This window comes from Pipistrellus hanaki, assembly GCF_964339955.1.
Source record: "Pipistrellus hanaki genome assembly, chromosome: 10".
In the NCBI taxonomy this organism is placed as follows: domain Eukaryota; kingdom Metazoa; phylum Chordata; class Mammalia; order Chiroptera; family Vespertilionidae; genus Pipistrellus; species Pipistrellus hanaki.
Genome location: NC_140512.1, coordinates 2,553,943 through 2,774,714, shown reverse-complemented (window position 1 = coordinate 2,774,714; position 220,772 = coordinate 2,553,943). Strand labels below are relative to the sequence as shown.

The window sequence follows — 220,772 nt, the reverse complement described above, 5'->3', positions numbered from 1 at the left end:
GGATCCAGCACGCAACAAGGTGGAAACACCACACCGAGCATGTCAGACGCAAAGGCCAACACAGGCCTAATCAGCAAAGCTCCAACTGTCATAGGAACGTAGGTTTATTTCAGTAGACACATGCTGGCTACAAAGGCTGAAATAAATGAGTCACCGTTAACATAAAATAATAGCACATTTAAATAAAAATATTTAACTTACCAGACCCTGAATAACTGCACAAATTAGCAGGCCTACCGCAAATAAGCCTATTTTTCTTGTTCTCCAAAAGCTAAATATTTCCTTGCTGCTAAAATATTTGCTGCTAGTATTAGTGGAGAGAAATGGTGAGCCTGCGTGTAAGGCGAGTAAGGGAAATGAGTGCAGCATGGTTAAGTAATCAGTTGCTAATAATAACAGGATGCTGTACAAATTAAGTTATAAAGTTTTATTACAGTTTCTTACATACCGTTACACTGGCTGGGCTGCAAAAGTATTCATCGGCACATGTAGCCGCGGGCCGCGGGTCTGACAGGCTAGCACTACCCAATACACTCGCGTAGAGAAAGACTAACGGAGGGTAATCGTTACGTAAGCGAAATGGCCTTCTGTCCGCTTCTCACCTCTCTCCCAGGGCCTTCTTATGGAGATGGGCAAAGCTGACCTCGATCGATCGCGAAGCCTTCGCTTCAGTGCCGGCCACAGGGTGTGGGGGCTGGCGTGGAGGCCGGCCTGTGCCACCTGCTGCTCCCTTTGCTGTTGTCTGACAATCAGGGAGAAACCACCTCGATGGCAAGCAGGGCTGTTCGTGCTGTGATTACACTCGTAGAATCTGAACGCAGATGAGCTGGGCGGTAAGGATAGTGACCCAAACATGCTCTAAAGCCACTTAGTGAATGTGGGGAAACAAGCCAGGCCGCTGACGGCCTGCGGGGGGCGTGGTGTTGAATGGGGCAGCGGAGTCAGACAGGGGCCTGCTTGCCATCGGGTTCCCGACAGGCCATTAGCCGAACGGCGGCACAGCATCTCACACACCTGAGAGCCGGGATTTACCCACGGCCGGGGGGTAGTCAGTGCGTTTTGCAGCGTTTCTCAAACAGGTTTCCCACTCCGGGCGGTTAATCTGTTTTGTGTCGAGTTTTCTAACGCAAACAAACTGTGATGGCTCTGATTAGTCCCACGGATGGCCAGCCACCGGGTCAATTCCCCTTCTCCCCTGACAGGAACCTGCTAGCACGCTGCTGCCTTCCCGCTCATTCCTACGGCATCAATAAGCGTTGTAGGTAGAGGAAGTGTATCAACCAAGGCAAAACCACAAGACAGGATGTTATCAAAGCCAACCAGGAAATCTGACATTTTCACGATGCTATGAGCAAATTTTCACTATGCTGATGGCAGAAAGAACCACAGAAATAGCAAGATTAATCAGGTAATTTTATTTAATGTTCACCATTCAGCAGCAACCAGTAGGAACATCTGAGCTAAGAGAATCTCTTGAAGTGTTTGCCATCTAGCTGCTTCAGACATACACCCACAGGATCCACTGCTCACTGCAGTTTTTTTTTTTTTTTTTTAAATGGCTTCAAGAGCAAGTAGCATGGATTTATCCTGTGCCCAAGCACGAGTCGACAATAATCTGTTAAACTACAGAGGAAGAGGAATCCAAGGAGCTTTGTTATCGTATGCAGGTCACCTTACTGAAGTGGAGGGTTTTCTTCCTTAAAGCAACAGAAGTACAGAGCTTCCTATATATATATATATTTTTTTTTTTCTCTTTTAAGGGTATGATTACAAACACAGTGTTATCAAAAGCAAAAACTAGTTCCAGAAATTTCCAACTGCAAAACTTGCAAGGTACAAAGCTAAAATTTATATGCTCCTTTTCTCAATTATGAATACCTTCACTAAACATAAATATTTTAACATATATTAATTTTTCTGACATTCAAAAAACTGGAAAGTCAATATGGCAGAATTATTGTTAAAAGCACGTATGTACAAATATTCTTTTTCATACATAAAGTATTTGGCATAATTATAACACTCATACTGCATCCACAACTTTTCGCTTTTGCTTTTTTTTTTTTTCTCCTCTTATTAAAATTAACCAGGTATGTACAAAAATACTTGAACATTTCTTATAGAAAACCTCTATAATCAGCCTCACCAGCGTACACCTGCTGGATGGGTTCATTGGGGGAATATAAAAAAGTGGTCACTGCCTTCCGGGTAAGCCAGCCACGGTTAACCCAACACGAGCTTCCCAGCAAAAGAGGGAAATATGTAACAGCGTGATTTAAAATACAGTTCATCTCTATCGTCAAGTGAGTGTTATAAACAGGCAGTAAAAGGAACAACACACACAGGTACAAAATACAACACTACACGCAAGGTGCTTGTTCGCCCTAGGGGGCCGTGCTCCCCCCTGGGTCCCAGCCGCCGGGACCCTCCCAGCCGCCCCCCCTCCCGCCCTGCAGGGCCCAGGGGCAGCCCAGGGGCAGCTCTGCTGCGGGGGGGGGGGTGGTGTAGAAATCTTCCCTTCGGTGCAGGACGGACAGGGAACGCCCTGCCTCCTCCAAGTCCTCCTGCCATTCAGGCATGCTAATACGTTTTCTCGGAGGGGCTTTTCCTTCATTTACGCCATTGATTTAATACTGTCCCGTATCGATTCCTGAACGCTCCTTAATGGGACCCATTAATTCGGGCCTGTTTACTCCACGGGCATCGGCGCTCCTCCATGACAGCTCTGGCGGCGGGAGCGATCGGTGGGGAAGCCAGGCTTGGCTTCGGTAAACATTTCTCCTGGGCTCTGCTCCTCACCCCGCACCCCCTCTCCCCCCGCCTCATCCTGGCTCTGAAAGGCACGGCACCTGGAAGGGAAGACCAGCGGACACTGCGGTGCGGGCACTCATGACCGGCCGGCCAGCTCCCGGAGCGGACCTGGGGAGCAGCCAGCTGTGGGATGGCAGAAGCCACCTCCAGGAGCAGCTGGTCTCCGGAGTGACCATCCCCGGCCCCACAGGCAGCCCCTGCCGCCTGCTGTCTGACCGGCCTCCCGTCGGCCCAGGGGCCTGCGGGCCCAGGAGCCAGGCTTCGGGCTTCCCCAGGGAGGGCAGGCCGATGGGCATCGCCCTGGCCAGCTCTCTCAGCATCAAGTATTCAGTAAAAATATGCAACATCGCCACGCGTCGTATTGCTGGACAGCACTGTGTTGGCTCTCAGGGAACCATGTACAAAAGGGGACAGAGAAAGGTACAAAAGTCTCATCGCCATTGACTGCCTCCGGCCAGCAGGGCTGACAGCTCAGCCTCCACGCGCCCCCGGGGGAGGGGCCGGGACGTTCATATTGTGCAACCAGACAGCCGGACACCGGACAGCGGGACAGCCGGACACCAGACAGCCGAACAGCGGGACAGCCGGACCCCCAGACAGCCGGACAACTGGACACCCGGACAGCCAGACGCCCAGATAGCCAGACAGCCGGATAACTGGACGCCCGGACACCCGGACCCCCGGACAGCCGGGAGCCCGGACAGCCGGACAGCCGAACAGCGGGACAGCCGGACACCCGGACAGCCGGACACTGGACCCCCGGCCCCCGGACAGCCAGCGGGCGGCGCCTCTCCGGAGGGCAGGTCCGGCCAGTAAAGTGCCTCCACCACCGTCTCCTCCTCCTCCTCCTCCTCCTCCTGTAAACGCGGGGTCCTCGCGGGCCGGGCTCAGAGCTGCGACACCTTCCGGGGCAGCGGCCGGGGCCGCGGGGGCTCGGTCCTGCGGGCGCCGCCGGGGGCGCCGGGCCGCGCGGGCAGCGGCTTGGGCGGCAGCGCGGGCGGCTCGGGCGCGGGCACCGGCACCGGCACCGGCACCGACAGGCTGTGCGGCAGCGGCCGCCGCGCCGTCCGCTCGAACACGCTGTAGGGCGGCGGCGTCCGGCTGTCCTTGCGCGCGGGCTCCTCGGCGGCGAGGCCGGGCCCGGGCCCGCACCCGGACCCGCACCCGGACCCGGACCCCGGCCCGGGCGGCGCGGGCGCCGGCGGCTCGGGCCCCGCGGTCTCGAAGCCGGAGATCTCGGAGGCGCTGCAGCGGCTGAGCGAGGAGATGCCGCTGCTGCAGCTGCCGGACAGCGCGGGCGAGTGCGACAGCAGCCCCGGCGGGTGCTCCACCGGGGAGGGCGCGGAGGGCGGCCCGGGGCCCTGCGGGCGGAGAGGGAGGGAGAGGGGGAGAGGGGGAGAGGGAGAGGGAGAGAGAGAGAGAGAGGGAGGGAGAGGGGAGAGGGAGAGGGAAAGAGAGGGAGAGAGAGAGAAGGAGAGAGAGAGAGGGAGGGAGAGGGGAGAGGGAGAGAGAGAGGGGCTCGCATGGAAGCCTCACACCCCGGAGGGCGGGGCCACACCATGGCCACACGCTGGGAGGGCGGGGCCACACGCTGGGAGGGCGGGGCCACACGCTGGGAGGGACCACACCCTGGGAGGGGCGGGGCCAAAGCCTTGAGGGGCGGGGCCACACCGTGATGGCTGGAATGCGCACCCTGAATGTGGGCGTGGAAGCCCGGACCCCAGCACCTCAGGCGGTGCTGCCTTAAAAGGAGGCCGGGGTGAGCCCAAATCTGATCTGGTCTTTGTCCTCAGAAGAGGAGAAACTTGGACCACCCCCTACGCCACGCACACAGCGCAGACCCCGTGGAGACCCAGGAAAGGGGGCTGGAAACCCCCCCACCCCGGGCAATGCCGTGACTGCCAGGCAGGAGGAGATGCTGTGGTTGGAGCCAGATTCTGGCGTTTCATCAAGAACTGGACGTTCTAGCGACCACAGCTCCGGGCCTCCTCATGGCCTGAAGCTGAGCAGGGCTGCCTCCTGCCGCGGGGTAACGTCCTTCCTTTGCCGCAGTCCCCGCCTGGCCACAAGGTTCTCCCCGCTCCCTCTCCCATTCATGCCAGCGGCTGGCCGTCCCCCTGGCACCCACGGCTCCCTCCCTGACCGGTGTCCTGAGGACGCGGTGGTCTGTGGAGCGGGCCCCGGGGGCAGGCCCCTCCGGGGAGGACCAGCAGGTGGGAGTCCCCGGAAAGGAACCTGGATGGCCTCGTCCCGCCACGGCCTTCTCCACCGGGTGCCGTGGGCCTTTGTTTGCGTTCATCCCGGAATGGCCTATACGCAGAATGTTCTAGGAGGTAGCACTGGGACACACACACTTGGTGAAACGTCCTCTCGGACCCACGTGTCCTTCGTCTCCCTTTTAAACCAGAATGGTGGGGGGACACAGACCCCCCCACTGAGCGGGGCCGGGGTGAAGCCGGGCCAGTGGAGAGTCCCAGTGCCCTGCTGGTTTCGCCCACCATCCCGCAGGAGAGCCAAGTCCCTCTGAGCAGGGTTCCTCCCTTTAGTTGCTGGGAAAAACCTGGGTTTAAGCACCGCCTGCATGCTCACCACAGGGCGAGGAGCTTAGGGCAGAGCGCCCTCTCCTGGAGCACAGGCGTCACAACACGCGTCCTGCCACTCCTCAGACCCCGCTGTGACCACGTGGCCACGGAGGTGGGAGTGAGGCCATCAGGTCTGCAGCACAGCACTAAGCACTCCGCTATTTCAACATGTCCGTCCCTTTGTTCTTTCTAAGGGCCAATCTCTGGGACTCGGTCCTATCACGGCTCTGCAAAGCCAGGTGAAAGGTGCGGGTACTGGTCTGAATGGGAGGGAGTGCGTGGTGAGGGGGAAGCCCTGGCTTTCCCTCCTGTCACCCCGAGACCACAGTCTCCCTCCAGCGGCAGAGCCGACGCAGGCCCTGGGCTTTCTCCGAACCGCTGCGGCGCGGAGACAACAAAACCAGCAAGGAGCTGAAACCGGTGTGGCTCAGTGGACAGAGCGTCGGCCTGCGGACTGAAGGGTCCCAGGTTCGATTCCGGTCAAGGGCATGTACCTTGGTTGCAGGCACATCCCCAGTGGGGGGCGTGCAAGAGGCAGCTGATGGATGTTTCTCTCTCATCGATGTTTCTAACTATCCCTCTCCCTTCCTCTCTGTGAAAACTCAATAAAATATATTAAAAACAAGAGAGCAAGGAATTGGCACTCTGTGGGAAACGGGCAATGTAAACAAAATCACGCTTCTTTGCGATCCCCTCCCTCCTTTTGGTTTCGTGGTTCAGACTCTCGGTTTCTATGAGCAGCTGCTGCATCGGACCGCTCAGGACCTGCTTCTCTCTGATGTTACCCAGACACATCTCCCCCGAGAAAGGGACAGGGAGCGTGTGGGTCCCGTCTCTCAGGTACGAAACCATTCTTTCCACTGCAGCGGCCTCGGGGCAGCAGCTCTGGGCACCACGCCCACACGGACTGGCAGGCCTTGCCCTCAGCCTGACGCCTACCCTGGGACACCTACCCTGGGACAGCTACCGTGACCTCCCCGAGGGACTGTCCGCTCAGAGATGTCAATAGCCCTGCCTACAGACCCAGGCAAATGCTGATCCTTAAAGCTTTAACACGTCGTTGCACTGCCCTGTTCTTCACTAATGTGTTCAGAAGTCTTGGTAGAAAATAGGAGAAGAGCCTGGCCAGCAAGCCTCAGTGGTTGAGCATCAGCCTACGAACCCAGAGGTCAGGGTTCAATTCCCGGTCAGGGCACAGGCCCGTGTTGCAGGCTTGATCCCCAGTGTGGGCCGTGCGGGAGGCAGCCGATCGATGATTCATCATTGATGTTTCCATCTCTCTCTCTCTTCCTCTCTGAGATCAATACAAACATTTAAAAAAAAAATAGGAGAAGAGAAAACTGGGTGTGGCCTGTCAGAGTGGACGAGGCTGATGAGAAGGCAAAAGGCCTGGATGCTATTTCCGACATCTCGATCCTGATGCTGATTCAAGGTGCTGTGGGCTTTCATGCCTTTTAAACGCAGGGCAGGCCCAGCATGTCCTAGGAGGTGACACTGGGACCATGTTTCTTTCCTAATTCGGCGTCTCTCTCCGGGCTGCACACCCTCAGGGGCGCCATTTGCGAGCGAGGCTAGTAACTGAATGCGGCTGCTCAGTGGAGGAGGCGCCCCCGGGATTGCCCAGGCCGGCTCCCTCCCCGCCCCTGGCCCTGCCCCACCTCTCTGCCTGCCCCCTGCCAATGAAGGCCCTGCTGATGGACGGGGCTCCCGGGGGGAAGGGAACCAGGGGCCCACCCCAGGCTCAGTTCAAGGAGAGACCGTACCTTCAACGGGGACCGCCCGGCAGGGGAGGGGGACACGGGCGCTGTGTGTCTCGCAGGCGAAGCTGTGAAGAGAGAGAGTGTCAATTCAGAAACACCGGGCGGCGGACTCCCACGCGTGCCCTCTGCGTGTGCGAGCCCACACGAGTGGCCCCGGGCAGGAGGACCGGGCAGGAGGACTGGGCAGGGGCCACTGGAGACTAAGGACACCTGCCCAAGATGGGCAGCGTCCGGACTGGGGGAGGAGGGAAAAGCCACACCCGTGGCAGGGCTTCCCAACAGGCCCATCACTGCTTCCATCTCCCCAAAGCCCAGCTGCTCCTCAGCCGCTTCCCGTTTCGGGTTAGGAATAGGGTTAGGGTTAGTAGGGTTAGGGTTAGGGTTAGGAATAGGGTTAGGATTAGGGTTAGTAGGGTTAGGGTTAGGGTTAGTAGGGTTAGGGTTAGGGTTAGTAGGGTTAGGGATAGGGTTAGTAGGGTTAGGGTTAGGGTTAGTAGGGTTAGGGATAGGGTTAGGGTTAGGGTTAGGGTTAGGGTTAGTAGGGTTAGGGATAGGGTTAGGGTTAGGGTTAGGAATAGGGTTAGGATTAGGGTTAGGGTTAGGGTTAGTAGGGTTAGGGTTAGGGTTAGTAGGGTTAGGGTTAGGGTTAGGGTTGGGGTTAGGGTTAGGGCTAGGGTTAGGGTTGGGGATAGGGTTAGGGTTGGGGATAGGGTTAGGGTGGGGGCCGGGAGCAGTCTGCAGACACTGCTGCTTGGGCGTGAGTGGCAGAGGGAAGCCAGGTCACCGGGCAGCGCAGACTGGCCAGGTCCAGGGGCACAGCCTCCGGCCTCTAAGCGCACCCCCTCCCCCACTGCGAACCGCAGGAAACTCTCGTCCACACCCACCAGCTCTGTCCTCAGCTGCCCGTGTCCCCCGGCTGTCACGGGACGTGGATAACACACAGGAAACCACAGAAAGGCTGAAGCAGGACAGACAGACAGACAGCCCAGACACCCCGGCCCCCACAGCGAGCACAGATGAGGACGGAGGACAGACAGGGAGGGTCAGTGCGGAAGGGAGCGGCCCGGCCACGCTGACCACAGAGGTAAGTCACCTGTGTGCGCCGGGCCCGGGGTCAGGGAGGGTCTGTCACGCTTGCTCACACCAGTGGGGAGATCGTGGGAGACCATGGGAGAGTGCACGCCCGCACCCAGAGCCAGGCTCCGCCCGGAACGTGGCGGGGGGGCTGCCAGGGGCCGGGCCTCCTCCTGGCTCGGGGTTCAGTGAGCCTCCTGTGCCCCTGCCGCTCGGGCTCAGAGCTGCTTCTTTGGAAGGCGTTCTGCACGGAGCCTGAACCAGCCCTGCCAGGGCCCTGCCCACAGGTCCCAATGGGCCTGGGACCCGAACCGCCCCAACGGACCGCGGCCCAACTGCTTTCCACGTTCCCCCCGGAGCCGCACAGCCAGGCTGGGCAGAGCACACAGCCAGCGGGGGGTGGGCCTCACCCCAGGCCCGGTGACATGGCGCACATCACCGCTGAGCCACTGGTTCCTGCTCTGCGTAGAGCACCCCCAGCCTTTCAGGCCCACCGGTGGCTACGGCAACGACAGGAAAACCTGGCAGCAGAGTTTTACTTTAAAGAGAAAGGCTGCCCGGCCCAGGTGGCCCCGTGGTTGAGCATCGGCCTATGATCCAGGAGGTAAGGGTTCAGTTCCCCGTCAGGGCACATGCCCGGGGGAGGCTCAATCCCCAGGAGGGGGCGTGCAGGAGGCAGCTGGTCAGTGATTCTCATCATCAATGCTTCTCTCTCTCTCCCCCTCTCCCTTCCTCTCTGAAATCAATAATAATAATAAAGGAAGTGTATATAAACAAATACACAAAAAGAAAGTCACTTTCCTCTTCTTAGTGAACAAAAAAGATGCTAAAATGCAGCGAATGAAACGGGTCCTCCAGAAAGGTCCACAGCGGCGATGGTACCGTGTTTCCTCTCCCCAGGAGGCCGGGCGTGTCCGTCACGTTTCAGAGTGCTCTGGGCACGTGGTACGTGTTGGAAGCCTGTGCCCAGCCCCGGGCAGGGGGGCTGGCAGCGCGGCCAGGCCCTCTCAGCGCCACCCCGTGGAGGTCACTGAACCCTGGCCCTCCTGTCACCATCCCTGTCGGGGGTTCTTGAAGTCTAACTCGGGCCTTCGAGAATGATTGAATACGGTCCTCTCCGCCAGCAGGCAGCGTGGCAGGAGGTCGCTGTCCCCGCCCGCCCGTCAGTCAGAGCAGCCGACGCCTGTCCCATCAGCTCCAGACCAGAGGGAAGGAGCAGGTGTCAGCAGAGGCCGCTGAGGGGCGGCTGGGAGGGCAGGGCCAGCGCAGAGGGCGGGGAGCGGGCTTGTCCGTCTGCAGAGCTCCGAGGGCAGCGTGGAAGGCAGAGCAGCAGGAGCTCAGCAGAGAGGGCGCCGCCCACGAGCGAGGCAGCTCCTGAGGCCCCCCCAGTACCCCCTGCCCCCCCCTTTCTCTGCGCGGCCCGAGCGGAGCAGCCGGTGAGTGGTTACTGCGGAGAGCGACTGCACACCGTATACCCACCCGTCAGCGCGGGCCGCGGAGGCACAGGGGGCGAGAGCAGCCGCCCGCCCTCTGCCAGGCTCCTGGCCTCCTTCCCACTGTCCAGGCTCCAGCTGCTAGGGGTGGGGTTCACCGCTGGAAGGGAACAACACGGCTGAGGCACTCCGCCCTCGGACCCGGGACCTCAGGAGAATCAGCTACCCAGGGTGAGAGAAACCAGCTGGATTTACACACACACTCACACACACACACACACACACACACACACACTCACACACACTCACACACACACTCATACATGCACGGACACACACTCACACACACACACATGCACACACACTCACACACACGCACTCACACACTCATACACGCACAGGACACACATTCACACACACTCACACACACACATGCACACACACTCACACACACACTCACACACACACACACACACGCGCGCGCTCTCACACACACACACTCACTCACACACACACTCATACACGCACAGACACACACACAAACACTCACTCACACACACACTCATACATGCACGGACACACACACACACTCACACACACACAAGTACACACACACAAGTACATGCACACGTGTGCACGCGCACACACACACACACGCGCAAACCTCTAAGGCTGGCGCTCTCTCGGCCTGCCCCCTCGCCGTGAGAGCTGCGGTCTAGCTAGCTGAGGCCGTGTCTGTTTGCCGCACTCAGGCACACGGAACCACAGGCTCGCACATGGCTCGGAGCCTTGGTGAGAACTACAAACCGTTTAGATGCCAGAGAGCAGATGAAGGATGCAACTACTGGACTGTTCCAAAGCTCAGTCTGTCATGGGGACTTGGCACTCAAAGGGGGGAGGCGATGATGAATGACAAGCTGAGAGTCTTGTCAGCACTGAGAAAAGGCCCCAGCTCCCTCTAGTGAGGTACATCCTACAGCGGACCTTCTTCCTCTCTCTGTGTGCCTGCCGCACGCCCCGGTGAGATGCAGGACTACGGAGCCACCCGACAGGCAGGGGGCTGGACTCACAGGGTGGTCAGCAGCGCTGTGCCGAGGGTCACAGGCCGGCCTGGGGGAGTCCCGGGGCTGGCTCCCTGTGCAGACACTGCCCCCTGGTGGTCGGGGCCAGGGTGTCGACATTTTGCCACCAGAGGTCCACGTGCATTGAATGGGATGCAGGGACCAAAGGTCTTTCCTGGGGGCCTTTTCATTTGTTCTTGTGTTTCCTTCGGTAGCAGGGGGAGGAAAAGGCCGTAGTCCTAAATTCTTCAGACACAAGTCGATATCCGGCTTGTGAGAGGAGAGCCGCGTTGGTTGTAAAGTAACTGGGGCTGCGGTCTCCCGGATGTAGGTCCCCGAGGACAGGCGGATGGTACTGTGTCCGATCCTCCAGGACAGCACAGCCCAGCGCTTCACGAGGGTGACTCCAGGGCACTTCCCGGGGAATTTCACCAGTGACTCCCGATGCTGGGCTCTGGGAGGCGGTCCCCGAGGGAAGCCAGCGGGGGCCCTGCTCCCCCGGCCCCCACCCCGGAACCCCCCCTGTGCGGCACAGACCGGCACTAACGGGCTGCGCCCTGCCATGCTGGTGTTTGTGTCCCCCGAGCGGCCTTGAGGCGGGGCACTCCATCGTGCTCTGGGTTATAACACCTAAACCAGTGTTTCCCAAACTTCTCTCATGATGAGAATCACCTGGTGGAGTTGTTAAAACACAGATTCCTGAATCCCAACTAAGAAGTGCTAAACTAGAATTTTTGAGAACATATAGGTAAAATTGCATACCTAACTTAGTGCTCTGTATATAACATCTGTGTTAGAGCACTAGTTAAGTATACAATTTTACCTATATGTTCCCAAAAATTCTAGTTTAGCACTTCTTAGTTGGGATTCAGGAATCTGTGTTTTAACAACTCCACCAGGTGATTCTCATCATGAGAGAAGTTTGGGAAACACTGATCCTAAACGGTATGAGTCACCCACACCATCGCGGCTGCGGAGCCGTGAGAGGGCCCCGGGGGCAGGGACTCCCCTGGGACGGTGCTTCCCGGGGCAGACACACAGCCTCCTGGGCATCTCCGTCTCAGGGAGGCCACCGGCCCCGGGGACTCACTGAGAAGCCACTCAGGAGAGGAGCCCCAGCCCACAGCGGGAGCACAGGCTCTGCTGTCCAATCCGGCAGAAATACAGCATTCAAAGACTGCACCGTGCCGAACCGGTGTGGCTCAGTGGATAGAGCGTCGGCCTGCGGACTGAAGGGTCCCGGGTTCGATTCCGGTCAAGGGCATGTCCCTTGGTTGTGGGCACATCCCCAGTGGGGGCCGTGCAGGAGGCAGCTGGTCAACATTTCTCTCTCATCGAAGTTTCTCGCTCTTTATATCTCTCCCTTCCTCTCAGAAAAAATCAGTAAGATATATTTAAAAAAATAAAAGGCCATACCGTGAGCCACCGTCTTGGATCCTCCCCTTCAGGGCACCTGAGTCCTGACCCTCCAGACCTGAGACCCGCCGCCCACACAGACACGGGGGGATGAGGCGACAAGGACGGACAGGCCCGCGGTCAGGGCCGACGCCGGCTGCCTACCTTTGTCTGGCGCCGACAGGTTGGGGTCGCTGCGGGGCAGGGCCCCGTCCCCGATGTGGTTGAACAGCAGCCTCTGGAAGGGACAAGGGCCTGTGGTTACGGGGCGGCAGGCGGCCCGGGGACCTTCTAGAAGGTGAGAGGGTGATCTCATTACAGAAACAGTCTTTTGTACACTTTCAGAGGCCCCGGGAACAGAGAACTGATTCTGTGTCAGGGGAGAAAGGGAAGAGCCTCAGGTTTGGACAAGGAGAACATGGCGTTTCAGAAGCCCGGCTTAGATTTTAAATAAAAACGGTGAATAACTTTTCCCAGTGAAGTGCAGGAAAAAACACACGGTAAGTGGCCGATAGGGGGCGGTGCTCTTTACAGACACACGTGCTGCCCTGGCCAGGTGCTCAGCTGGGTAGAGCGTCCTCCTGATGCGCCAAGGTGGCGGGTTCGAGCCCCAGTCAGGGCACAGACAACACTCAACCAACGACTGTATCACCAAGAGGAACAGCAAATCAATGCCTCTTTCTCTCTTCTTTTGCCTTCCTCTCTCTGAACTCAATATAAACTTATTTAAAAAAAGAAAAAACATGCCGAAACTGGTTTGGCTCAGTGGACAGAGCGTTTTCCTGCGGACTGAAGGGTCTCAGGTTCGATTCCGGTCAAGGGCATATACCTTGGTTGCGGGCACATCCCCGGTGGGGGGTGTGCAGGAGGCAGCTGGTCGATGTTTCTCTCTCATTAATGTTTCCTTTTTTTTTTTAATATAATTTATTGATTTTTCACAGAGAGGAAGAGAGAGGGATAGAGAGTTAGAAACATCGATGAGAGAGAATCATCGATCAGCTGCCTCCTGCACACCCCCTACTGGGGATGTGCCCGCAACCAAGGTACATGCCCTTGACCGGAATCGAACCTGGGACCTTTCAGTCCGCAGGCCGATGCTCTATCCACTGAGCCAAACCGGTGCCGGCTCTCGTTAATGTTTCTAACTCTCTATCCCTCTCCCTTCCTCTCTGTAAAAAAAAAAAAAAATCAATAAAAATATATATTTAAAAATAAAAAGAAAGAAAAGAAAAAAGAGAAACGCAGAGCGGATCAGGGAGGGGAAGCCATCTCGCCTCCCTCTGGGCCTTACTGCTCAGACGACAGCCCTGTGTCTCCTGAGAAAGTGGCTGGGGCAGTCCCACCGGCAGACACAGACCCGGTCCCCGGCCCCGCGGGCGGGACGCGCCGTCGAACACGGGCGTTTCTCCGGGGACACGGGGGCCATCCCAGACCCCTCCCGTCTCCTGGGGCCCCGGCCGGAGGGTACCTGCGAGGGCTCCACGGGGGTGGGGTAGATGGCGCTGCAGGGCCGCTCCCGGGGGGACAGGCAGGCGTTCTCTCGGGAATGCTTGTGTTTGTCGGACAGCAGCGGGGAGGCTGGAAGAGAGGCAGGACGGTCAGTGAGGGGCGCCACGCCTGCAGCGGGCGCCGAACACCGTGGCCGCGGCCACAGAGAGGGCCACGGAAACCACGGCTCCGGGCTGGGCGGCTCCCGCCCCCGGCTCTGACCTCTGGCGCTGGACGGGGCGGAGCTGGTCACGTTGGGGGAGGCGGAGTGGGTGGAGCTGAGGCTTGAGGTAGACGGGCTCGGCTGCAACACAGGGAAGCGGTTAGCACAGGCTGTTCGGAGGCTGCTCAACACGGACGAGTTCAAAACAAAACCACGGACGTGTTTTATCAAATTAACCAACGTAGAAAGAGGCCATTTAGACATGTAGAAAACTCTGAGGGACTCAGACTGATACGAAGGTCTGTCTGAGGTAAGCCAGAACTTGAGCCGTGGCCGGTGTGGCTCAGTTGGGTGGGGGGTCGTCCTGTCCACTAAAAGGTTGCTGGTTCGGTTCCCGGTCAGGGCACATGCCCGGGTTGTGACTCGATCCAGAATAGGGGGCGTGCAGGAGGCAACAATGTTTTGCTCTCACACTGATGTTTTGCTCGCTCTCTCTCTCTCTCTCTCTCTCTCTCTCTCTCTTCTCCTCCCTTCCCCTTTCTCTAAAAACCAACTTTAAAGAGTATGTATTAACAGAAAAAGAACTAGAGGTTTGGACGCCTGCCCAAAGCAGGCATTCGTGCCGGCAGCTGTGTGTGACGGGACCACAGGCCGGCCCGAACTGAGACAAGCAGGGCCCCGGCCACGGAAGCAGGCGAGTGCTTCTAGAGGCAGAGCACGCATGTTCCCACTTCCCCCAAAAACGTGTTAAAGCATGTATTTGGCAACATGAATGGGACCTCTTTCTCAAGGACGGTGGAGAGGAAAGTCCAGCTTACATCGTTGTTAGAAACGCCACACGAGTGGCATCTAAATAGAAATTTTTGTTGCAAGAGCTACACTAACTCTAAAATCCCTAAAAACTATTATTTTTTTTTTCTTTGGCAAAAAACACACAAACCTCTTTATTGCAGAATTTCCGGACATCCCTAAAAGGAAGGGATTTTATAACGGTCCCGTAAACAATGTATCCTCAGAGGGGAAGCCACTCAGATGCTGAGAGGCGGCTGTGCAGTGCCCGGGCCAGAGGGGCTCAGAGCTGACCGCCGCGCCCGGCTCCCCTCGCCGGTTCCCGCCTCTGAGGGGAGGGGGGCTGGACCGGCTCTGCCGGTGGGAGCCCCACACCCAGGCCTCCAGGCTGCCCTCCGGTCCCGGGCTCGCTCCAGGCTCTGCCAGCAGCACCGCCGTCGGAGGCAGGCAGGGACGGGGGCAGACACCCGGGACGGAGCAGACAGAACGGAGCCCGCACCTGCATGTTGAAGACCTCGTCGGAGCTCTCCGACTGCCCCGTGATGTTGCTGACTTCGGCGGAGGCCTGCGAGGACAGCGAGGACGAGGAGTACCGGTTGACGGCCGGGTAGCTCAGCTGGCTGGTGGGGGGCGGGCAGGGAGCGGAGGGGAGGGGAGGGAGGGGAGGAGAAAAGGCCGTTAACGCAGTCTTTGAACTGTGCTTTGTCCCATGCTGGCTTGGGGTCAAACCAAAGGGAAAAAATATCCACTCCAGACTGGCCAGTGTGGCTCAGTGATTGAGCGTCAACCCATGAACCCAGAAGCCCCCCGGTTAGATGCCCGGTCAGGGCGCATGCCCAGGTGGCGGGCTTCATCCCCAGCTGGGGGCATGCAGGAGGCAGCGGTCAATGATTCTCTGTCATCACTGATGTTTCTCTATCTTCCTCTCTCTCAAAAATCAATTAAAAAACAAATCCACCTGTTCTGGCGTTTCCTGTTTGCCTCAACCTAGCTGTATGTGTGTGTGTATTCATTCCTCACGCTGTGGATGGCTCACAGGGGCCTGGGGCTGCCCCGCGGGTTAATGACTTCATTAAGAAGAAGTGGGTTTGACAAATGGTGCAGGGAGGAGCGGACCGTTTCAGACCGCCGTGCGGGGGTGCCCACGGGTGCGAGGACGAAGCCGGAGACTCACCTGCGCCTGGGAACCACGCGGGAGCCGTCGGGGCTCATGGAGGCGGGTGCCGAGTTCCGGCACCCACGGGGGCTGCCGTTCGGGAAGTGCACGGGGCTGGCTTGTATGAAAGCAGAGAACTCCTACGAGAAACGCAGAAAGCCCTTCAGAAGGGGAGCCGTGTGAGTGAAATAACCTGTGCAATATTTCACAGCCCAAGCATGAGCCCTGGCTGGGAACTGAACCCTGACCTCCTGGTTCATAGGTTGGCACTCAACCACTGAGCCACACTAGCCAGGCTTATTCAGCTTTCTCTCACTCACTTTCCATTGTCCTAAAAGCTGGGCATGACCAAAACACAATGCAATGCCATTTTAATATCTGGGGCTCCCGGTCAGATGGTGCAGTGTGGCAGAAGCACCATCAGGTGTCACTGTTGACCACCTCCTCGACTCCCTAAAACCGACTAACGGTCGGAGAGCTGGGGCAGACACCGTGCACCTACCTGTATCCCTAGACTCGACTTCATCATGAAGAACTGGTCCACCAGCTTCTTGTGAAGGGGCCGCATGTCCTGAGGGACGAACTTCTCGTGCACGGCCAAGCCGAACTCCAGGATCTGCGCCTGGACAAACACACACAGAGTCCGCGTGGAAGAGGAGCTCCAGGGAGGGTCTGTGGGCTCCAGCACGGGCCCCACGCGGTCCGCATGCATCAGCCCGGCAGGACAGGAGCGGTCCTAATGGGCAGGCAGGGCTCAGAATCATCCTGCGAGTAGGAGACCCGTGGGGATCTGGACCGTGGTCTCTGAGTCCAAAGACTCGATGTTCCTGCCGCCCCATGTACCTCAGGCCTGTAACACCCTTATGAGGCCCCTCCTGTGCTTCCCCAGATGGGGCGGGGCTGCCCCGTTAGTGAGATAGGGTGCTGTTCCCTGAGGGATCTCTTTTCTGGGGGGCAAACCCTTTCCCACGCTACTCTTCTCTCTCCCCAGGTTCTTCTGTGCCCACCCACTGCCCCCCAGACTTTCAAAATCCATCCAGGAGGAAGGGCGCGGTGCACAGGAAGTCTAGGCTAGCTGCCATGCTGCTTGTGTTTGTGCAAAGGATCCTTCTCGCTCACTCAGTGTCACAAGCAGCCACTCCTTGTGGACACCAAGGTTTCCTGCCGCCAGGACCCCCAGAGAGAGGAACACAGCTCTCCGAGTTCCCTTTGTTCAGCTACCAACAGCGATTGATCCTCTGAGGTGAGCAGCCGCTGTCGCTGCCCCTGGCAGCCCGGCCCGGCCAGGCCTCGTCCTCACCTGCTCCAGCATCAGCTCTCGCAGCCGGGCGATCTTCTCTCCGTCCTCGGGGTGACTTAAGATGTACTCCTTGACGAAGAAGGCCTGGGAAGAGGAGGGACAGTCAGCCCCTTCAGGAGGGTGACAGAGGGAGAGGCCCTGTTGTCCTAACGCCGTGGTCTCTGTAAGGACCAGCTCTGCGGGGAGCCAGACACACCGTCCCCGCCTGGGGAGCAGCGAAGGGAGGCCTCCTGGGGGCGGCTGGTCAGGATGGAAATATACGGAACGGGCCTCCGAGGAAGCTCAGAGACCTGGTAAGTATTTTTGATAAAACAAACGAATAGCAAAGCCAAACGAATAAGCTTTATGACGCTCTATCCACTGAGCCAAACCGGTTTCGGCACACCCTCACCTCCTGATACCGGGAGACCCCGCCGTTGACGGCAGCGTCGATGACTCCGTTCAGGCACATGGTCAGCGGGTTGATGTTCTGCATCTGCCGGGTCTGACACTGGCTGATCAGTGTCTTCAGCTGCTGGTTCTTGTTCTCCAGAACCTCGATGGCATTCTCCAGGGGCGTCATCTCCACCTGAGGAGCCAAGAGCACAGACGTGCGGGGGGGCCTGAGGCACTTGGGGAGACAGAGGACAGGCCCCAGGGTCCCAGGAGCAGGGCCTGCCCCTTCTCCACCCCCTCCCATTCACACCTCTCCCAGGGCAATAGGAATAGATAAGGACTGGAAGACCAATCAGCTGTGTCAGTAAAGTCTAGAAAGTGAAGGTGATGATAATCACTGGGTGAAACTCCATTTGGATCATCAGTAATAGTTAATTATCTATGAGCACTGCAACTATCAATGCAATCTTTAAAAGAAAAAAGTCACGCGATGACTTTTAAACCTTGGCTTTCTTTTTCCTTCTGAAGGGCTAACCGTCCAGGGCACATTACTGCCCCCCGTCTAGATGCTTCTGAATGCAGAGCACGGTGGGGGCACAGGGACGCGCGTGCCAGTGCCCCGAGTGAGCTGCCAGCCCTCGGGAAGACGGATCATGGACCTGCATGGACCACACCTGCACGGGCCCCATCACCACAAGGTGCACAGGTGGACACAGCAGGGGTATGGAAACAGGATAGCCATACAGCCCCGATCTGCGTGTTGAAGGGCAGCCAAACAGAGCCATAGTGAGGTCCATGCTCCAGGCGGCATGGGACACCGAACGTGAAAACGAGGTGCGTGCCCGCAGGCTGTGCGGGGACAGCATCGGCACCGACACCGCCTCTGAAGGAATGTCTGCCAAGCGCTCAGCTGCGAAGTCCTCCCAGCTGACAACTCAGCTAAGGAAACACACCAGCGTTCCTGAAGGTCGCTTAGGTCATTCTAAACCAACACCAAAACCTCTAGAATAACCTGACGATGTCCATGAACACTGTACACTCACCAGAGGGCAACTCTGCAGAGGACAGACCTGCTAGGAAGCAGATAACCTGTACCAGGTTGGCCGGCAGAGAGCCCAGGTCCAGAGTATTTCAATCCCTTACTAACCAGTAAGAAAAAGGCAAACCGCCAAAACCGGTTTGGCTCAGTGGATAGAGCGTCGGCCTGCGGAGTGAAAGGTCCCAGGCTCGATTCCGGTCAAGGGCATGTGCCTTGGTTGCGGGCACATCCCCAGTGGGAGGTGTGCAAGAGGCAGCTGATCGATGTTTCTCTCTCATCGATGTTTCTAACTCTCTATCCCTCTCTCTTCCTCTCTGTAAAAAATCAATAAAAATATATATTTTAAAAAAAGAAGAAAAAGAAAAAAGGCAAACCACGCAACAAAAATGGGCCAAAGACTTTACAAAGTCTTTTGAAACCACCACTTTACAAAGGGAGAATCCAAATGGCCGGTAAACATATGAAAATGTGTGGGCTCCCATTTGTGATCAGAGAAGTAAAAAGTAATGCTACAGTGACATACCACTCAGCACGGCCAACATAGCAAAATGAACATGAAGACAGCAAGCGGACGTGAGAATGGGACCGACTGTCTCTCAGTTCCCGCTCTTGGAAGTTCTAACTGGTTCGGTCACTTTGGAAAACAGCCTGGAACTACATACCAAAGTCAGTGATATATTTATTGTATTTTATGATCCTGCCATGTGTGCAAGGAAACATGTCAAAATGCTCATAACTGTCTCCCAAACCCATGTGTCTATTGGATGATAAAATGCGCAAGTATAGTGTGGCAGGATCATCCAATGGAACAGTACACAGCAATGAAAACTAACGTCAGTCAGATGTAATAATAGGAACTAACATTACAGATAAAAATACCCAATCACAGAAGCAAGTTCCTACGGGATATATATACAGTACGATGCTGTTATGTAAAGTTCAAAACCAGGCAACACTAACTGGCCTGGTTTATACAGGATGCACTAGGCCAGGGAACGGGTGCCGTAAAGGGGAGGTAATGGTGAGACAGGCCATTCGGCCCCGACAAGTGGTACAGGGAAACTGATGGCTAAATTAATGGCCAGGCCGTCCACAGCAGGGACAGGCCACCGCCCCAGAGGTAATATCTAGGCCTGTATTTCAGTGCCAGACGCAGAAAAGCAGCAAAGATAAGGTAACATACCTGGAAATACCTGAGTAAGCCCCCTTTCCAAAGCCTCAGGGCACCATCCCCACAGAGCCAAAGCCACAGGCCCCCTCACTGCTGAGCTCATTGCTGACTGTTCACTGCCCCGCACCCCCCTCAGCAAAAGGAGTGTCTGTTCCTTTACTTCTTATCTCATCTCAGAGGTTTCCCCTCCCTCCTCTCCAATCTATCACCAGCGGATTTCATGTAACTTCCTTTTAAAATATATATATTTTTTATTGACTTGAGAAGAGGGAGAGAGAGAAACATCAATGATGAGAGAGAATCATTGATTGCTGTCTCCCACATGCCCTAGACCGGGCACCTGGCCCAAATGGGAACTGAACTGTGACCTCCTGGTTCATGGGTCAGTGTGCAACCACAGGGCCACACGGGCCGGGCACCACGTAACTTCCTTACACCTTCTCTTTCTATCCTGATGTGTAAAGTAAGCGGCAAAACCGCGTTCTCTGGAGCATTTCCTCAGTCCTCTGAGCTTTTGCTTCCCGCCAACTGTCGTCAGTTTGACTCAAATAAACGCACAGAAGTTCTTACCGGCGTGGATACCACCCTCAGGGAGACAGAGAGCGTCACTGGGCGTAATGCCATCCAGTGAGGTCTGTCCTTCTGGAGCCCGACTTTCGGAAACACCTTTCGGGTTTCAGAATCTTTTAGATTTCGGCGAGGTAGTAAGGAGTTCCCGTGCATGTATGCATGGAGGGCTGCTCTGTGTGCTGGTCCTGAGGACCGCCTATAGCAGGAGTGAGAGCAGGAGCGTGAACGTAGGTGGGGACCTGCCTGAGCGGGAGGAGACGGACGGCAGTGGACTGCGTTCAGGGAACACAGTGGCCCGGGAGATGGGTTCTGTTGGAGGGAACACAAGGCGCCGGTGCCAATGCCGTGGGCAGCTGCTTGGAAGGCTTGTGCTTAGTAATGCTCTTCTCAATTTCCTCTAAGCATGCTCCTTCTTATCAGAGGTGTACACGCACACCCATGAGCGTGTGCACGCCCATGTGTGCACATACATGTACTCGCGTGCGCCTGTGCGAGTGTTCACATGTATGCATATGGGTGTATGCTAAGATCCAAGAGCCACGGGACCTGCTTAAAGGCGCCAGCACTGCCCACCCACTGCCGATGGCGCATTTCTCTTATGTATGTGCATGCACACGTGTGCTGATCTATGCACGCCTGTGCAGGTGCCGGTGTGTATACAGTGTGTGATACATGCAGGGTGAGCACTGCGGGTGAGATGCACAGAACCGAGCGCTCCGGGCAGGGCGGGGAGGAGGCTCGCCGAGTCCCCAGGGCGTTGGGCGCTGGGAGCGTTTCCGTGGGCCAGGGCCGGGCCCTTTGGGAGGAAGCACCACAGCGAGCCGTGCGGACTCCGTGGGCGGCCTCTCCTCTCTCACCCCGGCAGGTCCCCGGTGAGCAGCGGCGAGAACGGGCCCCGAACATGCCTGGTCCTTACCACCTCGCGCTTGTCCACCTCGAACCAGCGGGAGATGCCCGGCAAGCTCTGCACCAGGAACAGCGAGGTCCTCTCCACCCAGAGGCTCTGCGGAACACGGGACACATTAACTCTCATGTCACAGCCATGTCCTCTCCACCCATGTCACAGCCGTGTCCTCTCCACCCAGAGGCTCTGCGGAACACGGGACACGTTAACCCCCATGTGACAGCCGTGTCCTCTCCACCCAGAGGCTCTGCGGAACACGGGACACATTAACCCCATGTCACAGCCGTGTCCTCTCCACCCATGTGACAGCCATGTCCTCTCCACCCAGAGGCTCTGCGGAGCACGGGACACGTTAACCTCATGTGACAGCCATGTCCTCTCCACCCAGAGGCTCTGCGGAACACGGGACACGTTAACCTCATGTGACAGCCATGTCCTCTCCACCCAGAGGCTCTGTGGAACACGGGACATGTTAACCCCCATGTTGCCCCTCTTCCTGGCTCCGGAGCTGTGGTTAGTGTTTGCCATTCATTGTTATCATCAGTTATGTACAGCTCGCCAACACACGGCTGCGTAACCTCCTGGAGGAGGGCGCTGGGGACCCTGCAGCGGACCTTCCTATTCTAAAGAGGAAGATGCTAAGACCCAAGAGCCACGGGACCTGCTTAAAGGCGCCTTCCAATTACCTGCCGCGCCAGCACTGCCCACCCATCGGACTCTCTGACTGCTCTGCCCACCGTGCCACGTGGCCCACGTCCATGGGAACACAGGATTTCAGAGCCCGGCCCCCTCCGGGCCACATGAAACTGCGGCTGCCTTTGGTCAGCGCTGACGCTGTCCTCCAGGGTTCTGTGCCGATGGCTCATTTCTCTTATGGAAACAAAGTCCATTCCCAGGAGGAGAACGCCCTCTGTGAGATCCCCGCACCAGCGCCAGATCCCCGCACCAGCGCCAGATCCCCGCACCAGCGCCAGATCCCCGCACCGGCGCCAGATCCCCGCACCGGCGCCAGATCCCCGCACCGGCGCCCGGCCCTCGGCAGCCAGAAACGGGGGCTCCTCCGCGGGGCCGACCTGCGCACCTTGAACTCGTTCTCCTTGTCCTTGGGGCCTTTGTGGAACGGCCGGTCGTAGCGGAACTTCCAGATGTGGTTCACCTTGTAGAAGCTCTTGATGTTGTCGGGGACGCCCTCTCTCTGCAGCACCTCCTGGCTTTCGGGCATGGGGGTCACGGCGTAGATCTGCAGGTCTGGGCACAGCGTCAAGGCGGGACCCGCTCAGCAAGCACCGCGCAGGCCTGGCCCCGCTGAGCTGCGGCCGGGAGGAGGGGGGACTATCTGCTGTTCCTCCCCTTTGGCTGGAAGTAAACTACCGTCTCCGAGAACGGGCCCAGAACTCAATCCTAACACTCATTCCCACACAACAGGTCTCGGATGAGTTTTAGGTCAGTGTTTTCTGGGAAAAGTATCAGATTAAGAAGTTTAGGGCCCACGGATGTACCGATTTTTTTTTTTTTTTTTAGAGGGGGTGAGTGGGAATAAAACGTCAAGGGCAAAGCGGGTGAATATATGTTCCAGGGACATAAGGCGGTTATTTTCATGAACTGAAGTCGCTTCCATAGGATATGTCAGGGGAAAATTATCCCAAAGGAACTCACTAAGAAGAGCTTTGAAAGCAGGGGTAAGTTCTAATAAAAGGGGAAAATTTTGTGTGGCTGGTGTGGTTCAGTGGTTGTCAACCTATGAACCAGGAGGTCACAGTCTATTTGTGATCAGGGTACATGCCTGGGTTATGGCTTCATCCCCACTAAGGGGTGTGCAGGAGGCAGCCAATAGATGATTCTCTTTCATCACTGATGCTTCCATCCCTCTCTCCCTCTTCTTTCCTCTCTCTGAAATCAGTAAAAACGTATTTTTTTTTTTTAAAAGGAAAAGAGTTCAACAGAATCTAAGAGATTCTTTTCCCCTGGCATCATGGTAACAAGCAGAACACTTCTGCTGAGGAGGAGCTGAGCTAAAATAAGATGCCAGGAGAGAGGGAGACTAAGAACACGGCAACCCAACAGGTAGGGGCGTGAGCTGCCGCCGCCCGCCGCCCGCCGCCCGCCGCCCGCCGCCCGCCGCCGAGGCTCTCCCGGCAGCGCCCTCCCGAGGCGGATACACTGCGCCTCGGCCTGGAAGATGGTCTCGTCGGGCTGGTTGGCGTGCTGCATGGCGATGGCGTGCGGGAACTCCGTCAGCATCCGCTGCTGGAACGCCTCCAGCCGCTCGTAGTCGTGCCCTCTGCACACGAACTCCTTGTTCTGCGGGCAGGTAAAGGACGGACAGAATAAACGAGCAGCCTCGCTGGCGTGGCTCAGCGGGTGAGCATCCACCTAGGAACCTGGAGGTCACAGTTCGATTCCCCATCAAGCACCTGCCTGGGTTGCAGGCTCGATCCCCATGTGGGGCGTGCAGGAGGCAGCCAATCAGTGATGCTCTCTCACTGATGTTTCTCTCTTCCCTTCCCTTCCTCTCTGAAATCAATAAAGATATATTTTAAAAAACAACTAACAACACAAGAACCATTCCCTGAGATGAGAACAGAACAGCAGACGGGTGTTGGGGGCTGGAGACTGGGGAGCCCGGTGAAGAGGGCAGAATGGCAGCACTGTCTGCAGCGGGGGCCCTGGACCGCACAGGCCCGTGCTCTCCCGAACGCCAACGCTGAGGACGGCCGCTGAGCTGGAGGCTGAGAACCGGTCCCCGCGGGAAACCACCCTGGTGACCGGGAATGGCTCGTCCACCCGGCAAACTTGGAAGCTCAGGGCGCAAAAGCCACAAGATGGGGTGCTGTCTGGGGAGGTACTCGGAGCTAGGAGTTCCACCGGAGAGTGGGGTTTGCAGAGCAAAATGTGGACAGGAGTCTCCTGCTGTGCTCACTTGTCTGAAAAGGGCGCCGGGCCAGTCACAGCTCGGCTCTGCAGGTCATGCTATCTACCGGGCGTCCCCCCCAAAACACAGACACACGTTAATAGCTGGTAACTCCATTTCAAAAATGAAGAGGATTTTAATAAACACTGCCTTCTGCTGGACATCAGAGGGAGGGTGGGGATAAAAGGGAGAGATCAGCCAAAGGACTTACGTGCACACATATGAGCCTAACCAGTGGTCAAGGACAATAGGGGGGTGTGGGCATGAGAGGGGAGATGGGGGTTTGGAATGTGGGGTTGAGGACAAATATATGATACCTTAATCAATAAAGAAATTAATAATAATAATAATAATAATAAAAACAAACACTGCCTTTCTAATTACTCAAGTGTATAGAAAGGGGGGGATATCCTATATATTACAAGTATGAAAGCAAACTAACTAGGACACGACTCACTCTTAAGAAAAACGGAAACTTCTTCCCGTAAAACCCAACCCTGAAGAACTCGGGCTCCAGGCGCTGCTGGTCCATGATCTTGTCGTACAGAGAGGCCTCCATCATCTGGGGGAGCAAGGAGACAGCGGTCAGTCCCCCCACCACCCCGCCGCTCCGCCCCGCCGCGCAGCCTGTGTCCTCTGCCCAGGGGCACCTGCTTCCGTTCCCGCTGCTCGCCGACCTGCCTAAGGCCTAGCAGGGGTCCTCAAACTTTTTAAAGTGGGGGCCAGATCACGGTCCCTCAGAGAGCTGGAGGGCCGGACTATATGAACTACTAATTCCTACTGTAACACCTCGGCTGCGCTCACTGCCCAAAACACCTGGCGGGCCGGATCAGACTCCTCTGCGGGCCACATGTGGCCGGCGGGCCGCAGTTTGAAGACCCCTGCGTGTCAGGACGTGCTCTCCCAGGGAAGGTGGTTTCTATGCACACAGGCCACCGGGAAGTGTGTTCCTCCCAGTGAAACAGAAACGGGTGTGCACCGTGAGAAGCAACCTTTCGGGGAATTCTGGTGCCAGGGCACTCGGGACATCCAGGAGGGCCACACCTGCTCAGGCTGGACGGGGATAGGCTGACCAACCAAAGCGGAGGACGCGGGGCTCCGGGGCGGAGTGTCAGCCCTTGAACCAGGAGGTCGTGGTTCGATTCTGGGCCAGGGCTCATGCCTGCGTTGTGGGCTCCATCCCCAGAGTGGGGCGTGCAGGAGGCAGCGGATGGGTGATTCTCTCTCATCGTTGATATTTCTACGTCTCTCTCCCTCTCCCTTCCTCTCTTTGAAAAGAACAAAGCACAACGCAGAGGCGGCCACAGTGCAGGGGGCAGGTGACAGCAGGCTGCGCGCTCTGGGGTGCGACGGACAGCAGTGACTGTGACCCACATGAAGCTCACGGCTCCCATCCACCTCGGAGGCACATCGAGGGGCCAGCCCGTCGGGGGAGCTCCCGGCCCGCCCGGCTTACCCGCATCTTGCTCAGGTTGCGGTAGTCGTAGTAGCTCTCGTACTGCTCGGCGATCTTCCGGCACAGCACGATGCCGCTCTCCCAGCACTGCGGGCCGATGGGCACGGTTAGGGACGGCCACGCTGCTCCTCCGCCCCGAGGCGCAGGCCCTGCCTCCCTCCCCGAGCCCCGGGTCCGCCCTGGGACCCGCCGGGAACAGCACCAAGACAGCATGTAATTGGCATGTAAGTTATTAGAAGTCTTTCCTGCCTGGCTGGCCTGGCTCAGGGGTTGAGCATCGGCCTACAACCAGGAGGTCAGGGTTCGATTCCTGATCGGGGCACCTGCCCCAGGTGCGGGCTCCATCCCCAGTGCGGGGTGTGCAGGAGGCAGCCGATGGATGATTCTCTAGCATCGCTGATGTTTCTATCTGTCCCGCTCTCCCTTCCTCGCTGACATCAATAAAAAGGTATTTTTTAAAAAAGTCTTTCCTGCCGAAACCGGTTTGGCTCAGTGGATAGAGCGTCGGCCTGCAGACTGAAGGGTCCCAGGTTCAATTCCGGTCAAGGGCATGTACCTTGGTTGCGGGCACATCCCCAGTAGGGGGTGTGCAGGAGGCAGCTGATCGATGTTTCTCTCTCATCGATGTTTCTGGCTCTCTATCCCTCTCTCTTCCTCTCTGTAAAAATCAATAAAATTTTTTTAAAAGGTAAATATAAAAATAAATAATAAATTAACAATAAAAAGTCTTTCCTGCTGTTAGGAGGACTCTGGGGCTTTAAGTGTGGAGACAGCATGTAACTAAGGTGTTGGTTGTTAAGAGTCTTTAGGAAGCTGGCAATGGCAATGCCCCCCAGGAGGAGGGGTGTCTGTGAGCGAGTGAAGGGGCGGCGGCACCAGGAGGGGGTGTCCGTGAGCGGGTGAAGGGGCAGGGGCACCAGGAGAGGGCGCCGTGAGCGGATGGAGGGGCGGCGGCCCCAGCGGCAGCCTGGGCCCTCACCTTGCCCCGGTCGAAGTTCTGGATGATGGCCAGGTGCAGGTGCTCCTTGCGCTGCCACTCGGTCTGCATGGGGTAGCTCAGGAACTCGCGCAGCGGCCGGTCCGACCACTCAAGCAGCTCGTCGTACAGCAGGAGGGTGTAGGCGGCCTCTGCAAGGCAGTGGGAGCACGGTCCGGACGGGCGGGCAGATGGGCCCGCAGCCGCCCCTCGAGGGGGCCCGTTCGTGACAAAGGGGGGACACACTATTTTCTGAATTTCATGACGCTCCAGAAAAGTGCCCAGGATGTAAGTATACATACAACGGCAGGTTAGTGAATGCTGACTTTCTCGAAGATGGAATCATCAGAGATTTGCATGTAATTGTTTGGTTCCCTAGATTCATTCATTCATTCATTCATATCCATGCTAGAGGCCCGGTGCATGAAATTCATGCATGGGGGCATGTGTGTGTGTGTGTGTGTGTTTCCCTCAGACCAGCCTGCACCTTCTCCAATCTGGGACCCCTCGAGGGATGTCTGCCAGTTTAAATGGGCAGTCAGACATCTCTCTCACAATCCAGGACTGCTGGCTCCCAATTGATTACCTGCTTGATTGCCCCTACCTGCCCTCCCCTGCTGGCCTGATCACCCACAACTGCCCTCCCCTGCTGGTCATCTTGTGGTGGCCATCTTGAGTCCACATGGGGGCAGCCATCTTTGACCACCTGGGTGTGGCCATCTTGTGTGTTGGAGTGATGATCAATTTGCTTATTACCTCTTATTATCTAGGATTCTCTTTCTCTCTCTCTCTCCCTCTTTTCTTCCCCCCTTTCTTTGTCTATAATGCCCATATGCTACTGTTATAAAAATGTTGAAAGCCTGGCCAGTATGGGAGCCTGGCCAGCATGGCTCAGTGGTTGAGCATTGACCCTTGAACCAGGAGGTCATAGTTCAATTCCCAGTCAGGAAATATGCCTGGGTTATGGGCTCCATCCCCAGTCGGGAGCGTGCAAGAAGTTGCCGATCAACAATTCTCTCTCTCTCTCTTCCTCTCCGAAATCAAGATCCAGGGGAGACACAGCTGTGTCTGGGAGGAAGTTAACTGGCGAGTCCCTGGAGGGGGGACTAGGAGCATCTTCCAAAGGCATGCTTAGGGAACAATTAGTGACAGCTCAACTCTTCCCGAGGACCTAAGCTGAAAGGTCAGGAGGCGGAAGGACAGAGTGCAGAGGGAAGCTGAGGGCAGAGAAGAAACAGGAAAAAGAGAGAAAAGAAGAAAAAAGAGAGAAAAGAGAGAAAAGAAGGGATCAGAACCCCCACAAGAGTTGGATGAGGTGTGTGTACGTATGAGAATTTGACTCAGGACAATGATCATAGGTGTCTGGTACACAGGCTTGTGAAAGCAGCTGTGGAATAGTTTCGTTTGTGAGACATACACACCTTGGAGACATGGGCAGCACAGCAGAGCAGGAGGACGATTCTGAGCGTATCAGCAAGATGTAGATTTTTTTGTTTGCTTGGGTTTTTTGAAATATTTTTTTATTAATTTCAGAAAGGGAGAGACAAAGATAGAAACATCAATGATGAGAGGGACTCATTGATCACTGCCTCCTGCATGCCCCCTACTAGGGGTTCAGCCCGAAACCCTGGCCTGTGCCCTGACCTTGAACTGTGACCTCCTAGTTCATAGGTCAATACCTTACCATCAAGCCACAACAGCTGGGCAGCAAGTAGCAGATGTTTTATTGGAATATGTTGTTTTTATTTTTCTGTATCTTTAAAAGATGATTGAAGAGGAAGAATGATCATCTCTAAAAAGTTCTAATAGATAATCTTTTCAAAAGTGTTTATAATTTTGAACAAATTGGAGCATGGGCCATCTCACTCCGTCATTTTGAGACACGTGGTGTGAGGACGCCAGTGAGACAGAAGAAGTAAGAGCACAGGAGGAAAGAGAAGATGAGTTAGGAGCAAAGACCCAGTCTTAAAGGCGGCCACAGGTTACACCAATTCAGCAGAACCCGACAGAGAAGTTCTCACATCTCACTCTCTCCAGGAACTCACAGGAACGAAGACAGAAGAGAAATGAATAAATGTTAGAGGGGAAAGACTGTTATAGGGAAAAGGACTTAGTATTTCTTATGACTTTGGGGAACATAAAAACTGCAAACAAATTAAAAAGCGTTTTTCCATCTCCAAAATATACCCAGCTAGATTTAGCCTTTGTTGAGAGAACCAGAATAGACCTGCTCTATCTCTGCAGAACTGTCCTCCGCTGCTTCCCTCGCTTCTTTTTTTATGGACCTGAAGTGAAACAAGACTACCAGCTTTTTCCCCCACAGATGTAGAAACTAGGTTGAGCATTTCTTCAAAATCTGGATATCAGCTACTTAAAAGTGACCATTTAAACTCTCAGGCAACATGATCAGCAAAGGAATCGAAATTCTCAGGACCTCTGTGGGCCATTATGGTCTGTAGATGGAATACATATTGCGACCACCACTTAAAGCGGGAAGACAAAGGGGCCTCTATGGCTGTAAACTTTCCACATGTAACTTGAGGTGATAAAACACTAACGCTGAGTAGACCAGGAAAAGTTAGGGAAGCATTTTGTAATGCCCAAAACAACCTTGGGGGGGGGGGGGGGGAGAGAATGCCAAGAAACACAGTTAAAAAGCCAGCATACAAATTAAAATGAAATACCAAAACATGCATACATAAATCCAATTTAAAATAAATTTCCCTTATTAAAAAACAGGTGGTGCTTTATCTGACACAGAGGCTGGGACACAGAGAACAAAAGACAGTCAATTCCATAAGAAATAAATGTCAATGTTAAAGCAGCAGCGCTGGAGCCCTGATTCTAAAAAGGAGAGGACTTATCGTGTCTCACACGCCCGTGTCCACCACACACCCCAGCGGAGCCACACCCGTGTCCACCACACGCCCCAGCCAGAGCCACACCCGTGTCCACACGCCCAGGCGGAGCCCGGGGAGAATTACCTGTGAAGTTCTGGGCTTTGAGGTGTAGGTCGTAAAGCTTGTGGATGTAGCGGATATACATCTCCTCCTTGTTCAGCTCCGTCTTATAGAAGTTCTGGGGGGAAAAAGTGCAAGTGTGGAGAGTTGCTCAAATACCTGCCTTCTGCTCTGCCGACATGTCGTGAAATGGAACCAAAGGACGGATTGTTGGTGTAAGTGCCTCTAACAATATGCTCCCGGAGGCCCATGGCTGCTTCATTCACACCGGCTGGGCCCAGCAGGACCGAGCGGCCGGATGCTGTCCCCACTGAGGGGCACATCCTTAGTGGCTCTGTCATTTTTTGTTAGTTTTGCTGCCCATGGACAGTCAGCCGACTCAACTAAGATAGTGAAATAGGTGACTTTAATAGCCTGTTTATTAAAGTTAACTAGTGATAGTCAAAGGCGTTTCAAGCTTCAAACAGTTGCTCACTCTAAGGAAAAGCAAGACACGTCGGCAAGGCCGAGTCCAAACAGCGCTAACGCCCCTTTTCCTCCCGCAGACCGTGTGAAGGTGGGGAGGAAGGCTGTTCGCTGTTCAGGAGTTCTGAGAGGCTCACTGGTGCTGGAGTTTAAGTGTTTCCAGTTGACGTACAAAACGTAAATGGACTGATAACAAGGTATTTTGTTTCAAGTTATTATTATGGAGACAAGCTTATGGAAAATATTTTATTTATATAAAAAAGTAGCTTGTCTTCATCAATCTCCCTGACACATTTTAATGTTATCAGAAACTCAACTGGAAGGTAACCTGGGCCCATGCTCTTGGCACTGTAAGGTACATCACCATCCTGGCTGGGTGCTCAGTGGTTAGAGCATTGTCCTTGGACTGAGGGCTCATGGGTTCAATTCCAGTCAAGGGCATGCATCTCTGTTGCAGGCTCCATCCCCGGCCCTGGCCGGTCAGGGCACATGCAAGAGGCAACCCATCGATGTCTCTCTCTCACATCCATGTTTCTCTCTACCATCCCTTCCACTTTCTCTAAAAATCAATGGGAAAAAATATCCTCCCGTGAGAATGAACAAAAAATGAATGAATGAATGAATGAATGAATGAATGAACATTATCAGCTTCCACCTTTAGTCCTTCACCGCCTGAGCAAAGGCACTTCCTGCCTGAACGTGGCAGACAGAGCACATAACGCCCCATCCGGCAGCAGCATGGCGCTCTGAGACTCCAACGCCCGCTCTCCAAAGAGGCCCTGGGACGTGACACCCCAGCTACACACCAGGACACCTGTCACTGTGGCTCCTGGTTTCGGTTGATGCCACTTGGGATGAGGAAAAAGGAAAAAGTGTGGTGATGGGGATTCAGCTGATGACCTGAAGAAGTGACAGGTTTTTCCAAGGGGAAAAGGCCACAGATTCTCCACTTTTCTGGAGCTGGAGAGGGCTTCGGCAACGGGCTGGACTAGCGAACGTGGCTCGTAATACTGAACCTGAAGCCTGAGGACCGTCTGCCCCTGCCCTCTCTGAACACCACCTCCCGGAGTCCGTTCTTCTCTGGGAGGGCTCTGCTATCCTTGAGCCACGGGCAGATAACTGAATAAAATTGTTTCCAATTTATATCATGATCCTCTCCCTTTTCTTCTCCTGTAGATCTTGGCATTCTTTTTTAAAAACATATATATTTTTTTATTTTAGAGGGGAGAGGGAGAGGAAGATAGCACCATCAATGATGAGAGAGGACCAACGATCGGCTGCCTCCTGCACGTCCCACACTGGGGATCAAGCCCACAACCCAAGCACAAGGAATCGAACTGTGACCTCCTGGACTCGACACTCAACCGTTGAGCTATGCCCGTCTGGCAGTCTTGGCATTCTCTGAACAAATAAGTAAATAACGCCATTCACAGCTCCCATTATAACTCAAATCATTTTAATTAGCAAGCGGTGTTGTAGCATCAACACACGTCTGCCATCCCCACGGCGGGTTTTTATGTGATTAAAGGATGATTTCTCTAATAGGCACCTGGTAAGAAGCGGCTTTCTTGGAGAACAAAAATAAGACTCACTCTGGGAATGAATAGTTCTTTGAAAAAAACAAAATGATCTCTCCCATCAGCAGAGGAGAATATTCGCATATGTCTGGGGAAACTGGTGACACAAAGAGCAAAATAATAATTACATTTCCCAGCATGAGTCATGACAGGGATTAGGCACTTGTACTGACAAACCCTCCGTTTAGCTCTGACAGCGTGGAGGAAGCCAGGCCTCCCCTGAGGCAGTCTGGAGCTGATCTTCCCCGAGTGGAGGGAAGTGAGCGGATGAACAGACCATATTGCCGCTAGAAAAACATCAAGAAGGTTCCGGATGGAGTATGAGCTAGAACGATTTACTTCCACGTCATAGGTTTTGCTCCTTTAATAAGAAGTATTCTTGCCCGGCCTGTGTGGCTCAGTGGTTGAGCATCAACCTATGGACCAGGGGGTCACGGTTCAATTCTGGGTCAGGGCACATGCCTGGGTTATGGGCTCAATCCCCAGTAGGGGGTGTGCAGGAGGCAGCGGATCAATGATTCTTTCTCATCATTGATGTTTCTCCCTCTCTCTCCCCTTCTCCCTTCCTCTCTGAGATCAATAAAAAAAAATAAAAAAAATGTCCTGTTGGGAGGGTAAACTATATGATCATCCTACTTATAACCCAAGCCTTAGCCATGGTGGCATCGTACATTTTATTTGCAAAGAAGCTAGAAAGTGAAAATTGAGTGTTTAACGGGAGGAGTCATTTGGTCACAGAAGAAGAGATCACTAATATTTATTACGGATGGAAATAAACTGTCTAAACAGAAGTACAAAGCCCTATTGGGACCTCCTGTTTCTAGAGAGCGACAAAGGATGACAGAGCCCGCGGAGCCACGGGGGACAGATGGCTCCCACTGGGACCTCGGGGCTCTGCCTCCAGGCCCCTGACACAGTGGGTGCGCCTGCAATGCTGGGAGCGGGCAGTTTCCTGGGATTTAGTTCAACCTGAAGCTCGCCAGGCCTCTTTTATTTCTTTTTTTAGTGATTTCAGAGAGGAAGGGAAAGGGAAAGATGGAGGGAGGGAAGGAAAGAGGGAGGTAAAAACATCAATGATGAGAGAGAATCATAGATTGGCTGCCTTCTGCATGCCCCACACTGGAAATGGAGCCAGTGCCCTGACCAGGAATCGAACCGTGACCTCCTGGTTCATGGGTGGATGCTCAACCTCTGAGCCACACTGGTGGGACTGCTAGGTCTCTTAGATACACTTCTAAACTCTTCTAAGAAACATCGAATAAAAACACTCTGTGGACTGAAACCAAACAAAACCCAGTATTTCCGTAAAACAACCAGCGCGGGCTCTGAGGAGGGGCGGGCGGGTCACTCACCAGAAGGCTCACGGTGCAGCCGATCTTTTTGCCATCCACCTCTCCCACTTTCATGCAGTCCCTGGAAAGAGAGCAGCAGTCAGCCCGGAGCCTCCTGCCCAGAAGCACACACCCCTGACCTCTCAGGGAAGGAGAGGCAGAAGGCGTGGGCACTGCAGGAACTGCCCCGGACAGCTGCCCCAGGCCGCAGGACCTCAGGGGAGGGGGACAGCCTCCTGGGCCTCCAGGTGGGCCAGCTCCCTCAGTGGGCGGGTCCTCGGGGGCGGGTGAAGGTGTGGGACTATACACCTCTCCTGTGGGCGGGAAGGGGCCGGTCACCTGGCCTTCCACCATTAGGATGAAGGCTCATTCTTGAAATAAAACAAAACACCATGCATGTAAGCGGAGCAAACTGCTTGGCCAGTTTAGATCATTTAAAAATGAAAGAGAAAACGCTGTCTGTGAGAGCAGCGAGGCTGACTAGTTCTCCAGCACCCCGTCTCCACCCTAAAATGGGTGGATCTGCTCACTGGCTCTCACGGGCGAGTCTAGATCAAAACGGAACCAAAACCCCTTCCCTAACGGGCCTCTGAGGACCCTCTCCGTCCACGGAGACGGGGAAAGAACTGCCGACCCAAACAAAACAGAAAGGAAGAGGGCCGGCCCGCGGAAACGTCTGAGCCAGCAGCTCACAGCCATGGCCTCCCTCAGGTTCACGGCTGCGGACCAGATCTTGGGGAGGCGGGATGGGGGGTGGGGTTGGGGGCGTTGAGTCCCTAACCAGGGCGTGGCCCCCCACTCACCTGTAATCCAGCAGCCTCTCCATCAGCCGCGTCACCGTGGCGATCAGCGAGACCCCGCTCTCTCTCCATGTTTCCCGCTCGATTTTCTTCAGCAGGCTGCAAGAGAGAGGACCCCGGGCACGTTCAGCGCTTATTCTCACCGGTCACCATGACGACCGTTTCACTTCCATCAGCACCCCCGACGCCTTAGCAACCACAGCCACATCTCACAAGGAGCACAGTTTGCAAACAGCGTCTTACCTAGGGTAGGGACCAAAGAGCGGAATTCTAATCCCGGAAGCATTGACAAAGCAAATGGATGTTTAGATTACGCGCGTCGTGGAATACATAAACCCATGCACACACACAGTCACCGTGTCACCCAGGCAAGCCCGGCGCCGCTCCCACCCGCTCTCCCCGCCTCTCTCTCCCGGTGCGGGCTCGCACCTCCCGCGGCGCAGCACAGCGTGGCCGGCAGACAGCACCCGAGTGCCCTTCAGGGCAGCCCCGCTGTGCTCCGGACACTGGCTCCTACCTCTCCGCGGAGTGCATCCTCCCGGAGCGGTGCTGCCGCGGCGCCGGGAAGCCCTCGCACAGACGGAGCGGCGGGCGGCGGGCCTCCCTCTCAGCGTGTGCCCACTCAGTGCACACTGCACCGCCTGGAGCGGGCAGCCCACAGCTTCCCACACTGCGTCACCGATCACAGGGGCTTTCTATGGGGTGGCCACCGTGGGCAGGTGGCAGGCCCCAGGCCATTGCCTCCCACCCTAACCTCAGGCACCTTGGGGCAGAGAGAGGCGCCACGGAAACACAACACAGTGTCACAGCAACGAGCACCCGGCTGACCCTCGGTCCCCGCGAGGGGGAAGCGGCACCAGCAGAGCCTGCAGGGCTGAGCCTGTCCCCGTGGTGACGCCAGACCCTGAGCCTGTCCCCGTGGTGACGCCAGACCCTGAGCCTGTCCCCGTGGTGACGCCAGACCCTGAGCGGGACCTGTGACGCCGCCCCCTGCCCCTCTGGGCGGAATGATCGTCGTTTCTGTCTAAAACCCCGCGTCTCTTTCATCCTGGCTTCAGAAATAACCTAGAAAACACTGCTTACAAGTACCACCTGAGCCTGCTGACTAGTGTGCTTTGTGGAAAAAGAAGCAGCAAAGAAAAAAAAGCTATTTGGGGGGTGTCTGTGGCTACGGTCTCTCCCTTCTCCCCGCTTCCAGCGACTGGCCTCCCAGTGCCCGGCCCCTGTCTTGTCTCCTCATCTGTTGCTACACCTCCCTGATCGTTTGGTTTCAGGTTTATTCTGAGCTGTTTCCTGGATTGTGATTGGGGGTGGGGGGGAGCATATGAAAGGATGAGCTTGCCCTGACTGATCCCTCAGGGAACGGTCCCCTGGTGTTACTAACATGTGTTTTCTTTACCCGGCTGGCATGCTCAGTGGTTGAGTGTCAACCTATGAACCAGGAAGTCACGGTTCGATTCCCGGTCAGGGCACAGGCCTGGGTTGTGGGCTTGATCCCCAGGGTGGGGTATAGGAGGCAGCCAATCCGTGATTCCCTCCCATCTCTCTATCTTACCCTCTCCCTTCCTCTCTGAAGTCAATAGAACATTTTTAAGTGCTTTCTTTTAAACACAAACACAGCCTCTGAAGAGCACTATTTCAGACTTCCATGCCAAAGTGGAGCTGAGCTGAGTGCTGACACGGGTGTGGCCTGCCCACCCCTGCGGGTGTGGCAGCAGCCTCTCCTGAGCGGCCCACACCTCACACCCCCGGGGCCGGAGACAAAGGGCTCAGGTAAGGGAGCTAAAAATACGGCTCCTCTCCCTTCCCACAGCCCCCGCAGCAGCCTCAGAGCCGCACAGCCTCCGCGAGCAGAGCAGAGCTCCCGCAGCACGCCTCCTCCACGGCCCAGCACCCAAGGGTGGGGGCTGAGTCTAGAACCCAACTCCTGGGCTTTGGCAGCCAGGCTGGCTCTTGGTGCCCAGGTTCCCCCTCCGACCTTACCTGACACGAGATTTGGGAAGAGGAGGCGCTTTTAAAAAAAGATTTCTATTGATTTCGGAGAGGACGGGGAGAGGGAGAGAGGGAGGGGTCCATGCTCCACCACGTGGCCGAGCACGAGGAGGCATCTCGCCTGGTCCGCAGTCAGGCCCGTGCCCCGTGCTGAGGACAGAGGCTCGTCTGAGGACAGCACCAGGGGACCTCTTCCTTCAGCAGACAGGCAGGAGACTCCACGGCCCTGCGGGAGGCTCCGTGCTCAGCGCCCTGACCTCTGAAGGAACGTTGGGGGAGGATCTGGCCCTCGTCTCCCGCGCTCTGTGTCACACAGGACAGGGCTGAGGCCATCCCTAAAACACCTGTGCCTGCGCCTGGTCTTCACCCTGGAAAAGGGCCACGCCTCGGAAGTGTGTGTAAGAGCTGATCCTGCCTGCAGACTACAACTTAGTGTGTGATCGCCAGCAAAGATCTCTTACTGCCTCACTCGGAGCAGAGTGTGATGAAGCAGGGACTGCGGGAAAAGCTGGGATGGGAGCTACGTCTTCTGGAAAACTCCCGAGGCCCCCCAAGGCAGGGAGCACCCTGTGTGTTCCCACAGCGGCCCAGCCCCAGGCAAGTCTCAATCCGGCACCATGACGCCTCAGGGCAGCCAGGGGGGGCGGTGCGTGCTTCTGATGCCCTGTTCTGATCCATCTCCTGGAGTCTCTGACCCTCAATGTCAGCATTGTTAAGAGTAATAAATCCCGATTCTTACTAATTTCAGGAAGATGCAGTATAGGTAAATAAAGGTGCTGTTGGAATTAGAGAAAGATGACTCAAAAACAATTGGGTGAGGTTGGAATTGTGTCCTGAACTCAACAACCATTGGGTGAGGTTGGGAGTGGGTCCCACCAGTCACCAAACTTTGGGTGAGCTTGGAAGTAAGTCAAGCCCCTCAACTCCCATTGGATGAGGTTAGAAGAGGGACCCATGCCTCAACAATCATTGGATGAGGTTGAAAGTAGATCCCACCCCTCACAAACCATTGGACCATCAACTACCATTGGGTGAGGTTGGGAGTGGGTCCTGCCCCTCAACAAACATTGGGTGAGGTTCAAATTGGGTCCCACCCTTCAACTACCATTGGGTGAGGTTGGGAGTGGGTTCCGCCCCTCAACAACCATTGGGTGAGGTTGGAAGTAGGTCCACAAGGCAGGGCACAAATTGATTACAGAAATACAGACCTCTCTGAGCAACCCCCACCTTTAGGCCCAGCTCTTTTGACTGGTCCCGCCTCCTCCTCACTGCTCATGCCCAATCTACCCTCAATGACACGAGCAACTGTGTCGTCCAAAAACACTCCCAGCCCCTCCCCCAGCCTTCCTCTCCTTCCCAAAAGGCACTATGTGTCTCTCTCCCAATACTCAGACTGTGGGATGGAAATCACAGCAGGTGTACAGTGAAGACCCTGGCAGACTCCCCAGGATCCTGGTGACCAAGGCCAACATCAATAGGGATCCACGGATAAATCGTGTTGGTACCACGTGCCCTGACTCTGTGCAATGAGCATGCTCCACACATGTGGTGCTCTTCCCTAAACCCCGGTCTGTGATGAGGAAAACATCAGAGAATCCAAGAGGCATCCTTCCAAATACAGAACTAGCACTGTGCAGCCAGACAGGCCCAGGGTGGCCCTGAGAGGGGACGGCTGAAAAGCTTGGAAAAGACAGACAAGACAATGAAAGCTGGGGCTCGGTGAAATGCTGCTTCCTGAGAGACAGCCCCCAAGCCCACAGGCCGAGTCTTTATTTTGTAGCAGATGCCACGAGGCAAAGTGAGGGCTTGGTGAAGATGTTCACAGCATTCTCAAGGGTTTCGATCCTACTCCATTACATGCACCTGAACAGACCTGGGTTACCTGCAGCCTATATCACTAAGGCAAGTGGGGCCACTTGTTCAGACCATGGGTTCAAGCTAAAAAAACAAAACTAAACAAAACAAAAAAATCCTCTAGCTGTTGGATATAATTGTGCTGGGAGGCTCTGCCTTCCAAGCTGGGACATGCACACGGCCAAGAGAAGACTGGGTCCTCTCATTAGTCCCGGTCTTGAACCTGTGCAAATGCTGTAGCCCCTCTCCACACAGCACCCTCCAAGCCCATCAAGGTCATTAGAAACAAGGACGACTGGGAGACAATGCACAGATGGGGCTAAAAGCAGTGCGGGGTTCTGGGTAGATCCTCCACCAGAAAAAAGGCTATAAGTGAAAGACCAGGGAAACACAAGTGTACAGTCCAGTTCAAGCAGGGCACGAGTCAGGGCACGTGGCGTTCACGTGTTAGCTGTGTCGGTGCCGGGGTTATGGAAGCTGGGAACAACAGGAGACCTGTGCTCAAGAACCTTGTACTCACTATGCAATTGTGGGGTAATTCTGGAATTATTCCAAAATAAAAAATTTTACTTTTGAAAATGTAATTAACAGCTCTGGCCAATTATGTTCAGGGTAAGCTCATCAGCCCAAGGACTAGTTTGTGGGTTCAACCCCTCAACAACCATTGGGTGAGGGTGGAAGTGGGTCCCACCTCTCAAAAACAACTGGGTGAGGTGGGAATTGGGTCCAGACCTCAACAACCATTGGATGAGGTTCAAAATGGGTCATACCTCTTCACAACCATTAGGTGAGGTTGAAAATTAGTCCCGCCCCTCAACAATCATTGGTTGTGGTTGGCTGTGGGTTCAGCCTATCCACAACCATTGGGTGAGGTTGGAAGCTGGTCACGCCCCTCAGCAACCATTGGATGATGTTGGAAGTGGGATCCACACCTCAACAAGCATTGGGTCAGGTTCAAAGTAAGTTCCTCCCCTCAACAACCATTGGGTGAGGTTGGAAGTAGGTCCACAAGGCAGGGCGCCAATTGATTACAGAAATACAGACCTCTCTGAGCAACCCTCCCCTTTAGGCCCAGCCCATTTGGCTGGTCCCGCCTCCTCCTCACTGTTCATGCCCAATCTACCCTAGAGGACCCACTTCCTGTTTCTCTTATGGAACACGTGGCCTGAGCAGTTAGCGATTAAAATAAGACGACATGTTCAATCAATGTAATCAAACCCATTATCCAGATCAGACCACGACCCCGAGCTTCTCCCACTACCCCCACCAGGCACACCCGTGTTGCCCACACTGTCTGCGGCTCTCGGCTGCCTGAGGTGACACGTGACCCCGGGCAGGACCAGCTGGGGGTGAACCGTTACTCACATACTGTTGAAGAGCTCCCGGTAGGTTTCGTCCCCTTTGCCTTCCGACATCAGGCTGTCCAACTTGTCGATGAGCTTGGCTTCCACCTGCAACACACCCAACAGTGCTCTCTCCGCTCCCCGGGGCAAGGGGCGCTTCCAGGCAGATGGAAGCAAAGTTACGTCCCCGAGAAAAAGCAGCAGTCCCATCGGCTTGTGCGGAAGTGACAAGATGGGTTGGGTTAAGAGTAGACAGAGTCCTAAGGGGCTCTGTAGATGGAGCATCAGGCCTTGAACTCCCCGCGGGGCTGCTCTGGCTGCTGCCCAAACCCCTCCCTGTCCACTCCAACCCGAACACTGCAGCCCAGCTCCAACATGGAGCCCTTTTCCAGGAGCTAAAAACACTGGCAAGGCTCATTTCTTCTCTCTCTCTCTCTTTTTTTAAATCACTGTACATATATAGAAACGTTCATTCAAATCTCTGTGTTTTCTATCTATTTTCCTTCTCCACACAGAATGAGGCGGCAGGAATCTTTGCTGAAAGCGAGAAGCTGGCCCGTCCACGGACAGATGGCAGATCCTCCGGAAATGCTCCCGTCAGGGCTCAGGAGGGAGAGAGGGGACGCATTTCCTGAAAACTGTGGTCCAGACCTCCCTGCGCTCCAGCATGGAAGCCCCGCAGGGCCTGGCTGCCCCCGGGAGGCGGGGCTGGGCACTGGCCGGCAGGAGACAGAGGCTGAAGCACCTGGCTGCCGAGGCGAAAACAGCTGGGCTGGCAGATGGGCTAGCAGATGCGGTCAGACTGGGTGCAGGCCTAAGCCCTATGGACGGTCCCTTTCAATCACAATGAATCGGGATAAAGGAAAGGGCATCAGAGGGGGTCCCCAACATGGTTTGTAAATAGCTTCTCATCCACCTATTGGCTTTCTTGAAAATAAGTGTGCACACTGATACGCTGAGAGCCCATGCTTTTGGGGACAGGGCGGTTCCACAGAGGCTCTCGGCTCGCCGGTGGAACTGACGGCGGTTTTCGTTGGGTTTGAGAAAGGCCTGACGCGAGGACAAGTCCTCCCTACCGGTGAGGGCGCACAGGCGAGGACAGCTGAGTGTGTCCAGGGGAGGACAGTGACTGTGCGAACGGGAAGGAGGCCCAGGATCTGCAGCTCGAGGGCAGAAGCAGCTGGTCTCTTACGCAATCTGGTTTTGGAATAAGACCCCGGGTCTCTGCAAAACGAGACCAGGCCTCCGAGAGCCTACGTCTCTTCCGAATAGCCTTTGCAGGAATTTCCACCGCTTTCCCTTTAAATGAATTCTCTGAGCAAAGAGCGGCAAGGACACTGTGCGTCCGATGCTCAGAGCTAAGCCGTTCCCACATACGCCACGCAGACTGCTGGGAGCGCCCTGGCTTTCAGATTCATTAACCTTCTGATTGGCCCACGCTGTGCCCAACTGAGAGCAAAGGAAGTCCCTGCCCGTCCTCAAACACAGACCTGGCAGATCACAGACTGTTTCAGCTGAAGGGTAGGAAGAGGTTTTTCAGGGCTTTCTGGGCGCTCGGGGGGGCGGCCAGGGGGCACCTAGCTGCCGGTGGCCAGTTGGGTGTTCACTCCCCCGCTCCCTGCAGTGACGGAGGTCTCCCCACGCCGAGGGCACTGCCCACCTGCTTGAAGTTGCCGCTCCGCCGCTGCTCCCAGTCCATCATGTCGTGGAAGATGGGGATCATGACGTTCCGCAGGTCGGGCTGGGGAATCAGGGTCACCTCCAGGAAGGGGCCGATCAGCGCCGGGATGAAGTGAAGTTTGTGCTCCCCTAAAGCAAAGGAATGTTGGCATCCCGGTGCATTTAGAAAACTAACGCTGTAACATTTGTTTAGAACGATTGCAAGTACAGTCATCTCAGTGATAACTGCCTCCCCAAGCAAGGAGCTATTTCCCTAAGCTCATACGCAAACAGCACGTTTCAATGTGTTGATTAATATTTCTCCATTTTTATTAAAAACGAGAGAATTCATTTTTTCAGTTAAAGAAGGCATAAGGTACAATGAAAAGCTATAGAAGTCATCAGGAATCGGTGATATTTACTACTGAACACTCACACACATTGGAACTTTTATGCTGCCGTTAAAAACCAGGTGGAAGGACGACACTGGTGAAGCTATTCCATGGAATTAACAGAAAAAGTAAGGCTCGTTACTGCACGCCCAGGTACGTCTTTCATTTAAAGACATGTGACAGAAGAGAACACTGTATCCCCAAAGGTTATCCGCCGTGTGGAGAAGGTGGGGGCACCTCCAGAAGACAGCACAGCTTCCCATGGGAGGGGGAGGGAGGGAAAGACAGGGCCATGAAGAGAGAACCCCGGACCGGCTGCCTCCTGCATGCCCCCTACTGGGGATTGAGCCTGAAACCAGCGTGCGTGCCCTGACCAGGAATGGACTGTGACCTTCTGGTTCACAGATCAACGCCCAACCCCTGAGGCACTCTGGCCGGGCTGTCGATGACGTTTTAGGACCATCAGGGAATTGTTCATATAAACCGGATGTTAGGCTAATTTACCGAATTATCGAACGTTCCACTTTCTTCTTCCCAAAGAAGCCATTTAATCTAAAACCCAGAGGGTTACAAATATCTCTGTTCGGAAGACAGCGCGCAGGAGAAACTCTGATGACGCCTGCGATGGCATCGTAGGAAGCCTGAAGGTGCCGCTGAGCTGAGCAAGGGGTTCCTGCGCCCGCGTGCACGGGTCTCCTGGCGTGGACCAGGCTGCCGGGGAAGTCACCGTGCACAGCGATGCTCCGATTGGCCCCGGAGGGCCAGCGGCCATGTTTCGACCTTCTGGTACCCAAACCACCCTACTACGGCCTTCTCACCGTGGCGTGGACCAGAGCCTAAACAGCCCGAGAGCACTGAGCACGGAGCTCCATTACCCATCCGACAGGGCTTCCCCCAATGGCTCTGCATGTCTGAGAACTATACGTGTCCGGGTCAAAAGTCACTCTGTGACATGAATGGAAGCCAAAGACGATGCTTCTATTTTCATGAACAGAAAACACACCCTGCCTGCGCCACGCTGGGCTCCGAGGAGCGCCAGAGCAGAGATCCCTGCAGGTCATCGCACGTTCGGTTCAAACAGGTTCGTCCCTTTAACCACAGGAGGAGCCACGCAGTGGTAGTGAATGGACACGGTCCACGTGCGTACTTAACATAAATGAGTAACAGACCAAGTTAAATAGGAAATATTGAAGGAGATTTTGGAACTATTGATATTTTCCAAGTATTCTTTTCTATGTAACCAAACCTGTGCCATCATCATTTGCCAGAATACCGCGCTCTGTCTGCTGTGATTGGCTAACAAAATTAGGTCTAATGGTTTCCTAGCAACTGCAGATGCCTTCACATCCTCTGATTATACTCTTCATGGTATAGGTCAATGGCTTCAATTTTTTTTTAAAGAGTAGTGATGCTCAAGTCAATTTCCATGAAGTTTCATCTACATTGGGAGTCCTAGAGATTTTGAGATGTTACAGTTGCAAATTCCAAAAGGTTCTTCACACACTGCTAAAATTGTATGTATGACTGGAGTGAGCTGGGTTATAAAATGTATCACTCCACAATAAGGAAACTCACGAAGATGAGGTGACTTTTTTCAGGCAGACACCAATTTAAAGAATTAGTCATAACCCTGACCAATGCCAACGTGTCATTACTTTGTACGGATACCTTCACTGGTTTAGACACTTGGTTTCAAACCCTGCCCTTGGTAAATGGACGGAGAACAGTACGGGCTGAGCTGTGAAAAGCCCGTGGCTTCTCTTCCCATCACTCACCCAGGTTCTGCCACATGCTGAAGATCTCGCAGCCCATCGTCACCCGCATGTCGCCGTACCTGAGACAGAAGAAAACCAGGCCTGACACAGAGCCTCCGAAACAGAGGCAGACTTGTGTCTCTAGGATACTATCTCTCCGTCTGAGTTAAAAGTCAGTCTGTGTTTAATGAAAGATTTCAACGTGCATGTCTTGATGCCTCTATTTCAAATCTTCATGTCAATCTTTAATAAAACAGATACGCCCCAGAATGTTCACTTGGGTAGTAATTTTGAATCCTGAAAGATTGAGGACCAATAAAAAGGTTACAATAAGTTCAAAATATTGAAATTCCCAGAAAAGCCCGCTGCATGTCCTCCTGGCCATCACCTCTCCTGTGTAATTTCTGGCGCGAACATCTAATCTACGAATCGTTGGAGCACCCTTTGGAAGGCGCAGCACTTTGTATGCCTCATGCTCCCGTCTGATTACACACCAGTACTTACTTTTCTAATACCTTTTTCTTTTTAGAAGGTGTGAACATCTCCAACTGCAGACACAGCTGGTTTATAAAAATGACCGCGAGGTAAAAGTAGGAATCCCAGATCTGAAACAAGAGTGAGAAATGTATGTACTATGTTGTCAGAAATATTCACAGGGGAAGTGAGATGATACGTAGATTTGCTTCTGAAGCGGTAAGTGGAGAGGGTATGGCTGATATCTGATGGCCCTGCGTTGATAACAGTAGAAGTTGGTTATGGGCACACGGGAGTTCCTTATGCTGCTCTCCCTACTTTTACATATGCTGTAAATGGTCTACACTAAAGAAACAAACTAAATAAACACTCTCTTTTACTATATTGCTTCCATGTGGTGCCACAGGTGTCAGGCTCTCTCGGGTATATTTAAATGGAATATATTTCATTTCTCTTAAAACTGTGTGTCTCTAAGGAGGCAGAGCTATGAGATGAATCGCTTTATTCCCGTGTGAATTCCTTTTTGGAACTCCTTTCAATGTAGAATTCAAAAGAATGCACACACTTCTTTGGAAATGCTGATTGCTTTAAATTCATACGGTATATAAAAATTCCCTGCCCAGACAAATCTTTTGATTCCAAGTTTTCTTATCCCCAAAACAGCATCAGAGAGTGACAAGAATAAAACTGCTGACAAAAAACTTAACCAAAAAGATATAAGGTATAATGAAAAAAAAAAAATACTTCACTACCGATACCAAGTATTTCCTTGTAAAATTAAAAAGGAAATAGGAGAAATATTAAAAAGGATTAATATCTTTCATATGTAAAGAGTTCTCACAATTAAAAAGTATGATAGAACCCCAGCAAAATAACGAATCAAGGTCCAGAATGACAATTCACAAAATATGAATTTTAGTCAACAACTGGTCAATAACAAGTAACTATTAAAAAATGCAAATTAGAGCAAAAAAAAGATTTTTACTCCTTATCAAATTGTCAAAAAAAAAGTCCTAATGTTGGTACAGATATAGATAATCAAATGGGTGGTACAACCTTTAACTCAGCAATTTCACTTATAAACATTTATTCAAAGAAATAATTGGGGACATATGCCAAGTTTTATTTTGTAAGAATGTACATAGAAATAATTTATAGGAACAAAATATTAGAAACAACCAAAGTATTAAAAAGGAGAGCTTTGATTATGAAATGTTGATAGGTTAATTATTATAAAGTCTGATATAATTATAAGGTCTGATATAAAGAAATATGCAATCATTAAAATTCCATTGGTCTTAATATATTTGTGGTGTTGTGTTTTTTTTTTTAATATTTTCTAGTTAATCAATAGGATGTTTTATTAAATATTTAATGTGAAAAACGTTATTTAAAAAATAAAGATGCCCCAAAACATAGACATCATGAAGGAGAGGCAGCACATTCCACCCACCGCTTCACCATTTCCTGTTTGCCCCTGAAAAAGTAGGTCAAGACCTCTTACTAGAGACCCAGGCACTTTACAGACACGTTAGTAAAGTTCTGCTTTAGAAAACCTTAATCTTTTTTTCCCTTCTCATTCATTGATTTATTCTAAAAAAAGGAAAACAAAAAAGTAAAGGAAGTGATGGGATTACTTTGTGTTTTCTTCATATAAACTCTATCTTAAGATATGTCTTAAAAACGTGTTCTAAGTCTCCTTAGTCATGCATGAGTGTCACAAAGAGAAGACAAGAATTAAAAATTATAGTAACAAGCCCAGCCAATGTGGCTCAGTGGTTGAGCATCGACTTCTGAACCAGGAGGTCACAGTTCGATTCCTGGTCAGGGCACATGCCTGGGTTGCAGTCGGGGGCATGCAGGAGGCAGCTAATCAATGATTCTCTCTAATCATTGATTTTTTTTCTCTCTCTCTCCCTCTCTCTTCCTCTCTGAAGTCAATAAAAAATACATTTTTAAAAAATTCTGGTAATGACACAGTACTGTTCCCTCTTAGGCACTGGGATTCCACCTGGTGGGTAAGCACCGTTAGAGCCATGACTTGCTCACACATACAATGAAAACTCTCCTACTGTTATTCACAATTAAAACACAGATGGCCCGAGGTGAGTTTGAGGTAGCCAGAACAAATTTACTTTCCGATGGTTAGGAGAAAACAAATCCACGAGGCAATGTCTCTGAGTACCAGGTGAATACTTACCTTGTAGTCAAAGTTTTCATTTAAGAAGTTCTTACGAAGCGCATCTGACAGGTAGAGAACCGTTGTGATGATCACGCTAGGGATCAAAGTAACACAGAGAAAGTTAGGAACGCCCCCCCAGTGCAGAAGAATGCTGTACAGCTAGCGGGAAAAGGAAAAGGAAAAAAGGAAGAACGAGGGCTTTGCATGTGAGACTGTGGGACAATGGCCAGGATTTTGGAGGAAAGAGCCACGTACGGAAGGATGCCCAGTCTGCCTTCTGCGAGGCTGGGATCTCGGGACCCTGATGCAGGGAGGACCGTGGAAGTAACTAACAGGTGCTTTCCCCAGGTGGGGCAAGGGTGAATAAGGTGGGGGAGGGGAGGATTCTCAGGACATCATCTATCTGTTCTATTGTTTGATGTTTAAAAAATATATTTTTATTTGCCGAGACCGGTTTGGCTCAATGGATAGAGCGTCGGCTTGGGGACTGAGGGGTCCCGGGTTCGATTCCGGTCAAGGGCATGTATGTACCTTGGTTGCGGGCATATCCCCAGTGGGGGGTGTGCAAGAGGCAGCTGATCGATGACTCTCTCTCATCGATGTTTCTAACCCTCTATCTTTCTCCCTTCCTCTCTGTACATAATCAATAAAATATATTTAAAAAAAAAAAATATATATATATATATATTTTTTTTTATTCATTTTAGAGGGAGGGAGAGAGGGACAGAAACATCAATGAGAATCACTGATCAGCTGCCTCCTATTTGGTAAAGTCCACCCATTTAAAACAAGTGGTAGTGACTTTCCTAAAAGCAGTGAGAGAAGGTAATTCAAAAGCAGAGGAAAAGGACCCCAGGACTTGGCAGCTTGGAGCTTGAGATCAAACTAAAAATGTCATGTTGTCCTCCGCTCTAACCCTGGATGATGACCTTCATGTATCCTTAATATCAAGGCTGTACTAGCCTGGCCGGGGTGGTTCAGTGGTTGAGCACTGACCTATGAACCAGGAGGTCACTGGTTTTATTCCTGATAGGAGCACATATCTAGGTTATGGGCTCAACCCCCAGTGTGGGGCGTGCAGGAGGCAGCTGATCAGTGATTCTCACCATTGACATTTCTCTCTCTCCCTCTGTCTGCCTCTCTCTAAAAAGACTATTAAAAAAAAAAAGTCTCACTTGTTAGCCACCAGGCGCATCACAGTCCAGTCCTTGGGGAACATCTCGGGCCGAATCAATATTCGGAACACGGTGAAGATCTGCAGCAGGAAGTCCTTGGGTGGGAAGGAAACAGACCATCTTACTGCAGCATTGGTTATTGCAATGCACCTGCACGTACGTACACACACACACACACACACACACACACACACAGACCCATGCTTCGCAGCTAGCAGAGTGGAAAAACACTCCTCTCTTATGTAAAAAAATTTTTCAAATACAATGGCCTGTCCAGGCATGCTGCTCAGAGCTGTCATGTCAGAGGGCAGTGCCATTTCTGGAGATGTTTTCCCACAGGCCATCTGGAAACACTGCTGTCAGACGTGGAGCCATCTGCTCCTCACACCTCGTCAGGGTGGGCCCAGGGGCCACAGCACGGCCCGCTGACACCCCGTGGAATGAAGGAGTGTAGCTGGCCTGGCTCCAAAAGACAGGGGTGCAGTCTCCCTTCGATTTCGATTCACTGACTGAACCTTAAGGAGTTTTTGTTGTAACCGTAAGGGTTGCTAGAGAAATATCTCTAACGACTGGATGGAAGGCCAAAGTTGCTGAAAATGTAAAAACAACAATCACCCCAAACACAAAAGTGTTATTTGTCAAACCCAGCAGCACATTATGTTACACATGTAAGCTGCTTGAATATAAGATTATGGTGGTCACTCAAACCATCAGAAGACAGACTCTTAAAAACTAAGAAACATGCTGTGTCCCTCTGTGTGTGTGTGTGTGTGTGTAACATACTCCGACAGCTCTGCTCAAGCTTGTAAATATTTAGACAAGAGTTTATTTCAGCTTCTTTGGCATCCACTCATACACTGAGAACAGGAGTGATTCCTGTCAAGGGCACGTACCTCCATTGTGAGCTTGATCCCCAGCCCTGGGCTGGGCACGTGAGGGAGGCAACTAATCAATATGTCTCTCTCGCATCGATGTTTCTCTTTCTGTCTCTCCTCCTCTCTTCTACCCTCTCTAAAAATTCAATGAAAAAGTATCCTCAGGTGAGGATTAACAAAAAGCAAAACAAAACAAACAAAAGGAAGATCCCGGTGAATTAAAACTTATGCACGGGGTTCATCAGGAACAGACAGTGTTTGTCTTGAAAGCGGCTGAGGAACTGCGGAGAGAAGGTGACTGAGGACCGCTAAGACCTGCTGAGACCCGGGGCTCTGTCCTGCGAGTAACAGGGAGTCCCCAAGGCTTAAAGCTGGAGTGAGGCTTAATCAGATAGGATTTTAAAAAAATATTTTCTTTGTTGATTTCAGAGAGGAAGGGAGGAGAGAGAGAAAAACATCAATAATGATGAGAGAATCATCAATCGGCTGCCTCCTGCAGGCCCCACACTGGGGATCGAGCGCACAACCTGGGCCTGTGCCCTGACCGGGAATCGAACCGTGGCCTCCTGGTTCATAGGCCGACGCTCCACCACTGAGCCACGCTGGCCTGACTGATGTGGTTCTTGAGCCAGTACACAAAAGACCAGGAAAGGTTACAATGTTTTACATAACTTCCGGAACATGTATAATCTCAAGCCTTAGAGCCCGCCCGGCAGTTCTGCATGGAAAGCCATAATCCACAGCACGCAGGACCCTGCGGCTCTCCTCCCACTCACACACCTGGGGCCAGGACGAGTGTCAGCCCGCAGGAGAGGGTGGGCGTACACGGAGCCATTCCTGACGGCGGAAGGAAGGAAAAAAGCCCTAATCACGTCTTACTTTCTGCTTTTGTTCATTTCTAAAGTAACGTCTCCGAGGAGGGAAGAATTAACAGGGACGCGCGGCAGCCTCCGGCCCCGGCCCACGCACCTCTGTGACACGGAGCCTCCCGCCACGCGCCCACGGCCTTCGGGGAGAGAAGGCAGGACTCGCTGCCCTCAGTCACTCTGAGGACCAGAGAGGCTCAGCGATGACGTCCCGACTTCCTGAGCCAACAGTGGCTCCTCCACCACCCACATCGGGCGAGGGCCAATCCCTGCAGCCCTGTCCTCCTGTTCAGCCCCACGCGTGGCCTTCTGTGGGCAGAGGCCCGACGCTGCTCACCCACTGGAATCCTACACTCAGGAGTGAAGCGAAGCGTGAGAAACAGGGGGGCTCAGGCTGGAGCGTGGACATGCCAATCCACCGGAGTCAGCCAACCCTGACGTGTCACCCATGTTTTTAGGAATGTGTGCGCCTCCCCCGGGCCCCGGGAAGGCTCCGGTCCTGTGCCGTCAGCGTGACCGTCCCCACCGGCCTGGACTCCCCCCAGGCTCAGACCTCCCCAGGATAAAGCTGCAGGTAATGTCTGGGTCCCCAGAGGAAACCTGGAGGATGGAGAGAGAGAGAAGCAACAAAAGGACGGACGGCAGGTCCTTCCTCCCACTGAGGACAATCACCGTCCACGCTTCCGGGGAACGCCATGAAGGAAGCAGCAAAGTGCCCTTGACCTCGGCAAAGATATTTGGGAACATCAATATTTTTTATTGCCTGTCAGCGCGTCGGAGGAGCGCAGCACGCTGCTGAGGCCACAGGCTGACCGAGAGAATCAGCCGCAGCTCCGCCTCCGGCGTCAGCCCCGGCAGCCGGACTCTCTCACGGGGGGATGGGACCCGCTCACACATCCCAGGGGGCTCTTATCTTCTCTGAGGGTGACGAGTCCAAGGCCACCGAACTAGGGTTAGGCCCCGGGCCCCGGTCTCCACAGCTCGGTCAGTCTGTTTCTGGCCTGTGGCGAGTTGATGACAGGTGTTTTACACGCTACGTTCTTGTCCAAGGTAAGAGTTCGTTACTTTGCGTGAGCACAGAAACGCTACAGCAAGCATGTAAGGCCTGCAGATGGCGGGCTGCATGCTGGCCTTACAGAGCCCACACGGGTGAGCAGATGCGTGGACGAAGCTGAGAAAAGGCAGCTTCAAGTTTGATGGGAAGGAGGAGAGCAATTGTTGAACAATGCCGAAGAACGAGAGACGCTAAAAAGGGACATTAAAAACACCATTACATGTCACTTACCCTGAGCTCCTCCTTTGTGCTGAAACTGTCCAGAAGCTGCTGATAGTGCCTGTCTGTCATCTGTCGTAACAGGGACAGGAGACAGGCAACAAACTCCCCCTAATTAAAACACAAACAGACAGCGTGTTTCTCAGCGAGGACACAGACGCACCAGCGACTTGCTTTGAACCACCCTAAAATAGAACATTAAAAAAAACAAACACAACCACAAACCATTATGACACAAACTCCCCCTATGGAGTCTTCCTGCTCTAAATTCACCATAATGTCACCGTCCGAATCTCTCCCCAGAGAACCATGTCCTGGTTGTACCTGAATTTCTAAATTTGGAGAGGAGTTCCTGCCTGCGGTGAGAGCGTCTCACTAGGGAAGTAACTGCGCATTTACCACATCTTCGTTCATCACACCATCCACGCTGTGAGGCAGGTGCTATAATTCTTATTTAAGGAAGAGAGAGGGCCCGGCCAGCATGGCTCAGTGGCTGAGCATCAACCTATGAGCCAGGAGGTCACGGTTCGATTCCCAGTCAGGGCACAGGCCCATGGTGTGGGCTCGGTCCCCAGTGGGGGGTGTGCAGGAGGCAGCTGATCAATGATTCTCATTATTGATGTTCCTATCTCTCTCCCTTTCCCTTCCTCTCTGAAATCAATAAAAACATATTTTTAAAAAATAAAGAAGGATGGTACATTTTGTTCTTCCACCAACTGTTCTTTGAACTTTAAAAAGCTCTCTCCGGCTGAAAAAAAACACACACAACACCCTCGTAACGGCTTCCCTTTCCAACATCCACCGCACGGGAGGCAGCTTTCACGCAGTAACACGCGTGGCCCTCGGTCCACACCCCCCATCCCGGGACTCGGACCCTCGCGGTTACAAACGCTGCTTCCTCTGCGTGTGATTCTGCCCGGCCCACGGGCACGCGGGGCCCCGGCTGAGCACAGCCCCATCTGACCGCACTCTGCTGTGTCACACCCAGGCCAGAGCCCAGATTCCCCGGCACCCCCTCCCGGCGACCTCGGCTGTGACCCGCACACGCCCTGCCCCGGCCGTTCGCCGGGCGCTCACCGTGACGTCCTGGAAGTGCAGCCGCGTGGCGGAGCCGGAGGCCTGCGGGCGGCTGGTGATCTCCAGGATGGTCCTCAGCAGGATGTCCAGCAGGCTGGCCACGATCACGTCGATCTCCTCGGGCACGGCCTTCTCCTGCAGAGAGAGGAGCCCTCGTGCCCGGGCGTCCGGCTCACCGCGCGCTCGGCTCTCGGGGGGGGGAGGGGGGAGTGTTTCCAAGCAGAGAGGGAGGCGGCGGGCAACGCCGAGCTTCACCGGCTGGACGTCCCCTGGCCACCGACGGGCGCGACCTTCTCTAGCAGAACACAGGGCGGGAGGCAGCGAGGAGCCGGCCCCCGGCACACACGCCGGCACACACGCCGGCACACACTCCAGCACACACACCGGCACACACGCCGGCACACACGCCAGCACACACGCCAGCACACACACCACACACACTCCAGCACACACGCCGGCACACACGCGGGCACACACACCACACACACGCCGGCACAGACACCAGCACACACGCCGGCACACACGCGGGCACACACACCAGCACACACACCGGCACACACACCACACACACACCAGTACACACGCCAGCACACACTCCAGCACACACACCAGCACACACACCGGCACACACACCACACACACACCAGTACACACGCCAGCACACACTCCAGCACACACACCAGCACACACACCGGCACACACGCCGGCACAGACACCAGCACACACTCCAGCACACACGCCGGCACACACGCCAGCACACACACCACACACACACCAGCACACACGCCGGCACACACTCCAGCACACACACCAGCACACACGCCGGCACACACGCCGGCACACATGCCGGCACACACACCACACACACCAGCACACACGCCGGCACACACGCCAGCACACACACCACACACACACCAGCACACACGCCGGCACACACTCCAGCACACACACCAGCACACACGCCGGCACACACGCCGGCACACATGCCGGCACACACACCACACACACCAGCACACACGCCGGCACACACGCCGGCACACACACCACACACACACCAGCACACACACCACACACACACCAGTACACACGCCAGCACACACTCCAGCACACACACCAGCGCACACACCGGCACACACGCCGGCACACACACCAGCACACACACCAGCACATACGCGGGCACACACACCACACACATGCCGGCACAGACACCAGCACACACACCGGCACACACGCCGGCACACACACCGGCACACACACCGGGACACACACCACACACACACCAGCACACACACCGGCACACACGCCGGCACACACACCGGCACACACACCGGGACACACACCACACACACACCAGCACACACACCGGCACACACGCCGGCACACACACCGGCACACACACCGGGACACACACCACACACACACCAGCACACACACCGGCACACACACCGGCACACACACCACACACACACCAGCACACACACCAGCACACACACCGGCACACACACCGGCACACACACCAGCACACACACCAGCACACACACCAGCACACACACCGGCACACACAACAGTATATACACCGGCACACACACCACACACACACCACACACACACCAGTACACACGCCAGCACACACTCCAGCACACACACCAGCACACACACCGGCACACACGCCGGCACACACACCAGCACACACACCAGCACACATGCCAGCACACACGCGGGCACACACACCACACACATGTCGGCACAGACACCAGCACACACACCGGCACACACGCCGGCACACACACCGGGACACACACCACACACACACCAGCACACACACCGGCACACACGCCGGCACACACACCGGCACACACACCGGGACACACACCACACACACACCAGCACACACACCGGCACACACACCGGCACACACACCACACACACACCAGCACACACACCAGCACACACACCGGCACACACACCGGCACACACACCACACACACACCAGCACACACACCGGCACACACAACAGTATATACACCGGCACACACACCACACACACACCGGCACACACACCGGCACACACAACAGCACACACACCGGCACACACACCACACACACACCGGCATACACACCGGCACACACGCCGGCACACACACCACACACACACACCAGCACACACGCTGGCATACACGCCGGCACACACACCACACACACGCCGGCACACACACACCAGCACACACGCCGGCTGTGCAGCAGTTGCCCGAGACCCACATGCAAAGGGGGTGAGGCCCTGGGATGGACACAGGACCGAGTCAGAGCCCAGCCGGCCGCTGACAGCGTGTGACCTTGAGCGTGTCAGCTTGCCCGTCTGCAAGCTTCGGGAACCCAGATTATTTGGGGGTACGGCCACCCCGCGAGATGGAAAAACATTCCTTCCGAGAAAAACACAAAGCCCCACCCCGCCGGAGACGGAAGGGAGGGCGTGGGGGTGGCGCCACGGGGTTCTTGGAAGACTTTGGGTCCCGGCGTTAGGCCGGGAGCCGCGGGAGGGGGCGGGACGGGGGCCACTCACCGCGCCGTTCTTCTTGCTGAGGCAGAACACGTTGCTGAGGATGCGCGCGCAGGCCACCAGGTCCTTCTGCTGCCGCAGGTGCATGTGCAGGTGGTGCAGGACCACGGGCAGCAGGATGCACCTGGAATCTGCGGGAGGAGCCGTCAGTGCCCCCTGCACGGCCCCCGTTCACCTCCCCCCCAGCATCCTCAGCAGGAGTGACAGCCCCTCCCCTCCCCCCCCCCCCCCGCATCCTCAGCAGGAGTGTGGCGTGGTGGTGGATGCACTGTGAGCACGTGTAGCTAAGAAGGTACCAGTCCTACACGTTCCTGCTCAGAGCCAGTAGCTCCTTTCCCAACCCAGGATTCCTGCCCGCAACAGGGTTTCACTTCTATTGAAATGGGGTTTTTAGCCTGAGCTGGTCTGGCTCAGTGGACAGAGCGTCGGCCTGTAGACTGAAGAATCCCGGGTTCGATTCCAGTCAAGGGCACATGCCCAGATTGCAAGCTTGACCCCCAATAGGGGGCCTGCAGGAGGCAGCTGATCCATGATTTTCTCTCATCATTGATGTTTCTCTCTCTCTCTCCTTCCTCTCTGAAATCAATAAAAATATATATTTTAAAAAGAAATAGGTGTTGTTGTTTTTTTTTAAATTGCTTGTTTTACCTATAAATATCAAAAAGACATGCTTCTCGGGCCTTTTCCACTGAGATGGATGACCTCTGGCTGCCTAGAAGGGCGGATGCAGGTGGTTTATTCCCCTCACCTCTTGGCTCCCCGGCCCCGCCCAGAACTCAGGGCGCATGGAGAAACAGACGTGTGTGTGTGTGTGTGTGTGTGTGTGTGTGTGTGCTGCCATTGATGTCCGGCCCTCCGCACGTGGCGGGAATGCTGTCTGGCTTTGGTTTATCTCTTTCTGAAAGCCTTTGGGAAACCACTCCTGGTAATTCAAACTTTATGATTATTCCTTGTCTTCTGGTCTCTTCATTCTGTAAACTCAGATCCCTCAGCTCGGGGAACGGGCCTTGAGTGATGGCTGTGAGATTTTCTTCCCTTTTACTTCTTCCTGTCCTGTGTCTGGAACTTTGCCTGTATGCACGTCACGAATCTCTCTCTCTCTCTCTCTCTCTCTTAAACTTACCTCTAATGTTCAAAGCATTACAGAGGTCCTTCTATCCCCATTGACCCTCCACCCGGCCCCCGGGCCTCTGCCACACTATTGTCTCTGTCCTGGGCTGTGCATGTATGCACACGCGTTCTCTGACTAATCCCTTCCTGCCTCCTCCCTCACCCCTCCGACATTCCTCAGTCTGTCCCATGTGTCTATGTCTCGGGATCTGTTTTGCTCATCAGTGTATTTTGGTCATTGGATTCCACATCTGAGTGAGATCGCATGGTCTTGTCTTTCCCTGGCGGGCTAAGTTTGCTCAGCAGAAAGCTCTCCGGGTCCCTCCGTGCTGTCTCAAAGGGTGAGAGGTCCCTCTTTTTGGATCTCTTAAACTATCTTCTCCTTTTTCTGACTTTTTATTTTTTTAATCTTATTTTTTGGTCCAACTTCCTGGGCTATTTCCCTACTTTACCCCCAAGTCTTCTTCTGTTAAGTTTTCCTGTTTATGCTGCGATGCATTTCCTCTCCAAGGGTCCCTTCTCCCTCCCCAGGCCAGTGTCACGGGCCTGCAAGCTGGACGGGGACGCAGGCCCTGCCTCCGAGGGGCCCACGTGCTCTAGGCCGTGCCGCCACCAGGAAGTCAGAGGAATTTTCCGCCCGGACGCTGCATTTCCCTGACGTGGTCGCTCCTGGCTGCTTCCTGGGGTGATACCTCCCGACACCACCCCTCCTCATTTCAGGCCTGCACCGCGAGTCTCTGGGAAATCAGAGCTATTTTCTTGATGTTTTGTTTTATTTTCTCCCTGAAGTATCTTCCCTCTGGCCTCTGGTTTTCACAGAGCCTGGTCACGCCTCATCGCCAGCGAGCACTCGGCTTGTGGGCGGACAGCGAGGCTTTTCTTGGGGCACGCAGGGGGACCCCCCACTTCAGAAGCTGAGACCTCTTCTCTGGTGGGTCCGTCCCCCTGGAGGAACCTGCCAGGCTGCTCCCGGGCAGCACAAGCCCACGTCTGTCAGCGACCCCACAGGCCAGGCCCGCCCATGGCTGCGGGTCCCAGTCTAACGGGGAGGCCTGTCTATCGTGGGGAGCCCCGTCCCCAAAGGAACAGCATCGGGTTCTCTGCTCCAGGCCCATCTCCCTCACTTCACCCAGGAGGTAAAGGCCGTGGGCAAACAGCTCAGAGGAATGACTCTCGGGTTGTGAGCATGGGCGTGCTCGGCCTGCGGGCGCCCACCTGGGTTGGTGTAGAGCTGGCTCTCCACGGTCTGGCCGATGCACTGCAGCTTCACCGCCTGCAGCGTGTCGTCCACGTGCAGGAGGGTGGGCAGGCTGCCCAGCGTGTCCTGCACCAGGTTGGCCACTTCCCGGATGTCGAAGAGCTTCAGCAGCTCGGAGTACACGGCGGGGAAGGAGCTCAGGAACACGGCCTTCGAGAGAGAAACGAGCGCAGGTCACCTCCCAGCATGCCCTGGGCCGCGAGCTGTGAAACATCAGGGAGGCCCGGCCGCCTGGCTCAGGGCTGAGCATCCACCTGTGAACCAGGAGGGCAGGGTTCCATTCCTGGTCAGGACACATACGTGCCCAGGTTACAGGCTCAACCCCTTGTGGGGCGTGCAGGAGGCAGCCAGTCCCTGATTCTCTCTCATCATTGACATTTCTGTCTCCCTCTCTTTCTCGTTTCCTCTCTGAAATCAATAAAAATATATTTATTTATTTGGTTGGTTGGTTAATCCTCACCCAGAGGCATTATTCCATCGATTTTTAGAGAGAGTGGAAGAGAAAGGAAAGGACAGAGAGAAACACATGGGTTGGCTGCCTCCTGCAGGAGCCTGGATCAGGGCCCGGGCGGAGGAGCAGCCTGCCACCGAGGTCCGTGCCCTTGGCCAGAATCAAACCCGGGACCCTTTGGTCTGCAGGCCGACCCTCTATCCACTGAGCCACACTGGCCAGGGCAATACATTTATTTATTTATTTAATATATTTTATTGATTTTACACGGAGAGGAATTGAGAGGGACAGAGAGCTAGGGACATCGATGAGAGAGAAACATCTACCAGCTGCCTCTTGCACACCCCCCAACGGGGATGTGCCCGCAACCAAGGTACGTGCCCTGGACCGGAATCGAACCCGGGACCCTTTGGTCTGCAGGCCGATGCTCTATCCACTGAGCCACGCTGGCCGGGGCGATACATTTACAGAGAGAGGGACGCACCTGGGACTGGGAGAGCGGCCCGACCCCCTTGCTCTCCTGCGAGAGGAAGAAGCGCACGGACAGCAGCAGCTCGCGGATGCAGCAGCGGAACTCCTCCTCATGCTGCCCGCCCGTGGCCAGCGAGAACAGGCGGCGCGACTGCACGATGTACTTGAAGATGTACTCCTGGGCCTGCAGCGGACACGGACACCGGGACCTCAGGGGCAGCCACGGGCACAGGGCGGGCAGGGAGCCGGCGCAGCAGACACGGACACCGGGACCTCAGGGGCAGCCACGGGCACAGGGCGGGCAGGGAGCCGGCGCAGGGAGCCGGCGCAGCGGACACGGACACCGGGACCTCAGGGGCAGCCACGGGCACAGGGCGGGCAGGGAGCCGGCGCAGGGAGCCGGCGCAGTGAGACCGCACGTCCCCACTCACACGCCAAGGACCGGGAGGCGCTGAGCAGCATGCACACGTGGGAGAGAGCTCCCTGCTCTGGGACTAACGAGGGAGCAGGTCTAACCATCTAACACCCCTGCGGGGCTGCCGGGGCGGGGGCCGGGGCCGGGGCCGGGGCCGGGGCCAGGGGAGGGAGGGAGGGAGGAGGATGGACTGGCCGTTACAGGACAGTCGCAGGCGGTGAGCACAGCAGCAGGAGGAGAGTCGTTAGTGCTGGCATAGCTCCGTCATGTTGTCGCAGTGTCCGGGGTCCCAGACCCATCCGGGCATCGCTCTGTACGTGATACACGTGCCTACCCACCATGCTCTACCCCTGACACCAGGATAATACTGAACATCCACTCTCATTGGACAACTTAAACAAAAAACGTTTAATACGTAAATATAAAAATTCTATAGGGGCAAAAATTGCTTTCATCCTCAGAGATTTTTAAATGAACAAGAAGAGTCTGTTTTGGAAGTAATTCTGCTTTGCTAGCGTGCACTCTCGCCACGTGGTATCTTCCTGCAAGCAGACCCCGTGATCCATTTATCATGAATAAAATGCCTGTTTTATGAAGTGTCTCCGTGTCTACTCTCCTGCACCGACATCACCCGGGCGGCACCCACCGCCGGCGTCAGGTGCCGGCCGGGCAGTCCCGGCCCACCCCGTCGAGAAGCTTGTTCTCTGGGACGTGTGTGCAGTGAGGGCTCAGCATCTCCTGGGCACCTGAGCAAGCGGTGCCAGGAGGCGGGCAGCCTTAAAGGCGGAGACCGGGCAATCCTGTCTCCCTCCCACGGTCCCTGCTAAGCCACCATTCTCTCCGAAAAGGCAAGGGGAATTGTTCTCAGGTGACGATAAAAGCAAGAGCCGGGAACAGCCAAGCTTGACCGCCTGCCCGCCTGCCCGCAGTCCTCACACTGAGCCCTCCTGCCAGCCCGCACCCCAGGGTGGAGGCGCCCGAGAGGAAGGGTTCATCCCCGGCGGGTGCCATGGGCGAGCCTGGCGGGTGCCCTCCAGTGTGCCCGGCTCTGCAGCGGCTGGCCGGGTGCCAGTTAGATCCTTGGGGCGCAGTGAGCGCCACTCCCCACCCTGTCCGAGTGGCGGGGCCGGTTCCCTGAGGCAGGGCCACGCCCGGTGCCCTGAGCGGCCTCGTCTGTCCGGGGTTACCTTCAGCACCTCCTGGATGTGCTCCTGCCGCTCCGCCTCCGTGATCCGGTCCACGTACCACTTGAGCACCTTGATGAGGTCCCTAAGGGCGGAGACCCGCAGGAGGGTGTGCTCAGGGGAGACAGACAGGAGGGTGTGCTCAGGGGAGACAGGCAGGAGGGTGTGCTCAGGGGAGACAGGCAGGAGGGTGTGCTCAGGGGAGACACGCAGGAGGGTGTGCTCAGGGGAGACACAGGAGGGTGTGCTCAGGGGAGACAGGGCAGGAGGGTGTGCTCAGGGGAGACACGCAGGAGGGTGTGCTCAGGGGAGACACAGGAGGGTGTGCTCAGGGGAGACGGGCAGGAGGGTGTGCTCAGGGGAGACAGGGCAGGAGGGTGTGCTCAGGGGAGACACCAGGAGGGTGTACTCAGGGGAGACGGGCAGGAGGTCCGCTGAGGAGCCTGCCAGGGCCGCCGCAGTGCCAGTGCCGCCGGGAGTGGCTCACCTGTACGCCAGCGCCCCCGCGAAGTGGCTCTCGATGTACGTGTCCATCACCGGCTTGAAGTGGTGGAACTTGCTGTCTTGCAGCAGATTGATGATGTGAACCTGAGAGGAAAACCGCGCTCGGGAAACCACAGGCAGGCCCGGGGGGGTTGTGAATTTTAAGAGAATTCTCTCCCTCTTAAGTGTCCATTATTTTTGAATATATTTTATTGATTTGAGGAAGGGAGAAGGATAGAGAGTTAGAAACATCAATGAGAGAAAAATATTGATCAGCTGCCTCCTGCATACCCCCTACTGGGGATGTGCCTACAACCAAGGTACATGGCCTTGACCGGATTCGAACCTGGGACCTTTCAAGTCTGCAGGCTGACGCTCTAGCCACTGAGCCAAACTGGTTAGGACTTAAGTGTCCATTTCCGAAACAACTTAGGTGAGTGGAGAGGGACAGGCGACACTGTTAAGACATCATGAACGTGAACGCAAACTCACCAGAGAATCAAACACTTTGGACCCATACTTTTGGGAGTTTTCATCTAAGATCCCAAACAAGGTGTCCAGGGTGTCTTGCAGAAACTGAGGGAGAGAAGAAGGAAGGGTTAGGGTTAGGGTTAGGGTTAGGGTTAGGGTTAGGAATAGGGTTAGGGTTAAGGTTAGGGTTAGGAATAGGGTTAGGGTTAGGGTTAGGGTTAGGGTTAGGGTTAGGGGGGTTAGGGTTAGGGTTAGGAATAGGGTTAGGGTTAGGGTTGGGATTAGGGTTAGGGTTAGGGGGGTTAGGGTTAGGGTTAGGGTTAGGGGGGTTAGGGTTAGGGTTAGGGTGGTTAGGGTTAGGGTTAGGAATAGGGTTAGGGTTAGGGTTAGGAATAGGGTTAGGGTTAGGAATAGGGTTAGGGTTAGGAATAGGGTTAGGGTTAGGGTTAGGGGGGTTAGGGTTAGGGTTAGGGTTAGGGGGGTTAGGGTTAGGGTGGTTAGGGTTAGGGTTAGGAATAGGGTTAGGGTTAGGGTTAGGAATAGGGTTAGGGTTAGGAATAGGGTTAGGGTTAGGAATAGGGTTAGGGTTAGGGTTAGGGTTAGGGTTAGGGTTAGGGGGGTTAGGGTTAGGGTTAGGGTTAGGGGGGTTAGGGTTAGGGTGGTTAGGGTTAGGGTTAGGAATAGGGTTAGGGTTAGGGTTAGGGTTAGGGTTAGGGTTAGGGGGGCTGCTCTTCCCCTCTGACCAGCCCCACCCCGAGGGCCCCAGTGGGACAGGGACCGCGTGTACCTTGACGATCTCGGAGCCGTCGATCTCCTTTAACCTCGAGAGGCAGCCGGGGATCTTGTCGGGGTGGGTTCTCCACTTCAGGAGGTCGAGCATATCGCCTTCGGACAGAACAGAAATGCCCGTCTCAGCCGGCTCGGCCCTGCTGTCCTCCGGGCACCCACAACCTCCGGGGCCGGGGACTCGCCCCCAGAGCGCTCCAGGTTTGGGAACACTGGATGGTCAGCACAGAGCTCTACCGACGCGTCTTCTGTAGGGAGCACCATGGCCCATGACTGACCAAGCCTGGGGCAGCGTGGCGTCTCTTAACCTGGGGCCAACAGGCTTCCGCCAATTTTTCCAAAATAAAGGGAGCTGCTGGTTTTAAAACATACACCTCCAGAAACACGCTGGATGGGGAGCAGCCGAAACGAAGATCAGCGGAGAGACGGAAACAGAGGCTGGCCCGCGGACTCAGGGGCGTGAGCAAAGGGCCCATGTTGACAGGGCACCTTGTGCCCGATGCCCACATCCTCTCCCGCCACCACCGCCCCTCGGTGCCTCTGAGACCAGAGCTCCAGGCACTGCGCAGGCACGGGCGTCCGAGGCGGGAGGCCTGCCTGCGAGGGCCCCTCCTCAGCACGAGGCAGGACCTGTCCATGCGGACTGCGGAGTGTGCGCCACACGTGTTACGTGGCCACGAGAAGAGCCAGGCGTGTGTACTGACTCCCCGCACCACAGGCCTGGCTTTCAGGACGGTCTGCCCACAGATCGCCTTGCTTTAGTCCTCCTCGCTTCCTAAGCATCCCTGCCCCAGAGCGGGAACCTCGACAGAGAATCTATACCCGCCTGATGGACACAAACCAGCTTTATTCCACAGCTGCCGCGGCCGAGTTCATGGGCCAGACAACCAGAGGGAGGAAGGCGGCGGGGTTCTCTCTCTCTCTCTCTCTCTCTCTCTCTAATTTTTTCAAAAAATATTTTTATTGATTTCAGACAGGAAGGAAGAGGGAGAGATGGAAACACGAGAGAGAATCTTCAATGGGCTGCCCCACGCATGACCGGGAGTAGAACCGTGACCTCCTGGTTGGTAGGTCAATGCTCAACCACTGAGCCACACTCCTTCTTTTTAAGCAGGTGGGTTTCCAGGGTTGATGGGGAGAGCTGTGCACGTGGGCTCCAACACCGGGTCATTCTGAGGCCCTGGCAGGACATGCATGGCACAGAGCCTGGGTCAGGACGGTCTCCGTGTCACTGGGCATCCCCCTGGAGGGGTGGGGCCCGTCTCCAGCATCCGAAGGGCAGGCAGGTGACCGACGATGCCCACCAGCCCCCCGCCCTGACGCAGCCCTTCGCCGGGGCGGGCGCTACCGTTCTGAGTGAGCTTGGTGGAGCAGAGGAAGGACGTGATCCAGAAGGACTCCTTCGTAGCCTTGGGGGCGGGGGTGCCAGTCCCCAGGAGCAGGCCCTTGGAGAAGGGGAGCTTGAGGTAGCGGGCCGGGTCCTGGAGGTTGGTGTTCTCCTCGCACTGCGCGGAAACAGAGGTAAGGGGGTGAGGGGGGCCTCCGGAGAACCACTGAGCACCGTGTCCAGGCCGTGCTTGTGGCCGGAGCCACTCCAAGCAGAAGCATGAGGAGACGCGGCCCTGAGGGGACATGCAGCAGAGGCGTGGAGAGGAACCAGGCTGGGGTCGGGCGGGGACCACTGGGGGGACCCCCAGCTCTGTCACGGCCCCACGAGGGGCTGTCCATGGTCCTTACCCAGGGGACAGCCTGCCCGCTCTGAGCCCTGAGGGGTCAGGAGAACAGGACACAGGAGCGAGCGCTGTGCACGGGGCCTTGCAGGGGTTCAAGGCCTCGGATGGGTCAGCACGGGGTTTGGGGGAAAATGCTCAAGTTCCTTTTTCTTTTTCTTTTTCAATACATTTTATTGATTTTTTTACAGAGAGGAAGGGAAAGGGACAGAGAGTTTGAAACATCGGTGATCGAAAAACATCGATCAGCTGCCTCCTACACACCCCCTACTGGGGATGTGTCTGAAACCAAGGTACATGCCCTTTACCAAAATCGAACCCGGGACCCGCAGGCCGACGCTCTATCCACTGAGCCAAACCGTTCAGGGCTAGGAGTATTTTTTTTCTTTTTCTTTCTTTTTTTTTAAATAAATCTTTATTGTTCAGATTATTACAATTGTTTCTCCTTTCCCCCTCCTCAAGTTCTTTCCACAGCTCCTCTGAGGTAGCTTGTAAACAACCCCTTCCTTAGAGAACGAAGGCAGGAGGAGACGGCATTGAGGGGGAATGGGACCCCCATGCCGAGGGGCTCTCTCCCGCCCAGAAACGCCGCTCACCGGCGTCAGGAGACGGCAGATCTAACACAGGCGGCCTCCTGCTCCTCCTGCAGCTCTCCCTCCAGGCCGGGGCCGTCATTCCGTGCGGGAACGCGACAGAGGAGACGGACATCTGCCCGCGGAGGGGCCCACCCTCTCTCCTGCGAGAGGACCAGGGCCTGGGCACGGGCCAGGCTGCTGGCGCACCCACGGGGCCTGCCCAGGGCGACCCCTCAAGGCGAGCCTCCCACGGACACTGCCCGTCTGTCTCCCGGCCTGGCCTTCCGCGTCCTCGGGGGCTTCCGGCGTGTTCCTCACTCCCACAGCATCGGGATGTTGGGGTTTTTAACATGTTTTTATTGATTTCAGAGAGGAAGGGAGAGGGAGGGAGAGACAGAAACATCTATGAGAGCCGGAGCCGGTTTGGCTCAGTGGATAGAGCGTCGGACTACGGACTGAAAGGTCCCGGGTTTGATTCCGGTCAAGGGCATGTACCTTAGTTGCGGGCACATCCCCAGTAGGGGGTGTGCAAGAGGCAACTGGTCGATGTTTCTCTCTCATCGATGTTTCTAGCTCCCTATCCCTCTCCCTTCCTCTCTGTAAAAAATCAATAAAATATACTTAAGAAAATAAAAAAAGAAACATCTATGAGAGAGAAGCATGAATCGGCTGCCCCCTGCATGCCCTCTCCTGGGGTCGAACCTGTAACCTGAACCTGTGCCCTGAGCGGGAATCACACGGGTGACCTCTTGGTGCAACCACTGCGCCACACCAGCGGGGCTGAGCTAGCTAATCCTAAAGCACAAAGAAACGACACTGCCCGGAGCGGACAGACGGCTGTGTCACCCCGGGGCAAACCCAGCTCCGCCCTAAGCCACTGGTGGTTCCATGTGGAGCCCGGCACGGTGGGGGCCACGGGGCCGCCTCACCGCCCCCGCCCGCCCCCCCGCCCGCCCCGCCCGCCCCACCGGCCCCCGCCCCGCTGGCCCCGCCGCCTCACCTTGTGCACTATGAGCTCGTGCGTGCCGTCCGGGAGCGTCCGGCCGTCCTCCTGCATCAGGGGGATGAAGGAGAAGCCGAACAGCTTCTTCTCGCCCTTCTCCTTCGCTGTGGAGAGACAGAGACGGGACGGCGTGTGGCTCAGGGAAGCCCCTGCTGACTCGGCGATGCCCGGGCATCAGGGGAGCTCGGTCTGCAGCAGCCCCCGCACCCCTGCCCGCCCCTTCGGCACAATTTCCATTCCTGACCAACCTGCTTCCTGGGGCTCACTGTCTGAAACGATGGATATTCTCTTTTCATTTGTGTATCACCCATTTCTTTCTGTTTTTTTAATTTAAAGGATTTTTTAAATACATTTTATTGATTTTTTTTATGGAGAGGAAGGGAGAGGGACAGAGAGCTAGAAACATCGATGAGAGAGAAATGTCGATCAGCTGCCTCCTGCACGCCCCCTACTGAGGATGTGCCTGCAACCAAGGTACATGCCCTTGTCCGGAATCGAACCTGGGACCCTTGAGTTCGAAGGCCGATGCTCTATCCACTGAGCCACGCCGGTTAGGGCTCGCCCTTTCCTTATCACAGCCCACCCCCAACGTGGGGATGCAGGCTCCACGGAGGGCAGGTGTCTTCTCTGTTGTGTTTTACTCTAAGCTTGGTGTCTCCAGGAGTGAGTGCCAAGGCCGTAGAAGGTGCTCAAGAAACACCTGTGACTGCACGTGTGAGCGAGGACACGTGAAGTGCAGTGTTTCGCTTGCTCCTCGTGGGAAGGGGTCTCCAGCCCGGCCAGTGGGCCTCGGTGGTTGAGCATCAGCCTAGGAACTAGGAGCTCACAGTCTGATTCCTGGTCAGGGCACAGGCCCTGGGGCCTGTCAGCCACGCTGGAGGTGGTGCTGCCGGCGGGCGTGGAAGCCGGGAGGAGGGCCGGGGTTCTCGGGTGCCTCACTGAGAATCACACGGCCGAGGTGCCGGGATCATGAACCACGTGTGTGGACGAGGAGACAGGTCACACGACGCGAGGTGCATGGCCCAGACCCCCCGGTTCCCGCCGCTGCCTTCCTCCAGACCCGGAGAACGCGTTCGGAGAGCCTGTGTGTTCCCTCCACTCCCTCCTGCATTTATGTATTTTAGTCTTTTACGGATTTTAGAGAGAGAAGGAAAAGGGAGTGAGAGAGACATGGATGTGTTGCTCCATCACGGATGCATTCGTTAGTTGGTTTTTGTGTGTGCCCTGACCGGGAATCTAACCCACAACCTTGGTGTATCCACACGGCGCTCTGACCAAGGAGCCGCCCCGCCAGGGCCTGGAGGCCATTCCTCCCCCCACAGGCGCACGTGGAGCCGGACACGGGGTGCGAAAGCCCAGCTCGGAGACCTGAGGGGCAGTTAGGCATGGTGACCTCGACGGTCAGACACTTCCCTCACAGCTGCCCTGCGTTTAACCCCCGAGAGGACCCTTCCCAGGGCCCCGCCGTCCTGCCTGCCCGGCTCCGGCCGCAGCACGAGGCCGACCCCGAAAATGGAGTGACCACACCGGGTTTTCCTTTCCAATCATTCAGCTCAGCGTGAACCTGGGCACTTGCCGGCATTCTTTACGAAGTGAGCAGCCGTGGTGGCAATCCCCGTCTTTGCCTCAGGGGAGCCCTGGCCCCTGACCCGTCTGCTCATCCCCTCCTGAGAGTGTCCGTTCACCCCGCCCGCTTCTCCTCCGCCTCACCGCTGCTCCTTCCTGAGCTCGGCGTGGCTCCCTCCCTCTCCCCAGACCTCGCTCCGTGGGACCATCCTGGGACACTCCTGTGCTCTCTGGACCAGTGGTTGGCAAACTCTTTAGTCCATGGAGCCAAAGATCAACAGTACAATTGGAATTTCTTTGGAGAGCCGAAAACCGACTTCTGCGCATGGGCCACAAAGTTTCCATCACCCTGCACGTGCATGCCCACGTGGTGTTTTGTGGAAGAGCCACACTCCAGGGGCCAAAGATCCCCCCCTCCACGGGACCCCCCTCCCCGGGACCCCCCCTCCACAGGCCCCCCTCCTCCACGGAACCCCCCTTCCTCCCCGGGACCCCCCTCCACACCCCAGCCGGAGGCGCACTCACTGGAGCAGTGCCGGAACTCGAAGCGGACGTGCGCGCCCCGGAACTGGTCCACGGGGATGGGCAGCTTCAGCAGCTCGGCCCAGCGCGGGCTGTTGTTGTGGTAGAGCACGAAGGAGCGGTACTCGCTGGCCGGCGGCTCCCCGGAGCCGAAGGAGACGAAGTCCTGGCGGGAACGGGAGGTCAGAGGCGGCTGGGAGGGCTGTGAGCGTGGCCGGGATCGCCCTGGGGCCGTCCGCTCTGCACACCGGGCCACGGCTGGGCTCTGCCAGGCTGGGCTCCCAGGGCCCGGGCACCGGTGGGTCTGGAGACGTGGGCGAGGCGGGCCGGGGCACGGCCAGCGTGAAGGTCGAGTCCACGGCGGAGAGCTCGCCGCCCTCCCCCCACGGGGCAGCTCGGGGGCCTGGGCTCACACAGAGCCCTTCCACAGGGAAGCCGGGCCCTCTCCCACCCTCACACCCGGCTCCCGCCTTCCTTTGGCCAAAACGCCAACACGAGGACGATAGGTGTGGTGTTCTGTGTTCGCCAATGGCCACAGGACAGTACTGTCCCCTAAGCTATGGCCAGTGAAGGGGAATGTGAAACGGCTTTCAAATACCGTCCTTACAGAACGGCGCACAGGGGGAAATGACAGACACGGTGAACTAAACACTAAACTGTACAGGCCTTTCGGCTCTTCCACGTTCCCTTCTGAACGGCCTTGTAATGACTGAGTGGACGGACCTCGCCCCGGAGGAGCCCGAGGCGCCGGCCGGAGCCGCCCGGCCCACCCCGCTCACCTTCAGGGTCTGGCCGCCGCCGTCCACCACGAGCATGGTCACCTCCACGTTCCTGGCCACACTCTTGCCGCCCTTCTCGAACTCGCCGCGCTCCACCGTGATGTACAGGTCGTTCCTCATCTCACCTGGGGGGGGGGGGGGGGAGCCGTCTCACTCTGCTCCGGGGCCATCAAGGCCTTCGGGGAGCGCCCCGTCAGGACGCGCAGCTGCCCCCCGCTCCTGTTCCACTTATTCTCCCGGGAAAGGAAGGGCCCCCCTCCTGCCCGGCTCCGCGCCCGCAGGCCGCCTCCGCAGGCCGCAGGCGCAGCCATGAGCGTGTGCCCCAGGGGGGGCCCCTGGGGGTGCGGTGCAAGGCGCTGTCTGATGCCCCCATGTCCCAGTGTTTCCCTCCTGTCATTTATGGGGTGCGGCGGCGACAAGATGACAAGAAGCCTGCCTGACACTTCAGAACACACTCGTGTACTGTAACATCTCTCTCTCTCTCTCCCTCCCTCTCTCTCTCTCCCTCCCTCCCTCCCTCCCTCCCTCTCTCTCTCTCTCTCTCTCTCTCTCCCTCCCCCCCCTCCCCTCCACGCTCTCTAAAAACCAATGGGAAAATATCCTCGGTGGGAATGAACACACAAACAAAAAGCCCATCCCTCGCACGTGGGCGCTGCAGAGGGGGGCCAGGCCCCAGGACAGCGGGCACCTCGCTGGTTAGTCGGTGTGGGAAGAGCCGGGAGTGAGCCTGACTCCACAGACGGTTCCCGTCCCGCACAGGAGCGGACCCACCGGGCAGCACGTCCCAGACAGTGACTCAGGCCCCGGAGCGTCACGTGGCTCCACAGTTTTCCAGGCACCGGCCCGGGCGGCAGTTCAGACACCGGCCCAGAGACCCAGCGGCTGCATTCCCGGTTAATGTGCTTTCTGTATCAGGTCTGCCCGTCCAGTGGGTTCCCAGGGGGTGACACATTCCCTTTTGTTAAAGAGGAAATACCAGGTATTTATAGCGCAGCAGGAAAAGGAGCGAATTACCGCCACGGAGTCACCCGTTCTGTGGGCAGCGTTTTCCGGCCCCGCGCACGGGATGAGGGCTGGGCCCGCGGCACAGGGCCAGGCCAGAGACTCCAGTGTTCTCCCGGCCTCTGGGCGATTCCCACCGGGAGGCCACAGGACGCGGCGCGCGGCGCGGTCGGTCTCCGCTCCAGGTCAGGGCCCCGCTCACAGCGCCTCTCGGCTGTGCCTGGGCCGCTCAGAGCACCTGCCCCTCACGCTGTGGTTTTGACTGTGACCGAGACAACCTGCTTTCTACACACCCCGTGGGCACCCGCAGCCTCTGCATCTGCTCTCTCCACCGTCTTCCTGGTGGAGGAGGGGCTGTGGGGCTCTGAGAAAACACTACCGCTTGGCTTCTGCTTTAAGAGTGTGGATCTCGCCTGGCTGGTGTGGCTCAGTGGACAGAGCATCGGCTTGGGGACTGAAGGGTCTCGGGTTTGATTCGGGTCAAGGGCATGTTCCCAGGTTGCGGGCTCGATTCCCAGTAGGGGGCGTGCAGGAAGCAGCTGATCGACAATTCTCTCTCATCATTGATGTTTCTATTTCTCCCTCTCCCTTCCTCCCTGAAATGAATAAAAATATCCTATATAATAAAAGCCTAATAGGCTGTGTCCAGTCATACGTTCAACCAGTCAAAGTGTAATATACTAATGACATGCTAATTGCTCAACCTCTCGCTATGACGTGCACTGACCACCAGGGGGCAGACGCTCCAATCAGTAAGTTAGCCTGCTGCTGCTGTCGTCCAGCTGATTGTGACTGAGCAAGGAGTGGGCCTAAGCCATCAGTCAGACATCCCCAAGAGCTCCCAGACTGCGAGAGGGTACAGGCTGGGCCGAGAGACCCTCCCACCCCCAAGTGCATGAATTTCGTGCAGCAGGCCTCTAGTATTTTATAAAAAAGAGTGTGAATCTCCTTTTCCCCTCATCTTAAAAAGAATTTAAGTGTAGCTGGTATATAATATTATATGGGTTATATTAGTTTCAGGTGCACAATATAGCAATTTGACATTTTTAAAACGTTACAACATGACCACCCCACTAAAAAGATCACGAACCCCCTTCTCCCCATCTCCTCCACCGAGAAACACTTTCCGGAGTGTGTTTTGGCCACACACACACACACACACACACACACACACACGTATGTCTGGTGACAAAATCCTTCAAGAAAGGTTAAATGTTGCTCAGTAACTTCTCTAAACCTACAGGGCTTCCTCTCAGCAACCTCCCGACACTTCCCGCCTGAGGGGAACATTTTCTGGACACGAGCTCCCTGTTCCCTCTGATCTCAGTCACAAAGACACATGGCCACGCCTCCCAGGACACCTATCCTCACATAATCCAAGCGTAGGCACGTTTAAAACACGGCTGCTTCCTATCACACACAGCAGGTCCCGAGTTGAGTCCTTTCGTCATTAGACTGATGAGATGCCGCAGACACGGAACCTGCTTCTACCCATTGTTCGCCTGCGGGAGAACTGGCTTCGTTATACGTGCTTTTGCCTAAAGTCGCAGAACCCACCGACAACAGTCAGCGAGGGCTTGCTGCGCCTCCTCTCCTCCGTCAGCATCGCCACCTGCACGCTTCAGCATCGGAAAACTGTCTCGAGGGTCAGACACGGACAGAACTCGCCCACGTGCCCCGTGGCTGGTGCCGCGCGAGCCGCTCACCGGGCATGATGATGTTGGAGAAGCCCAGCTTCCTGGTGATGGACACGCCATGGGAAAACACCGACGGGTACTCCCTGCGGATCTGCTCCAGGTCTCCGTGCAGCAGCTGCAGGGCCACGGCCAGGCCTGGAACAGACGAGGGCGCAGGGTCACGGGCCATTTCCGATAACGCAGACAAAACACGCACCGCCGCGTCCAGGGGAGGGACTGGAGCACTGCGCACCTGACTCCCCTGTGAGTCTGTCAACCCGTCACCCCCATAAACTCAGCAAACATTAAGGAAAGCGTGCGTACATGTGGACTGTAGGCAGCATGGGTCGGCGCGGAAACAGCATGTTAAAGGGGACGTGTTGCTGACGGAGGGAAGTTGAAAGTTCAGGGAGAGTTTTTTGAGAAACGGGGATTTCCAACAACAGAAGCCGAAGAATCAGGTGACAATTTTAATTTCACAGAACAGGTCCATCCGTCGGGTTTTACAACCCCTCTTTTTTTCTGGCCGGTAACAGAAGTCCCCAGAATAAGATTGCTAAGGGGAGACCGGGCCCCTTCATCAGAAGAAATGCTCACTACACTGAACTTTTTAACAATCCGCCTAGGTGTTTAAGACCCAACTGTCAGGGGCTGGTCTCTAATTTCCATTCACGGCCCCGTCACCAGTCGATCAGAGTGTGTAACCAGCAGCACCGTTTTTGTGACGCCGCCCAGGAAGGCAGGTGTGGGGCCCATCGCGGGGGGCTCTCAGCTCACAGGAAGTGGGGCGAACCCGCTCTGGACGCGGCGTCCTTTGAAATCCATGAGATTCTGCACTTTCACATAAAAAAAAAATGGCAAGCGCAGCACGATTTATAAGTAGCTGGCGAAATTAATTTCCGACTCGATCAGCCATTTTGCCACCAGCGAACCAAACTGCACAGACCTGGGAATAGCGACAGAAATGCCAAAAGTGGAAAAAGCTCCCAAGCTCGCTGACCACGTGGTAGGGTTCGGCGTGCTGTGCACAGAGCACAGGACACAGCGGCGTGGCCCCGTGGCAACATGACGGTGCTGTCCACAGCCGCCGAGATGCCCACGGCACCCAGGCCCACCCCTGCCCAGGTGGGGGCGGGTGGAGGAGGGAGCCCGGCCTCTGAGCCACCCGAGCGACGAGAATGGCCGGTGGGGAGGCCCTGCGTCCCTGACGGACAGCGGAGGGAGAAGAGCTGCAGCTCTTGGCCACACACCCCTGGGGCAGAATTCCCATCATGCTGAGCGGGGGCAGGGGGCAGCGGACTGTGGCACCAGGGCCACCAGGCCACCAACACCCTCAGTTCTTATCAAGCTCCCGTCGGAATCCCTGCCCGGACGGTGTGGCTCGGCGGTTGAGTGCTGCCCTGTGAACCAGAAGGTCGCGGTTCGATTCCCGGTCAGGGCACATGCCCGGGGTGCAGGCTCGGCCCCTGGCTGGGGTGCCTAACAGAAGAGGCAGCCAACCGATGTTTCTTTTTCACGTCTATGTTTCTCTCCCTCTCCCTTCTCCTCTTTCTAGAAATCAACAAAGACCTTTTTTTACATTAAAAAATAAAGCGAATACATTAGAACAGCGGTTCTCAGCCTTTCTAATGCCGCCGCCCTTTCTAATGCCGCTGGCAGGGTCGCCTAAGGACCATCGGAAAACATGGTTGTTTACATTACGATTCATAACAGCAGCAACATGACAGCTATGAAGTAGCAGCGAAAGGAATGTTATGGTTGGGGTCACACACCATGAGGAGCTGTGTGAAAGGGCAGCGGCATGAGGAAGGTTGAGAACCGCTGCCCTAGAAGCATATATGTTATCTGGGCCCATGCCTGGCCGGAGAGAACGTGGGGCTATATCCTGGCTGTGTCCACAGGGAGGCCAGCACGGGGTCTCCGGTCATGAAGCCGGACGTCTGGCCGGGGTGCCGCCGAGGGAGACAGCACCGCTGGGAGGGGACTCCACGGAGCCACTGCCAGGAGCTCGGGGCCGAGAGCCGAGGGCAGGCGCTGGGCAGGCTCAGGGAGAGACAGGAGGGGTCAGCCCTGGAGGCTGAGGGGCAGTGTGTGCCTTACACGATGGGGTGAGCAGAGGGCAGAGGAGTCACGCCTGACAGCTGAGGGCGGAGAATGTGTGTGTATGTGTGATATGCATGTATGCGTGATTTGTACATACGTGTGTATATACAACTCTTGAAGATTGTAACAATTCAGTAACATTAGATGTCTATATATATAGAATATGCATATATACACAAAAACTATTTTTAAACCCCTATATATTTATATATATGCAAAGAATGAATACATACGTATGTGTATATAAGTGCACACACACCAAAAAAACAAACAAAAAAACAGAAATCAAGAAGGATAAAACAAATATAGAAAAATGTTCGCCTTTGAGAAATCAGAAATTCTTTGTACTCTTCTTGCAACATTTCTGCAAGTCAAATTAACTAAAAACAAAGACTTTAAAAGAGCAGTTTCATAATCAGAAAATCCCAGAGGTGAGCCCGAAGGACGCACGCTGCATGCCTGGCCCATAGGTGGCACCAACAAGCACACTTCCAAGGTTAGAAAGCAGTTTCTGGAGGCGTGGACGATCCGACTCTGCAGACACAGAGCCACACGGTTCAGTCACAGCGACTCAAGGACCACATGGCACATGAGGCGAGGTTGCCCAATGCCCCCCTGCACCCTCCACACACACACACACACACACACACACACACGCACACACGCACACACACACACAGTCCATGTCTCCCAAAGCCTGCTCTCAGCTCAGCCAGCCACACCCACCGCAGGCCGTGCAGGGAGGGAAACCGCCCTCCGGGTGTGGGCTCCGACCCCCGCCTCCCTCTGCCCTGGGGGGGGGGGGGCGCGGTGCTGGCAGGACGGCCTCCACGCACATCCTCACTCACGCACAGACCAAACTCGCGCACGTGGTCCTTCCCGCTGTGAGCGACGTGTGCAGAGTACAGGAAGCGGTTTCATAACCAGGAGACCGGAGGGAGAGATTCCGAAGTCTCTCTCAGGACACGCGGAGCCGAGCCAGTGGCTCTGACACGCGGTGTTTCCTGTCACAGGGCCGGCCTCGGGCACTCGCCCTGGCTCAGCGCCCTCCGCATGCCGTCCCAGGTGACACTCACGGCCGCCAGCTGCTCCCAGAACCGCAGCCAGGGTCACCGTCGCACACAGCTTTAGTCTCAAATTCTTACCGGAGGACGTCTGGGTTTTTTAAAATACATTTGTATTGATTTCAGAGAGGAAGAGAGAGAGAGAAACATCCATGATGAGAGAGAATCGGGGATCGGCTGCCTCCTGCACGCCCCCCACTGGGGATCACGTCTACCACCTGTGCATGTGCCCTGACCTCCTTGTTCATTGGTCGGTGCTTGCCCACTGGGCCACACCGGCCAGGCAGAGCAGAGCTTAGGAAATTTGAACTTAACTGAACTTAGCATCCAAGAGGTGTGCCAACTCCGTGGTTTTCATTTTGGTCTTTCAGAGTTCCCCGGGCCACTAGCAATGACCTCCCGGCTTCCAAGCACAGCGGAGGCGGTGCTTAATGTCCCTTTGCAACTCGAACCTCAGGCCGAGAGGGAGTCCCTTTGCGCCTGGAGCGCACCGGACCACAGCTCCGAGGGGGAGGAGGGCGGCGGCCAAGCTTAGAGGAAACCGGGTGGCAGAACGTTCTTTCCAAACTCGCTTCCAGGTTCTCTCCTTCTCCTTTCTTAGCTCCGACGGCCCCAGCGCCGCAGGGGGGCGCGGAAAGCACTGCCTGGAAGCGTCTGACGGCCCCGTTCCTTTTCCACCGACAGCGCCACGTCCACAGGGAAAACCGCGCAGGCAACGCGACCCCCGCGGGGGCGGCCTGAGCACCGGCTCCCGCTTCCCGCCGCGGTCCCGTGGGCGCTGCGCCGCCCCCGTGAGTAACCCATCGGCGAGCCCCCGTCAGGAACGGCCCGCGGCGCCCGCACCCCAGGCTGACGGCGCTCGACAGCCGCCCGGAGCCCGAGGGGACCGCGTCCCGGGGACAGTTTTCAGAACGGACCGGGCGGGCTCTGACACAGGGGGACTCCCTGGGTCCGGGACCCCCGGGACCAGGTCTCTTTCCCTCTTTCCACGATGCCACCGGCTCCGAGCAGAAAAGGGACCTCCCGGGAGCGAAGCTGCCGAGGCTCGCCGGCCGCTCTCACCGGGACTCCGGCAGGAGTCAGCGGCCGGTGGACTGTGAACAGACCAAGCTCCGCCCGGCCGGCCGGCAGGGCTCAGGGGCTGGGCGTCCACCTGTGCACCAGGAGGTCCCGGTTCGAGTCCCGGTTGGGGCACATGCCCGGATGGCGGGCTCGATCCCCAGGAAGGGGGCGTGCAGGAGGCAGCAGATCCAGAATTCTCTCCTCATTGGTGGTTCTCTCTCTCTCCCTCTCCCTTCCTCTCTGAAAAACAACAATCAATAAACATGTTTAAGAAACAACAGAGTGAGCGCCCGCCCAGGAAACAGACTCTGCCCCTTCCTTCCTGGAGCTCCTGCGATCGCCATCCCGCCTCTGAGCACACGCATGACCTCAGGCTGGTCCTGCGGGGAGCCGGCCCGGCCCGCAGCACGCCCGCCTCGGGCACATCACAGGGCGTGAGGCCGCAGACACGGTCCCTCCCGCCTCCCGGGAGCCGGAGGGGAAAGCTGACCTCACCGCGCCCCGCAGCCCAGCACGCCGGCCGCCAGCTCTGGGGCGGGGCTCTGGCCGGACTGACCCCGAGTTCTTGTTTCTCTGGGGTCCGCCTGGCCCAGCAGGGCGGGCGCGGGTGCGAGAGGAAAGGGCTGAATGAAATCCTGGCTTTCCTGATGGCGGGCCAGCTGGACTGTCACACACACACCCTTCCGTCTCCGCAACACGCCTTCGGCCCAGGACAGGGCTGCATGGGATGGAGGGCCCCTCGTGGCAGAGAAAGCACACGCTGCAGTCTCCTGTGGCTTTCCTCTTGGTGTGTGTGTGTGTGTGTGCGTGTGCATGTGTATATGGGTGTTTGTGTGTTTTTGTGCATGTTTGTGTGTATATGTGTGTATGTTTGTGTGTATGTGTGTGCGTATGTATATACGTATTTGTGTGTTTGTGTGCATGTTTGTGTGCGTGCATGTGTATATACGTACGTATTTGTGTGTGTTGTGTGCATGTTTGTATGTGTGTGTGTTTGTGTGCATGTTTGTGTTTGTGTGCATGTGTGTGTGTGTGTGTGTGTGTGTGTGTGGTCTTTTGCTTCAACACTGTGTGAAGGGGGAGGGCACTAACAACATTCACCAAGCTTGTCTGCTGAGCAGGCTCAGGGCATGGCCGCCTGAGCCGCATTATGGCGCATGGTCCAGGCTACATGTGTGACTGGGACAAGGCTGTGGACCATGTGATGTAGCTTACCAGCCAGTGCCATGTGTCAGGCCCCTCTGAACGAGATGCACATGTTACCTACATGACACTGCAGCCAACATGGTTCTAAGCCACGTCTGCCCTGGGCATGTGAGTTCCCAGAAGCTGCGTTCCCGCCCTCCCAGGGCCCTCGGTGCCCCCGGCCTCTCCCCACAGGGACCGGGGGCCGTGCACTGCCATCTGGTTTCCGGGACCGGTCACACGCAGAGGCCAAGGCTGGATGCTCCTGAGCAAACGCTTCAAGCCCGAACAGAACCCTTTACAGAGAGAGCACAGAGCATGCTGCCCATCACAGCACAGATGCCGCTCGGAGGAGAGCGCTGACTGAGCGTTCTAAAGTTAGGGAGTGGACAGAGGGAAAAAGGCAGGCCATTTCCTTCCGATGCAGACATCAATGAGAGCACCTGAATGAGGGGTCTCGGGAGAGCCAGCCAGCCCCCCACACTCACCCTCCTGGGGCCCCCACACTCACCCCCTGGAGCCGGCCAGGCCCCCACTCACCCGCGTTGGAGCCGGTCAGGTTGTAGCGCGCGTTCAGCTTCTTGATGATGTTCTCGTGGATCTGGTGCCACTCACTCTCCGTGTTGCACCTGGGACATGGCTCCGTCAGCATGGGGCCGGGAGCAGGGACGCCCAGCCCAGCCCGCAGGGACACCCGGCCCGGCCCGCAGGGACGCCCGGCCCGGCCCGCAGGGATGCCCGGCCCGGCCCGCAGGGACGCCCAGCCTGCGGCTCTGCCCTCACCACCCAGCGTTGTCCTCCCGCCGCCCAGCAGCTCCCGCAGCCCCTGGCGGTGACGTCGGTCAGCACAGGCACCCCAAGACCAGGAGGTGTACGATCCTGTATGAGTGCCCCCAGGCCTCACACCCCAGCCACTGGGTGGAGAGCTCAGATTCTCACGGCCACACCCCTGGGCGGTGAGAGGACACACCTGACACCCCACCTGGTCAACCAGGGGCTCAGCTGCCAGACTTGTCCACTCCACCCCGGTCTCAGGAATGCATGCCCTCTTCCCCGGGGGCCGCTCTGAGCCCCCGCTGTGTACCTCCTCTCCCCGGGATCTGCTCTGAGCCCCTGCTGTGTACCTCCTCTCCCCGGGATCTGCTCTGAGCCCCTGCTGTGTACCTCCTCTCCCCGGGATCTGCTCTGAGCCCCTGTTGTGTACCTCCTCTCCCCGGGATCTGCTCTGAGCCCCTGTTGTGTACCTCCTCTCCCCGGGATCTGCTCTGAGCCCCTGTTGTGTACCTCCTCTCCCTGGGATCTGCTCTGAGCCCCTGCTGTGTACCTCCTCTCCCCGGGATCTGCTCTGAGCCCCTGTTGTGTACCTCCTCTCCCTGGGATCTGCTCTGAGCCCCTGTTGTGTACCTCCTCTCCCCGGGATCTGCTCTGAGCCCCTGCTGTGTACCTCCTCTCCCCGGGATCTGCTCTGAGCCCCTGTTGTGTACCTCCTCTCCCCGGGATCTGCTCTGAGCCCCTGTTGTGTACCTCCTCTCCCCGGGATCTGCTCTGAGCCCCTGTTGTGTACCTCCTCTCCCCGGGATCTGCTCTGAGCCCCTGCTGTGTACCTCCTCTCCCCGGGATCTGCTCTGAGCCCCTGTTGTGTACCTCCTCTCCCTGGGATCTGCTCTGAGCCCCTGTTGTGTACCTCCTCTCCCCGGGATCTGCTCTGAGCCCCTGTTGTGTACCTCCTCTCCCTGGGATCTGCTCTGAGCCCCTGCTGTGTACCTCCTCTCCCCGGGATCTGCTCTGAGCCCCTGTTGTGTACCTCCTCTCCCTGGGATCTGCTCTGAGCCCCTGCTGTGTACCTCCTCTCCCCGGAATCTGCTCTGAGCCCCTGCTGTGTACCTCCTCTCCCTTGGGGCTGCTCTGAGCACCCCTCTGAGTGTCAGCTCTGTGTCAGAGCCCATTGGGAGGTGCTCACAGTGAGAGATCCAAAACCAGGTGCATTTTAAAAATCAATTTCGGATGTGGAATGGCCACGGACTTTCTTACTGCCACGTTATGAGCTGAACTTGAACTGTGCCCCTCACCCCCCAAAGAAGAGATAACGGAGAGCCCTCGCCCTACTCTCTCAGAACGTGACCGTACTTGAAAACCAGAAGCCCGGTTCAGGCCCGGCAGTTGGACATCCTTCTAGCAATCCAGGACTACTGGCTCCTAACTGCTCGCCTGCCTTCCTGCCTGTCTGCCTGATCACCCCTAACTGCCTCTGCCTCGGCCCCTGCTGCCGCGGCTTTGTCCGCAAGGACGTCTGGCTGTCTGGTCTAATTAACATATCACGCTTTTATTATTACAGATGGTCTTTACAAAAGTAACCAAGGTAAAGTGAGGTCCGTAGACGGGCCCCAGCAGGTCCTGGCTCCCGGGCCCAGCCCTGCGCCCGCCCCCCGGGCAGCCTCTTACATGTACACCTTCAGGATGAGGTCGTCCTTGGTCTCCCCGGTCAGCAGGTCGGCGATGCTGAGCACCGCGCAGCCAAAGGGGCGCCGGTACTGGACGCCACAAGCATTCTTCTTCTCGCCCGCCCCCATGCGACCTGCCCGCGGGAGCAGACGTGGCCAGGGTCACGGGCCCAGCCTCACCAGGCGCACACCCCATCATCGTGTCCTTGGCCACGGGAAGGACACGGGTTTGGGGCGACAGGAGATGCCGCTGCAGCCCGGGGCCCTCCTCCGCAACCACCTCGCCCTGACCTCGAGCACGCCGCTCACTCTGGGCGCCCGGCCATGGAGGAGACCCGAGGACCGGGCCGGCCCACACCGGGACCCGAGGTCCTGCAAAGGCGCCCGGAGGCCCTGGCCCTCATGCAGAAAGTGCCTCTTCCAGGACATGTGCCTGGTTGTGGATTCGAACCCGGCTCCAGGAGACAACTGATCCACGATTCTCTCTCACATCCATGCCTCTCTCTCTCTCACTCTCTCTCCTCTTCCCTCCTCCCGTCCATTATCTAAAAAAAAAAAAAAAAAAAAAAAAAAAAAAGGAAAAAATATCCTCACTCCTTGGAAGAGGATAAAAAAAAAAAAAAAAAGATGGCCAAAACCGGTGTGGCTCAGTGAATAGTGCCTGCGGACTGAAAGGTCCCTGGTTCGATTCCGGTCCAGGGCATGTACCTTGGTTGTGGGCACATCCCCAATAGGGGGTGTGCAAGAGGCAGCTGATCGATGATTCTCTCTCATCACTGATGTTTCTAACTCTCTATCCCTCTCTCTTCCTCTCTGTAAAAAATCAATAAAATATATATTCTTTTTAAAAAGATGAATACAAAATTGTTGAATCAAATATGGTCAGGGAGCCCCATGACACAGAAACAACAAACTCCGCGAGTACCGATGGCGAGAAGAGTGTGCGGGGAGCGGGCCGCGCGGGGGCGTGGGGCGGCCAGGGGGCCAGCCCGGGTTCTGGGGTTCTGGAGCACAGCTCCAGCTCTGACGTCTCTCTGATTCAGGCAGCGGGCAAGTCCCAGGACAGAGGCCTCGGGCCTGCCTTCCCCGGGGTCCCCCGCAGCCCACCTACCGATGCGGATGATGTGCACGGTGATGTACACGTCCCTGCGAAGCTCGCCACTGCCCAGGTCCTGCCAACACAGAGCCCGTCACTGCCCCGCGCCCGGCCGGGGAGCGAGCGAGGGCCCGCACACCCTGCCCTCCCGCGGAAAACAGACAACACAGAGCTGCGCCCCACCGCAATGCCACTGTGGGCATCCCCCGGAGAGAGGAAAAACGCTAACTTCAGAAGGTACGGACACCCCCGTGCTCCCTGCGGGGCCGGCAGGAAGATCCACGCTGTGGGCGCGGCCTCGGGCGGTGAACAGGTGGGCACGGAGGGAGGAGGTCAGAGAGAGAAAAGAGGGGAATGGAGCCAGCCGCAACAACACAGCTGGGCCTGGAGCGTATGACGCTGAGTGAGACAAGTCAGAGAACACCCACACCGCACGGCCGCACGGGTGTGTGGGATCCAAACGAAGGAGAACAATTAATGAACAAAACGAGCCGAAACCGGTGTGGCTCAGTGGATAGAGCGTCGAACTGCGGACTGAAGGGTCCCAGGTTTTATTCCGGTCAAGGGCATGTGCCTTGGTTGCGGGCACATCCCCAGTGGGGGGTGTGCAGGAGGCAGCTGGTCGACATTTCTCTCTTATCGATCTTTTTAACTTTCTATCCCTCTCTCTTCCTCTCTGTTAAAAATCAATAAAATATGTTTTAAAAATAAAAATTAAAAAAAATAAACAAAACGAAGCAGAAGCAGACCCTCGGAGACAGAGAAGCTGATGGCTGCCAGTGGGGCAGGGGAAGGGAGATGGACATAAGAACACACCAATAACGAGCTCACAAGGCCACCAGCGCCCACAAACACAAAGCTTTGAAGATGTCAGAGGGCAGCATGAAGAAATGAGAGCTGTGTCTCACCATGTTGTGACTGGTGACTTTTAAAGATTTACTGGACTTTCCGTAGTACCTTTCTAAATGAGGTTAGGTGTTTATTCCCCCAAAAAATCAACAGAGATACTTTTAATGGCATTTCTGTAATGGGAGCATATAGTTTACATCCTGTTCTAAAAATATGATAGTGGCCCGGCTGGTGTGGCTCAGTGGTTGAGTGTTGACCTATGAGTCAGGAGGTCACGGTTTGATTCCTGGTCAGGGCACATGCCCGGGTTGCAAGCTCCATCCCCAGAAGGGGGCGTGCAGGAGGCAGCCGATCCATGATTCTCTCTCAGCATTGATGTTTCTCTCTCTCTCTCTCTCTCTCTCTCTCTCTTTCTCCCTTCCTCTCTGAAGTCCATACAAATACTACAGCGGACTTTCCTGAAGGCTTACTGATGTCACATGACAGTTCAAGGGAAAGCCCTCTCTCACGTCAACCTCTCCCTCACTCACTCTCACTTCGAGCCACAGCCCAGCCAACACCAGCGCTGCCAGCCCTGCGCCCGGTGAGAGTGTGACCGGCTCCAGTGCCCCCGAGGAGCACAGGGGCGAGCGGGTCCGAGGCCCGGGCATCACCCCTGGCCTTTGCGTGTGGTTCACAAAGTTTGAGCCACCCCCGGTCTCTGCTCACAGAGACCCACGCCCCCTCGTGCCACCAGCGCCGCGGGCGGGCGGCCCACTCACCACGAAGAGCGAGCAGTGCCGCTCCGGCTTGTCGGGGGCCTTGGGCAGCCCGCTCCGGTTCAGCCGCAGGAAGAAGCGCTCGCTGCAAGAGAGGAAGGAAGGTCAGCGTCTCGGAGGCTGTCTGGTCGCTCGGACAGACGGAAGGACGGACGGGGCACTTCCCCCGGGCTCCACACCCTTACGATCACCCCTGTGACATCGGCGCTTTTCTAGAAAACGGAAGCGCCCCCGAGACAGCCACTGCTGGCTTCACTTCGGACGAAACCGGCGAAGCAGCAGCCGCAGAGCCGAGAACGGGAACACACGTGCGGACAAAACCGACTTTGAATGTATGGAAGCGTGCCCCTGGATCTCACAGGACTTCATGAACCGGTGCCACCCCAGTTCCTTCCGAAAGAATTGTCATAAACTGCCGAAGCCGGTTTGGCTCAGTGGATAGAGCGTCGGCCTGCGGACTGAAAGGTCCCGGGTTCGATTCCGGTCAAGGGCATGTAACTTGGTTGTGGGCACATCCTCAATAGGGGGTGTGCAAGAGACAGCTGATCGATATTTCTCTCTCATCAATGTTTCTAGCTTTCTATCCCTCTCTGTAAAAACTCAATAAAACATATTTTTTTAAAAACTGTCATGAACTTCTGAGAGATCAGGTTTCGATGCCAGGTGCTATTATGGGGAGGAGGGTCAAACCCAGAGGTCAGGTGGCTGCTGGTAGCAGCGCGGAGGCCGGGCGTGGGGGCACCTCGGGGCGGGCGGTGAAGGTCTCCCCGCTGTCCGTGCCTGCGGCTCCCGGGAAAGGCCTGGAGCTCTTTCACCGAGAGAGAAAGCGCATCACTCTTTAAGGAGAAGCTATGCTTAGAGGAAACGCACAAACATTCATCCTGCGGTGAGTGAACCACACTTTAGAAATCACATCATTTGGTAGGTGCTGTGCTCAACTTTAAAAAACAAATGTTTAGGAGGTCTGAGGCACACACACACACACCCATTCTAGGTTTCCACTAACGATGAAAGCCTGCCCCGGACAGCCGCAGCAGTGAGCCTCGGAGCCCGGGGAAGGAGGAAAGAGCGGGTGTGCACACAGCACACGGAAATGTCCGCCAGTGCTCCGCTCCGAACGCCAATGGGAAGGTCTCCTGGTGTCGCCTGATCCAGGTGGACCAGGATGAGGTAACTACACACTGGGAATATGAGAACCACCACGTGCTGCCTTGACAAACGAGCAGACGTGGAGCTCTTCGATTTTCCCTGAACGTCCACACAAAGTGGTTCACACAGCCCGATAGCCAGTCCCTTTTCACCCGAGAGCAATCCTACAGCCCCTTTGCGTTCCCCCTAACTTCCCCACCCATCGTCCTGTCTAACTTCCCCACCCATCGTCCTGTCTAACGTTCAGGGAGCCTCCACATAGTAGGAAGCGTAGACACCACAGGGTCCTACCAGTGAGGAAGTGGGGCTGAGAGAAGAATGCGTGCCACGTCATCTGATCCACGCCTGACTGAGACCTGGGTCATCTGGTCTATGCGCACCCATGGCCCGGGTCACCTGGTCCTCACTGACCCGTGACTCAGGCCTTCTGGTCCATGACCACAGGGAACCCAGGTTGTCTGATCCACGCCCAACTGCAATCCGGGTCATCAGGTCCACGCCTGCCCAGGACCCAGGTCACCTGGTCAGCGCCCACCCGGGACCGGGCCCCGGGGCCCTGGGACGCAGTCACCTGATGGGGCGGTTCTCCCTGCTGTCGAAGAGCGAGAAGATGACCTCGAGCTCCTCGCCCAGGTTGGAGCACATGAGGCTCTTGAGCTGCACGAAGAGGTGGTGGCTGCTGGCCTGCGCCGGCGCGTCCTTCTTCCGGTGCCGGTGCTCCATCTGAGGGCACCACGAACACGGGTCAGTCAGGGGGCGGTGGGAGCTGCGGGGTGACCTGCTGTCCTGTGCGGGGCAGGTGTCCCCAGCCCACAACGGGGTCACCTCCCGACACGCTGGCCGTCAGTGGAAAACAGCCCACGTCAAAACTGCATTGATGCCCGGCCGAGTGGCTCAGTAGTTGAGCATCGACTTATGAACCAGGAGGTCAGGGTTCAATGCCCAGTCAGGGCATGTGCCCGGGTTGTAGGCTCGATCCCCAGTGTGGGGTGTGCAGGAGGCAGAACCAATCCATGGTTCTCTCTCATCATTGATGTTTCTATCTCTCCCTCTCCCTTCCTCTCTGAAATCAATAAGAAGTATATTTTTTTAAAAATGCACTGAATACATCTAACCTACCGAACACCACAGCTGAGCCTGGCCCGCCTTAAACTGCTCAGAACACGTACATGGGGCCTACAGTGGGGCCAGTATTTTGAGTTTCATCCCCAGATTAATCACATTCCTCTACTTCTCCCAGAAGCAGGAGCACAGATGGGCTGAGGGGGTGTGACCACACAAACACAAAATCCAAAAACACTGACAGCACAGAGCCCTGTGCAGAACAGGTGCTGACCCTTGAGATTGGGAGCCGCCCCCACCCAGCATCACGAGAGAGACCCCTACCGCCCACGGGTGGTCCAGGGAAGGTCAACGTTCAACCCCGGGCACAGTCTCTCCCGAATGCACATGGCTTTGGCACGTGCACACGGTCAAGTCAAAAAATCCCTAGTTGAACTTTATAAGCCGGGGACCGTCTGCAATTTTTTTTTAATTTTATTTTTTGGCTCTGGATTTGGAATCTAGTGGGATATTAAATTCCAAACTTTCTTCCAACTTCTAAAGCATGAAACTATCAAGTTGGCAAGTCATGGAGGAATCTTGTTTTTTTCATCATTCGTGTTAAAAACAAAACAAAAAAAAAACGAAGGCACTGAGCCGACTCAAGCCCGCTATCCAAAGGATCCGACTGCTTCCGGCCCACCTCCCAGGGCGAGGAGAAATGATGAGTCGTCCCTAAAAATCAGCCGAACGTACGGCTGACCGACCATTTCACGGATGGGAGCCAGCCAGTGCAGTGACGAGGGCACACCCCTCACAACTCCACGCTCTCTGGAAGGCGACTCCCTCGCACAATCCCGGCGGCGCTCTGGCAGGCCGTGGGGGGTGAGGCTCCATTCCCAGAGCACGAGCTCTCACCGGCCGTGGGCCCCGGACACAGACCGAGGGAGCCAGCCAGGTGTCTGCCGGCACCGCGCCTGCGTCCACTGTCCTCTCCGTCCTCCTACAGCCAGCCAGGCTCCCGCGGGGGCAGGACCAGCAGTGAGGAGACGGGGGACCGACCACTCACCCCACACACAGCTGGGCGTCTGCACTGTGCCAGGATGGGCCAGCGCAGAAACAGCCTCGCCGGCATGGAGCTACCTACCAGGGCACCCCATCGCCGGAGCTGCCACAGGACAGATACAAGCCCGCCGTGTGGGGAGGGAGGGGAGAACTAGACCACCTGACCCCCGGAATCTCATCAGCACAGCACCCTCCCCGGCGACCAACCGGGACGCTGAGCGGTGACGCCATCCATCCCACGGGCGACCATAATGAGAGAACGGAGACGACACTGCGGGCACGCGAGATCAGACCAGGGAAGGCCATGTGTGTCTGCCTCCGGCACCGGTGGCTGTTTGTCAGATTCGGTGTCTGACACTGCAGCCTCGGTGAGAGGAAGTGACCACATCTGGCCAGTGAGCTCTAAGTGCGAGTGATGTGTGGGGTTTCCTGACGCAGCCGGACCGTTCCCTCCCCGCTGCGGGGGAGGGCGGCAATGGCGGGGCTCTGGCAGCCACCTTGGGCTTGGAAGGACTCTTGACCATGGAGCCACGCACGGCACAGCAGGAGGACAACAGCCCGGGCCCCTTCCGGCACCAGGAACCCACCACCAAGCCCAGAACGCCTCCGGACTGGCGTATGGAGAGAGAAGGAAATGCCCAGCATGGCCAAGCCTTTCCTGTTTACGTTATTAGACAGAGCCAACCCGAGTTGCACATTTCAGCGTGGAAGGTATCCACTCTCCTGGCCACCTCGCCCGTCTAATGAGGATAAACCAACGGCGAGGGGACACGTGGAGACGGACCGAATGCTTAGCCCTCAGCAAACTTCGTCTGCCAGGGAGAGGCTTTCTACATGCGTTCCCCATGTGACGTCCATGATAACCACGGGATCCGGATCACACCCCAATGACCAGAGGAAGACATGGAGGCTCTGAGGTGAAGCAGTGAGACCAAGACCACAGAGCCGGGGCAGGGCAGAGGGGAAGCCAGGTCCAGCTGTCTGGGCCTTCCCCATGGCTCAGCCCCGAGGGCCGGACTGGGGGTGGGAGGGTTCGGGTCAGAACAGCAGCGGGGCCCCAGGAGATGCCGGCAGGAGTCTGTCGGTCGCCATGTTGGGGGCTGGGAGTGTGTGTGGGTGAGGAAGGATCGGACACCATCCGTCACAGCCGTGTCCTGACACACAGCAGATGTGCACGCACGGCTTGCAAGCATTTCTCTAGACCAGACCAGGCAAAACCACAAAGATCTACAACAGAAACACGTCTGGGTTTCCGCCCTGGTCCCGGGAGCGGAGGGCCGAGTGGGGTCACCCCATCGGTCTGGGACAGGGGAGCGTCGGAGTTCCATGCTCAGGGCACGGTCACCTCAGCGCTCACCCCCCTTCCCCGCTCCGGATTACACCGGGAACAGCCTGTTCCTGCAAAATTAAGTACAGCGAGCGCCATGGAAACCACAAGACCGGGAGCGAGCTGCGCCCACACGCCGGCACCCACCAGGCGGTAGAGCTCGGTGATGCTGATGTCCTCGGGGTCCACCATCGCGTACTCCTTCCGGGGCACCAGGTCCAGGCCCAGCTGCCTGAGAGCAGAGAGAAAAGACGTTGGGGAGAAAAGACGCTTTTTTTTAACTAATTAATCTGTTTTTAGATCTTTATTGTGGAAAGTATTACACATGTCCCTCCCCCCACCCATTCACCCCATCTAGCCAGCCCCTGCCTCCCCCACCCCAGGCCCTCACCACCCTCCTGCCAGTGTCCCCGGTGAAGCAACGATGCACCCAAGTTCGATGGCTGATCTCTTCCCACCTCTACCCCACCCCCCTTCTCTCTGAGGTTCCTCAGTCTGTCCCACGCTTCTCTGTCTCCGGATCTATTTTGCTCGTCCGCTTATTTTGCTCATTAGACTCCACAGATGAGTGAGATCACGGGACACACCCTTCTCTGACTAGCTCATCTCACTCGGCAGAATACCTACATCCCGCTCTTCCCCACAGCACCGGGACACGGCCACTGCAGCCCGCACTCACTCGTTGCCCCAGTCCAGGCGGGCGGTGATGTGGCGCTTCACGTCCTTCATGCGGTCGTGGGTCAGGTGGCCCACCAGCACCTGCCGCCGCAGGTCCAGCACCTCGTTCATGATGTGCCACAGCCGGTGGAACAGGTCGCCCTCGTTCCGCTGGGAACACACAAACGTGGCCTCAGTCGGGCCCCCAGGCTGCGCTGAGGTGGGCGGGGGGAGATGGTGGACGGATGGACAGACCCCAGAGGAGGGGGCACGTCCTATGTGCTCGCCTCTTCGGGGACAGATCCTTCCTAAGAGGCTCTGCCCTCGTGCCCGCAGCCCCCCGTGTGATGGGCCTGCTGCCCTCCCTCCCCAGGAACCCGACGTCCCCTCCCAAACTGCCCAGCACAGACGCCGCGTCTGGGCCCATGGGCCTGCCACCGCCCCCTCTGCCTCCCTGCCCCCTCCGATCCTCCTTCCTCAGCTCCGTCCGATCCGATCGGAACACCCGGCCCCACATCAGAGAGGCAGCAGGCACCGTTTCCTGGCTGGTGGCCCACACCCTCGCACCCTGACTGGGATGCGGAAAGGCCGGACCAAGAGGAAACTCAGCTTGGCTCCCCACAGACGAGGCGGCCGGCGGGTCTGGGTGTGGCCCGATGCCACCTGCGCTGTCCTCCTGTAAGCCTCCTGCTGAGTGTTCAGGAGGCACTGGCCTGAGCAGCTGGGATAGTTCCACTTCCCATGCTACTGCCCTGCGCGGTGCTGTTTTCAGTAAAATAACACTGAGTTTTACATCCTTCCCAACGCATCCTTTCACCCTCCGTGGAGACCCAGCACAGCGCCCTCGGGTCTGCCACCTCGACTTAGCTTCTCCGGATCCCAAGAAGACGTCTTCCCACGCTCTGGCCCCGGCGCCCAGAGGGACGGACAGCAGGTGCCAGACGCCAGCCCAGGCCCCCCTCGCTCAGGTGATTCTTACAACCACCCCGGCCGGGAGAGCCACCTACCACGTACAGCTGCTTCCACAGCGTGCCCCAGTCCCGCAGCGTGGAGGTCATCTCGGTGATGACGGAGTCTTCGGTGGGAACGACCATCTCAAACTGCCTGTGACGGTCCAAGAGAGAAACACAGCACGGGCAAGGTCAGGGGCAAGCGCCTCCTCCGGAGAACACAAGGGGCACACCGGCAGGAAGCCAGCTGACGCTTCCCGTTCTGCCCACGGTGGCCGGGATCAGAGGCCGAACTGGCGTGAGGAAGGCCTCGTGGGTCCCGGCGCCACGTCCCCGCGCGGCCAGCCTCGCTCCCGGATGGAGTGGAGGAGCTCGGGGAGGAAGGAGGAATGCCAGACCGAGGAGATCTGTTCCGGCCACAGCCGGACTGCAGGACAGCAGCCCTCCCCGTCTCCGGCCCCGCACCCCTCACCGGTACCCTGAGGTCGCCAGGCTCAGCTGCGCCAGGAGGTGGCTTTGCTTTCCGAGCCCCAATCCGAGGCCCCGGGGGAGAAACAGGCTCACCGATGCCCAGGACAGGAGGCGGCGGAGTCCAAACCTGCTCCGTGTTATGAGGAGCTTGACACCCAGTACCGACCCCGCTCTCACCTGGTGTCTCTATCACTTTCACGGTCTGTACACGGGCCATGGCCAGGACTGGCTGTAACGATTAGGAATGGCATGGCTCATTGTGACACTTCTTGGGGGCTTAGCCGTTAGAGATAGTGGAGCGTGCACCGAGAATGCACCTCGCGGTGATCAGGCCCACACAGCCTTCCTATCTCTTCTCCATAAAACAGACACTGTGCTGGGAGGAGTCAGCCCGCGATCCAGGAAGGCGAGGACAGCGATCCCGCGCTGGGTAGATGCATAAGGAAGAGGAGGGGGGAACCAGAAGGCTGAATTTGTTCCCTCCTCACACAATAACTTCTTTTTCTTTTTGCTTTTTTCCCCTCAAGTGTCTTTATCAGATTCTTCCCATTTTTATGCAGGCTAAAACGGTTAAGTGGCCATTAGTACTGCTTCTCAAAAGAATGCTTCAGAGTATAAACACTGAGTGGCCAGGTTATGATGATCTCTGAACGCATAATAATTTGGCCACTCAGTGTGTGTGTGTGTGTGTGTGTGTGTGTGTGTGTGTGCATAATAATCTGGCCACTCAGTGTGTGTGGTGTGTGTGTGTGTGTGTGTGTGTGTGTGTACATATATTAGAGACCTGGTGCATGAATTCGTGCAGAGTGGGGTCCGTTCAGCCAGCCTGGCGAGGGGGAGGGGATATGGGCAGTTGGCCGACCTGCCTGCTGGTCCAACTCCTGGTCGAGGGGACAATTTGCATATTAGCCTTTTATTCTATAGGATATACACTGAGTGGCCAGATTATTATGCACTCAGAGATCATAACAATCTGGCCACTTCCTGTAATGGGGCTTATTTTCATGCACAGAAGGTAGCAGCGTATCAGACACAGAACCACGTGGTCTGGAGGAGCAAGAGAGCGTGGCTTCTTAGCGTGAGGCTGACACGTGCTCTAGAGCTTGCGTCCCACGTACAACTGGCATCTGTCAAGTCCTCTCGGCAGTGAGTGCGGGCACTGAGAATTTGCCTTGACTCCTTCCCCAGCACGGCCTCACCCCACGTGCCACGCTGCTGCTGAAGTGCCAGCCCCGGGAACACTTCCCTCCCTGCTAGGGGTTTGCTAAACAGGTGATGCTGGGATTTGCCATGAGAAATAAAGTCAACCATAGCCCACGCACTGTGACATGCAGACCCTTCATCGGGTCTCTAGGTGGCATTTTCCAAAGGGGGGGCATTCGTTCTGCCCATGAAGTGGCCGCTGTGATGGACATGAGGACACTGAGCGAGAGATGACACGTGACTGGTGGGAGGTGAAGGAGGGAGCAGCCTTACGCCAGGGAAACCCATCAACCGACGTGACCTTTCACAGGTGGCCTGACCGCGCGGGGACGAAGCATGCAGAGTGGCCTCGCTGCTCACAAACTACCCTTCAGCCTAAGGACCCCCGTCCGTCCTGCAGGCCTCAGGTGGCCCGGGAAAGGGCGTATCGGCAATTCAGGCTGCAGGACGCTGATGTGTGTTTGTTCCACCAACATGTAAATCTTCAAGAAGCACAAAATTCCATTTTAGGAAAAGCAGCTGTTTCCTGTCAATCACACCCCAATCAGCATCCGAGTGGCCTGCATGAGTAGCTGCCCCTGGCGCTGCCCTCTGTTCGGTTGTCCTGAGGGGACTTTGCAGGGAGTCCATGCCGGTGGGCCCTTAGGCGGCTGGCCCCCAAGAGGGGCCAGGGGACATCCCACGCCAGGAGGGCCCTCTGGGAAATGGTCACCGGGAAGACGGGTTCAGCGAAGTGTCCAGGCTCCACTGCCGATTCCCATCACCAGTCCCAGGACCTAGGGCTCCAGTGCCAACCACGTGCTTTAGAAAACAAATTTCCATTCTGCCTCAACGTTGCCCTGGATAATGCCCATCCTGCCTGTGCCAGGGGGAGAACCCACCGCCAACCACGTCTTAAACGGAACCCATCTTTGAGTCCCTTTACCTACATGTAATCTTCCTCAGGGCTCGGGGAAGAGGGCCCTGTGTGAGACAGCGACAAACCCGGGCCAAAAGTAATAATAACGAGTAAAAGAGGGCACCTCTCGGCATGGAAACGATGGCCCACCCTCATCTGCTTGGGAGGTGGGACTCCCAGGGGCCACAGTCATTGTCTTTGCCAGGATCCCTCCTTCCCGTCCCTCGCTCAGAGTGTGGGACGGGGCTGGGGCCCTGCCCTGAGCTCGGGACAGCTGAGGGAGTCAGCGGGGGTCTGGGACAAAGGTCGCACAGAGGCCTGGCTGCACAGGTCTGCCAGGGGGGACACTGTCTGGGACCAGGTAGACACGTTAGGGTTTGCACACTGCCCAGTCCGGATGTGGGGCAGCCAGGGCAGAAGAGAGGGGAAGCTGGATGGCCCTCTGGTTCTCCGAGTGCTGAGCAGCGCCCAACCTCACCAGGCGGGGGAGCTCCGGAAGGACCAAGTATTCTGCCGACTCATCCAGTGGACGGTGGCTGCCCGGCATTTCTGAAGGGCACTCCTTAATGACAAGGGGGGGGGGGGGGGAGGGCAACGCTGAGCACCAGAATAATGATAGTTTCCAACCACTGTTTGCAGTGATTACTGCCATTACTACTAATAATCATCATCTTGCTTCAAGTAGTTAAGACATAGAGTAGAAGCATCGCCTAGTCTTTAAGTTTTATCTATATCGGGGCACTGAAATTATTCATATAGCCGAAACCAGTCTGGCTCAGTGGATAGAACGTGGGTCTGCGGACTGAAAGGTCCCAGGTTCAATTCCGGTCAAGGGCATGTACCTTGGTTGCTGGCACATCCCAAGTGGGGGTTGTGCAGGAGGCAGCTGGTCAATGTTTCTCTCTCATCGATGCTTCTAACTCTCTATCCCTCTCCCTTCCTCTCTGTAAAAAATCAGTAAAATATATTTTAAAAAAAGAAAAAAATTATTCATACACTCAGCCATATGCAGAAGGCACTTCATGGAACTGAGGCTGCACGCCCTACCTTCACAGAGAGTGTGTGTAAGAATCGTCCATTTCAGTAGCATTCCTGGAATTCCTGTGGGAAACCTCAGCCTGAGGTCTCATTTACTACACTCCCAATTGTGCTTTCATGATGCAAAAAAATTGCTAAGTTGTTCTTTTTTTTTTTTTTTTTTTTTTTTGCTTTAGGAGGAAAAATGCAGTTTCTAGGGTTGAATCTGTATCTTCCTTTTGTCATAAAATAAAAAATATTCCCAATGATGCATATTCCTTGTGACACTGACAGCTAATGTTTGGGTCCAAATCCACGGCCACTCATGTGGATCTGCTCATGTTAGCCGCTTCAATGAGCAAGTCCTCCAGTTGAATCCTGTGCTATTTTATCTGACCGATCGGGTCCTTCTGAAGAGGCCGGAAGGACGTTTTAAATGTATGGAAAATCCTAGGAGGGGATGAACTCGACTAAAACGGAACAGCCCAGAAGCCATGTTCTCTGAAGGACGGGAATGGCTCTGTGAAGCGGTCACCGGGGAAATGATATTGTCTCTGATCAGAAAGACAGACTAGGCTGCTCGCAGTCCGTGGCGAACCTAGGACATTCCTGGGGTTTGAGACATGACTCAGCATCTGCTGGTCCGACCACCACGCTTCCCTGCACAGCAGGAACCCAGCGAGACCCAGCCCCACTGCGCCCACCCTGCCCAGCACACACACACACTCACACACACACACACACTCACACACACACACACACACACTCACACACACACACACACACACACTCACACTCACACACACACACTCTCACACACACTCACACACTCACACACACACACACTCACACACACTCACACTCTCACACACACACACTCACACACACTCATACACACACTCTCACACACTCAAACACACTCACACACACACACACACTCACACACACACACACACACACACACACACACACACGGCTCCTGCCCTTTCTCCACCCACTGCCCGAGCACGATCCCTCTTTATCACAGGGCACGGGCGGGCATAGTCTTCTGTCGTTCACAAAGCCTGAGCCAGTGGTCGGCAAACTGCGGCTCTCGAGCCACATGCAGCTCTTTGGGCCCCTTGAGTGTGGCTCTTCCACAAAATACCAAAGTACCACAGTCTGGGAGAGTCTATGTTGAAGAAGTGGCATTAGAAGAAGTTTAAGTTTAAAAAACGTGGCTCTCAAAAGACATTTCAATCGTTGTCTTGTTGCTATTTGGCTCTGTGGACTAAGGAGTTTGCCGACCACTGGCCTAAGCCTTTGGTCAACACAAAGACAACACCCTCCCGATCTCCGACTAAGCAATGGTGCTGTGAGGACCCTGCGCTGGGAGCCTAACCCACGGCTTACCCTTTGTTCTTCACACAGGCATTCTTCAAGTGGACGTAGCTGGCAGGAAAGATACCCTGGAAGAGAAAACACGAAGGTTAGCGTGCTAGCCGTGTTTAAGGCCGCGGTGGTTTCCCGTCACCTGGGAACGCCCAGCCTCCCCCCAGGGCAACGTGGAATGGGGACACCACGTGGCCGCCCCGTCTGAGAGGCTGACTATCCAGTCCTCAGACCCACTCCTCTCTACTCCTCCTCAGCACACAAAGTTAAGATTCTCTGAAACAAGCATAACCAAAAAGTTAAAGCTCACTCAAAAAAAAAATACTTTATGAGACAGAAATTTTTTAAAAATTTTAAGAATCCTGCCTCGAAAGCGTGTCCTATTGAGTTTTATATAAATATGGCACGGGTTGAAAAAAAGGTTGCTTTTGGAGTTGCGGTTTGTTTGGGATGTTCTTTTTCTTCTCTCCAAAACACTGGAGTGTGTGTGTGTTTAAAAATATCCACTAAAGCGCCGACATGAGCTGGGAGACCCCGTGGGTAGTCAGGGCGCCGGGAGACCCCGATGCTAACAGCAGCAATTCATCACCCGGCGGCCACTGCGGTGGCACCGAATTACCCAGCGGGAGCCCCGCAGCCCAGAGCTTTCCTTGTAGAAACGGCAGGACCAGCCTGTCGCTCCTTTGTTCTAACTGGGAAACCGGAAGGAGCAACATTATAGAGATGAGCATCCGTTTTATTGTCCATTAAATGACAGTATCCTCGCAATGACTTTGTTGATGTATAATCAAATGACAAATCCAATTAAATATTTAGGGAAGCAAATGTCATTTGAATACATTATCACCACTGTGGATCCAAGGATCCCATAAAACTTAATAAGCCAATTCCATACATACAGCAGTAGGGAAGAGGGAAAGAGGCTTAAAAACACTTCTTTTTCCTTCAAAATTTAAACTGGCCTCCGTACAGTTAGATTAACAGAGAGATTATAATGAATAAGGTACAAGTCAGAATCTGAGATTAGAAGGATGACAGAAATAAAGCAGGAGCCAAATGAATTCTTTTCCTCAAACAAGTTCTAAACGGATAATGAAATAATGAAGCTACATTTGCATGTGAGTAGCAGATGTCCAAAAATAACTCTCAATGAGGCTGTCTTAAAAAATTAAAATTGTACATCTTTGGTCCCTCAGGCTCTCCGTTAGAATCACCTAAAGTAAATGAAATGAAGGGATTAAACCAAGTTGCATCATACAGGAGAAGGTTAAAAGGCAGAAATACTGGCAAAAGAGAAATTACACAATTTCTTATCTATAATGCTAATAAAGCCAGAATTCAATAACAACAACAAAAAGAACATGAAATATAAAAATAAAAAAAAAGAAAGAAAGAAAATACTAGAGAATGGGGAAGTATGGGTGAAAGCTGGGGAGATTAGAATAAATAAGAAAAATGTAGATATAGGTAAGGATTCGTGGCAAAATCATAAACTGGATCTGCCGGCATGGCTAAGTGGTTGAGCTTCAAACTATGAGCCAGGAGATCATGCTTTGATTCCCGGTCAGGGCACATGCCCAGGCTGCAGGCTCTTTCCCCAGGAGAGGTCAGGCAGGAGGCTTCTATCTCTCTCTCTCTCCCTTCTCCTCTAAAGTCAATAAAAATATGTTTAAAAATCATAGCTGCACTAATGAAAGGTGAAACAAAAATCTTCACTTCCGACTACAATTCCTGGAGATCTCTGCAAACAGAAAAATGCATCTCAGCTCCCGTCCGGAGTGGCGGAGAGATGGGCACTTTGCTTCCTGGTTTTCCCATGGAAACCCAGAGGAACTGCTGACACACGGCCCGATAGGCAGTCTCCCCAACCAACGCTCTACGGATCTGCAGAAAACGTAACAATAAGCACCTCGCGCTAGCATTTCTTTTGGAATATGTGCTTCCCCCTGAATTTTAATTTCGCCCTCTGCAAAACTCACACTTCAAAAAGACTTTGTTTCTTCCTAATGAGCTTAGGAAGGTCTTCGCGGGACACACCGCCAGCGTTACACCGGATTATCACCGGAGCAGCGCCGTGTAACGCTAATCCGAGTTCAAAGGAATTTCCAGTTTATGAAAATCGGTATCGCCGTGCGGCATCTCAACACGGAGCCCCAACTGCGATTCCCACCGGGTAACGAAATGAAATAAAATTTTTAAATCCCATAATTGTGGTGAGAAGTAACAGTTTTTTTACCTTGATATTTGGGTTTTTTAAGGCAAATCCTCTGTACCAGCCTGTGGAGAAATAAGCAGAGTCACATTTAAATAAACCGCTGGGGTATTCTTTATTTTTTTTAAGCAATGATTACAAGTCAATCTGCTCTTTGCTGTCTCCGGGAATCAAGGATCTGCACAAGAATGAACAGATTTCCAAATTCTCCCCGCCCGGCAGCACGGCCACCGCGGGGCCTCCGGGGAGCAGCGCTCAGCCGCAGCACGGGGCGAGCTGGCACGTCTGAGGCGCGGGCCGGGCTGGGTCTGTCTTGCAGCACCAGATGGGCGAGCCCGGACCAGGAGTCCAGCCAGTGACCTGCCGTCAGTGTGTACGGGGCCAGGGCAGTGGAGACACTTCCGTAAGGGACAGCACCGTCTCTCCTCCGTGCTGTGCCTGACACAACACAGCAAGAACTGAGAGAACAGCAAGCGTGAGGCCAGGTCTCGTCCGAGGATACGCCATCACCCCTACACCAGCTCAGCGTCCAGCCCCCACGCTCACCATCACTCCCATTCCGCAGATGGCCTGCCCTAGCCTGCCACACGCTGGCCGTTCCCCTTAAAGGGTACACACCTTCGTTATATAAAACGAGTAAGGTGATATATGTGGCTAATATGTATGGCTAATACACAGGCCCCTATCAATACAGTCGTTTCAAGGATACAAACCACTTCGTTTACTGGCAGGAAATTATTTGGCCATGCAACCAATGTTCTACTGAGCAGAACTTTTGTGATTAACTGAATTTCCAAAAAGAAATACTTGAGCTTTGTGTTTAAATATATTTGCTCCTCGTAAGTTTTTTTTTTGTCAAACTTTACATTGACCTGTATCAGAAGTATCAATAGAAACAGACAAAACGGGTCTGGCAATGACTCAGAAAGCGTGACCTCTTTCAAGGTGTCGATGACGGCAGATAGCGTCAATGTCCACGCATCACCCCCACCCAATGCCGGGCCCCAGCTAAATGGGACAGCTGTTTGGGAGAACACAATTGAACCAGTAAGGAACCCTCCAATGACAGAACGCCATCATATTGTAGATTCCTAATAAGGACAACAGGCTTGGAGGAAAATGAATGTTTTGGGATAAACTGATGGGACTTTAAAATGTGTTCTTTCTATTATAAACAACAGCCAGTCCCTTCATCCGGGGTCTTTTCAGGGACTAAAGTTGAAGGGTGCTTTGCACAACAGGAAGGGAAAGACTTGAGGACGTACTGGGTATCTTGACTTAATGTTACCTGCAGCGTGAGTTAATCATCATCATGCAAATTCATGTAATATGTTCCACTAGCATTTCAAATGCATCAAGGAACTGTAGTCCACATTTAGAGGGCTGGGGGGGCGGGGGCACGCCTGCAGCTGGAGGATGGAATTCCTCTGGGGGCGCCCTCTCCCAGGCCCTGGTCACCCCCACGGGGGAAGGATTTCTCTCCTGGGGAACCCACCCGCCCCTCAAGCGTCTAAGGCGGGCCTTCAAGGGGCCAATGGGACTACACAGGAGTCTCGGTTGCTTTCTCTTTGGGCATCCGGTGGGTATAAGGAAATGATATTAGGGAGAAATAACATCAGCTAAAAAATGCCAAACGATGCCCTGGCCATGTTGGCTCAGTGGATAGAGTATCTGCCTGAGGACTGAAAGGTCTCAGGTTTGATTCTGGCCAAAGGCATGTACCTTGGTTGCGAGCACATCCCCAGTAGAGGGTGTGCAGGAGGCAGCTAATCGACGTTTCTAACTCTCTATCCTTCTCCCTTCCTCTCTGTAAAAAAAAATCAATAAAATTAAAACACACACACACAAAATCATCATTATGATTTCTCATCTGCCGAATGCTGAATGCAAGAAGCAAGTCTGGTCAGATGGGTCACAGTGCCTCCCTGGGGAACCCAGAGGACAGAGGGGTGGGCGGGGTTTGGACTTCATGAGCGGTGGGAGCGGCCCACTTACCATCGCACTTCTCCAGGATCTGAACCGTGTCTCCGATCTCCAGCGACAGGCCGTACGGGACGGTGCCTCGAAAGCTGGCAATCACTGCAAGAAACGGGGTGCAGAGAGGAAGGTCATCGCAGGCGGGTTGGGAGCCCACTGCCCCCCGCTAAGTGTGCCTGAGCAGAGGGCCTGGCTGTGGGCAGGGCGTGCCCTGTGTGGCCAGGTCTCGTTCTATGTCACGTAGCTCTGAGGAGCTGGTCTTTAAGTTTAGACACTTTGCCAACCTCTCGGTCGAATCAGATGAGTCAGGGTGTGGAATTACTGAAGGACGGCGCCCCGCGTGTCCACCACGACGCTCCCTCCCGTCCCGGGGCCTGCCCCACGGGGACTCAGTAAAGAAAGGATCCGTGGTAAGTGAGGAGTGCACGTCTTACTTGTGGATAAACACAGTGGTGGGAGGAGAGGCCTTGTCCTCGGGCTGTGAGCTCCTCAAGAGCAGGCCCTGTGGCCACTGTGACCCCAGGATCATGCCACAGTCTCTGTGGAGTGACCAAGGGGGACCTTTGTTGGTAATGAATGGAGACCTCCCCCAGGACTAAACAGGATCACCACGCCAAGGCCCACATCCCAGCCCCACACACCAGGGCCCGCACCATCCCAGCCCCTCACACCGGGGCCGGCACCATCCCAGCCCTTCACACCGGGGCCCGCTCCATCCCAGCCCCTCACACCGGGGCCGGCACCATCCCAGCCCTTCACACCGGGGCCCGCTCCATCCCAGCCCCTCACACCGGGGCCCGCACCATCCCAGCCCCTCACCCCTGGACTAACACCATCCCGGCCCCTCACCCCTGGACTAACACCATCCCGGCCCCTCACCCCTGGACTAACACCATCCCGGCCCCTCACACCGGGCGGCACCGCATTGGGAACGGTGGGTGAGGGGCAGCTGGTGATGAATGACTGGGTTCTGGGCCTTCCGCAGGCGGGCAGGGCTGGCGGACAGGAGAGAGGAGGTGAGCGTGCTCAGCCCAGCACTGGCGACTCGGGGAGTCTCAGTGAGATGCGCACAGTGACTCTCCGAGGACACCAGCGCTCGACTCGAAAAGGAGACGACATGGGAGGAATAACAAAACCGCACCCCAGCCCAGGACAGACAGACCGCACCACACAGACACCCTGTGCGCTGAGACCCACTCCACGCACAGCGGAAGGAAACCACAGGACCTGCTGTCAGCGCAGCTCTGACAAGGCCAGCATGTGGAAGTGACGGAGCATCCTGCCTCGGCCGGGGAGACTCAAACACACACACACACACACACACACACACACACACACTGTCCCCCCGGGAGGGAGGCCCTGCCGCGGGCTGGGGTGGCAGCCCCGTGGGTCTGACAAAGACACCAACGTGCCCAGGCGACGGGCTTGTAGGTGAGTTTGAAGGCCCCCGGTGATCTGTAAACAAAATTCACCGCAGCCACCAAAACGGGGGGCAGAAACCATGACCTGGATTCCACGCGACGGTGGAAATGACCACGCAGAAACCACGTCACGTGGCACAAGCACAATTCACAGTGTCCGGTGGGCCTGCCATCCGACACGACCCAGCACCGACGTGCCAGGCCTGCGCCCACTTCGCAGATGACTCCCCGGAACTGCCAGCCCCTCTGAGAGGGGGTGACGATTTCGACATCTCATCAGCACAGTAACTTAGACCCGAAGGCTGGGTCCTCACGCTGCCCCCGAAGAGCCCACTTACTCACTGAAGCGGCTGAAATCATACCTTCACGGGCAAGTGGAGGGCGGGCGGGCACCCAGGACCCGGGACGCGCAGGGGCAGAGGGGGAGACACTGGCGGGCGTGCACAGAGGCCGTGATCAGGCCAACGCCTACCGAACCTCGTGCTGCTCGCCCAGGTCTCCGGGAAACGCGGGCCCCCGGAGGCCCCCACACCGCACCCGCCTGGACCAGGGGGCCATCTGCTCGGTGCCCCTCGCACACACGGTCTAATCGGGGGTACATCTTGCTCCCGTGAGGCTCACCTTTCCACCTCACTCCTGCCCCAACCTCCGGGCAGACAGTGGGGCCGGGTAGCAGCCCATCCAGGCCTCAGGCTCTGCCCAGGGGGGGGCCGGGCAGGGCCTCGGGGCAATAATCCCATCGTGACCAGCCCCGGGGTGTCTGTAAACCTGGCTCTCACGCTGTCAGAAATCTGTCTACCCCTTCACTCCCACTTCCTAAATTCTCTCCGGAGGCGTCCTGCTTCCCCGCAGGGGCCGTGTCTGAAGTATAATAGAAGACATTCAGGGAGGAAAAGCTGCCAGGTTATCTCGGGGATGTTAGCGGCAAGTTGAGACAAAGCTCATGCAGCCGGTGAAAACACGCATGACCGACTCCGCACGTGTCCATGACGGGTAAACTTCCAAACCCGCCCACGGGGTTCCTCAGGGCACCAGGTCCCCTGGGGACCGCGCCCCTGTCCCCCCACTTCCCCTTTCATGAAGGAAGGAAGCGGGTGCTTCCCGGGCTGCCCCCTGTCTGTGGCTCCCGGCGACCGCCGCTCCCCGGTGCTGCCCGCCGTCACGGGCACCTGGGTTCCGGTTGGCACATTGCTGCACTGTTAAAATGCTACCCCCACCCCACGCACCTCATTTTTTAATTCAAGATTCAACATGGCTGTGCTTGACAAGGGTTACAGATCTCTGTAAATATTTACCCTCTCCCCTCTTGCACAATGGAACTTGCCAAACAAATCAGATACATTTTCCAAAATACCGTCCAACACAGACGGCCGCTCTGCCCAAACCAGCCGCTCGGTCTCTCAAGATGGTAATCAGGGGCAGGCCAGCCCCTGCTGCTGTTGGTGTGAATGAGATGGTGCACTTGTTGTTATTTTTCCGAGCATCACGGGCGGTGACTCAGTCTGTCCAGGAATGCCATCCGGCCACGTGGGTGCCTGTGGGCTTACTCACAAAGCGGCGCCGCTGGCATTCCCCACATTCCGTCCACCGGGAGGGAGGAACCGTGCCCGAGGGTGGGGGGGGGGGGGGGGGACCAGATTAGAAAGACAGCGAGTTCAGGCAGCTCAGAAAGCTTTATTTTGGGGAGAGAATCTCCAGCTCCCCAAAATAACCTCCCCGTATAAGATGTGAGTGGAAGGCGTGAGGCATTCAATGTGACCCCAAAAGCAGAGCTGAGCGCGGGAACTGCTGAGCCGCCCTGCCGGCCACCCTACGGCCAGCGTGAGCGTGAGAAGACACGACTGCTGCTTCTTTAATTAGTAACGACAATTTTAGAAATTACTTTTATGTTTTCATTGATTTCAGAGAGGAAGGGAGAGAGAGAGAGAGACATATCAGTGATGAGAGAGAATCATGCACACCTCCTAATGGGTATCGAGCCTCCAACCTGGGCATGTGTCCTGACCGGGAATCGAACCGTGATCTCTGGTTCACAGGTACTCTCGGAGGGCCTGCATCAGCAACCACGTCCAGTAGAAACGGCAACCAGGAAAGCTGGGTCTGAACTCCTGACCCCTGCTCCCCCAACCCCCTGCCCCCCAGGTCTGTCTGTCCCCGCCAGAGGTCAGTGGAGGCAGCCCAGAGCAGGGCGGGACGGGGCACGCCCCTCTGTCTGGATAATCTGAACCGTCATGGGAGTCAGTTCATTGCGGCAGGCAGCAGGGTTCGTGCAGGCGGTAATGGCACCCATGGGCAGCGTGACTGTTTGCGTGGACGGGAGGAGAGACTGTTATAAGCCAATCACCAGGGTACACTCCTCCTGCGCCCCAAGGGCGGATCCACGCCATCGGCCTCACAAAACTCACCAGGAACTCTCCTCTCTCCGGGAGGCCAGCTTAGCACACCAGGCGGCCGGGAGCGCGTGATGGGTGGCGACGGGCCCGTCATTTTGGAGGGAAAGTTGCCGTTTTGTTATCCTGACGGGACCTCCGCTGCATCGGGACGGTGAGGTATTCAGGAAGGGGGTGCACAGAAATATCTACTCCGACAGAGACACCCACCGCGGTCCTACACCACCTCCAGCCACGTGGCTGGATAATGCATCAGACTGAGGCTGCTTCCCTTAACCAGCAAACCCCGAGTGCATGCTGCGGACGGCCCGGGCCGGTAGCTCAGTGGTTAGTGTGTCGGCCTGTGCACCGAAGGGCCAAAGGTTCGCTTCCTGATTCAGGGCAAGAACCTGGGTTGCAGGTTTGATCTCCACCCGCCCCACCCCCCAATCAGCGCCCTGTCAGTCACTGTTTCTCTCTCGTGCTTTAGAAAGCCGTAAAGCACGTGTCTGCTGCTTAGTGGGGACTGGAAGCCGTTTAAATGGACAGAAGGAAGCTGTGGGTAGCGATAGAGTGCTCTGCAGAATTAACGAGCGGGCATGCCGAGGGGTCATCTCTCCCCGGGGCTTCTGAGCCGACTGGACGCCGGAGGGAGCAGCGCTGGGCGAGGCCCGGGGTGACGGACGCCCGCTTCCCACAGCCACACCCCTGCATTCCGGGCTCCACGGAGAGCGGTTCCTGGCGGCGTGGAGGAGAGCTGGAGTGCCGCTCGCCGGCTGGGCGCTGCAGAAGATGGAGGGTTTTCAGTCTCCCGGGGCCGGGGCCTCAGAAACCCACACACGTGTGATCCCCTCTTCTTCCCTGAGTGACTGCCGATGAGACCTCCCGGCTCTGACACATCACACCTCTGTACAGACCCCGGGAAGACGGATGGGGAGGCAGCGCTCGCTTGCTGAAGGGCGCGCTCATTCCCAGAGCAGGAGGCCGGCCCGGGGCCCACGAGGAGGCCTGAGGGCGAGACAGGCCCTCCGTGCCTCCCGCTCCGCTGCGGTGAGTGAGCCTGACCGACCGCAGTCCCTGCCCAAGCTGAGAATGAGGAGCTCCAACAGATAAACGCCACATCCAGCTTTCCGAGAGAAATCGGAACGCCGGGCTCCGGGCCCCTTCGCATGGATAAAGCTTGGTTTGAGTGAATTAACAGCGGCCCCGAAGGGAAGACAGGTCCAGCTAGGACACGGCCCTTCCTCTGCCTGGCACCAAGCAAGCACCGGACCCCCGGACCCCGATTTACCAGGTGCGGGCACCGTGCTCCCTCATTCATGCCGCCGTCCTCACGAATGAAATGCGAGCGACTCGGGTGCGCTCTTAAGCCACCTTGTATGCAGCCCGCTCCCCGGAAAAGGAATCTCCCGTGTGTGTGTGGAGCCAAGGTAACATGGGATCAGAACGCTGCCCAGAGAACACGCAGTGACATCAGCGTGCAACAGCCATCCGTGACCCCGTGGAAACCCCCAGCGGGCCCAGCGATCCAGGTTAGGGTTCCTTCCGGGTTCCGGTCCGGGTCTTATCTCCTCACTGACCAGGTGTCTAAACAGAAAGGTCTTCCTGTCCCAGTGACACCAACGGGAAACCGCAGCACAGGCGGCCTTTGCTCTCTGCGTCCAATAACGGAACCAGGAGCCCGCACAGAGGGACGGCAAAGAGAGGCGCCCCGCGCAGCCACAGGGCAGAGCCGGGGAGCCAGCCCGCGCCGAGTGAAAACTCCATGAGTGCCACGTGACACAAACGGGAGCGAAAAATCAGGGGGAGGGGGTGATAGTGCATGGATCACACACCTTCATACAACGTTAGGTCTTCGCCTAACAGACCGTATGTGAGAGTGGCCGATCGTCTATCTGTGGGCAACGGCGAGGCAGGCAGACGCCACCTCCTGCCCAATGAGACGGGCCTTCCCACACTTCACCAAAACTGTGTGGTGAAACCTCCTTCCTGCTGAAAAAGACCCCCATCAACCATCTCATTCTTCCCTCTGAGAACCGGACCGTTTCCCATCCCATCCTTCTTCCCTCGAGAAACGGCCACAAATCAACGCCCAGCCACAAAGGCAGGGTCTCCACACAGGGGCGTGCTTGTTTGGACCCACACAGCGGGCATTGATCCCCGGAAACACCCAGGAGAGGGTCCAGGGGAGCTCACCAAGCATCGCCGCCTAAAATGCCTAAAATGTGGAAGGCACGATCCAGGTCCCTATTACAAAGGCGCCCAGAGAGCCAAGTAGGGAACGAGGTGGCGGAGAATCCCAGGAATGCTGACGGGGAAGGCAGATAAGCCTTCCTCCCAGGGCCCGGCGACGTAAAGAACAACGTGATGGAAAAGAGTGGAGTTTGCTGCCAGCCAATTACAAGCATCAGTGGGTCCAAGTGTCTGACACAACAGACCACCCGGGGCCGGGGGAGGAGAGAAGCAGCACTTGAGCGTGGCTTGCCCAGCGCCTGTGAACGCTGCTCCCATTATCACGGTCACGCTGGGCTCCCCGAGACGCGTAATCAAAGCTCAGCGGCCCCTCCTGTATTTCCCCGTCGCTCTCTTTCTAAGAACAGCAAACAGCGTGTGGCAGGCTCCGTGCTGCTGCACTGCAGCCGAGGCAGACTTTCCCAAGATCCCTGCAGGAGTTCATGAGAACAGTAACAACACCTCCTGTGCCCTCCGGGAGAGGAGGGAGCTGATCGCGGCTAGGAACACAGCCCGGAAGCGGACCTGCCACAACGCAGGCTCCCGGTGAACACTTAGAAAACCAGGGAACAAGCCAACAGTGAGCCGTAATGACCACCTGACACCAGGGGCTCCCAGGCTGAGGACCGGGGTCCTGTCTCTGCATCCATCAGACCCCAGTGTGAGAGCCTCCCTCAGAGATGGTCACTGCTCGGCCATCTTCATCAAACACCCCCCCGCATCTCCCCCAGCCACACAGGAACCCCTTCCTGTGGCAAGTTAGGAAGTTTCCAGAAGTTACCGCTCTGGGCCCACCCCGCCAGTGAGAGAAGGCCATTGTGTTCCTGCGAGCATCCTGGATGACCAAGCCCTCAGACTCGCCCCCGCCCTCCCCCTCTGAGGCACGGTCACTGCCAAGGTGACCAGGAAAAGACGAAGGATTCTATGTCCATGGCCATTTGCCAGACACTCTGAGCAGCCACATTAAAATGCATGCCTCTCAATGTGAAGTCAGGAGAACCGCAGTCCCTTCTCCACAGCACAGAAAGGAAGCGAGCTCCCGTCGACGGTCGCCTCTGAGTTGATATTCACGGCGTATGGAACGAACTGCCACTTAGCAGGAAATCGCGGCTCTGCCCGCGGAATAACAACTGTGCTTAACCAGAAAAGCTTGTCAACTGAAAACCATTAGGGCTTGTTTCTCTGCGGTGTGTAACTTGCTATTTTCTAGATTCTGGAGCTTTGATTAATCCTGGTTTAAAAAAAAAAAAAAAAAAAAAAAAAAAGAAAGAAAGAAAGAAAGAAAGAAAAAAAGAAAGAAAGAAAGAAAGGAAGGAAGGAAGAAAGCAAGCAAGCAAGCAGCCCTGGCCCATCACACCTTAAAATCTGCACAATTAGACATAAGAGACAATCACCACCAACACCCGGGCGAGCGGCCTGGACCCACCCGGCTTTGGAAGGAGCACAGCCTTCTGCGGGGGTGGCGGGGGGAGGAGAGGGGTGGACGGGGGTGCTTTGGGGCCCATTTAGCATCTGTCCAAGTCTCTACCAAGAATCCAAGTCAAGAATCAATTCATGACCAAAGGTCTATCTCACTGGTGCCCCCTTGAAACAGTGAAGAAAATTCAGACAGTTAAATAAAAATGCATTTAGAGAAATTGTATTTTGTAACAAAGGATAAAGATCAGGAGAAAAAAAAAAAAAAAGCAAAAACCAAGATAAGAGGAGAGAGTCTCCAGATTGGAAAAGAAGAAAAACAGCCTCCGAGGGAAACGGACATCTGATACTCCTGCTCCCAACCAAGATGAGATAGAGGAACTGGCCTGAAACAACCAAAAAACCCAGTAAATATACACTGAGAGGCCAGATGTTAATGATCTCTGAACGCATAGTAATCTGGCCTCTCAGTGTGTGAGTGTAAGTACACATACATACTACATTGGAGGCCCGGTGCATGAAATTGTGCGTGGGTGGAGTCCGGCCAGCCTGGCCAGAGGGAGGGGACATGGGTGGTTGGCAGGCCTGCCTGTTGGTTGAACTGCTGGTCGAACTCCTGGTGGAGAGGACAATTTGCATGTTAGCCTTTTATTATACAGAATATACACTGAGTGGCCAGATTATTATGCGTTCAGAGATCATAATAATCTGGCCACGCAGTGTATGTATTGATAGCAAGGGTTGCAAGACAGTGGATATGTGGCATACACAGGAAGGAAAGCCCTACATTTGCCCCTACTCACTGCATACACAAGAGGGGCCAGTGCATGGAGCCCCGAGGACCCCTCATGCCTCTTAGAGTTGAGAAGAGAGTTGGGAGTCTTTGGAGATCAAGGAAGCAGAGAGGTGAGAGCTACACACAATAAGAACAGCAAAGGCCTGTTGGAGTCCCCACCCCCACCCCCCGAGTAGAATGCACAAGCATCATGAAAGTACAGGTCTGGGAGAGAACCACTCGAAAGGGGTGGAAGGAGTGGTGTGTGGGACCTGCACCAAGCCCAGTCCCCCAACTGGAGTGGAAAAACTCACCACTCGCGGGAATTGGGTAGAGAATGGTTTTGCCGAAGTCATGGGTCAAAAGAAGCCCTGGACTAACCTCCGCTCAGTCCTAACATCCCGTAAGAGCAAGACCCAAAAGGTCAAACGAGGTGACCTCAGAGTGAAGATGGAGAGTGTTGACAGGAATTCAAAACGCCTGTCACCTAAAAAGGTAAAATACCAAATCTGACATTTCCCTCCAGGATTCAAGAAAGCCTCTCCTAAAAGTTTGTAAAATACTGCTCATCTTTGGACAGGCTTGATTTTGTTTGAATGTTTGAAGGGAGTCCTCCCACTGAGACAAAAGAAGAGTGAACTATTAGGTTGGCTTGGTCACAACTCAATGGCTTTATTCCTTGGTTTTAAACAAGCTACACAAAAATTAAAAAAATAAATAAATAAAAATCCTTGGTGTTTATTTGCCCAGAAACATGTTTAGTATGTTACTGAATGCATGTAAGTGCTGTAACATTCCAGAAAGAAATATTTCGGAAAGTCTGATTGGTCTTCCACACCATCCAACATCTGTTTCTGTAGAAGAGAGAAGGTAGTCAATGCTATGAATGGCCGTAAAAGTCGTTGACGCTCCTGTTAAGCAGAAGCCATGTGGTGGGATCCACTGGGCACTCGCTGAAAACGAAGAACTCTGGCTTCCAGGGCATGCGGCCTCTGTATCTCCCACTCTCACGGTGAAGCAACTGCCACTTCGGATTCTGCGCCACCTTCAGAGTCGACCCAAGGTCTCCTGCTGTCAAGACACACTGAGTGTGCCACACCCCCCAGGATCCAAACTCGATGTGACAACACACCTGGGCTGCTTTTGTTTCCTTCAGATTTCAAAGTTGACCGTTTCTGAGGATGGGATTGGACAGGTGGATCCATGAACTGTGACAACACCCTGCGCAATGGCCTCGCAGGCAGACCATCCTAAGAGGAAAATAAGGCCACTGTCCACAGTTTTTAAAGAGAAAAATAGAGTATCAGGTAGACACGCACTACTGCATTCCACAGCACGATGCTCACGCTGAGAAGTATTAGTGCAGCAAGAACAAAGAAGGTGTCCTTTTTTTAAGGTTTAGGAGGGAGGGCGGTGGGATAGCAGAATCAGCGTGGCTGGGAGTTGTCCCAAAAGGTTTCATGCGGGAGTTGGAAATTCCTCAGAGCTTCGGGGTGGGAGATCAAAATCCACCAGCGGAGCCGGTGGGACGTTTGAGCAGCAGGCTGAGTCCTAGGATGGAGGGTAAACCCAGGGGCACCATCACGAAAGGCCGTGAAGTTTCCGCATACCTATTCGTTACACTTTTTATTCTTTTATTTATTATTGTTATTTTTAATCCTCACCCGAGGACATTTTTTCCACTGATTTCCAGACAGAGTGGAAGGGAGGGAGAAACAGGGGGAGAGAGACTGAGAAAAAAACACTGATGTGAGAGAGACAATTTGATTGATTATCTCCCACACGTGCCCTGACCAGGGTCGAGGGGAGAATCTGAAACTGAGGTATGTACCTTTGACCGGGGATCGAACCTGTGACCCTTTGGTTCTTGGGCCGGCGCTCTAACCCCAGAGATAGTTAACCTTTTTAGATGGAGGGTTATCAATGGCAGGGACTGGTAGATGCTTTTAAATGACCTCCTCTGTGGAGCAGAAGAGGCCGCAGAGGGAAGAAGGAGTTAGGAAAAGACTGTGTGTGCAAGACACCTTTGGGTGGCAATTCCGGAAACAAGATATCTAAGAGTGATTGCAATTGGTTTTAGAGAAACTCTTAATAGGTCAGGAAAAGATCAGAGAAAAGAATGACATTTTCTACAAATTAAAAAATTTTAATTTACAACTGGCTGCAAGTATTTTTTCAATAAAAGCTTGAGAACACGAAGGAAAGAACATCTGAGGCTGGCTCCAATGAGAGGATGTTATTATATGAGATGATGTGATTGCGCTACTAAAAATATTCAGGCATTTTTTTTAAAGGCAAAAAAAAAAAAAAAGACTCTTACATTTTCCTAAGACTATTCCAATTTATTTCTCAAAAGACTTATTTTTAATTAAAACCTAAAAGAGATCTAACTAGATACAGGTCTATTTCAGATCTAGAAGTATTTACATATGTGGATATATAAACAACTAATTTTGTCTGTTTTAAGCTACCTTTTCACCACCAGATCCCAATACTCTTCTTCTTCTTCTTCTTTTTTTTTTTTTTATAAATATGTTTTTAATGATTTCAGAGAGCGGAAGGGATAGGAGAGATAGAAGCGTCAATGATGAGAGAGGATCATGGATCAGCTGCCTCCTGCATGCCCCCCACGGGGGATGGAGCCTGTAACCTAGGCCTGTGCCCTGACTGGGAATCGAACCGTGACCTCCTCGTTCATAGGCCGACACTCAGCCACTGAGCCACACCGGCCAGACCCCAGGCTGCTCTTAAAGGAAGTGATACAAAGACAAGCGACGTTCATCGGCAGATGAAGAACTCTCCCTCCACATCCCTTCCCCTCGGGACACATCCCTGAGCTGGTTTTCTCTGACGTCCTTTCCACGCTCACGCTGTTTCACTGACGAAGCCCCAGACCGATGCCGGCTCAGACTATTTCCCACATCTGTCCCCACATCCCATCCCAGGGCCCTCCATGACTACACAAGAGGTGGATAAAGGCGGGGGGGGGGGGGGGGGGGGCATCTGTCATAGTGTCAGCAATAAAAAAGGAAGGCTTGGGGCCACCTGCGCCCACCACGCGCCCCCTCGGCCTGTCCCCGTCGCCATTCCTGAGCTCTCCTGCGTCCTCTCAACCTTCTCCTCGGACAGGGCTGTGAGCTCAGGCCCAGAGCCACAGGATCTGCCCACCTCTAAGACGGCCCAAGTTAGATTCCAGGAACAGAACTCGTCCCATGTGTGTCCATTTCTCCTGCGGCTTCGCACCGCACCGAACTGGAAGGAGCCGGAGGCCAGTTCAACGCCCCCAGGGCTTCCTTGTCTCAGTTATTTTTCTTTCCGAGGTCTCCTGTGTAAGGAGACTCCCTTCTCCTCCCCTTCAAAGCCTGGAGCTAATAAAAGCGCAGCCCGATTCCCACTGACAGGCCATCACTCTGGGGCACCCCGGCAGGCGGGAAACTGCTAATAATAGTACCTTCTCGGACACGGCAGGACCCCGGGGCGCTGTTCACAGCCCGCCCCTCCATCAGGTTCAGGGGTTGGAGTTCAAGGGAAGGACAGGCTCGGAGCCACGGCCGGATTCGGGCGCCGCAGAGGAGCCCTGACACACGCTCGGGCGGGTAGAGCACTCTCGCTCCTCTCATGCGTGTGAGCCGGCGCCTGTGCGTCTCTTCAGGAGGATTCTCCTGTAAGAAAAGCACCCCATCCCGCTCCCCCCTGCCACCCCACCCCCAATCCTCCACAGCCCAGGCGGGACCACTGCCCGCCCCTGGGGGGCGCACTGCCCAGCAAGCAAGAGAATCATGGGCCGGCTGCCTCCTGCACGCCCCCTACTGGAGATGGAGCCCGCCACCTGGGCCTGTGCCCTGACCGGGAATCCCACTGTGACCTCCTGGCTCCTGGGTCAATGCTCTACCCCTGAGCCAAACTGGCCGGCCATCTTGAATCTTTTCTAACCTCTGGATGCATTTTTAGTCACAGCTGCCTGCCACGTGTTCGCCTCCTCACCAGCCTGGCCTTGCCCTCAGGGTGGGACCCGGACGGAGGGCTGGACGAGCTTCGGAAGAAGGGGCCTGACCCGATGGGGTGCTCCGAAATAAAGCTCCTCGGGAGGTGACCCTCGACCCCGCCCAAGAAGTGAGAGCCTCCCTCATCCTCTCAGCTGGGAAGACGGGGCTGACTCCTCCCCCGCTCCCTCCTCCGGGCACGTGTACAATCTCAGGGGCGTTCCCCTGCACCTGGCCCAGCGCCCTTACTGGAAAACGGGCGTGGAAACGGGTGCTCGGGGCCTAACCGGCTGCGTCCAACACCACGGCTCCTGGGAACGGTGACCCTTGTCTTCTCTCTCCAAGGCCCGAACACAGGCGCTTCCGGCTCCCGCTGGCAAACAGCGTGACAACAGGGTCCGTCAGCAATCCCTTCCCTCCCCGGAACCGTCACCGAGCCCCGGCACCAGACCCCTGGACTCCAGGCCTGGGCTCCCAGTCCCTCCTCTGAAACCAAGCCCGGGGCACCCCGCGTTTTTGTTTTTGAAAAGTAACGTGGTTGGAATATCACGCAAGCTCCCCAGGAAAACGTGGCTCCGTGCCCAGTAAGGGTGAGTATTTCTGCACCCACATGTGTAAATGTCACCTCAGCAGGTGAGATCAGGTTTTCCTGTCCCGTGAGTCAGGCAAAGATTTAGGTTTTAGCTACTTGGGGGTGGCAGATAAGCAAGGTGCAAACCCTATACCCAGGAGATCCGAGTCAATCCGAGGAAGACACTGCATATCCCGCTGAGTCAGTCAGGGAGCCTTTATCAATCAGCACCTGCACAGCCTGTGTGGCTCAGTGGTTGAGCATCGACCTAGGAACCAGGAAGTCACGGTTGGATTCCCGGTCAGGGCACATGCCCAGGTGGCGGGCTCCATCCCCAGTAGGGGGCGTGCAGGAGGCAGCCGGTCCATGATTCTCTCTCATCACTGACGTTTCCATCTCTCTCTCCCTTCCTCTCTGAAGTCAATAAAACTGTATTTTTAAAAAAGAAGTAAGTGGTATAACAGAATAAACTCTTGCCGTCAGAGAGAAGGAATGGCGGTGACCACTGATTTCTTAGCCTGGTTTCCTTTAACTCCTGGAGCGCTTAGCATTTTGATCCCATTATCACGTACGCCCTTGCGTCATCACCTGTTATCCTGTCTTCTCTCTTAAGCTAGGTCCTAGGGCTACTCCGTCAAGGGCAAGGATCCCAGGGACCCTTTTTCTGTATTCTCCTGGAATTCTCCCAGAATACCTCACTGTCTCCGTGAGGAAAAACTCATCCGACGTGCCGATGGGTGTGCCAAAACCCTCGGTATGGTCAGACATTCGTGGAAAGAAGCCGGAGCTGAAGGCCACGTGGGCGCACTCTGCTGGGACCGTTCCCGGGACCCCGAGGTGAGCAGCGAGCTTGAGGCCTGTGCCTCCCCCGCAAACAGCGTCCCCTGTGGCTCCTGGGCGCGGGGCAGGAAGCACTCGCGGAAGCTGACCGCGGAAGGGAACGGACGGCCTGTCAAATACTCTGAAATCAGATCCTTCGTTAACCGAGGCGGAGTCAATAAAGAAACCTGGACTGGGCAAAAATCGTTTGTTCACATTTTTGGAACTCGTTTCCATATAAAATAGGTTATTAAAATAAATAAATAAATAAATAAATAAATAAGTAAATAAATAAATAGATAGATGAGGGAAGCTTCGGACCCCTGGCACACCTCCCCCGGTCGCCCCGTTATCGGAGGCAGCGGCGCTGGCGATGATGGACGAGGCTGGGCACGCAATCCCTGGCGGCTTTCTCCCATTCTCCCAAACACGCCTTCTCATCGGGACGCTGGGTGACCATCCCCTCAGGGTTACACCTAAGCCCGAACTTGTAAGATACAGTGTGTCCGGGGTTTCACGATGGTTTGAAAATCACTTTTCTTATTTAACGTTGGAATTAAACTGGGACCCACACGACGTGTTCTGGGCTGTCTGCATATAAAACACAGGTAAGAACAAACGTGGCACAGGAATTTTATCTTATTTTTCAGGAAAAAGCACTACGTTGACTCCAGAGGGAACTGAACGTGCCGTTTCTTACAGACCGACAGGGGCACAGAACACGGGGCGGCGCTCGGGGCACCTTCTCTCCGAGAGAACCGGAACGCAGACGTGCAGGCGAGCGCGGGCGGAGGCCCTCAGACGGCTCTGGTTCTATTCGCCGAGAAGCCGGCCTGGGGGGAGGCCGGGGCCGGGAAAGAGCGAGGAGCACCAGCCCGCCGTCCAGGAGCAGCTACTGTCTGCCATGGTCAGACGCTCCAAACCCAACAGCAGGACCTTCACCGCATGGCAGTGACCTTCCGGCTCCATCTCCTCCCTCCCAGCACGGGCGACTCCATGTCCTGCTAGAAAGAAACGCAACCCACCTGGGCGCACAGGTGTGTGTTCTTTTATTTTAACTCCTTTGGGAAGTAAAAACCACCATCATCACACTTCGGGGAGGAGGGTAGCTATTCCACGCCCACGCCGTCCCCGAAAGACACGAACGGCGGCCGCTGCGTGTCCTCGGCGCCGGGCAGGGCGCAGCACGCACCACGGCTCAGGCTGACGACGCAGGAAAGGGCTCTGCCCTGCGTGTCCCGATGGATCACCGCCCACGTGAGCACACACACTGACCACCTTCTCAGAGTGTTAGTTAGGGCTCTCGGTGCATGGCGACAGCTTCATCTCTCCTCTGGCTGTTTAAGAGACGTCGGAAGAGGCTTAATGAAACCTGAGCTCTCCGGACGAACAAGCGAGTCCCTGCCTCACATTCTGCCGTTTCTCTCAGGAGCGGTGCCCCCAGCTCCAGCCTCCACCGCCGCCGCCGCCACGCTGCCAGGCTCGCTTACAGGAGACAGACCGTCTGCGATCCGCCAGCGGGACATTTCTTCCCGAAGTCAGCGCTCCTCCCTGGGGGCTGGGAGCGGTGTCTTATGAGCAGCAGCCTCGGTGTTGGGGGAGGAGCCGGGGCTGGGAGCAGGGATGAATGGCACGGGCACACGGGAACAGGGCACGGCCTGCGGGCAGGCGGCGGTGGGTGAGCAGAGAGGAGGCTGGAGAGGCTGCCAGGCGGGCAGTAAGGGCGGGAAATGCTGGCACGCAGCTCCCACCTCCTTCCCCGAAGACAGGATGGCCAGAGGGCACGCCCGCACGCTGCCTGGCACCGCCCGTCTCCGCGCCCACGGGGGGGAGTCCCGGGCACAGACATCCCGGCGCGGGTGCGGGCACAGGGCGGGGCCTCCAGGTGCGGCTCCTGCAGAGCCCGGGCCTCCGTCCCTGTCCGCCTCAGGACCTGTCAGGAGGCCTTATGTAACAGCCACCAGGCAGGAGGCGCGGTACAGCAAGCACTTCCCAAAACCACACACACACACACACACACACACACACACACACACACACGTGACTTCCTACAATCACACGTGGTACAGCAAGCACTTCCCAAAATCTCTCTCTCTCACACACACACACACATGCCACGTGACATCCTACACACTCACCACAAAAACAGCCTGCCTGTGCACACGCTGAGGGAGGCTTGGTTGGCTTGCCTTTTTTAAGGTATTTTTTTTTTTATGTTTTCTTTATTTTTAATATGTGGAGGTTTTTAATTGATTTTTTAAAGAGAGAGGATGGGAAAGGGGTGAGAGAGAATCACTGATTTGCTGCCTCCTGCGCGCCCCCTCCCGGGGATCAAGCCGGCAGCCTGGGCCTGTGCTCTGCCGGGTTATCGAACTGGGCACTCCCCAGGGGCTGGGAATAAGGATGTGGCAACGATGCAACTTCCCAAATCTGGCTGTGGGGGAAGCTGCCAGCACCCCTCCCGGTCCCGGCGGGCCAGGCCACGTGTGCAGCCAGGACACAGGTCCCGAGTAGAACCGGCCCGTCTCCGTCCCCGAGGCCGGCACCCGAGAGGAGAGGGCACAGCACTCAAAGGGGGGCCGCCCCCTGTGCCACCATCGCCCCCAGAAAAAGCCCGACACAGTGGGCGACGGCGCCTGCTGAGCCCCGGGCGAAAGGAGGAAACAGAGGAACTCGGGCTCTCAGTTCCTCATTCCGCAGACGGCAGGCAGACGGCCGCCGCCACCAGGCTGCCCGCCGCCAGGCCGCTGGCCACCAGACCGCAGACAGATTGCCAGAGGCCCCCAGCGCTGTCCGGTCTTAGCCTGACCCTCTCCGCACAGCGCGGCCGCTGCCCAGGGCCGACACTGCGTCTTGAAAGGGTCACTTGGGTCACCAGGAACATGACATGGTCTGTCCCGGATGCTCTCATAGAGCCTCCCCTCCTCCCCCTCCTCCTCCTCCTCCTCCTCCTCACACCTCTGTCCTCATCAACCCTCTATGCCAGTGGTCGGCAAACTCATTAGCCCACAGAGCCAAATATCAATAGGACGACGACGATTGAAATTTCTTTTGAGAACAAAATTTTTTTAAACTTAAACTTCTTCTAACGCCACTTCTTCAAAATAGACTCGCCCAGGCCGTGGTATTTTGTGGAAGAGCCACACTCAAGGGGCCAGAGAGCCGCCTGTGGCTCGAGAGCCGCAGTTTGCCGGCCACAGCTCTACGCGATTCTCTCCGGGCAACTCAGCTGTCCCGGGTCCCGGGCCAGCGGGTCCGCACCCCACCTTCCGCACACACGCTCACAGGAAAGGCTGGCCCTAACACTGCAGCGAAGGAAACAAGAGGGAGGCAGTCAGGTGAGCCCGCACGCTGCTCGGGAGGGCACTGGTGACGCCCCCTCTCCGACTGCTTCCTGGGGGCCAAGAGCGCCAAGCAGCCACTCTGTGCCCGCTCCAGACGCTCCTGCCCGAGCTGCTGGCCAGCCGGGCGCGGTTCCTTTTACGTGAGAAATGGGGGTATGCAGCCCGCCTTCCGGAGGGAACCCCTCACTCCCGGGACGTGTCCCCGCCAAGACCGGGCCCCAAGGCGGGGGTGCTTGATCCCAGTTTTTAAGGAACAGAACGCCCTCTGCCCATCGAATAGGAAGGCAGCGCCGTTAAGTTTGCCTTAAAGATTCTAATAAAAGTTTGAGATGAAGAAAAGATGGGTCCCCCAGGACTCTGGCTCTCACAGAAGCCTGCTTTCTCACCGCCGCGGGGAGAGCGCCATCCGGACGGCCCCGTTATCCCTACAGCAGGCGTGCGGCTCGCGGACGGGAGAGCGAAGGACAGAGCCCAGGAACGCGGAGAAACAAGCCGTGAAACACAAGCACCTCGCCCAGTGCCCGCGAGACGGTGGGTGAGCGAGCTCCCCGGGTGTGGGTGCATGGAGACGGGAAAGAGCACGCGTGTGAGCAGGTGGCTCTGAAGCAAGTGCCACCACTACATACACCATGTGTGCGTGCACGCGTGTGCATGTGTGTGTGTGTGTGTGCGTGCATGTGTATGTGTGTGTTCATGTGTGCGTAATTTGTTAGGTCGTTTTTTTAAAATATATTTTCATTTACGTCAGAGCAGAACAGAGAGGGAGAGAGAGGGATAGAAGCATCAATGATGAGAGAGAATTGTTGATCGGCTGCCTCCTGCACGCCCCACACTGGAGATTGAGCCCACAACTGGGCACGCACCTTTGACCAGAATCGAACCTGGGACTCTTCAGTCCACAGGCTGACACTACCCACTGAGCCAGACCAGCTGGGGCCAGGCCATCCTTTTGCCTCTCATGCATCATGTACTGGTTTTACTTTGTTCTTCCAGCTGACTGTGTGGCTCTCCAAGTGGGGTCACCCCTCTCCCACCTCGTGTCTCCCTATTTCCATCCTGCACAGCCAGCAGAAACGGCCACATGTGAGTGCCCACGTGAAGGTCATGAGCACTAAACATGAAAAGGTAATCCTTATTTTTCTCATCAAAATCTCCAAAACAAAGTATTCACTGCTAAAGTAAGTTGTATCTTTTTACCCTATAAATCATAAACTATATATACCTTATCATTTAAATTATACATAGTTTATAATTTAAATATATATATATATATATATATATATATGTGTGTGTGTGTGTGTGTGTGTGTGTGTGTGTGTGTGTATTTTTTTCCTTTAACTGCGAAGAGATAGATATAGATATAGGTGATATGGGTATAGCTATAGAGATAGAGATAGATGACATAGATGTAGATCACACAATTTGAAGGAGGATAAATACCAGACCCAAATCAATTCACACCAGATGTTACATCGTCCAAGAAACACTTTCACACCTAAAAAGAAGTGCAGGAGAGATTTAAATTCCTGCCACTTCCTACCACCACGTACAGCTTCGAAGACTCGCATGCCTAACAGTCCACAGACGCGTCGGCAGACGGCAGCCTCCGTGCCGCCTCTCCCGGGGACCCTGAGCCTCCGGAGCGGGACAGAGCGGGCACTGTTCGCCGCGGCACAACTGACAGCTGTGTGTCACATGCCCGCGTCCCCGGCGGTGCCGGCCCCGGAGGTCAGGGGAGGCCACCGTCCTGCTCCCCCCGGAGCCACGGCCGTGGCCTGTGGAAGCTGACGGATGACTGACCGGATTCGTGAACAGACACTGTTTTCTGTTACGGCACAGACCTTCGCCAGACGCACCGACCAGGAACACTGGCCTTCCACATCCACCACGTATAAAGCTGACCCAAAGCCCACAGTACATGCCTATAAGGAGAGAAAAGTCATAGATGCAGGGGGGGCTGGGGGTGGGGGGAGTGGAAGGGGGTGGAGGGGTCACTGGGGGTACAAGGGGACATCTGTAATACTTTCAACAGTAAAGATAGATTTTGATTAATGAATTACTAGAAATAAAAGCAATAGATGCCATTAGCTAGAAACCAGCTCGGTGGACATACAGAAAGCAGAAGGACCCCTCGCTCACACCTGTGAATGTCCTAGATGGCACTTGAGGCCATTAGTCCATGACCACTGACGTGACTGCAGGTGAGACCGCATACATTTCAAATCGCTTAAAACGCCGCCGCACAGGTTTCGTTTCCGCGGATTCACTGCACGAACCAAACAGCGATAAATGTTTGCTAAACAAGGGCTCCCCATTAGTACTTGATCTTCTTCCTTCTCTGTGATTCCAATTTCACAGCCAGGCCTTTATTTTTAGAGCCCATGAAACATGTGAACAAAAATAAACCCTGGCAATGAGACGGAGCCGTGTTGCCACCCTACACGTGCCAGCTCTCACCTCCTCCCAGCGTGCCAAAGCAGTATCAGAGTGCGGGACGCGTTTCACGCAGCGCGGGAGTGGTAACGGGGGCGCCAGTAACAAAGTGAATCAGTTAAAACTGATGTCTCCAAGGAAAAACGACACCCCCTTCTGCCCAAAGGTCAGTCCGTTGGCGATGGCTGAGATCCCTGGCCCGGCCCCAGGTCGATGTGGCATGTGCGCTGGGTTTGGATGCCCCAGGCCATCTGTTCCGTCAGGAGGAGACTGAGCAGCACGGAAAGCCGTTTGCTCTCCAGCAGCGGCCGGTGGACAGGGACCAGCCACGTGGCTCCTGAGCCCGAGAAGGGCCATCCTCCCCTCGGCGCCTCCCCAAGAGCGCTGCCTCCTCGGGATTCAGCTCAGGGCCCCCCCATTCCCACCCATCGGGAAAGTCTGCCCACGAAAAAGACAGAGATGGCCCCCCTCCCCTGAGCCCCTCTCCACACCCAAGATCCCCGTATCTAAGCGCGTGGAGTATCTGCCACAGCCGGCTCCCTCCGTGGACTCGGAGTTCAGTGAATCCAAGAACATCCCATCGTCACACCCATCCCCCAGGCCCAGCACGTGTTTGACCTCCAAAGGTCTGTCAGAGGCAAACAGGAGGTCAGACACTGCAATTAGTGAAAGCAATCTCCAGAGATGATTGATGGTAGGTAGATAGATGATAGATGGATAGATAGATAGATGATAGATAATAGATACATAGACAGATGATAGATATATAGATAGATGATAGATGATAGATGTTAGATACATACAGATGATAGATGTTAGATAAATAGATGATAGATACATAGATAGATATATGATAGATAAATAGCTAGATGGTAGGCACATAGATTGATACATAGATATATGATAGATAGATAAATAGATAGATGATAGATACATAGATACACAGATAGATGATAGATAGATACATACATAGGTAGACATCATCAAAATGCTATCTGGACTCAGGGGAACACAGATAACAGTTTCTTGTGTTTCTATTAGAACAGTTTCTATTCCAAATTCCGAGCTTTAAATTCAGACTCCAGCCCAGGGAACAAGCCAGCCCGGAGAGGGTCCTGGGAAAAGCCAATCTCCTGTCAGCACCTCGGAGGCACCGGGTCTGGGTGTGATCTGGGAGGACAGGCCGGGCACAGGTGAGAAGACTTCCACTTCGGCGGCACTTCTGAAGACGGAATCAGTGGGGCCGCCCACCCGCCCGAAGCATGTCAGCCGCTGGAACCAACGGGCCCCTACGGCCGGCAGACCGTCCCGGGGGTGGATCCAGCCGCACCCTCTGGCCCTCTGCTGCTCCTCCTGCGTGAGGAACGCCCCATCCTGTCCCTCCACCGCCTTCGGGATCCGAGGACGGGGCCCCCCACGCCACCGCTCCGTCCCCAGAGGCGCGGGATGAGCCGGAGAGGAGAGCTCGGCTGTTACACGCGGTTGCTTAGCATCCAGTGCTTTTATGTCCGAAGACAAATGGCACCAATAAAACAGCTCATCACAAAGGCGACCGGTCTGCCCCCGGAAAGCCGTGACCCACGCCGGCTCCCCGGAGCCGTCCCCTCGGCTGGGTTTGGTATTTATTGCTGTTGTGACTTTTTTACACGGCGACATCGCTCAGAGCCCTCTCCCCGGCTATTCTTTAACTCCAGCACCTCACTTTCCAGCCGAAACCTGCTTTCTCTCTGCCCTTCTCCTTCCCCTCCAACAGCCCGTCCTCCCTCTGTAACCTCCTCCCCCGCTCTCTGCCCGCTGTCCGCTTCCTCCTAAGCCCCTTGGCCAGCCCCGCCTCTGCCCTTCCTTTATTTTTTTAAAATATATTTTACTGAGTTTTTACAGAGAGGAAGAGAGAGGGATAGAGAGCTAGAAACATCCGTCAGCTGCCTCTTGCACACCCCCTACTGAGGATGTGCCCTCAACCAAGGTACATGCCCTTGACCGGAATCGAACCTGGGACCTTTCAGTCCGCAGGCCAACGCTCTATCCACTGAGCCACACCGGTTTCGGCTGCCCTTCCTTCAGATGTTAAGACTCTGAGATCTGTAGGCTCGTCCCCTCCCCCACCCAGCACGGGCTCTGAGAGTCTCCTATGCGGCAGGCCTCCCTCTGCCTGATTGGGCACCTGCCGCCCTCGGCCAGGCCGAGGTGCCTGAGGACGGGGGTGGGAGCGATGGACCCCGGCCCCTCATCGATAGCAGGTCCCGGTCCCGGGAGACGAGGGAGCTGGGGAAGGAGAGTCCTCAGTGGGAGAGGAAGGAAGAGAAGGCGAGAGACGCTGTGGGTCTGAGGGCAGGCGTGGCCTAGGGGGTCAGGGGAGGGACTCCCCAGCAGGACGCGGGGTTCAGATCCCAGCCCTGCCACGTCCCAGCCGTGGGGCTGGGGACGTACCGGCCTCGAGTGTGCGTGAGGAGCAGCTGAGTCCGGCTCTGCCACACGCCTGCCAGGTGTAACTTTCCTTCCAAGGAGAGAGATGCTCTTACTGGACGGGAGCTCACAGAGGCTGCTAAGTCCACTCAAGTCCCGTGAAACAGTGCCATGTTTTAAATGTGTGGATTATACCCCCTTTCCCCAAAATATCACGGGAAAATACCACCAGACGGCAGGTGTCAAGTCACTGGAAAGTGAAGGGAAACTTGTCCAAAGGAGACATCACCACAAATCCACCCACCCCCTTCTCCCTTCCCAGGCCCCCGGGGAAGGGCACAGTGCCGCCCCTGGCCAGGAGGGAAGCCTGGGCACTCAGGGCAGTCAGAGCGGCCGAAACCGGTCATGCTCCCTAAAACCACGGTCACTCTTGGGGGAGAGGAGACTGATGAAAAATGATCTGTATGGGATTTTTCTTAAAGTATATTTTTATTGATTTCAGAGAGGAAGGGAGAGAGAAAGAGACGGGAGAGGGGGGAGAGAGAAACATCCATGATGACAGAGAATCATTGATCGGCCGCCTCCTGCACACCCCCGACCTACTGGGGATCGAACCCGTAACCTGGGCATGTGCCCTTGACTGGAATCAAACCCAGGACCTTTCCGTCTGCAGGCCGACGCTCTACCCACTGAGCCACACCGGTCAAGGCTCTATGGCGTTTTTTTAATGATACCCCATGACTGCTCCTGCCCCATGAGAAGCCCTAAGCCACGTATGTCAAACACAAGGCCCTCGGGCCAAATCCAGCCCGCCAGGCCTTGCAATGTGGCCCGCACCGCGCTGTCATCACTGCACTCCGCTGTCAGTTTATGACATTGTCAGTTTATGACTGTTCAGTAAACCATTCGGCCCGCGATTTAGGCTGGATTTTAGATTTTGGCCCCTTCTCTGATTGAATTCGACACCCCTACCCTAAGCAATCCTCCCGCTCTGAGACCTGAGCCAGGCCCTTTGGAACCCCCGGCCATCTCCACGGGGGACCACCCCCACCAGCCTGGGCACCACCCTGCAGGGAGAGCACCCGTACACTCCCACCCCTGCTCCCACCTCTCTCCCCGCAGGGCCAGTGCTGGGGGGCTGGCCGCTTTCTCAGAACCGCAGTCCTTGGAGACCAGGGCTCAGGTGGGTCAATGCCCCTTCCGTCTCACACGGGCACCTCCACACAGCTGTGCTGCTGCCGCTGCACGTTCCAGGACAGGAACCGTGCGGGCAGCCATCACTGCAGAGGTACTTGAATACAGCGCTCGGCGGCAGCTGCCGGAAGCCACAATTGCAAGAGTTTCATCGAAAGGTGGATGGAACTTGGGGCTCAGCAAGGGCGAGTCACATATGTTATCGCCTGCTGGGAACGGCTAAAGGCATTTCCCCAAACCTGAAAAGGATGATTGCTTGCTGCCAGACAGCTCAGGGCATCTGAATCTACACGTGATTGCCTCCTGCAGCCAAACACCTGAACAGCCGAAGGCAATGCCCCAGTCTCACAGTGGACTGTAGGCCAGTGTTTCCCAAACTTCTCTCAGGATGAGAATTGTATACTTAACTAGTGCTTAGAGCACTAGTTAAGTATACAATTTTACCTATATGTTCCCAAAAAATTCTAGTTTAGCACTTCTCGGTTGGGATTCAGGAATTGTATTTTAACAACTCCACCAGGTGATTCTCATCATGAGAGAAGTTTGGGAAACACTGCTGCAGGCTAACCCTGGCCTTTGATGTGTATTATCTCCACCTTGCCTTAGGACAAATTGTGTTAATAAAAAGCAAGGGGTCCTGAGACAAGGAGAACTTGGGTTTCATCAGCCAAGCTCCACTGACCCCCAATGCCTTTCAAAATTATGTCTCGTCTCCGGAGTCTTATTTGATTTACGCACAGCCCCTTCTCCAGACTGCTGAACCCTTCTAGATGCCAGATCAGGACCATTAAATGGTGCCCAGTGTCTGGCAATAGACAGCGTGCTCGTTAACTGGCCTGCTCGCTCCATCGGCAGACATCACTGGACGAGGTTCCTCAGAGGAAGAGAAGCATCCCCTCCCCTGACTCAGACCTCCACACCCCCGGCACGTCATCACAGGCCACGTGGGGGAGACCGGCGGTTGCCATGGAAGCACCCCAACTCAAAGCGCACCTCGCCTGCGAACAAACTCAGAGAACTAGTCCCCAGGAGGAACCCCTCCCCTCCCACCAGACGGCGCCTTTTAGAATGCACAAGCGTAACCGCCGGTGTCCAGGGGAAACGCCGAGTGCCAGCCTTTGTGTGAAAGGAGGGCTGAGGAATACAGAAAGGATATAAAAAGTGTCAGGCAGGAGTCTCAAATGCTTATAATCTGGTGGGGACCAGAGGCCACAAAATAGATGGGAAATACAAGGTGATTTCACCTGGTGTGAAACCTGACATAAGCAGGAAGGGGGAGATCAGCCACTTTGAGGGATGGGAGATTCAAGACTAACTATTATGACTCAAGAAAGGGATGCAAGCATCATTTTATTTTTTTTAAAGTATGTTTTTATTGATTTCAGAGAGAAAGGGAGCGTGAGATAGAAACATCAGTGATGAGAATCATGAATCGCTGCCTCCCACACCTCCTCCTGGGGATCGATCCCACAACCTGGGCCTGTGCCCTGACAGGGAATTGAACGGGGACCTCCTGGTTCGTAGGTCGATGCTCAGCCCCTGAGCCACAGCAGCTGGGTTCAGATTCTCCCCCGGAGCTGAAAACGCGGCCGGGATCATTCCAGAGCAGGAGCAGCCACGGTCGGAAACATGCTGGAGGCCACAGGGAGGGCGTCATCCTGCTTTTTCCCAGGGAGAAACGCTCCCGCCCCACCACCCCGGAGGGTGGTCTGAAACAGGTGTCGGTTAAGTCAGAAACGACAGGATCCTGTCCTTTTCTCCTTGTTTACCAGTGTCTTCTAGACCTGGGGCTTCCAACCTCCACGCCTGCCAGCACCGAGTGTCTACTGTTAATGCGCCACCCAGTCCATGCGCTGGTCACCGCTGCTGGAAGGGATGGAGACACCGCACTCACACCCAGCTAGCTCCAGGAAAGGCTCCGCCCGCTTCTGGTGAAGGCCCTGCCCAGCTCCAAGGAAGGCTCCGCCCGCTTCTGGTGAAGGCCCTGCCCAGCTCCAAGGAAGGCTCCGCCCAGCTAGGGGCAGGCTCCACCCATCTCTAAGGAAAGCTCCGCCCAGCTAGGGGCAGGCTCCACCCATCTCTAAGGAAAGCTCCACCCATCTCTAAGGAAAGCTCCACCCATCTCTAAGGAAGACCCCTCCCTGGAGAGTGAGGGCATCTGGGCTCCAGGTGGGAAGGATCCAGATCCCAGGCACACCACAGCTCCCTGTCTCCTAGGCAGGTTTCTGATCAGCGCCATCTGGCCCAGAAGTTGCAGGGACACTCGTGGGTGGGCCCCCCGAGACCGGTATCTCAAAGTGTGAGGAGGACCCCCCCTCAGGGCGCCCGGAAGCTCAGAGGAGCAGAGCAGGCAGGGCCCCGCAGGCAATGCTGAGATGTCCAACCAGCCCTCTGGGCCACACGCACAGTGGCGCTGCGGAGGCTGGCTGCACAGAGGCTCCGCCCGGACGTCCAGGCAGGCATCCGATGGAGCCTCCAGGGGCCACACACGGGCGACATCGTCCAACCTCCCAGTGTTCAGAGTGGGAGTCACCAGTGCCCTAACCTCGCCCATGACCACTCAGGGATCACAGGGGCTGGGAGGAGCACACTTCCTGAGAGCCTGCCTAACCTTCTTAAATGCTCGTCCCCGGAAGCAGCGAGCGATGCGCCCGGCAGCAAAGGTCCCTGCGTGGGGACAGGGTGACTGCATGAGGTTCTGCCTGGGCGTCAGTGTTCACCTTGGGCTTACGAGACGGGGAGAGAGGCCGGCCCAAGAACGGGAGCGTCGCGGACGCGGGAGGAAAGGAGGGGAGGAGAACAGCACCCTGGGCCGTGTTCTGTCCATAAACGCCCTGGCAGCTTTTGGCCAAGTCCATAAGGAAGGTTTCAGGGCCATGCTCTGGCCACAGATCACTTCCGTAAAAGCCTAACAGCCACACGGACATGCTGAAGAGCTGGTTTAATGAAAATCCAATCCCACAGACATTTACTGCCTGCTTACTATGGAGGAGGCACGCCCCGGGGGCCAGTAAGCCCACGTGTGCGAGGCTCTGCCCTCAGACACTTCACCGTCTGCTCTGCCCTCAGAGACTTCACCGTCTGTGCTGGGGAAGGGAGAGAGAGACGCGGAGTGGCACGAACCGCAGTTCGGGGGGGGGGGGGGGGACGACTGTGTGTCCCTCCAAAGCTTCATGTGTGTGCTGGAGTCCCACCGCCAGCACCTCAGAGGTGGCTGCACCTGGAGAGGTGCCTTCAAGAAAGGAATCAGGGCTAAATGAGCTCCTATTGGGAGGTGGGGGGGGAGCGGGGGCGCTAACACCATCTGACCCGTGTCCTCCTTCGAAGAGGAAGAGACGCCGGGAGGTGTGTCCCCGGAGAAAGGGCCGTGGCAGGAGACAGAGAGAAGTCTGCCTGCCGAGAGAGGCCAGGGAGAACCCACCCGCCCGGCCCTGATGGCGGGCACCGGCCTGCAGAGCCGAGGAAATAGACCTCCATCGTTTTCGCCCGCCCCGTCTGTGACATTGTTATAACAGCCCAGCAGACGAATGCAGCCTCCAGGGAAGCGAGGACACCTGCCACCGGCGGGAGAGCTTTTATTTAATGGAAGGAATTGGGGGATAGGTACACGGATAGGTACTCTCTTCCTGCTGTATCCAGCTCCTCACCCCCCCCCCCCCCGCGGGGTCAGCTTCCTGTGGGGTCAGCCTCCCTGCGGGGTCAGGCTCCCTGAGGGGTCAGGCTCCCTGTGGGGTCAGCTTCCTGTGGGGTCAGGCTCCCTGCGGGGTCAGGCTCCCTGTGGGGTCAGCTCCCTGTGGGGTCAGGCTCCCTGCGGGGTCAGCTTCCTGCGGGGTCAGCTTCCTGCGGGGTCAGGCTCCCTGTGGGGTCAGCTTCCTGCGGGGTCAGGCTCCCTGTGGGGTCAGCTTCCTGTGGGTCAGGCTCCCTGCGGGGTCAGCTTCCTGCGGGGTCAGCTTCCTGCGGGGTCAGCTTCCTGTGGGGTCAGCCTCCCTGTGGGGTCAGCTTCCTATGGGGTCAGGCTCCCTGCGGGGTCAGCTTCCTGTGGGGTCAGCCTCCCTGCGGGGTCAGGCTCCCTGAGGGGTCAGGCTCCCTGCGGGGTCAGCTTCCTGTGGGGTCAGGCTCCCTGCGGGGTCAGGCTCCCTGTGGGGTCAGCTCCCTGTGGGGTCAGGCTCCCTGCGGGGTCAGCTTCCTGTGGGGTCAGGCTCCCTGTGGGGTCAGGCTCCCTGCGGGGTTAGCTCCCTGTGGGGTCAGGCTCCCTGCGGGGTCAGCTTCCTGTGGGGTCAGGCTCCCTGTGGGGTCAGGCTCCCTGCGGGGTCAGGCTCCCTGTGGGGTCAGCTTCCTGCGGGGTCAGGCTCCCTGCGGGGTCAGCTTCCTGCGGGGTCAGGCTCCCTGCGGGGTCAGGCTCCCTGCGGGGTCAGGCTCCCTGTGGGGTCAGCTTCCTGCGGGGTCAGGCTCCCTGTGGGGTCAGCTTCCTGTGGGTCAGGCTCCCTGCGGGGTCAGCTTCCTGTGGGGTCAGCTTCCTGCGGGGTCAGCTTCCTGTGGGGTCAGCCTCCCTGTAGGGTCAGCTTCCTATGGGTCAGGCTCCCTGCGGGGTCAGCCTCCCTGCGGGGTCAGGCTCCCTGTGGGGTCAGGCTCCCTGCGGGGTCAGGCTCCCTGTGGGGTCAGACTTCCTGCGGGGTCAGGCTCCCTGTGGGGTCAGCTTCCTGTGGGGTCAGCTTCCTGCGGGGTCAGGCTCCCTGCGGGGTCAGGCTCCCTGTGGGGTCAGGCTCCCTGCGGGGTCAGGCTCCCTGTGGGGTCAGCTTCCTGCGGGGTCAGGCTCCCTGCGGGGTCAGGCTCCCTGTGGGGTCAGGCTCCCTGCGGAGTCGGCTTCCTGAGGGGTCAGGCTCCCTGCGGGGTCAGGCTCCCTGCGGGGTCAGCCTCCCTGCGGGGTCAGCCTCCCTGCGGGGTCAGGCTCCCTGTGGGGTCAGGCTCCCTGTGGGGTCAGGCTCCCTGAGGGGTCAGGCTCCCTGCGGGGTCAGGCTCCCTGTGGGGTCAGCTTCCTGCGGGGTCAGGCTCCCTGCGGGGTCAGGCTCCCTGTGGGGTCAGGCTCCCTGCGGAGTCGGCTTCCTGAGGGGTCAGGCTCCCTGCGGGGTCAGGCTCCCTGCGGGGTCAGGCTCCCTACGGGGTCAGACTCCCTGTGGGGTCAGCTTCCTGTGGGGCCATCCGGGTTGGAGCCAGAGGCGGCCGCTAGGCCAGCTCCCGGCGCCCTGAGAGAAGCTGGGAGCCAGGAGGCCAGCGGCCCCAGCCCCAGGCGCTCACTCCCGAGGGCCCAGGGCCGTTACTGAGAAATATTGCTTCACTCAGCCATGCCAGCTCCGGCACTGATGTATTTATTACGCAATCGCACCATCCTGTGAATCTCATCAGGGAGAGAGAGAGAAACATCAGTGATGAGAGAGAGGTCGTTGACCGGCTGCCTCCTACACACCCGCTTCTGGGGGTCGGGCCACGGGCCAGGCTGGAAGCGGGTCTTCCTTAGGGGGTGAGGCGATGCCCAACCCAGACCCAACGAGACCCTCTTAGTGGTCACCTCTTGTGTGGACTCCTCTTACGTGGACTCCTCCGGCGGGACAGTGCTCACGGGGGACTCCCGCAGCCCTGTCCTCACCTCCCCCGTGGCGTTTCACTCCGGCCCGCAATCGAGCTGCTATTCCGCAGACCTCACCCCCCGCTGAGCTGCACAGCCTTTGAGACTGAGACAGCTCCTGCTGCTCTCCCCACTGTGTCCCCAAAGTGCCACACTAAGTTCCGACTGGGACACGACTCAACGTGTGTGTGTGTGTGTGTGTGTGTGTGTGTACCACAAAAAGTTCACCAAGGCACCCACCCATATAAGCGCACACCTGAGTAGCACACAGCTCACTCACAACGCTGCTACCCGTCCCCGTCACCTCGTAAGGTCCTGGCCCACACCCCAGGCCCTCGGCGCCCGTCACCACTAACCCGCTGTGTCTGTGAACTCGGTACACACATACACATACCAATCCATGTGGCTTATATGCCTAGATATAATAGACTTCACATATGTCCATATGACATGTGAGCCGATCAACAGGTACACGGACACGTGAGCCACAGGCTCGGAAGACGCCCCCTCCGGTCCCTGACCCAGTGCCCGCCCCTTCACAGCAGGCACCTCCCGCCACAGCCCGAGGCCCTCCCACCCCCACAAGCCCACCTTGGGGCTTTGGCAAGTGAAGGTGCCACGTGTGTTGTCCCACTTATGTGTTTCCTCACCATTTAGCGTGTGTAACGCCATGCTGTGATTTGCATTTGGTTCCCATGTTTTTGTTTAATGTGTCGCTGATGATTTTATTTCATTTTGTTTTTTATCACCTTCTCCCTTTTCCCATTGATCTGTAGAGACCGTGGAAGGGAGGGGGAGGGACGGAGAGAGAGAAGCATCAATGTGAGGCGGACACATGGATTGGTTGCCTCCTGCACACACCCAACCGGGGGATGGAGCCTGCAATCTTGGCACAGGCCCGTGGCTGGGAATCGAACCAGGGACCTTCCGTTCGCGGGCCAAGGCTCCATCCACTGAGCCACACCGGCTCTGGCCCCAATGACGTTCCTGAGTGCAGGGTCCCTAACCCGACTTTTCCTGTAAGAGCTGTGGCTTTCGTTGTGCAATTCTGGGCAGCCCGGCGAGCCTCGGGGTCACGGACGCTGACCCCTCGCAGCGGTGATGCGGCTCTTACTGCCCACAGGAAGCGAGGGCCCGAGCCCGGGGACTGGCCCCTTCCTGTCCCCGTCAATCCCGCCATCCGAACGAAGGCGCACTGCACGCCCCCGCTCCGCTCAGCGCCCTTTAACCGGTGTTCTCCCCGCATCGCAAGCAGGGCCCCTCCGCCAGTCAGGACCGGGAAGGCCTTCCTACACCGGCACCGTGTCTCCCACGGAGCCTGCACCCTGGTGTCTCCCAGGAACTCCGAGAGCGAAGGACCCGTTTCTCCGCCGGCCCCTGGGGCTTTCTTACGCTGTAGCCAATGTTCCCCGCTCCCACGGGAGGGAGTTTATGGGGATTATTAAGTCATTCACCGCCTCGATTAACAAGACGCCCTGGGCTGCTTCAGAGGAAGAGAAAGGCGGGCTGGTGACAGAGGAAGGACGGGAGGTTCCAAACCCTTAGGAGAACCCTGGGCCCCTCCACGTAACCACGTGCACCATCGAAATAAAATCCCCGTGTTGTGCAAAGATAGGGCAATAGGCAATCAGATGCTCTACATCACACACAGAAATATGGCCACCAGGCCTTCCTCCTACACCCTCCTACACCTGAGCCTTCTCTTCCTAGAATTCCCCCCCTCCACCCCCCACCCCACCCCGGCCTCCGGAGTGCAGGCTGAGATGCCAGGACCCTCCTCTTTCCTAAGTCCTAGGAGCTCACTCCGCAGGCCTCCTCCCGTGAATCAGAAGTCCTGCTGGTCAAGCAGGCCAGGGGAGAAAGCTGGGGACATCGTCAGCTCCCGCCCCCCACCCCCAGCTGCCGCCTCCCTCCCCGCTTCACATCTGCTGTCTCCACAGCAACCGAGCCCAGCTGCTGCCTGAGGACCCAGCGAGTCCACTCCCCCCGGAGCTGTGGCCCCCTCGACATCGAAATGCTGGCGCCCACAGCCGCTCGCAGACCTTCCTCTGCTCCTGAGGAGGCTGTGCGCTGACGAGAACGGGGAGGGAGGAAGCCAGGCGGTCATCCGTCCGCGTTCCGTCCCGTCAGCAGCAGGCCCTGCAGTGAGGCACCGAGACCCCAGCCAAGGAGTGATGTCACTCCCTCAGACGCAGGCGGAGAGGAGACGCAGGCACAGGACACAGGGCAGGAGGAGCAAAGTGGGGCAGGGCAGAGGCGGGGAGGGGAGGGAATGGAATGAAGGAGGAGTCCCCGGGGGTCTACAGTGCTTCCACCCCACCCACCACAGCCCTGCCCGCCTCCACGGCCCTGCCCGCCTCCACGGCCCTGCCCACCAGCCACCACAGCCCTGTGTGCCACCACAGCCCTGCCCGCCACCACGGCCCTGCCCGCCACCACAGCCCTGCCCGCCACAGCCCTGCCATCACCACAGCCCTGCCTGCCTCCACGGCCCTGCCCGCCTCCACGGCCCTGCCTGCTTCCAGGCCCTGCCCACCACGGCCCTGCCCGCCACCACGGTCCTGTCTGCCACCAGGCCAGCAGCAGGCGCGGAGCAGGAGTGTATCCCCGGCCTTCCTAGGGGAGGAAGCAGCATGCTCCCGGCTTTCAGAGGGACGGACAGACACCGGGTGCTGCTGGCTCTCGGACCCTCAGGCAGGAGGCTGGAGGCTGGAGGCTGGAGGCTGGGGCCGGCCTGAGAGCCCACAGCAGTGTCTGTGGCAACCTGTGTGCCAGATGCAAACCACAGTGTCCGAGACGCGCTCCGGAAACACGGTCCTTCCAGAAGGAAGCTCTGTGGGTGGTGACGAAAGGGGCCCCCGAGTCAGACATCCTGGGTGCAGGTCCCGGCTGCCCCTCTGAGGCTGGGGTTCGGGCAGTCACCTTCCCAAGGGCACATCTGAGCACGAGCAGCTCTCACTGACTGAATGCCGGCACTCTGCTGGGTGTTTGTATGTCATATCCTCATAGTCCGACTGCAAGGCTCACCATCACGTGTGTGGGAAGTAACAGAGCCGGGATGTGCACGGAAGTCAGCCTGGGTCCCGACCCCACACCCGCTCCCTTCTCAGACAGCAGGACCACCTGGGCTCCCCAACGTGCAGGGAGAAGGGACGGAGCAGCCCTCACAAGGGGCCAGTGGGGACGGCTGGTTGTCTTTGTAATAAAGTGCCATGATGCCAAAACTGGTTTTACTCAGTGAATAGAGCATCAGCCCGCGGACTGAAGGGTCCCAGGTTCAATTCCGGTCAAGGGCATGTACCTTGGTTGCAGGCACATCCCCAGTAGGGGGTGTGCAAAGAGGCAGCTGATCGATGATTCTCTCTCATTGATGTTTCTAACTCTCTCTTCCTCTCTGTAAAAAAATCAATATATTAAAAAAAAAAAAAAAAGTGCCATGAAGGACCCTTTGACTCAAAGTCAAAATGAAGGTCTAGAGAGCTAATCCCTTTTCCTACCCATCAGCTCTGCGGCTCAGGCAGGGAACGGCACCTGGCATTTAGCTATTAACTTGTTAACCGAGCGGGACCTATAAATACGTCAAACATAAACGCTATCAAGAACGGTAGGACGTATGAATACGTCCTTGAAATATATGTTGCGCCCTGAAAGGAATGGTATATATTTTTTGTAATCTTTTTTTCTTTTTCTTTAATATATTTTATTGATTTTCTTACAGAGAGGAAGGGAGAGAGATAGAGAGCTAGAAACATCGATGAGAGAGAAACATCGACCAGCTGTCTCTTGCACACCCCCTCCCGGGGATGTGCCTGCAACCAAGGTACATGCCCTTGGCCGGAATCGAACCTGGGACCTTTCAGTCCGCAGACCGACGCTCTACTGCTGAGCCAAACCGGCTTCGGCTGTAATCTTTATAATTGTTTGTAAAATTTATAATTTTTAATTCGATGTTTCCATTTTTTTGTTGGTATTCTTTTCTATTTGTTTGTAATTTTCTATTTTCCTTTATGCTTTTTATATAAATAAACGAAAAAAATATATATTTCATTTATTTTAATTAAGTATAAATAAATAAATAATAATATAAAACTACGTCCGCTGGGTGTGACTTACTGACACATCCTAGTGAAAGAGTACCCGTTGTACGTTGCGTAATTAAAAAGGGAACTACCCGGTTAACAGGTTAAGAAAGGGAGCCTCTTACCCCTGTGTAGATGAGAAAACAATTTTCCACGTGATTCTACCCTCTGTATTCACTATCTACTAAATCACTTTTCCAGCCCTAACTGGTGTGGCTCAGTGGATAGAGCGTCGGCCTGCAGACTGAAGGGTCCCAGGTTCAGTTCTGGTCAAGGGCATGTACCTTGGTTGCAAGCACATCCCCAGTAGGGAGTGTGCAGGAGGCAGCTGATGGATGTTTCTTTCTCATCGATGTTTCTAACTCTCTATCCCTCTCCCTTCCTCTCTGTAAAAAATCAATAAAATATATATATTTTAAAATAATGGCTTTTCCACTACCTCCCGAGGAATATTCATGGCAAATCTTACATTCTGGTTCCAGTATAGTCTTTTTAGAAAATATATATGTGCGTGTGTTTACCAGTTTTCAGCACCCGGATTGGTGCAGATAGATACAGCCTGTGCTGGGAAGGCTTAGGCAGCTGAAATATATATATATTTCAGAGAGGAACTGAGAGGGGTGAGAGAGAGAGAAACCAATGATAGAGTTATTGGTGGGCTGCCTCCTGCATGCCCCCCACTGAGGATCGAGCCCACAACCCGAGCGTGTGCCCTGCCTGGGAATTAAACCAGGACCTCCTGGTTCATGGGCCGATGCTCAACCACTGAGCCAGTCCGGCCAGGCTCCAGTTTGGTCTGGAGCTCTCTTCTTACCACGCCCTCCTCTTAGAATTCAAGGCAGACCAACTATAATAGCTCCCCTCCTCCCTAAGTCAGCTGGAACCAGGAAGGGGAATCTGCTCGGAGACTGAGGAGCGTGGCCTAAAGGCCCAGAGGGAAGAAACCCCCGGAGAGGAATCTACCTGAAGGCCCCGCAGGGCTGCCTGCTGTCAGGGCGGCCTCTGCTCTGTCCGGAGCTCATGACTCACAGCCGGGCCCAGCAGGGCGGTAGGACACCAGTTTCCGGATCGGAGAAGACGGTTCATGTGGCGTCCTGAGCCGCCGCTCTCTACACGTTCTTCTTTGGTGCGACACACCAGGAAGTGAGAAAGGGCGTGTGGACACACTTGGTCATGGACGTGTAAATGAGAAGTGAATGGACCAGAGTGTCCACCCATGACCTCCCAGCCACACTCAGGGACCCCCCCCCCCCCACACACACACACACACTCACACGGCCCCTCCATCAGCCAAGGGCCAAACCCCAGCTCCACTTCTCCTTCTTCCCGGGTAACAGAGGGCGAGCATGGCCCGGGGACAGAAGGCAACACATGCACAGCGGGCTAGCCCGTGGTCGGCAAACTCATTAGGCAACGAGCCAAGTATCAACAGGACGACGATTGAAATTCCTTTTGAGAGCCAAATTTTTTAAATTTAAACTTCTTTGAACGCCACTTCTTCAAAGTAGACTCGCCCAGGCCGTGGTCTTTTGTGGAAGAGCCACAATCAAGGGGCCAAAGAGCCGCATGTGGCTCTCGAGCCGCAGTTTGCTGACCACTGGTCTAGCCCATTGCTGGCCCCGGGACCTGGGACCCCTCATGTTCTCATTTATGCAATGAGGATACTATCACCAACCACTTGAGCTACAATAATTTACTATCAACTGCCTACCACAGTGCCCGGCCCATAGTGGGTGCCCATTAAATATTATTTTTTAAAGTAACATCTTGTCCTCTTCCTTGTTTTGAATTCAGAGAACCAGCTGAGAGTCATGAGAGCACATCATTCATGGATGGCGTCATTCCATCCTTCCCCATCGGTTCCCTTCCACCTGCCTAAGCCTTCCCAGCACAGACTGCCTCTGCGCCTATCCAGGCGCTGAAAACTGGTGAGAAACACAGCCTCCGATGGGGCCCTCATCACCAGACACGAGTGTAGCCTTCTTGCATGCAAGCCCCCCGTCCTCAGGACGCCTCACGGGGGCTCAGAGCCCTGCAGCCAGAGCCAGACCGGGCCTCCCCGGGCAAGCAGCTGCCCCAGCTCCAGAGCACCACTGAGGCTGGCATCGTGGATGAGACTGGATGCCACCCGGTCAGCGTGTGCCCGGAGCAGGGTGACTGGCTCTCTCTCGGCGCTTGTGCTATCTGCTACTTTCCAGAACATCTTTATGAATTAAATTACAGTGTGTGGGGGAAATCACACGTTCTGGAGAATGCTCTCCCCCCATTGGGTGACTCTATCGTGTCATTTAGAGTAATTACCTTGCCTCTCCAAAACCCAAACCAGCTATTTACATGAAATGCCAACGTGCATCAGTCCTGCTGCTGAAATGCAAGGTGGTCTTGTGTGTGGTGCTTCTGCTGACCTCGGGCAAAGGGCAGAAGAGGGTCTCCATGGGCGGGACCTGATAGATGGAGGTCCCTGTGGGCGGAACCGGATGGATGGGGGTCACTGAGGGCGGGACCAGATAGATGCAGGTCTGTGGGAGGGACCGGATGGATGTAGGTCCCTGTGGGCAGGACCAGATGGATGCAGGTCCCTGTGGGCGGGACCAGATAGATGCAGGTCTGTGGGAGGGACCGGATGGATGTAGGTCCCTGTGGGCAGGACCAGATGGATGCAGGTCCCTGTGGGCGGGACCAGATGGATGGAGGTCCCTGTGGGAGGGACCGGATGGATGCAGGTCTGTGGGAGGGACCGGATGGATGTAGGTCCCTGTGGGCAGGACCAGATGGATGCAGGTCCCTGTGGGCGGGACCAGATAGATGCAGGTCTGTGGGAGGGACCGGATGGATGTAGGTCCCTGTGGGCAGGACCAGATGGATGCAGGTCCCTGTGGGCGGGACCAGATGGATGGAGGTCTCTGTGGGAGTGACCGGATGGATGCAGGTCTGTGGGAGGGACCGGATGGATGAAGGTCTCTGTGGGAGGGGTCGGGTGGATGCAGGTCTCTGTGGGAGGGGTCGGGTGGATGCAGGTCTCTGTGGGAGGGACCGGATGGATGCAGGTCCCTGTGGGAGGGACTGGATGGAGGCGGGTCCCTGTGGGTGGGACCGGATGGATGCAGCCCAGGTACCTGGCACATCCTGTGAATAGCAATGGGCAGAACCCAGGTTTGGGGGCTCTGACTCTGTATTCCAGCCTCATACTATGCCATCACTAGGGAGCTGGGGGAAGGGTCATGGGACTCTCCACATGCCAGTCTGTAATTGTAACTATGTCCAGAGGAAACATGAAAAAGGCAGAGATCCCAAGCAGCGTTGTGGCTCATCCTTACGCAGCTACTACCAGCAGCGCGGGCGACAATCCTCCTTTATGAGCCGGTCCTCTCCCCGAAGGTCCTCAGAGGAGCAGCGGACGGAGGCCAGGACTCGGTCACCAGCCGCAGACCCAGCCCTCCCTCCGCCTTCGCAATGGGAGAGGAGGGCGGTGCACTGACTCACAGGCCCTGGCCCGGCGGGCAGGACAGCCAGCGTCTCAGTGTCAAGGTCGCCCGGGAGCCCTCACCCGCTGACAGGCCCAGAGAACAGCCAGACTTGGCGGCCCTGACGCCCGGGAAGGCCAGGCAAGGCTCCCGCAAGAAGTGACATCAGAGCCGGGACTGCCGGTTGAGTAGGACGTCACCTGGCAGAACGGGAAGGAAGGAGTGTCCCAGGAAGTTGGGGGGGGGGGGGGAGAGACAGCACCCCAGGGCTACAGAGCTGCAGGGAAGGCACACACGCCCGTGGGACAGAGGCAGCACTGGGTCCTGAAGGTGTGCGAGTTCCAGGTGCGGCCCTGACGCCCCCCTGCCACGCCCCGCGGATGGCCCCTCCTGCCACGCCCCGCGGATGGCCGGGATCTCTTGGCACTCTCCATTTCCTTCCAGAGACCGACGTACTTTCTCTTCCTCCCGTGCATGTGGCCTGCTAGTTAGCATACACGAGACATCCTACTTCCAACCATTTTCCCAGAAACGACGAGCCGGGGAAGCGCTGCGCTCGCATTTGCTGACCAAGCAGAGCCAGGAGATCCCTCCGGGGAAGTAAAACCCAATGTCGTCACCACCCAGCTCCACGCTGAAGCGACAGGAATCTCAGCAGCGTGCCAAGCGGTTCGGTCCTCGTTCGAGCTCCCCTTCTCAGAGCAGGTGTGTCATCTCGCGGTCATCCTGAGTCAGACTGCCTTAGCCAGCGTGGGGGGGGGGGGGGGCAGCGTGAGGAGGGTGAGCAGCACCTCCCCCCCCCCCCCCCCCCCCGCGGCGTCCCGCGCCCGGCACCGGCGGCTCTGGGTCTGCGTGGAGCAGCTCCGTCCCCCGAGGCGGGGAACCGCTGTGACACTGCAAAGCTGAGTCCACACCGGCAGTCAGCTCAGTCTCTGTGCAGGGCCTTTATCTAGGTCAAGTCATCACGTCCGGAAAACGTTACCAAAAATAAACCCATTTTAGCCAAAACCGGTTTGGCTCAGGTCTGCGGACTGGAAGGTCCCAGGTTTGATTCCGGTCAAGGGCATGTGCCTTGGTTGCGGGCACATCCCCAGTAGGGGGTGTGCAGGAGGCAGCTGATCGATGACTCTCTCTCATCGATGTTTCTAGCTCTCTATCCCTCTCCCTTCCTCTCTGTGAAAAATCAATAAAATATATTAAAAAATAATAAAAATAAATCCATTTTAGATCGGATGTAGAGCCACCGCTCCCAATGTCACGTGAGCTTGGAAGTACACAGGCTACACGAGTGGGAACCCCCACGATATGAGGAGCACGGCCCGCCCTGCCCCATGAACACGCCTCAGAACCACCAAAGAGGGGGATGCCTCCCGGACCTCGCCAGGCTCCACTGCTCCTCGGATCCATCTAGAGCGGAGATGTGTGCTGTGTGCAGGGGGAGCCCTCGGCGCTGGGCGTGGTTTCCCCACGTGACTGGCCAGTCCCTCTTCGATGACCCAGGGTGGGCAGCAGGGGCCCCGGCAGAGGAGGGCAGAGGGGGCGAGAGACTCCGCCGGACACAGGGAAACCAGCTCCTGGACACGCAGGCTGGGCCCTCACCTCCACGAGGCATGGCGGTGCCCACAGCTTTCGAAGACAAGACAGGCAGCAACCACTTTCCCATCTCATGGTCCCCGGCTCCGGAGGTGATGACTGTGCCTCGTCCCTCTTCACACTCCCGTCGCGAACACGATGCCTCTCAGTGAGTGTCTGGCCACAGGAAAGGAGTGCAATGCCAGGCGCCGTGGAAATGGGGCCGATACGCTCTTACAGCTCACTGCTCTCTGCTCCTAGCGAGCCAGACACAGTGCAGCTAGTGAGGACCAGACCCCACCACCATGCCACCCCGATGCCCCGGGAGAGGAGGGGGACCAGGCTGAGTCCGGGTGCCACGGGCCCCATGGATCGGAGCTGAAAGCCGGGTACGGGGGAGGGGAGGAGGTGCTGTGACACTCTGTCCCTGCAAAGAGAAGATGCCTTGTGGGCAGGACGTTCAGGTCCGGAGGCGAGGCCGCCTGAGACACAGGGCCTGCTCACCACGTGGGCCTGGAGGCTTCACAGATCTCGTTTCAGCCCGGCCAGTGTGGCTCAGTGGTTGAGCGTCAACCTATAAACCAGGAGGTCTGTTCCCAATCAGGGCACATATCCGGTTGTGGGCTCGATCCCCTGGGTAGCTGTGCAGAAGACAGTCAATCAATGGTTCTCTCTCATCACTGATCTCTCTCTCTCTCTCTCTCTCTCTCTCCTTCCCTCCCTCCCTCCCTCCCTCCCTCTCTTTTCCTCTCTGAAGTCAATATAAGTATATATTATATATATATATATATATATATATATATATACATATATATATATATATATATATGTATGTATAAAATATCATTTCAGAAGGAGTTCTTCACCTCTGCGTTGCGGGCTCAGGTAACAGGGGGGAAGGGGCGGGCTGGCAGTCTCCTGGCAGCATCAGAAGCCCTGGGCTGAGGAGCTCACTGTGGTCCTCAGACAGGAGCAGAGCAAGGACGGGGAGGCAGGTGCAGAAGGTCACCAGGGCAGAAGGTTACTAGCAACTGGGAAAACAAGGACCTCGCTTCCAGGTGACCTTTCCTCCCCTAGCACATCGCTGGTCATGTGGTGAGACCCTGACCTTTCACACCGCTGGTCATGGGGTGAGACCCCTGACCTTTCACACCGCTGGTCATGGGGTGAAACCCCTGACCTTTCACACCGCTGGTCCTGCGGGTGAGACCCCTGACCTTTCACACCGCTGGTCCTGCGGGTTAGACCCCCTGACCTTTCACATCGCTGGTCATGGGGTGAGACCCCTGACCTTTCACATCGCTGGTCATGGGGTGAGACCCTGACCTTTCACACCGCTGGTCATGAGGTTAGACCCTGACCTTTCACACCGCTGGTCATGGGGTGAGACCCCTGACCTATCACATCGCTGGTCATGTGGCTCGAACCCGTCCTGACCTTCCCTCCTGACATGTCACAGTCAGGCAAGTCAGAGCTCCTTCCAGGGAATCCCTCATCACACCCACCCAGGCCTCAGGCTCGGAAAAGCAGTAAAACCAGACGAGCAGCTCCAGGGCCGATTGCGGCGCTAATGACCCTGCCCTGGTGCCCACCAGTCAGTCAGTGGGGACCAGGCCCCTGAACGGACACGCCTGGAAAGCTGATGGATATTCACCTGGGGTCCCCCCGAGCCCTCCAGGCGAAGACCCTCAAAACTGGGGACCAATGGGCTTTCTCTAGGGAGCAGCCCTGCCTTTCCCCACCCTCCCCTGGCCTGTCCTTACCCCTATCCCTATCCCTATCCCCATCCCTACCCCTACCCTTATCCCTTACCCCTATCCCTATCCCTATCCCCATCCCTACCCCTACCCTTATCCCTTACCCCATTCCTGTCCCTATCCCTATCCCTATCTCTATCCCTATCCCTTACCCCATCCCTGTCCCTATCCCTATCCCTACCCCTACCCTTATCCCTTACCCCATCCCTGTCCCTATCCCTATCTCCCCTAAGTGACAAGGGCCCTTCTTTCTCCTCTATGACTTGTTTCCTGAGCCCATTTCTTCTGCGCTCACTTCCCCTACCCCTGTGACGTCCTAAGTGAACGTTCTCTCACAGCGTGAGTCTCCCCTCTGAGTTCTTTCTTCGCCAGAACTCAGCATGGTCACTGAGCTGAGGTCGGGCCTGACGACATCACTTTGATAGGATCCCTTAGCCCCTGGAAGTTAGCCCCCCAGAGCGGAGGTCATTTCTCTGTGGCTGTTCTGTCCTTGAAGAGGCTTGAGCCACACAGTTTCACAGGCAGGACAGACGACCATCCCACGATTTCTGGGAATGACAAAGGAACGGAGCTGAACCAGGAGGAGCCCGGGGCGGAAGCAGGGCATGGGGTCCTCCCAGCCTGTGGCAGCCACACGAGGATGCAACGCTAAAAACAGAACCATCAGCCGGGCAGGGGGAGATGGTACCTAGAGGCAGCCCCCAGCAGATGGCCTCCCTCCCTGAAGGGCCTACAGGAGGAAGCTAAGCAAACATTGTGCACAGACGGCAAGGCCTTTCGTTGCTGCTGTTTGGTCCATCCTCACCTGAGAATATTTATTTCTCCATTGATTTTTAGTGGGAGCGGAAGGGAGCTGGGAGACAGAGGGAAACATGGATGTGAGGGAGACACTTTGATGAGCTGCCTCCTGCATGCACGCGCCCCGGCCAGGCCCGGGAGGAGCTTGCAACTGAGGTACGTGCCCTTGACCACATTCGAACTTGGGGCCCTTCAGTCTGCAGGCCAACACTCTATCCACTGAGCCAAACCGGCTAGGGCAGGGGCATTTGCATAAATACTACAAAGATAGAGAAAAGCCCTCAGCATTGCTCCCACCTGCATTCCATGTCCTTGGTCCCCTGGTCGGAGGCAGCAGGAGACGGTCCGTGGAGAGATAGGAAAGTGAGAGGGACACTCTGGCCTCAGAGAATGACTCCTGGTTTTCACTTCCCTCCGGGCACCCCTGGCTGAGACCCGCTCCCCTCACTCGATTCATGAAGCTGGGAGGGCTTACAAATCTCCTTATAAAATGGAATGGAATGGACTACAATGGAGGAGGAAATGCGACCATATGTCACATGCTGTCAGTTCACTGCTGTTTGGGGAAACTTGGACCACAGGGGAGGCCGGGATTTGGTTTTTTAAACTGAAAAGCTCCCGCTACGAATGATGTCAACTTGACATTTTGAAAAGTGTACTAAGTGCCCTATTCAGACCATTCCTATTACTTCTCGTTCTTCCCTTCTCACAATGCTTCGGCATCATTTCAATGCTGCTTGGGCGGCGTCCCTTTATAATTCAGTCCCACGCAAAAGAAGACCAAGAGCGTAGCCTGAGCCTGGACCGCGGGACAACGCTCCCCTCCCTGCGGCCCGCAGTGGGACCGAGAGCTTGCGGGGGCGGTGAATCCTCATCCAAACCATCCAGGACCCCACCTAAGACGCAGCGGACACAGAGATGCATGCAGCGCTGGGCGTGGCGGGCTCGCCCCCGGCCCTGCGGGAACTGGCCCAGCGGAGCACAGGAGAGCTACTCCTCCTGGTTTCCAATGGCTTCACCCACTCGCGAACCTCAGGGCAGGAACTCAGAGAGGCGGGTTCCAGAAGGGAAGCATAGCGAGGCAGTTTTCCGAACCTCGTGTGTGTCACCTTATGTGTCTACTTATTTCTCAAGTTCACTTTCCTTGAGCATCATTTTGTGTTGGTTTCAGGTGTACAGCACAGTGGTTAGATGCCGGAAGCCAGCTCCAGCCTGTCATCATTGCAAGAGTTTCATCAAAAGGTTGATGGACATTGGGGACTCAACAAGGGCTGAGTCACATATGTTGTCGCCCGCTGGAATGGCTAAAGGCATTTCCCCAAACCTGAAAAGGATGCATTAAATTGGTTGTTTGCTGCCAGGCAGCTCAGGGCATCTTAATCTACATGGTATTGTTGGCCGAACATCTGAACAGCTGAAGGCAGTTCCCCATCTGACAATGTTTCTGTAGAAACCCTACCCTTGGCAGTGTGTATCTCCACCTTGCCTTAGAACAAATTGTGTTAATAAAAAGCAAGGGGTCCTGAGACAAGGAGAACTTGTTTCTTTAGCTAAGTCTTCTCTGACTCCCCAATGCCTTTCAAAATTATCTTTCATCTCTGGACTCTTACTTAAGTTACAGCCTTTCTCCAGATCGCTGAACCCTTCTTAATGCCGGAACAAGAACCCCGGCAGTTAGACAATCAGACTGATGCTCTCAGTGCCACCTGCCCACACGTAGCTATTAGAGTGTTGCTGACTACACTCCCTGTGCTGTGCTTCACACCCCGGGGCTGTTTTGTAACTACCAGGTAGTATTTCCCAGTCCCTGCGCCTTTTTAATGAGAAAATGCCTGGCTGATGACTCACTGAGGCCTGGGCCTTTCCCCGGAGAGGCGGGAATGCTCCGTGACCAGAGAATGTCCACTTCGGTAATTTTTCTCATCAGGATTCACCCTTGCTTTCTGAAAAACGTATTTCACCCTTAAAACATATATACATGAATGAACTTTAAATAAAAATACAAGTCTTATTTGCTTAGTCAATGAAGTCTTTTCTGTGTAATCTACTCTACATCCTCGGTCAATCAGTTTTGCCTTAGCTAAGACACGGTTTGCTTTAACTAAAATATAAGTATTCTGGTTGTAGTTCTTCATACTGACGCCTTTCCTTTTCAAGAAATAAGACTCCAGCTTATCGATAAAGATGGACGGGACTTTAACACCAGCATGGAAGTCAATGGTTCTTCACTGGGCAATAGGTTTTACCTTCCTCACCTTCTTCATGCCTCTGTCAACACTAGGACATTAAATTCAATCAATCATCTACCCACCCACTCATCCGTCCATCCACCCATCTGTCGGTAGTTCCACCCATCTGTCCGTAGTTACCTAGCACGGTACCATTAATATGTAGCAAGTACTTGAGAGAAGAACTATTTCTTGAGTGGAAAATAACATAAGAACAATAAATGTATTCCAAGACCCAATTATAGGCCACTTTACTTACTAAATTTTATTCCCTAAAGCAAGTTCTTATTACCTCTCTGACCTTCTTTAATCAAAAGAAAGCCATCGATCCAAGCATTCAGTATTATATCACTCAACTGACAGCGTGCTGCCCGGATGAAGCTGCATGCAGACTGAATTACAGAGCATCCAGAATAAAACTCACCATCACACACACATACACACACACACACAGAGAGAGAGAGAGAGAGAGAGAGAGAGAGAGAGAGAGAGAGAGAGAGAGAGAGGGCTTTCCCTAACTCTTTTCCAAGGGTTCTAACTACCCCTCTTTCCAAAAAAGATGGACCACTCCCAAGTCTCCAAATATAATGATACCAAACTGACACGTGTTGCTGTTTCAGTATTATCCGGAAGGCCACCTGGAAAGACTGGGGAGGGCAGCAAACAAGAAGCACCACGCCCACGCCCGTCCAGGCCCCCTAACTCCAGGCTCTGCCCGAGACCCGCCCGAAACCCCGGCCAGAAGCAGAGCACCAGCAGGAGGCGGCCACCTCGAGCCACTCGGGTTTTCCCTCGTCCTCCGCCGTCGCCACGGGTGACAGCAGCCTCTCGGGCCCGTTTCCTGTAAACTCAGTGCCCTCTCGGAAGCAGTGGCCTCAGTGTGGTGTAAACCTAAATCAAAAGGTTGCAAAATGTCCAAGCCGTGAAAATACACGGAGAGAGGAAAAACAAAAGGGGTCGGAGCGGGGTGAAGGACGCCTGTTTCCTTCCATGTCTGATGCACAGGTTTTCATTTGAAAAGTGTAGAAACCGGGAAGGACTGTGACACACAAGAAGCCACTCTCTGCTGGCGGCTGTCCCCTCTGAGCTGTCCTCCACACCTGCAGTCCGGGCCGGCTGGGAGACCTTGCACCTAAAACCACACCACACCACACACACACACACACACACACACACACACACACGCCCCACGCCCACAGACCCGGCACGCACCGGGCACACAGAGCGAGGGAGAAGGCACGTCTGCGATGCGGGGCCATGGCCCACGCGCTTGTCCCCGGGCCTGCAGCCCCCGCCAGGTGTCAGGCCCTCGGCCGGAGAATGAGGCCGGTAGGACAGGTCTCCCTCCTCAGAGTTCACCAACAGGGGAGGACACTGGCCTGACCCAGATCACTAGAGTTCAAGGTCGCCGGTTTGGCTCAGCAGACAGAGTGCTGGCCTGCAGATTGAGGGGTTGCGGGTTCGATGACCGTCAAGGGCATGTTCCTCAGGGGCAGTCCTCCCCAGCCCCGGTCAGGGTGCATTCGGGAGGCAACCCATCGCCGTGTCCCTCTCACGTGGCTGGTTCTCTCAGTCTCTCCTGCGGTCCCTGCTGCCTCCCCGGGGGACTGTCTCCTCACCCTCTTCAGGTTCCGAGACAGCTTCCTCCGTGAAACTCTACTGTGACTCAGCCATGCGTGTCACCTTCCGCCGCTGGCAGTTTACTACGTGCCAGATACACGAGCTCCAGGAGGCAGGATCCATGCCAGTGCGAAACAGCTGATGGTTTCCGTTTATTTCTGCCGCCTCCCAGTCTACGCAGCTCAGCAGCTGCTGGTTCGAGCCCCCGTGGGGTAAAGCTGGGGCCTGGGAGTGAGGGGTGGCAGGGGACCCGTGATGGAGGTCTGTTTTCCCTCCCCGGCCCCCAGCCGTGGCCCCCGCTCAGGAGCAGGCTGACATTTCAGCACCATATGGCTCCACAGGATGCAAAGGCCACGCTGCAGCCCGCCAGGCCTCCTGGCATTTGTCCGCGCGGCTGGCACGGGGCACCCGGCTCGCAGCTGCAACCTGACTCAGCTGCAACCTGACTCAACCCGGGCGGCCAGGGCGGCCAGTAGCCAGGACAGCGGCCACAGGCTGGGCAGCTCGGAGCCCCGGTGCCAGGACTCATCGTCGAACGCTCCCCGCCCGGTTTCTGGCCCAGCTGGGAAAACACACTGGGGTTCACGAGCCACGCTCTTTCCGGCCGAGCGGTTCTGGAATCCCACCCTCCGGGAATGCCACGGCTCTGGAGCCCCCGCGCCAGCTCACGACCTCCAGGAGCCCATCGGGCTGGCAGATGGAGAGGCAGAAGGTGTGAAAGGCAGACCTCATCCCAGACCCTTTCCACAGGTCTCAATGGCATCGTTAGATTTATATATATACATATTTTTTTTTCATTGACCTCAGAGAGAGAGGGAGAGGGAGAGGGAGAGGGGGAGGGGGAGGGGGAGGGGAGGGAGAGGGAGAGGGAGAGGGAGAGGGAGAGGGAGAGGGAGAGGGAGAGGGAGAGGGAGAGGGAGAGGGAGAGGGAGAGGGAGAGGGAGAGGGAGAGGGAGAGGGAGAGGGAGAGGGAGAGGGAGAGGGAGAGGGGGAGGAAGAGGGAGAGGGAGATGGAAGAGGGAGATGGAAACATCAATGATGAGAGAGAATCATGGATGGGCTGCTTCCTGCACATCCCCCACCCCTCCCCACTGGGGATCGAGCCCGCAACCTGGGCATGTGCCCTGGCCAGAAATCAAACCCTGACCTCCTGGTTCAAAGGTTGGCTCTAACCACTTAGCAACCTGGCCAGGGCCCTTCGATCTCTTTTAAGCAACACAGACCATGCACCCATGCTCGCCGACACTCCCACGCTCAACCTAAGACGATGGGTAAGTGCCTCCAGTCTCTCTCAGGAAGCCCCGGAGCATCTGACACATCCAACGGCCCGTGGCTAAGGCCTCACGTGTGTGCGTGAGCACAGGACCTGGGCCACAGATACCCGCAGCCCTCTGTGCCAGCAGGGGCGTGCCTCCCGCCCCACCGTGGGAGGGTGTGCGGCAGGTCCGCCCTCTGCGTGCGTGCCGACACCGCCACCCGCTCAGCAGGCGGGGTCCTGCTTCTCAGAGACGGAACCCCACGTAAACCCAGGTTCTCACCACAACCATCGCCCCAGCCGCGAGTGCAACGTGTTCGGGGGGTTTGGATTCAAGGAGACGCGAACCTGGGCTCTACGATTCCCAAAATGAGCGGTTTTATTCCCTGTGATGACCCCGGAGTTTTCATCCTTTGCTCAGGCCTCCGACACCCTCCAAGGAGCCATCTCCCACCAGCCACCAGCTTGCCTGTCCCCTTCCGGCGTAAAACCTGGAGGAGCCCCTGGCCATGGGCACGGAGACACCTGACGGGCGTCGGGGGCAAAGCGGACGGACAGTCCTCAGTGCATCCTAGCCGGATGCCTGTGGCGGTGGCCAGAGCTGTTTCATGCCTGAGGCACATCAAATAAATTAATTAATTAACTAATTAATTAAAAATAAAATCTGGGAGGACCACGTCGGAGGAGTCTGGCAGCAGCGGGAAGTGGAATGAGGGAGGCACCTGGGCCTGCGGGAGCCCCCGAAAGCCAGCGTCGGATGCTGCAGGCCGGATTCCAGTAGTTTAAGAGCCGGTGACAGGTCCCCACAGCACGCACGAGGCTCCCCGAGGAGCATGGATCCTGATGGGGAGGAGTCTCCGCCCGGAGCAGGCAGGAGTCTCAGCGTAATTACCTCTCCATCCCCGCCCTGTTCCCGATGGACCACTCCAGGCTCACTTCAGGGCCTTCCCCAGCCCCTCCCTCGCCCAGGGGCCACCGCACGCTGCGTATGGGGCTCCGAGGCCTGTCTCACGGAGCGCGGTGGTCCTCGCCAGGCCTGCGTCTTTTCTCGGTAAACAGGCAAGTCCGGCCGGAAGGAGAGGCTGTGGGGAAAGGCCGAGATGCCACCCGAGGGTTCTGCGGCCCGACCCGCTCCCCAGAGGAGCCCGCCCGGAAGGAGCCCGCGGGGCCGTGGAGGGGCAGGCCGGACGGGGAGCAGCCACAGGCGTGGGCCAGGGACCCCGCGCCCCGGCCCGGAGCACCACCGCTGTGCGTCTCCCACGGACGCCAGCTACCGGGCCGGCCGGGGTGCCCGCACCGACATAACATACGCCCCACGGAGGGCTGAGCGTGAATAAGGAACACTGTTTTCCCAAGCACACTCTTCCCACAAAGCACAAGCTCGCCCCTCCCTTTAGAAAAACGGCAGGAAAAATAACGGCCATTCACTGGGCCCGTCCCAGGCGGGCAGGACAATGAGGCCATTCCCCGCGGCGCCCAGCGGCTCACACTCTCTCCTCCGACAGAGCAGTGACCGGGGTCACCCAGCTGCCCCGAGGCTCCGTCCGTCCTGACACACAGGCTCCATGTTCTGATTTGCTACAGCTCCCATCAAGGGCGGCAGTCATGGCCATGATAATGGAGGCCCCGTGCCTCGCAGCAGGCCCCCCAGGACCCGTGTGGTGGTGTGACGGGGTGCAAGTCACAGAGACGGAGGGGGCTGTGTGCAGGCGATTCTTCGCGGGTGGCATTGAGGAGATTCTGTTCCGATTCAACTGCAAATGAACCAATGGGGCGCCTGCATTCCTACCAGCCCCACCACACACACCGAGTCACAGAAAACAGAAGGCTGAAGGGTACGCTGGCAGCCCGGCCGGCCTGGCTTCCTGGCTGAGCGCCGACCTAGGAACCAGGAGGTCAGGGTTCGATTCCCGGTCAGGGCACACGCCTGGTTGCGGGCTCCATTCCCAATGTGGGATGTGCCGGGGGCAGCCAGTCCATGATACACTCTCATCATGGATATTTCTATCTCTCTCTCTCCCTCCTCCTTCCTCTCTGAAATGAACAAACATATACTTAGATGTATGTATGTATGTGTGTGTGTGTGTGTGTGTGTGTGTGTATATATATATTGGGTCGGCAACTAAGTAATTGCGGATTTTAAAAAGAAAATCAAAGACAATTTTTTCATGGAACTAAATAACTTTATTCTGTAATGTATTGCCCATTTTGATCAATGACCTTTTGCCATCTTTCAGGCAGCATCATAATCCCACGTTCAAAAAACTTCTGGTTTTTATTAGCAAAAAACTGAATCAGGTACGATTTGACATCATCATCATTATTGAAATTTTTACCATTCAAGGAGTTTTGTAAAGATCGAAACAAAAAGTAATCAGATGGTGCAAGGTCAGGACTATATGGTGGATGTGGCAAAACATCCCAACCAAGCTCCATTAATTTTTGCCGAGTGACCAAAGATGTGTGTGGCCTTGCATTGTCATGATAGAATACAACACCTTTTCGATTTGTCAATTCGGGCCGCTTTTCTTCAACTGCATTGTTTAATTTCGTTAGTTGTTCAATGTAGACATCAGAATTGATCGTTCGGTTGGGTGGTAAGAGTTCAAAGTAGACAATTCCTTTGTAATCCCACCAAACTGATAACAAAACCTTCTTTTGATGAATATCAGCTTTTGATGTTGTTTGAGTTGGTTCACCTGGCCTGCTCCACGATCTTTTCCGCTTGATATTGTTGTAAACAACCAATTTTTCATTGCCAGTTATCAGTCGTTTTAAAAATGGATCATTTTCATTACGTTTCTTTAGCAAATCGCAGCTGCTAATGCGTTGCGTTAACTGTGATTCTTTCAGTTCGTGAGGAACCCATGTATCGAGTTTTTGAACATAGCCAAGTTGTTTTAAGTGATTTTCAATGCATGTATGTGATACATGAAGCTTCTCTGCAATCTCATGTGTTGTACTGTGACAGTCCGAATTGATTATTGCTTTGATTAGGGCGTCATCAACTTCAACTGGACGACCAGAGCGTTTTTCATCTTTGAGTGAAAAATCACCAGAACGAAATTTGGCAAACCAATTTTGACACTGCCGTTCTTTTAAGGCTTCGTCACCATAAACAGCACATAACTTTTTATGAGCTTGCGATGCGTTTTCCCTTTGCGGAAATAAAAAAGCAAAATATGACGAAAATGTTCCTTTTGATTTTCCATTTTTCAACGAACGCCAAACGAAAACTACAAAACAGATCAAAAAACTTTTTTTACTGATTAACAGCTGAATAGCCAACTATCAAATAACAAAATGTGTTTTACATTTGTACTACGTCTGCAAACCTAAAAATTCAACTGAAGCATATATGTGTGAAACCCGCAATTACTTAGCTGCCGACCCAATATATATATATATATATATATATATATATATATATATATATATATATATATATATATATATATATATTTTTTTTTTAATACATTGACATCCCTTCTTAATCTCAAATGCAAAGACCAAGCTGAAATACTGTTGTTCTCGGGAGCATGTGAGCTCTCTCTCCCCTGCATACGGCATCCGATTGGCTCAAATAAACTCGTATGAAAGGTCTAAAAACAGAAGAAGAACACATTGACCGTTTACACCGGCAAGCTAAAGGGTATGTCTTAAAGAGTGAAATGCGAGAACATCATGTGTGTAAACCGAGATCCCTTGAGGACACACGGAGCCCCAGTGATGTAATAAGCGCTGGACCGTATTTTCAGGCGAGATTTGCGGTCACACAGGCTCCCGGTGTCGGCGGCAGCAGTGACCCCGAGACCACGGAGCCGGGAGGCGCACGGGAAGTATCGTGTGGAGGGCGGCCCCGTGGTACCGGCGTTCTGCTTCACCCATAAGTCACAGTCACCGCCCTGACCCTGGCAGGAGGCGGCACGGTCAATGCTTGGACACGTGCCTGTCACCACAACCACACACAGGCGGCTGAGCTTTGACAGAACCCTCTTAGCAGCAGTAACAACATGTAAATCCGAGAAACAGGGCCACGTGAGCATTGCATTTAATCAAAATAAACAGGAGAGTCTAAAACCCTCAGGGGCCATTTCTTAGCAAAAACGCCGGCGAGTCAGCAGACAGCACTCAGGGCAGCCTCTCCAGGCGGCTGCAGCAGCCTGCTCTGCTGCAGACGGGCGGGCCCAGCTCCTGAGGGGAGAAGGCGCGCACCCGCGGAGCCAGAGGCCGCTGTGAAGGGACTCACACCGGCACAGTGCACAGACCTCTCCCACCCGCCGCCGACAGGTCACGGGCTGCGTGACCCTCAGCTCTGATGCCGTCCCTCGAGCGGCTTCCGCGCTTGCTGACGCGCCTGTCCGTCGGCTCGGCCGCCGGAGGGATGGTGGGCACGGCTGGACCCCTCTGGGAGCCGCCCACCCTGCAGAGCATCATCCCAGCTGGAAGATGAGTCGCCGATGCCAATACGGGACGTGGGATGTGTGCGAGGACACGCTGTCCCGGCCAAACAGCGCGATGGCCCTCCGGTTCCTGCCAGCCCCAGCCTGAGTCAGCGCGCGGGGGTTCTGGGAGGACATCATCCGAGGGGCCGGGGAGGGCCGAGCGCGGCTCGGGTTCAGGGCGCCCACCCCCGGTGGGAGGGCTGGCAGCGATCCCCACAAACCCGGGCGAGGGGACCTCAGCACCCCCCTCAGCATCATCCAGGGCGGCCAATCGCTCTGTGCTCTGGCGGGAGAGAGGAGGTACCCGTGCCAGGACCCGGCGCCGGCAGGAAGTGTAGGATGGAGAGCTACAGCCCTAACCACTGAACCACGGCCACCGTTTCCCAGCGAGGCGGCCCCACCAGGCTGTCTCCAGGCACTTGCTTTCCGAGGCACCGGTGGTGTGAATTCTGTGACAACCTCCACTTGTCGCCATGTCCCTCGGGGCTACTCTGGTGGGACTATGAGATGGCTCTCCCTTTCGTGAGGAAAGAAGGCAGCGGGCACAGAGCTCCTGCCCACTGCAGCCACGGGGTGCCCCAAACACCCACCCCTGGCCCCTGGCCATGCGGTCAGGGCACTGACCACCTTCCCCCGGGACTGTCCAATAAAAAATGACAACAGCTGAAACCGGTTTGGCTCAGTGGATAGAGCAGCCTTCGGACTGAAGGATCCCAGGTTCGATTCCGGTCAAGGGCATGTACCCTGGTTGCGGGCACATCCCCAGTGGGGAGTGTGCAAGAGGCAGCTGATCGATGATTCTCTCTCATAGATGTTTCTAACTCTCTAACCCTCTCTGTAAAAAAAAAATCAATAAAAAAAATATATTTTTTTAGAAAGTGACAACAGCCAACACGATAGCCGGTGTGAACGAATCAAAATTATACCTGTCTTTTGTCAGATCGGCAAAAAATACACTTTTCGATGTGCTGCGGAACCTTAGTCATTCGTCTGTGTGCCGCGAGAGGAGAAGGTTGAAACTCGCTGGCCGGCTACACATCAGGACAGCGGCTCCGGCTCCAGGGCGCCGAGGTGGAGACTGGCATTCACTCCTCCACCAGCTAAAGGTGGTGTCTCCCAGGAACTCTGGGGCAGAGGGAGGGTCCAGACAGCTCCTGGCATGACTCCTCCTCCCCAAACAGTAGTTTCCATGTCAATCAATCACACCACTCCTGCCAATCACACCCTGCCAACTCATCCTGCCAATCACCACTGCCGACTCATCCTGCCAATCACACCACTGCCGACTCATCCGGCAATCACATCGCTGCTGACTCATCCTACCAATCACATCTCATCCTGCCAATCACATCCCTGCTGTCTCTCTCGTCCTGCCAATCACACTGCTGCTGACTCATCCGGCCAATCACATCGCTGTTGTCTCGTCCTGCCAATCACATCGCTGCTGACTCATCCTGCCAATCACATCCCTGCTGTCTTGTCCTGCCAGCCTCCAGACCCAAGGTGCCCGGGGAACTCCGTGGTAATGACACTGCCCTCCATCCGCACTCGGCCAGGTGGTAACCCCAGCAACACGCGACTCCTGAGCACTCAAAAGAGAAGCGACACTTTCCATTGTTTAAATGGACTTAGTTTTCCAGTAAAGAGCCACCTGTGGACAGCCCCGTTCCAGCGTACGGAGCCCAGGCGCCCGGATGTGACAGGGGAGCCTGGGCTTTGGAACTCGTGGAAGCTGCCCCACCTTGTACGCGGGCCTCATCAGCCTCAGCTCCTTCCTCTCTGCCGTGGGAACCTCAATGCCAGCCTCTCAGGGCGGCGGGAGGAAGGGGCTTCGCGCTGCATCCAGCACACAGACAACCTGAAAAGCCTCCGCTCTTTCTCTCCTCTGGCCCCTGCTCCCTCACAGGTCAAAACCCTGACCGTGGCCGTACCAGGCAATCATGACATACAGATCTATACAATCTACAGATCTGAGTTTCTTAGGAGGTGACGAGAAAATAAACCACATCTTGGCTTTACACGTGGTTAAGTATACACACACACACACACACAAAGGATTAGAAACGGTATTCACTTTCTACGTTTGTTTCATTACAACTGCACTGAATTAATGAGCCAGAAAGCAAGCTCACAAAGCATGACTTTCCATGAGAGAGACCACACAGACCACAGAACGCTGATTAGATGTTACTTATAAGATGTAACATTGTTTGAAGGTTACCTATGGGAGGTAGCATTGCTTAACCGTTATTGACAAGATATAACATCCTTTAAATGTTACTTATAGAATGTAACATTGTTTAAGTGTTACCTATGGGATGTAACATTGTTTAAATGCTACTTATAGGATGTAATGTTGTTTCAATGCTACTTATAGGGTGTAACATTGTTTCAATGCTACCTACAGGATGCAGTCTTCACAGGTACGGATCTGGAGACTCCCTATCTGCCTGTGGAAGAGATGAATTATTCTCCAGCTGTGGCCAGAGCTCAATAAATGTTCGATTGATTGCAAAATAAAGTTCATGAAAGATTGCTGACATCCTTAATGCTATAACCTGGTCTTCAAGATCATAAAACACACACACACACACACACACACACACACACACACACGTGTTCTCCAAGATGCCTGATATAGTTTTACTTACAAGAAAAGGACATGCACAGCAGCCTCAACATTCTCTGGCCGTGGAACTGGGCAGGTAAGCCCAGGCGTTCATTCAAAGGAGGGCCGTGCCGCCATTCAGACACGAACTGAGAGGTTATGATGGGACGTCCACAGCACAGAAAGGAAATAAGGCTGTGAAATTATATACAGTATGTTTCTTAATTAAAAATTTACACACACACACACACACACACAGGTTTTCAAAAAATAAGAGACAGCTCTTTCCATTAGGAGGCACTGCAGCATATAACCACCCCCTCACGTTTCCGTCCTCCTGGACCTCCATGCTGGCCGGTCTGCCTGGAGGCTGGGAGTGCCATGATTTCTCCGGTGTTATTCACTATGGCCGAGCCCAGTCACGCTGGTTTCCCTTCCTTTGAAAGCAGATCACAGCCCTGTGGGCGGACAGGAGCTCAGACCTCAGCAACTCAGAGTGCTTGGTCCCCGCAGCCCGGCAACCAGGCAGGCCGCCACCACCGTGCCCTCCACACCTCCTCACAGGGCCTCTGGACACGGCCTCTCCCGCTGCAAAGCCTGTCCGGCCCCAACGCCTGTCCCCCCCAAAGCCCGTCCCCCCCAAAGCCCATCCCCCACAAAGCCTGTCCCCCCCCAAGCCTGTCCCCCACAAAGCCCGTCCCCCACAAAGCCCGTCCCCCACAAAGCCTGTCCCCCCCCAAGCCCGTCCCCACAAAGCCTGTCCCCCCCCAAGCCTGTCCCCCCCAAAGCCCGTCCCCCCCAAAGCCCGTCCCCCCCAAAGCCCGTCCCCCACAAAGCCCGTCCCCCACAAAGCCCATCCCCCACAAAGCCCGTCCCCCACAAAGCCCATCCCCCACAAAGCCTGTCCCCCACAAAGCCCGTCCCCCACAAAGCCTGTCCCCCACAAAGCCCGTCCCCCACAAAGCCCGTCCCCCACAAAGCCTGTCCCCCACAAAGCCCGTCCCCCACAAAGCCCGTCCCCCACAAAGCCTGTCCCCCACAAAGCCCGTCCCCCACAAAGCCTGTCCCCCACAAAGCCCATCCCCCACAAAGCCTCTCCCAAAGCCACAGACAAGGCTCTGCCCAGCTGGCTTGCTTCCCTGATGCGTGGACTTTTTAAGGACCACAAAGCACCCTCCTCTCGCCATGCACACCTGTGCCATCTGCTTGGAGGGCTCTCCTGGGTCCCCCCATTCCAGCCTGTGCAGTTGTGGTCCAGTCCCTTCTGGGTCACGTTTGGAGGGAAAACACCCCAGCGGCTCAGAGGACGGAGCCCCGCCTGGCTCCCGAGGGGCCCTGGCTCCAGGGACCGCTTGTGAGGAGCCGTGACGGGACGAGGAAGAAGGGCGGGGGGGGGGGGGGGGTGTCCAGATGCAGGACTAAGGCGGCGAAGATCGGGGTGCAGGCTAGGAACTGGGGCCCCTGCTGTGACGGGACGAGGAAGAAGGGCGGGGGGGGGGGTGTCCAGATGCAGGCTAAGGCGGCGAAGATCGGGGTGCAGGCTAGGAACTGGGGCCCCTGCTGTGAGGCTGGCCTGCTGTGAGGGACGTGCTGGGGGATGGGAAATGCAGACGAGGTTTTTAGAGAACTCGGATCCATCCCAATGACCGGAGACCATGCCGCCAGGGAGCACAGCACGCACACCGAGGAGGGCCTGGCGTCCGGGGGAGGAGGGGGGAGGGCAGCCTGCGGGGGGGGGGGGGGGGGGGGCAGGCCACTGTGAGGGAAGGTGCTGGGAGGACAGGAGCCTCAGCCGGCCGCAGAGGGCAGATGGAGGCCCCGGCGGTAGAGCCCACAGGACTGGGTGGGTGAGAGGGGGGTGAGAGAGGGAAGGAGGAGGAGGAAGGCAGCAGGCTCCTCCCTCAGCCTTCTGGGCCCCGGGCCATGTTTCTGGGAGCAGATGCGGGAGGAATACAGACGCCGCCAGGGGGTCAGCACCGCTGTGCGCGGGCACGTCGCACCTTCCTTTGAACCGTCCGTGCTTTTGGGGGAACCTTGGGGCTCCTAACGACATGGCCTTTGGGGCCCTGCTTTGGTCTGATTCTCCAGTCTCCGTGAGACTCAGACAATGACCTTCACGTGACCGGCTTCATCCCTCGGTGTGGACAGACGTGCAGCGCGCAGACACCCGTCACACACAGGAGGTGCACTCCTGTGGTCTCACCCTGCGGTTCAGAGAACTGTCCCTCCTCACGAGCTCAGCCGGTCACAGGCTGCCCCATAAAGGCCGCCCGCGGCTCTTCCGCCACAAATGGCCAAAGGACTTTCTTTCTTTTTTTTTTTTTCTTAATATATTTTATTGATTTTTTACAGAGAGGAAGGGAGCAGGATAGAAACATCGACCAGATGCCTCCTGCACACCTCCCACTGGGGATGTGCCACAACCAAGGTACATGCCCTTGAGCGGAATCGAACCTGGGACCTTCCAGTCCGCAGACCGACGCTCTACCACTGAGCCAAAACGAACACTTTTAATTGGCCTCCCCTCCACGGGCCTCCCCTCCCCTGGCCTTCTCGCTGGTGACAAAGGGTCGTTCTCGCTCTAAGCCGTTCGGTCCCGTTAGTGCTTGGTGGATCCCCGCCGCCTGTGACCGCGGTGAGGCTGACACGTAAGCCGAGCCCAGGAATCCGGTCCGACACGGGTCCGCTCCGGGAGCACCGTCCTGTGCTGGCGGGGACACTCACAGCTCCTCCCCACATGCCCCCTCCCCCCGGGAGGAGCGGAGAGGTGCTCACCGTGACACCCACCGCCCTCGTCACCGCCCAGTGGGGCCCACGCTCCCGCCCCCATACCAGCCTGTAACCGGCCTGCGGGGAGGGCGGGGCACAGCTAAGGCACGAACACGGAGTGAGTCCTGATCCAATCGTGAAAGAGCAGCCCGAGGCAGACGTGTGCCAGAGGCAGAGGTGGCTAACTTCCGCTCCTCCTGGCACAACCGACTGCGGCCCACAGGCCAGTCACCTTCCCCACAGCGACACAGTGAGGGTGGCAAACGCCTCCACTCTGGGCCTCCTATTCTAATCGTCCACCCTGGGCCTCCATCCTGGGCCTCCATCCTGGGCCTTCACCCTGGGCCCTCACCCTAACCCTCCACCCTAACCCTTCACCCTGGGCCCTCCACCCTGAGCCTTCACCCTGAGCCTTCACCCTGGGCCTCCATCCTGGCCTTCACCCTGGGCCCTCACCCTAACCCTCCACCCTAAACCTTCACCCTAACCCTTCACCCTGGGCCCTCCACCCTGAGCCTTCACCCTGGGCCTCCATCCTGGCCTTCACCCTGGGCCCTCACCCTAACCCTCCACCCTAAACCTTCACCCTAACCCTTCACCCTGGGCCCTCCACCCTGAGCCTTCACCCTGGGCCTCCATCCTGGCCTTCACCCTGGGCCCTCACCCTAACCCTCCACCCTAACCCTTCACCCTAACCCTTCACCCTGGGCCCTCCACCCTGAGCCTTCACCCTGGGCCTCCATCCTGGCCTTCACCCCGGCATCCCAATGGAAGGCTACTCCCCGCTCACACGGCTACTCCTCATCTGCCTGAGCTCCACCCCACAGTGTGGACTGGAGGTCGGCGTTACTACTGTGGGATAAAACGCGGTGGAAAAGGCTCCCTTTCCACTCTCATGTGAGTGTAGAAAACTGGATTAAAAACGGCAGTGTAAGCACTTGTTAAAAATGCATCTGTTTTTACGCTGCGTGTTTCGAAAGGAGAGTGTGGACCTCATTCACGCGGTGTCCAGAGGGAGGCGGAGGGCTGGCTTCCTGAATAACAAGCACCGTCTGTCCCCTGCCAGCCCCCTCCCTCCGGTCCCTGTCCCTCCTCCTGTCTGTCCCCCTGCCAGCCCCTCCCCCCAGGTCCCTGTCCCTCCTCCTGTCTGTCCCCCTGCCAGCCCCCTCCCTCCGGTCCCTGTCCCTCCTCTTGTCTGTCCCCCTTCCAGCCCCCTCCCCCGGGTCCCTGTCCCTCCTCCTGTCTGTCCCCTGCCAGCCCCCTCCCCCAGGTCCCTGTCCCTCCTCCTGTCTGTCCCCTGCCAGCCCCTCCCCCAGGTCCCTGTCCCTCCTCCACCCGCCAGCCGGGCCGGGCCGGGCGGTCACTCAGGGGATCCCCCCCCCCAGGCGGCATGTGACCCCGGGGACCGGTCACAGCCTGGACGCGGCGGAGCACGGAGAAGCAGGCACCGGACCCGGCGGACCGCACTCTCTCCCTGAATTAGCTGTGCACAGACCTCGGGACAGAGGAGGCCTCTTTTCTTTCCATCCAAAGCCTCCACCGTGCAGGCTGGGCGCGAAATCCACCTCTGAGCGCCGACATCCCCAGCCTCCGGCCGCTCCGCCCAGCCGGCCGCACGGGGACGGCCGCCCCATGGCCAGCGTGGCGAACAGAGCCCTGACCCTCACTGTCCCCCTCAGCCGACTGCGCTCACCTGAGCGGAACGGAACCTGCCCATGAACCACACACTTCTCTACTGCCTTCTCTCTCTCTTTTTTTAGTTTAAAAAAAGCCACACTAAACACAATGGAGGCGAACCTCTTCCGACGCCGTGAGCGTTGGTTTCAGACTGGGGGCTGGGGGAGTGACCACCTCACCCTCTCTCCTCTGCTCCCGCACACAGGCACACCCACGGCACACAGCGAAGGCAGGAGAACAGCCATTCCTGCCCCCTCCTCTCTCTCCAGGATGAAACCTCACACGAGCCTGCTCTCTCTCACTGTCACACCTGGGAGAGACCAAGAACGCGAGGAGCTTCACTTCAACCGTCCACAGACCCGGGGTCAGCAGACCGCTCCGTCCAGAGCCCAATGGCACCGGCACAGCGATTGCAATGTCTTTTTTAAACGTAAACTTCTTCTAACGCCACTTCTTCAGCATAGACTCGCCCAGGCCGTGGTATTTTGTGGAAGAGCCACACTCAAGGGGCCAGAGAGCCGCCTGTGGCTCGAGAGCCGCAGTGTGCCGTCCACGGCTCTAGAACATCTGAGCCAGGGGCCATGGGACACCAAAAGGCATGATCGATGCTGCAGATAACCTCGCTGGGGAAACAATGCCACCAAAGCAACAAAAACAAATTAACACACACACACACTCTCTCACACACACACTCACATACACACACACTCACACACACAGACACACACTCACACACACTCACACACACACTCACACACACAGACACACACTCACACACACTCTCTCACACACACACTCACATACACACACACTCACACACACACATACACACTCACACACACACTCACATACACACACACTCACACACACAGACACACACTCACACACACTCTCACACGCACACTCACAGGCACACACACACAGGCACACACACACACTCACACACACTCACACACACACACACACACTCACACACACACACACTCACACACACACTCTCACACAGGCACACACACACTCACACACACTCACACACACACACTCACACACATACTCACATACACACACACACACACACTCACACACACACACACTCACACACACGCCCCCGGGACGTGCTCCCAATGACCGGCCACATCTGGTTCTGGAAGCGCCTTCAGCCGGCGGGAGATTTCAGATCTAACGCGCGAAGACTGGGTTTGACTTCACATTCAAATCTCAATCCCTTTCCAGAGAAGGGGGGTCAGCAGTGCAGCCAGAACCCTCACGTGAAAAAGAAGGAGTGTGAGCTTCCTGGGCTGCAGGAATTCCCACAATGACAACATCACTGAACACAGATCCCATGTTTAAAGCAGCGTCTCTCAGGCCCTCAGAGCTACGTGGAGGGGTAGGGGCAGGCAATTACAGCTGTTTGGAAGTCTCAGCGCAGTAACGAAGCCCCTGCATGTTTGCTGGGGAGCGGGGAGCAGAGAAAAATTGGGTGAAATGGTTTACAGTGTTCACGGTTCCTATCAGACACGTGTCGGACAGTTCTCAACTACAGAAGGATCCATGCGTGGATAAACTTCCCTTCCGCCCAGTGGCCTAGAGCCGTGGTCCGCAAACTAGGGCTCTGGAGCCACGTGCGGCTCTTGGCCCCTTGAGTGCGGCTCTTCCACAGAATACAGTGCGGGCGCGCACTGCAGGGCGCTGGAGGCCTCGTGGCCCGCGCGCAGATGTCGGTTGTGGGCTGGGCCAGTCTGTTCTGAAGAAGTGGTTCTAACGCCCAGCCACACTCCTGGGGCCAAAGAGCCGCAGGTGGCTCGGGAGCCGCAGTTTGCCGACCACCGGCCTAGAGCGACAGTCCCAGTGTCTCAGTTAAGAGTTGTTCTTGCCAAAACCGATTTGGCTCAGTGGACGGTTCGATTCCGGTCAAGGGCATGTACCTTGGTTGCGGGCACATCCCCAGTGGGGGGTGTGCAAGAGGCAGCTGGTTGATGATTCTCTCTCATCGATGTTTCTAGCTCTCTACCCCCTCTCTTCCTCTCTGTAAAAGGGAAAGAAAAAAAAAAAAAAAGAAAAAAGAAAGAAAAAAATCAATATATTAAAAAAAAAAAGAGAGAGAGTTGTTCTTGAGGGAACAAAACCAGACACTGTGAGCATGCTCCGCCTCCCGTTCCCACGCACCCCGGGCCTGGGCCCTGGCCAGACCCGAACCCTGCCCTCCCGGCTCACCGGTGGGCCTCTGAGCCACGCCGCCGGGCGAAAACAGTTTTGAAAAAGCTTGTGCAGCAGCTGAGGGGCATGAGCCTCGATGACGCATCGGGAACCGTCTGAGCCTCTGGTGGCTCTGCCGAGACTGCTGGCGCCATGCAAAGTGGAGACCGAGGCTGAGGGAAGTGAAAACTTGTTTCTCAACTGCAAAAACGTCACTGCCGATGGCGGGGGGGGCGGGCAGAGGACCCCTGTGCTTCCGCGGCTCCACGGCAGGGAGCTGATGTGAGCCAGCGCTGGGGGCTCACCTGCAGCAGGCCCCCCAGGAGAGGCTCTGGGCAAAGCCCGCCCCCTCCCTCCCTCGGGGAACACGAGCCTGTTCTCCGCTCAGGGCCAGTAACCCAGCCCCGTGAGGGCGCCGGACCCGGGACCACCCCCCCCACCCCCCCCACCCCCGCCCGCGAGCGCACACACACACACACAGAAACACACACACACACACAGAAACACACACACACACACACACACACAGAAACAGATGAACCCCAACGGCGGCCTCCTCCAGGGCCAGCTCTGCCAACCACCCAATCAGTCATGCACGCTCCCGTGTTCACCTTCTGCACGAGACACACACCCTCCCCGCGAGCTGCGGTTAAATAACGGGAGTGGCGAGAAATAGTCAAAGTGATGAACAGCAAGAGTCTACAACCAAGAGTACTCTGCCCAGCCAAGTTGACTTTCAGAATCGAAGGGCAGCTAAAGAGCTTCCCAGAGAAGAAAAAGCTAAAGGAGCTCATCACCACCAAACCAGGATTACATGAAATGCTGAAAGGTATTCTCTAAGCAGAGGAAGAAGGAGAAAAAGGTAAAGATAAAAATTATGAACAAGAAATACATGTCTACCAACCAGGGAATCTAAAAATCAAGTGAATAAAAGGTCTGAGGAACAGAATCAGCTGGTGACTATAACAGATTCAGGGGCGTAGAAAGGGAGGGGACTGACAATTCTCGGGGGAAAAGGGGGGTGGGGGTGGGGGAAGAGATTGGACAAAATTTGTACGCCTATGGATGAGGACTGGGGGGGGGGGAGTGAGGGAAGAGGGTGGAGGGGAGCTATGGGGGCGGGGGGGGGGGATGAACAACTGTAATAATCTGAACAATAAAGATTTATTAAATAAATAAATAAAAACTAACAGTGGGGGTGAGTCATCACAGGGTGTCACTAGAAAAGCACCCCCAATGCGCGAACGAAAAGGGAGGAGACGCAGGAAATGCTTCCCGAACAGCAGCAGGGCTGCTTCCGGGATGGGTTACAGACAGACGGATCCTTTTTCTTCACCTTTTTGGCATTTCCACCTTCCTTTTCCTAACATGTATGTTATTTTTATTTCAGAGAGGAAGGGAGAGGGAGAGGGAGACATCAACGATGAGAGAGAATCGTGGATCCGCTGCCTCGGGCACGCCCCACCCTGGGCACGCCTGCAACCCGGGCCTGTGCCCTGACCGGGAATCGAACCCGGGCCCTTCGGTCTGCAGGCCGGCGCTCTGTCCACTGAGCCGCACCGGCGAGGGCGGCATTTCCACATGAAGCCTTCCATCTTGTTCTCGGCCCGGCAGCTGGACAGGGACCAGGATGGCCTGTTGCCCTGAGGGGCCGGGGATGGGCTGGGCCCCAAAGACACGGGTTCCGATCGGAGCCCAGGAGCCGCTCCTGCCGGCCCCCCAGGGCAGCCTGGCCCCGTGGACACGCATCCCGTCACCGACACGAACACACCTGAGTGTCCGCAGCCCGGAGGCCCGGTTAGGATCTCCCAGAACCCACACCGCCTCCGGCACCCCCGCCCCCGCGGGTGGCTTCAGCGGCTGCTTTCCAGGCGCTTCCTCCTCCACGGCCCACGGCCCCACGGCCCCACAGCCCGGGGAGGAGACAGGCCGAAGCTGCCGGCCTCTGCGCTGTGCGAAAAGGAAGCAACGCCAGGAGCGATCCCCACCCCCCCCTTACAACGATCGTCCAGGTTCCCACCCAGTGATGCACTCCAGCAGCAGGGCCCGTCACCTCGGGCCATCCCTGGGGCCCGATGGCTCTCCATCCTCTGAAGACCAGCAGGGCGGAGGCAGCGGCCATGGAGCCCGTTCCAGGACCCGTCTCCGAGGAGATAGCAGCGGCTGCCTTTCCAAAGCCTCCTCCGTGGGATGGATTTCAGGACCTCTGTCCCCAAAGGCCCAGCACAGCCGGACGCAGCTCAGAGCGGCCCGAGGCCCATGCACCGGGGGCAAGTGCCCCCCGCAGGCCCGGGCCCGGCCAACCCACTGCAAGGCACCTTCCTGGGCGACGCCAAGGGGAAAGGCTCCTGGGAAAGGGACCACCCAGCCCAATATCCACCTGTGCAGTGACCCCTGGAGGGCAGTGATCCCCCCTGAGAGCAGTGACCCCACCGGAGGGCAGTGTCCCTCCCAGAGGGCAGTGACTCCCCCAGAGAGCAGTGACCTCCCTGGAGGGCAGTGACTCCCCCCTAAAGAGCAGTGACCTCCCTGGAGGGCAGTGACCCCCCCAGAGAGCAGTGATCCCCCTGGAGAGCAGTGACCCCCCCCAGAGAGCAGTAACCCCCCTGGAGAGCAGTGACCCTCCCCCCTAAAGAGCAGTGACCTCCCTGGAGGGCAGTGACCCTCCCCCCTAAAGAGCAGTGACCTCCCTGGAGGGCAGTGACCCCCCCAGAGAGCAGTAACCCCCCTGGAGAGCAGTGACCCTCCCCCCTAAAGAGCAGTAACCCCCCTGGAGAGCAGTGACCCTCCCCCCTAAAGAGCAGTGACCTCCCTGGAGGGCAGTGACCCCCCCCAGAGAGCAGTGACACCACCCTGGAGGGCAGTGATCCCCCCTGAGAGCAGTGACCCCACCGGAGGGCAGTGTTCCCCTCGGAGAGCAGTGACCCCCCCTAAAGAGCAGTGACCCCCCCCCAAAGAGCAGTGACCCCCCCCCAAAGAGCAGTGACCCCCCCCCCCCTAAAGAGCAGTGACCTCCCTGGAGAGCAGTGGCGGTTGGGCAGGATCTAATGTCCCAGGTATCATGTAATGACCTGGAAACGCCACGGGAACATGATCCCCTCAGACATGTCCCCCAGAGCCGCCGGCACCGCCCGCCCGGGACTCAGAGACGCGGACGGACCGAGCGCGCTGGCGTCACAGGAGTCTGACGCTGCTTCTCGTTCTCCTCGAATGTCATCCCAGCATCCCCACCGGCTTTCACCTCATTGTGAACCGTTATTCTGTTCGGAAGTGTTATTCATCCTTCTATCACAGACCTCTGCAAAGTACGTATAAAAGCACATGTGGGTAACTTATAGGGAAATGTTACATACGTGTAACTACGGTCACAGAAAAGTAAAAGTTTACACAAAAACAAAGCTATTTTATGATCCGGGGCCTTTATAAACTTACAAACATAAACATATTAAGTGTGTCCTTTTAAGTTCCCTGTGGCCGTGAGTCTCACTAGTGTTTAATGTGGATGGATCTACAGTAGTTACCCACTGCATGCCATTGATAAAAACATAAATATTACCTGTTTTGTAAGCGATTATGAAAATCAGTTGCTTTGGAAATCCTCCACTTAAGGAGACGGACGAGCCTCTTTCCCCATTGAGCCCGCAGATGAATAAAGAGTGCCGAAATGAGACAAAGGTCCGCTCCAGTTCCCTTCCTGGCCGCCCCTCCCCCACGCTCATCTGGAGGCGGGGAGAACGTGTTCGCACAAATGACTACATGGAAATTCAAATTCACTGTAATAACTCCCCTCCGTTGTTTAAATCCCTCCTGGGACACAGTTCAAAAACAATCTCAGGGTGATCGATCATCAAAATTATTTTTAATGATCAACTGACAACTCCATTAAGCCCCTTTTCAGTCCGTGGGAAGTGGAGAATTGGATGCCGCCTGGTCTGCGGAGGGATTTGTTATCCTGTCACTGGTCATCGGACCCATCCATTTTCATCAGCACCAGCCCCACGGTCCCCCTCACCCCTTTGTGTGGAGCCTGGATTCCCCACCCCCCCTTCCCAGCACCCTAGTGGGACAACAGATGTATGGGAGACGGGCCTTTCTCAGGTGAGAGGGAGGGGGATGTGGGGGAGGGGGGGAAGGCCCAGAGCCGGGGTAAGGAACTTCTGGCCCGCGGGCCGGGTAAGGCCCAGGAAACCACTGGTCGGGCCCTGCCCAGGCATGAGGGTGAGTTAATTAAGTATCTGACCAAATAAGGGAGGATAATGTTTAAGCTGGTAATTTTGCACGGCCTGAGAATGATATTATAAATATTCAAATGGCCCTTGGCAAAAAAAGTTTCCCCATCCGGGTCTAGTGGGAAACGGCAGGTGGGAGAGGAGACTACGGAAGCTAAAGCAGCTGTGATGCTCAGTGGTTGAGCATCGAGCATCGAGTCAGGAACCAGGAGGCCACAGGTTCCATTCCCAGTCAGGGCACCTGCCTGGGCTATGAGCTTAATCCCCTGGGGGGAGGGAGGGGCATGCAGGAGGCAGCTGATAGATGATGATTCTCTCTCATCGTCGATGTTTCTATCCCTCTCCCTTCCTCTTTCTCTAAAAATCAATAAAATATATTTTTTAAAAAGAAACGAAAGAATGTGTATCACAATGGACACAGACAGTAGGGGGTGAGGGTACGTGCTGGGTGGAGGGAGCGGCTGGGGAGAGGTCAATGGGGGGGTGGGGGAGGAGACTTATGGAATATTTTAAACAATAAAGAATTTTTAAAAAGCCCTAACCTATTTGGCTCAGTGGACAGAGCATCAGCCTGTGGACTGAAGGGTCCAGGGCTCGATCCCCATCAAGGGCACATGCCCAGGCTGCGGGCTTGATACCCAGTAGGAGTATATGTGGGATATTTCTTTCCCTCTTCCTTACTCTCCGAGATCAATAAAATATATTAAAAAGAGAGATCAATAAAACATATTAAAAAGAGAATGTGCATCACGTTCAGGTGGGGACACAGACTGCCTGAGGGCCACCTGACCCCTCTCCCCCATGGGACCCCTCACTCGGCCCTACAATGTCCTATTCGGGGCTGGCTCAGACTCCCCTGGGTGGGGCTCTGCCCTCTCGGGCCCTCCGTCACTGAGACCCAGGCAGCCTGCCGGTGGCTTCCTCTGTTGACGCTAAAGAACGCGCTGGGAAAATCTCAGGCATGCACGCACACCCTTATTTGGCTTTTCTGGAATCAAAACAGAAAAACCTGTATTTTATGCAAACCTGCCAATTACCGCATTTTAATTACAGCCATTTTCACCCACCCCCAGAGTCTCCTGCCGCGAGTCCCGCTCGGGGACGCGGTGGGAACCTCGGCCGGGCAGCCGCCTCCCGGGCGGGCACCTCCCCTCGGAGCCCAGTGTGTCTGTGCCGAGGGCCCCGCGTCCGGCAAGGCTGCACGTCCCGTAAACACCAGGCTGGTGGCGGCGCTGTTTGGGGTTTTATGTTTTTAAATATATTTTTATTGATTTCAGGAGGAAGGAAGAGGGAGAGAGAGAGAGAGAAACCTCAGTGAGGAGAGAATCACGGACTGGCTGCCTCCTGCACGTCCCCCTCTGGGGATCGAGCCCACCACCCGGGCATGCGCCCTAATCAGGGATCGAACCGTGACCTCCTGGTGCATAGATCAATGCTCAACCACTGAGCCACACGGGCCGGGCTTGTCTCTTGTCTAAAGCAGTGAATACTGATGCCTGGAGGGAAAACCTATTTCTTAAGCCAGCCATCGGATTAGCCTTTGTCATTTGCCTTTTTTTTTTTTTTATCTACTTAAAACGCACAGCTGCCCAAACGCACGTCCGGATGGCGACACGCTAAGAAATTACAAAACTCAGCCCCAGAAGAATCCACGCTCTGTCAGGCAGGCAGCATCTCACCGGAAACCCCTGGCACACCGCTCCCACCCGCCTGCCGCGGGGAGCCGGGAGCAGCGCAGTGAGGGATGCCCCCTCCCCGCAGCCGCCTCCTCCACCCAGGTCCTCCTGCAAATACCCTCATACGCCCCTGCAGGGCCCGGCTCTCAGCTGGGAATCCTCAGGAAGGCAGAGGGAGAGAGAGAGAGAGAAGCACCAACGATGAGGAGAATCACTGATCGGCTGACACCTGCACGCCCCTCACTGGGGATGGAGCCCGCAACCCGGGCCTGTGCCTTTGACCGGAATTGATCCTGGGATCCTCCATCCACAGGCTGACGCTCTATCCACTGAGCAATACCGGCCAAGGCCCCGCTGTTTCTGTGGAATAGCAGGGAAGACGGGAGAGCGGGGAGGACGGGGAGCAGGGAGGACCGGAGAGCAGTGTGATCTGCAGGCGCGACCACCCGGATGTGGAGTGAGGTCCCAGAGGATACGGTCACTCACACGCACACGATGGCTGTCACCTGTCGCTCCAGACGTCTCCGGAAGGAGAAGGCCACGCCACCCCACCCCGCCCGAGCTCAGGAGGAAGCCACACGCAGACACGCCATGCCTGAGACCCGCCACGGGTCCGGGGGAGGCGGAGTGGGATGGCGGGGAAGAGGAAGCTCAGCTATTTAAGGCCGGTCCGCTCCGCTCACACGGGCGCCCGCAGCTGCCATCACTTGGGGGGGAGGGGGAGATGCTCAGAAGGAAGCTTCTCTCCCGCACGCGCCCCAGGGGTGCAGGACGGGAACACGCCTCGGGGCTGGTCCCTCCCTGGCAAGGCCCGTGCCCAGCGCTGTCCTCCCCGACAGCCGGGGCCCTGGCCGGACCGGCCGCACCATTTCCCTGTCCCAGTCCACGCTGCCTCACCCAGGCGGCCGCCTTGAGGAAACGCAAACACCTGCCTGGGGGAAGGTGCAGCTTAAAGGAGACACAGCAGGGAGCCATTTCTCACTTCGTTCCCGGGGACCAGTCCCAAGCCACTGCGTGCCCACCGCGCCGGCCCAGTGCTCCAGGCACTCACACTCACACACACACACATGCCCAACACGTGCCCACCGCACACGCGTGTCTCCTGGACGCGCCGTCACTTACGAGCATTGATGTGACACTCAGACGATGGGCCACCCGCTCTCAGGATAAGGACAGAGCATTGGGGGTCCGGGGGGTTCCCCTAAATATTACTTTTTACCTTCGGGGTGTGGCCTTCACCATCTAAGCCAGTGTTTCCCAAACTTCTCTCATGGTGAGAATCACCTGGTGGAGTTGTTAAACTACAGATTCCTGAATAAGAAGTGCTAGAGTATACGGTTTTACCTATATGTTCCCAAAAATTCTAGTTTAGCACTTCTTAGTTGGGATTCAGGAATCTGTAGTTTAACAACTCCACCAGGTGATTCTCATTATGAGAGAAGTTTGGGAAACACTGACCTAAGCCAACGTTCACCCCAGGGAGGCCTCCGACCAAGGTGCCACCCAACGAAGCGCACCCACTGCTGTAAGGTGACCTGGACGCTCGCCGCCCGTCGGTGCTGAGCGGCCCGCGGGAGGCGGGAGCAGCGCAGGGCCCACGCGGCGGCGGCTGCTCTGACGGCACCCACGTGGTTCGATGGCGCAAGATGGAGGCTTCTCACCTTCCTCATCTCCTGGCACAGAAACGATACCTAATCCTGTGCCACACCAGGGTTAATTCTTTCTCTTTTCTTTTCTTTTTTAATATATGTTATTGATTTTTCTTACAAAGAGGAAGGGAGAGGGATAGAGAGCTAGAAACAACGATGAGAAAGAAACATCAATCAGCTGCCTCCTGCACACCTTCCCACCGGGGATGTGCCCGAAACCAAGGTACATGCCCTTGACCAAAATCGAACCCGGGACCCTTGAGTCTGCAGGACGACGCTCTATCCACTGAGCCACACCGGTTTCGGCCAGAGTTCATTCTTCACAGCTGATCCGACCCGACGTTCAGGTGTGGCTTGGATTCGTTCACATGGGCGGGGCCGTGCAGGCTGGAGCATCTTCTCAGCTAGTAGTCAGGGGAGAGGGCCGTGCCAGCCCCGGGGCAGGCGCGCCTCGCCTTACAGACCCTGCGGGCGGGCAGAGAACCACTGGCTTAAGGCAACGTGAGCAGCTCCGCAAAAATGCAGTCATTCCACTGCCTCTGGGACACTCCAGACCCTCCGGCAACACAGACCCTCAGGGCACCGGCCTCAGGCTCCCTCCGGCCACGCTTCCCCTGGGGTCCAGCTCAGGCCGTGACTGGCCGCCTCACTCGCCTGAGTCTGTGCTCCCAAACACGCCCCCTCGCGTCCCGCACAGCAGGGAGGGGAAGACACAGGACCAGACCTCGAGTTTCTGCCTAAAGGTTTCGGGGCGGCATGTCTGGTTGAGGCCCCAGGAGCACTCACTCTCCAGTGACGGTAACGGCTAGGTTTAAAAGCCGGTTCGCGGCACGGGGAAGGAGTGGCTGTCAGGTTCTAGGAAGATCTGCCAAGTTCACATCTGAGCTCTCTCGGACACGCTCCCCGCTGCCCGGGACAGAAGTGGGGTGGAGAGCAATCACACCGTGATACCGGGGTGCCCCGAAGTCTCCATGTGAACGTCATAACGCCCGCCCCACCCCGCAGACAAACAGCCTTCCTCTTCACCCCGCCCAGGGGCATTTTCCCATGGAGCTTTTAGCCAGAGTGGAAGGGACAGGGAGAGACAGAGAGAAACACCGACTGGTGCCTCCCACCTGCCCCTGACCAGGGCTGGGAGTCTGCAACCGAGGTACCGGCCCTTGACCAGAATCAAACCCAGGACCCTTCAGTCCGCAGGCCGGCGCTCTATCCACTGAGCCGCATGACCAGGGCGGCCGTGCAGAAGGAGAAAGCGAGTGGATGAGGGCGAGCTCAGGTGCCTCCCGGACGCAGAGCCTCCTGCTGCAGCCTGGGCCGCCGCCCTGGCCCCGCCGGCCGGTGCTGGACGGAGAAGGGAAGGGCGTGGCTCGTCCCACCTACCGCTCTCGCTTCCCAGGCTGGGGGATGGGCCTGGCCGCCAGCCAAGTTCCCAGTTCTGCGCCCTGGTTCCTGGCCATGGAGATGAGATCACCTCCTGCCCCACCACTTCCTCCCTGTCACCCAGAGACACTCGCCCCGTCACCGCCGCCCGGCGAGGCGGCCTGAGACCACAGGCCGACATCCTCCTGGACCCCCCCCCCCCCCCCGCCGCCCGCCCGGCTTCCTGTCCCAGTTGTCCCTGGCAGTGTCACCCTAACGGAGACGCAGAGCCAGTGTGGCACGGAAGGGACCCCAATGCCACAGGGAGGGACTGACACACCCCCCATGAGTGGCCTGGCCTCTGCGGGGGTAGTGGGGGGGGGGAAGAGAAGCGGGGAGGGAGGCTTTCTGGTCCACAATATATTTGTATTGATTTCAGAGAGGAAGGAGAGGGAGAGGGAGAGAAACATCAATGATGAGAATTATTGATCAGCTGCCTCCTGCATGCCCACTACTGGGGATCAAGCCTGCAACTGGGGCATATGCCCTGACTGGGAATTGGACTGGGACCTCCGGGTTCATAGGTCGATGCTCAACCACTGAGTCACACCGGCTGGGCCCGACTTGATTTCTAACAGGATGGGCGTCTGCGTCTGTGTGCGCCGGCACTGATGCTTCCTGGTAGAAGGTCGGGGGGCTGTCCCTCAGGCCAGCTTAAGGGGAAACCCCTTTCCCCAAGTCACCTGTTTTCAGGCGTGCAGGCTATAGCTTTAAGAATCTAAAACTGGCCCCGTGGCTCCTATGAGTTATTGCACGTATTTGCACCACACACACACACACACACACACACACACACGCACGCACGCACACACAAGATGTCTGTGTGTACAAATACCCTGCGTTGAGTAACTGAACATCCCCGGCTTGCGGATGTGTGGACGTGTCTACGGTATAAGCTGCTCCAGGAATAAATAAGCCCTGCCCACTGAGACATTCCCTGTGCGTTTCCCAACACCCTGCTCGGACCCGCCCCCGCGGGCACTCCCCGGCCTCAGCGATCCGCCTGGGAGGGAGCCGGCACGGGAACAGGCAGGGCGCGTGCCTCGGACAGGCAATGCGTCCCCAGGCGCTGCCTCCACGTGAAGCCGGGGAAGACCACCGGCGTGGCTCCCCGCCCACTCTCCGTGGGAGCTCCTCCTTCTGACCGCAGAGCCCCGCCCCCTCCCACGGGAGTGCTCCACTGACCGCTCTGTGGGCATCCAGGGCCTGCCCCTTTAAAGCTTCGGAGGGACAAGCAGGCCACATCATCGACGTCCACGCAATGAGTGAAGTCTGATCTAGGTTAATCACTTCGGTCATCGCACCAAAAAGAATGATGCTCTTCGATCCAGAGCCTTCCCCGGGGCAGAGTCCCCCCCACCCCCGGGGACAGCCAGCTGGGGTGTGACGGGCAGGGCCAGCTCCAGGTGACCACACCGAACCCTCCCTCACACCACAAACCGGCCTCGTGCACAAAGGGCCCCTTCTGGAAAGCAGCACCCGCAGGGCCCGCTGTCCACGCCGGAAGCCACAGACAGCCCGGTGCTGCCTCCCCGTCCTTGTCACAAGGTGCCGGGGGCCCAGCGGCGTTGCTCTGTCTTGGAGTGTCCACCTAGGAACCAGTAGGGGGCGTAAGGGAGACGGACAATCATTGATTCTCATCATGGATGTCTCTCCCTTTCCCTCTCCTTGATCAATAACAATATATATATATATATTTTTTAATCCCAGGAGGAAGCCCATGTGCCCTTCAAGGTCCACAGGGCCCTCTGAGGGCACTTCACTCAGAGGTGCACACCCTCCTCCTCCCCCCTCAGCCTGTGCCCACACTCCGAGCCGCACATCCTTGAGTGACACGTGTTCTCCGACACAGATGGCCCGCGGCTAGGAGAGGACACACGCCTCATCCCCTCCCACACACACACACACACACACACCGCCACGGCCGTGCCCCTCGGAGGGAAGGCAGTCCACGGATCCCACAGAATCCCCCCTCCCGGAGCAGAGGGCTCCCCTGGGTGCATGGGGACACTGCGGAGGGCTCCGGGGCACCAGGATGGAAAGGCTCCTTTAAGATGACACATGTTCCCTCAGGTCCGCTCGTGTGAGTCGAGTTCGGCGGAAGGCTCCTGCGTTTGGCACGGATCGGCCAGCCCGCTCTCCCGGCTCAGCTCTCCCAGGCGGCTGGGGGGCCACACCTGGCCGTGCTCTGCAGACCGGGCCCGCCTGGCGAAGCCCACAGCGCCCGCTGGGCGGGCGCGCACAGGGACGGAGGCGACCGCGGTGGCCTGCCCTCTCTCTGGGACGCATGCCCACCTCGCTCCGGGCGGGGAGAGGGGGTGGCAGATGCGGGCACGCAGGAGACAGACAGTGATCCTGCAGAAATCTGTGCGGGGGCGGGCGGGCGGGCGAACGCACGTTAGTCACTGCACACGGGGTTCCGAGCGGAGACTCAGACTGAAGGAACTGGCAGCCGTCACCTGGCTGTTGTTGGCCCCTGGCCAGGTAGCTTCTGCTTATCTCTGAGCTCAGTGAAAAGCAGGTGGGGTGTGTCCCAGCCAAACAGCCTACACAGCGGGGTGTTTTTCCGAGGAAAGTACGTATTTGTTTGGAGGAGCGCTATGGAGCCAGGGCTGGGAAGGACCTGGGATACCGCTGGCCCCAGAGGCTAGGACCCAGACAGGGAAGTGACTTACCTAAGGTCACACAGCGGACAGTATTGCAGGCGAGGGCCACGACCCACCAGCATCTCCCCAGATAAAACGTGCCGATCTGTGGAGAGCGGCCACAGCGTTCGGGCAGGTTCGAGCCTCACACTAATGAGAGGGCACGGCCCTCTCGTGGCAAAGCCACGTGCAAGTCCCAGCGTGGAGGGCAAAGCCCTCCCACCCAGCACAATTACAGCCACGGGCTATGGCTGTCAGCTTGACCTTATGGTCTGAACCTGTGGTCACCCGTGGCTGAGTAATATGGGCTGCGGGAGGTGCAGCAGGTGCTGCCCACACAAAGCTTGCTAGGGTTCTGAGGCATGGAACTGAGAGGATTCGAAACTCAGGAGAACATCATGAACGCCTTGACCACACCCTGGCTTTGCCTCGTGGAATCTGACTTTAAAGACTCGGCTTGCAGGCCGTGGTGCTGTGTCTCCACCCGAGAGCAGCGTCCTACCAGCCCCAGCTTTATTCTCTCGTCTGTCTTCTTGGATCCTTCACCGCCCCTCAGGCTCACCCCTGGCCGTGCTGAATGCAGCACATGTATCATTGTGTCTGCTACCGTGTTTTTAAAGAGATAAGGTTCCCTACCCCTCAGCCTGCAGTTTTATCCTGTACCTCTCTGATTCCCTGGTATGGGAACACCTAGCCTATAACTAAATATGAATTGTTTAAATACCATTCATCAGTGAAATAATTAGACAGAGCCCACACGTCAGGTTTGACAAGGGGTTTCACCCTGGCCAGGGTGGCTCAGTTGGTTGATGCATCCTCCCACGCACGGAAGGGTGGCGGGTCCAATCCCCTGTCAGGGCACATGCCTGGGTTGCAGGTTCAATCCCCGGTTGGGAGAGTACAAAAATGCAGCCAGATGGTCTCTCACATCAATGTTTCTCTCTCCCTCTCTCTTTCTGGATTTAAAAAAAAAAAAAAAGGAATTTTAATCCCTGATAGGATGTAAGTAATTTTATCCATGTTGATAGTATGTTGCTTTAAATTTGAGGCATAAATCTATAAAGACACATAATTATCACATAATGACCTCATGCATAATTGATGGCAAATAAAAAGTATCATTGTAGAAATATACAACGTGCATTGAAAGGTCAGGTATTCCAGGTTACAAACACTGGTTTATTTCAAAGAATGAGGAAACTGAGTCACAACCACACCTGATATCAGCCAAAGATCGGTGCCCAGAAAATATTTTTTCTTTAATGTTTATAAAAACTAGATGAGAAAAGCATAGGCATCAACCGAGGTTTCAAAAAAAAAACACACAAAAAAACTGAGCCACCTGCAGCTACAAATAGGACTGAGCAGTGAGAAACAGTCCACGCAGAACATCCTAGCAAAATTCTCACCCCACACACCACCACGCACACACACTCCGAACAGATGGTCTCCAAGGAGCAGCTAAACATTCCATAGGCCAAGTGCACAAACATTAATGATGAAAGCATGACGCTGTGTAAAGGAGCACAGCCTCCCCTCAGCCTCCGTCTCCAGCTCCAGGACCAAATCACAGCCACCGGGGGGCCAGGGCCCGCTGCAGCCCAGGCACCTGACGGATAACATCCGGTCTGCGGTCCAGGGTGCGTGTCCCAGGGTGCGTGTCCACCAGCCTCTGCCCACAGCCCGCAGCAGCGCAAGACCGGGGCACAGCTAATCAACACCAGCTCCCCAGCTGGGACCTGGCGTGTCAGGAGAGGAGGAGCATCAGCCCGGAGTCCAATTTAACTGTTGGAAGGAAGCGGCCTGGGCCGGCTCCAGGCTGCTGGGCGGGGATGTCCAAGCCAGTGACAGGGGGGCGCCGGGTTCCCCCCCCCCCCAGCTCAGCGGAGGCATTGTCTGCTCCTGGCAAAGGGTTAACCTATCCCCCAAAAAGGTGGGGCTGAGAGGGGCGGGAGAAATACCCGCCGGCACCTCCTCCTTCCACTCTGCAGAGGGGAAGCGGGCACCCCCTCCCAGAGGGGGGGCCCAGACACACCATTGTCTAGCGGGCCGCCCGGTCCAGATGGAGCTCACGGAAACATCGGAAATGACTGTGTGACTCCATCCTCCTTCCGACGGCCCCCTCCGCGGACTCCAGCACCCCCATTCCGGGGCAAGTTGGAGAAAAATGCAACTCCCTGCAAAGGCTCCCCAGATTTGCTTAAAAATGACAGGCAAATGGGTTTAGGGCCCGTGGCCATAACGCCCCATCTCCCGAATCACCAGATCTGTCCCCAATTTAAGAGAAAAAGTGTGCCCGGCCCCGGGCAGGAGGGGGCATCCGCAGCGGTAAACACTGAGGGTGAGATCCGTGAGATCCATGAAATCCATCACGCTTTTCCCGGGGACCGTCCGAGCCGGGCTCCTCGCCCCGGGCGGCCGCAGGCTCCGCACCGGTCCCATCTCACAGGGAGTCCCCGCCGAGGGGGCCGAGGGCGAGCGGGACCCCGCGGACACGGAGCCGCCGAAACGGGAGCCACGGGAGCCGCGCGGGCCGCCGCGGGAGGAGGAGGCGGGAGAGAGCGGGGAGCCGGCTCATCCGTCAGCGCTGATGTCCTTTGTTGTTCACCTTCGCGCAGCGCCGCGCGCCCCGGCCCCCTGCCCGGCCTGCGGGACCGGGGGCTGGGCCGGCCCGTCCTGCTGCCAGCGGGGCCCGGGCTCCCGGGGCCAGGCTTCCCGAGCCGGGACCCCGGCACCGCCCCCGCCGCGCCCGGCCGGCCGGAGGGCGCCCGCCAGTGAGGACACCCCCGAACACCGGCCCTCCGATCGCGGAGGGGGGCCCGCAGAGGAGCACAGTCCCGCGCCCCCGCCCAGGACGCAGCCCCCCGCACCCCGGGTCCGGAGGGAGGAGGAGGAGGAGGAGGAGGGACCCGAGGAGAAGGCTCCGGCCCGGCTCGGGCTGTCAGCGGGCTCCAGAGCGGAGGTCCGCGCCTCCCCTCGCGGAGGGGTGTCCGCTCGGCGGCCCGCGGCTCTCGCCTCCTCTCTCTCCCCAATCTGGGAAATCACGGTCCCGGCCCACGGCCGCGGCGGGGACGAAGGGGAAGGAAGAAGCGGAACGCCGGCCACCCCCTCCTCCTCCTCCTCCTCCTCCAACTTGACACTCGCGCCGCGTCGCCTCCCAAACTCCGCAGGCGGAGCCCGCAGCGGGCGGCTGGCCGCGCGCCGCCCCCGTCCCCACCGGGAGTCCGAGCCCCCAGGGCGCTGCGGGGCGAGACCCCGGCGCGCACCGCACGCCCCGAGGCCGGCGCCCCCGGAGCACCAGCCCGCGGCGCGAGGCCAGCCGGGGAGAGGCGCTGGCAGCCGGCGGGACGCGCGGGGCGCGGGGGCAAGGACGCGGCGTGCGCACCGGCCCGGCCCGCGGGGATGCCCGCGGCCCGCGGACACTCACCCACGCCGTATTTCTCGTGCTCCGTGGGCATCCACATGGCTGGACAGGGCGCCGGGCGCTCGGGCTGCGTCCTGCCCGCGGCCCCGCTCCGGCTCCGGCTCCGGCTCCCGATGCACAGCCGCCGAGGAGTGCGCGGCGGGCGCCGGGCGCGCTGCAGGCTCCCGAGCCCCGCGCTGACACCGCGCGGCCCGGGCTGCGCCGCCTGCCGCTACGCCGGGGCGGCCGCTCACAGTCGGACGCGCTCGCGGCGACCCGGCGGCGGCGCAGTCATTGTTCTGATTCACTGAACTAAGCGAACACGCCGGGGCACCCGCGGGCGCACCCCCGCCCGCCCGCCTGCTCCCGCTCCCGCTCCCGCCCTCCCGGCCCTGCGCCCCGGGGCACGCTGGGAATTGTAGTTCTGGGCCGCCCCGTTCCGGAAGGGGGCGTGGTCTGACCTATTAGGGGCAGGGATTAGGTTCCTCTCGCCGCGTTCTATTGGTCCAGAGAGTGACGGCACGACGTGGGCGTGGAGAAAACGTCACTTTGAGGGGGCGTGCATCCCCAGTCGCTCTCGCATTGGTTCCCGTCCGAACCGCCCCGCCCCGCCCCGCCCCGCGGCCCTCCCCTTCCCTGGCGGCGGCGGCGGCATGGCGGCTCCCAGGGCCCCGGCGGCTGCGCTCGGAGGCGGGGAAGCCGGTGACGGCGGTCGCGGCGGAGCCGGGGCTGTCAGTAACGAGGGTGAGTCCGGTGCCCCAGGCGCGGGGGTCTGCGCCTTCCTCGTGGACCAGGACGCCGCTGGCCGCGGCGCGGACCCGGGAGCCGCCGGCTCTGGAGCCGCACGGGCGGGAGGGGGCCGAGGGCGGGCCCGGCGGTGCGCGTGGTCGCCGCGGCCGGGGTGCGGGAGTGGAGGGAGGGAGGGAGAAGGGGTGGCACGGCCTCCCGGCGGCCGGGGTGCGGGCTCTGGGGCGGGAGAGGGAGAAGGGGTGGCCCGGCAGCCGGGGTGCGGGAGTGGAGGGATGGAGGGAGAAGGGTGGCCCGGCCTCCCGGCGGCCGCCGGGGTGCGGGGTGGGGGGAGGGAGAAGGGGTGGCCCGGCCTCCCGGCGGCCGGGCGTGCGGAGCTCCGGCTCGGCGTTCTGCCGGGCGGGTGCGGGTCCCCTCGGTTCGCCCGCGGGCGGTCCTCCCTCCGGGGCTGGCGGCTCCCGGGCCCCGCCTCTTCGCTCGGTGTGGCCTCGGGAGGCAGAGGGGCGGTTCCGGCTGACTTCCAGGTGCAGACTGGCCACTGCTGTCCGGTCTGCAGATGTGCCAGGTGCCGGGGGAGCGGCCTCGGGCGGGCACGGCGTGCCTCCCGCCTCCCTGGTGGCCGGGGCCCCGGTGGTTGGGGTTTGAGGTGGGGCCGGCGGGGTCCTTGGGCTGGAAGGAAGGGAGAGGGCATCCGCGCGCCGGAAGGCGGTTCTGAAGATGCCAGCTGCTGTGGCTCTGCCTGACCCGCCGCAGAGGTCAGTGCCCACGCCCTGAACGGTTCAGGGGTTCTCTTTAGGGTTCCCAGTCCCGTCCTTTCACCTTTGGTCCATCTCCTGCCCTCCCCGCCCCCACCCCCATCCCCACCCTCCAGGTGTTGGGGAGATCATTATCCCTTATCTTCTTGGCCCTGATGGGTAATTAAGCACAGGATGTAATCTTTTTGTAATGGAATTGCTTTGGGTTTCAATTTGGTTCTCAACTCCTGTTGAGGGTTTTTTTGTTCGTTCTTTGTCACTGTTTTCCCATTTTAACTGACATTTCATCGTAAATTTTTTTCCGAGCGGTGCAAGGATAAAGTGCAGTCACTTCCCATGGATTGAACTACATACCTGGCCCTGCCATTATTTCAGTGCCTCTTTTAGCCGAAACCGGTGTGGCTCAGTGGATAGAGCGTCGGCCTGTGGACTGAAAGGTCCCAGGTTCGATTCCGGTCAAGGGCATGTACCTTGGTTGGGGCACATCCCCAGTGGGGGGGTGTGCAGGAGGCAGCTGATCGATGATTCTCATCGATGCTCCTAGCTCTCTATCCCTCTCTCTTCCTCTCTGTAGAAAATTAATAAAATATATTTAAATAATAAAATAAAATAAAACAAAGGGCTGTGCCCACGGTACTCCATAGAGAGTGGGTGTGCCCTACCTGAGCCCGCCCGTTCTCATGTGCATATATGTAGTTGGGCTTTAGTTTTTAGGGAATGATGTAGCCTCATATATGTATCCTTGACCACTAGGGGAATGCTTCTTAACAAATTACTGGGCCAGAGGTTACACATGTTAAAAATCTTGGTAGATGTCAGATCTTTCTCTTGAAAGGTATCAGTGTGTCTTCCCACCAGGAGTACATGAGGTTTCCCCCGTATCCTCATCAGTCCATGACCATGTTTAAATGACTAGTAGATAGAACCGAGAAACTGATGGAAATCTTAATTTTAGGCTCTAATTTGTTTGCAACAAAAGTATTGAGCAGCAAAGAATTTGCAGCATCTGTAACATTAAAAAAAAATCCGCACCCTGGCCCAGAGCTGCTCCGAGTTCACCCTCGTTTGTAGCAATCGGTGGGAGAGCTTACTGGTTGGTTTTTATGTTGTTCTTATAAGGAAAAGCTTATAACCTATGTATCATTCTGAGACATTATCCAGTTCTCTTCAAAGCATGCCAGGTGATACAGATTTGAAGTGGAAATAATGATTTTTGGAGGCATATTCATATATATTATTTTTTATTTTTTGTTGTTGTTAAACAACCACTTAGGTTTTCAACTAAGTCTCTCCCCCATAAAATCATTACTTTTTTGGAAATGGCCTCTTTAAAGAGGTTTTCCTCTAGCTTTAATTAAAATGGTAATCTGCGTGTTTAATACCCTGGGACAGAGGGGCCCGGGAGTCTTTTTATAGAAACCCTTGCGGCTCAGCGAGGGCTCTATCACTGTGAGTCCCCGGTGGTGCGCAGCAAAGGTCACACATGTGGGAAATGCCACATATGCCCCACTTCCCGAGCTCCTCCCTCTGCAGGGAAGTCTCCAATCTTGCATGACACTGCTCTCCATCCATTGGAACAGCAGCCAAGATTTCATATTGTCCCAAAATTAAGAAAGCTAGTAAATACCCGGCCGGGGTGGCTCAGTGGTTGAGCATCGACCCATGAACCAAGAGGTCACTGGTTCGATTCCCGGTCAGGACACATGCTGGGGTGGCAGGCTCGATTCCCAGGAGAGCTGTGCAGGAGCAGTCAATTGATGATATTTCTCTCCCATCCATGTTTCTATCTCTTATCCCTCTCAGTTTCTCTCTAAAAGATCAATAAAAACGTATTTTCTTAAAAAGGAAGGTAGTAAATAGGCTCACCATTTCTCACACGTGGGATGTGTTATTGATGTTTCTTCTTTTGCTGTTTTCACTTGGAATGTGCATCTAATGGATAAGGTAGGACGTCTGTAGCTTCCTAATTGACAGCTCGTTCGGGACCCTTTGGCTGGTGCTGCGTCTCCCTGTGCAGTGCTCTGACAGCGGCCTTCCCCTGCGGATGCTGGCCCATCCGTGGTGTCTGGAAGGAGGGGGTCGCAGGTGGTGTCAGCTCCTGGGTCTGTGTTCCCTGTTTCAATAAAGAGCTTGAGGCCTTGGCTGGAAACCCTGGGAGTTCCCTGATCCCTGTCTCGCCCTCAGGCCCAGTCTGATCCGTTACCTGGTCTTGTTTCTCTGTCTGAAAGGACCTTTTGAATCTGTTTTCTGTCCTCCCTTCAGCCACTGCTCTCTCTGTAACCTTCACCATCACGGCCGAATTGCTGTGTCCCCCACCCCGAGCTGTGCTCACCGGGCCAACGCCTCTCATGAGTGTTTAATGCATGTCTGGCCAGAACTGGCCTTGCTGGACCCTTGCAAAGCCCTCCTCTTGCTCTCCCTGGCTGAGCCCCCTCCTGTGACCCACACTCTGAAGTGAACATGTGTCTGTGGCTCCTCGTCACATCCTCAGGCAGCTCTCCTGCTGTGGAGTGAGGGCCAAGCTCGGGTGGCGTTTGAGGTCTAACTTTCTGTCCCAGTCCCACCTCCAGCGCCCTGCTCCTGGCCCAGGTCTCCCTGACCACACTGGCATCCTCAGACAGGTTTGGTTGGCAGCGCGGCCACCCGGAGACGGTGCGCTTGCCGGGGGCAAGCTTTGTGTTACTGGTGTCCATGGTGCTCATCTAAGCTCAGGGTCAGGTCGGTTTGAGGTTTATTCACCGAACTTATAATGCAGCTCTTTCCAACGCGTTTGTTTGACAGGACAGTGGACAGAGGACGCAGACCCTCGTCCTGGAGAAACCATGTCAGTGTCAGCTCTGCCACTGAGGAGCTGTGTCGCATGCGTGTACTGCCCATGCTGCTAACGTGTGGAAGCGTGGCTGTAATGCCTGCTTTACAGTGACCGATGGAAGCCCGGCGTGGTCCCTGTCACAGAGCGGCCCGGTAATGGCCAGCTGCCTTCAGAGTGAAGATAACCTAGTTGGTTGAGCTCTCGGCTCTGCACTGGGGGAGCAATGTCAAGGGTGGGGTGGCCCAGGGGAGGCTCAGGAATGTGTGGGGATAACTGCGTGGGCTTCGGGCATCCGGGGAATCTGGGGGTTGTCAGACTGTCTGCCGAGCTCCCGGCGCTAGAATTGCAACTATGTGCCGGGAAAGCCTCTTTACAAGTCTCTATCCCCTTACCCCGGCCCCACTCCCCCACACCCACACCCAGCGCCCGGCTCCCCAGCAGGCGTGCACTGCAGGCCGAGTCAGCAGGAAGCTCTGGGGGTCGTCCACGTCAGGGGGCCTTGCGGGGTACAGGCCAGAGGGGTGTCCTGAAGAGAAAGAGTGGTAGAAACCTGGTCCGGGTGGTTTGGTGTGCGGGCCTGAGGGGCCTCCTCCAGGGCATCCTTTAGTTTCCTGTGGCGTGACCTGTAGGCCCTCAGGGGAGACATTGGAAAGGAGGTGTTGTCATCACGCTGATGCTGGGGAGCTCTCCCCTGTGAGCGGTAGCTGGTGCCAAGCCCCGCCTGCAATGCTTGTATGCCTCGCGTGTCCTGGGACAGTGCCAGTGGTGTGGCACTAGGGCTGGTGCTCTGCGCTGAGGCCGTCCCCGTGTGTCAGGGCGGGGGTGGGGTCGGAGCCGCGGGGAGGACCTCTGTGTCCGGCTCACACGGGGGGAATGGTCCATAGGCCCGTCCTCTAGGCACTGCCTGGGCGCACAGCCAGCTGTAAGTGTGTTTGTTTTAAAGGGAAGGAAAACCCGCTCTGTCCCCGTTCCCTCAGGCTGTCCTCCGGTTCCTGTTCCTCCTTAACTGAAACCTGAACCTCCCCAAGCGAGGCCGGAGGCTCTAAGTTTCCTTAGTGTTTCTATCTGAACACTTAGATTGTGGTGTGTTGGGGGTTTTGTGTGTGTTTTTTAAAGAAAGCCCTCAGAATTGTAATTGTGGTTATTTAACACAATCTTCTGTTATGTAACAAGCTGCTGTTCACCAGTAAGAGCCAATTAGGAAAGAAAACACTTTGTATCGGCTCATCGCAATTACCATAACAAAGCAGTTAATAGCTGAGACTGGCCTGATAGGAACTCCGAGGCGGGCCGCCTCAGTCTGGGCCGCGGCCCTGCAGCTGACGGGAAGGCTGGGAGGTGCTGGAAGAGCAGCAGCCAGTTCACGACCCCCTTCCGAAGCTCTGGAAGCACACGCCCGCGTGAAGGAAGCAAGGAAGCGGTGCAGCCCGACCGCCCTCCTGGGCCCGGGCCTGGGCCCCTTTTCCAGGGACGTGGCTCAAAGACTGTCTTTTTTTGTGTAAGTCTCACTCCTGCTTCTGGCTGACTGATGTGAGACGAGTTCCCTGCACTTGTGATACCATTTCCTGGTTTGTCTGCGAGAGAATTCCTTACAGTAACATCCTTTCCCCCCAAATATCAGCAGAGGAAGGTGAAGGTGGGTTGACACCAGGCAGCCCCCAGCATGCCTGTCCCAGTTCGTGAGGAGACATACATATCCGGGCGTGCTCTTAAGATTTAGTTGCCCCTGTGGGGGATACCGATCAGGCATGTAGAGTTAGGAAATTGGAGGAGAACCACAGCAATGGACGACTTGTGGGGTCTCCTAATCCAAGGGAGGGAGTATGGATAGATCATCAGGATGGGTCCCCTCTGACCCATTCCCTCGCCTTCCCGGTCTTTAACGGAGTGCAAATCCGTAAAGCTATCGATAGAACTGAGGCAGCTCACACAGAATTTTTTAAAATACATTTTTATTGATTTCAGAGAGGAAGGGAGAGAAACATCAATGATGAGAGAATCATGGGTCAGGCCCGCAACCTGGGCATGTGTCCTGGACTGGAATCGAACCTGGGACCCTTCAATCCACAGGTCAACACCCTATCCATTGAGCCAAACCGGCTAGGGTTTTGCAGAAATTTGTATTAACTGGATGTCTGGGCAGCGTCTGTGTTGTAGAAGCAGAAGAATCCAAAGTTGAAAACCAGGTAGGCCTTGCCATCAGGGATCACGTGGCCTAAAGGGGAGATAGAAGAACTGCACACAGAGCTGTTCCAGGCAAAAATGTGCAAGACCATCCAAGTGACAGAGACAGAGCTAAGTAAGGGGTTCCGTGTACCCTGAATCGAATGCAGCGCTAGATGTCGGTCATGTACTCATCAGTCCCTCCATGCCATGTCGTTAAACAAGAGAGAGCAAGACATATGTGGCCCTCAGACACGCTCTGCTGAAGAGCAGCCTCGGGAAAGGGGAATTGGAGCAGGAAGCTCGGAAAGCTAATAAAATGTGAAGGAGAGAGAAGGGAGAGATGCCCATCCTTCCTGAGGAGCCAGCGGCCGGAACACGATCCTCAGCAGAAAGCGATAGCACCGTCCTGCTCCTGACCCCTGGACGTCCTGGTCCTGACCCGTGGACGCCGTGGAATTTGATGCTCAGAGGAAGGGGCTGTTCTGGATCTGCCTGGTGAAAGAAGCTGACAGACAGGTTAGATCTGCACCGTTAACACCTCCCGTTAACATGCTGTCCGCAGGCACCCGTAGTTCTGGTGTGAGTAGAGCAGTGCTGTCCCCTTTCATCCATGGACCCAGCGTGCTCTGACCCTGCGTGCACCTGGGTGCGAGTGCTCCAGGGAGAACATCGTGTGGGGTAAGACCGGAGAGGGTCCCAGCAGCTCCATCCACACACCGCTCACGCCTGGCTGTCACACAGCCGCTGCCTCACCCTCAGCCCTCCTGGAGAGCAGCCCCGGGGGGAGAGCGCCCCAGTGGAGCCACAGCCAGCTGTTTGCTCTGTGGGCGTGTGGCATCGCCCATCCAGCAGCCAGAGCTCTTTCAGATGTCCATGGTACCACTGCGGCCTGTATTCGTGTCCGCAGAGCCTACCACGTTAGCCAGATACGAGCAGCTGCACTCTTCCAATTGTGTCCTCTGTTCTGTATCCCGGGGTCCCTTCCGTGCTGTGTGACTAAGGTTTGGAAATAGAACGATGGACAGGGAAAGGTCCCCAGGAACCGCTTCCTCCCGCCGTTCCAGAGCCCTCGATCGGAGGTCCTTCTTCCTGGGGGAACCCTACCCGGTTCCTGCATTATTTAAGGCTGTGAAAGTTTAATTCACATGCTTCTCTCAGCTCCCGCTGGCTCCTGGGATGTAGGTCTTCGGTGCCTGTGTGGCGGCGGCGGCAGAAGTGTCCGTTTCTGTAGCGCTGTTTACTGCTGAAACGCTGAGCGCAGGCAGAAGCCACAGCGCTGTGGGTGGCAGAGTTTCTTTTTTTCTTTTTAAAATACGTTTTATTGATTTTTACAGAGAGGAAGGGAGAGGGATAGAGAGTTAGAGACATTGATGAGAAACATTGATCAGCTGCCTCCTGCACACCCCCTACTGGGGATGTGCCTGCAACCAAAGTACGTGCCCTTGACTGGAATTGAACCCGGGACCCTTCAATCCGCAGGCCGGAGCTCTATCCACCGAGCCAAATCAGCTAGAGTGGTGGCAGAGTTTCTTAGTGAAGGTTTATTCCAACAGCTTGGAGGAGATTCATAGGACCATTGTTGCTAACTTCTAGTTAGCCATTGTAGTTTCATTCACAGCTGGCTGGTCTCCATTTCTTCGGGATTCTCAAAATAAATGCGGTGTCACTGTTAGAATCATTATGATCAAAAAGGCAGGAAATAACAAGTGTTGGAGAGGATGTGGAGAAAGGAAGCCCCTGTACACTGCTGGTAGGAGGGTGGATGGGTGCAGCCACTGTGAAAACGGCATGGAGGTTCCTCAAAGTATTAAGACTAGAACTTCCGTCTGACCCCGAGATTCCACTTGTGGGCGTGTACCTGAAGAATAGGAACACTAGCTCAAAAGATACACGAGCCCGTGTTCATCGCAGCGGTCCTCACTGAAGCCGACGGGAAGTCTGTGCCCGGGGCCAGTGAGCGGAGAAAGGTGCAGCAGATCCCCTGCAGAGCTGCCAGACAGGCCGCAGCATTCGGAAGGAGTGATTGTGTGTCATTAAAACTGTGTGTGTGTGTGCGCGCGTGCTCTCCGTAAACTATTTTAAAATATTGATGTATTAATTGGGGTGAAGTTTAGTCTGATAAGCCAGAAAGGGGAAATGCTGGTATGTGCTATAATTTGTCTCTTATTGAAGACATGTGTGCGTATCTACTGCAAGTGCTGCTTCACCGGTTTCTGTACCTTTCTGTGTAGTACGCCTTTTTAATGAGGAGCTGCTTTTTCCTTTTCTTTCAGAGTAGCTCGTTTACTCGGAGGTCTCCGAAGAATGCCATCTGGTCCTACATGCAATTTTTCACAATATTTTTTTGTTCCTTCCTGTCTCACCATTACCCCAGGAGGCAGTGCTTTCTTCCATTTTGATGGGTTATTATATTAGATTACTTGATTGTTTATGAATGTTTTTACTCTTTTTTTAATTTTCTTTAGTACGTATGACATTTCTCATTTCTGAAACAAGCGAACATCAGTAAGGTACTATATTACATGGTGTATTGGGATCAAGACAACAGAACTTTTCTAATTCAAAGGATTTCTCATGCGATCAGTGTACAATGTACCTTACGTATTCCTTCCTAAGAGCTGTGTGTGTTCCTGAGACAGGCAGTGGCGTGGGGTGGGGGATCTAGTCTGTTATTTCAGAAAACAGACCCAACAGTGAGGAAGGAAGGGCAGTGTCCGCTTCAGCACTCTGCTGCTTCCTCCCTGGCCTCCCGCGGCGAGAGGCAGCGTGTCCAGGGCCTGCCACCAGCACTGTCTTTGTCTCCCTCCTCACTGGAGCGATTTCAAAGCGTTGTGCCCTCGGGTCACACCTGAAAGGCCGACGGGTGGCTTTAAAAGCGAATAATGAGCCCTGGAATTGGATAGGGATTAGGAGTCGGCGTGATTGGGGGTAAAGTCTCAGGAGACATCCCGACCTCCGCTGTCCCCTCGCACGCCGTTCCTGCGTGTCTGTCCCAGGTGTCAGGACAGCACACAGCTGGCCTGTGATCGCACTGACCTCATTTTAACCTGATTCGCTCTGTAAAGACCGTTTCCAAATGAGGCCCCATCTGAGGTCCCAGGGGTCAGGTCCACAGTGTGTCCTGTGGGGGACACAATGCAACCCTGACCTTGGCCAGCGCACAGCAGCCATGTGAGCCCCCAAACCCCAGACCCTCGCCTTCCCCGGAGAAGCGCGTTCGCAGACGCGAGGGCCTTGGACATGGCGTTGTGGCGCGGGCTCGGCGTCCTGTTCGTTTTTGGTGTGGAAGGAGGCCTGTGAGAAACGCGGGCTCAGCCCACTCTGGCCAACAAGAACGCCGTCTCTGCGAAAGCCCTCCTCATTTCCCACTTCAGATTCTAATTATTTGATTTAGAAGAAAACCCTTGATTAGATTTATACAACAAGGGACCAAGGCTTTTTCTACTGAAATTTGATGTCGAATGGCTAGCATAGAGCCTCCAAAGTCGCCTCCTCGTACAGACGTCGAGGTCCGGGCTCCTCCTCCAGGAGTGTCCCGTCCAAGCTGCTGCCCCTCCACTCACAGGGACCCCTCGCCTGTCCTCCCCAGACTGCAGTGGCTCACTCTGCCTCTCCGATGCCGTTGTCATCCAGAGGGAGCGGCCGCCTTGCGAGCGGCTCACACCCTGTGCGTTTCCTGAGAGATGCGACCGGGAAAGCACAGATAACGGTCCCTGCAGGGCGTGTGGTCTAGCAAAGCGTGTGTGTGTGTGTGCACCGAGGTACCCAGTTATGGAGACCCCGCAGGCGTGGGCAGATGGAGACGTGAGCTCTGCATCCAGTGGGTCCCCCAGTGCTCCGCCCGTGTGGGTGCTGTGAGGAGGGAGGGGCGCTGGAGCGGCCTACCCTCCTCCAGAGCCTCCCTCTGCTGTGCTGCTCGTCCCGAAGCCCCGTCCGTACCGTCCACTCGCTCCACACCCGCGTTAGGGCGGCCTCCGAAATGCGAGGACGACTCGGGAGGAGCACTGTATCCCGCCCCTCGGTCCCAGCCCCTCAGCGTGAACCTACCAGGTCGTGTGGGAAATGGATTCAAGGCGCACCAGTCAACAGAGCACTCCTTTCCTGAGCGCTGCGCCCAGAACAGGGGAGAAGAGCGAGGAGCTCATTAATTCTAAGGAGCCTCCAGTGTCACTTGCGGAGCAGAAGGGGAGCAGACGGGCAGTACTGGTATTTCTCTGAGTGGCAGGTGACTTGTAGGTTAGAGGGCAGCATTTCTCAATCTTCCTTTTAAGCGATGGAACCATTTTCCAAATTATCTTACACTGAATCTCGATACATAAAACCCACCAAAGCTAGGCCTTGTCGGTTGAAGACGATGGGGGAGGCCCAAGGAGCCATCACTGTGGCTGTCCCTTCATCCAAGGGTCCCCTTGGGACCGAGCCATCGGGGTCACAGGTAAAAGCCCTGCATTTACTCATGCGCACGAGTGAGCGAGGGCAGGAAAGTCCACTTCGATCCGACCAGGTGGGGAAGCTCCCCCTGGGAGTCCTCACAAGTGGGCGTGGAGGTGGGATTTGAGTAGCTGGAAGGAGGGAGCAGGCGAGAAGTACAAAGAAACACGGCCATCTGAGTGCGGTGAGAAGACGAGGAGGGGAAGACATTACGGGTGAGCTGGGGAGCGGGCAGCCGGCTGAGATGAGTGAGAAAGCAGGGGGGGAGGCACCGGGCTGTGACCCAGGGACTGAGGTGCTGGGGGCTGACGGGAGGAGGGAGAGGATTGGTGCTTGTTCTCCAGTTATCCCTTCTTCTCTGGCTCTTCCCAGCTTCTTCGTGAAACACTGAGAGGCAGCCACCCACCTGTGCTCCTCCCTCCCTGTCCCCAGGGCCCTGTCACACCTGCCGCCTCAGCCTGCCTCCCCACACTGCACCCCACACAGCCCGCCCCTCTCCTCCGAAAAGCTTCCCTCCTGGATGGCAGAGGGAGCGTTCACCTTCTGAAGATGGAGAGCTGAGCGTGGCCACTGCTCTTTGTTCAGAATATTTACCTTAATTCGTAGAACTAATGCCAGGAAGTAGGCCATGGCTTGCTTTCTATTCTCAGAACTGTTCAGGTGTTTTGTGTTTTTAATTCATCGGTTCCTCTCTCCTCATTTTCTGTGTACCGCTGACTCCTCTTGGGTTGGTCCCCATAGCAACGCTGGATAATGCTAATGAAGCCGGCATCCTGGGCGCTCCCACAGAGCCTCTCTGTTAACTCGCCGCGAACCGCCCTGGCATGTATTATCTCCTTCCCTCAGGAGAAGTGGGCACCGGGGCCTTTCCCGTGATCAGACTTCGCTTCCCAAACTGGCACTAGAAATGGGGTCTCACTCACAGGCACTTTTTTTAAGATGATACACCAGCCCTCCTCCCCCACACCACACCCTTGTCCTCAGGATGCTCAGGAGCTTGTTAGAGATACAGGGTCGCAGGCCACACCCAGCCCTGCTGCATCAGTGGCTCAAGGGTGCCCAGTGCTCTGTGCTTACCTGGCACCCGGGGATGCACAGTAGGGAGACCCACAGGACAACACCCCCACAGCCAGGGCTTCTGCTAGCTCATTTTACTGTGTGCTTTTCGTATCTCCTGATTGTTTATATGTGGAATAGATGAGTACCAACTTGTCTTTCTCAAGTTGGGTAAACTTCAAATAGGAAGTTTTTAAAATATCTGGCTGTCTATGGGGAAACCTTAGCCTTTATGTAGAAAGTCCTATAAATCTTTGTGCTCTATTGTGGCACAAGAAGTATTTTTTCTGTGGGTCAGTGAACATTTTCACGTACACATTTATCCCATGCTGCCACCGGCCGTGGTGGTATTTGGGGAAAACACATCATCATAAATGTCCACTTCCCTCGTGAGCACGTTGACAAATCAGAATCCAAATTCTTAGCTCCTTTCCGTCTGATAGTATTTCCCAGAGGCCCGGCACCCACATTGTTCTGTGCTCTGTGCGATCCTCCTGTTCTCCCTCCTGATGTCAGCTGTCTGTTAAAGAGATAATAGCCAGGCTGGTTGCTAACAAAGTCACTTACTCAACGGCAAGTCATTAGAAAGACATTTAACAAACCAGCAGATGCTCTGAGTCTGCTTCCTTACCCCCAAATACAATAAAGTAAGATACAGTGAATTTTTTACTTTTGCAGGCATTAAGCTAAATCAAGATTTGTTTTTCTGGCCTCGGTTTAAAAGGCTGAGTGGCAGGGTTTTCTGCCCTGGTGTTCCACATGTGAGCAGATCTGTGTCCTGCGTGAAGGCTGCCCTGATGCCCAGCACAGAGGGGACTCCGGGGTGGGGGCAGCACCCTCACGTGTGCAGGAAGGAAAGTGAGTCACAGAGCTTTCCAAAGATTTTCTTTTTAAGGTGCATTTTGTAAAAGTTAGCTAACTACTAAAAAAGCTACTTTAGGAATTATAATTCTAGAGACAGTATCTGGTGAGTTTTTTCTATCAGTTTGCTTTTCATGGTTTTGTTTGCAGTCCAAAGGGTCTTTTATTTAAAAGAAAAGGAAGGGAGGGAGGCAAGATGGGAGGGAGGAAGGAAGGAAGGGCAAAGTTTTAGGAGTGTGTGATGTTGGGGGCTTCGTTAGAGAAACCAAGACGGGATAAGTGGTGTGAGTGCATGCACGGAAGTTACAGCTCCACAGGCTGAGTCTCCATGATTTGGACTTCAGACTCCAGCACGTTCTTCATAGAAAAGAGGAAAAACAATGTTAGACAGTGGCCCCAGTCCAAGTCAGCAAGTAATATCTAAGCACCACAGCGATTCAAAACACAACACAGGTGCATTAGGGGAAACTGCCTTTAAAGCAAAGGACCAAGTGGGCAGGCCGCTGAGAAGCGGGTCGGCTTCCGGAGTGGCTAACCTTGGAAAGGAGGAAGGCGAGCCACCCCTCCCCCACAGCCTCGCCCGTTGCTTTCTTTGATTGTACTTCCCTTTGTTTCAAAATACGTTACATACTTTTTAATATGGGGATCATAGTATAATCCCAATTGCATAATTTTTCCAGAATACTTTCCCGTGCCGCCAAATCTCTCAAAACACATTTCGCACACTTTGCTTAATTTCTAGAAGCACTTAATCACTCTCGTGGTGAGATGGAGGTCACGTCTATTTTCCCGTCATGTAATTACAGCAGGAGGAGTCCTGGGTAAGCCTCACTCCTGCTGGCCTCGGGCAGTTATTTCTGGGCAGGGGTTCGGCTAGTTCCCCTTCACTACATTCGGTTACGTTTGCCAGTGGAGTGCGATGAGTGGAGTGTGAGGATTGCGCCAGCCTCCCGAATGCGGGGCGAGAAGAGCTGCAGAGAAAGGAGGCTGGCAGAGGGCAGGTGGAAGCGGCAGGCCGGCCGCCTGGTGGCGCTGTTCCCACTTCCGCCAGCCACAGGGCAGTTTTTCTCTCCTTAGCAGTTCCTTCCGGACGTGGTAGATTGTCCATGTCATTTCATGTCCAGTCACAGAACCGCGAGGTTCGAGCCTGGGATGCTCGGCCACTGACCACGGCTGCCGCCTCTAATGGATCTCCTCCGGGTTCTCCACCCTGGCTCTGCCCCAGCTGCTGGGGGAGACCCCAACCGCCGCTCCAGGCAGGAAGCAGCTGCCCAGGCTGGTTTGTGTTTGGTGTTTTTTTGTTGTTTTTTTTTTTAATATATTTTTATTGATTTCAGAGAGGAAGGGTTAGGGAGAGAGAGATAGGAACCTCAATGGTGGGAGAGAATCCTCCATCGACCGCCTCCTGCACGCCCCCTACTGGGGATCGAGCCTCACTCATGGCCTGTGCCCTTGACTGGGAATCGAACCATAGCCTCCTGGTTCTTAGATAGGCCCTCAACCACTGAGCCACACTGCCGGGCAGCCTCACAGGTGTTAAAGGCCTTTCCGACACTGCATGGAAGCCTGGCTTCCCTCTGTCCTCGTACCTGTTGTCTTCGGCTTTAACCAGGCGGCTGCGGGGGAATGAGCTTTGGTGTTCTCCTGCCCGCACTGGCGGTAACACCTCCCGCACCAGCAGTAACACGCCTCCCGCAACAGAGGCCATGGTTCGATTCCCAGTCAAGGGCACAGGCCAGGTTTGAGGCTTGATCCCCAGTAACACGCCTCCCGCGCCGGCGGTAACACGCCCAGAGACCCGCTGTAAGTCTGCTTGCCCTCACAGACAGCCATTTGCTTTTCTGGCTTAGAAAGAAGAGGATGTGAGAGGAATTTGTTAAGTCTGGTGAAGAGCTGATGGTGGGTGTTTTGGATGCCTACATGTCTCTCTGTTTGTGTCTTCGGCTTTCAGATAAGAAAGGCGATCACTTGGGCCTGACATCCAGCCTTTTCCTGGGAGAAGAGAATGGGAACACTCATAGGGAACCATAAAACCTCATTTCCTGGGGTCCACCTCTCCCTCACTGATGTCCAGGCTTCCTGTCGGAGTATTGCCACATGTAACCTTTTGCCCAAATCCCTCTGTTCTCCAGCCTTCGCAGCCCCTCTAGAATGGGTCTGCTCTCACCGGTGTCTGTAATCGTTTCTCCACTGAGAGACCCCCCTTGTTTGTTTAATCCTCTTCTCAGCAAAGCCTCTGGACAGAGCTCTGTGATTCGCTGGCCTCCACATGCGTATTTCTCATAGAAAACTTTTTTAAAGCAAGGTGACCTGAACTTCTCTTTGTTCCCAATAAAGTCAGCTTTTTTCTTTTCAAGTAGCATCCTTTGACTTACTTGAAGGTAATAAACATCTTAGAATTCTTGTCTTTTAAGCACTGTACTAAAAGTTTAGTCTCATCCTTTATAAGCATTTATTCTATTTTAAACTCTCATCTTCAACATCTGTGGCATACGAGTGCCAGCGATGTGCTTGCTCTCTGTAGAATGTGCTATTCCCTGACCCCCGCCTCTCCATGTCCACCGTGGGATTTACCCCCAGCCCTGGGGGCGCCCGCATCCATAGTGCCACCTCCTGCATCTGCCCTGCTCCTGCCTCATGCCTGTTCCACTGAAACACAATAAACTTTTAAAAGATTATTATTGAGCCCAGCTAGCATGACTCAGTGGTTGAATGTCGACCTATGAACCAGAAGGTCACAGTTTGATTCCCAGTCAGGGCACAGGCCCGGTTGCAGACTTGATCCCAGTGGGGGCATGCAGATGTTTCTGTTTCTCTCTCCCTCTTCCTTTCACTCTGAAATAAATAAAAATATTTTTTAAATAAAACAAAGATTATTATTGCGCCATATTTGTAGACCGCTTGCCCAGATTTGTGGTTGTTAAAATGGCCAAGCTGCTGGCCAAGAATTTTCATCTTTAGTTTCCATTTCTTAGATTATCTGTTTATTTGCCTTAATTACTGGTGTATTTATGAAAAAGATACTGCATGCGGTCATTTTCTGTATTAACACATTAAAAGCTAAAATGTTCATTGTATCAGTAAGCTCATTTAATGACGTTTTGTTCCATGCAGTTACCTCTGAGCATGTTAGGGGTTTTTTAATCCTCATCGAGGACACTTCCATTGATTTTTAGAGAGAGTGAAAGGGGGAGAGAGAGACACAGAGAGAAACATCAATGGAAGAGAAACACATCCATTGGTTGCCTCTCACGTGCACCCCAACTGGGGCAAGGGATTGAGCCTGCAACCGAGGTACGTGCCCTCAACCGGAATCAATCCCAAGACCCTTCAGTCTGCAGGCCGACACGTTAAGCACACAGCCAAACCGGCTAGGCTAGGGCTCTCTGAGAATGTTTTGTAAATAATATAGAGGGTTATATATTTGTTAAAATATATTTTGCTTTTTAGTACAAAATATTTGGAAACTTCACAGCTTAGCATTTAAGAGATCGTTGTTTTAAATTTGATGCATTTTTTAAAATGGATACTTTGGGTTGTAAAAGTTGATGAATAATACTGCATACTTTATAGGGATTTAACCATGCACAGTGTCCATAAAAAAGTAATAAAGTTAGAAAGGAGAATAATAAATGCTCTATACCGTATTTAAATAATATTGCTACAGTGAAGAGCAGAACTCCTGCGTCCCTGGCCGTAATTAAATACTGAGACGATGGCTCAGGGGCTTCCGCCTCAGACCTGGGGCTCTCAGGGTTTCCTCCTCTTCAGACTGCGTCTCTCCCATCGCAGGGTTTCATTCCGAGTCAGTGCCAGACTGCTGCCTGGGGCCTGGTGACACTGTCTGCCTCTTTCCAGGCAGTGTTTTTAGCTCCCTGAAGGCAGGTTTATATTTGGTCTTTTCGGATGAACCCCTCCAGTTAAACTGTTTACAGAGCTGTTTTGGTGAAACAAGTGCTGTTTCTCACCGTTGGGGGGAATAAGACGGTAGCTGCGGAGGAAGGCGGCGCCCCAGCTGCTGTGGCTGTGACCGGGCGCAGGCAGCGGAGACCTGGTCGGCGCCTGATGAGCCTGTGCCGGGCTGTCGTGACTGCACTGGGCAGGCCGCAGCGGAGACCCGCGCCTGCAGGTGCAGAGTTCCTGGCTAAGCGCTGGGGGACACCGTCCCAGGAGCCCTTCCCAGTGCGTGGCAGCGGCGCCCGGGTCCCAGCTCTTCGCTAAGGCTGTGAGCGCAAGCGTTGAGCTGCTATCGGATTTAGCCCGGGCTGGTCACCTGCCCAGTGTCTGCCCTGAGAATCCTGCGTTACATACATGTGCTCCTGCTCCAATGACCGTTACCCTCCCGGAAACTGTATCCTGTGGGGAGACGGGGCAAGGGAGCTACTCGGAGCCTGTGTGACCACCCCAGGCCAGCACTGAGAGCAGCATGCTGGCGTGCACACTGGACTCAGGTCCCCACTCAGCCCGGACCCGGCCTCCCTGAGCTCCGGCCTCAGCTGCCTCCTGCAGGAGAGAGCCCCCCGGCTTCAGTGCCTGGGGGACAGTTTCTCCAAGTTAACTACGGGCTCAGGACGCAGCCTCTGCCTGTCCGGTGTTGCGTTGTTCAGTTTTTTATTTTAGCGCAGTTTTAGGTTTACAACAAAACTGAGAGGGAGATAAAGAGATGTCCCATACACCCCGTACCCCACACGTGCATAGTGTGTGTGTGTGTGTGTGTGTGTGTGTGTGTGTGTGTGTGTGTCCCGGCCAACAGCGCTCACCAGAACCAAGGATGGACCTACGGTGACACCCCGCAATCCCCAGAGGCCACCGTTTACCTTAGGGTTCACTCTTGGCTTCTTTCGTGTAGTCGGATGTGGTTAAGACTCCTCTGTGGCTTTCTGGCTTTTGGCACTCGCAGTATTCCACTGTGTGGCTGGGCCAGTCTTCCATCACCGGCTACAGGGCGCCTCGGTTGCTTCCAGGGTTTGAGTTAATTTCTGTAGGAAATGCTCGGGCCGTGTCTAGTTTGGGGTTTTTATGTAGGTGTTTGCGTTTTTCTAGCACCTCGCTGAAGAGACTGTCCTTAATGCCCTGTGCTTCCCATACCGGAAGCATGCTCCCCAGCATCTCCGTGTGCTCACATGGGGGCTGAAGCCTCTAGTGATTGTAAGGAAGAGCTTACCTGGGATATTCGGGAATTTCGATAAATTTGCTCCTCATTTCTTTAAATAATACAAAAGCTTACCCTGATTGCATCAGATCATTGTTTTGTTGGAAAAATACTATTAACCAATATAATTTATATTTATACTAACAGTATTCTTTAGTCTATTAAATATGTCTTGGCAAACTCACATTAAAGAAACACATTGTATCACTAAAGATTAATTTGATTTTATTTCACACAGTCATTTCTATTTTTAGTCTGCTTACTATTTCCAAAATATCAACAAAACTGTTGTACTAAAAATTACTCATACTGATGAAGTAAGACATCAAACGCTAAACTACAAATATGACATACGTAGCTATTTAATTTTGGAAATAGAGAAATATCAGTCCCACAACTTAGAAATTTATGATTCTACCCAAAACACTAATTACACGTAATAGGGGATATCAGATAGGTAATTTACAAAGTTCTAGCTGCCAGCCCATTTCATGCAAATTTTGACTTAACTCCGAGGTAACTGCCTGTCAGGTCAGCCAGTGAGATGCGGCGAAGCCGGCCTCTGCCCGTTCCACCAGACACCACCCGCTTGGAAAGCACAGGCAGCCGGCGCCCAGCCACGTCCTCGTCCTCCTCTCCCTCCCACCTGCCCCTGGAGTCAGTAATAGGAGCACTCCCCAGCCGCCTGTTCCCATTCCCGCCCAGCGGTCCTGTGTGTGTGGGTCTCTGGTCCCAGTGGCCCTCCTGTCGCTGTTCTGATCAGTTACATTTCCATTAACCGGGGTAAATGTTACCCAGCTTATACTGCAGTTCACCTCCCATGCAGACTTTCCTTCATTCTTCCTGGCGTGAGTTCCTCTTTCCTCCCAGCCTTACCCCTTGATTTATATGGCCAACTTTGTGTACGCTGGCTTGCATTATAATGATTTGTATTGTTGTCTTATCTTTCCTCTAGATGAGCAACTACTTCAGGACAGGAGTTTTAGGTTAAGCTTTGTAATTTGGAGGGCTCCTAGCATGCATTTTCTGCATAGTAGGCGTTCAGTTAGAAAATGTAAGTGTAACCAAATTTTGCATCTTAAATGTTAAGACTTAGAAGGTGACCAGATAGCCGAAACCGGTTTGGCTCAATGGATAGAGCGTCAGCTTGGGGACTGAAAGGTCCCGGGTTCGATTCCGGTCAAGGGCATGTACCTTGGTTGCGGGCATATCCCTGGTAGGGGGTGTGCAAGAGGCAGCTGATCGATGACTCTCTCTCATCGATGTTTCTAGCTCTCTATCTCTCTCCCTTCCTCTCTGTACAAAATCAATAAAAATATATTTAAAAAAAAAAAAAAAAAAAAAAAAAAGGTGACCAGATAAAACTAACTTGCTTTCCTTCTTAATTCTCACATTGAGGAACTTGTCCAATAACATGCTTTTTACTTTAAAAATTCAGTATTAAAAGTTTGGATAAGTAACGTCTGTTCATAATCTCTCATTGTTTTTTCTTTTGTATATTTTTTTCAAGTCTTGTACTGGAATGTGCGTGCATGTACGTGTATGTGGGTGTGAAGTGTTGTGTGTGTTCACTGTGATTGAGGCTCTTTTCAGTTAGCATCAAACCTGGTTCCAGCCTTTCCCATGTCTTCCTGACTGGCCTTGGCAGGCGCCCTGCCCTCACTTACGGCCCTCGTAGGCAGCCCACACCAGGTCTGTGTGTGCTTGCTCAGTGATGTGATAAAGGCGTCCTGGCTCTTTTAATTGTGCGAATGAGCTCCTTGCTCCGAGCGCCGCAGGTAGGTGTGAGGATGGAGTGTGTGTGCAGCCTGCTTCTTTCCCGGGGAAGCGGCAGCCCCAGGGCCCGTGGGGGCCACCCTGCTAGCCTCCTGGGTGGGCCCGGCGCCCCTGTGTTTGTGCCCACCCCACTCCCCACTCCCTGCGAGAGGACTGCAGATCACTCTCAGTCCGGGGCCTCGGTGCCTTACAAAATGAATTCTCAGCCCAGGGGAAATTAAAGAGGTCTTACCGTCTGACCCAGCTTTGGAGATGGAGTGTGGTTAAAGGCCTGGATCCAGCCTCTCCCCTCTCCCAGATGCACGGGGAGGGGCCGCTCTTAGCCGTAGGTGGTGGTAGGGAAAGGGATAGCGCAGAGGGGACAAGCGTTCCCAGGTAGGTATGCCTAGGACTGAGCGCTCCCCTCTGTTCACAAGACCTTGAACTGCGATCCATATGGAGTGTAAGCAAACGGGAGGTGTCAGTCAGCATTGGACGCTGCCCCCTGGGCCACCAGCGTCCACCCCGGTGTGAGAGCTCCTCTGTGCACGTGACAAACAGTCAGCAGCGGGGGCGGCCGCAGGGGCGCCGGAAGCAGCCGGCACACTGGCCTGCGTCCCTGAGGCTCAGTGTGTGCGCTCACCTCCGATCCAGCGATCACTCGGCCACAGGTCAGCGCTGCCCGCCATAGACCCCGCCAGGGGCCCCCAGAATTGTTGCCATGGGCCAGTGTCCACGGTTAAACAGCTGCCCTGCCCAACGGGTCCCCCAGGCAAGCAGCCAGGGGAGTGAGCAGTGTGCAGCCTCCCCTCCGGGTGGCGGAGCGTTTGAAATGGTGCTGCGGGCTGGCCTGTGCGCTTCGTCCTGGGGACATGCAGGTACCTCAGGCCTTTCATGCAGGAGGGAAATCCTCCCTACGAGGCCGGTGTCAGCTCCTCTCTCCTCACTCTCCAGATGGCCGGGACTGCATCCTGGAGCCGCTGTCCCTGCCCGAGGGCGCGGGGCACAGCGACGCCCCCGAAGGCTCGCCCTCCGTGCCCTGCATCTTCTGTGAAGAGCACTTCCCCTCGGCGCAGCAGGACCCGCTCCTGAAGCACATGATCATCGAGCACAAGCTCGTCATAGCCGACGTCAGGCTGGTCGCTGACTTCCGGAGGTAAGTGCTGGTTTCTGTGGCAGTGAGCTGCGTTGATCATTCCTGAGGGTGGCCTGACTTCTGTATAGTCGCCCCTGTGCCATGGCAGCCGGCATTGTGCTCACTGGCGGCATGCACACTGATAGTCTTTAGCTTCCCTGGACGCTGAGGGACCTTCGCACTCTGTCCTGAGTGTGGAGGCTGCGGGTGGGAGTCGCGCGCTGTTGCCGCCCCGCGGGTTCTGGAAGCAGACCGCTGCCCCTGCAGAGGACTCCCCTGCCCCTGCCCCTGCCCAGGCTGCTGGCTGGGCCTCCCCGGCTCGTCTTACTTTGCGTGTGGGCCACAGGCGCTCGCTGAGTCAGGCCTCCCGGAGCCCAGGAGAGACTTGCAGAGGCCCCGAAGGGCCGGGTTCGAACAGGGATCCTGACCCCCGTTAAGCACAGAGGGTGTTGCCCGTGGGGCTCTCCCGGCGGAGCCCTTTGCCCTGAGTAAAGTCTCCTGTCACCGCACCCGCGGCGGCGCCCTGTTGGTGTGGAGCTGGCACCACGGCCAGCATCCCATCTCCGTCTCCCCGAAGGAGCCCGCATCCTCCCGGTCCCGTCCCTGAGAGGGACTGCGGCTGCCAGTCTGCGCTCGTTAGCCACCGGGAAGATGGGAGTGGGCTGCCTCCCCGTCCTCTCCCCCCTCCTCCTCAGACATGCAGGTCTGGGCTGTGCTCTGCTTTTACTCAGCCTGTGTGCCTCCCACTGTGCTCCTCAGATACAAGAATTCCAAACTTGACCGTCTGGATTGGCTGGCATGGCTCAGTGGTTAAGAGTCAACCTTTTGACCAGGCAGGACCTGATCATGGTTCGATTCCCGGTCAGGGCTCAATCCCCAATGTGGGGCATGCAAGAGGCAGCCAGTCAATGATTCTTTGTCATCACTGATGTTTCTGTCTCTCCATGTCCTTTCCTCTGTGAAATCAATCAATATATTTTTTAAAATATTTTTTAAAACTTGACCATCTTTCCAAAGGCCAAGTTTGCCGCACATCAGACACATATGGAACTTTTTTGGAGCTTTTTCCTCCTGTTATGGAGATATTGGCTGACTTCTCATCCCATTATTACCATGACATCTGTTATTGGGGTGTGTTAAGATAGACACCCAACTTTCCATTAATTGGAAATGTGTACATTTTTAATTCATATAAATTAAGTGTGATTTCAGAAAAACTTCATTATCACATAAAATAACTGATTTTTAACTTTCCCATATGGCTGTTTATTGAATTTTGGGATAGTCAAGTTTAATCATTTCCATGCCTTTATAGAGCAATTTTACTTTATTAAATACTTATTTTATATTTCTACAATGTTCTGCCGCCTTTCTATTTATGAATTGTCTAGCAGTGTTCAGTCAACATCCGCTTTGTGGCTTTGGGATAATTGTTATATAAAATCTTGTCACTCTAGCCGAAACCGGTGTGGCTCAGTGGTTAGAGCGTTGGCCTGCAGACTGGAAGGTCCCAGGTTCGATTCCGGAAAAGGACATGTGCCTTGGTTTCGGGCACATCCCCAATAGGGGGTGTGCAGGAGGCAGCTGATGGATGATTCTCTCTCATCGATGTTTCTAACTCTCTATCCCTCTCCTTCCTCTCTGTAAAAAATCAATTATATATATTTAAATCCTGTCACTCTAAAGAAAGGGCCATGTTGAGTCTCCTCACCGCCTCTTTGCTTTGCCTGCGCAGGTACGTCCTGTACTGGAGGAGGCGGTTCAGGGAGCAGCCCATCACTGACTTCTGCAGCGTGATCCGCATCAACTCCACCGCTCCGCTGGGTCAGTGCCCTTTTCCCAGACCCAGAATTCACAGGGGGGTCCCACTTCCTCAAGTCAGAATCCTCTCACTTCCCCGAGAGCCTACATGAAACTGCTGTCTTATTGTTGATTAACTTCAATAAAGCTAAGGACCAGTACTCCAGAGGAGAGCTCTTAATAGACACACACATAGGTATAGATATAGATATAGATATAGATATAGATATAGATATAGATATAGATATAGATGGATATAGACATAGATATGGATATGGTTAATGGATATGGTTATGGATATAGATTAGATATGGGTATGGATATAGTTATAGATATGGGTAGAGGTAATGGATATGGATTAGATATAGATATGGCTGTGTATAAGGATATAGATATAAATTAGATATGAATAAGAATAGAGATATGGAAGTAGTCACAGAGTAAATGTGGATATAGGTATGATAGACATACGTGTTGTAAGGAGTAAGGCCTGGGAGAAATGCTAAACATCGTCTCCCTGACTTCTCCCCTCCCAGAGGAGCAGGACAGCTACTTCCTGCTGTGTGACGTGCTGCCGGAGGACCGGGTGCTGCGGGAGGAGCTGCAGGCGCAGAGGCTGGTAAGGCCTGTGCGAGGGAGGCACGTGCTGGGAACACACACCCGCCGCTGCTTCTCTTGTTGTTGCTGGTTCTGCTTTTATTCCGGAAACTTTCAAACGTTCCCAGAAGAGGAGGCACCGCATCCAGCCCTCAGGGCAGTAAAGCGTGCCCGCGCTGAGATGAAGCCTTCCCTGCCAAAAACGCGGGGGACTGGGGCCCTGCTTCCTCCTGGGTCACCTCTAAAATAGCAGCAGAGCTGCCACATTTGGTGTAACTGAACCGCCTCACACGTGCTGGGGTCAGCGTCGTGGAGGAATGCCGTCGCCGTCGGCGGACACGGAGGGGAGTTGAACGTCCGCCTCACTGGAATGCGCTCTGCCCGGCCCCGCTTTTATCCGGCCAGAGGCAGTGCTCGATGCCCGCGGCGGCCTTCCTCCTTTCCAGCCTGAGAGCTAATTTTAACGCCTCGGCAGCTGTGGTCTTAAAAAAGGTAGCAGTGTGTACGAGTGCTGAGTTTTCCTACGTCCAGCAGAAAGCCATTTCTCAGTACTTTGTCTGACTGTGGCTTTTCATTGCGGTTTGTGCTTGCACTCGATTATTACTTGGATGGCCCCGTCCTTCCTTCAGGGGCCACTTCTTAGTGCCCCTGGGACCTCTGCACTCGGCCAGATGTGTTAGGAGGGACCTGAGGTTCACTGTAGCAGCAAACCCAGTGAAGTTCCAGGGCTCCTGCGTTTCTCTTCTTTTCCTTTTCTCACGGCCCCCCTGCTCTGACCCGCCGGCTGCTGAGCCCAGTGCTCCTGGGTCCGGGAAGGGGCCAGAGCGGCTCGCAGAGCCCAGGGAGCTGTTCGCTGGCTGGTCACGCGTGTGTCGCCCGGATCAGAGAGGGACTAGCTCAGCCAGGCAGGGGCCTCTGTCCCTGTGGCTCCCGGCCGGGGACGGCACGTGGATCATTGTGGTCCGTCAGCCCAGGAGCTCTGCCCCTGTCCTGCGGGACGGTGTGGAGCACATGTGTCAAACACAAGGCCTGCGGGCCAAATCCAGCCCGCCAGGCCTTGCAATGTGGCCCACACCGCGCTGTCATCACTGCACTCTGCTGTCAGTTTATGACTGTTCAGTAAACCATTCGGCCCGCGATTTAGGCTGGATTTTAGATTTTGGCCCCTTCTCTGATTGAGTTCGACACCCCTAGACTGTGGAGGCTTAGGCCTGCGGGACCAAAACATGGCTGTGGTGACTGAGCTCAGCCTCCAGCCGCTCTCCCTGCAGGGAGGTGGGGTGGGACTGGGCCTGACAGTTCTGACCCTCGATCATGTTGACTCCACGTCACCGTCCAGGCTGGCGGGGCTGCCTTCGCTCACTGCGCTTCCTGGCCTCATCGGGCTCTGCTTCTCCCCGCAGAAAGGAATCCTGGAGCAGCAGCAGCGGGAGCGGGATGACAACAGCTTCCATGGCGTCTGTATGTTTTGCAACGAGGAATTCCTCGGAAACAGGTTTGCCATCATGCGTGTCTTCAAACGTGACTGTTTCGTGTGAAAACTCATCAGAACACGGGTTCCCTCGGCACCCTTTCCTGTTGCCAGCAGTGGTTTGTAAAGCATGCCGGCATCAGAGGGGAACTGTGGTTGCTGTGAGAGAGGAGGGAAATGCCTTTCTTAACTGGCCGGCGGGAAGACTGGGAGCCAGTGGCTGCAGACACGCTGTCCCGTTAGCGTGTTAACTGACTGCGAGCACGTTGGGTCTTACTTTGGAAACAAAAGCACTAGGTCTCTGTGACCCCAGCTCCCAGCTGGTCACTTGCATCTCAGGCAGCTGTCCCTCCCGGCCCCGTGATGAACTGGGAAGTAAAGCTGGTTAGTCAGTGTGTAAGGCCAGGTCCCAGTTCACCTGCAGAGGGACCTGACGGCGCTCACATACCTGGGAGCTTCTCCGTGGCCCGGTGTGTGTGTCGGTAACACCTGCACCTGCTTCTGTTAGGTTGTTGCTCATTACACACGCGCTCTGGCTGGCCTGACTTGTTCCTGGGTGATTTGTGCCACATACAAACTGCTCGGCTTCCCCCCTAGGTCGGTGCTTTTGAACCACATGGCCAGAGAGCACGCCTTCAACATCGGGCTGCCGGACAACATCGTGCACTGCGGCGAGTTCCTGAGCACGCTGCAGAGGAAGCTGGACAGGTGAGTGCTCCCACAGCACAGCCTGCACCCTGGTCCTGGACTTGCGGGGCTGCTGCAAACCCAACGATGTGACTACAGAAACGGACTGTGCTTTTCACGGCGGAGCACCGCTGTTGGGTGCGACAGTCCCGTTCTGTGCGGATCCCGTTGTCTTTGTGGTTTTTAAGGGAAGATGGCACCTGTCCCCAGCACTGCGTTCCACCTCAGGTGTGTGCAGTGAGCTGGGGGGCGCACGCTCCCATCCGTCCTGGGAAATGAGGCACCTGGGCCTGCGTTCCTGCTCCCCGCCCCCTCAGAGCATTTCCCGAACCACAGCTCTGACTGTGGATGTGGGATTTCTGTACTCCTCACTCCACCCTGTCAGTGTGGCGTACATACTGCACATGTATGTACTCAGCTTCCTGTGCGCTGCAGAGGCTGTGCACCTTCCGCCTTTTCAGGGCACCCGAAGGGCCTCGCCGCTGCCCTTGGGGGCGCAGCCACGCGTTACCGTGGTCTTTTGAAGAACAGCCTCCGTTTGCCTGTGCGGCCGGGCAGGGTGATAGTAAACACCTAAGTAACGTGGGGGTTAGCTCTCTTTGTTTTGGTTTTAACTAAAGAGCCAGCTTAGCAAACTCAGAAATACAAAAGCATCCTGCCAGCCAGGCACATGGAATGGGGCCGGCGAGAGGGCGCGCCCATTGGGAGGTGCTGCGTGGCCTAGTAGTGACCGGGTAGTGAGCCAGCGGCTGCCCGCCGGGCCCCTGACGCCTGTGCCTGCAGCCTGCAGTGCCTGTACTGCGAGCGGACCTTCAGGGACAAGAGCCTGCTCAAGGACCACATGCGCAAGAAGCAGCACCGCAAGATCAACCCGCGGAACCGCGAGTACGACCGGTTCTACGTCATCAACTACCTGGTACGTCCTCCTCCTCCTCCTCCTCGCCTGCAACGCCCCGCTCCCACCACCGGCCGCCCCGGGCGTCCTGCAGCCAGCGTCCGTGCGAGGCTGATGCCCCGGGCACGCCGAGCGGCCGCTGGCTGGGCAGGGTGTGCAAAGCACACAGAACACGAACAGTGAGCCCAGGAAGCACGTGGTGGCCACGCACTCGTTTATAACGGGTCTGCTGCCTGAGCCAGGCCTCGGGGCTCCAGCCCGAAGTAGGTGCTGGTCTCTGGCCGAGCTGGGCTGTGCTAGATAATTCTTTAAAGCAAAAGTCTCTTCACTCTTCCCTCCTTCCCATCAAAAACCCCTCCCCTCCCCACCCCCCACCCCCAAATTATCTTTATTATTCTCTTGTGCCAGTTTATTTTTAATGGGAATTTTATCCTTTTAAATGTGTTTGTATTGATTTCAGAGAGGAAGGGAGAGGGAAAAAGAGAGAAGCATCAATGATGAGAGAGAATCACTGACTGGCTGCCTCCTGCACGCCCCACACTGGGGATGGAGCCCACAACCTGAGCATGTGCTCTGACTGGGAATCAAACCCTGACCTCCTGGTTCATAGGTCAATGCTCAACCACTGAGCCACACAATCTGAGCCCTCTTCATAATGGGAATTTTAGAGAAACCAAGTAATTTCAGCTATTTCACTGGGCAAGAGGACTGCTACGTGTGTGGCTTTTAGGACGGACACACGGGTCACAAGGCAGTGGATTTTCCACCCTGAGAGCTCGCCTGCTCAGAAACCCCAGAACCACGGGCGGGCCCTGAGGTGACGGTTCCTCTGGTTGGGAAAAGGGGGTCAGAGGAGGCATATTGTCAGGGGCTGGGGGATTTATGGGGGTGATGGTTAGCACAGTGACCACTGCCCTGCTGACATAACATGAGGAAAACCACTGCTTGTGTGAAGGAAGGGGAGGACTGTCGGTGGCTGGACAAAAGGTGCTGTGTCTGACACTCCTAAGCACAGGAAGTGCTTTCCTCTCACAGTGAAGGATTGGCACACGGCGCAGGCCTCAGGAGGCCTGTGGATGGCCGTCAGCCACTGCACCTGTGGACAGAGGAGCATGTCCTGAACTATGTGCTGTGTCTGCTCTGGGGTGGAATTTCTGTGTGTTCTGTCTAACCCAAGTTGGAATACATTCCCCTGGGAGCAGGCTTAGCGTGTTTGAAGATGCACTGAGAGGGGCCGTGGTTTGCTGCCGATGTGTTACCGCCGGCTCGCGGCGAAGGGTTAGGGTTACGGTTAGGGTTAGGGTTAGGGTTAGGGTTAGGGTTAGGGCCTAACCGAGAAATAGAGAGCGACTGGGAAGAGGGCTGTTGTTTAGCCAGGCTGAGCCGTGTAGGCAGGTGAACGCACAGGTGAGTGGCGTGTTTTAGGAGGTGACACAGCCGGGCGGGAGGAGCCGGGACAGAGAGGGTGTCTGGTTGTAGCACCTGAGCAGGAGGTGGAGCCGGAGGCCATGGCGAGGATCGGGATCTCGTCCTCCACGTGCGCAAAGCCCGGGAGGGTTATACTGATGGGGAAGGACGGAGGGTTTGTTATAGTGACTGGAAGGCCGGGGGGGTCCTATGCTTCTCCAAAGAGAAAGCGCTGTGGAGCCACACCTCCTCTGTGTGCCAGAGCCGGTGCGACACCACCACCATCACACACACACACACACACACACACACACACACTCTGCGGGGTGTGGGAACCACTGCCTGTGGGTTTGCTACGGAGTCTGTCCACTCTCCCCTCCCCGCCTCTCTCTAACCCTGTGTCTCCTGCAAAGGAACTTGGGAAATCGTGGGAAGAGGTTCAGTCGGAAGATGACCGGGAGCTGCTGGAGCACCAGGAAGAGTGAGGCTCGGGGCGCTGCCCATGGGTTGGTGTCGGGATCAGGCGGTTCTCTGGTCGGTCTAACACACCACGGGGGCGACAGGAGACGGGGGACCCCTTCTCTCAGCCACGCAGCCTTGCGTGTGGTGCGGCAAGACTGGGCTCAGCAGGACTCCCCCAAAGCCACTGCAGCTGTGTCCCCGCCAGGCGGGTGTGCGCGGCGCTGTGACCAGTGCGCAGGCCACACCCAGGCCAGGTGCCCCTCGGAGAGGGTGACCCGGAGCCTGGCCGCTCCTGGCCTGGGGCGGGCGGGTAGGGGTTTGAGCTCCGCACTGGGAGCCCGCTCAGCCCACTGGTGACACTGAGGACACGCGTGGCTGCCGGCGGGAAGTCTGAGCTGCGGGCCCTCAGCCTGGAAGGGACCCCCCCCCCCCGGCAGTGCCCTTCGGCCCGTGGCCCTCTTCTCAGGGCTGAGCTTGGTGTCCTGGTTTAGGAATGACCAGAGGTTGGCAGTATCTCAAAACGAAATGCAAGGAGAGGAGGAAATGGTAAAAAAACAAAAAAAGAGGGGTCTGTGCATTGACTGACCTGCCACCTGCCCCACTGCAGACAGTAGCTGGTTCCCGGATGAGGTGCAGTGTGCTGTTCAAAGCACAGCGTTTGTCATGTGGACCCCCCAGCAGGGCGCATGCCCCTCGGTGTGTTTATGAGCACACCCCACGTGTCCTCCGCCGAGAAGCCGGGAAACGGCCTCCCCGGGCCCGGCACTGGACCCCGGGAAGTCAGCTCAGAGGAGCAGGGTCCTGAGGACGGGCCGCTCCGGCTCTCAGGCTGGCTTCCCGGGCTGCTCCGCCGTCGGAGGCTGCATCAGCGCCATGACGTGTAGACAGTCTCCCCAAAACTGCGGAGCGGGAGACAGGGCGGCGGGGGAGATGACGGGGCTCTCACGAAGGTCTGTCTGCCTTCTCTGCTGGCGCAGGGACTGGTCGGACTGGGAGGAGCGCCCCGTCTCCGCCGTGTGTCTGTTCTGTGAGAAGCAAGCGGAGACGACGGAGCAGCTGTGCGCCCACATGGAGGTGAGACGGACGCTCAGGCTCCTTTCATCCCGTCCTGCTCCGCGGAGGCGACCGCACCACGGCCTGGCCAGGCTAAGCCCTTCGTTCCTGGAGCTCCTTCCGCTCCGGAGCGGAGCGTGCGGGAAGCGGGAGGCAGGCCACAGCTCGTGCCCACGGCCCTCGTGCCCACGGCCCTGGGCGCATGCAGGGGGGCGGGGAGGGACGGCGCCCAGGTGTGGGCTGGCAGCTCCTCGGGGCAAGGATTTGGAGAGAAGAGCAGAGATCCCAGGGTGTGCGTCCTTCTTTATAAAGAAGCGCGAAGTGAGCGGCTCTGAGCCTGTTCCCACCCGGGACATGCTGGAGAGGAGCCTCCTGCCCCTGAGAGAGGGCAGCCGTGTCTCAGGACAGGACAGCACTGCGGCTGGACACGGGGCTGAGGGCTGACTGCCCGGCCGAGTGATTCAGACATGCCCCCGCCCACCTGTGCCCACTGCCTGCCCCCTCGCCCCCCACACCCTGGTCAGAGTCTGCTCAGCGCAGTGAGGACAGGGCGGGTCCAGGAAAGCCACGGGCACACACAGATGCAGCAGAGGGCCGCTTGTCCGCACCAGCCGCCAGCAGTGTGCACTGGTCCCCCTGTGCACATGTAATTCCCAGTGTCCTACATGTTAGAACTGGAAGCAGCTGTGTCCCGCCCTGTGTGGGGGTCCCCTCTGCAGCCTCCTTGACCGGAGCCCCAGCGCCTGCCTGGGGCCCTGTAAGACCAGGGTGAGGTGGCCTTTGCTCTGTGCGCTTGTACGTTCAGCCGTTCACCCAGATGGATGTGACAGGGACGGGCCAGAATAAAATGAGCCTCTGCACCGTGAGACGCTTTAGACGTGACTATGGGAAGGTGTGCATAACAGCAAGCTGGCGGCTTGTCAGCGACAGCATAAACGGAGAGGCAGGGTGCGAAACCACCTCTGTGTGGAGCAGAGCCCGCCCACGGCTCCCGTCCCCACGAGGCCGGAGGCCATTCTTTCTGGGGGCGCCCCTGGCACACTGCGCCCCACGGAGTGAACCGTGGGGACTGCGGGGACAGGCGGGTGATGGGGTTCAGCTGATTGGCGGGCTTGTGTGGAGTCGGGGAGTAGCTAGATGTCAAGATATCAGACGCCGGGCCGGTGAGCTGAGACGGGGCCTCAGGGTCAGGCTCCTGTGAACCGGTGGGAGATGGAGTACCCACCTGCTCACAGCTCTGCCATCCCTCTTCCAGGAGGCGCACGGCTTTGACCTCCTCAAGACAAAGGCCGAGCTCGGTGAGTCGGACTCAGTGCTGCGCCGCTACTGGCCGTGCCAAGGTCCTGAGGGAGGGGCACGGCCACCTCGTCCCGCAGACGTCCCCACCGCTGCCGGAACTCCTGTTCACAGCGGGGTTTGGCCTCGAGTGGTCCCCTCCCCTTGCCCGCGGATGTGGCGGCTTCTCGTGGAATCCGGGTTCATGGTCACTGTCCGCCAGAGGCCGAGCAGAGGTCCCTGTCCAGCCGCCGTCCTGCTGGGCACCCGGGGCCTGGGGCGAACGGGACAGGGCGTGGGCGGTGTACCCAAGACCCCTCGTGCCGCTGGGGTGCAGCCGGACTCGCCATCACAGAAGCGCCCCGTGCCTGGTTCTCAGGGTCACGGTGACAAAGATTCAGGCATTGAGCACAGAGGAGGGCTCGCTGATGGTCCAGACCATGAGAAGTTCGTCTCACACAGGGCAGCCTGCCTCCCACCTCCGGGTGTGACTGTGCTTTGTGCTTCTGTAGGTGTGTGTGTGTGTGTGTGTGTGTGTGTGTGTGTGTTACAGACGGGCCTGTGTTAGCAGTAGATAAACACGCAGAGTGACTCTGCACTTCCCTCCCTCAGGACTGAATTTCTATGAGCAAGTGAAGCTGGTCAACTTCATCCGCCGGCAGGTTCACCAGGGCCGCTGCTACGGCTGCTGCGCCAGGTTCCCGTCCAGGGCCGACCTGGGGGCCCACCTGGCGGAGGCTAACCACGCGGGCCTGCTCCCCGACAGGAGGACCTGGGACCAGCCCGAGTGAGTGGCCGCGTTGGGTGGCCTGAGAGGCTGTGGGGGTCCCTCTGTTCCCGGGGAATGTCCCATCAGGTCCCCCAGAACTCCACCCAGGAAGCTCTAGGACAGGTTTTCCTTTAAAACAAACGGCTTTGGTTTTCCCACAATCCCAGGTGTGTGGCTTTACCACTGGGTGCCTTGTTCCTGTGCTTCTCATTCTGAGGTGCCCCAGAGCTGGCCACAATCACACAGCATGACCCGGGAATGCCCACAGAGCTATGTTGTTGTTGTTATTACTAGAGGCCCGGTGCCCGGATTCGTGCACCGGTGGGGTTCCTCAGCCTGGCCTGCAAGGATCGGGCCGAAACCGGCTCTCTGACATCCCCCAAGGGGGCCTGGATTGTGAGAGGGGGGTTCGCAGGTGACACCCCAGAATCGGGCTCCCTCTGTGGTTCTGGGTGCGTCACCTGAGAACCACCGCTGCCAAGTCACTGCAGCTCAGCAGCTCCTGCAATGAGCGTCTGCCCCTGGTGGTCAGTGCACGTCATAGCTACAGATCAGAGTGCCTGTCCCCTGGTGGTCATTGTGTGTCATTGCTAACAATTGGACGGTCACTTGAGCTTTTCTATAGAGAGATTAGAGGCCCAATGCATAAAATTTGTGCAAGGGGCTCGGCCCTCGAAGCCCCTGCTTCATCCGAAAGGTCGTCCAGCTGTCCAGTCTAATTAGCATATTATGCTTTTATTATTATAGATTCTTGTCACCTAGAACGAAGGAACCAGGATGGTTAGGCGAGGAAAGACACAGGGAAAGTCGTTGTTATCAGGTCTTAGGAGCAGAGTGTGAGGGAGGGGCTCTGTTTGGAGGCTGCTACCCAGGCGGGGAGGGCGGGCCTTGAGGAGGGAGGAGGGGCCTCCGACCCAGGGAGCCTGTCTTGATGTAGAAGAGCAGCGAGGACACTCACCGGGCGGTCACCCTGAGTCACTCAGAGGGTCTCCCTCGCGGCCGCGCTGCTGAAACTGGCGAGGGAACCCTCTGAGCCGCGTCCACGCGCTGTCTCGGTGGGCGCAGCCCTGAGGCCGGTCTGCTGTCGCAGGTACTACTTCCCCACCTACGAGAACGACGGCCTGCTGTGCGCGCTGTCCGACGGCGAGGGCGACCTGCCGGCTCCGAGCCGGAGCGGGGGCGTCCCCGTCATCGGCGAGGACACGTCCCGGCTGCGGGCGCTGAGGCAGAGCAGCGTCCTGAACCGGCTGCTGCCGCGGGCTGGGAGGGCTGAGGGCAGCCGTCCCTGTCCGGAGACAGGCCGACCCCGGACGCACGGAGCCCCAGCCGGCACCGTCCTGCCCAAAGTCAACTGAAAAATGAGTTTACTTTTTTCAAATAAAATAAGGACTTTTTGTATTTTTTACTCTGAAGTTTTGTTATGTAACCAGAGCACCTGGTCTCATTGCATTAGACCAATTGTCTGGTAGGACATGCACATCACAGAAGAACAAAATGTTCGCCCGGCCGTGTGGCTCAGTGGTTGGCCCTCAAACTGTGAACCAGGAGTTCACGATTCCATTCCCGGTCAGGGCACATGCCTGGCTACGGGCCTGTGGGCTTGCTCCCCAGAAGGGGGTGTGCAGGAGGCAGCCGATCAGTGATTCTCATCATTGATGTTTCTACCTCTCCCTCTCTGAAATCAATAAAATATATTTAAAAGTAAATGAAATGTTCAGATTATTTATAAACAGGTTTCGGCCAGTGTCTTCAGTGCCTTTCCCCCAATTCCACCCTTACCCCGCTCCCTTCGTCCAGGAAGTCCGTTTTCACCACACATGCTTCATGCCTGCGCTGGCAGCCTGGTGGGGTGGTGGCTTGACGGGAGCCACGGAGGCAAGGAGCCGGGCCAAGCCCGGCGGCGCACGGGTGGGCGCTGTTTGGGAACAGCCAAGAGCGGCCTGTCACCGGACGCCCTCTGCCTGGAGGTGCAGACTCCCTGAAACGGACGTGAAGCCCAGTGAGCCCGCCCTCCCTGCAGTCCGTCCGCATCGCTGACAGACAGTGCCCTTGTCGAAGGGGCCGCCACATCCCATGATGCCCTCAGAGCTAAGAGCCACGTGATTGCCGTGTCCCTGCTCAGGGCCTTTGGCGGGCTGTCGGTGATGAGACGTGCTGACGCCTCCTGGTCAGATGCAGTGAGGACAAAGCATAGCTCTGGGGCGTCCTCCCAAAGCGAGTGATGCGAACAGACGGGAAGACGGGAACAGCGGTCCACGCCAGGCTGAGGTGCAGCCTGGGAAATGATCGGCCTTCATTCCCCTATGTCCACGCCAGGAAAGAGCAGCAACTGAACTCTGTTCCCGGCTGCAGAGGCACCGCACCTGTGGCCTGGCATTGCATCCTGGGCCCAGCAAAAAGGGTTTTCACCCGGTTGGTGTGGCTCAGTGGTTAAACTTTGACCCATGAACCAAGGGGTCACCAGTCCAATTCCTAGTCGGGGCGCATGCCCTAGTTGCAGGCATGATCTCCAGCAGGGGACGTGCAGGAGACAGCTCATCCATGGTTCTAGCTCTACCCCATCCCTTGTTGTCCAAAAGGTGTTAGACAACTGGCAGAACTTGGTAAGGTGCGTAGTAAACGTGATGTTGGTGTCACTTTCCAAATGTTGGTGATTTACGTGCAGCACTAACGCCATCCACTTCCTCCAAAGGGGCACGGCTCGGTGTGCTTGGTCAGCAGAGGCGCGCCCGCCCTGAGTCTCCCGATTGGGGGAGCAGCGGGTGCGAGCAGCTGCAGCACCACCAGGAGCCCCGTGGAACCTCAGGCCTGACTGACATGTCGGAGAGCTCAGCGGCTCAGTCCCCGCTGACAGCAATTTGCAAGACTGAATGGCGCTGTGAGAGCGCTAATTGAAACTGGAAACGCGCAGGGAGCTCATACAGCATTAATCCGGGCTGAGATTCCAGGGGACTGTGCCCTTCGGGGCCTGGAAATCAGACACAAAGCACAGACTGAAGATATTCTCACTCAGCTGGCGTGGAGACAGGCGGTAAATGAAAGTCCAATCACTGTAGCTGTGACTGGGGTCCTGCCATCATTTGGAAAACATTGGGAGACCTGAGAACGTGCTGTGGTCAACGGCAGAAGCAAAAACATATTGTCTTTAGCAAGCAACCCTCCCACCCCTGCCTCAGTGCCTGTTCCTGTCTCTGTCCATTTAATGCATCAGCAATGAAACCACAGATAATGCTTCTCTCCCTTCCTCTCTCTCTCTCAAAGCAATAAATACATTTTTAAAAAGAAAGTTTAGCCTGGCCCGTGTGGCTCAGAAGTTGAATGTTGACCTATGAACCAGGAGGTCACAGTTCGATTCCTGGTCAGGGCACAGGCCCAGGTTGTGGGCTGGATCCCCAGGGTTTGGGCGTGCAGGAGGCAGCCGATCCATGATGCTCTCTCATCACTAATATTTCAATCTCCTTCTCACTTCTCTGTAATCGATAAAAATATAGTTTCAAAAAGGAAGTTTACTTGTCAAGGTAGATGTGAGGTCACCAGCGTGTTAGCTCCATTGATGATATGTGAGTGGCCGCCGGGGGTTGCCCTGGTGTGCTCTGAGGAGGCACCTGGCCCTCGCAGCAGGTTAAGTAAGAGTGGTCTCCTCAGCCTTGACATTTCCATCCCTGACCACCTCAGGAATGTCTCCAAATGTGCAGGAGAAGCACGGCCAGTTCCTCACTAGTTAGGATAGTTCAGCAGCCGCTCTGGTGACCTCTGTCGTGGGAGCAGCCCTGGTCCTCCACCTCCGCCCCAGGCTGGGGCACCTGGGACCTGCAATGGGAAGGGGAGGGGAGAGGGGAGGAGTGAAGGGAGGTGAGGGGAAGAGAGGAGACGATGAAGAGGGAGGGGGTGAAGCAGGGAGGAGGAGACGGGACTGGGAGGGTGAGGAGGGTGAACTACACGAAGGTTTTGAGAAATCACGTTGTTTCGAATTGTTTAAATTACATAAAGGAGCCATGGAGGACTCGGAAAGTATAGACCGGAGCAAAGAAGATGCAGCCTGAGGAGGCACACGCTTGGGCGCTGTCTTTATCCACAGCAGTGGCAGCCGATCTGTGCGTCGGTTTGCGAGCGTCCAGGGTACTGTCCCGGATGAGTGCTGAGTCCTCCCCGCTATGTGGCCCCCAGAGGGCCGCACTGACTCGTCCTCCGCCTGCCATGGGCCGCCCGGAGCCTCATGGACGTAGAAATGCGTGGACCGTTTGAAGAAATTCTGGCTTTTTATAGAAAAGCAGGAGTTGGTTGTGATATTGACGGTCCTCAGTCTTGGCTTCAGATGTGCAGTTTTAGACGTGCACTGAGACCACCTGTGAGGAGAGAGTCTCGGTGGAGGCTCCTCTGCGGGAGCGGATCAGGTGTTTACCACCTGCCAAATAGCCACGCTTGCCATGGCTCTCAGGGTGCGTTCTGCAGACCGCCCAGCTCAGCGTTCCCGGACCGGAGACCTCGGCCGGGTTCTGCGCTCTCCTGCCCTCTGCTGGCGAAGGGGAGACCTTCCTAAGAACCGTGTCCCTCAGACCTGCCTGTGGTCACCAGGCACATCCTCTGTTCCACTCATTTTGGGGGCCTTTTGGCAAAGGTCTCCTAACAATTAAAGGGGTTCAGGACAGGCCTCCCCAAGATGTCCACTCTGGCGTACAAATGACTCCGAGCTGAAGGCCATCGGGACCCTGAGAGTTTTACCTCTCTCTTAAATCAGGGGCTCTGCCCTGAGAGGAGTCACAGAAATCCCTCTTCTCGCCTCTCTCCAGGGCAGGCCAACTCCCAGTTACTGAGCGTCTGCTCCGCATCACCCTGAGGGTCCTCCTCCCCCTGCAGTCCCAAGGGTCTTACCTGGTCCTCAGCTCGGAGGCCGTAGGCACCTCCCCGTCCTCTGTCTGAACTTTCTCTGGTGTCCGTGGGGTCTCTGGCTCTCCGGGGTGTGCGGGCTCCTATCACACAACAGTAATAGAATTTGTTCCTGTGTCTCAGGTGGAGGGGATTGTGGGACCAGCAGGGACCTCACTGTCTCAGGTGCAGGGGATTGTGGGAGCAGCAGGGACCTCACTGTCTCAGGTGGAGGTGGCTGTGGGAGCAGCAGGGACCTCCCTCTATCTCAGGTGGAGGGGATTGTGAGCCAGCAGGGCCCTCACTGTCTCAGGTGGAGGGGATTGTGAGCCAGCAGGGGCCTCACTGTCTCAGGTGGAGGTGGCTGTGGGACCAGGGTGAGACCCTTCCCCCACCATCTTTCTGCCCCAGGTGACCATCCAGTTTAGACCTGCTTCTCCTCAGTGTTCTGTGGCCTGGTGATGCCGGCTCCTGGGACCTGTCCTGTCACACACGCTTCTCATGTTTACCCCTGTGCCCACTGCCAGCACCTCCTCACACTGTATGCCCTGACCGTGTCTCCGCTGCATACTTTAGTAGAGTGTCCGCAGCTACGTGCGAGTTGGTTTGGTAAATGCCTTCTGCGTGGGTAATGCTTGGTGTCTGCCTTGTTCTCCCTGTTGTCCATTCTGTAGGCCTCCAACCCCATCAATGGGTCCAGCGGAGACCCCAGGCATGGGATCCAGCCCTCACACCCCCCTAGACCTGCACGGTGGATGAGGGGGCCTCGTCTGGCTGGGACCCCAGTGTTCCCAGGCCCCGCCCGTGCCCTTGCAGCGGCCACGATGGAGCCCACGCCCTGGGTGAGGTCAGCCCCTCCCTGGGATCTGGGGAGGAGAGTGGACCAGCGCGTCCTTTTAGCCCCGGGTCCCCGCTCCTGCTGGCGGTGGCCTCGGATGTCCTCGGCGCCTGCTGCTGAGCCCCGCGGGCTCTCCTCGTCCATGCAGTGCCCGGTCTGGGGTCGGCCTGGGACTGCCTGCGCCCTCAGACTTCCCCGCTCCCTCTATGTCTCACCTGAGATCGGCGTCATTGTCCCCGAGTTTTTGTTTTGTTTTGTTTTTGTTTTTTATGAATATGAGAGTTTGTTTACCTTGTCTTGAAAAAGAAAGAGAAACTTAGTCTCCTAAACAAGCCATAAATGAGAAATAAAAGAGAATTTCAATATTCCTTTCCTCTTCTCCTTTGTAACATACAGGATAGGGGAGGGAAGAGGGTGGTAGCCCAAAAGCCTCCAGCTTCGCAGACCCAGGAAAATGTCTTTCCGAGTTGCATTGAGGGACAAACTTCTCTCCCCGCCTCTCCCTCTTTGATTTTTTTTTTTTTAACAATTGATGAGCTTATATTATTTTTTAAATATATTTTTATTGACTTCAGGGAGGCAGAGAGAAAAACATCAATGAGAATGATTGACTGGCTGCTTCCTGTACGCCCCCTACTGGGGATCGAGCCTGCCACCCAGGCATGTGCCCTGACCGGGGATGGAACCTGAACTCCTGGTTCCTAGGTGGACAAGGCTCCACCACTGAGCCACCCGGCCCGGCCATCTCTCTATTGCTTTTCCCAGAGGGCGGGCGGCTTAGGTTTGGATGAGGCCGCGGGCATCACGTCTCCTCGGGAAATGGCAGAAGGTCTCTTCCGGGCCTTGGTTTTATGTGGTTTCCCACGTGAGGCAGACAAGGTAACTGGCTGGCTGGGAGGAGGGAGGGTACAGGGGTGCACCACAGGGGCTGGGGCCGGGGCCGGGGCTGGGGCCGGGGCTGGGGCTGGAGCTAGAGGCAGGGCTGGAGCCGGGGCCTGGGCTGGGGGCTGGGGCAGGGGTGCACCACAGGGTGGGGCCAGGGCCAGGCTGAGACCGGGGCTGGGGCTGGGGCTGGAGCTGGGGCTCCACAGGCTGGGGCTCCACAGGCTGGGGCCGGGGCCAGGGCCAGGGCCAGGGTTGGGGCCGGGGCCAGGGCCGGAGCCAGGGCCGGGGTTGGGGCTGGGGCTGGGGTTGGGGCTGAGGCTAGGGCTGGAGCTGGGGCTCCACAGGCTGGGGCTGGGGCTGGGGCCAAGGCCGGGGTTGGGGTTGGGGCCGGGGTTGGGGTTGGGGCCGGGGCCAGGCCAGCGGTGTGACTGCCCCGCAGCAGGAAGGACGGCTGGGTCTGGGATGACCAATTTAAAGGTCAGTCGGTGTGGCCAGGGCTGCTCTCCGCCCGCTCAGCTGCCTCCTGCTGTGGCTTCTCCCAGCAACACACAGAAACACACCAGCAGAGAGGAGCGGCCAGCCGGTGCCGCCCCGGGAGCCGGACACACGGGGGGCATGCGTGTCCTCGGTCCTCGGCTCGGCCAGGGGGAGGCCCGTCCTCCCTGCATGACGGGCACGTTTATCACGATCACAGGACAAGTGGCCGTTCCTTACTTATTTTCCGGAGCCCGCGGGGTTGAATCTAAAGTACATAAAGATAAAGTACATAAAGATAAAGTGCATAAAGAAAGTGAAGGAGCAAACAGGAATAAAGAAGTAAACGTTTGAGAGAATTTTAAATGGCCCTGACACACCTGAGGAGGCCCTCCATATGCTTCTGCTACGAGAGACGTACGCTAGGAAGGGTTTTAAAGTCTGATTGCTCACCCACCTGATTGGGAATGTCTTCCTTTGGGGAGGCCACGGGCCCGCAGGTGGTGCCCTAAGTGTGAGAGAGCAGAGCGGGCAGCCTATAGGGGACGAACTTTGGAATCCTACATAACAGAAGGCTCATATGCAAATTGTCCCCTCAACCAGGAGTTCGACCAGGGGGCGGGCCCTGCCCGATCTAGTTAACTAATAAAGTTACCTTTCACGCACCTGCTGACTTAGGGATTCTACGTTAAGAATCTATTGAAATTCAGAACATTTATTGTGGTATTATATTTGTAAGAGCAAAAGTTTATCAACAATCCAAATATACATCAAAGGGGACTTATATAATATAGAACACAAAGCAGTTCTTTAAAAAAAAAATAAAGGAAAATATGAACTCGCTAAAAAGAAGACTCAAACCATGGGTTGGGTAAAGAGACAGCAGAATATACTAATAGCCCTTTTCTGTGGGAGGATCTACCCAGAGCCCCGCACTGCTTTCAGCCCCCTCTGTGCATTGTCTCCCAGGCGTCCTTGTGTTTAATGACCTGGAAGGGCTTGGAGGGCGCAGAGGGCCTACGCAGGGGTCCTCAAACTTTTTAAAGTGGGGGCCAGATCACAGTCCCTCAGAGAGCTGGAGGGCCGGACTATATGAACTACTAATTCCTACTGTAACACCTCGGCTGCGCTCACTGCCCAAAAAACCTGGCGGGCCGGATCAGACTCCTCTGCGGGCCGCATGTGGCCCGCGGGCCGTAGTTTGAAGACCCCTGGCCTACAGCATTTGGACAGGTTCGAGACCGGAACTAATGAGAGGACCCAGTGCTCTCTTGGCCATGTGCATGTCCCAGCTTGGAAGGCAGAACCTCCCAGCACAATTATATCCAACAGCTGGAGTTGTTAGCTGGAACCTATGGTCTGAACACGGGGCCCCACGTGCCTGGGTGATATTGGCTGCAGGTGAACCACGTTTGCTCAGGTGCACGGAATGGAGTAGGATCGGAACCCGGGAGAATGCTGTAAACATCTTGACCAAGGCCTCGTGGCATCTGCTGCCAAATCAAGACTCGGCCTATGGGCTTGGGTGCTGTCTCTCAGGAAGCAGCATCTCACCAAGACCCAGCTTTCATTGTCTTGTCTGTCTTTTCCAAGCTTTTCAGCCGCCCCCTCTCAGGGCCACCCTGGGCCGTGTGTGCCTGCACCGTGTTGGTCCTGTGTTTGGAAGGGTGCCCTTTGGATTCTCTGATGTTTTCCTCATAATAGACTGGGGTTTAGGGAAGAGCACCACTGGTGTGGAGCATGCTCATTGCACAGAGTCAGGGCACGTGGTACCAACACGATTTTTCCGTGGATCCCTGTGGATGTTGGCCTTGGTCGCCAGGATCCTGGGGAGTCTGTCCGGGTCTTCACTGTTCACCTGCTGTGATTTCCATCCCACAGTCTGAGTATTGGGAGAGAGACACTCAGTGCCTCCTTTGATGGGAAGAAGGCGGAGGGGATGGGAAGTGCTTTGGGATGACACAATGGCCCCGGGGCCTTGAGGTTAGATTGGCCATGAGCAGTGCGGAGGAGGCGGGACCAGTCCAAAGGGCTAGGCCCAAAGGTGGGGGTTGCTCAGAGAGGTCTGTATTTCTGTAATCAATTTGTGCCCTGCCTTGTGGACCTACTTCCAACCTCACCCAATGGTTGTTCAGGGGCGAGACCCACTTTGAACCTCAACCAATGGTTGCTGAGGGGCGGGTCCCACTCCCAACCTCAGCCAATGGTAGTTCAGGGGCGGGAACCAATCCCCACCTCACCCAATCGTTGTTGAGGGGTGGGACTTACTTTGAACCCCATCCAATGGTTGTTTAGGTGTGGGTCCCATTCCAACATCAACCAATGGTTGTTGAGGGGCGGGACTCACTCTCAACCTCACCCAATGGTAGTTGAGGGGCGGGACCCACTTCCAACCTCAACCAATTGGGTTCAAGGGTGGGACCTAATTCCACCCTTACCCAATGGTTGTTGACAGGCGGGACCCACATCCAACCACAGCCAATGATTGTTGAGTGGCGGGACCAACTTCCAGCCTCACCCAATGGTTGTGGAGAGGTGTGACCTTTTCTCGGTTGTTGAGGGGCCGGTCCCACTTCTAACCTCACCCAATGGTAGGTGATGGGCGGGACCGACTTCCAAACTCACCCAATGCTTGTTGAAGGGTGGGACCCACTAACCAGTCCTGGGCTGATGCTCTTACCACTGAACATAATTGGCCAGAGCGGTTAATTATTCTTTTAAAAATAAAGTTTGTTTTGTTTTGTTTTTCTTTTGGAAGAATTCTAGATTTACCCCATAATTGCATAGTGAGTACCGGGTTCCTGAGCACAGGTCTGCATAGCTAGTATCTCCTATTGTTCACAGCTTCCATAACCCCAGCTGACAAGTGAATGCTGGTGCCCTGCTTGAACCGGACTTTAGACTTGTGTTTCCCTAGTCTTTCACTAATAGCCCTTTTCTGTTGGAGGATCTACCCAGAACCCCGCACTGCTTTTAGCCCCATCTGTGCATTGTCTCCCAGTAGTCTTTGTTTTTAAGGACCTTGACGAGCTTGGAGGGTGCTGTGTGGAGAGGGGCTACAGGATTGGGACCAGTTCAAGACCGGGACTATTGAGAGAACCCAGTGCTCTCATGGCCTCATGCAAGTCCCAGCTTGTAGGGCAGAGCCTCCCATCACAATTCTATCTAATAGCTTCAGTGTAATCTTGAACCTGTGGTCAAAACACGTGGCCCCACTTCCCTGAGTGATATAGGCTGCAAGTAAGCAAAGTTTTCTCAGGTGCATGTAATGGAATAGGATCAAAACCCTTGGAAAGGCTGTAGACACCTTGACCAAGCCCTTATTTTGCCTCGTGGCATCTGCTATAAAATGAAGACTGGGCTCTTGGGCTTGGGTGCGGTCTTTCAGGAAGCAGCATCCAAGCAGGACCCAGCTTTCATTGTCTTGTGTGTCTTTTCCAAGCCTTTCAGCCGCCCCCTGCCAGTGCCACCCTGGGCCGTGTGTGGCTGCACCGTGCTGGTCCTGTGTTTTGAAGGGTGCCTTTTGGATTCTCTGACGTTTTTCTCATAATAGACTGGGTTTGGGGAAGAGCACAGCAGGTGTGTGTGGAGCGTGCTCATTGCACAGAGTCAGGGCACGTAGTACCAACCCGATTTATCCGTAGATCCCTGGTGATGCTGGCCTTGGTTCAGGGACCCTGGGGTGTCTGCCAGGTTCTCCACTGTACACTGGCTGTGATTTCCTTCCCGCAGTCTGAGCATTGGGAGAGAGATACATAGTGCCTCCTTGGAGGCGGAGGAAGGCGGGGGGGGGGGGGGGGGGGGGGGAAGTGTTTTCGAATGACATAATTGCCCCCTTGATTTGGGGCATTAGCAGTGAGGAGGAAGCGGAGCCAGTAAAAAGGGGCTGGACCTAAAGGTGGGGGTTGCTCAGAGAGGTCTGTATTTCTGTAATTAATTTGTGCCCTGCCTTTTAGACCTACTTCCAACCTCACCCATGGTTGTTGAGAGGCAGGACCCACTTTGGACCTCAGCCAATGGTAGCTGAGGGGCCGGTCCCACTTCCAACCTCACCCAATGGTAGTGGAGGGGTGGGACCCACTACCAACCTCACCCAATGGTTGTTGAGTGGGCTGGCCCCACTTCTAACCTCACCCAATGGTAGCTGAGGGGCCGGTCCCACTTCCAACCTCACCCAATGGTTGGTGAGAGGCGGGACCCACATCCAAACACACCCAATGATTGTTCAGGGTCAGGACCCACTTCCCAGATAACCCAATGGTAGTGACCAACTCCCTACCGCACCCAATTGAGGTTGATGGGCAGGTCCCACTTCCAAACTCACCCAATAAATATTTGTGGAGTGTTGGGACATAATTCCACCTCACCCAATGGTAGTTGAGAGGGGGCACCCACTTCCAACCTCACCCAATGGTTGTTGAATGGTGCGACCCACTTACAACATCACCCGATAGTTTTTGAGGGACGGGACCCACTTCCAACATCACCCGATGGTAGCTGAGGAGTGTGACCTGTGTAAGAAAGGAGCCAGGAGCATGTTTGCTTATTTCTGCCAAAAACTAAAAGCCTTGGGAGATTAAGTCAAAAATGAGTGCATTTTGCCCTGGCTGGTTTGGCTCAGTGGACATAGCCTCGGCCCACAGACTAAGGGTCCTGGGTTTGATTCCAGTCGAGGGCACATAGCAACTGATCATGTGGCAACCCATCGATGTGTTTCTCTCTGTCTCTCCCCCTCCCTTCCACTCTCTCTAAAAATCAAAGGAAAAATATCCTCGCATGAGGATTAACCACAACAACAAAATCAGTACATTTTCCTTAACTGGTAAGGGTCTTACAAATTATAATTTTTCTTAAACAGGGCAAAAGGGGGCTGGGGACATAGACCCAGGGGGCCCTCCTGCGGAGACACTGGACAAGGTAAAGCTCTTACCAATGTAAATACTAACATGCATCTGCGATGGAGGGGCAGCAGACACAATCTTCCCACTGGAACCTGCGTTCCATGCCTGGCAGCCCCTGGGGGGCCCTGGCCTCCTCCGTCCGCCCCACCGTGAGCTCCTGGGAAAGCCTGCTCTTCATCTGTCCGACTCAGGACCTCGTCCATCCATCCGTCCGCCCGTCTCCTGTCTGTCCTCCCCACGGAACAGCCAGCTCTGTGGGCGGCCCCCGGTGTGTGTGCTGAGCATCTGACGGCCCCGCTGACGGCGGCCGGCACGTGCTCGGTGCCCAGGACACAGCGGTCAGCGAGGGGGACCCCGTGGGCGAGGAGGCCGTCCGCGGCTCAGGATTCCTTCCACGCCCAGAGCCAGTGCCGCTCGCGGAGTGTTTCGCCGGAGCCCAGGCGGGTTAGCGGAGGCCAGGGGCGCCTGTGCTCCCCCCACGCGTCCCTGCCGGCCGGTCGCCCTGGCACCTGCTGCCCGGACGTGGTCTGCAGCGGGCAGGCCAGGCCGCCGAGACGGCCCGCTCCGGCTGGTTCCCTGCGGCCCAAACTGCCGAGACGCTTATTTATTCGCCTCCTCTCAGTGCACATCCAGCCCGCTGCTCTGCCCGGAGCTCTCTCTCTCTCTCTGCCTCTCTCTCTCCCTCCCTCCCTTTCTCTCTCCCTCCCTCCCTTCCTCTCTCCCGCCCCCTCTATCCCTGTTTTTCTAGCCCACTTACATGGCAAGCAGTGGCATTTGGGACCCAGGGAGGAGTTACTCCCTCTCTAAGGATGGTGTGCACAGGTGAAATGTCAGCAGGTCGGATTTAGCAATAAACTGGACAGACCTGACTCACTAACAAAAGCATCGGCCAGTCTCAGCAGGCGTGGCTCAGGGATTGAGCGTCGACCTAGGAACCGGGAGGTCAGGGTTTGATTCCGGGTCAGGGCACCTGCCTGGGTCGTGGCTTCATCCCCAGTGTGGGAGGTGCAGGAGGCAGCCTATCCATGGTTCTCTCTCATTGTCGGTGCTTCTATCTCTCTCCTCTCCCTTCCTCTCTGAAGTCAATAAAAATATATTTTTAAAAAACAGCACGGGGCCTCTGATGTTCCTCTCTCATTTCATTTCTCCATGAAATCACCACCAGGCCTCAGCTAGAAACCACTTTTCTAAAGTTTTTATTTATTGATTTTGGAGAGAGAAGGGGGTAGGGGGGAAAGAGAAACATCAGTGTGTTGTTCCACTTATTTACGCCGTCATTGGTTGAATCTTGCCTGCTCCCTAACCCGGGAGAGAACCCTGAGTCTGGTGTATCCGGATGATGCCTGGGTTTCAGCCTTTGCTCAGACTAGTTATGAACTCACCGTCATGGGACCCGTTCCCACCATTCCGGCAGCACTGCTCTTCCCCAATGGCTGGGAGGCTGGCTCATGGGCGTGCACCCGGCAGCCAGCTCTTTGCTGAGGCGCCCGGGATGGAAATAACACCACCAGGCCTATGGGAAAGTGCCGGGAAAGGACTGGCAGGAAATGTGTGAAAACATGGGTGGTCGTCATGCGTGGGGTGGCAAGATCACGGGCTTTTTGTCTGGGCAATTCAGACGCTCCTGGGGTCTCCTGTCTGGTAAAGGACGGCTCAGAACTTCCATTATCAGAACACGATGGTCCGCTCTCCGCCCAGGCCTCCCCGCTCCTCCACGACCGCTCACACGGAGTCGCACTAAACAGAGGAAGTTGTGTCCGTTCCGTTCACCAGGAGAGTGAATGTGAGCACAGACCGGCCTGAAAAAAAAAAAAAAAAAAAAGCAAAGGAGCTCTAACGGGTGTGGCTCAGTGGATAGAGATAGGCCTGCGGACTGAAGGGTCCCAGGTTCCACGCCAGTCAAGGGCATATACATTGGTTGAGGGCACATCCCCAGTGGGGGGTGTGCATGAGGCAGCTGGTCGATGTTTCTAACTCTCTATCCTTCTCCCTTCCTTTCTGTAAAAAAATCAATAAAATGGATGTTTTTAAAAATCCGCAAACGAGTGTAGATAAGGAAGAAACCTGCAGACTTGCGCTTAGCACAACTTGGACATCAGACCAGCACCTGGGGAGCAGGTGGCAGGTCCCTTAAAGCCAAGGAGAGGCGCCTGGAGTTGGGGGCGGGTCCCAGAGCCCTGCCCTGCGTGACCCCAGGGAGCAGAGGTCTGCCATCAGAGGCCCGGGCTCTGGGGAGGCCCCTCCTGAGCCGCCCTGAGGGAGGGTGCGAGTGCGAGGAGCACCGAGGGGGGCAGCTCTCGCCCCACAGCCAGTCAGCATCGAGGACCCCTCGCCAGGGCAGGGGTGGGGGTGCAACACCCAGGGGTGAAGCGGTGAGCCATCCGAGATTGGAGCCCAGGGAAGGAAGTGGAGAGTGCTGCCACAGACCTGCACCCGGCCACCTACTGTCGCTGCAGGGGCTACGGTCAGGGTGTGTGTGGGGGACACACAGGGGGGACATTGCTGACCGCGGGCCTTTCACAACCGGGGACACAGGAAGCGGGTTACAGGGTGCCTGCGGCTGCCGCGGTGTGTGCATCGACCTCCGGCCTTGCTGCCAAGACAGGTGCCCAGGAAGCCAAGCTGGTGAGCGGCGTTCCCGAGGCTCCGCCCGCGAGGGCTGGCCCTCCCTGAGGCACACGCGGAGCCGGCCGTGCGGGGGCCGGGGAGCCTGTGTCCCGCACGCAGGCAGCCGCAGCCCCTGGCGGGCTGTCACCAGGGGGACTGGAACAGGTGGCAGGCCTCGCCGTCCTCTCCGAAATCAACAGGACACGCTGAGAGGAGAAACGCTCTGCTTCCCTGCACGTGTCCTGCCCTCCCCGGCCCCTCCCTCACCCAGCTGAGAAGAGGAGCCGGGATGCTCCGGGCCTGGCTGGAGGGGGAGCCGGGCCGGCCGGTGCCCAGCGGGGGAATGGCCAGTCGGTCAGTGGGAGGGATGAGGGCGTGAGCAGGCGGCAGAGGGGTCCCTGGTGGGTCAGGGAGGACCCGCTGGGCCTGCCCCGCTGGAGGCCTGCCCGGAGGCCTTCGGTCCCAGCCCCGGGGGAGGGGGTGGGGAGAGGGGCAGGGCAGGGTGACTCAGCACTTCCTCTTGTGACTAAGGCCAACCCCCAGCCCCGCCAGCGAGGGCCCGGGCTCAGTGTGTGTGGCACAGGGATGTGTAGCTCACCCAGGATCAGTGTCTTCCATTTCTGTTTTAAAACTTGGGGCAGGCTCTGGGCCGGCGCCAGCTGCTTCCTGTTCCCGCTCATCACTGGTGTTTCTATCTCTCCCTCCCGCTCCCTCCCCTTCTGAAATCAATAAAAAAAAATCTTCAATGTAGAACGTCCCCCTGAGGAGATGGTTCTGGGCCACAGAACACGGGGCTGGAGGCCAGACCAGGCCTTTCCCAGCTTCCTTCCTGTGAACTTCTCCGTGTGCGGCAGCAGGACCCGGATCCCAGCCGAGGGCTCAGCCACAGCCCTGCTCCGGGCCAGCAGTGCTCAGAGCTGCGGGGGGAGGGGAGGGGAGGGGGAGGAAAAGGGGGAGGAGGAGAGGGAGGGGTGCGTCCCGCGAGGAGAGCGGGTGCTCCGGGCGAGGTCACAGCCGGCAGGGTCAGGGAGCACCATGTGCCGCCCACGCCGTCCTCAGGGCTGCGTGGGCGCCCTCCCTGCAGTCATGGAGGGCGTGTCCGGCATGGGAGGCCCGGCCCCGCGCTGTCACCTGTGTTCCTGGCTGGGTGGACGGTGAGCAAGGTCACAGGCTGCCTGCCGACGCCCCGGTGGGAGCGGAAGGCGACAGTCACGAAGGAGTGTCAGAAGCAGAGACAGGCGGGGCAGCCACGTGTCCTGCCACGTGTGAAGGTCTCTCTCACTCTCCTTCACCAGGAAACGCCGTCACGGGGCCCTCGGGCGCTCAGAAAGGAGCACGTCCCCCTTCCCTGCCTGGGCGTCCTTGTGGGTAAACATTGGTCCACGCCGGGCCTCCAGCCGGAGTGCTCAGTATGTTTACTGAACCAGCCTGTGGCTCCGGCGCCCAGAACAGCTGGTGTGGGGGTCCGAGCCGGTGTCAGGGAGGTGCCGTCCCCGGCTGGCCCCTCCCCAAGTCACACACACCCTCCCTTTCAGGCTCATTTATTCTGAGAATCAAAAGCCAGTGACTGTCGAGGCTGGTGTGGCTCAGTGGATAGAGCATTGACCTGCGGACAGAAGGGTCCTGGGTTCGATTCCAGTCAAGGGCATGCATCCTGGTTGTGGGCACATCCCCAGTGGGGGGGGTGTAGAAGACAGCTGATAGATTTTTCTCTCATCAATGTTTCTAACTCTATCCCTTCCCCTTCCTCTCTGTAAAAAAAAATCATTAATAATAATTTTTAAAAAGCCAGTGACTGCCAAAACCGGTTTGGCTCAGTGGATAGAGCGTCAGCCTGCAGTCTGAAGGGTCCCGGGTTCGATTCCGGTCAAGGGCATGTACTTTGGTTTCGGGCACATTCCCAGTGGGGGGTGTGCAGGAGGCAGCTGATCAATTTTTCTCTCTCATCGATGTTTCTAACTCTCTGTCCCTCTCCCTTCCTCTCTGTAAAAAAATCAATAATAATAATTTAAAAAGCCAGTGACTGGTCCGGGCTGTCCCATGCCCCCTCTGCCGTGGCCCTGCCCGAGGGTGACTTTCTGGCCGATGTCCTCCTGGAGACCTACTTCACCGGGGGGTTTGCTGAGAGGAGACACGGGGTTCACGGTGAGCAGGTGGAATCGCTGCGGGTCGAGGGGGACCCCGAGTGGAAAAGGCACAGGACCCGCTGGCAGCCACAGGCACGATGGCACGGGCCCACGCCAATCAGAGGTGACGTCACAGAGATAGCTCCTCGCCGGCGGCTGGGGACAGGTGTTCTAAAGCTGCCGAGGAGTCACTGTGCGGACATGGCTGTGTCATCCCTGACCGGCTCCCCGCCCCGCCCCGCCCCGGGCTCTCCTCTCTGCGGGGCGGCGGCTGGTGGGATCAGAGCTCTCCTCGGGCGTCTGCTTTGAGGAGATGCAGTGTGTGCTCACAGGGACACGGCTTACTCGCGGGTGACAGAGGGTGGGACGCAGGGCGGGTCCCGGGCCCGGGCGGAGCGGGCTCCCCGGGGAGCGCCGGGCCCAGCACCAGGGCGGCGGCTGGGTGGTCTGTCCGGGTGACAGGCACAGCGGCAGTCAGGGGGCGGCTGTCCCTGCGGGCACAGGCGATCCACGCGGACTGGATGGATGAGGTTCCTCCCAGGAGACGCGTGCTGAGGGGGGCCTCGGCATTTGAACTGAATGGGGTGGAGCATCTGAGGGCCGCGTCCTGGAGTCAGTGCCCTGCAGGCGGGGGAGGGTTCCTGGGGCGCTGAGGGGGGAGGGGACGCGCTCTGGCTGGGAAATCTGAGAATGTAGCCCTACTGTCCTGTGTTGCAGTGTTTCCCAACCTTCTCTCATGATGAGAATCACCTGGTGGAGTTGTTAAAACACAGATTCCTGAATCCCGACTAAGAAGTGCTAAACTAGAATTTTTGGGAACATATAGGTAAAATTGTATACTTAACTAGTGCTCTAAGCTAAAATTCTAGTTTAGCACTTCTTAGTCGGGGTTCAGGAATCTGTATTTTAACAACTCCACCAGGTGATTCTCATCATGAGAGAAGTTTGGGAAACACTGCTGTATTGTAATGGAACACGGACAGACCTCTGTGGGAGTTTGCCGTGTCCAGCCTGGGTGGCCACTGTAAGAGGCCAGGAGATGCCCGGAAAAGGTGCCCGAATCAGAGGTGACCAGGGTGGAGAGGCCTGAAGACACTCCTGGTGGAGGGAAGGCCTGTGCGGGTGGCTGCCCTGACCTTGGGGGCCAGCTCAGGAGCAGGTGAAGCCAACGGGGGGGTGGGGGTGGGGGGCCAAAGCCGGATTTCGGAGGCCGGAAGGGACGCCAGACTACCGGGTGTGGGTTTCCTCGCAGTCAGGAGCCTGTCGGGGTACGAGCAGGCAGTCACGTGGTCACCCGGTCCACAGGTGCTCACGGGATGTCCACTAGGTTTCAGGCCAGTGGCAGGTCTGGGCTGCGAAGATGAACTTGACACAAAGAACTCAAAGCCCAGTAAAGGGAGATCTAAGCCCGTGGTGCAATGGAATGATGGCGATGACGGTGATGATGGTGGTGATGGTGATGATAGTGATGACGGTGGTGACGGTGGTGATGGTGGTGACGGTGGTGACGGTGATGACGGTGATGATGGTGGTGATGGTGATGATGGTGATGATGGTAGTGATGGTGATGATGGTGGTGACGGTGATGATGGTGATGATGGTGGTGACGGTGATGACGGTGATGATGGTGGTGATGGTGGTGACGGTGATGACGGTGGTGATGGTGGTGACGGTGGTGATGGTGGTGACGGTGGTGATGGTGATGATGGTGGTGATGGTGGTGATGACAGCTTACACTTACGAAGCATCGGGTGCTAGGGTGAGCATCCTCAGAACCAATATAGAAGTCGTGTCAGTGATGTGTAAATGGAAATAATGTGAGATCATGCCTTCACACGGAAAAGCCTAAGCTATGGGAATCAAGCCAACCAATCAACAGCCTTCAAAGAAACGACAGCCGGGGCCTATCTGCTTAGCATCACATGAACCCTCTCATCGTGTGGGTGGGGACGTTTTATCCGGTGTTTGGGGCACAGAGGGCACCATGGCCCCCCGCTGGCAGCGGTTCAGAAGGAGAGCTGCCACTCCAGGGCCGGGCGGGGCGGCCACAGCACAAAGACCGCCGCCTGGGGACGCGGACAGAAGCCGAGCCTGTCGGTCTGCAGCCTTGGGGCCAGCAGAGGCGCCTGGGCGGGCCAGTCCTTCAGGCACCGGCACCAGGGGTCAGGGGTCACTGAGAACATCCCCCAGGCTCCGGGGACAGGCAGTCGTGTTCTGAGCCAAGGCCAGCAGGACCCTGCCGCCCACGGCTCTCAGCCCGGACTCTCTGCTGGCCAACAGGCCGGCCCCAGGGAAGTTGCACAGCCGCTCCGAACCCATTTCTTCATCCCAGAGCGGTCAGCTCGTCTTTCCTTCACGGTGGCGTAAGAAGTACATGTGGAAAGAGCCTAGAATTGTGTTCTTAGCGCATGCACACACACGCGCACACACACACACATGCAGATGGAAGCTTGCAGGCCAAGGATGTGTCCAAGGCATTGGTTGTGGTGATGGCGTTATGGTTTGCACTTATCTCCAAACTCAACTCGTGTGCATTAGACGTGTGAGGCTTTCACTATGGCACACCTCAGCACGGCCGTTAAAAACAGCCTGGGACAACGCCTGGACCGAGGGGACCTCCAGTAGTTAAGTCTCCTTCTTCCCCCGTAAGCAGCTTCTTTGCCTTTAAGAACATGGCTCAGAGACGGAGGAAACCCACCCTCGTTGGAGGAAACAGCTGTTGTCCAGCAGGGCCGCTGTGGTCGGATGCCTGGGCTGTTCCCCGCTGGAGGGGGGGTGGGCGGCCTGAGACGGCTCACCCAGTGGGTGCTGGCCTCTCTCCAATCTGCAGGAAGCTGCTGCACGCACTCGGCAAAGCCCTGGTGCCCGATTCCGAGCTGATGACCCCGGACTTTGCCCCCTTTGGGTCCCAGTCAAGAATGACAGCGCACACAATCGATGCCCCTCTGGGGAGGGTGCTCCAGGAGCACAGGAGGGATTTAAGTCAGAGGGGGCGAGGACCTGTGGCTTACAGGAGGGGCTGTGGAGGTGGTGCCAGTGCAGGAGTGACATTGAATTACCCGCTTTCCCACTCAGCACACTGACTGAGCATCCGCCACGTTGCGCCTCTGAGATAAGCAGGGACTAGAACAAACCTCCCTTCTCCCCGTTCCGGCAGCGCCGGCGGGAACTGAGCCAGCGACAGCCCGGCGGCACGGGGAGCTCTGGGGGAACACAGGCCTGGCGGTGCGGGGGTGAGGGGAGGCCGCGGGGAGCTGTCACCGAAGCTGAGATGAGAGTGGCAGTGTGGGGAGCTCAGGAGACAGCCTATCAGTGTGGGGAGCTCAGGAGACAGCCTATCAGTGTGGGGAGCTCAGGAGACAGCCTATCAGGCAGACGGAGCAGCTGCAGAAAGTCCAAGGGGAATGAACTTGGTATTGGGAGCTGGCGAGGCCGACGGCTGAGCCTGTGTGCAGCGGAGGAAAGAGGTGCAGATGAGATGGAGGGAGCAGTGCCCACCCTGAGCCAGGCCCGGCCGCTCCGGCACAGTGAACTCGGAGACCTGGGAGCTCCATGTGGCAGAGGGAGGGGCTGTGTCGTCAGCTGGTGAGCGGTGAGTCTTAGACTGAGAGCCCGAATAGTTACTCTCACTGCCAGGCAAAGAACCGACTGCAGTCTCTGAGAGATCCTGCCACAATGCTGCATTGAGAGGTTCCAATATCACATTTAAAATATATATATTTTTATTGATTTCAGAGAGGAAGGGAGAGGGAGAGAGAGATAGAAACATCAATGATGAGAATCACTGAGTGGCTGCCTCCTGCACACTCCACACTGGGACCAAGCCAGCAACCAGGCCTGTGCCCTGACCGGGAATCAAACTGTGACCTTCTGGTTCTTAGGTCGATGCTCCACCCCTGAGCCAGGCCGGCCGGGCTTGTCTGTCTTTCTTGTTCTTGAACCAAAGTCCTCGCTATGCACATCCCAGGAGAGGTCAGAGTTCACCTCATGTGTGTCTGCAGATTCAGGTTAATGTGACATTTATTCTTGCATCAAAAGAAGACTCAGTCAGTTGTGTTTTGTAGGTGGGGAATGGGATTCACCTTTTTAGGAGGGAAGAGGCATCACGTGATGTCAGGTTGGTCACAAACAAGTGATTCTTATTTGGGAGAGCTTTGCCTCGGGCCACAGGTGAGCGCAGCCCGTTGCCTGCCTTATATCCATGATCCCCCTTCATTCTCACCCACAGAGCCTCCGATTTGATCATCAATGAGCCCGACCACAAACACTGGCCTTCTAGATGACCCATGACCCGCCAGGCCAACTCCATGTAGGCT

The 220,772-nt window shown here is 56.3% G+C and overlaps 2 protein-coding genes across 4 annotated transcripts; one reads left to right on the top strand and one right to left on the bottom strand.

The window, feature by feature from the left end:
* Window positions 1-3,575: 3,575 nt before the first annotated feature.
* DOCK4 (dedicator of cytokinesis 4) lies at window positions 3,576-168,817 on the bottom strand. 3 transcript variants are annotated; one of them, XM_084897150.1, is made up of 53 exons: window positions 168,498-168,817; window positions 94,417-94,500; window positions 92,446-92,486; window positions 90,231-90,286; window positions 85,307-85,403; window positions 84,322-84,470; window positions 83,790-83,874; window positions 80,781-80,932; window positions 79,064-79,145; window positions 77,469-77,529; window positions 76,359-76,491; window positions 74,457-74,545; window positions 68,533-68,658; window positions 65,825-65,949; window positions 65,049-65,211; window positions 62,955-63,061; window positions 60,998-61,154; window positions 59,651-59,748; window positions 58,885-58,968; window positions 58,397-58,497; window positions 57,913-57,994; window positions 56,324-56,494; window positions 55,346-55,538; window positions 53,024-53,151; window positions 50,464-50,598; window positions 49,399-49,497; window positions 46,373-46,467; window positions 45,216-45,291; window positions 43,046-43,146; window positions 42,563-42,621; window positions 40,397-40,545; window positions 38,759-38,844; window positions 33,791-33,817; window positions 33,551-33,646; window positions 32,769-32,829; window positions 29,399-29,492; window positions 26,418-26,566; window positions 25,439-25,525; window positions 24,440-24,544; window positions 23,231-23,372; window positions 22,153-22,319; window positions 21,084-21,170; window positions 17,404-17,580; window positions 17,013-17,096; window positions 16,215-16,334; window positions 15,731-15,852; window positions 15,056-15,176; window positions 13,827-13,908; window positions 13,585-13,694; window positions 12,282-12,354; window positions 9,707-9,820; window positions 7,157-7,218; window positions 3,576-4,172 (listed from the first exon to the last, which is right to left on the bottom strand). In XM_084897150.1, exons 1-53 carry the CDS (start codon window positions 168,532-168,534, stop codon window positions 3,699-3,701), a joined length of 5,955 nt encoding a protein of 1,984 aa, XP_084753276.1. In that variant the 5' UTR covers window positions 168,535-168,817; the 3' UTR covers window positions 3,576-3,698. The 3 variants fall into 3 exon arrangements, with proteins under 3 accessions (XP_084753276.1, XP_084753278.1, XP_084753277.1); XM_084897152.1 differs by lacking the exon at window positions 9,707-9,820; XM_084897151.1 differs by lacking the exon at window positions 33,791-33,817 and having other exon boundaries at window positions 168,498-168,816.
* Window positions 168,818-169,087: 270 nt separating this feature from the next.
* ZNF277 (zinc finger protein 277) lies at window positions 169,088-201,157 on the top strand. The gene is given in 13 exon segments (XM_084897587.1): window positions 169,088-169,217; window positions 189,163-189,364; window positions 191,079-191,167; window positions 191,680-191,762; window positions 193,144-193,235; window positions 193,809-193,919; window positions 194,682-194,814; window positions 196,614-196,681; window positions 197,640-197,736; window positions 198,971-199,013; window positions 199,603-199,777; window positions 200,850-201,013; window positions 201,016-201,157. Coding segments are annotated over 13 exon segments (1,365 nt in total). The 5' UTR covers window positions 169,088-169,126; the 3' UTR covers window positions 201,033-201,157.
* The last annotated feature ends 19,615 nt before the right edge of the window (window positions 201,158-220,772 follow it).

Coding starts and splice junctions, on each gene's coding strand:
- DOCK4 (XM_084897150.1), bottom strand. CDS start 168,534: ATGTGGATGCCCACGGAGCACGAGAAATACGGCGTGG. Junction 43,147..45,215: donor ATGAAAACTTTGACTACAAG/GTAAGTATTCAC, acceptor CTCTTGTTTCAG/ATCTGGGATTCCTACTTTTA. Junction 40,546..42,562: donor CAGCATGTGGCAGAACCTGG/GTGAGTGATGGG, acceptor CCTTTGCTTTAG/GGGAGCACAAACTTCACTTC.